The sequence below is a fragment of the Urocitellus parryii genome, chromosome 2 (assembly GCF_045843805.1).
Source record: "Urocitellus parryii isolate mUroPar1 chromosome 2, mUroPar1.hap1, whole genome shotgun sequence".
Lineage (NCBI taxonomy): Eukaryota > Metazoa > Chordata > Mammalia > Rodentia > Sciuridae > Urocitellus > Urocitellus parryii.
The window spans coordinates 179,701,465-179,989,822 of NC_135532.1; the positions used below are offsets into that span (position 1 = coordinate 179,701,465).

The 288,358-nt window shown below is 36.6% G+C and overlaps 2 protein-coding genes and 1 pseudogene across 2 annotated transcripts; 2 read left to right on the forward strand and 1 right to left on the reverse strand.

The window, feature by feature from the left end:
* Positions 1 to 65,157: 65,157 nt before the first annotated feature.
* On the reverse strand, positions 65,158 to 197,170 carry Il1rap (interleukin 1 receptor accessory protein). The gene is made up of 11 exons (XM_026389371.2): positions 197,061 to 197,170; positions 156,096 to 156,160; positions 116,804 to 117,089; positions 112,788 to 112,974; positions 101,859 to 102,024; positions 98,871 to 98,942; positions 96,489 to 96,615; positions 93,208 to 93,356; positions 77,196 to 77,345; positions 75,789 to 75,932; positions 65,158 to 65,876 (listed from the first exon to the last, which is right to left on the reverse strand). Exons 2-11 carry the CDS (start codon positions 156,157 to 156,159, stop codon positions 65,158 to 65,160), a joined length of 2,064 nt encoding a protein of 687 aa, XP_026245156.1. The 5' UTR covers position 156,160; positions 197,061 to 197,170.
* Positions 197,171 to 258,695: 61,525 nt separating this feature from the next.
* On the forward strand, positions 258,696 to 277,533 carry Tmem207 (transmembrane protein 207). The gene is made up of 5 exons (XM_026389303.2): positions 258,696 to 258,767; positions 260,963 to 261,000; positions 267,613 to 267,657; positions 268,528 to 268,670; positions 277,394 to 277,533. Exons 1-5 carry the CDS (start codon positions 258,696 to 258,698, stop codon positions 277,531 to 277,533), a joined length of 438 nt encoding a protein of 145 aa, XP_026245088.2.
* LOC113183176 (U6 spliceosomal RNA) lies at positions 271,746 to 271,845 on the forward strand (annotated as a pseudogene).
* Positions 277,534 to 288,358: the final 10,825 nt, after the last annotated feature.

Sequence of the window (288,358 nt, forward strand, 5' to 3'; positions counted from 1 at the left end):
TAGCTCACCTCATTAATTATAACAGTTCTTACAGAAAAGAAACTCTACAAATATATTGAGTAGAAGACCCCTTGACTCATTCAATTGTCAAAGTAATATAAATCACACAGGAGTCTAGGAGTCTAGGAGTCCTAAGAGTTATAGCAGTCAAATTCCTCTAGGCCATGGAGGAGTAGCTAATGATTCTAAGAATGATTCCGAGATGTTCTTGGGTGACAAATTCATCAGAAGAAATTCAATAACCCTCTGACTTTACAATGGACCTACATAAAGAAGCAAATCTATCAGGAAGGACAGTGTAACAAGCTGGTACATAGAAATACTGTTGGATAGATCCACAAAGAAAATGCCATTTTCCTTTCCACAAGAGTTTGACCCTGGTAAGAGATATTTTTAGGAACAGTCTTTTGATGACTTTGCCTCTATTTTCCTTTCAGCCTTTAGCAGTAGACTTTGTACAGAAACCAAAGGAGATAGAAGACAAAGACAAAGTGCATTCTCTTAGGCTGCTTTATGATATGAAGACAAAGGCACTTCCAGGTGTTGGAAATGTCCATACTCCAACTTAAACAAAAATACCAAAATTCAGCTTAAGAGAAAAAAGAATAATATAATACACATATGGTCATCTTGTCCAAGGATATGACTGTTGATGGGTAGCCAAACAAGAAGGAAGCAATGTTACTTGTTCTGAAAGAATGTTTGCCACTTCAGTGGATTGGACACAGTTAAAACCACATAACCATCATAGCTCTCTGATAGCTGAGGTCAGACCAGAGATATGCAGTGTTCAATTAGCCTAATGGGTGTTGTTTCTGTTACATGGATAAATGGGCAAGCCACCCAGAGACTTTTTCAACCAATAATAAATAATCATAATAATCAACTAATAATAAGTAATCATGGATTTATTATTGATTATTATTATAGATCTCCTTTTAAGTTTATGTAAATGAATTATTAATGGATTTACTCTCCAAAAAGTTGGTAAGACCTTCTGCCAAATAAAGTTTTTTCATATCTGCTTCATTCATATTTACTGATTGACTCTTGAATCAGAGAATATCTATTTTCTCCAATTTAAGAGAAATACCCTGAGGTTTCCAATGACCCATCTGGACCTAGGTTAACTAGAAGCTTATATATGTATAGATATCAAATGTGATTTTTCCAGGTAATAATTTCAGACCAGCACATTGACTAGAAGTAACACAATACACAGAAAATCACTAATAGTATCTTTTTTTTTTTTGAGAGAGAGAGAGAGAGAGAGAGAGAGAGAGAGAGAGAGAGAGAGAATTTTATTATTTAATTTTTAGTTTTTGGCAGACACAACATCTTTGTATGTGGTGCTGAGGATTGAACCCGGGCCGCACGCATGCCAGGCGAGCGCGCTATGCTTGAGCCACATCCCCAGCCCCACTAATAAATAGTATCTTAATAGGTGTTGTTAAACATACTGTTAAAATATTGCCTTTGGCCAAAATATTGAGTTCCATTTAAAATACTTCCTTGGATTTAACAAAAACAAATATTAATCTACTGGATTGATGTGATTGGGATTAGGAATTTAATTCTTAGAACATATTTCTGTCCAATTTCTTTCAGCTCATGGTAAAATCAGAAGATAAGCTTCTTATATAATGGAATCAAATGATGATAGACTTTGAGCAATCTTTAGAAGACTGCTTTTAGGAAGCTGAACACATTCTAACATCAAATCCTCAAGTGGAAAAACTGGGCAGATTCACTCCTAGAATTTTAAAACAGAACACAAGAGTAATAGAATCTTATCTTCTTGTTTCTCTGTAGAGACTCTGGGAAATTGCAGCACTGAAATACTAATTTCAAACTGTCATTACAAACCACAAACAAGGAAGAACCCCTGTCAATCTTGAAACAATATATTAAAAAAACTTTTTGCCTTTTTTACTGGTACTTGATAATCCAGCTAATACCAAATGCTTCAAATGATGATTTCAACATAATGCTGTATACAGAATGTGGAAATCTCAATGTTTCTTTCCTCCCTTCAAACTTATAACTTTTATGTCTCTAATGAAAATTTGACATAAATAATATGGAGATGTTTATTGTATTTCTTAACTAAGGGGCTCAGATGACCAAATTTCATTAAAAGGAATGTATTAGCTCTCCCAAATAACATTCTTCCAACCACAAAAGATGTGGGCAAACATAGCCAGAGTTGTACTTCATGACAGGCAGATAAATAAATCTTGAGATCAAAGAAATTAATTTTAATATTGCTTAGTTATTGTTATTCACCAAACCTATTCCTTATGAGAGTCTCCATTTGAGATACCTTGAGGGGAGAAACCATTGTGTGACCATGCTTAAATTCCAACAACTTTGTAAAGAAATTCTGGCATACGGTTAATGTTCAGTAAATAAGTTGGATTAAGTAATGCCATTTATCTCAACTTTTTCTCCTTTTACAAAGAATCTGGGTGTAATTGGTGCTTAGCTCCTTAGTTTTTTTGAGTAACAACAACAGAATAATCACTATCTTTTCACACCATGTGCATTTACTGCATATTTTTTGTCCAGCATCATGATTATCCTTGGAGTCTAGTGAAATAAAATCAATTCCAAAGGTAAATAAGAACCTCCTTGGTTATCAAGGCTGAATATTTGTTTCTAATGCATAGCTATTCCAGTCTTATCTTTTCCAAGCATTGAAATGTGACAGAACTCTTATGTGACTCCATCATGAGATGACCTCTGCCATTTAAGGGGAACAGTATAATAAGTAGTAGAGCATAGTGCCACCATTCCACTTCATGCATAGGTTGGGTCAAAGAAACGCTAGTCAATGAATGAGAGCCAAGTGTGTAGCAAACACTTCAAGATGAGTGAAACATCACGCTTGACTCACTCTGAGAAAAGAGCACACACAGGGAGCTCATGCTTGGCTTCTCGAGCGTGATAGAGTATCCTTTCACGAGCTTGTTGTCCTTCTGGTTATAAGGTGCAAAATAGCAGGAACTCCAGTTGATGTGACCTCCTTGCTATAGTTCTCTTTAGCAAAACACTGGAAGCAGAGAGAGGCCAGGAGGACAGTTTTAGAAATGCCGCTGTTGGTGTATATTATTACCTTTGTCCAGTAAGATGTCTCAACTATGAAAGAAAGTTCCATTGAGGAAAGACAGCAATTTTAGTGAGACATACTCATGAGAGAAATAGGTCCTGGAGATCTATTATATAGTATGGTGGATACAGTTAATAATTATTATATATTGTATCTGAAAATTGCTAATAAAATAGATTTTAAATGTTCTCAACACAAAAATAGCAAGTATGCAAGATGATGAGCATCCTATTTTGCTTAATCTAATCATCCCACAATGTATACATGTAACAAAACATTACATTGTACCTTAGAAACATAATTATGACAATAAAAAGCAAAACAATAAACAATTTTTAAATCTCCTTAAATAACATCTTAGTTGGCTTTATATAATAATAATAATAATAAAAATAATAACAATAAGCACTTATTAAGTACCTATCATGTAGCTGGCATGATGTTAATTATTATAAATATAATCTATCACTTAATTCTAATAATTATCTTGTAGGATACAAATGAGGAAAATGAAACCTAGAGAGAAGTAACTTGTCCTAGGTTATATACCTAGTAAGTGGTAGATAAACTTTTTGTTTTAATTGGAATATTGAAATAATCTCAGCTCCTACCCTAGTTTCTTATTTAGCACTAACTTCAGACCGACACGTGACTCTTCTTTCATTATCACCAGAGAGATCATAGAACAGCAGATGTGTTCATTAATTGCTTTAAAAAGAAAACATGCAGCACTTACACGGTCACTCCTTTGCTGAGTGACCATCAGTAGCTCTGCCTGATCTTGAGACTAAGGGCTCTGTTGGGTAGTCAAGTTACTGCCTAACCTAGTCCCAACCTGCATTCTTTCCTTTTCCCATATTTCATGCACCAACCAAACCACCCCCCAACGATACACATTCAGTGGGTTCTCACCCCAAGACTTGCTAACATGATTGCCTCAATTATCAACATTCTTCACTCAATTCTACAATTGGCATTCAAATCCATTTAATTTTACATTTCAAGTGTCACTTTATTTAAGACATAAACACCTTAATAAAAATTCAAATACCTTCCTAAACCTTCTAAAAACAAAGATAATACATACATGAGCACTATAAGAACTTAGTGGTAGTAGTTCATAATAATTTAAATATCAAAAACTGTACAAAACCAAAACACTAAGTTAGGACACAGTGCACAAACCTAACAATTGAAAAATTAAATTCTGAATTGAGGTGCCTCTCTATCCACATAAGAAATAAATTTTTTGATCAATTGTTATTGGTATCATAATAGTTTTCAGTTCAAGGAATTTATTCTTTGAAAATTTCCATCTCTGTAGATTTTATTGATCATTTCTCTTTTTTCTCTTTCTTGGGATTTTATCTCTAATTTATTAAAGGTTAAAACATACAGAATATAGACAGTGTCTTTTTTCTCTCCTTCATCAACCAGTTAAGATAAGCTGACAAATCACTGAAACTTTTGGTAGACATATAAAATTGTATAATAATGTCTGTATGCCTCACCATTTGTTAAGTGAAAGAAATCTATTAATTCATGAAACATATTTTATTACATATTTATCAATGTGGAACATTACTCTGTGAAAAAAAATGAGATGTTTGCAAATTATTCAAGACCTCACAATATAGTCAACAGCTGATGTGAAAGGCCTTAAAAACAACTCTAAAATATTCACATGTGTAAAGCATTATCATTGTTAAAGGTATATTTATGATAGATCCATTAACCTTTGAGGTTAATACCATAACTACCTCCATATATTATCTAACAGTTTGTCATTTTAAAAAAATTCCATTAAAAAATGTCTATAGAACAAGATCCATTGCTTGTTAGTTTTCCTTGACATAACTTTCTTATATGTTGAACTTACAAGTTTCCTATCTGTTCTTATAAGTTTGCTCAGTCCTAGTTTCAATAGTGAGATTTCTCCAAAAGTTATAATTAGTAACATAAAACTAGTAGTCAATATCCAGACCTTTGGGGGTTTCTAAACTATTTAAATCAGTGTTTAGGTGTGACTCCCATCATAGTTAAAATGTAATGAATCTGGATCCAACCATGATTCTGTCTGAAGGTAGGTTACCATGGTGGTAGTAAGGAAAGAAAGTCTTTAACAGATTAGAATGAGCAAGCATTGGCCTCTGACTTCCCATAAAACTGTCAATCCTGTAAATTAAAAGGTAAACCATATTCACTGTGACCTGTCTTTGTATTTAAATGTTGGCTTTTAAATGAGATAATAGCCTGATCGAAAGTGTTCACTTTCCTGTTAATTTAATGCTGGTTCATGCCCATCCTGGAGTCTGACCCTACATACACTAGCACATTAGCAAGTACATATTTATATAGCATTGGATTCTTGTAGTTTGGGAAATGTTTCATTTTCATCTCTTTTTTTTCTTTTAATTGTAATACTTGGGTTTGAACCCAGGGGCACTTCACCACTGAGCCACATCCAAGCCCTTTGTTTTATTTTGAGACAGAGTCTCTCCAAGTTGCTAAAACTGGCCTTGAACTTATGATTCTCCTGCCTCAGCCTCCTGAGTAGCAAGGATTACAGGTGTGTGCCTACCATATCCAGCTCATTTTCAGGTCTTTTCATGCTAACCATTAGATGATGCATTCAAAGGGCATTTAAACACTATATTCTTTGCTTTCTATGATGATTTTAGATCACTGATCCCCTCAGAGCAGCTGGTGTGCACTCTGGGAATGTATTTAATTTCAATGTTGGAATAAAATCAAAATAAAAAAAAATCTTATGGTGGTAAATCTTAACCTACTCAAGGAAGTTCAGAAAGTGTGTGTGTGTGTGTGTGTGTGTGTGTGTGCATGTGTATGTGTGTGTGTGCACATATATACATACATACATATACATTTATGTGTGTATATAGATGTTTATTTTAACATTTAACTTTTGAAACAGTTTTGCAGCTCTTTGCAGTATTTGAAAATCATTTGAAATCTATATTTTGGAACAGAGAATCACAGAATACTAAGCTAGATGGATCCATAGGAATTGTTCATGTCTAATCTCTGCACCTCAGATGCAGGGTGAGTGAAGCCTGTGGAGTCAATTTGGCTTGACTGAGGTGATTCACCAAGTGGGTGGCGAAGCTCAACCTTCTGATGCTGTTCCAGTTCACATTATGGTCTCACACCTACTGGGTTCTTAAACCCTCTCTCTGTGAATTAACAGCACATTCTCATCTGATAGCATGCTTCTGACACTTGTGGTCGAAATAAGCTATCAATTCACTCAATGGGACATATGATTTTTCAGATTGCATTCTTTTTCTGATTACCTCGGTATTATATGTAGAAAAGCTAAAACCATGAAAAGAAACATAAAGGGTCTTATGGACCTGGGGTTAAGATGACATCAGATCTCTTGAGACAATGATTTAAGATATCTGAGATCTGAAGGATGATTATAAAATAACCATAAAGTGGTGGTGGTAGAAAGAACATTCTATGCAGAGAGACCAGCATAAGCAAAATCCTTAAAGCAGGGAATCCCCTGGCACTTTCAAGGACTGGAAGTAAAGCTGTTATGATTGCTGCATAGTGATTGAAGCAAAAGCTGAATGGGTTAAAATCAGCCTGGAAAGGCTATGTGGATCATGTTGAAGAATCACATGTCTTGACACATGACTAGACCAGTCAGGGTCACTCCAGGAGAACTGAGCTGGCACGAAATAATGAATGGCTCACAGACAGAGAAATACCCTTTTCTTTGGGTTCTATGATGGCCCCTCTGAACCAGCTCTCACAAAGGAGGCAAGGCAGGCAAGAAAGAGGGGGAGCACGCCTGGAGCCTGGGTTTTATTAGGGGAGGTTGTTTGAAAGATAATGTTACAAGGGGCAGCCCACTCCCACTGGGTAATGCCCACTCCCAAAGCTGTGCTCCTCTGCTGAGGATCTACCTGCCTCTAGGTCAGGGAAGCCAGTCTCAACATTTTCCATCACTAAAAGGTAGGGGGCGTTCAGTTCCTATGTGGCAGCTCCCGACAGTCACATTTTACCTTTTGTTGTTATAGAAAACCATTAAAACATTCTAAGACAGAAAAGGGCATGATAAAATATTTTGGCAGGATTCTTTTGGTTCTGTATTCATGATGTGTAAGAAGTAGTCAAAAATGGATAAGGCCCTCTGGTAGGAAGCTTTTGTGATAATCCAGTAGTCTGGAAAGGGAACACAGGAATTGGGGAGAAATGCACTGACTTAAAATTTATTTGGGGTGTAGAAGTAGCAGTGTTAAAGTGAATGGCCCAGGTTAAAGGGGTTTGAAATATTCAGTCAAAATTATATAATCAAGCAGGGCGTGGTTGCTCATGCCTATAATCCTAGTGACTCCAGAGGCTGAGGCAGGAGGATCACAGGTTCAAAGAAACTCTAACCTCAGCAACTTAGTGAAGCCCTAACCAATTCAGCAACACTCTGTCTCAAAGTGAAGCGCAAAAAAAAAAAAAAAAAAAAAAAAAAAAAGAGGGCTGGAGATGTGGCTCAGTGGTTAAGAGCCCCTGGGTTCAATCACCTGTACCAAATCAATTAATAGTTCTCCTAATGTTAAAGTGCCTCTTGTATTGAATTCAATTTTATCCATACAGACAGTAAAATATCAAGTCCTCATAAACTATGAGAAAGGCTGTTCACTGGCAATAATATGGTCTCTAAGACACAAATCTTGGTACAGTTCTATAGAGTCAGCCTTCCCTACATTCAAATCCTGATTTATCTACTTATTAGTTGTGATAACATGGGCACATCACAACTCATTAAACTCATTTCCATGAAAGTAAGACTAAGATGAGCACTTCCCAGTCACTGACCTTTGTCTTAGTTTGATATTTTCTGTGAAGTTTAATAATATAGTGGAGATGTCCTAGTTTTAAAAAATTTAAAACAGATGGATTACCTTCCAGCACACACTTAAAACTCATCCAAGAGATGTTTTAAGTAATAAGTACACAAAGACAATCATTTTTTTTTTCAATTTGACAAGTCTAAAGAGAAAGACCACACCAAAAGTCCAAGCAGACCACTTTTTAGCTAATGCAAGCCACATGGCAAACCGAATCCACCTTTGGGTCCCCACTCTTTACAGGAGCAGCCCACTGTCAAGCATGGGTGTGTGTAAGAGATAGTTCTAATGTAACAGAGACAAAAGTAAACAGAAGACAGTGAGTTGGAAGGAAGAAATTCTATGTGAAGAGAAGGAACTTTAATAAAAACTGTAATTTTTAGCTTTATAGCAATAGGAAAAGTATTTCAGCCATGAAACAAGAAGTTCTATAAAAATTTCAAAGAACTCAAACATGAAATAGTACAAGGGAGGAGCTCAATAAAAAATTGAAAAGAACAGGTTCAGGAAATGCCAATGAAAAGAAAATAGCACGAGAAGGAAATGTGGAAAAATATTATTATTATTTTTTGAGAGTGAGTTTAAATATCTAACATCTAAGTGAAAGAGTTTCAGAAGGAGAAAAAGAAAAGAGAGGAAAGTACTAATAAAATATATCAGGAAATGTTGTTCAGAAATAAGGACCATAAATTGATATAAATAGAAGAAGATATATCTAAATTCAGAAAAATCAAGAACTTGAGATACAAAGAGAGAGATCCCACAAGATTCCAGGAAGGAGAAAAATAAAACAAGGTACCATGCATATTGAAATTCAGAATGATTTTGATCTTCTAAAACAAATAATACTGCAGCAAGAATAAAACTGACCAATGCTTTCAAAATTCATAGTTAAATAAGGAAAACTCTATTAAAATAAACATTTTCATCAAGCCCTCCCCAAATAAGATACATCCCAAGGATGAAAGAAATCACAAGTGTTTTAGTTCAGTAAAATGTTCCCTCAACCATTCACACAAAGCTCATGATTTTGTAATCTACTTCAAAACAAGGTCAAGGTATCTAACATAAAAGACAGATAAGGGGAATCTCAAGGATCATGGTGAAGGGTAAACTCAAGATGCCAACTGAACAACATATATAAAGAGCAAACAGATTTAAGCAATGTGGCCCAAGAAACAGACTTGCCAGTGACTGTCATCACTAACATACCTTTTGCTCTCATGAGCCTGGTTCAGATTATTATCAGTCCGAACCTTATGCTGATAAGGTTCTAGAGACTTTTGTCAAATGAGGAGATTCACCCCATTTCATCTTACTGAAATGTTTCAAAAGCTGCAGTTTGGCCATGATGAGCTTAGAGAAAAGAACTCAGATAATCTCATTCCCTGATCCATGCTCATGCTGACTATGGAGCTTTCTACTCTCTTCAAATGCTCATTTGTGATGTTTCCTTGAATTCCCTCAAAGAAATTCATATTATGCTAAAGAGAAGTTTTATAGCCTAAAGACTTCACCTAAGTTATTTTTTACTAGGATCTTTGAGCTGATGACAATGTGGCTCTTAATAGTGTGGGCTTCCTACTCAGTTTCTATATGTATACGTTTTCATGTTAATTTATATGTGAATAATTGGGGAAAATCATTGAGAAAAACACTTATGGAAAGTGAAGCAGTTATCATAGTACCTGGTACGGTAAGTTCTCAATAAGTCACAAGTATTGAATGTTCAAATTTTTTGTAATCCTTGGATTTCTTGGACTTCCATGAAGGCCCCTATTTGTTCACCCTTGCAAATGCTTGCTTGGTGGCCTTCTCTTGGCCCTTCCGATTCCCAACTAGATTTTCATTTCTTCAGTTCTTCCTACATTTGTTTGAGGTCTAAATTCTACATAAATTCCTTCTTCAATAAGACATCTAGGGACTCTGATTCCCTGATGGGTAAAATTGCAAATCTGGCATTCTGGGATTCAGATTCCATTTTGTATGCTACAGGATGAAATGTGCAGCGAATAGTAAAGAAATGATTGAAGCCCACCCATCTGTTTTGAGAAGACAACGGGGAAATTAAACTTACCGTTGGTTTTCATGTGACTTCCCAGAACACCAACAGAGAACTGAGTTCTCAGATTTCAAACTTATAACCAATAAAAGGATTTACAGTGACTGCATATGTATTAAGTAGACACACAGGCTCTCCTACATAATAGTTTATATTTAGAGTACATGTGCTTAAAAAAGAAATTAAGTAAGAAATAGCAAATCCTTCTATTCATGCTTCTTAAGTATACAAAGATAAAATAGAAACTAAAGATTTGTTCAAAAGCCAAGGCCACAGCTGAGACCCCACCCCCAACTCCTTCCCATTAGTACTCAATGGTTGCAAAAGTATTCAGGTTGTACCTGAAGGAGAACAATATCTCAGAAACTATTCTAAGACATAAATCACAAAATCTGGTTTGTTCACATTTTTTTCTTTTCTTCTCACTCTTGAAGTAAACCTCCCATGGAGAAAGTTATACATGCAAGGGATTCAGAAAATAAATAAAAATGTATTTATGTCACCTAAGATTCTTTTCTCTGGCATTGTTCCAATCAACAACCCTGGAGGGAGCAAAATGTGTGTGTGCATGTGCACATATGTATGTATTTTCATGTTGTATGGTTCTTTTATAATTGCAGCTGCTCAGGCATTTATCATCTCACGTCATAAAATAAAGAATTCACCAAAGCACAGAGAAGCAGCATATTCTTCCACCAGTTTTGCATTTATTCTGGGATTTAAACAAAACAAATTAAGAATGCATGTGGTTTTCACGTAAATTAGTCTGGCTCCTTCAAATAATTCCAAAACTGTTCTTTCTTTGTGACCTTCTTCTACTGAAAGCATTACCAATCCACCATTGTGTACCACATTAATTATAAAAGTGAATACTGAAAAGTTATTTTACAGTTTAGAAAATGCATATAAAATAGGACATCAGAATACTGTAGAAAGAAACATTGGCTTTGGCATCTTATGATCCTCACCATCTGTATATCGAAGTGGGTGGACAGGGGTGGAGGTCACCACTATTCTGAGCCTCAAGTTTCTTATACAATTTCTGCAAAGCTTAGATGAGATCATGTCTTTGAAGGTGATTTGTGAAAGATCTGAAAAGAAACAAATAAGAGGCATTAAATCAAATGGCATTAAATCAATTTACATTTTACAGATGAAGCACAGGCCATTAAGTGGTTCACCCAAAATTAAATAGAGGTATAGTGGACCAGAAATCCAAAGTCATGATTCTGAGTGCAATATTCTTTCTACTCCATCTCACTGCCTCTCATTATTAATTTTCTTTTTTTTCTTTTTATTTTCTTGTAGGGGCTATATTATTTCATGTAGAAATGAAAAAGAAGCAATATATTTCAAAGATGAAGTGCATGTGATTGGAATTCAAACTTTCTGAGTTTAAATTTGAGATATCTCCCTTGGTAGTTTTGTGACTTTTGATTATATTAATTAAATTCTACTTCCATTACATCATTTGTAATATCGGAATATAAATTAGAACCAACATCATAAGGCTATTTTGAAGATTATGCAAGTCAGCAAATGTAAATCACTTAGAAGGAAATGTAGGGAAATTTCAATGGTAGCTATTTTTATGTAAACAGTCCCTATAGGGTCGCTACATTAATGGGATTTCTGGTACTGGGTTTGGTCACAGCAATGTCACTGTCATCCATGTATCCTGAGAGCACTGAGAATGAGGTGGAGAAGTGTCTTCAGACCATGAACAGAACATCTGAGCAGAAGTTCCAGCTTCAAAATGACTAACAATATGCATCACTAAGAAGTCTAGAATGCACGGGGAGAACCATATTTGAATATAGGCATGTATTATTTATTCCTTTCCAGGTAAAAATGTAGTATCCTTTAAGGGGCCACGACTAGAAAATACACAAGATGGACTCTTTTCCATTCTTGAACAGACTTATTTGGAAGCTTAATTACTAGAAGAGTCCTTTGATATGCTCTATCTACAGCAAATACTATGTACCAGAAACACAAATTCTAAAATGTCAGGATGGGCGAAGACTTTGGGGTGCCAACCCCAAACCTATTCAACAAATAAGTTTCTCTATAGAAGTCCTTCTAAGCAATCTCCTACCATTTAATGTTTTGAAAGACAGAGAATTCTCCCCTTGCAAGGAAATTAATTTACCATCTAGTACTTGAGATTTTTAGGAAGATTTCCTTTACTTTGAACACAATTGTTGCTTCATAGTAACTTTTAGCTATAGGAGCTAATTTCTGGTCCAAAGAAAATATTAAGATTCTATAAACAAGGACTATGCAAAGGCACTATAAAACAGGTTGTCATTAATAGACATTAAAAAATAGCCTATATCTGAGTATTGTGAGATGGTTCTGCAATGCAACCTCCCACACTCCTTGTCAGGTCCTATGAGTTTTCACAACAAATCTGATTCTTCCCACCTTTATTTTTGACCAAGTACCACATGACCAACTTGCCTGTCATCTTTGATCTAACCCATAGTACATTTCTGAGTAGATATTTATTTCCACCTTCTCCAAGTCATTTGTGGATGAAATATTTATTTCTACTTTACTTTCTTGTGACCTACCTTTCATTATTACCCACAATATTTCTGAGCAGTTATAGCTAGCTACCACTTTCAAAAATGAACTGGTTATGACACATATTTAGCAACATTTTTATTGGAATTGTAGACAATTTCTAAAATCTAATCATCATTGCCTTTGAACTCTTTGATGAGGTGAACACTACTGTCATCTAACAAAGTAATAACAAAGTTTTTTTATATTTCTCATATTATAGACTCAATTTTGAATGGAAACAGAGAGCAAGAACAGAACATTATATATATGAGACACATGCAGATAGAATCCATAGAGTCTCTCCTGCTTTGAAGTTATTACTTTAAATAGATATAAAACTGGGTAATTTCAAAAGCTCAAGCATCTCCTAGAAAGAAAATATGTTAATGAGAATGCAGGCTGATCCCCAAGTTTTCTTACCTGAGACATAGGATTATATATAGATCAGTGTACCCAGATTTTACATATTATTGACCATAATATTTTTCAAATTTAGGAATTAACTTTTGATTTTATCAGGCTAAGACATTTACAAATACTATTACTATTATTATAAAGTAAAGAACATTTGAACACTAAATACTGCAAAGGACTTAATCCCAACATAAAGGACATGAGTTTTAATGAAATACTTTAACTTTGTGAAAATTTTCTTCTCTGTTCTTATTTTTCCTATTTTGCCAGTAGAAAGTCATCAAAGTGCCTCACTAGTTCCAGGCCTAGCACAAAATTCCTAAGTCTTAAAATCTGAAGATGGCCCCATAAGGCTGAATGCCTCTCTGTGGCTTTGAATATATCCCTTAATCTTCTAGAGAGCCAACTTTTTTCTTTCTTTCTACCTACCCAAGTGGAAAAGGTTGAGGACCTAATGAAATAATCATATTTTAAAATATTTTGTAAGTCACAAATACCTCTGTAAATTCAGGCAATAAATATTGTGCTTAAAGTCATTCAGATCTTGCCAGTCTTGACATCTTCCCCTCTGTCACCAATGGTAGCTGCTCCATCTCAGCTAAATATGCCACATCTGCCTTGTGTACTTCCATCATGATATTACCCACTTACGCCCTCAATAGCACCTTAATATGTGAGCTTCTTCCCCTAAACTCTCTCTGGCCTTCCTACTTATAGATGCATAGTGAAGAGGATTTATAATTTAAGAGGTATCTTTGAGTGCCTTATTATTCTGGGTCTTGATAATAGAGGCATACAGGGTATTCCAATTACCTAAGAGAAAGGATGGCAGTCAGAGCCCAAAGAGGTAAAAAATATCCAACTCTGGATTTGATTATACTTCTGACTCTGGGTATGACGTAAGATATGAGAGACAGGAGTGAAGGAGGACTCTGGCCTTTTTCACCTGGGAAACTAGAAATTGTAAACTGAGATGGTTAAACAGTTTTGGAGGAAAGATCAATGATTGGGTCTTGGAGACATTATGTTTGAGGTATCTGTTAGACTGTCAAATAGAGTTATATGGCAGACATCTGAATAGAAAAGTTGGTACATATGGGAGAAGTAGGTCTGGAGATAAAATTTTTTAATCACTAACCTATACGTGGTTTCAAATGCCATGAAGCTGGAGGAGATCACAAAGGAAAGGAGGCAGATGCAGAAGAAAATAGACTGATGAGTGATCCCTGGATATGCCCTCTGACACTAGGGAAAAGAGGAAAATAAAGGAAACCATGGAGGAGCAATCCTTGATGGGAAAGGCAATTCAGGAGGATACAGTGTTGAAAGCAAAGCCAAAACCTCTTGGGTAACTTAAGGTTAGAACAGACCTTATGTCCTTTGTGATTCAGGCAGGTGAGCCTCAGGAGTACTTAGGACCATCAAAGGGAAAACCTGTCTCTTGCCACTGGGCTGCCAGAAATCTAATCTAAGACAATCCACAGGTTTTCAAACTGAGACAAATTCAAGTTTAAAACTGCCCTCCATCTCAACTTCAAATATGAGCATTCTAAAGCCTATAAAGAGAGGATAGAACAGTACTATAACATATTGCAGGCTTTCAAAACAGCACAGCTTCAAGGTGATCAAAGAAAGCATGAGTAGCCAGTGAGGAGAGTCAGTGGATTATCTAAATGACTGCTGGGAGATTTGGAGATCAAATTCATGCTTTGTCACTGGTTTAACTGGGTACTATGTCAGTCTAATAAATCAAGCCTGGAGTAGCTTAGTGATGATTCACACTTTAAATCAATTTAATAAGGAATTTGAAGATATGTTTAAAGGTTTAGGCAATATTATACCTTCCAAAAAAGATGTTTCTCATTTCTAAAAACCTGCTTATGCTATCTTGCAATGGTGAGGTCACCCATCATCAACAGGTTCCAATTTTCAGACCTCTATTTATACCAAACTACAAGAGAATGTACCGATTAAATGGTATGAGGCATATGCAACCATAAAGCTATGAATCAACTACAACATCAATGTTAACAGTGAACCTGGCAGAGAATAAAATCTACAGCAATATCCCACTACATTTTAACAACTATTTATTAAACTTCAATCTCAGTTCTAGGAAAAATCTTACCATGAGACATAATTATATCTTAGCACTTCAATTTTGCTCTTATGCTCCTGTGTGACAATATAGTCATATGGATCAGCCGCCTTATATCACATATAATTTTCCTTAGGTTAAGGATTTGGTAAGAAACACCCTCACTGCTGACTGGCAATGCCCTCTAGTGGTCACTGTGGGAAAAAGAACCTAAAAATAAGGTCCCAACACTAATACACTAGAGAATATGAAGAGCTAAGTGACAGAGAAACTAATGGTATGGTATTTTTTTAGTCAGTTTTCTTTTCTTTTACATGTGTTTCTTCTGATAACATATTTTCCTAATGCTATTTCCATATTCTCTTTCCTTTTTGATATTACTTCTAACATACATCTGTATCCTATACCAGTGTCATCTTGATACAGATTGACATGTTTGGAAAGAATTTATGGCATAATGGGCAAGCAAAGGCAGGCAGTGTGAATACTATTTTAAGCCTGCATGCATCCTAGAACAAAGCTGGAGATTATTTGCAGAAGTTTTTATTACTGGAAAATAAGTGCAAAAACAGTATTCATAGCATGCTTTTCCTAAAATATGTTGCCTAGTGACCAAATTGAATCAATTGTCAATTGATCTAGTAGAAACCTCAATAGATGGTCTGTTTGACTACCCTTTATAAGGAGGAATAACGATGAGCTTGTGAAGCTCTATCTGCCAGGGGAAAGAAGTGTGTGGCAAGAAGGAATTAGAAAGCAGAGTGGAACCAAGGACAGGAAAGAGCTGTGTTAGTAAGAGTGAGAGAGTAATGAAAAGGTTCAAATAAATTTTTTGGAAAAAAAAATATTATTTTCCTGCAAAATAAAGAAAGTGAGACTTGAGGACAAAAAGACAGTCAGTGTGGATCATAAACAATGGGGTCCAATGAGAAAGATGGGAGCTGATTCAAGAGAAAATGAAATACTAATATCTCCAAAGCCTTTCACCCTCCTCCACCAGTTGCCAAGGTGACCCGCTGCCTTGGAACAGTTCGTCCCTGCAGGGGATTGTAGGAATTGTTATTTAGTGAGGCCTGGGCCACTCCCTTCCTACCTGGATCACTCCATCTTTGACCCACCTTCTGGTCACTGGTCACTGGTCCCCTACCCAGGATGGGGGGAGAAGGAAAGACCATGATAACAAGGGAAATAAAAAGTAAAAGGAGCAGGACACGCCCACTTCCTCAGACGCCCAGCTCTGGGGACCTCTTCTCTGTGGATAAGTCTATCTCTGTTAAATAAGTGTTAAATAAGACTTGCTTTCTACTCTTGCCTAGGCATTTCTTGGGTATTCAATCATACCCAGCGGATGCATTACAATTCTTACTACACACATAAAGCACAATTTTTTATATCTCTGGTCATATACAAAGTATGTTCACACCAATTCATGTCTTCATACATGAACTTTGGATAATAATGATCATCACATTCTACCATCATTTATAACCCCATCTATAACACCCCATTTATAACTCCCTTTCCCTCCCACCCCTCTGTCCTTCTATTCCTCCCATGCTCCCTCTCCCTATCCCATTATGTATCAGCCACCTTATATCAAAAAAAAAAAAAAAAATTCAGCATTTGTTTTTTGGGGGGATTGGCTAACTTCATTTAGCAATATCTTCTCTAACTCCACCCACTTACCTGCAAATGCTATTATTTTATTTCTCTTTTATTGCTGAGTAATATTTCATTGTGGATATATGTCACTTTTTTTATCCATGCATCTATTGAAGGGCATCTAGGTTGGTTCCACAGTTTAGCTATTGTGAATTGTGCTGTTTTTAAGTCCTTTGGGTATAGACCAAGAAGAGGAATAGCTGGGTCAAATGGTGGTTCCATTCCCAATTTTCCAAGAAATTTCCACATCTGGGGAAATGAAACTCAGCCCTGATTGATTCTCATCACTGGCATCAGAAGGATAAAGATAGAAAATTTACAACAATAATAAATAATAATTCCCCCAGGCTTAATATATATTAATATTTAATCTCCACAATAATTCTGATAAGCAAATAAGTATTAGTATTAATCTCCTCTTACATATGAGAAAATTGAGGTAAAGATAGTTAAGGAATTTGATCAAAATATTAGTTCGCATTGAAAACCATTCTCTTAAACATTATGAAAAAAGAAAGAAAATAGAGAAATTTGGAAATAAGCAGTAAAGACAGAAAAACACATTAACGTACCCAAGTATATTTTTCAGTTTGGGCCATAGAACAAAAACCATATACTGAGTGGCTTACACAGATTTATTTCCTCACTATTCCACAAGCTGGACATCTCAGATCAAGGTTGCTGCCAATTCTGTTCCTGGTGAGGTTTCTCTTCCTTCCTCATAGACAGCTGCCTTCTTGCTGTATTCTCATAGTTAAAAGAGAGTGTGTGAGTGCTGGGGAATGGTATTGGCTAAAAAATATATTGTTATATTGTGTGCATGGACAAACCTGGAATAAGAAATCCCACCATTATGTACAACTGTAATGCACCAATAAAAAAATATGGAAAGAAAAAAAACAGGAAAGAGAGAGTGCACTTCAGTGGCCTTTCTTCTTCTCCTAAGGACAGGGTCAGGACCCTACCCTATGACTTTAACCCTAATCATATTCTTAAAGGTCCTATGTCCAAACATAATCATTGGAGTTTAGAGTTTTTTAACTTAGGAGTTTTAGTGGGAGACAATTCAGACTATAGCTCAATATTTTCCCTACCTAAATGGAGTAAAATTTAAAAGAAATATCAAACGTGTTCTTTGATTTGTACAAGAGATTTTAATTTCACCTAGCAGAGGTAACAATCTCTAACTGATCTAGCATTCAATTAGATGCAGATTAGTTGTCTAAGATGCAGATTAAATGAGCATATTAGATGTCTAAAAAGAACTTTTATCCAAAAATGTCCATGTCCAGAAATTGAGCTTCTGATACCAGGAAGAGTCTAAGAGCTTTAACAAACTAGAATTTAATGTCACTATCTTGAGTTTATCTTCCCCAAATCTGAAGTCTTCATTTTTACATATATCAATTTGCAGTGAAAATGGTCACCATTTGGGTTCCCCAAAAACAGACCGTGAGACATATATTCAAGTGATCCCAAGAAATATCGGTAGGAGAGTGAAGACAAAGTGGGGAAGTGGAATTGAAATGGAAGAATACCCACTAGGGGGCAGTATGAAGCATTGCCACTATGGGCAACTGGAGAAGTCAGAAGAGGAAGTCAAGAACTCCAACAGAACCAAGGAAGAGAAGTCTTCTGCCAGCTGCCTGTGTGCCATTGGGTGAGTGCTATTCATGGAGCAATAACTGTGGCACTTCCAGTTTCCTTTGCATGTGGATCCAGCATATTCCCACACTGAGAAAGAAAAAAAAATAACACTTAAAAGTGCTCAAGATAAGATTTGAAGCAAGACCACACTTTATAAAAATTTTTGTTCATCGCTGTGGAAATATCCAATATATTTCCAAGTCTTATTTTAGCCCTGGGCCAGCACAGGCTTCATAGGTGAAGGTTGGGCTACGTGAGAAATCCAATGGGAGTCTGAATTAAAGAGACAGACTCTAATTATTTTTAAACCAGCTCCAGGACGGCTTCTCCTACCCCCAGCCTCAAGCTACCTATTATAGTAGTGAGGTTTACTGAAGAGGCGAGAAAGAGAGAGAGAGAGAGAGAGAGAGAGAGAGAGAGAGAGAGAGAGAGAGAGAGAGAGAGAACACCAGGGAGTGGACTTTTATTGGGGAACAAAAAATTCTGGGGAAAAATCCCATCCAATAAAGATTAAGGAGGGTAGTGTCCCAAGGTCAGGTGAGACGATTGGGTCTTCAGGGGTAGTGGCCAGACACGCTTCCACACGGACAAGCCCTCGGACCCAACAAGGCTGGGGAAAGCTCTGGACACAAAGATGTGTCTAAGCACCTCTCGCCCAGCCAGCGAGGTAACTCAAATCACATGCGAGCATGGCCTCCCACATCCTATCACTACTATTTCTCTAAAACATCTTGAATCCAGCCGTGTCTCAAGATCCGTGATCCTTCTGGGTCAGGCAAGAGTGACTGTTCCTCGTCCAGATTATTGCTAGTGTTTCTAGCTGTCCTGGCCTTCAGTGTGCTTCCCTCCAGTTTATTCTACACATGGAAGCATGACGGATAAGTATAAAATATAAATGTGATCATGCTTTTCCCCTGATTAAAATGCTATATTGTTTGTTCAAAGCCATCTAAATAAATTTCAAACTTATTAGCATACTTTGAACTTATCATGATGAGAAGGTTTATTCCAAGTAGTGACCTCCCCATGCTTACCTACTCAGCCTCACCACTTGACATCCCCTTTACAGTGTCCATCGTGGTCGGTAGACCTGGTTTCATCCTAAAGTAGTCATCTGCAGCTCTTCTCAGCCCTCATGGAGAGTCTCAAAGGAGGTAGGGGACATAGAAGTGCTATTCCCCTGGATGGCCTTTGTCTAGATTGATGCAAAGGACCTCAACACCAATACCTGTATACAGGATTCTTGTCTCTTGCTATGGTATCCAAACCCACATTTTCTCTGCTACTGGAACCCCCATTCAAAGATGACTTTCCAATCCATTCTTCTTTTCGATCAGAGAGACGTTTCTGCAGAATCATCCCAGATCAGTTCCTATTGGGGAAGGGGGAAATAGGGGTTACATTTTGAGTGTCAGTTTGGAAAAAAAATATTTTAAACTAAGTTATAGGGGGAAAACAGTTGGAATTGAGAAGATTGTAGGTTAGTCATACTCCAGAAGCAAAATGCCAGTCTCTGCTTCTCTTTTCTGGCTGCTTGCTGGACCTGCAGTTCCTCACATGAGGTTGTGTGCAGTGGGGTTTTATGGATGTCTAAAACATTGCACAGTCCTGTGTTAAAAAAAAAAAAAGAAGAAAGAAAGAAAAGAAAAAGAAATTCTTCTACAAGGGAAAAATTGTGGTGACTGCAGCTTTCAGTTTGAGTAAATCCCAAAAGATGAAAATTACCCATATATGCAAACAAAAAGAGAGCACTATTTAAATGCTAAGACACATATCTAAATCCCTTAACAATAAGGCAGTAATTAGAAGTAAAGGAACACAAACACACTTTCTCATTTATGCACTTTAAAAAAAGCACATTGTAAATGACTCTTGGTTATTTCTGAAAGTCCACCTCTTATCTATCCCTCCCTTTCTCCTTCCTCCCTCCTCCCACCCAGCATCCTTCAGGCACACTGAGCTACTCATAATTCTCTAGGCTTTTCCCTTGCTCTCTTTTCTCTGCTACCTAGAAGGACCTTCATTTCTCACTTCCAATGGGATTACTTACTCATTCTATTCATTCTCTAAGTTCTACTTTAAATCTCACAATTTTTAAAGAGGCTGAACTTTCAAAGGCAGGGATTTACTTCTTCTTTTGCATTCTCAAGGGACTATTAATAACCTCTTTGTTTTTATTAAAAATATGGATTTATCACATTTTCTAGAGCTTCCTGCTTGCTTATTTACTTATCTCAACCAGGTAGTAAAAACTATGATAAATGAGGATTCCTCTTGTTTTCATTCACTTAAATCCCCAGGGCCTAAAACAACTCTTGGTACTGAAAGTACTATACAAACCAGGAGGCTAGAAACAGATAAAGTTGTTGTACACAATAAGTGGAGCAGAGTTGGCATGGCAACCCATATTCCTCCACACCAAGGACCACTCCTGGCTTTATAGCCTGTTCTCAAAATTTAGTTTAAATTCTTCTAAATTCAGGTTAAATGACCAGGCAGATTAACATTTATAAATCTTGCTTTTCCTCTCTCTGATCTAAATAATATAGGAATTTCATGATGGTTGCAAGGAAGAAAAACCCTGAGATGTACCACTGTAGGAAGGGAGCATGTTCTTTTGTCCAGTGGATGATTCCAGAAGACCAAGGTCTTGAGTCTGTATTCTCAATTCCTCCCAGTCTTCAGTGTTCAAACTGGTCATTGTGTGACAACTCCCACAATTCTTAGAAATGACCCTAGAACATACATCTTCCCTCCTCCTCCATTTTGGCTGTCCTAGTTCATACTCTTTTCTTATCAACTCTTTATAACTTATAGGCCTTGGGTCACAGATTCCTTCCATCACCCAATCCCCTAGACTCCCCCACTCTCTTCTCCACTTCAATTCTTCCACTGCATCCAGAATTATCCATTAAAAACAGAATTATCAAATCGTTTTCTTTTCAAAACTTGGGTTACACCATATTTGTTTACTGAATAAATTATCCATTATAAGGTATTTAACTATTTTCTTCACTAATTATAGAATTCTAATGAATGAGTAGAATTTATTATCTCTGTTGTGACAAAAGTTTCTCATGCACCAAAAATTATTCATATTCATGGCAAGAGTGTCCTGGAAAATATTTTTGGAACTACAGTTTCTCTAATACATTTTGCTGCTGCACTGAACACCTGAAATGTCTCTCTGTTCTTATGCTAGAAATATTCAGTTGCAAATGAATTGCAATTCAATTTCAGACAATTTTTTTTTTTTTTTTTTTTTTTTTTTTTTTTTTTTTTTTTTTTTTTTTTTTTGCTTAGGGCATGCAAGATGATCCATGGCAATGTTTAAAGAGAGAAAGATAAGGCTGCTTAAGAACCATTATACTTCAGGCGTTCACCACAAGGTGGTGCTAGATAAAATTTTTTTCAACTTTTTTTTTTTTTTCCACTTGCTGCTTACATCAGAAATATTGTAATATGATGTTTTTCTTTCGTCTCCTTTCTGGGGAGGAAGGTATTAATTCCAATAGGTTCAATTCAGTAAATGTAGTAGTCTGACAAATTTCAAATCTTCAATTTTCTCAGGTTTACCTATATCTGCCTACAACTCTGGAATACTATAATGTGTGGATTTGTAGGTCAAAAATAATCTAAAACTTTTCCCCTTGTTATGATTTTTAAAACACTTCTAGGAGAGGTATGGTTTGCTGAAGATTTTAGTCTAAATATTTTCTGACTGGAAGCTAGGGCACACCTACCCCCTATACTGGTCATGCAAAGAAGTGGTTGATTTTAGGTCCCAAGGAAAAGCTGGAAGATTTTCTATTTCAGCCTAGTGCACAAGACCAGAGGAGCCAAAGGTAGAGGATAAACTCAAGTTCAGGGAGAATTCTGGGGCTAAATGTATACGCTTCATAAATTTCTCTATGTGTGGTATCACTGGGGGAACTGGAAAGCAAGGAGGCAGGCACTACATAAAGAGGATCCTGGCAAAGGACACTGGGCCACTACAGATTGGTTATACCAGAGGCTGTAAACCTGACCAATGTACTAGGACTCTCCAGTGTTACCAGTCTCAGATTAATGAATAGCAAACCCTGAAGTAGCTTGGAATCCATCTAATTCAGGGACTTCAAACTAGGTTATGAGATTGTGGCTTCGTGGCCACAAGTATATAAGGCAATTCATTTTATACTAGTATTTGTATATGTATATATGTATATATGTATATATATATATATATATATATATATATATATATATATATATATATATATATACACACACACACACACACATACAACTACAGAGAAATAGTATGCTTTGAAGTTCACTTTGCTAACTGGTCAAACTTCTTCCCTTAGAAGGAGATTGTTTTCCCCAAAATCCACGATTGGACAACAGCAGTGAAACGGACTTTGATGATTTTTTAAAAGAAAAGCTTATTAAGGGAAAACAACCAGAGAAAGGAAGAGGTTATAGTACCAAACCTAAATGTTTACCTATTTCTTACCTGTGGATAGCCTGCTAATGTCCAACTTATGTGTTTAGAGTGTTTTAGAATTTTAAAAACAACTCAGATCCATTGTGTTATTTGAAACCCATAATATTTTTGTTAGTACTTTAACCCTTTATGGCTACTTGATCTTTGATTATCATGATTATTAGACTCTTTTATCACTCGTAATAATACATATGTATATATGTAATTTACATTTCTCTTTCTCTGCTTACTCCCAGCACAATTCTTGACTCACTATAGATTTCATGAACATTTTAAAATATGAAATAACCAGTTCCTGGCATGTAGTAAGTACTCAAAGAGTGCTTGCACATAATTGGTTTGGATCAAGCATTTTTAAGGTGTAGCAAAGCATGCTTAGCCTTTAGCAGCAAGAGCCATTTCTTTTAATCTTCTAAAGCTGGCTTAGCTAATATACCTGCTCCAAATGTTCACTTGCATATAGGAATAAGGAGTCTATTCCTGGAACAAACTAAATTCACAGGTTCTGTGAGGGCAACAGCTTTGCCTGGAGCACCTCGCTGACACAGACTCACAGAAGGAAACCATCCTAGCATCAGAATGAGCTGAGCAAGATGTAGGTGTTGCAAATCGGGACTTGGCTTGGAGAACCCACACACCACACACCAACAACAACCCCTGCAGCTTGTCTTAAGTTAAATGCACAGATGCGTGTGGGGGAATTCCTTAAATAGCAGGGGTGGGTTGTAATTTTAGATCATGATATCACAACGGAGGGCTATGGGGGTGTGAAGAGGGAAAGAAACTAAACCAAAAGGGCAGGACATTTTAAGTTGAAATGATGAGAGAAAGAACCACTGTATACCCAATATTAGGAGACTATCATCTCTCTTTGTTGGGACAATTGGATAGTCAAAGAGGTATGTATATAAATATGCCCATATGCAGCACACACACACAATCTAAATTATCTTTTATTTCTTCTTTCCCTATCATTTAACAACAAAATAAACAGCAACAACAAAAACCTCTGGATTTATTGGGACCAATGTAAAAGAAAAGATAGGAAAGCACAAAGAACATGCTATTAAAAGTTAATACACCCACCCCCCATCTTTCTCTCTCTTCTTTAGAGGAAAGGCAGACATATAATTCTCTGAAAATCTAGATATATACAGATCTTGGAAACAGGAAATAAAATCCTCCTCATCTCACCATTCCTCCCAGTGCCCCAATTACATAATTTGGGTAGCTCGTTACTTGGCATTCCGAGGCTTTGCCAAGTTTGAGTTCCTGGTTCCCAGAAGGGTAAACGCTTCTTCCAGGATCTACATTTAGTTTTCTCATACACTTGAAACTGCACTGACCACCCACTTTCTCTTGGTTTCTCATTCCAGAGAATCAACAGTCAAAGAAGGGAACTTATCAGCCCTGATGATTAGGAGAAATGATGCTTTCTGCTGCCTGCTTTTGTACCCCATGATTATAGTTAATGTACAATAGCAGCAACCACAGTCCAGGAGGAAAACTAAGGGTTTAGACAGTGGCCAGGCAAGCAACCCAGACCAGACACCATGCCAGCTGAGAAGGAAGAAGATCTAGAATGAAAATTAGAAGAGGAAGATAATGATAATAGCAATAACAGCCTCATGGCTGGATGAAGTAGCAGAAACAGAAGTGTATTTAAATAATTATCGTGCTGTAATTCTTTATATCTAAGTGATCTTAAGAAGGCAACATCTGAGACTTGGTCACAAATTGAACAAAAGCAAAGGAACAGTGTTCTCACAAAAATGAGAGTTTCTGACAGTGCATGTAACCAGGTCTGATAATGTAGATGAGAGATCAGAGAGGTGATCTCAATCAGCTATGCTTTATGAACCATTTGATGCTTTTGGACTCACCTGTCTCTCATCTCCAGCTGCAGCTGTTTGACTCCACAACTTCCCACATGTAATTGGCAGTATCTCCTGTCTCCACCACACACCTCCTGCCTCCCACCTTGGGGGACTCCTATCAGTGCAGGAAATGGGAAGCTGTGAGACCCCACTTGAGCCTATATGAGTACAACAGGGAAATGTGGGGATTTAAAACCTTGTATGGAACCAGACACTGTGATGCACACTTTAATCCCAGCAGCTCAGAAGACTGAAGCAGGTGGGTCATGAGTTCAAAGCCAGCCTAAGCAACTTATCAATACTTTTGTCTCTAAATACAATGTAAAAGAGGCTGGGGATATGGCACAGTAGTTAAGCGCTTCTGGGTCCGATCCCTGGTACCGAATAAAAAAATATGTGGGAAACATTTGCCCAACAGGAGAAGAGAGTTGGAGTGTAAATGATTTTCTTGTGAAGAATCTGTCATGTAATGCAGTTTATTCAGCCTCTTAGAGGTGGTCCCTTGGGATTGATGGATCAGGCCAACCTGGTGGTGGACACTCAATACATAAATCCTAGTATGAGACCATACCCCCTTCTTCCTTTTACTCTCCCTTATCCTTTATTGTTACTTCCTAGAATCCCTGTCTCTAATAAAGGAACATATCTGAGTCTTTTACATTTGTTTCAGGTTCCCAAGGAACCTCAGCTAAGATACATGGACAGTTATTTGAGACAGTGTCCACAATCAGTAGTTTGAAAATGAGCCTGCATCATCTGAGAACAAACGGTGTCACACCCTTTAACAAAGCATCCTGTTTTTCTTAAAAACATATTTTTCACTTTGGAGCAACTGAAATCCATGACCCATGAAATATTGACCAATGAAAAGTACCTCCTTTAAGGGAATGTACAGAAGTATTGAAATAACATCTGACAGAGCACTACAAAGAAATTCCTAACCTGCTTCTTCTACTTGTCCTACTTTTAAAGCTACTTTTATATTTCCTGTATTGAAGGGAAAATTAGAGAAATAAAGGGAGATTCAGGAGAAGAAGGAAGATGGGAGGAAGGAAGGCAAATTTTATTGAATACTCAGAAGTGACATCCCAGGGCTCAGTAGAGGGTGAACAGGGTCATGGCTTCCTGTCTGGATCATCCCGGTAGGCTTTGACTGACTTTGCTTCAGGAGGGTCTCAGACTAGATCATCCTCATCACAACACTACAACAATAAAACCCAATTAGGTCAATGTAAGGAACAAAAAAGATTCTGTGACAAGAAAGGTCTTACAGAACGTAGGTCCCCGTGCAGATGAAGTTATTGTTGTTACAGCTATTTTCAGCCCAAGGCTTCTTGACTTCCCTCTTTCTGTAGGCTGTTTAGGGAGGCACTATGAATTGTAACAGAACCATAAATTTGAGCAGCTATCTGCCTTGTACTGCCTTTACTACTTCCTTCTTGGTCTCTACAGATCCCGTAACTCCTCTGAGCCTCAGACTCTTCACATATAGAAAAAAAATAATAATAATTATAATGACTCCTATATATACTCCTCACAGAGATGTAGAAATCCATGAATTGATGATTGTACAAGCACTTTTTTAACTACAAAGAGCAAGATAAAGATTGGTTGCTATTAATATTTCCTCCGTCATTCTACTGAAGTATTTTCAGGGTTTAAGAGGTGTTTATTCCACATCAGCCAAGCAAATTACAACTACGTAATTGACTTCTTAAGCTATCAATAATTAGGTTGAAGTAAAAAGTTCATTTTCTGCAGGCTGTCTGACTGAAAACCTTTCTACATTACCACCAGGGGATCTGAAGATCACCAAAGCCTTGTGGGACATCTCTAGTCCATTGAGAACAGACCTACTTAGTTAATTATGCTATATTTCTTCAATTATTAACTTCTTTATTAAAATCACAGATATACACTCTAACCCAGCAATGAACTACAGCTGATTTTAAGCAGAGAAAACTATAAAAATAGCAGCTGAGCAAATATTTTTAGCCTCTGCATTTCAGTCTTGACTACCTTGAAGATAGGAGTGAAGGATCATATTATATTGGTAGAGTCTAGAAGGAAAAGAGTAGAAACTCGGAGAAAGCAATGCAGCAGAAACAGGGTTCCTCGCATGACATTTCTGTAAGCATCCCAGAAAGCAAATATTTGCATAATCCCTGACTATCCTGCAAGCAGAATTTAAAACAAAAGTTTAATGTATCTAAAACATATATTTAAATAACTTTTCAGAAATTTAACATATGTGTTTATTTTATCTTTAACCATATTTTCATTATAGGAGAGGAAAGAAAATGGTTTCCCTCCATCTCCCCTCCCCCCGTTTTTTTTGGCTGGGCTACAAATTTAAATTGAGATACACAAAAGGAGAAAAAACATAATCACATGCATATACACAGGAAGTGCTTAAAAAATAGGAGACCAGAGAAAAGGCCAGATGATTCAAGCTTATATTTTGTCCTGTGCCATAGAAAAGCATAGGAGCTTGGTATTTCTAAAAGGTGGTAGAAAAAAAGCCAGGAAGGTAAGAAAAAGGAATCCATTGTCTTATTAGGCAAATAAAAATGTCCTTCCAGTAATAAAGGCTTTCTCAGAGCAGTCTCTTCCAGATACAGACACATTTTTAATGTAGATGGCCTTTATAAATGTAAATTTCCCTTACAAAAGGGCAGCTTTCCAGAGCTACTCCTATTTTTTGCAGTTTCCTAAAATAACCTGCCTAAAATATGCTCAAGAAGTATATTTGGGGTGTGGCATCTTCTGGGCTTTTACAGTCATATTTGGGCTGGTATGTCCTCGGGGGCAATACTACTTTTGAAAATACTTTGAAGTATAAAACATTGTGGGACAACATGAAAACAAGTCTCACTATACTGACAATATATTCATATCACTAAACCCAGTAGCTATTTTTCAATCTTAAATTTGCTTCTCTAATAATCAGCAGTGCCTCTTGAAGAAATATCTTTCTTTAATCTTTGGAATGTAGTGGCACCCCCCTTTCTCCACAGAAAAGTCTTAACTGGCCTTCTCTAGAAATCTTCACCATGTCTAATTTTGGGACTATCAGCAAAAGAGTCTCTGCAAAAGAGTTCAATGTAGATAAACTTCCTATTTTCGTGTTGCCCTGTTTTATTTGGCCACTGGCTGGGAAGATATCAGCACTCCAGGTGCTGGACACCCCCTTACTAGTTTTTCACAAATGTATCCAGTATAGTAGTTTGTAGAAATGTGCAAGCAAGGTTTCTGGCCCTGAGCTGGGCTTCACAAAGATATTTACATTTTAAAGATGATTTACCAACTGGGCACCATGGTAACAGCTGGCAGGGGGAGGAAAGAGATGGGAGAAGAAGCTCTCCCCTTCTCAGGTATTGTTCTTGAAGGGTTAACTTGCCCAAAACAGTGAAAGAAAAATGTGCTTTTATGTAAACTTCTGCAGACTATGAACTTCTGAGCCCTTCTGCTTACATGCTGGGTATAAAACTCTGGAACTACCTGAACTTGGGGTTCAGGGGATTAATTGGTTACAGCAAAAGCTGTGCCCTCTGAACCTGGATGCAGCCAAATAAAACTGTTTCCTTCTGTCTTTGGTGCCTTGCCTCATTTGTCCTTACAACAAGAATATCACAGTCTCCTCATTTACTCCTGACTCTATGATCCCATTCTCTTAATTGTCTTGATTTTTCTTTCTTAATTCAACATGTAAAAAGGAGGGTGAATATGACTCTGTTTGGAACATTCTTTCTTGCTTTCCCACTCCACACTTTTTAAGTGATCTCATTTTTACCCATGGGTTCAGTTGCCACCAAATGGAGATGATTCACAGTACATTAACACAGAGCTTTCCTCTGAAATCTATAACCTTAAAATGACTGCTGACTTGAAATTTCAGCTTGGATATTTGAAAGTTCTCTAAGCTCCACAACCTGAAAGAAAATTAAAAAAAAAAAACTGTTTTTATCAATCTGTTTATCAATGTTCCTCATCTTGGTAGAGGATAACATTTATGTGCTACATAAAGTATTACCCTTTCATTCATTCATTTGATATCCACATGACTGACACTCTTTTTCAGTTTGAGAATAATATTATCAAATAAAATAATGAGGATCCCTGTCCACATGAGGGGAAATGATATTCTTTCTTCATATCTTTCTATATAACCCATAGTCATCAGTTCTAACACTTTCATCACATAATGGTCCCTTCAGTCTTTGCATTTTGTTACTGTGTCAGCACCTGCTAGTCTAAGCTACAGTCAACTCTCCCTTATACCTTTACCAAAATAGCCTCCCAAGTGATCTTTTTTCTTCACTCTTGTCTGTCTCTATAACCTCTTTTCTTCCTGCACTCAGATTACTGTTTACAAAACAGTAATCTCATTATGCCATTTTCTTACTCAAAAATTCTTCCTCAACTTTTCATTACCCTGAAGCTAAAGCTCAAAATACTTACAGTTCTTCAGGCTCTACATGGTCTGGCTGACTACTAATATACCACATTTTTAAATTTTGCTTTTTGTTCTCCCTTCATGCTCAAGTCACCCTGATTTTATCAAATTTTCTTCAGAACACAATTCTCCCAGCATTGTGTTCCTCCTGTTAAGGAAACAGGTCAACTACTTTCTCACACCTCTTCAACAAGGTAACTCATTTTATTCATAATTAAAGTGCATTGACATTCTACCTTGCATGAATGCAATTTAGAAATCACTCAAAGGCTTGGGTGTAAATTACAGATTTGGGGAGTTCTACCTCTGTGGATCCATCTTTCCCAGGGCTTCTCACTTCAGTTTTCATCTTCTCTAGTTGCCTCAAACTCTGTCATTTTCTCTTCAAATTAGGCCTTTGTGTCTATACATTCCCACCATGCTGTTCCTTCTGTCAGGGAAACAGGTCAACTCCCTCCCCACACCGCTCCAACAAGTTACCATATTGTCATTCACAATTGAAGCTAGTTGTTGAGTGGTCAGGAGGTGGTCTCTGAGTGCCTACCCTAGTGATACAGATGCCCCTTCCCTTGTAATAGTGTTGCATCCCAATAAACTTATCAAATTTGAAAAACATTGTACATGGAAAACACCGTTAAATATTTAACCTACTAAAGATTATAGCCTCACTTTGCCTATCTTAAAAATGATCAGAACACCGACATTAGCTACAGTTGGGCAAAAACAACTAGCACAAAGTTATCTTATGTAATTTATTGACTACTATACTAAAATTGAAAATCAGGATGGTTGTATGGATGAACTTTCACACCACCATGAAGTGAAAAACTTCTATGCCTAACCACTGTAATTCAGGGACTATCAGTGAAGCCAGATTTAAAGATAGGTAGTTAGTGTAGTTAGGTACAAGGGGTCTAATATCCAGTAAGATAAAGATGGAGCCCATCCCAAGGAAATATTAATGAAGCAGCTGCCAGCAAACATGGAGATGCTAATCCAAAAGCCCTTACTGCCCAGATTACTCCCAGATTATGCCCATCTGTCCCCCACCCTTAGGGCCTTCCCACCTATATTCCATCACTGCAAGATAACAGAACAAAGGACAGGAATGCCACAGGAATGCGGGAAAGCTGAAAGAAAACCTTAGCTATAAAAAAGGGAAGATCTTGCTCTTCCATGGATTCCACCTTTTGGGTCCCCTTCTTCCTTGGGGAGAAGTCTTTTCTGCTGTCCTTTAATAAAGCTTCAACTTTCCACTTTAAACTTGCCTCGGTGTGCTTCTCTGGTGTTATACTTCAGCGTTGGGGAAGCAAGGACTTGTCACCGGTAAACAGCGGTAACATCAGTATTTAATTCCACAAGACTGTGTTCTTTCTCTTAGTACTTGAAGTAATTGTCATCATGTTATATCATAACAAACCAAAATAAGGATTAGGGGTAAATCTGGTTTTGGTAATGGTGTATCAATAATCTGTTTGCAGATAACAATTGTAAACTCTCTAAACAAAACTAAGAAAAATCAATTAAAAGCATAAGAGTGACCAAAATAGACAAATCAAGGTGAATATGTCCTTGAATGAAGGAAATGTCTTGAGTGAACTTTTTATTAAAGCAGCTGTCTGCATGAGGGCATGATCTAGTTTGTACAGCATAATGAACTTAGAAGACGGATAGTTTTAAAAAACTATCCAATCAGCTAAAAAAAAAAAAAAAGAAAAGAGTAAAATCAGCAATCCTCAATGATGGCTGCAAGAAAAACTGACAGATATAACAAAATCAAACTTCTGTAAATCAAAGACAAAAGGAAGAGAGAGCAAATAGATGGTAAATAAATATAAAGTAGTACTACATATTTCCCAAATAAATTTGTTTAAAATAAAGAACTATTTAAAGCAAGGATTATAACATTACTTTGGGATCTATATTCTGTGCAACAATGATAAACACAAAAAGTAGCATAAAATATGGGAGATGGTAATGGAACTATGCTATTTCAAGTTTCTTATATTGCATATAAAGTAATACAATATTAGTTCTAAGTAGATACTGATAAGATAAATATATGGTATTTCTCAGAACAACCTCTAAAAATCAATGCAAAAAAGACAAAGGAGGATTAAATATAGTGCTAAAATTTATCTTGTTTATTCTAAAGAAAAGAAACATTTAAAAATGACACAAATAGAAAATTGTTGTCTCTAACTCTCACCACAAGAGTTACATTAAAAATTAAATAGTTAGGAATGACATTACAAGATGATAGAATAGGAAGTCCTAGAGACTTCATTGCTCACAAATGAAAGAAACAAATTGATCAAGTGGTTCTGTGAGAAATCCAGAGAAGTATGAAATCAACCACATAAACCCAGCAGGAAAACTTGTGAAATCCCCACTTAATTATGTGACTCCTTTCCTTTGATCAACTCCTGTCTCCTCCCTGAGAGAAGGAAATGCAGGAGAACTTATGTAACATTCTGAATTTTAGGGGAACTTAAGGCCTGTACCATGTCTTTAACAATATGAAGCACCAGGTTGAGGGACTCCGCAAATAATCAAATGTGCCTCCAACTCTGAAATGCAACAGATAGACACAGGGGGAGGTTCAGAACCGTGATCCAATACAATACCAGCCTTGCCACAATATTTTGCCAGAGGGAATGCTTGAGTAGATATGGGTGAATTTTATCAAATGAGATTAAAAGCACAAGCCCAGAGAGGATGAATTAAAAGAAAAAAAAAAAAAACTTGAAAAGGCTATAGATTCTGTAACGAGCCTAAATGGAGAAACTCTTCCATCTATGAAACTATTGTAGGGACAGAAGAGACAAGGTACCAAAGATGGCAGGAAACAGATGCATTTGGCTGCAGCCAGCTCAGAGGGCACAGATTTTGCTGTAACCAATTAATCCCCTGAACCCCGAGTTTAGGTACTTTCAGAATTTTATACCCAGCATGTAAGGGGAGGGGCTCAGAAATTCCCAACCAAACAACCAAAAATAGATAGAAAAAAATAAGACAAAATCAGTAATGATAGCCTAGAGACAATGATAGAAATTTATAGAGGAATGGCTAGGTATTGTGAAGAATAGTATAATAAACCTTTAGAAAAATATAAATAATAAAAAATAGACAATGCACAAATTAACAATATAAACAAATTAAAATAAGAGGGGATTTCAGCAGAGGTCCTAAGACACTTGCTGCAGTCCGGCTACAGCAAAATAACAGGGAGGTGACGAACAACTTGTGTACATTGATACAGCAGGAGTGGGAGCCGTTTATTGTAGGACCGGAGCGATATTTATATATTCCGCACAGCTTATCTTAATTAGCATAAACTAGATACATCAACCAATAAGAAATCTCCACACTTAATGGCTCGCTGGCCTTACTTCACAAACCACTCCCTCTGGCATTTTGCCAGGTGTCATCCAGACTTGTTTACAGACTCTAACATTCCCCTGGCAAAATGCCAGGCACCATTCTGACTTGTTTACAGACTCTAACAGACACTAACAATCTACAACAAAATGTATGAATAACTTTAAGCCAATAAATTTAATGACAGATTAAATAAGCAATCCTTAGTTAATATAATTCATCAAATAAAAAAGAAAATGTGCAAAGTATTAAAATATTCAATATGTTTAATATATCAAAAATTTTCATACAAAGAAAACCTGGGCCTGTATTGTTTCCAATGGTTTATTCTAAAAAACATTTAGAATAAGCCTACACAAATATTTTCAGGTAATAGAAGAGGAGAGACAATTGTCAGATTAATTTATGAAGCAAGCAATATCATGAAAAAGAAACTCACATTAACATAGAAGCAAAAATCCTTAAGAAAATATTGGCAAGAGGGGGGATCCAACATGGCGGCCGGCGAGGAAGCAGCGATTCCAACGTCTCCACTTTAACGGGATAAGAAAGACCCACCTGGACAGCTGCAGCCTACCTACGGAGGAACTTCTAGCATAATTCTCTTTAGAGGAGAGCAGCCGTGATCTGGTAGGTTTATTGGAAGTGACAGTTTGTCCCAGAGAAGTGGATCTTGGATGGCCACTCGGGCACAGAGGTGTAGTCCCACAGCCATTAGCCACTCTGGCAAGGGGCTCCCCCGGGAGGCCTAGCTCTCGCTTTGCGAGCAGCCATCTCACCTGTCCGGTTCCTAACCACGCGGCCACAGCTACCCGGCTCCACAGGTGGCACCGCGGCGGGTGCAGAAATCAAGTCCCGGAGCCAGCAACCGCTTTTGCAAGCGGCGGTCACCCTGAGCAGCTTGGGCCGCCCCGCCTGAACCCGCAGTCGGCCTCCGCCATCCGGGCTCCCCCGGAAGGCATAGTGCTCGCTCTGGGAGCAGCAGCTTCTCCCGCCCGGTCCCTAACCATGCAGCCGCAGCTACCCGGCCCCACAGGTGGCTCCGCGGCGGGTGCAGAGGTCAAGTCCCGGAGCCAGCATTCGCTTTTGCAAGAGGCGGTCACCCTGAGCGGCTTGGGCCGCCCCGCCCGAACCCGCAGTCGGCCTCCGCCATCCGGGCTCCCCCGGGAGACATAGCACTCGCTCTGGGAACAGCCACTTCTCCCGCCTGATCCCTAACCACGTGGCCGCAGCTACCCGGCTCCACAGGTGGCACCGCGGCGGGTGCAAAAGTCAAGTCCCGGAGCCAGCTGCCGCTTTTGAATGCGGCGGACACCCTGAGCGGCGTGGGCCGCCCCGCCCGAACCCGCAGTAGGCCTCCGCCATCCGGGCTCCCCCAGGAGGCCTAGCGCTCGCTCTGGGAACAGCCGCCTCTCCCGCCCGCTTCCTAACCACGCGGCCACAGCTACCCGGCTCCACAGGTGGCCCCGGGCGGGTGCAGAAGTCAAGTCCTGAGGAGGGAAGATGGCAGCGAAGGGAGTGCATCACCCCAGTGTGCCGCGTCACTGAGTGGGAGAAAGATGATGTGAATTGCCTGAAGGCTATCTTGTAGGGAATTTCCAGCGAAATCGAGGTGCACCAGAATCTAGTGGACAGATTTCCATCGTGCAAAGTTCGACTGCGGGAGCTCCTTTTCTCCGCACGGAGGGTCGCATAGCCTGATAGGCAATCGCCCTGCGGCTGGAGTCTGTGGCGCGCACTGGGGAGCGGCAAGGTGCCGGAGCAGGGGAGCAACGATACCTGCGGCCCACTAGAAAGACAGGCCAGGGGGTAAATTTCAAAAACACAACAGTTGCACCAAGCAGAAAGAAACGCGAGCAGTATGAAAAGACAAGGAAAGAAAGGACTACAAGCAATGCAGGTCAACTCAACATTAGAAGAGGTAATAGCTGCAACAGATGGAATGTCAGATAAAGAGTTCAGGATATACATGCTTCAGATTATCTGGAGTCTCAAGGAAGACATGAGACAGCAAAATCAGACAATGAAAGATCACATTGACAAACAAATTCAGGAAGTAAAAGATCAATTTCACAGGGAGATAGAGGTAATAAAAAACAAACAAATAGAAATCCTAGAAATGCAGGAAACAATAAACCAACTTAAAAACTCAATTGAGAATACTACCAGCAGAGTAGATCACTTAGAAGAGAGAACATCAGACAATGAAGACAAAGTGTTTCAACTGGAAAAGAACATAGACAACTCAGCAAGTCTGCTAAGAAACCATGAGCAGAACATCCAAGAATTATGGGACAATATCAAAAGACCAAATTTAAGAGTCATTGGGATACAAGAAGGCACAGAGCTCCATACCAAAGGAATAAACAGTCTATTCAGTGAAATAATATGAGAAAACTTCCCAGACTTGAAGAATGAGACAGAATCCCAAATCCTAGAAGCCTACAGGACGCCGAATGTGCAAAATCATAAGAGATCCACACCTAGACACATTATAATGAAGATGTCCAACATACAGAATAAGGAGAGAATTTTAAAAGCTGCAAGAGAAAGAAAGCAGATTACATTTAGGGGTAAACCAATCAGGATAACAGCTGATCTCTCGACACAGACTCTGAAAGCTAGAAGATCCTGGAATAACATATTTCAAACACTGAAAGAAAATGGGTTCCAACCAAGAATCGTGTATCCGGCGAAATTAAGCTTCAGGATAGAAGATGAAATTAAAACCTTCCACGATAAACAAAAGTTAAAAGAATTCGCAGCTAGAAAACCATCTCTTCAAAAAATACTAGGCAAAACATTACAGGAAGAGGAAATGGAAAATAACATTGAAAACCAACAATGGGAGGTAGGACAGTAAAGGGGGGAAAGTAGTCAAAGAGGATAACAAATCAGGTTTAGTAACATCAATAAATAAATATGGCTAGAAGAACAAACCATATCTCAATAATAACCCTAAATGTTAATGGCTTAAACTCACCAATCAAGAGACACAGGCTAGCAGAATGGATCACAAAACAAGACCCAACAATATACTGCCTACAGGAGACACATCTGATAGGAAAAGATATTCATAGACTGAAGGTGAAAGGTTGGGAAAAATCATACCACTCATATGGACTGCGGAAACAAGCAGGAGTGTCCATACTCATATCTAATAAAATAGATTTCAAGCCAAAGTTAATCAAAAGGGATAAAGAAGGACACGTCATACTGCTCAAGGGAACCATACACCAACAAGACATAACAATCATGAATATATATGCCCCAAATAATGGCGCAGCTGTGTTCATCAAGCAAACTCTTCTCAAGTTTAAGAGTCTAATAGACCACCATACAATAATCATGGGAGACTTCAACACACCTCTCTCACCACTGGACAGATCTTCCAAACAAAAGTAAAATAAGGAAACTATAGAACTCAATAACACAATTAACAACCTAGACTTAATTGACATATATAGACTATACCACCCAACATCAAGTAGTTACACTTTTTTCTCAGCAGCACATGGAACCTTCTCAAAAATAGACCATATATTATGTCACAGGGCAACTCTTAGACAATATAAAGGGGTAGAGATAACACCATGCATCTTATCTGATCACAATGGAATGAAACTGAAATTCAATGATAAAAGTAGGAAGGAAAAATCAAGCATCACTTGGAGAATGAACAATAGGTTGCTGAATGATCAATGGATTTTAGAAGACATCAAGGAGGAAATTAAAAACTTCCTAGAGTTAAATGAAAACACAGACACAACATATCGGAACCTATGGGACACATTGAAAGCAGTTCTAAGAGGAAAATTCATTGCTTGGAGTTCATTACTCAAAAAAAGAAAAAACCAACAAATAAATGATCTCATACTTCATCTCAAAATCCTAGAAAAAGAAGAGCAAAACAATAGCAAAAGAAGTAGAAGGCAAGAAATAATTAAAATCAGAGCTGAAATTAATGAAATTGAAACAAAAGAAACAATTGAAAAAATTGACAAAACTAAAAGTTGGTTCTTCAAAAAAATAAATAAAATTGACAGACCCTTAGCCATGCTAACAAAGAGAAGAAGAGAGAGAACCTAAATTACTAGCATACGGGATAAAAAAGGCAATATCACAACAGACACTTCAGAAATACAGAAGATAATCAGAAATTATTTTGAATCCTTATACTCCAATAAAATAGAAGATAGTGAAGGCATAGATAAATTCCTTAAGTCTTATGATCTGCCCAGATTGAGTCAGGAGGATATAGACAACCTAAACAGACCAATAACAATAGAGGAAATAGAAGAAACCATCAAAAGATTACCAACTAAGAAAAGCCCAGGACCGGACAGGTATACAGCAGAGTTTTACAAAACCTTTAAAGAGGAACTAACACCAATACTTTTCAAGCTATTTCAGGAAATAGAAAAAGAGGGAGAACTTCCAAATTCATTCTACGAGGCCAACATCACCCTGATTCCGAAACCAGACAAAGACACTTCAAAGAAAGAAAACTACAGACCAATATCTCTAATGAACCTTGATGCAAAAATCCTCAATAAAATTCTGGCGAATCGGATTCAAATACATATCAAAAAAATTATACACCATGATCAAGTAGGATTCATCCCTGGTATGCAAGGTTGGTTCAATATACGGAAATCAATAAATGTTATCCACCACATCAATAGACTTAAAAATAAGAACCATATGATCATCTCGATAGATGCAGAAAAAGCATTCGACAAAGTACAGCATCCCTTTATGTTCAAAACTCTAGAAAAATTAGGGATAACTGGATCATACCTCAACATTGTAAAAGCAATCTATGATAAGCCACAGGCCAGCATCATTCTGAATGGAGAAAAATTGAAGGCATTCCCTCTAAGATCTGGTACAAGACAGGGATGCCCTCTCTCACCACTTCTGTTCAACATAGTCCTCGAAACACTGGCCAGAGCAATTAGGCAGACGAAAGAAATTAAAGGCATAAAAATAGGAAAAGAAGAACTTAAATTATCACTTTTTGCAGATGATATGATTCTATACCTAGCAGACCCAAAAGGGTCTACAAAGAATCTATTAGAGCTAATAAATGAATTCAGCAAAGTGGCAAGATATAAGATCAACACGCATAAATCAAAGGCATTCCTGTATATCAGCGACAAATCCTCTGAAACGGAAATGAGGACAACTACTCCATTCATAATATCCCCCCCAAAAATAAAATATTTGGGAATCAACCTAACAAAAGAGGTGAAAGATTTATACAATGAAAATTACAGAACCCTAAAGAAAGACATAGAAGAAGACCTTAGAAGATGGAAAAATATACCCTGCTCATGGATAGGCAGAACTAACATCATCAAAATGGCGATATTACCAAAAGTTCTCTATAAGTTAAATGCAATGCCAATCAAAATCCCAACAGCATATCTTGTAGAAATAGATAAAAGAATCATGAAATTCATATGGAATAATAAAAGACCCAGAATAGCAAAAACAATACTAAGCAGGAAGTGTGAATCAGGCGGTATAGCGATACCAGACTTCAAACTATACTACAGAGCAATAGTAACAAAAACAGCATGGTACTGGTACCAAAACAGGCGGGTGGACCAATGGTACAGAATAGAGGACACAGTAACCAATCCACAAAACTACAACTATCTTATATTTGATAAAGGGGCTAAAAGCATGCAATGGAGGAAGGATAGCATCTTCAACAAATGGTGCTGGGAAAACTGGAAATCCATTTGCACCAAAATGAATCTGAATCCCTATCTCTCGCTGTGCACAAAAGTTAACTCAAAATGGATCAAGGAGCTTGATATTAAATCAGAGACATGGCATCTGATAGAAGAAAAAGTTGGTTATGATCTACACGCTGTGGGATCGGGCTCCAAATTCATCAATAGGACACCCATAGCGCTAGAGTTAACAAATAGAATCAACAAATGGGACTTACTCAAACTAAAAAGTTTTTTCTCAGCAAAAGAAACAATAAGAGAGATAAATAGGGAGCCTACATCCTGGGAACAAATCTTTACTCCACACACTTCAGATAGTGCCCTAATAACCAGAATATACAAAGAACTCAAAAAATTAGACAATAAGATAACAAATAACCCAATCAATAAATGGGCCAAGGACCTGAACAGACACTTCTCAGAGGAGGACATACAATCAATCAATAAGTACATGAAAAAATGCTTACCATCGCTAGCAGTCAGAGAAATGCAAATCAAAACTACCCTAAGATACCATCTCACTCCAGTAAGACTGGCAGCCATTAGGAAGTCAAACAACAATAAGTGCTGGAGAAGATGCGGGGAAAAGGGCACTCTTGTTCATTGCTGGTGGGACTGCAAATTGGTGCAGCCAATTTGGAAAGCAGTATGGAGATTTCTCGGAAAGCTGGGAATGGAACCACCATTTGACCCAGCTATTCCCCTTCTCGGTCTATTCCCTAAAGCCCTAACAAGAGCATGCTACAGGGACACTGCTACATCGATGTTCATAGCAGCTCAATTCACGATAGCAAGACTGTGGAACCAGCCTAGATGCCCTTCAATAGATGAATGGATAAAAAAAATGTGGCATTTATATACTATGGAGTATTATTCTGCATTAAAAAATGACAAAATCATAGAATTTGGAGGGAAATGGATGGCATTAGAGCAGATTATGCTAAGTGAAGCTAGTCAATCTTTAAAAAACAAATACCAAATGACTCCTTTGATATAAGGGGAGTAAACAAGGACAGGGTAGGGACGAAGAGCTTGAGAAGAAGATTTACATTAAACAGGGATGAGAGGTGGGAGGGAAAGGGAGTGAGAAGGGAAATTGCATGGAAATGGAAGGCGATCCTCAGGGTTATACAAAATGTCATATAAGAGGAAAGGAGGGGTAAGACAAGATAATACAAATGGAAGAAATGATTTACAGTAGAAGGGGTAGAGAGAGAAAAGGGGAGGGGAGGGGAGGGGAGGGGAGGGGGGATAGTAGAGAATAGGACAGACAGCAGAATACATCAGACACTAGAAAGGCAATATGTCAATCAATGGAAGGGTAACTTAGGTGACACAGCAATCTGTATACGGGGTAAAAGCTGGAGTTCATAATTCACTTGAATTAAACCGTGTAATATGATGTATTAAGAACTATGTAATGTTATGAACGACCAATAAAAAAAAAAAAAGAAAATATTGGCAAGTTTAGGGGCTTGGGTTGTGACTCAGTGGTAGAGCATTTGCATCGCATGTGTGAGGCACTGGGTTTAATTTTCAGCACTACATATAAATAAATAAAAAATAATGGTCTATCAATAACTAAAAAAAATTAAAATAAAGAAAATGTTGGCAAATTTAACACAGCTACACATAAAACAATCATACCTGTTGATGTAATAAAAATCTATTTAGTATTTGAAAATCATGTAATTATATAATTAACCATATTAATTGAATACAGAATAAAATATGCAGCATGTTGTCTTAAAATATTCAAGAGAGCATATAATAACCTTCAACAGCCATTCACTATGCAAATCTCAGCAAACCATGAACAGGACAAAATCTCCTCTACTTAAAGATAGGGGTTGTGCATGTGTTCCCATATATGCACATGCTTGTATGAATCTCCATCCCATCAGAATATACCATACTTATGGCAAACTATCAAATAAACATTTAATTCCCTCATAGATTAAAAACAAAGCAAGGTTGCTCACCTTTACCAATCTATTCATCATTGTATACTGGAGGTTGTTGTTAATGCAATAAAGCAAGAAAAAAGAAACAAAAGGTAGAAATATTGGAAAGGAAACAGAACTATATCCACAGACAACATGGCTGATCTTTTAAAAATATGGGCCAAGGATTGTGTAAAGCAACCATTAAAACTGATAAATGAGTTTAGCACCATTGACTCATACAAAATCAATTTACCATAATCCATTATATTTCTATATAGTAGTCATAAACAATTAAAAAATCAATTTAAAAAAGCAATTACACTTACAACAGTATCAAATCACAAAAATAATTAGGGATGAACCTAATATAAGACATGCAAGACTGAACAAAATTGTAAAAGTCTTCAATAAAAAGTCTTCAATAAAAGAAAATATCCAATTATCCATAGGAAGACTCTGTCTTGCTAAGGCATTAATTCTGCCCAAATTGGCTTATGCATTCAACACAATCTCAATCATCACAACAAAAGTTCTTTAAATAGACATTGATAAGATGGCTCTAAAATTTATATGAAAATGCAAATGACTGAGAAGAGCAAGAAATAACTCTGATAAAGAAGACTTAAATTGAAGAACTTACACAACCTGATATCAAAATTCACCATAAAGCTACATAATCAAGGGTGTGGCATAGAATAAAGGTAAACAGATCAGTGGAACACAACAGTGAGCACAGAAATAGATCCACATTTAACACAGTAAATTAATTTTCAATTAAAGCACCAAAGCAACTCAATGGACAAAGATTAATCTTTACAACAAATGTTGCTAGGATTACTAGCCATGAAATGAGAGAAAAATGAACCGTGACTTTTATTTAGCACATTATACAATCATTGTTTCAAAACGGATAAAGCACTAAACACACAAGCAAACTAAACAAACAAACAAAAAAAATTTTTTTAAAGGAAGAAAGAAAAAGTCTTCTGGAATAAAAACCCTAGCGAATTTTGTTTTTCTGACCTGGGATTGGAAAACTTGATTGTTAAGACCCCAAACTTGGTAGTGGTAAAAGAATAAAAGTGATAGATTAATTTAAATTAAACTTCCTGGTCAACAATATAACATTGAAAATTAATAAATAATCTCTATACTGTTAAAAATCATATATCTGTATATATGTATGTGCATATAAAGATGTGAATACATATACATGTACACACATATCTTATATATAAAATGATATACTTGTTTCTAAACTCCATCAAGAACTGTTAAAATAATAAGAGTAGGATGTGACCCAGTGGTATAATATTTGTCTAACATGTATGAGGCCCTGGATTCAATTACCAGCACTAAACAATGACAAAAACAATAATATCCACCAAAACTTCACAGTAAAGTTAACTGTATAAGAAAAATAATAAATAGGATGAGGGAAACAAAAACTGTGGCTATCGAAATGACCAGTGACCCATTAGCACATGAAAAAAAACTTCCCAACATGGTTACTTGTTAAGGAAACACAAATTAAATTGACAATGGGATACCAGCATCCACCCACTCAAGTAACTAAAATTTTAAATGCCTGACAATATCAAATATTGGTGAAATAAGAAGAGTTTTCACACATTGCTCATGGGGATATAAAATACCACAATAACTTTTGGAGAAGGTTAGCAGATCCTTATGTAATTTCAAGCATATGTCTACCCTATAATCAAGTAATTATACTCGAAGGTATTTATGTAATAGAAAGGAAGGCATAATTTATGAAAGAGGTTTATAAAGAATATTCATTGATTCATTCTGAAAAGCATAAAACTGAAAACAACTCAAGTTTGTGAAAAATACAATCTTTTAAAAAACATATTACATTCTTATTATAGAATGCCATTAAATAATTAAAAATGAACACATTACCAATACATGCCTCAATTTGGATGAATCTCACAGATAATATGCTGAATGACACACTCACAAAAGAACATATTGTGTTATTCTACATGTGAAGTTTTAGAGAGGACAAAACTAGTCTAACAATAAAAAGTAATTATTGCCTTTGACTGAAGTACATACATAATTGAGAAGAGGCATGAAAGAATTTTTCATTATGATGAAAATATTCTCTATTTTGATTAAGCTAATGGTCATGCAGTTATATAGACAGATGAAATGTCATTAACATATGCACATACCATGTATAAATTTAAAATTATGTCAATTATAACAAAATAAAATGACTTTAATGCATCCAAATACAAAAGAAATACTGCATAAAGGGTAACAGCAGTACACATTTTCTTGACTTTGTATCAGAAGTTAAAGTGTTAAAATTAAACAAATCAAAAAAATCAAGAGCCTTGAATTTAATTTCCAGTACCAATATCCTTAAAAATTAAGACAAAATAAATACATTTCCACACAGACAAAATCTGAAGTAATTTTTTCTAGTGACTTACATGAAAGCATTCCCTCTAAACACTGGAAGAAGACAGGGATGCCCTCTTTTATCACTTCTATTCAACATAGTCCTGGGAACTCTAGCCAGAGCAATTAGAGAAAATAAAAAAATTAAAGGGATATAAACAAGAAAAGAATAACTCAAACTATTCCTATTTGCAGATGTCATGATTCTACATTCAGAAGGCCCCAAAATTCCACCAGAAAACTTCTTGAAACTCATAAATGAATTCATCAAAGTAGTAGGATATAAAACTAACACTCATAAATCAAGTGTGTTCCTATACATCAGTGATTAATCAACTGAAAAAGAAATTAGGAAAAGTATCCCATTCACAATAGTCTCAAAGAAAATACAGTATTTGGGAATCAATCTAACAAAAAGATAAAGATAAAAAAAAAAACCTCTACAATGAAAAATACAGAACACTAAGGAAAGAAATTGAAGAAGACCTTAGAAGATGGAAAAATCTTCCATGATCTTGGATAGGCAGAATGAATATTATCAAATTGGCCATACTACCAAAAGCACTATACAGACTCAATGCAATTCCTATTAAGTTTCTGATGATGTTCTTCACAGAAATAGAAAAAGCAGTCATGAAATTCATTTGGAAAAATAAGAGGCCCAGAATAGCCAAACCAATCCTCAGCAAGAAGCAGGAGGCATCACAATCTCAGACCTTTAATTATATTAAAGAGCTATAGAACAAAAACAACATGGTTTTGGCACCAAACAGATATGAAGACCAATGATACATAATAGGACACAAAGACAAACCCACATAAATACAATTATCTCACACACTAGACAAAGGCACCATAAACATACATTGGAAAAAAGATAGCCTCTTCAACAAATGATGCTAGGAAAACTGGAAATCCAAATGTAATAAAATGAAATTAGACGCCTGCCTCTCACCCTACAAAACACTCAACTTCATATGGATCAAGGACCTAGGCATTAGACCAGAATGCAAAAAAAAAAAAAAAAAAAAAATATTTAGACTGAAAGAAAATTATACCAAGAGAATCTTGGAAAGGCAAGAAGAGCAAGAGCATGATAATAGACAAATATCTGTGTAAACAAAAAATATTTGAGGATCCAAATTTTTATATGTACTTTTAAATTTTAAAAAATATTAAATATTTAAATCAAAATAATAACACTATATTATAATGTGTATTGGAAGTAAAATATAAACCAATTAGTAAAATAGGCAGGGGCAAAAATGGAATTATATTATTTAAGATTTCATGAAGTAATATTTTATAATATTATTTGAAGCTAAACCACAATCATTTAACAATGTTTGTTGTAATCTATAGCATAACAATTTCAAAATATCATAAAGTCATTTATCTAAAAGTCAATGCAGAAAATTAATATTAACAATAGTGATCACCTATCCCTGAAGAAGGTAGAAAAGAGGCTAGAGAAACAGGATAAGTGAGATAAATGAGAAACTTAAACCATATCAATGATTACATTAAATAAAAGTGCAATGAACACTCCAATTAAACAGCAAAAATATAGAGCATAGATGGGTTGAAAATAACAAGAGTAAAATAAAAAGATACTTCATGCAACATTAGACATAAGAAAGCTGGCGTGCCTATATTAATAACGAACAGGGTAGAGTTTAAAATATAAAGTATTACTAGAGATAAAGAGAACATATTATTACCAGGGGAAGAAAGTTCATGAAGAAGACATAAATGATTCCAAATACATATGCACCTAATAAAAAAGAGAGATTATCCTTACTTTATCTGTATGTTAATACAGATTAATACTGAAACTTCAGTAGCTATATAGTAACTTTGATGGTTAATTTGTGTCAACCTGAATGGGCCACAGGGTGCCCAGTTTAGACATTGTTTCTGGGTCTGTGGGGGTATTTCTGGATCAACATTTGAACTCAGCCAAGTAGATATCAGGGGTCATCCAATCTGTTGAGGGCCTGAAAAGATAAAAAGGTAGAGAAAGAAGGAATTCATCTCTTCTTTTCCTTCACCTTACTCTTTGGGGTGGGACATCCCATCTCATCTTCTTATTTATGACTAGAATGCATATAATTGGTGCCCTAGTTCTCAGGCCTTTGAAATCAGACCTAATAACACCACCAGCTCTCCTTGGTGTCCAGCTTGCAGATAGCAGATCATGATCTGCTCTGTCTCCATAATCAAATGAGACAATTCCTCAAAAGGAATCAATCAGTAACTATGCCCATATTTATATCTACAGCTTTATTCTTATATCTGTACGTCTATATCTATATTGGTATCTGTATGTCACTCATTGGTTCTGTTTCTCTGGAGAACCTGATTAATATGAGTCATGAAGGACTCTGGTCAGATTAAAGCCCAGATAGCAGAATGGAGAGATAGCAGGAATCTATACCTTGGAACGGTTGCTTATACTATTAAACCATTAGACATATCTCACTGGGTCCCCATTTGTCTCCAAACTTCTAGATATATGTGAATCAATACATTTCTTTATTATTGAATCTTATTTTGGCAAATTTATAGTATCACTGGTCCAAGATATCCTATTAGAAATAGTGAAAAATGACTATGCAATTGCTAAATTAAGTGGGTAAAAATTAAGATAATTCTGCAAATAAATTAGAAAATCAGTTGTGAAGAATTCTGAAAGTCTGAATCATCTACAGTGGCAAAGCTAATATTGAAGAACCATTCAGCTTTTGCTAAGAGCCTCAGGGTCATGCAGATTTATTGAGAATGTGGATTTTCTGATCATCAAAGTTGATATTTTATAATTATTATGTGTCAATTAAAACTTTTTTAAGTTTTAAAATTATGACATTTTAACATTTTTCCTGTCATAATGTTTTATACGTAACTAAAGCAGCCTCAGAGGCATCGAGTCAAACAGATAAAATTAAATTAAGTTCCTATTTATTCTAAAAATCACCACTTCAAGGTCATTTCCTCTGAGGCAGTCTCTCACTACTGGCAGTCAGGATTATACTCTTTCCCATGCATCCTTCTTGGACACATCTAGATATACTTCTTATATGTGCTACTCTGTCTGTATTGTAATTATTTAATTTTCTTTTATCTGATACTGGGTCAATCAACAAGCTACTTGAAAACAAGTTTCCTGCTTTATACATCTTCCCATTCAAACATCTGGTTTAGCACCTAATTGAGTGAACACTGAATTACAATGAATTGAGTCAAATCAGGTGAAATCAAATCAAATATACACATTAGTTCAGATAATGATCTTTTTAAAATCTGCTATTAGAGTTTCTTGGATTACATATATATGTACATAGTTAAGTCATTTAAATGAAAAGGAATAAAGATTCTCTTAAGCTATTTTAAGTAAAATAGGTTTATTTTAAAAACATTGATGTTGGCAGATACAGAACAAGTCTCAAAGGAATCCAGAAATATTTGTAACGTATTTGTGTGTCCCTATGAATACAGTTAGCTATTGAATTTAGCAGAACTAAGAGTTTACAATTTTTATTTCAGTGTCTATTAGCAGGTATTTGATATTTCCAATTTAAAAGAGTTTTAAATGATCTTTTTAAAATCTGCTATTAGAGTTTCTTGGATTACATATGTATGTACATACTTAAGTCATTTAAATGAAAAGGAATAACATGATATTTATAATACCCTTACATTCAGCACCCAGATTTGACAGCTGATAATACTGTTCTATTTGCTTCTAGTCTTTTTTTTCTAACAGAAATAAAGCACTATACAGTCTTAGCTCCATTTCCCCATTCTCAGTCTCATTTCTCTTCCTCTTCTACAGAACTAACTACTAATATGAATTTTGACTTTACTGTTTTCTATATTTTAGTTATAAACATATATATCTGTATTTAATATACAATACTTCCCTTATTTTGAAATAATTTAAAAAGGTATTATATTTTAATCAATTGCAAGTATCTTTGAACTTAGTTTGTATTAGCCCATGTTTCTGTTTCTATAATGAAATAACTGAATCTGGATACCTACAGAAAGGAGGTTTATTTTGGTTTACATTTCTCATCCAAGTTTCATGGGCCCCATCGGCTGAGGGTCTTCTTGGTGCAGAATTCTACAGTGGTGCAGGTCCTCACATGAGGATATGAGAAGCATGTGCATGTGTGTGTGCCCCGGTCTCCCTCCCTTCTCCTATAAGGCCACTAGTATCTGATCATGGAATTTCCATCCTGATGACTTTATCTAGTCCCCATTGCCTCTGAACAGCCTCACCTCCCAACACCACAGTTTTCACTCCCTGAATATCTTAAAATGAACAGTAAATTTCAACATATGCAACTTGAAGGACATTCTAAACCATACCCAACTGATAGCATAGTTTCACCACCTTAATAAGTATCTTATTTGCTCCCCCTTGTCTTTCGTATTCCTATTATCTAGTGTTTTAATTTCACATTTTTCCACATACACAAATTATTTTAAAATTTACATTTAATTCTTTTATCAGTACATCTTATTTAACTTTTTATTCATATTTTCTTTATCCATACTATTCCTTCCTTCTGGGTTTGCATTCTCTCCTTCTTCAGTATATTTTCTATTTATAGATTCCATAGATAATGCTTTAACTTACCATTTTTTAATGTATTTGTTTCATCCATGGTTTTGAATTATGGCTTAGCTGGGTACATAATTTTAGGATGACAGCTTTATTTTTTCCTCAGTACTTTGATAATATTATTGCAGAAGTTGAGTAACCTCGAATTTTGCTGATAAGAAGTTCACTGAAATTCAAACTACTCATTTTTGTATCATGAACTTTTATTATGTTTCTTTTTTTTTTTAAGACCAGGGTTTGAGGATTACTTTGAGCCCTCAAAACTCACAAACACATTCATTTTAAAGTTTCTTTCTTATTTCTCTCTTTCCTGTGATTCTATATGTATGAATTTTCCCATTTGGCAGGTCTGTTGTCTGCTTGCTTTTCATGTCTATAAGAATACCTTCAGGGGTCAACTTCTCAGAGAATTTTGTGCAAATTATGAATACTGGAATTCCCTTTGTGGGGGCAGTACCTTAGAAGTTTCTGCTTTGGCCCAGCAGGGAAGACTAGTTTTAATTGTTAATTTTTCTACTCAGTGTTCTTCTAAATACTTCAGTCAATGTAAAATTGGGCTCCATACAGGCCTAAGACATCAATCTAAAACTAAGACATCAATCTCTTACTAATAACTTTCTAGTTCCATTGCCCAGTCAGCAGAGATGTCAGAGAATTTAGGATCCCATGCACATAATATCATTGTTAATTTTGGCTTATGGTCTATACTGAAAATACTGAAAACTCAGCAACGGCATTCATTATAAAGGGGAAAATGGAGTGTTGGCAAATTTTGGCTCACAGCATTAAAATCTCAAGCCATTAATGCATATATCCTATTCTCTCAGAGGAAGCATAGCTTCAACCCTTTCTCATTCAACTCTTAAGATTCTATTTCATTTTTTTTTCATGTGGGTAGTACTCTCTTACTGTATTCTTTAGGTAGCTCTTTCTAATTTATTTTAAACATATTTTGCAGCAATGCTTTAGGTTCTGAATAAGAGTGTGTAAAAAGTCTGCCACTGAGCCCAGAAGTCTGTCTCTCCTGTTCTCTCAATCTCTGCCTCTTTTTGAATGACTTTTTCCCTCCTAACAGCTGTTTTTATTATTTTTTATATTTCCCTATTGGAATTCTAGAATTAGAATATCCGAGTGGCTATGCAACAGCCACTGCCCCTGTGAGCAGATATTTCATGTAAGACATTATATATTAACCATCATTTATGAATTTGCTGCTTTTGAGCCAATGCACTTACCCAAAGAACAACCTAAGTCAGCTTCTCTTAGAAGAACAGGTTGGGGCTGGGAAACCGTGAAAAGCTGGTAGGCACTATCATCAGTATCTAATATACCTGTAATCTAAGGCTGGAATTTATGAACTGAGTAATAGCTTTGACATACTGGAAAATTAAGAGTATGTGTCACATAACAGATATGCAAAATTTATTATTTAAAGACTGAATATAATAGTGTATGAGTGACCTGCATTTTCATATTGGCTTTTTATTTTCCATTGGATTTGAGAAAACCTCTTCCCTCTCTTTTGATTTTCCAACTGTGAAATAGTGAGAATAATGTTGGCTCTGTTTAGTTCACAGGTTGTTGTGAGAACAGAATCACAAGGAGATAGAGCATATGGAAATATTTCAAAACTGTGAAATGTTATAGAAATGTGATTTATTGATATTGCCATAAACAGAAAACTATCCTTTAACTCACAGGACCATTTGTGTAGTCTTATTAGACTCTGTAATGACAAAATAATAAGGTTTATTTATCATCAAACCATTCTTGATCACATTTCATCATCATGATATGTCAATGGTGTCAAAAATATAAACAACCACTTAAGAATCATTGTGTTGACTTGAAATGTTATGAGGCAGCCTGATTTCTGAGGAAAACTTAGACATTGCAGCCAGATTTATCTGGTTTTTAAATTTTGGTTCTGTCACTTGCTGACTGTCTGGTCTTTGAACAAATTAGTTTTTCTGAATCTCTGTTTTCTCACCTAAGAAATGGGGATAATTCTTCTGCATATTTGTCCCCAGGGTGATTAAATGGCTTCACATATGTAAGTGAGGATAGGTAGACCTAACTGCTTTTCATCTCCCTCTCTCCTCCACACAACCTTTCACAGAAAATGTCAAGATCAAAGAGATCAACAAGGACTACATAGTGGGATGAAAGTATTGATTTTAAAAGGAAAACAATGTCCACAAACATAATTATCAATAAAGTACACAGCTAGGAATTTTTCATATAATCCCTATTAATGTAAAACATCAGACATGGGCCCCTAGAGTCAGATCACTGTCTATATTTAATTGCATTTCATATACAATCACTATGGTTCATGCAATGTAATTCTCCAAATAAGATAACTAGCCTAGGATTTGCCAGATCAAGGTGTGCATGACAAAACAAGGCCATGTGTCATAGACATTCTGTTGACTGATTCTGAGACACTGCAGGGATAGGTTATGTTTCCTTCATTTCTTCTCCATTAATTCTTCAAAAGACAATGTGTTTCACAAAAATAAATAATAGGATATATCTTTAATCTCTTTTCCAAAAAATTTTAAAGTAGTTCTGCTGTGTGCTTGGAAAAGTGTTCTCTGTGCCTTTGGCATGTAAACTTTCACTGTACTGTTCTGGGTTGTTGCTAAATTAATGATAATTGATTAATTAATTGATTTATAGCTCTGAATAAAAAACTTGAAATTCCCAAATGAAATACATTGAAAGCGTATCATAAGGGTAAGTGGCTTGATAACATGTAATAGGAAGCAGAAATCCTATTTTGATTTTAAATTTTCCTTTGTTGCTCTCAAGGGCAGGCTTTGTTTCAAGACTATGTGACTTGTGTTGAATATGGGCACCGTCATAATTGGATGAACCTTTAATTGTAGACTTTGCATGGCTTTCAAAAGGAAGAAGAATGTCCCTTTAATTATCTTTGGTTAATTATCTCTGCATTAATGACCTGACTGATGTTATTCATCATATGGGAAGCATAAATAGAGGGTTAGAGCTGAGAATGCTCCTAGACAAAGTCTTTTCTCTCCACTGTCAAAAAGACTTATTGTTTCTATAATGGGTCCTGGAAGGCCCGAAAAGTCTCAGAATCTTGGACTTTGATTATTAGACCCTAGACTTCCAACTTTCCATCGTATAAATTGACTCTATTAGTTAAGGTCAATTATTTATAAATGGAAGATTACCATTTCAACTGTTTTCAGAAAAAGAAATAGAAAATGTATTGATACATAATTGAAAAGTCCAGAGATAGAAACTACTTTAGATATTGCGGGAACACAAAGAGATTTTTCAAGAGTCTTTTTCTTTTCAGGTCTTGTGTTCTCTTTCTCCATGTGGATTTAATTCAGATGATCTCTTACCACATGATATAAAAGGTCTTAGCAGCTTCTATCCTCTGAGAAATTCCACCAAAAGATAATTTTTCTTTCTAAAAATTCCAAAAGTTGGCTGGGGATGTGGCTCAAGTGGTAACGCTCTTGCCTGGTATGCACAGGGCGCTGGGTTTGATCCTGAGCACCACATAAAAATAAAGATGTTGTGTCCATCGAAAACTAAAAAATAAATATTAAAAAATTCTCTCTCTCTCTCTCTCTCTCTCTCTCTCTCTCTCTCTCTCTCTCACACACACACACACACAAAAAAAAATCCAAAAGTAGGTCTAGGTCTAGCTGAATTTGTCTGCACAAGTTTGGATTACAAATCTTCTTGAATTGCTATGACTAAGTAAATACTACTTGTTAGATGAATGTAAGTCTAGTTTATTCTGAATCTCATTCTACCCTTTAAACAAGGACTGAAGAAAGAAGAGCTGGATGCACTAAAAAGTCAGACTGTTATTACTGTGGAAAGGAGGAATGGACACTGAGTTACAAAAGTATACTGGTCATACATTTGTCAATGATGTGATATTTGTGCTTATCCTCAAATCCTGAGCAAAAATTCACAAGGTGAACAACTGGTTTACTTGAAAGAGGTGAAGTAGTGGACCTCTGAGGCCAAAGGTATATCAAAGATTTACAGAATGTTAAAGAAAATAATAATTTGGAGAATTGGGAATAAGTTGTTTTTGTGACTAAAATATCATAGAAATATCCTCCATGCAGTCAATTCTGGCAGGGATAGGGTACTTAAAATTCTGAGAATTCCAAAAGTAGATAAGCATTTATGTGTATCCTGCATAAATTTAGACTGGAATAGGAACGTCAATGTTCAATAGTAGTTTTGGAGGGCTCGACAGTTATTTTAAAATAGCTTAGGAAGCACCTGCTATGTGTGAGACCTTGGAGAGCAGGCAGGAACTGAGCAGCAGCAATAATTGTGCTTTCAAAGAACTGCTAATAAAGAACTTAAAACATGTAAACAAGTAGACCACTATGTGTGAGCAGAAAGTAAAGAGCCTTGATTTTTTGTTTGTTTGTTTGACAGTCTTACTGCTTGATCCAGACTCATCTTGAATTCATAGGTTCAAATGTTTCTCCCAACTCAACCTCCTGAGTTGCTGGGACCATGCCACTATACCCAACTGAAGAGCCTAGTTCTAATTCATGCTTCCATCAACCTGGATCAAGAGATAGCCCCAGGATTATGTGTGCTTCTGGCAAGACTCTGACATCCTCTAAATGCAACACTCACAGCCTTGCTACACCTTTCTTCCTAGAAAATGGTGGGACCAATCCCATCATGTTCTGTTCCTATTTATATGAGCTATGACCAGAAAATACTAGATTCTGTGGTCACCCCTAGACCATTAAAATCTGTTCCTTACCAGATTCTCTAGATCTCGCCTACCTGATCCAATACCCTATCCATCTTCCTGCTGGGGTTAGTCAGATGAATGGCATTATCAGTGACACATGAACCCACGCCTCTCAGAACACCTTCATTTCCTGCACTATAATTCAAATGTGATTCTGAACTTCTTTTTTACTGACTTTACTCCTTTGCTCCTCAAGTAGTACTTCCCCTTCTCATTAAGTCCCCGGAAATTCATACCAAGTCATCAGTAATATTTCTGATATTCTCTATCTCTTGTCTGTAAATTTTTTCTTACTGTAACACAAATTGTGTTGCCCTTGGATATAATGTTTCACCTCCAGCCCTCTGGAGTAATGAATTCTCTTCCCACACTCCTTGTTCAACTGGCTAACAGTAACAAAAATAGCCTCCTTTCTCTTTTTTGCTGCTTCTGTATCATTGTCCCTTTCTCTACAGAATCCTCCAGTTTAAATTTTATGTGAATCACACAGATTACCTCTGGAATGTAGTCATCTACTGACCCCTGATCCTTCTTCCTGTTTTCATGATTTTAACACTTAACTCATTACCATTCTCTCAATAGTTTTGCCATAATTCTTATGACTAAAATATTGACACAGATTATACTTCTAATCCTTTGGCCTCTCAGTTCCTTGATCTCCTCCCCTAGAATGGTCCTATTTCCAACATACCTTGTTTGCTCACTGCCACTGTCTTTCTGTTAACATTATGATAAGGAATTGCAACTTCCCCACAATCTGTTACAAGCCTCTAAATTTCTGTCTATCTTTCAGCTCACTTGCCCAAGTATTCTAATTTCAAGAGCTCTTTACCCAGACCACTATGCTGTCCCCATGTCATTCCCTATATGGCTTAAATTCCACAATCAATGCAATCACATCTTGGCATGCCTTCTCAGTCCCCATCCTAGGAACCCATCTCTCCGACTCCCCTCCTGCACATGTGCTAAATGTGATGAATGAAAACACAACACCATGCTGACTGATCTCATTTGAATTTCATGACCATCCTTCTCATGTGGACCTTCATTACTTTTCTGCAGAAATCATACTGCATTGCACTGGACCATTCACTCTTTTAATTTCCTAAATGACCATTTCATACCTGGTTTTTCTGTCTCAAATCCAACACCTGATATTTCCTCTCTAATTCTCCCTCTAAACTGATGGATTGTTTTTAAATTTAGAAATCGATAGTAGAGAACTAGAAGAGACTTTCCACAAATTCCCAGCACAACATCTATTGGTCTTCCCCTTTCACCCCTGTTGCTTTGGACTCTGTGCTATTTAAGGAAATGCTTCACTATGCATGAGATCCAAGTCACTCAGGGTCATTCTTCCTCCCTATCCTGCATCTTTAAATTTTCACATTCTACCTATCTACCTGTCCATTCGTGCCAATGTGAAGAAAAACACACAGAGATGGTAAGTAGTTTCACATCAAACAGACTACCTTTCTTCAGTGAGGGCTTATTGATATTCCTTTCATCAGCCTAGGAAGAACAAAGTGTTCCTTGATGCCACTTTCTACCTCTAGTATCCATCTCATTTTCTTTGTTTTCTTTTCTGGACAGATTCCTTTGAAAAATATTTTACTTGCTAATTGTCTTTCTCTAACTCTTTTGAACCTGCTCCAGTTGCAACTTTCTTCCCACCATTCCACAAAACTTGTCTTGTCAATTTTTCCAATGAACTTTATGTAGGTAAAACCAATAGTCAATTCTCAATCTGCATCTATTTGATGCAGCCCCCACATTTGAAATACGGATCATTTGAATCACTGTATTTACTTGACTTACAGAGCTCTATATTCTTCCATTTTTTTTTCTTATTTTATTTCTTTTTTTTTTTTCTTGTGTCCTCAACCTCCCATCACGGAGATGCCTCAGGAGCTGTCACTGGACCTTTTGTTTTCCCAATAGACACACACTTTTTACAGTAGTTTCTGACGATTTCAATATGAATAGATCCTTCCCAGGCCTTTCTATTGAATGGCAGTTTCTCAGTACAAAGCATATCATTTTTAAATCTAAGAGCATCTTAAACTTAAAAAAGGGTGGAATCTCACATTCCTTTCAACCCCTATCAAAACTGCAACTCCATCTTTCCAGTTGCTCAGACCAAATTTATAAATTAAGTCTTGGCTTCTCTTACACTTTCACATTACTCATCTAATCTGTCAAAAAAAAATATGTCTGTTCAAATTTCAAAACTACATGATTTGCAAGCACTTCTCATCACTTCCTTGTTAGCATGCTGATCCAAATCTCCATCTTCTCTTACTTTGATTACTGCAATAGGCAAAACAGTTAGAGTTACTTTGCTAACATATACTCATGTTACTTCTCTGCTCATATTCTCCTAAAAATCTCAGATATGGATATCTTCTGTGAGCTTCCTAGATCCTCTCTGTTCTTCTTTACCTTGTTTTATTCTCAGAGAGGCTGAACTTTTATATAGCACCTACAAGAATCCTAGGTTCTGATTTCTATTTGGGTTCAACAATGAGTGGCACTAGACAGTGACTGGTGGGCAGGAAGAAGGTAAGGATTAGATATTCCCCTTGCTTCACCTGGAAATCAGGTGTTGACTGAGTCCATATACTGAAAGCATCAGTTGCTGTCCCTCAATTCACTGTTTACAGATGCTCCTGATTTCTTACATAGACTTATTCCACAGCCAAGTTAGATCCAGGGCAAAAATGCCTCCTGCTCTTAATAGTACTTGATGTTTTACTATCTCATACCAGGTATCCTAAACCTTGTACACATATATGTAAATAAAAAGTAAGTTTCTAAAGATAGGCTCATGCTAGTGAATGGAGAATACAAAATGTAAAATAAACAACAAATTATTCATATTGTAGAAAGAGAATTGAAGTGTCCTGGGCACAATTATATTCCAGAATTCTGTAATTTTGTGATGAGTTTACAGAGTTTGGAGAGGTATACTGGAGTCATTAATAGAAACTAGACAGCTGTTATGAGAGATGATAGGTACTGAATCTCAGCCAGGGTGGTGAGCATGGAGAGGAGACTGTAAGATGCTTTATCTTGTAAGAATTTACTGGCCCATAGAGGACAATATACATGATACAAGATGTGGGGAAGAACTCATCTCTAAATTGCCATCTGACCCTACATCATCAAAGTATTTTGTTTTTCCAACATCATCTGGATCTTGAAATAATAAGCATGTTTAATTTTCTTCTGTTTTAATTCATTAGCCAGAGATACTCTATGGTACACTATAAGTAGAAAGTATTCATCACAGCTTAGTGTTCTGTCATTTTGAGCCTATTTAATAGCAAGATCATGAACAGAACATCTGTTGACGAGCCCAGCGCTGATTCCAGTATCAGGTGTTACTGCAGATAAAGAGGAGAGGGGATGGACATCCTTAATGTGAGGTGGCAACCAGGCCAAGCATGGCACAGCTGGAGCTTTTTCCATCCTAACTCGATCATAGATCATCTGTCCTCAAATAATGCCAAGGACTAAATGTACTGTGTGTTGGATGTGGTACTGGGAGCCCCAGGATTCCAATACTGAAATGCATATCATGTGGTGATAAAATACTGCATTTAGTATGGAAGGCAGAAGGAAAAAAGAAAGGGGCAGGGAACTTGCACTTTTCTCTCAATGAAAGTCATCATGACAACTCATTAGAAAATATGAATGAAAAAAATCAATATATGACAATCACCATTCTAAGTACTCACATTAGAGATTCAGTATATAATATGGAATATAATATCTCTTCATCAGAGCTACAGGAGAGTGACTGAAATACATATATGTATATATATACATATATATTCATAATATATATGTTTATATATATATAAATATATATATTCATATATATTATGAATGATACAAATTATTATATATACAAATATATATAAAAACATATATATTATGAATATATGTTTATATATATAAATATATATTCATATATATCAGATATATATGAATATATATATTATGAATGATACAAATTCTAGAGATAGGACATCCAACTCTGCCTGGGGAAAATTTCATAGATTTGAAAACATTTTGAGCTGGACTTGAAACACTGTAAGAGCTCTTATGATGAGGAAGGAAAGGAGCAGGTACTCTAAGCAGAGAATAGTAACAAGAGTGCATTGGCATGTGAGAGTATTTGGTGTTTAGGAAATGGAATGAATAGTATACATTTAGCTTAAATTCTTGACCTTCATGGGAAAGAGCAGGAGGGCAAATGTTTGAGAAATCTCAGAGATTTGGTTTGACTTTGAGCAGCACAACTACCATATGGTGCATTTATGGAGAATGCCAAATTCCTCAAACATCTGAGTTTGGTTTACTTGGAATAAGTCATTGGTTGTGCCTTAAGTCTCACCCAAGCTCTTCTTTTGCTGTTTCTACACCAACTCTTAGAACATCATGTCTGCATTGTATTGATGGCAAAGTTAATACCCTGCTCAATATCCCATATGAAAGGGATTATTATTTCTATTAAAACTCAGATCTCCTAGCCCCTGAGATTTTGATGTTTATACACTTAGGTAATTTCAAAACTGGACTCTCTTTATTTTTCTTGGTATTATAAAATATATGGAAATATAATAGGAAGGTTTATAGGGATTTGTATGGGTAAGAGATAAGAACATAAAACTGTTAAGAAGACAAAGGTACCTTTTTATTTTTCAATCTAATTTGCAATCTGCTTACCTTTGGCCTTGAAACTAAAATTGGTTTAAAGAAGTTGGAAGCACCCAGAGTTGAACTATGAACAGGCTCCCTGTAAATGCAATATATTTTCTTAAAGCCATTCATCCCAGTAACAGAAAACACATATGAGAGAAGGTGGTTGGTTAGCTTTACAAGTGACAAATACATGTTGGAAGAACTAGGACTCAACAGATAGAAGACGTGTGTATGAATCATTTGGGAAGAATCCTCATGTCTTTTAAGTGTTCTTTCAAATACCACTAGATGCTGATTGTTAGTGGGAGTGTACATTAGGGGCAAGGGGGGTATTATTTAAGCATTACTTGGTGACCAAGGAATCATAGAATTGTAGCATCCTACAGAATTTCTGGTCTAATCCTATCCATTTTGAGAGCTCAAAAGTCAGATACAGAGAGAAATTACTTGATTATTAATATATAACCATTTCAGTTCAAAGAAAGCAATTACTTTATCTTTTCTCCTTAATGGCTGTTTTTTGGAATAAATGGTCACTTTCAACATCTCTTGAGGTGATCCCAGAATAAAAGTTCTATTTCAATGTCAGAAACCAGACCAAGAATGTGGTTCACCTGCCCATCGATTTCACTCATGTCAGATTCCCAGAGCCCACCTTTCTCCTTTGTCAAATAAAATAGAATAAGGGGCTGGGGTTGGATATTGGGGTAAAGTTATAGAAAACTAGTAAAAGGGATTCCAGAACTATAGATGATGTGACTCCCCACTTCTGCAGTCTTTCACCAGGCAAGAGAGTTCATAGCCAGAAGAAAACAGCTCTCATTTGAGGCGTGGCACCACCACAGTCAGGTAGCTTAAGGTTGGGGATTAAGTTACGAAGGCTAAGGACCAGTCACTTTACTTTTCTGGTCCTTAATTTATTGATCTAAAAAATAAATATGTCTATGTTACCATGGCAACTTTAAACTAAAAAAAAAAAGTCCATAAAAACATTGACACTTCTCACTCCAAGAGGAAAAGGTGAATATCCCAATTCTTCAGTTTGAGCTGGACGCATGGACTCATTTCTAACAAAGAGAATATTGCAGAAGAGATAATATCCACTTTGGAGATTTGGTCATAGAGGTCACTTTGGCTTCCTCCTTGTGGGGACTTTTGGATCACAAGCTCTAGGGTAAGTCAGCTGATATGTCATGGGGCTATTCAAGGAGACTCATGGGGAGATTTTTATGGGGGAGGTTCATCAGGCAAAAGTGGAGGGTCCCTACCAACTTCCATGTGCCTATCCTTGGAAATGAATCTTCTAGCCCTTGGAAGTGGATCTTCCAGTCCCAGTCAAGTCTCAGATGACCACAGCCCTGGCCAACAGTTTGACAGTCTCCTCATTTGTTATATTGAGCAAGAATCACACACCTGAGTCTCTACCAGATTCCTGACCCATAGAAATTGTGAGGACATAAATATTTATTGTTTTGAGTTTTTGACGGGTAATTTTTTAAAGAGCCAAACAATAAATAGCTATTTTTCTCCTTTCTTACTTTTTCAGATGATATTTTTATACTCTTTAACATTCATGGTCATAAATTGAACTTTCTATTCCTTAACTGTAAGATATAATAGATTACAGCTAAACCTGTGCTCTGGGAAAGTACCCTAGAATTCAGCAATTTACAAAAAAAACTTTTCTTAAACCTCTTCACTTCCTCTGGATTCTTTTTATAAACAAAACACTGATGATGATGATGATGATGATGATGAAGATGATGAAGAAATACAACTACCAAACACATGCATTACAGATTTTAGAGGTTCACATTTATTATACAATTTTACCCTTACAATATTTCAATGAGGTAGATATTATATTATTACCATTTGATATGTGAGCAAACTAAGAATTTGAGAGCAAAAGTGTGTTATTGAAAGTCAAACAATCAACAGAAGAATTGGTATTCCAAATCATGTCCTCTGACTCCTATGTAATGTTTTTGTACTTTATCAAGAGTGCTTATAATGAAAATAAATATCCAACTTTGTTCTCTAAACTCAGATACCACTCTACATTTTAGCTCTACAGAATGATATTGGGAGTTCTTAGACATCTCCCTTCTCGTTTGCATTCATAATATTTGGAAATAGGTAAATGGGCTTTGTTCATTCTACTTTTTTCTTCTGTTTCTTCTCAGAAGTCATCCATTGTCTTTGCCCATAACCATGTCATTATGTCTTAAATACTTTGATCTGTTTTAGGTGACTGATGACATCAAAATAATAAACATTAGGAATATGGCCTCCTTTGGCTGCTCAGTGTAATTATATCAATTATTTCTATAACTCCATTTTCTTTATTTTGTTCTTCACTTATTTTATGTAATTTCATAATAATAATAATAATGTGAATAATATGAAAATAAAGGATAAAATTTTCGTTATCTCCTAACTAAAGAATTCAAATCCAGTATTTGGCAATTATTTAAGCTTCACACTTTAATAAAATATATTGTTTACAATAGTAGAATTTGTTTATATTTTTTACTCCATATTCATAATATATCATCATTGATTTTTCATTAATCATTTTCAAAAGTTTTAAAGATACTTAAGGTAATTTTCATTTACAAGAGCAGATAACTAAATTATTTCTAGAGGTTTAGTTGTCTGGGATAGACCTCAGATATGTGCAATTTTTTAAATGACAATGTTACATTCTGGTTCAGAACTACTTACCCAAGGTATTTAGGAGCATATTACTGAATAAATTAATTTTAAGCATGTGATACAGCTTATGAGAGGATAAAAGAAATTAATAAGTAGTTATACATAATTTGATTTTTAAATAAAAATAAATAAATGAATATCAGACTTTGTTTTATTTTTTTTTTAAATAAAGCAATGGAATATTTAAAATACCTATCACCTCCAGTAAGGTAAAGATAGTTCATTATCTGAATTCAGAGTTTATTTGGAATCTTTCTGTTTTCTTTCCACTAGAAACTTCCAAAGGTTGCTTTTTCCATTTAAATATTTTTAAAGGTTCAAAATGTCTAGGGGAAAAACAGGAATATTGAATGTGTCAGTTGTCTGCTCTCTACACTAACAAATATCTCCTTTGATTAACACTATAACTTTCTAGTATATATCAAGATTTCTAAATACTGATCTTTACCAACCCAAAGAGAGCTTTTTCTTATATAATCAAATGATACTGTACACATTACAAAAGTCATACAAAAATTCAAAATTTTAATACAAACAGAATCCAAATCATAGAGAACACAGATGCACAGAGAGAATCAGACTTCATGATATCCACACTAGCATTTGTCTCTTCCTTCATTCGAGCTGTGGCAGGTTCAATTTGAATTCCCTATTTAATTCTTCAGATAAATGGATCAAGAGATGCCTTCTAATGACCGTGTTACATGCTCTGCTGTGTTCTAAATGTCTTCAATTCTTTTCAGGCTCCCTGAATTTTCAAAATGAAATGGCTCATTTGCAGATGGTTTGAGCATCACATTCTTAGAGAACCAACTAGAGCCACTGAATGGAAAGTAACGAAATACAGTGACTTTGAAATTATTAAGCATTCTTCCCCTTAACCAGAAGCTACAATTACTATCATAAATTCCTTCAACAAATATTGTTGGGAGACATTAATGTATAGGGCTACTCTTTTCTGTGTGCTGTTTTATCTTGATGCCTTGACAAACAGATGGGGTGTTGGCAGCAAAGTTATTCTATTTCTTCATCATCAAAGTATGTGACATATCTGTTTGAAAGTTTCTTGCCCCTTCAGGTTACTTCAATACCTCATTATCGTCTCATTTGTAGAAGTCAGGGCTATGTGTTCACCAAGTTCAATTTGATTTTTTTCTTCCTAGGGACAAAAGAAGACTATATTTTCTAGCTTTCTCTATGACTATATCAGGAACTTGGAGCTCCTTCTGGTCACACATTGTAAGTGAAAGTTATGAGTGTCAATTTAAGCTGACCAGTGACAATAGCTAGTCACACATTTCAGATGGTAAAGCTACAACAAAGCAAGCCCCTATGCTGGACATGTGGCATAAATGAAATATAAGAATTGTTACATGAATCTATTGAAATGTTGAGGGTATTTGTTCTTCTAGCAGAGCTTATCTTACTCTATTAACACCTGATTACTACAGCACTCTCACCAAGTTCCAAATGTCCATATATTTCATGTATCACAAGTACACTCTACTAACCACTCTATTCAACTGTCTTCTTGTGCTGAGGCAATTCCAAGGGCTAACCATGCCCTACATTTTCATCTATTGCCTAAAAAGATGGTTTGTAGTCTTCCTTGGCTGGAGAAAATCAGAGCCTACAAGAGTAAAGAGGAGTAAAAGAGAGGTAAAAATTAACGGTTCTTAAATGTTTTGTGCATCAGGATCACGTGAGAAGTTTAAATGCAGACCTGCCCCACCTTAGAGACCCTTGTGTAGTTAATCTAGGATCAAGAAATATGCATTTTCATATGAATGTGAAATGGTTCCTGTGAGGGATACATTTCATGAAGACTTGAATAAAACCCAGGTTTAGGATTTCTCTCTTGTGATCTGCATAGGGAAAATGGAAAGGGCTTGAAAGATTTCCTATCGGTTCTCCTTGCATCCTTTCCCAAGTTTGACCTATATAAGACCTTATTCAAATAACAATGTCCATGAGCTAAGGAGACAGCCCTTTGGGGAAGGGAAGTGTCCTGGGGTCTTCATTTGAATTGCCCCCCCCCAAGTGATTCTTTGATGTGCAGAAGTTTGAAACCATTGCCAAAGGATTTGTCAGTCTTTCTGTTAATATTTTAATGGTTAGTTCAATTTATTATTCATGCCTTTTTCTGAACAGGAACATTAGTTTTTCCAACTGCTTTAAATCTTCAATCTGGAAGTGAAAATATTATTATTAGAGTTTTTAATAGTGATAAAAGGAAGTCATTCTGGAATTGTCAGTGTCATATCTGCTAAAATATTACATTTGTTTTCAAGATAAGGGGTGAATATATATTGATATTTCATTAAGAATAATATAAATAATTTATTTCAAGGAAAAACTAAGACCATAGTGTAAAAAAGGGTCCTACTTCTTAAAATTACAACATGTAAAAATTAAGTTCTATAGAATCATAATATGAAAAGGTCAAACAATACAACAAACTTCATAAAACCTTTAATTAGCCATGCATAGGGTTTACATTAACTAATTTTTAAAATTTTAATGTGTTATAGTTCTGAAGTAATTTCATCTTGATGAATTCATAATATAAATACTTCCACTTGAATACTCCAGGGTTGGCTCTAGCATTGGCACTGGATACCTTATTAGAAGGCTGAGGTAGAAACCCAAGTCTTTTGCTAATTGGCTGATTATCATTTAAGCTAGATAATAGGTTTCTGTTCTCAACTGTTCAAGGTATTTTATGAAAGTAAAAGATAGTTGATCTGTGTGAAATAAATTTGTAGTATACTATTCAATACCCACAACACCCAGTGAAATTAATATCTTCTAAGTTTTCATTAAGAGATTAAAGTTTGAAGAGACCATGATTAAACAGAAAGGAGAGACATAGGACTCTATTAGACTTTAAATTTATGCTTTTAAAAAGCGATATTTCTTAATAATGATATATTAATTTAGTCTACAATTATGTCATTTCAATTATGGATACTTAAGGCTCATAAGAAAAAAAATTTTGCCTATAATCATATGCCTCATTGAAGTACATGGCCCTAAATATCAAATTCAACTGTGGTATGATAGATCAAGGAATAATAGCATAATTTCCTAGACTTTCTCCATATAGTAAAATACTGTCCATTATCTTTTTGATCCCTATATAGCTAATGTACAAAACTATTACTTTATACCACTTATGCTGTACTTATATTGTCAAAGGAAATTGACACCAACCAAAATTTAGCTTTGGGAGCACCAAAAGTGTATGGCTATATATAATAAGAGATCATGTTAATTTCCATGCTCTGCCATTAGTTCTTGCATTTAGTTTTATCCCCTTAAAATATAATTGGTAAGTTACAAAAGTAATTTTCAACTATTTCCAAAGATATTTTACAGTTTGGGAATACTATATTGATCATATTAACTCTGGATTGGGGATTTCTCTCAGAGTATTTAGAACCATTTATATTACCTATTGTAATATAAATGGAGAGAAACCACTGTCTGTCTTCCCAGTTCAGATCCTTAAACGTACATCAAGAATGGATTACTCTCTTCAAGAAGGGGTGTAATATAGAACCAGATCATTGGTTGTGCTAAGTCATTTCCTGCTGAATATACAGTTATGGTGGCCTGTCATTTCTGAATTAAAATTTACATGGTAAATCACATTTACTTTGGAGGACCTTCATCTGTTTAGCTTCAGAGAAAGTACCTTCTAATTTCTAGTTTCAAGACAGAAATGATCTTCTGATTCCCTCTTTAAGAAAGTTAGAATTTTCTTTCTCCACTACTCTGTTACTGATTGGGAGAGGCCACACTCATTAGGCTAAGCTCACTAGCAGCCAGGACTAAGGTATTGAAGGTGACTGTATTGAAAGGTGGCATGGCTAGTATGGTCTCTTGATCTTTTTGATATGCTTCCATTCAGAAATTACAGATGTTTTTGCTTCTAGTTTTTTTGCAGTAAACCCAACAGGCAGGGAACCTTTATATAACAGATAGAAGACACACTGTTTTTCAGCTTTTTCTCCTGTGCTGGAATGTTAAGTCAGATCAGCCCTATTCTGATGGCCCAGATGTCTTCAATTTGGGGAGAGGATAAACATTCCCTATTACATCCTTAGGGCCAGCTTATGTTCCCCAGTACCAGTACTGTCTAGGACACTTGGATTCCCATTTTTGACATATGTTCTTTGGCTGAATACTTTAGTTCTGAAATTATAAATTAGTATCCTTCAGGCTAAATATGTCTCCCAGATGTGTTTTGCTTAGCTCTTTGCTTTTCTTTTATTTTTATAACTCCATAATTGGGAGTATATACAAAAATCTAGATTTTTAGTTTCTCTTGAAAAAAACTGCAAAATCTGACAACACAGGGCTAAATCAGTAGGAGCAATCAAATGGAGCTGAGTAAAAGCTTACTCCTTTCGTATAAAATACATGTTCTTCAGTTACTTGCAGACCCAGGGATTCCCCATCATGCTCCTAACTTGAAAATCAAGTGCCACCTGCCTTTTATTGTTATGCGAATGTGTTGGCAGAAAATAAATATTTTTCTGTACCTCTATCCTATTCATGGATAGATGGCCCCTTTTTTATGCTTGTGTCTAGCCACCCTTTATTTTTTCCTTATCTTCTAATTCTTATAGGCACTTGGCATTTAAGATCCCTTCTCAGAATTCTGAATGAGAAGAAGGAATTCAGGCACCAAACTCCCCCCAAAATCCCTTAAAAGACTGAGTTTTTCATCATCTGTCACTTTAAAAAAAATTAGATTTTTATGTAAAATCCCATTTCATTTAAATACTTTCTCACTGTCTTTTGGAACTTTCCCAGATTTCTCTCTATACACCTCAGAAGAAACAAAAGGGATACTTCAGTTTTTCCTGTTCCCTAAACCTAATCTCATTTTTCTGAAATGGAATACTCCTCAGATTTGAATACAAAAGCCAGAATAGGTAGAAGGGAAGAGATAAATTAAAAATTTGTTAGTACAAATGAAATGACATAAAAATATAACTTTATTGATACTAACAATGTTAGGAAATTTAGAGCACACTAGTTTACAGTGAGACAGAGAACACCATGTATCCCTGGTTGGGTATGTTTGATTCTGTGAGGGAAAATGGGCTGTAGGTTTTCTCTGGAGCTTTGTCCTACAACTTTCACCAGAACCAGCTCTTTCCCATGGTGCTCCCTGGGGAAATGTACACCCTACAGTGTCATAGTCCAAGTACACCTGACTAAGATCAATCAACTAACTCATAGGAAACATATTTAAAATCTTAGCTTGGGTTTAAACCTTTGGGCAAGATAGAGGTTCAGACTTTAGGCAACTTTCACATACTGACCTTCTAGGACCCAAGAAGAGTGTGCTCTTCTGAGGCCGTTAGAGGCAATAACTCTGGATTCAGGTCCTTCAGGTCTTTTGTCTCCTAGAAATAAATAGTTTTTAAAAATCAATAAAAGGGATATACATCTGATAGTCCATTAGATGATACAAATGTCAGTCATTCCCTAAGCTTCATGACATGAAGAGGACTGGTAGAGAGAGAAGCCACCACCCACCCCACACAGTAATTATAGGATATAAAAGTCATTGTTATTGGACAAATCTGTGAAATGGTGAAGAGCAAGAGCTGAGATCTGGGGAGCAGGGGGTTCCAATCTTGTGCCATTTTGTATCCATTGAGTTTCTGACTCTTGGGGAACAGGCTTACAGAGGTGTGTCTCCCACTGGGGCTGCGTCTGCATCTCTGCCCGGCTCTTGCTCCTGAGGTGACTCTCTCCCTCACAGTAGGTGACACAGCAGCGACAGGCTGCAGAGGGCTTCCCTCGGTGCTTGGACAAGGTGCCAGGGTCAGGAGGGGCACCTGGAGCCCTCTCTGAGCTCTGGAGCTCCTGGGGCTCTTTCAAACGACTTCTTCTCCTCTGAACGTGATCCAGACTGATGTCCGACTGAGAAGAGCAGCTCTCATTCCAGCCCGAACTGGCACTCAGACTTCTCAGGGGAAGAGCCAACCTCAAGGCCTTCCAGAATTTGGAGCCAGAATGTTTGGACTTTTCTCCTTTCCAGCTTACAAAGGACACTGATTCCTTCAGCTGCAGGATGCCTGGGTGTGGATGCTCAAGGGGACGGTATTCCACCACAATGAGCTTGGTGGCAATGGAGTTCTGGCACATGACACCCAGTTTAAACTCCAACATGCTGATGCTCTTTTCTGTCACGTAGTCTGGGCTCAGGACAACAATCATTCTTCGGCTCCTCTGAATGAAATCAAAAACTGCTTCCACTGTATCTACAGGAAAATGAAAAGATGGCACGGTGTCCGTGAAAACTTCTATACATCCCAGTACATCACTGTGCATCTGACAAAGGACAGGCAACGAACAGACATTTTGAAAATATAGGATCTCAGTGCTAAAGAATCCACCTAGTCAGGAAATTAAGGAATGTCATCTGTACCTTTATTATTAATAGTTTCAAAGGATTTGCTACCTTCAAGGATGAGGAAGGATTTGAATTCAATATGTCCCCATTGCAAAAACCCCTACTTGTAGTAGTCCCTTCTTGAATAGTCTTTCTTTACTATTAGAAAAGAAAAGCCAGAAAATGGTTCAAGAATTAAGAGAACCATCTCTAAAATCCAGTTAATTTGGGGCTGTAGATTATTGCTTCTTTTGAAATCTTCATAACTGCAAGTTTTATCTGATGGTCTTAGATCTGACATCTTCAAATGTTTGAAATATTTGACAACTTTTGTGATGTATTTTCTTCTTACCTGTAGATTAAATAAATTTAGGATTTCTCTCTTTTTTTTTCCATAAATGACGTAATTTCCAGTCTTTTTCTCACTTTTATCATTTTCCTCAGAATAATATTCAGTTCTATATGTATCTTCTAAGAATAGCACTTTGAATAGCAAAGGAAATGTTCTTGACATAGTCTGATTGGTAAAGACCAATTGGAATTACCACTCCTAAGATCCTCAGTTTTATCCCTTGGTACTTAACATTTTTGGACACAGTACTGATTTTATTATCAACTAAGATTTATTTCCTTCCTTCCTTCTCTTCTTTATGTGTAAGTGTGTATGTTTGTGTATGTGTATGTGTGTGTTGTAAAAACTGACCTTATAATCAAGAAGAAGCAAAAATAATGACAATAGACAAAAATCAATAAATTAGTTAATAGTTCTGGCAAGCATTCATTTCTAACAGTTGCTAAGGTGAATTTGGATAGATCCCAAAGGAAACTTCTTCAAATAATGCAGTTCTTAACTCACTGTGAGATTTGGGAACTTATACAATGCTATTATCTTAAGTAAAGGAACTTCAAATGTGTGAATCATAGCCACAGACAGCTCTGAAATCACGTGCCAAAGACAGACCGAGGTTGTGCCCACACTTTTTGAGAGACTTTTCAGTTTGTCATGACAAACTGTAAATTCGCAGTAAATTTGATCTTAATGAACTTGACAGGGAATGAAGAGCTAGGATCCAAAGTAGATTAATCCTTTCCAATCAGTGCATTTAACATGAATTCGAATGAAAATCCATAGACATGTGCTCAATTTTTGACATTTAACTGTTTTTATCGAGAAAAAAAGCTATTTTGGAAATTTTTGGTATTGAAAGACAAATTTAAATGTCCATGTCTCTTCAAAACCTGTGTGTGTATGTGTGTGTGTGTGTGTGTGTGTGTGTATGTGTGTGTATGTGTGTGTGTTGGTAACTCCTTTGTTCCTGCTTGCTGTTCCTACTCAGGATCTCTTGAAGCTGCATCTAATAAATTAGAGAATATCAGAGTGGGAAGTTTACTGCTTTTTCTGGTTCATGAGAAATGCAAAATAACCTTAAGACAACATGGCTTGTGTAGAGGATTTGGGCAAACTCCACAAATTGTGTGTGCACTTATGTATGTGTTTGTGTGTATACTTTATTTCAAAATATTACCTTAAGAAAATATGAGGTTTTTTTCCAATGGAGATACCACAGTTGAAAGTAAAACTGTCTTAGATCTTCTAAAAAATTGTCTTCAGGGCTTATGTTTTCTTTAAAATATATATACCCCTTCCAGAAAGTGAGGGATTTACATTTGAAAAAGGACAATGCTAAATAAAGATATGAGTGGCAGAATTCCAGACATTGAGGACTGAGAGTGGAGATGCTTCTCCAAGGGGGCTTGGCCTATACATAGAATTCTCCTCACTTGGTACTTTAAAGAAAGCTGCCTCCTTCACTGCATATTTTAAAAATACCTTCCATATTATGAAACCTTCATATTTAAGATGGATGCTATTATCATTTTTAATGGTAAATATTATTTGAAGAGATATTACTAAATTAGATTGTTTATTCTGTTTGACTAAAAAAAAAGTGAGGTGTGACTATACAGGTGTGACATCAGTTTTCTTTTATGGCACTGTATTGGAGTTGAAGACATAGTTCTGGTCCAGAATTCTACCACACTCAAGGATTCACCCGCCTTTTAAAGTCATATTCCCTCTGGAATTTACACAGAAGAAAATTATGACTGCAGTTTGTTCTTTGGTTAGGATAAAAGTGGACAAGTATGCTTCTCTCCTTCCTCTTCTCTCTCTCCCCCTCCTCTTCCCTCTGGTAAGACTTGAAGTACAGTAGAAAAAAGGTGCACCTAATCTAGAAGATGGATCTGAATCTAAATCTTGGTTTTCCAGTGTCTGTTTTTAGTCTGAACATTTTTGAATCTAAGGTCATCCTGCTATGAAATGCATAAGAGAAAACTTGTAGAAATGTAAAACAAATGAGGTATCTATATGCAAATGTCTAGCATGCAGTAGTCATATGAACAGCTCATATGATTAAATTATTATTCAATGTCTAGTGCTTATTAAAATAATATATGGACCAATTTTGTTGAATTTGTATCAATTCCTGATACTAACTTTAGAATATCACTTTGATACATGGATTGATGAGGATAATAGGGTCATGAGATGGGAGGGAAAGGGAGAGAAAAGGGAAATTGCTTAGAAATGAAGGGAGACCCTCATTGCTATACAAAATTACATATAAGAGGTTGTGAGAGGAATGGGAAAATAAACAAGGAGAGAAATGAATTACAGTAGATGGGGTAGAGAGAGAAGATGGGAGGGGAGGGGAGGGGGGATAGTAGGGGATAGGAAAGGTAGCAGAATACAACAGTTACTAATAGGGCATTATGTAAAATTGTGGATGTGTAACCGATGTGATTCTGCAATCTGCATTTGGGGTAAAAATTGGGAGTTCATAACCCACTTCTATCTAGTGTATGAAATATGATATGTCAAGAGCTTTGTAATGTTGTGAACAACCAATAAAAAAAATTTTAAAAAGTAATGTTGAAATAATTTCCTAGCTCATTGCTAAAGTTACTTTATGTCACATGGGTAAAAACAGAGAAATAAGACCGGCTAGTTGCTGAATGTGTATCTCATACCACATTGCAAATTTACTTGTGTGAAAAATCTAGTGGCACCAGTGAGTGTCTGAAGAAAATATCTTGAGGCTTTTAACAAGGTAATAGCTCAGTAAATGAGGCTACCAAAATGCTGATACTGAATCTTCCAAAGAGTCACCACTATATTCTAGGAGGTCATTTAATATTTTGGGGTTGAAAGGAACTTAAAACTTATCCCCACTTATCCAATATAGAAATTCCACATATAAACTCTAATATGAATCAATCAAGTCTCTGCTTGTATATATCTTATAAGGAGACACCTAGCATGTCCAAAGATAGGGAATTTCATTATTGTTCAACTCTGACACAGTTGTTTCCAATTGATTTGAAATCTATTTCCTTGTAACCTTGATCCATTGATTTGAACTTTACCCTTTGGGGAGTGGTTTGCAAGAGGAAAATACTTCAGCAAAATATTTTTTTACAAAGTTAACCAGTTCAGAGGATGTTATAGGGGCTCAATAAATGTTTTTGGAATAAATGATGAAATGGGGATTTTTTTTCTTTTTATCATGAAGACAGTCTTGTCCCTAAGGGCTTAATATTATTAACACAAAAGAAAATGCATTTCCAAATATTTTTCACTTATTTACTTGAAGTTTGTGAGAAAAATGTATCTTTGGTTCAAATTATCATCTATTAACGCACAGCATTAATTTCTTCTGCCAAAGCTGCTGTCTTGGAGTTGCTTTAAAGTTTAAAAGGTAAGAAATTCCTGTAAGCTTTAAAGTTCTAAGCTGAACTGAAAGGAATGTTTGTGGTTTTTTTGAAAAGAATAATTCTCTTCTCTCTCCCCCTCCATGCTCTGTATCCCTCTGTCACTGTATACACATGCACACATATACAGACACATTCTCATGTTTGGTGTATCACATTGTTGATATGAAGTTCCCACTATCTTCAGATATCTCTCAGAAAAAAAGTTAAATATAATTTCATTTCTTTTTATACTGCAATAATTGATAATTTTAATTCTTATTCCTTATTCTTAACATGAAAATAAAGACATAAAACACATGCACAAAATAAAATTCAAAGCTGAAAATAAATGGTTTATTTTAAAAATATGTAAATTTACAAATCAAATGAAAAATGGAAAATACAAAATTTCATGAATAAAATTAAAAAGATAATCTTAAAATATTAAAACCTATACAAACAAAATGGGTAATTAACAAGTGGAGTGATGTTTTTGTTCCCAGTACAATGGAGTGCTTTTTTTATTAGAATCCTAAGAATCATTTAAACTGCAATACAAAAGAGAATTCAATAAATTGTATGGGATTGTGTAATTAGACACTCTACATAGCATGGTTCTTTGTTAACCTGGGTGCAGAAGGTACTGATGTCATAGATCCAAAACTTTATAAGAGAAATCATTTGTTCTTGCTCTCTAAATTATGAGTATGTGTCCCTATATCCTTCAGATGGGCATCTTCTAGAATAGAAAACATGTTTAAAGTAAGTTCTATTAGGATGAGACAAATTAGATTTGATTTGCTTTATATTATAGCATTTGGAAAAAATCAATATGAAAGATAGTAATATAAATAGAAAAACAAACCAAGGAGTTTCCAGGGGCCCCTATGGTATTAAGGATAAATATGAAGCCCCAAAGTGCAAAAAAAAAATGCAGCATCACAAGAAAATGGCCCCTTGGGAATGAGACCACCCCTTGTTGACCTAAAGCTCCTAAAATGATTGATATTAAGAGCTACTCCAGAGTCAACTCTCCTCTGGTCTTGTAAATAAAGGGTTAGTAGAGGGAATAATTATAATTTATCATAAGAAAAAGCATTAAAAAGGCTAAAATATTCATTCCAAGAGTGACTCCATATCATAGCTTTATAGTCAAGAATCCAGAGGGGAATAATTTTTTCAATTAAAAGTAATCAATAATTTCTATGTAGAAAAATTATGTATTATGGACTTTAACACTGATAAAGGATGCTTATATATAGAAGACGGTTTTAGAATTGCATAATAAAATTCATACTACTAGGACAAGGGCCTCCTTAAATTATGAATTATTGTGTTTCATAGTATCCTCCAAACTCATTTATACATATATTTATTTTCTTTTATTACTTAGCAGTCTACATAGTTGAGTACTAGGATTAGCATGGCTTAATTTCTTAATATGTCTTCTAGGAATACAGTAGAAAATCAATTAATACCAGATAACTGGCTACCATTTAGCAGTGACTAAAGAAGTTCTGGGTACAACAGAGTCCACTGCAACCCAGATCAGCTGTAGCCATAATAAGTTATTTATATGAGTGTAGGGAAGGCAAGAACTAATGACAAGTACCACTCCGTGAGCAGCAAATTCACAAATAATATTAATGAACTGACAACACCAACACAAAAGCATTACAGTATAAACATAATTTAAAAATTGGACAAGAGTTATAGTGGTTTGTAATATCGTACTAATGGCTGTTTAAAGATGAGCACATGCATATGTGTCTGTGTATATGTATACACACATAGATAATGCATGCGCATGTGGATTCATACACACACATACACAATTTGTGTGTGAATATATATACACACGAGCATATAAAATTAAGGTGTGTGGATATTTATATATATGTATACTTATATGTGTGTGTATATATATATACACATATATACATTTTCTACACGTAACATAGATATCTACTTTGTAAACTCTGCACTTAGTTTTACTTTTCCAAGTCTGAAGAACATTAAAATTTTACTTAAAACCAACCAGAAAAGTTTCATTGACAATGACCTTTCAGATGGACTTATTTGGATCAAGGTATTACCTGTGCTAGTGAATAAATTACAGGAAGTACAATTAATTCTTTTAGAATATTAATGCTAAAAGCAACTGTCAAGGTTACTTAACCTAATCTCCACACATTACAATGAGGAGACACAAAAAAGTGAGGAGAAATCATTTTCCTAGTTTTCACATTAGCAAGGTTGGATTAAAAGGCAAATTGCTAAACATCCTGTTCTGCACTCTTTTCACAAGTTAGAAATGCCCTAAAAGCATTTTACTCTCCATTAGCACCATTAGAAGTTGCCTTTCAGACTGAACCAAGTATAGAGTCACCTGAAAATCTGTTTTTTAACCTACAAATTCTGAGTGATTGATACAAGTAGAGAGGGAGATGGAGTAATAAATATGAATCAATCCAAAGATAATCAAGGATTTACGGTAATTAAAAGTTATGATATATTTTTCAAGTTTATAAATGTAACATCAATTACCTGAGATGAGGGCAAATGTGATATAGTAAGAGGAAATGCAACATGCCCTTTAAATCAATCATCAGAGACATTTTTAGTTATATTGCTTTGTAACCTCCTAAGTGGGTGTCGGTCTTGCTGTGGTGGTGTATTGAACAGCCAAATGAGCAAAAGAGCTTGCTTATCCTCAGAAAAAATAGATGTAGGCCCTGATTATCTTTTTAATGGATGAGTAAAAATAAAATTAAAAAAAATACTCTACTCAGAAAATTATAATACCCGTCAACAAGTAACGTTTCGTAAAGGGATTTTTAAATCCACAGACACAGCTGCTCTATAAGGTTAAGATTTGAGGTGGGGGGGGCAGGGATGGAGGATATAAAAGAGGAGATTCACTTCAACCCAGTCTTTACCTGAAAAGAACACAGGAATATCAGAGACTGGGAACAGACTGTTGACACTATCATTCTAAACCTTAGTCATGCCTGAGAAGCAAAACAGCCATCCAGATAGTCACTCTGAATTTATCCCTATGAGGAGGCTGAGAATTTTTTTCTGCCTATCAAACCATAAACTGGGAAGGAAAAGGGGGGGGGCTCTTCCTCCCAGGAGTACCCTTGGTTCTCGTTACTCTTTACATTTTCCCTTTCATACATTTTTCAGGGATGAATAGGAGAGCCCCTGCTTGTCACTGCTAGACCTCCTGGAACTCTTCTTCACTGGCATAGCCACCTGCAGCTGCTTCCAGAACCTGCCCTGTGGATACTTGGATTTCTCCCCTTTCCATTTAATGACCGTGAGCACCGTCTTAGCCCTCTTCAGCTCTTTCACCTTCGTCTCCTTCACAGCTTTGTACTGCACTAAAATGACGTTGATGTTGCCCCGAGAGGCCATATTTTCTAGGCCAGCCTTGAGCTCCAGGAGGGCTTGGGTTCCCTGGAGCACGTAGTTGGGACTTAGGACAACCAGGAGGCGTCTGCTTTTCTGAATGAAGCTCAAGGTCTCATCTGTGACAACTGGGAAAGAAAACACCATGGGGATTAGTGTTGGCCCAGAACTATCCAAAAGCATGGGGCTTGAGGGAACTCAGGGTGACGGCCTGAAGAGCCCAGGTGAAACCTTACCAGCAGCACATGGTTATCCTTAGACCCAATCATGTTCTTCACTAAGTGCCATTCTCCTCAGGGAAAATGGAAATGGCATCCACATATTCCACTCAAAAAGAAGATTCCAAACAAGTATGAAGCCAAAACATGGCTGTGACCTCAGTCTTCCAAAGCATGACTGAAGCCACAATGAACAGATGCGTGACACAGGAATCAGTTTCTACAAACAGCATGGTATGTTGTAACCCAGTCAGACCTACTCCTAAGCCCTATACAAAGACACCTTTGTATAATCTCCCTAATATAAAAAAAAAATTCAAAAGATATATATTGTAGAGTCCAAATCACAGAATTTCACTTTTTGCTAACACAGGAAAGGGTAGGAATGTTCACTTTTGAAAGTCCCCTCCACTGTTGAACACCTCCTTGACTCTGACTGATATCAATGAGGTTGGATGAGGACCTTCAAAAATATAGCCAATCCAATGGGACCTTGTCTAGAAATGCATTCTCAACTTGGCTTTCTACCTCTCTCCGCTGTGGAGACCAAATTAATCCCTGATCTTTCTCCTCAAAATACTATCATTACTAGGGAGTTATGTGTCTCTGCAGCTGCTGCTGATGTGTCTACTTTCACTCATTGGCAAACACTTTTTTAAAGTAAAAAAAAAAGAAGAAGAAGAAGAAGAAGAAAAAGCAGGGGAAATGGAAGAGCAGTATAATTTTATTCTGCAGTAAGGGGCTCTGATTAATTCCTCTCAGTAAATTCTTGAAACTAATCTATCACCTCACAGATGCTTAGGGAGGGCTATATAATCCTTTACAAGGGCAGGAATAGTTGCCAACTCCAGGTGATGCACTGATGTTATGGAAATGTATGTCATGGCTCACCATGCTCCCCTATGCAGTTTTTTCAATGCTTAATCTTTGTGAGTTCAGAAATAATAGGTAAAGATAGGCAATTAGAATCTAGCATGTGCAACCTGGAGGAGAATTTAGGAATAAATATCTGTCTGCTCCAAGAAGCTCAACTGGAGGCTGACCACATGTAAGCATAGAAAGAGACCCAGAGGCAAAGTGAATTGGGCAAGAGCAGCAGCGGGGGATACAAAATGACACAAGAATCTATCAGAAGAAAGATGCAAGAGTAATAAGAGAAAGCTTGAATTCTCCCGAGAACTATCAACCCCTATTGGAAGGTCTTACCCAGTTATATATGTATATTTTCCTTTAACTTTTCACACAGAAAGTATTGATGGAATGGCTGTATGAAAGGATAAATGGATGAGTGTGATATGGGGGAATTAAGTATTAAAATGAACAGAATTTATCCTTTAACCATATGATTAATTTATTATTTCCTGGCAAAGTTATACTGAAAGAGATATCTTCTGAAGGCAAATATGATAAGCTTTTGTATGATGATAAGGTAAATAAGATAGCAGATCTATTTAATTCAAAATGAGAAAAATATTTAAGCCTATCTTATGTCTCAATGATTTACATAACATCTTTCAAAAACATGTTAAACAAATGATTAATGTAAACAGGATCTTCTAGGAAGAAAATTAGTTTGTCATTCTTAAGATTAGAGACAGTGCAAGTGAATTTCAAAGGTAGGGAGTTTAGTTTATAAATGTTACTTTGTGTTTTTTACAAAGACACAGGTGAACCACTGCTTTGTGTTTTATAGTTTAGCCTTGAAAAGATACTTTTGCTTTAAGACATTCAGCAATCTCCGCTTTTCTTTTTTAAACCTACTAGAATACCTTGTAAATTTTTAAAATAAATCTCAAATGTATAAGCTGATAAAACAGAAGCAGACCCAAGGGGGAAAAAAAAAAAGAATTTGAGTAGTACAAGTTTGCTAGAAAGCAAAAGCAAAGAAAAGGAAATGGTCAAGTGCCAAAGGAAAATATTCTATTGTCAGTGAACAAAAGAGGGAAAATTCTATGCACCCTAATCTGTAACTCAGTCTTAGTAAAACTAAGTAAACCTCAATCTTTATAAAAACGTTTTAATTTTACTCAGTCTTTGTAAAAAAACAAAAACAAAACATTCTTAGAAAATCAATGCAGATTTGTATAAACTTTCTAAATATTAATTTAAAGGACTTTTAAAGCTATGGCACTTTGATATAGTTTAACTCCATTGTGGATCTATATTTCTGAAATGGAGTTGTTAAAGATAACCAGGAAAAATATTTTTAATACCCTAAACGAGTTGAAAGGTGTAAATCTTACAATATAGTATTATTTCTGGAGAAGTCTCTATTACATCAAGGAATTGGACATTAAATATCCAATATAGAACTATGACTCTCTCACACAATCTAAAGCTAAGAATCCCTTTGCCTTTCAAGGGTAACATCATTTGTACTCCTGTGAAATACCTACTTCCCCCAGGCAGACTGTCTCGGTCAAAGATGCACAACTTGTATCCAAATTCATTCTCCAAAACTCCACGGAGGGTCAATAACACAAATTCCTCTTCTTCAGCATTCCTTGCGTAGGATACATAAATATCATACTCCTTCCCATCTAGCAAAAGCAACACAGATCCCATATCAGTTAGAAAAGTTTATCAAAAGTAAGACCTTTTTTCTTAAATCTAACTTTTGCATGTGGGACATTTTTATTTTTGCATGTATACATTATGTGATAGATGCTAATGTGGTTTTCCATGTGGTACTTCCCAGGCAAAATAGCTACTTGAATTTAAATTTTTATTCAATGTGTCTTCTGTTTACATCTTAGTTAGTTGAGTCTATGGTGGAGAAAGAGAAAGGTTTAGCCTATTCAACTGTAGATTAAAACATAACACGGACATAAATTGTAGGTGCCAGAAGTTAATTAATGTAGAGAATTTCTACTCCTTTTCTTGATACATCATTCATTTATATATTAGAGTTATAAATTGAAACTTTTTGAAATTGTCCAAAATATACCTGAAGTGAACTATAATTAAAAATATATTTAGATTCAAGGACTAATCTTTCCCAAAGTTGTATAATTATAAAAATAATGAGTCATTGAAATGCAAATTATGTGCCTCTTCCAAAAGCCTGTCAAATTAGAATCCTCATGGGGTGGACCTAAGTATCTGCATGTTTAAATGTTTCATTCTTATTTCTGGGCAGAGTTTTTGCAATGGAGCAGTGCTCCTTAAATTTTAATGTGTATACAAATCATTTGGGAGTGTTATTAAAATGTAGATTCTGATTCTATAAGGGTTAGGACTATGAGTCTCTTTCTAATAGGCTCTCAGGTGATTCTGATGCTGCTGGTGCATGGATCACCCTTGAGTACAGAGTGTGGACCTGGACAACCCAACACAGTAGCCACAAATCACATTTCTATCAGGCACTTGAAATGCATCTGGTCTAAACTGAAATATGTTATGAGTGTAAAAATATAACACATTCTGAATTTTGAAATTTTAGTGTAAAAAATGCCAAGTATCTCAAACGTGTATCAATTACATGCTGAAATAATATGAACACTCCGAGTCTAAGCATTATTTTTACTTGCTTCTTTTTACTTTTTCTAATTTGGCCACTAGAATATTTTTAATCTCCTATGTGGCTCGCTTTATACTTCCTATTTGGACATTACTGATCTCACACTAAATCACATATTGATCTAAGAAAGGAGACTACTACACATTGGAAAGAGTTTTTAATAGTAAAGACTGAAATACATGGTAATGTGCTTAAATCCTCTAGTTAACCTAGGTTTTATCAAATGAATATGTTTTCTAAAGACGACAATAGAAAAGATTTACATCAAACTTTCATCACTCACCTAGAATGGTCTCATCTGTTCCAAAATGAGCCCGGTAGAAGAGGACCATCTCCAGCCAGTAGACGTGGTAAACAACAATGAGAATCACCACTAGCAGGACCGTGGCTCCAAAACCACATGCCAGCTCTACTGTGTATCTTGGAGCTACCACTGGAATAAATAACAAACCAGAAGGAATTTCTATGTGGTGATCACAGTGGCCCATCATGTTGCAAAGCTGGATAAGCCCAGCGGCTAAACCCTGCACCTGACTTACATGTTTGAATAAACAGAGATAACACTGTAGACTTTAGACTCTATTTCATAATACTAGATTGTCTCATATTCATTTTACTGTGTTTTGTTTGTAGCATAGAAGGTGCTTTTAGCTATCAGTTGATTTGAACTTTGATGATAAACAAACTAAAACAGAATCTTAACATTGGGCAGGATTCAGAAAGCTATCTAATTAAACTCACAATCTGACCCATACATCAACTCAAAACATTTTTGAACAGTGTCCCTCTACCCTCTGATTGGTTGTCTCTGGAATGGAGTCTTAAATGTCCTACCTGGAGAAGCCCATGATATTGGTAGACTGTCATAGAGAAGGAATTTAGTTCCTTTTCCTTTATTTGCAAAGAGGCTTCAAAAATCTTATTTTCAGTTGGCAGAAACAGAGGGCTTTTATCCAAAATGCTTAGTATGCTTGCGCTAGAAGCATCTCCCATGTCCACAGTTCTGGGATACACACTCTGAAGACTGACTTGCAATATGTGGTTATGGACAGATTTCCACATAACCTGCTTACTTTTATGTCATAGACACCATGCCTGCTTTTTTTTTTAATAAGAAATAGAGTGAGATAATTCCCAATTATCGTAAAACTGGCTATAACTCATCAGCCCTGGAAACCAAGCCTTTTAGAACTGAATCACTGGTCACAGCAGACAACCTTCCTGTCTTGTTGACCACTGCCCTTTCCTCACAAAACTCAAGAAGACGTCACAAAATACTTTGGTCATGCAAGAATTTCTGATTGGAACAGTGCTTTCCCTGTTTTAGTTTTTAAGGTCAGTGTTCAAAATGCCATTATTTTGAAAGATAAAACCCTTTTTTTCAAGCTGAGCTCTGCCTGTAGAAATCTCCACTCTTCTCTGTTTATAATTTTTTACAGTGTTTTATTTATATAATGTGATTTATCTTATAGGCCTGCTTCTCTACACCCTCTCACTTCCCCTAATCTGTACATTCCCAGTTTTCCAAGTGGGGACCATCTTTTCATCCATCCTACTTAGATATTTAAATAATTCTCACACTGTACTATGTATCAGAAACTTCCCTTTGGTTGCTTGTGGTAACTAGCTAAAGAGTCTGAGGAAGGAATAGAACCTTTGCTGAATCTGAAACAGAAGGGCTTAACTTAGGTAATTGTTGATTTGACAGTTACTTATTAACATGTACTGTTTGCCACAGCCTTTGGGGGGCAGAATGGTGGATAAGAGAGAAAGGATCTCTGTACTTTGGGAGATAATATCCTAATGCAGAAAAGTAAAAAGGAAATAAAATAAAAGGAAATAAATCTGCGTTAATTTTGAGTAGTGATCAATGCCAAAAAGAAAAAAAAGGTATGTGATAGAGTTGACCAGGGGACGAGGCTGAGGCAAGGGAGGTCTATTAGTCATTGTAGTGAGGGATGAGTTCAAAGCTAGCCTCAGCAAAAAGTGAGGCTAAGCAACTCAGTGAGACCCTGTCTCCAAATAAAATACAAAATAGGGCTGGGGATGTGGCTCCATGGTTGAATGTCCCAACATCACCATGGAGCAATTCTCACTTCAAAGTGCAGGGATCTTTGCCTAATATTGCCATGAGTTCAATTATTGGTCATATATAAGGGGGAGCGATTCCTTTTAAAACAGTTTTCTATCCAAAAAAAAAGGTAATCAGTGGAATTGAGTCCAAACTTTTCTAATTAAAGGGTCAATTGTAGAGTTTCGAGTTCTGGATCCCAAACTCAGGTTGTTAATCCTGCTGCAGGTACAGCCTGGGACACAGCATATGAAATGATTATCAGGAACTCTAGTACTTGCTTCATGAATAGTGGCCTATTAAAAGAAGAAAATCCCACCATAAAATGCCAGAAGTGTTGTTACTGAGGATTTGCTAAGATAATTCAGGTAGCTGGCAGAAAAATTGTTGTGTCCTTGATATTTCCGAGTACGTGTTATGTTAATAGCACACCAGGGTAGGTCCCACTGTTATTTGCATTATTTGCTGAGTTATTTTGGCTCTCTAAAACGTCCATCCAGGGGAGGAGGAGGAAAGGTCACTAGCTACACTTACCTGAAATGGATTTTTCTAACCGTCAATAGAGGTCTTGCTTAATGACCAAAAGATCAATCACCCTCTTAAATTTCTATCGCATTCATTTTACTACTATATATTTTTTTTCTAATGAGCCTTTAAATTTAGTTTTGTGTCATACAATCACATGTGTCATATTTATGGATAATTTTGTGCAGCCATCTTGCTAAAAAGGAGACCCTAATGCTACTTAACTAATTGAACTCTTAAAATATTCCCCACCAGCCTGATTTTCTAAATGGCTTGGGTCAGGTGCAAGGGATGCCCTACAAGGCTTTCATGTGGAGCTGTGCTGGTTTACCAGGAAAGGGTGACACTCTGCTCACATGTTCTATCTGCCCCAGCTGCAAACTCTGGCATTTTGACATAATTATTTTACCCTTATGCACTCTCAGACCAAAGGATTTCCAATCAGAAAGGGGTGATGAAATTTGGCCAAATTGGACTCCTGAACTGCTTCCCTCATTGATTTCAATAATAATCTAACTCAGGATGTAGCCACTTGCTTCTTATTATTCCTGAATCCAAATTTCCCCCATTCATTTTTTGCAATTCTACAGTAAAAAAAAATGTCTCCAAACTCCAAATTTCATCCTTATTGTAATTGGAAACTTGCTATCTATTGAGTCCTTCAAGCAAATGCCACATACTCAGATTCCAAGGGATCACAGAATCTATGGTCACCCTTTGATAAACTTATGGAACTTATTGATAGTTTTTGAAACTGGTAATGACCATTTTTTCCTCAATTGCAAACAGAGAATTCTCTATTTAAATAACGGTAAAGCAAAGACTTAAGATGGACTTGATCTGCAGATGTTTTGATTTGGCTATTGCAGTGTGTTAAAGTTTATGTATTTTGAACTTCAGCTTCTGTCCTTTGAGGAGTAATTGATAGTAGAATAGCCTTCCTTATACAAAACAAAAGGTTTTTCAAAATTGGACAACTAATAGCACATGAGTGCAATCTATGGGGATCCTTTCTCTCTTATCCACGGTTATCTTATGGGGAAAAGGGACAAAAGAAGATTAAGCCTGGATCATGGGCTTAATCTTAACTTTTAAGTTTTCTTCTTTTAATAGGCTACTATTCATGAAGCAAGTACTAGAGTACCTGATAATCATTTCATATGCTGTGTCCCAGGCTGTACCTGCAGCAGGATTAACAACCCGAGTTTGGGATCCTGAACTCAAAACTGGGTTGTGGAACAGAGAGAGGAAAGCCAAAAGAGGGCAGAGGTTACGCTGAATTCAAAGAAATTAGAGTTCAAGAACAGTTGGCATGTATTTATAGGCCTGAGTACCAGAGAGAAGAGAACACTAGCAATGGAGTAGAGTAGAAAAGTAACTCTAGCAAACACATGGGGTTACCCTGAGTCTTTGGCCAAATCAAAGCGAAGCGTATTTAGGGTGGTACTTTACATGGTCAGGCAAATAGCAGCTAGAAACTGCACAATACCTGGAGCTCTGCAGAGCTGGACAAGAGCTGAGTTTAGGCCACTTAGAGGTCAGAAACTTCATTTAGCTACAAAGATGCCACAGAAGTCTGAGCCTTAGAAGTAGGTCCCATGCAGCCCTACAGAAAAGGCTATTTATTTTTGACTATTCTAATGCAGATATGGAAAGTGAAGTAAGACAAATAAATATGCAAATGCCTATGCAAGCAAATTAACTACCTGCTAGAACAAAACTCAACATTCTAATAAAACCCAGAGATTCAGTGATATAGCATCTAAAATGTTCACCACATGACAAAAAATAATAGGATAAAGAGAAAAATATGTGATCCATATTCAGAAAAAAATCATCCAGTATAAATAGAACCAAAATTGGCAAAGATACTGCAATTGCCAGTAAGTACATTGAAGTGTATATTAAAATTTGTCTGCTGAATTAAAAGCAATGGGTATCTTGACTATCATGATGCAAGAATAGGAAATATCAATATTACAATAGAGAAATGGAAATATGTATTTCTGAAATTAAAAATGCTACAACTTAGATGTCACAAAAGAAATTATTAGTAGTCACTAGAAACTATCCAAACTCAGATTTTAAAAGGAATGAAATTAAATGAGAAGCTTGGTTACCTGAGGGGGAACTACTGAGTTGTGTATCATAAATTTTACTGCAAGACTAAAGAAAGAGAAAATACTATGAGTTATAGGAAAATATATTTGAAGAAACAAAAGCTGAAAATTTTTTGATTTAATAATAAACATAAACTTAGAGAACCAATAAGTTTAATAAACTAAGATACATAAGAATAAAACCATACCTAAGGCTCTCATAGTTCAATTGTTCAAAACAAAGCGATGATGAGAAAACCTCAAAATCTCCCAAAAGAAAAAGAAATGAGAGCAGGACATAGCAGTGCATGATTGCTATCCTGGCTACATGGGTCGCTGAGGCAGGAAGATCACAAGTTTGAGGCCAGTCTGGGAAACTTAATGAGACCATGTCTTAAAAATAGAAAGGGCTGTGAGTGTAGCTCAGTAGTACAGCACCTTGAGTTCAATCCACAGTACCACAATTAAACGAGACATATATAAAAAGAACAATAATAATTTAAAAAGCTGCCAATTCACATTATAAATAATTTTCTGCAGGAAAAAAAATGAAGGGCATCTTTAAAGAGCTAAAATACAAAAAGAAAATCTTTCAACTCAAAATTACATATCTAGTGAAAATACTAACAAAAGCATCAGAATCACTGGCTATTCATATGAAAAAAAAATTAAACTTCAATTCCTACTTCATATCATTTATTTAAAAACATAATTAGAGGTAGATCATGGACCTACACAAAAGGTGGAACTTCAGGGCTGAAGTATGCAGAGCTCTCCTAAGACAGAGGAAGCGATAAGCATTAAAGTAAAAGTAATTTAAAATACCTCATCAAAAGTAAGAGCCTCTATCAATTTAAAACACTAGTAAAAGGGGCTGGGATTGTGGCTCAGCAGTACAGCACTTGCCTAGCACGGGCAAGACCCGGGTTCTGTGTTGTGTCCACCTACACCTAAAAAATAAATATTAAAAAAATTAAAAAAAAAACTAGTAAACAGACTGGCATGTGAAAGAATGGGAAAGTATCTGAAAAACATGTATGTGACAAAGGAGTGTTATCCAGGGCAGATAAAGAACGCCTACAACTCAATTATAAAAGCACAATTCACCCACTTGTAAAATGGATAAAAATATTTAAACTGTCATATCACAGAACACTTACAGATGGTTAATAAGCACAGGAAAAAGTTCTCAGTATTTAGTCATGAGGGAAATAAAAATAAAATTATAATAAGGCACACTCACCATTAGAGTTGAAGTTAAGAACACCAAATGGTGAAGATTTGCATACGCTCTGGGTGGTGGTGTACAAATGATACAGCCACTTAAGAAGAAATGTCTTAACAGTTTCTGATAAAATTAAGCAGTGATTCTAGTCATGGGTATTCACCTCAGAAAAGTAAAATAAGTCCATAAAGAGACATGAATAAGAATGTTCACAGAAGCATTATTTAAAAGACCCCCAAACCGGAAAACACTCAGATGTCCACCATCCAGAGAATGAATAAAAAAAAATGCAATACGTTCTTTTGAAAAATTACTCCTTGGCAAACAAAAGAACCAAATGACTACTAAGCACAACAGTGTGGGTGTATATCAAGAACAGTTGCTAAATTAAAGAACATTTGTACAATGGTGAATCCTATATGGGTCCACAAATATACAGTTCAAGAAGAGGAAAAAACAATCTTCTCAGAAAGAAATTTAAACCAATCATCTTACCAAGTGTGGAGGAGGCAGGGGAAGTAGGAATAAACCCATTAGTGGAAGGATCAGGGAGTTATTCTCTGGGTTATGGTAATATTCTATATCATGATAGTGTATTAGGCTACATAGATATATTCATTTCTCAAAAGTTATCAAATGATATACTTGAGTTATACAATTTCTTACTGTAGGTTTTACCAAAAAAAGGAATTATAAATAAATTTTTAAAATCTCAGTAATGTTAAGATGCTTAAACATTTAGGCAATAACAACTGATATTGACACTGCTTTATAAGGTATCAAAAATAAGATGAATCAATAAATGGGAAAATGAGTGACTAGATACATGAAAAAAACAAAATAGCAAAACCTTAATGGTAGAATCTAGGTAGGGTATATGCTCACTGTATAATTCTTTTAAATCTTACATGCATTTGAAAACTTTATATTGAAATATAAAAAAGGTGAAATAAGACATTTTCAGAGTAAAACAAAACTGAGAGGATGTATCACCAGCAGATGTGAACCATCAGAAATATTAAATAGTTCTGAAGACTATAATGTTACCAAGAATGAATATAGTGCCAGAAATGGAAAATATGCAAATAAAGTGCTAGTTATCTCACTTAATTTAACTAAATGATAATCATTTAAAGGAAAAATCATAACAATACATTATGGCATTTCATAATACATGCAAAACTAATATTTTCTGCATATACAACATAATGAACAGGAGAAAGGGAATGGAAGTATGCCATTGCAAGGATTTCATAAAGTAATATCCAATTAGTTCAAAATAATTATTGCAAATTCTAGAGGAAAAACTAAAAACAAGCAACAAAACAAACAAAAACAATAAAAAGAGGTAGAAGAAACAGGAGGAAAAGGTGATAAAGTAGAATTCTAAGAAATTACCAATTAATCAAAAAGAAAGAAGGTAGGAAAGTAAATAAAACAAAGAGTAGATGAAAAAGGTAGAGAACACAAAGCAAGATGATAGAATTAAATAAAACCAGTTTAAAATTGCCTGTAATCCCAGTGACTTAGGAGGTTGAGGCAGGAGGATCATGAGTTTGAAGCCAGTCTCAGAAATTTAGTGAGACCATAAACAATTTAGCAAGACTCTCTGTCAAAATAAAAAAAACTAAAAAGGACTGGGGGTTTAGCTCAGTTGTAAAGCACCCCTGGATTCAATTCCCATAACCTAAACAAATAATTGTATCAAAGATATATATGGACTAAACATTCAAATTAAAGGATAGAAGTTATCAGGTTGGGTTAAAAAATCCAAGACCCAATAATATGCTGTATTTACAATATATGCATTAAATATAAAGACAATGACATAATTTAAAAAAAAAATGGAAAAAGATATACAAATACTAACTACCATAAAGTTACAGTGTCTTAATTAATATTACAGTATTACAGAAAAAATAGACTATTTTATAATTTAAAACAGTCAATTCATCAGAATGACATATTGACCGGGATGCAGGGGATACATGGTAGTTCAGCTACTCTGGAGGATGAGATGGGAGAGGTAGCGATCAGTCTAGGCAACACAGAGAGACCTTGGGGAAAAAAAAGAAGGGGGTGGGGTGGGGAGAAAAAAAAAAGATAAATAAATAAATAATTAAATAAGGAAAGAGAAGAGAGGAGGGGGGCAGAAAGAGAGAAAGGGGGAAAGAAAGGAAGCAAGGAAGATTAATGAGAAATTTTTGAGTCTAATAACCCAGTTCAAAAATACACAAAACAAATACTGGCAAAATGGAGGAAAGAATTGGAAAAAATAAGAAGAAAGATTTTAACAACCTCCTTTCTTTCAACAATTGGATGACTAGGATGATGGAAAACATAATAGCAAGAAAATAGAAGACATGAACAATGTTAAAACCAACTGATTTAGTTGGGGCTTACAGAATACCACATCCATACACTGAAATATATGCCCTTTTCAAGTGCATGTGAAACATTTGCAACAGGCAACCTGCTAGGCCTTAAAAGTACCAAAACTTAAAAGGAAATAAATCAAACAGAGTATGTCTTTGGTCACAACAAAATTAAATTAGAAGCTAAAAAACAAGCTTACAGCACCATGCAAAGTATGTATTACCCATTTCCTCAGTTTTCACAGATACTTTGAGAGTTGCATATTTGAAGGATAAGAAAAGGACCACTTGGGTCAGTTTATAAACATAGCTAGCACCAGAGCCCAAACTTGAACCTAGGTGTGTTTGAAATCAAAATTCTTTCCACTCCATCATAAAATTTCCTCAGGTGGTTCTAAGTCAGAGAAATCCTTCCCTTCAATTTCCTTCTCCATTGCTAATTTAATTACCTAAATTTAGATGACATATGAAATACTATAAATTATTTTTCCAAGAGAGAACATTAAGTCAATTTTAACAATCAGATCGATTTTAATATATAGCATAATTAAAAGATCTAGAAAATCCCCCACAGATATATAAATCAGGTAACTTATGCTTAAGCAACACATGGGTCAAAACAAATAAAAAGAATTAGAAAAGATTTTATACAGAATGATAATAAAATTTCAACATTTCTTAAATTTGGTTGAAAAAAATCCCATGAGGGAAATTCATAGTTCAGAATGCTTATATTAGAAAAGAAGGATTACTTAAAAAATCAGTGGCTTCAGCTTTTATTTTAAAATGATGGAAAAATTCAAATTAAAAATAAAGTAATAAAAGTTGAAAATAATAAAGATGAGTAAAATAATGAAATGCCATAAAGAAACATAATAGGAAAAAATGAACACCTGCTTGTTCACTGCAAAACTTAATAAAATTGGGAAACCCATTTGAAACACAATGAAAACAGAATTTACTAATTTCAGGAATGATGGTGGAACAACACCAAAAATTCTGTAGATATTAAATGAGAAAATGATTCAACAAAAACTGTAAGCCAATAATGTGACAACTTAGGTAAATTAGAAAAAAAAATTCTTGAAAAACAAATTATCAAAACTACCATAAAAGAAAAAGAACATACCGAAATTCATTACATGAACAAAGCCAATATCACCCTGATATCAAAACAAGACAAAGGTATACAAAATAACCATAGCAAAAAAAAACACTACAGACCAATGTCCTTGATGAACACAGATGCAAAAATTCTCAATAAAATACTTGCAAACAAAATTGAATAATACATTCAAAAGATTATATACCAAGATCAAATTAGTTTCATTCCAGGAATGAAAGAAGGTTTCAACAAATGCAAATCAATAAACATAACAGACCAGGTAAAAACACTGAGGCTAAAAATCACATGAAAATCTCAACAGATGCAGACAAAGCCTTTGACCCTTTGACAAAATTAAAAATCTTTTTTGATAAAAGCTCCATAGAAACTAGGTATAGAAAGATCTGACACACCCAAATCCTATTACATGTAGAAAGGGGGAAAACTGAGAAATTTTATTCTAAAATCAGGAATAGGATGAGGATGTCCACTCTCACCAATTGTATTGAATATAGTATTTGAAATTTTAGCTAAAGTAACAAGACAAAAAAATAAATAAAAGGGATACTAGTAGGAAAGAAAGAAGTCAATTATCCCTACTTCAGAAATGATCTTATACTTAGAAGACTCTACTAGACTTTTAGCAAACTAGCAGGATACAAAATCAACATAAAAAAATCAATAACTTTTCTATATGCTAATAATAAATGCAAAGAAATCATGAAAACAATAACCTTAATAAAAATACCTAGGAATAAACCTAACCAAGAAATACCTACACAATGAACATTATGGAACACAGAAGAAAGAAATTTCTGAAGAAGACACTAAAATATGAAAAGGCCTCCAATATTCATGGATATTGGGTAAATTGGCCATATCACCCAATGCAATCTAGATATTCAATGTAATCCCTACTAAAATACCAATAACATTCTTCAAGGAATGAGAAAAAAAAGTCCTAAAATTCATACAGAAGAATAAGAATAGCCAAAGTAATTCCAACCAAGAAAAGAATAATTACAGAAGTCTAACAATATTCAATTGAAAAATATACTACAGAGGCATAGTAACAAAAACAGCATGGTACTAGCATAAAGACAGACACATATACCAACAGAATAGAATAAAAGACACAGAGAAAGACTTATACAATTAAAACCATCTGATTCATGACAAAGGAGTCCAAAACAGATGAAGGAGAAAAGATAGCCTCTTTAAAAAATGTGGAGAGAAAACTGAATATTCATATGTAGAAGAATAAAGCAGATCCCTCACTCTCAAACTGTACAAAAATCAATTTAAAACAAATTAAAGACCTAAGTATAGGACCTAAAACTTTTAACTGCTAAAAGAAAACACAGGGGAACACTTCAAGATATAGGCACAGATAATGACTTCTTGAATAATTCTCCAATAGCTCAAGAAATAATAACAAAAACTAACAAAGAGGATTGATCAAATTAAGAAGTTCTGTACCCCAAAGGAAATAAGAGAATGAAGAGACAGCTTACAGTATGGGATAAAATCTTTGTCTGTTATACTTTCAAGAGAGGATTAGTATCCAGAATATATGAAGAACTTCAAAAACTTAATATAAAAAATCAAAAAAACCTAAAAAACAAATGGGAAAATAAACTAAACAGATACTTCTCAAAAGAAGATGTACAAATGGCCAACAAAAACAGACCAAAAAAGTTTGTTCACCATCTTCAGCCATTAGGACAATGCAAATCAATACAACACTAAGAATTCATCTCAATCCAGTTAGAATGACAATCATCAAGAATACAAATTATGCCAGGAGTGGTGGCACACACCTGTAATCCCAGCAGCTTGGGAGGCTGAGACAGGAAGATCGAAGGTTTCAAGCCAGCCTCAGCAATGGTAAGGTAATAAGCAACTCAGTGAGACCCCTTCTCTAAATAAAATACAAAATAGGGCTGGGGATGTGGCTCAGTGGTAGAGTGCCCTTGAATTCAATTCCTACTACCCCCCCAAAAAAAAAAGAGATACAAATTACAATTAATGCAGGTGAGAATGTGGGGGAAAAGTAACTATACACCATTGGTGGAAATGTAAATTAATACAGCACTATAGAAATCAGTGTGGAGGTTCCTCAAGGGGCTAGGAATAGAACCACCATATGAACCAAGTATACCACTCGTTGGTATTCTCTGAGGTACGCACACCCATGTTTATAGCAGCACAATTCACAATAGCCAAATCATGGAACCAGCCTAGGTGTCCATCAACAGATAAAAGAATAAAGACAGTGTGATATATACACACAATGGCGTTCTATTCAGCCAAAAAAAGAATGGAATTAGTCATTTCAGAAAAATAGATGGAACTAGGAAGCATCATGTGAAGCTTAATAAGCCACACTCAGACAGTCAAGGACTGTATGTTTCCTGTTTTATGTGGAAGTCAGGGAGGAATCTGAAATGAAAAGGAAGAAGAGGGAAAGGGAGAGAGACATCTCATGAAAATAGAAGGGAGATCAGTAGAGTGGAAGAATGGGATTGGGGAAGAGAGAGGAAGGCAAGAGGAGTTAACTGAAATTGAAAAAAATGTTATGTGCTTGTATGACTATTCCACAATGAAACCTACTCTTCTGGATAATTGCTGTGCATCAATAAAAAATAATAGATTTTTAAAAACTTGAGCTAGAAATGAATACCAATTTTATACACAGGCTATCAGATAATAGCAAAATAAGCTATTTCTAAAATTTGGTAAAAGGCATTACAAGAGATAAAAATTTAAATCAATATCCCTCATAAACAAAGACTAAGACAAATCTTCAACATGAATGAATATTTTCACAAAACATTAACAAATCAAGTCTTAGTAATATACAGGAAAGACAATAAATCGTGATGATACGGGGTTTATTCAAAGAATGCAAGATTAGATGAAAAATTCAAAATAATCATTATAAATTATCACACTGACAGACTAAAATTAAGAAAACTCATGAATCTCTCAACAGATGGAAGTAAAAATTCAACACACTCATTAAGCAAACAAACAAAAAACCTCTCAGCAAACTAAAAATAAAAGGTTACCTTTATGTAGATAAGTCATTTACAGTAAAACCTATAGATAACATCATATTATATATAACAATATATAATATTGAATGCCTGCCCTCTAAATTTGGGAAAAATGCAAAGACGATCATGTCCCATAATTTACTGATCAGTGTATGAGAGGTCCAAAAAAAAAAAAAAAAAAAAAGAACTATACACTGCAAAATAATCAAAGGTATAAACTATGGAAAGGAATACATAAAATTCTTTTTATTTATGGATGACATGATCTTAAAGAGCCCAAACCAAACCAAGCAAACAAGCAAAAGCTTATTTTATAATTAATGAATGTGGGAAGGTCAAAAGATCAAGATCAATTAATTAGTTGCACTTCTGTGTTTAATTACTGAACAATTGTAAAGTAGAATTTGAATATACTGTGAGAACAGCACAAAAGTCTAAAACTAAAAAGAGAGTTAAATTTGATATTATGTGTGCAAAACTTGTACACTCAAATACAGAAAAAAAGCTAAAAGAAATTAATGAAGACAAACATAAAGTAAAAGATAAACATCATCTTCATGGATGGGAAAACGCAATATTTTTAAGTGTTCCGTTATCCCCAAATTGGTTTATATGTTTAATACAGTCCCAAACAAAATTCCAGCAAGCTTTTGTATAGATCTTGACAAGCTGATACTAAAATCCATATGAAAACATATGGTCTCTATAATAGTCCTTACATATATCCTAAGTTATGTTAATCAAGATGAAGAGGTATTAGACCAAAGAGGCACAGATTAATAGAGCAGGAGATACCAAAATAGACCAGCTGTCATTGAGGCAAAGGAATTTTTTGGCCAAGTTACCAAAATAATTCAAGAAAAAAGGGAAATATTTTCCACATAATAATGCTGGAGCAACCATCTATTTGAAAAATAAAAACAAAAACAAAATACTAGACTTTAACCTATACCTCACACCATAAAAACATAATTTGAAATGCATCATAGGCCTAACTACATAAGGAAAAATCTAATTTTCCAGAGGAATACAGGACTATTAATACAGGACAAAGACTGGTGATACAAGACTTAGAAAGCACTAACCATAATAGAAGAAATTCATAAAAGAAACTTCGTAATTGTTTAAAAAATTATATATCAAAGAAAAAGGAATCCATATACTAGGTGAAAATATGTATAAGTTTCATATTTGACAAATGACTTGTATTGAGAATGTGTTGTGTGTGCACATAGGTGCGTGTCCTATAACACTTTAGATTAAATCACAAATGACCAAAAAGTGGGTAAAAATGTCAAAGGACACTTCTTCACAGAAATAACTAGTAAGTAGTGACCTATAAGCTCATAAAAAGTATTTAATGACACTAATCTCTGAGAAGTATAAATTAAAAATGACATTCTACCACTACTCAGTGGTATGGCTAAAATTTTAAGGTTTGACAAGTCCAAAAGTAGTGAAGAAATAGGTCACTTGCATTGTTAGTGGAGGCGGGAATTGATGCCACCTCATTGGAATAGATTTGGCAGGTTCTCATAAAATTAAACATACACCATCCCTCAGTCCCCAGAACTTTCCTATTATAAACCAAGTGCATTATGTCACATGTTTACATTAGCTCCATCTTCTATAACACTTGGCTTTGGCTGATTGATACAATTATGCTGTCAATAAAACCTATTCTAGATCCAATCCCCTTCCTCTCATCATTTTCATAGAGTACATAGAATGCTTGTTAATGAATCAAAGAAGGATTCATAAATGCAAAGCATGAATGTGAGCTCAGATATCATATCTGAATTCTAGCACTAGCTGGCCCAGAACAGAAGCTAAGTAAAACAAAGCCACCACCCTTCTGGTACCACTGGGTGTACAGATCTGAATGGCTCATTGTCTGGCTTTCCTTTCAGGACAGAGCATCTGGTCTAGTGGGTCCACACGTCTTTTTCACCCTGATGGTGTCCATGCTACATTCAGAGCAGGGCTTCTGTGTCAGGGTAGCTACTCACGTGACTATGGTGGGCAGACTTGTCCTTTATTTCTATATAGTTTCTATGCTTTGACAATTACTTATTAATTTATATAACCTCCATGATTGTTCCCCAGAATACAAGTCTCAGAAGAAAATCCCAATAAAATGCTCCATAATTAAGAAATCTGGAAACATATTTGAAAATATCCTGCCAATAATAATAATCCAACCCACTGTAGATATTCATATCAAATGTTATATATTAAAGAATCTATGAGTCCTGAATTAAAATAACTCGATTAATACTGCTCAACCTCACCTATGATATTTATTTGAAAGCCTTTGTCAAGTAACACCTATGAAAGCCTTGTGGAAATAATACTTAAAGCTAATGTTTACTGAGCATTTAATACATAGAGATATACACTAGTACCCGCTCTGAGCACTTTAAAACAACCTGATGAGGTATTGGCACTCATTTGCCTACTTTAAATATTAAGAAATTGAGACTCAGAGAGATTCAGTGACTTTTCAAGGTCATGGAGTTAAGATGCACAGAAATCACTATTTCAACAGGCTGACTTCTAAAGTAGAGATAATGCATTGCATGATGTAATCCATAATGATTTTTAGTAGTGCTTTCAGGATCTAACATTGAAGAACTGCTAACATCATGTACTTTAGTCTTTAGGCAACTGAGGAGCAGAAGCAATGACTTATCCTGAACAAATCCAGTATGACTTGAGAGATATACACATTTTAGGCTTTGCCTCTATCTCATGTGTAATGAAATGTTCAGGTGCATCCTGTTTGTTCATTAGTTAAAAAAAAAAAAGATTTAGTCCCAGTGCAAAATGTACAATTATAAGCTGTTTTTTAATTTTTATTTTCACTTTTATTATGAATATTACAAGCTTTATCAAACAGTAGAATCCAGGATGTTTCTGAATGACCTCATTGCATGTGTGATGTGAAGACATCATTTCTTTTCTCTCAACCACTGAAAAAGACTCTGAAAGGGATTAATTGTCTGGGATACTGTATTAGGGGAGAGACCCAAAAATAATATTAGACAGCCTGTTTTAGAGCAACAGCTCACACAAGAAGGCTTTATAATTTTTATTTATTATGTAAAAATAGGGTAATATTAACATAGAAATCATTTTTTACATTATTTTAAGTTAATTTTTTTTCATTTTAGCAGTTATAGCTATTGGTACATTATATAAACTACTTGAATATTGACACATAGTATGTAAAATGGTAATTTTAAAATTACATTTTTCTGCAAGAATACTCTATCCCTTAACTACTTGCACACAATTAGATGGTTGCTATTTGTGTTTCATTTTTATAGATAATTCTATGAATTTTCATAGATACCTAATTGCCTGTTAGGTGATTTATGTTTAAATTTATATTTAATTTATATTTAAATCTCCAAAAGAATTAAGTCATAAGGTATGATCAACTTTATGAAACTTGAACTCTGCTATCAATGATTTCTAAAAGTAACATTATAATTCACAAACAACATGTGACTCTACCAATTTTATTACATCCTGGTAGCTATGAATATTTTCTTTATTTTTCACTTTTTATGATGGAATAGGTATAAAACTGAGTCTCATGATTGTATGGATTTTTTGAGCAACAATTTGGGTACTAAGGTACTAACATTACCAGGAAAAAAATAATTTGAGTATTTTCACATAGATGGAAACTTTTGCTTGTGTTCTCATTCAAACTGATTCATTACTATGTGTCAGAGGCCATGCTAGGAGCTCTCAGTGTTTCCTGTTTTCCTATTCACCACTTGTTACACTTGGACTTCACAGAGCCATCTGCTGAGTGCATCCATTACCTTTCTGCTTCACCTTGGCTGCTCTGTCAACTTCCCCTTTGGCATTTCTAGCATGACAGACATAGTCACGCTTGAGATCTTCAGGAGTAACTTTCTTGATGCTCAAAATCTGAGTTCTTGTTTCATCTTCTGTTTTAGTATAACTTATGCTAGACACAAGGAAAAGAAAACCAAAGCATTCATGAGACTCAGAGGCCATTATGCTCTGTGAATCAGACACATAAGCACCCACAGAGCCCCTACCCAGGTGAGGGCAGAAAGAATGCTAATGAGCAGTGTTACTTGCAATGCAGTGACCATAAAAGGGGAAGAGCTAGATATCAACAAGCTCTTCACCATCTATACTGCACACTATCCTAATGTCTAGATCAAATCCCAATGCTAACTTCTTGCTAGAGCTTTTTCTTCAAAGCCAACTGTCTCCTTCACTCAAATTTCTGAGGCAGGATGCTGTATTGATTTAGAAATAATCTTCTGAGATCAGACCTATTTGGGTTTTGATCCAGGTTTTGTCATTTAGTGCTATAAACTTCGGGCAGTATGGCTAATCTTTCTTGCGGTGTGCTCCAGTTTTGGAAAAGGAAGGTAGTAATCCCTACAAGGTGCATTATATGAATTAACTTACTGAAGAATTCTGAGAACTGATTATATTAATGCTTAAGTATTAGAACAATAATAGCTTAATAAATGTTTGTTGAAGACTATTATTATTATCCTACAATAGTAGATGCTGTACTTCGGTAATTCCACCGAAGTACAGCATATACTATTAGATTCTGAACAAAGGTAGAATATTTGGAAGAAGATACGGAAATCTCATGGTTAAATCCTAACAGATAAAGGGAGGATCTGCTCAGAGCAAGAAAACTTTGTGAAATTAAATATGTATGGAGATTTCTTGGACAGCTGGGAATGGAACCACCATTTGACCCAGCTATTCCCCTTCTCGGTCTTTTCCCTAAAGACCTAATAAGAGCATGCTACAGGGACACTGCTACATCGATGTTCATAGCAGCACAATTCACCATAGCAAGATTGTGGAACCAACCTAGATGCCCTTCAATAGATGAATGGATAAAAAAAATGTGGCATTTATATACAATGGAGTACAACTCTGCATTAAAAAATGACAAAATTATAGAATTTGGAGGGAAATGGATGGCATTAGAGCAGATTATGCTAAGTGAAGCTAGCCAATCTTTAAAAAACAAATGCCAAATGACTCCTTTGATATAAGGGGAGTAACCAAGGACAGGGTAGGGACGAAGAGCTTGAGAAGAAGATTAACATTAAACAAGGATGAGAGGTGGGAGGGAAAGGGAGTGAGAAGGGAAATCGCATGGAAATGGAAGGCGATCCTCAGGGTTATACAAAATGACATATAAGAGGAAAGGAGGGGTAAGACAAGACAATACAAGTGGAAGAAATGATTTACGGTAGAGGTGGTAGAGAGAGAAAAGGGGAGGGGAGGGGGGATAGTAGAGAATAGGACAAACAGCAGAATACATCAGACACTAGAATGGCAATATGTAAATCAATGGAAGGGTAACTGATGTGATACAGCAATCTGTATACGGGGTATAACTGGGAGTTCATAACCCACCTGAATCAAACTGTGAAATATGATATATTAAGAACTATGTATTGTTTTGAATGACCAACAATAAAAAAATAAATAAAAAATTAAAATAAATAAATAAATATGTTCAAACCTCAGTAAATTAAAGATCAAGTATTTTGGGTCTAAGATCAAGATTTAAAATTCTTTTGTACTCCATTCCTTTAAGAGTAAAAATATGTATCTCCTATAGCAACTGCCATCCAGGTTCTCCTTTGGATGAAGCTTACTGTCTGTCAGTCAGGAAAATTTGATTAAGGGTTCTGATTGGTTCAGTCCAAATTTAACTCCCCTGCTATTCTGAGCACTGAGAATGTGTTTCAATAGCAGCAAGGAGGAACAGCATGACTTCATTGCTATTCATTCATTATTATTATGAAGATGGGAAACACGATGTTCAGAATTCCTGAAATGATCAATAATAATTCTCCCTTGGAGCCTCTAGCCCCATCTTTCATCAATTCCTTCTGAAAAAAAAAAAAAAGCTCAATTTCAGAAAGCTTCTTTTATGCCTTTCAATATGCTCTGCTTCTCTAAACTCCAGGCCTTTACGCAGGATGTTCCTTTTACTAGGAACATTCTTTTCATTTCTTTAACTAGAAAAATTTCTATTCATCCTTCAAATATTGATTTTGGTACTGTATCATCTTAGAAGCATTACATAATCTCCTTAAACTGACTGACTCTCCTATTAAATCCTCCAATAACATCCAATGCATCTCAGTCACTGCATTTATCACATTGTACTGAAAATATTGCTCTATCATTGTTACTCCTACTGTACCTGCTGTGAAGTAAACATTTTATGATTTTTGCACAAAATTTGAATTGACTGTTAGGAGAAAACATAGATTTAGAATTCTAGAAATTCAAGTGGCTTAAGGTCTATTTGCACATAAGTGATAAAGCTTAAGGTCTTGAAACTACTTTGCCACATAGTTGATCAGCTAATCTCATTGCTAGCTGCAGTGAACCAGTTGCTCTTTGGCAATGGTATACTTCATTTACAGAGAAGTCTTCTGTCTTCGATACTTTTCTCTTTTCCATCTCCCTTAAAAAATCAGGTAATTTTAAGGGTAGAGTGACCCAGTTTGTTATTTTATGAGTGAGCTATATTGTTACCCATTCACTTTTAAAACAAAACTTCATGAACATTTATTTGTTTATTCAACATTTTCAAAGTAATTATGAAGTATTTGAGAGGGAGAAAGACAAGGAACTACAAGAGCTAACCTATAATTATCTGAGGCATAAGTACATGGGCACATACAGGATTGAGAAAAAGAAAACAACTACTTTCAAGTATATTCAACCTTATTTTGTAAGCTGTCCATTCATGTAGGATGCACATTCCATCTAATTCCAATTGATATCATAAATATATGAATCCTGTAGGGCTTAAGAAGCAGTATGGTACATGCCCCGCTGGCAAACTATGATGAAGATGCCTAGCCTCAGGTCATTCTAAGTCAATTCTTGGGTGACATGTAGTCCATGAATGGCAAGTCTAGTATCCCTGCTTTGAGATGTAAGCATTAAATATATGAAAATTTTGTTAGTTATAGGCAAAAATGAGAATTTTTACTTTCATTAACTAATATAAATCAAAGGGCCTTTGACTGATGAACAAAGGTTAATCACCCCTTACATGCCCGCATGATACCTTTCATTAATGGTTATGTCAATAGTGATGTCATCAGGTTTTTTCCCATCAATGGTCCACCAAACCTCATTGTGAGAGTCCTTAATGAATGTAAAAAAGACTCTACAGGGGATGAGTAGCTCCTCTCCTTAAAAAAAAAAAAAAGAAAGAAAAAAGAAAAAAGAAAAAAAACAGGTAGCAGATAAAGTTAATCTGTGTTAAGACATCATTTTTCAACTTTCACATGACTCCATTGGTCTAATTCTCTTGTGAACTATCTTAATGCAATCTGCCATACTTTATTACAAAAAATAATAATAAAATAGAAGACAAAACCAATTAAAGAAGGTCAACAGCTTTATTTAAAATTACTAGAATGGCCACATTTAATGCAATCTACATATTCTGTAAGTGACACTGTTTATTCAAAAAGGCTCTGGCAATAACTTTTTAGTCAAATCTCTATGGAATGCTCCTCTTTTCTGTTATTTCTCTCATAAACAAAGGGTGACCAAGAAAAGACTCCCCAGATCTTTGGTTGTTGTCCAAGGAAGATGGAACATTCCATCAATGAAGAGAACTGACCACAAATTCCTCATTTTGAAACTCTCAAGATATTGGGGTGGATTCAATAAACTTACAGGCAATTTAAAAATAGAAGTTCCAAAGTATGCTTCTGAGATGGAAAAATGAGATTAGGGAGATCCCCAGACAGAAAGAAGAGTAGTTAACAGTAACAGCAGCAGCAATCTACACACTGGAATTTTGCACAAGTAATTGTGCTAAATATTTATATCAATCAAGGTTATTTAATCTTAAGGATATACTCATGTTTTACAGAAGCAAAAACTGAGTCTTAGAGACAGTTATAGTGTGGATCTTAAATGTAACACAAATCTCATATGCTAAAGGCTTAGTCCCCAGCTGTAGGCACTTTGGGGAGGTGGTAGAACCTTTAGGAGTTGGACACGTGCCCTCCCCTTGCTTTCTGGCCATCTTTGGTTTACCACACATTTACCACCAAGATGTTCTACTTTACCACAGGCCTGGAAACAAGAGAGCCAGCTCTCCATGGACTGAAACCTCTGAAACTTAGTCCAAATAAACCAGTTCTCCTTTAAAGTTGTTGTTTCAGGTATTATGTCACAGCAACAGAAAGCTACCTTACACATAAATGATAAAAGACATTTCTAGGTCAAATTATTATAAGTATTAGGCCAGAATTTGACCTAAACTGGATTTCCCATCTTAGCTTACTAAGAAGAATACTCTTTTATGCCTGGATTCCTGGTGAGTTATTAATAGTGACTATTTTCACTCTCAGAAAGTGTCAGGTTTAGAGGATAGGTTACCTGATCACTCTGATTTGTACTTAGGTTGATCTAACTTTGGGATCATATTCTATTCTCCCTTCTGATGTATAGTTCGTATGTCTTTCTCCTCCAGTTTCCTAGATCAATAAAGTGATAAAATGAACATCAAATCCAGAACTGTTTATGAAAACATGATATTATAAGTAGATGAAACATGTTTTAGTGATTAATAGGAGTTTACCCTGACAGTGGGAAGAATGTTCATATTATTATACAAAGCCAAAGCCAATTCCAGGAAATTCAGCTTGTTTGAGGTTGGCAGATCCCATAATGTAATCTCTTTTTTTTAAATAAGGCAAACAACTTTTGCAAACTCATTTTATTTTTTTTTGGTATTGCTGTTCTCCATTCATGCTGATCATTGGCTATATTATCTTTAGAACATTTTATACACATTCTCTTTCATGTTGCATACTGAATGAATTTATTATAAATGATACAATTTAGAAATTGTTAAAGTTTTTCTATAGTTTTCTATTCACTTAACTTGGGAAATGTTGAGTCAGAGGACATAAATTATTTCTTATTTAGACAGTTATAAGCAATTTTTTTTTCCAGCATGAAAAATTACAAAAATAGGAGAGTCAGAGAGCCACAGTAAACATTCTGTGGTGTTCTGAATCTAGGTGTATTATCTCTATCGATTTAGACCTCTGAGAGCCACGGTCCTGTCTCCAAGTTTCATCCTCTGCCCTTTTTATAGTGGAGCAGAAGGTTGAAGGATGTCCTATGTTCTTGTTGCATCCTCATTAAGCCAAAACCTTGTGCAAAGTCAAGTTTGCATCACACAGAAATCACCAATCAGCAGAGGAAAACTGCTAGCAGAAGGGAGCAGATGCTGAGAGAGAAGCAAAGATTCCCAGAGCTGCCCTTGAGATCAGTGAAGTAGCTGATCCCCAGAACTGCCAACATTTCAGTTCAAATTCATGTATTTCTTTATAATAGTCCTTATTGTCTTGTACTAAAGTTTCCTTTTATTTTTTGTAATTAAGAGAACCTCAGTGAATTTTAGAGGCACAGCTATAATTACCTGGTTCTTTCTCATAGACCACACGATCATTGGGTGAATAAATCTGGGGAGGTAGTGCATCTGTTGGAGAGCCTGTGATGGATGGAAAATAAAATAAAGGAAAAAAAAGAGAGAGAGTAGTAAATCCTGCAGCCTTATTCCAAAATCTGTGAAGCCTTTCCAATTTTCCTGGTACAATTTTTCAATTCTTAAGAAGGCACATAGTTTTAGTCTAATATGAACTCAATTACTACATTTCATTTAAAACAAGCAAAGTATAACATAATAGGGAATATGTATTTGATCTCTGTTACCAATTCCTGATATAGCATTCCTAAAACCTTTGTAATATTTTAGTGTTTATGGGTAATATGAGCATCATTTGTCTTGGTCTCCAGTTATTTGATGTAAGTCCCCAGTTCCTGACTCAAGAACTTGTAAGACTCTTGGTGTATATGGAGTGAGATATCTTTTTGTATGTTAGTTTGATGACTCATGGTGTAAGTCCCTAGATAACTTCAGAGCAAGAGATATTCCCAGCCAAGATTAAAAAGCTAAAACTTTCAGCCCCAACTCCCAACGTGCAGAAAGGAGACAAGGGCTGGAGATTGAATAAATCACTGATGGCCAATGATTAAGTCAATCATGTCTATATAATGAAACCTGCATAAAATCCCTAAGCAGTGAGGTTTGGAGAGCCTCCTGGTTAGTAAATACATCCATATGTGAGGTTGGAAAGTGGATGGTATACTCCAATACCATGGAGACAGAAGCTCCTTCACTCAGGATCCTTCAAATCTTGCCCTATGTATGTCTTTACCTGGCTGTTCATTTGAATCCTTTTAAATAAACTAGTAAATATAAGTAAAGTGATCACTGTGAGCCATTACATAAGATCATGGAACCAGAGGAGGACATTGTGGGAATCCTCAGAGTGTAAGCAAGCAGGACCCTAGCATGGGTGACTTGGGGACACACTGCTTGAAACTGGCTTCTGATGAGGGACTGAGGCAGTTCTGAGGGACTGAACCTTAACCTGTGGGGTCTGTCCTAGCTCCAAGTAGTTAGTATCAAACAGAATTAAATTGTAGGAAGCACAGATGGTGTCCACAGAGAATTGGAGAATTGCTTGGTGTGGAAAACTCACACGTTTGGTCACAGAAGTGTTGCCAATAGAAACAGGTTTTCCTTTACAAAGAAACAAATACACATATTGAGTTTCCTCCATATTTCAGGATAGAGGGTTTAAACAGTGTTCTTGACTTCTGAGGCTTACATGAGATACGTTTCCATACTACATTATAATTAACTGCTTTCACGTCTTCATTATTTCTTCTCTCTATATTTCCTTTTCTTTTTGAAATGCCAAATTAATTTTAGATCAAAAATATGGCATGATAGTAGTATATATTTTCAACTTGTAATCCATGATTATTAGTTATGGTTATTATCTAAATATTTCTCCTCAAAATGCTCAGTGTCTAACATAGGATCTGGTTAAATAAATATGAATGCAGAGATCAGCAGAAATTTTAAAAAAATTTAATGATAGCCCATATGTCTAAGTAATAATGAGATATCAGATAAATGTTGGGAGTACTACTTTTTATAATAATCTATATTCATAAGTTGAAAGAAAAATACCTTGGAGGTGGTTTTAAGGGTCAAATATTCAGTGGCCAGATTCTAATCCTGACCATGTCACATGCTAACTCTATGAAGACAAATTTTTATTAACCTTTGAAAGCAAGTTTTCCTCAATTAAGGATAAATAAAACTTACCTCAGAGTTTCAGTTTGAGGAATAAATTTAAAAATATAAATTAAGTAATCTCCCAGTGATACATAATAAATATTCAATGTTTTGCAGCTTTAAAAAATGAATTTTTGTTACTTCAATGTTCAGAACCACTTCCCCCTTCTTGGTCAAATTTTATATCTATAAATCAGGATGACACCTGTTCCCAACTTTCTAAAAACTGACACATTGAAGTACATGTATTAGAAACAACTGCTGAGATGAATATATGCTTAGATAATTAATTCATTTGACTTCTAAGAGCCTCTCATGCTAGACTGTAAATTTAGTCTTCCTTTTTGTCCTGAATTAATCCTAACCTCAGAATTATTTCAAAAGTAAACAAAGAAGAAGTGATTAAAAAATTATTTCATTTGAATTTTACTTGCACTTTGTTAAAACCTTTTTTTCTAATTTACAGGGAATCTGGTGTCAGACTAACAGACAAATCCCTGAGCACTGACCTGCATTTAGAATTACTTGTTCCACTTAATGGAGTGTCAAAACAGGTTACTTCCAGTTGCTGGGACTCAGTGTTTCCCTCTAATACTCCATCATTTTGAGCACAGTAGAGATGGTGGTATTTAGGGCTTAATCCCAAAAGCCACATGATACTAGTTCTCTTGATCTCTGGGTTTGATAGGAGTCTTGACTCAGTCTAGGATCGTCCATTTTTCCCCCCTATTTCTTACCAACTATTCTCTCAGTGCAAAATAATGGTTGAAAACTGCTAGCTAATACCTACGGCAACCAACAACAACAGAAATTTCAATACATAGAAAGACATAGTTTACTTAATTCAAGTAAAATACTTTTTTGATGATAAAATTAATACCATTCAGTAAGTCTCCACTGCTTGCCTGGAATTGCACATATATATGCTATTTCTAATATTCTCAGTTATTTGGAGAGCTAGGTAGTCCTAGAGTATAGATTAAGAGACTGAAATCTTGACCAAAACCAAGTCATGTCACTATAAAGCAGAGGTGATATAATTTAAACACCAATCTATCTAGTACACTTTCATTCCCATGTGTTTTACTTCATTCACTCATATATTCAGTCAACCAACAATTATTGGACGCTTACAATACACATAGAACTGCAGTAGTGAACAAAAGAAGTCTTTTATTTATTAAATGTAATAAATAATTAATAACCAAAACAAGATTATTGCATTTGTCATGTGTACTCAACACAAGTCATGCTTACCTACAACCTTTACAGTCAGAGACCTGGTGAGATGGAAGGTACGCCCATTTTCTGGATATGTGACAACACATGTGTAATTCCCATTATTTGAAATAAAGGGAATGAGAAAGCTCAAGTTCATGCCTCCAGGTAATACATTAATAAAATTCTGTATTTTATAACAACCCTAGAAGAAGAAAGATGTAACTCGTTAGATACATGCATAGAAAACAAATGAACACAAATACTTTCATATCTAAATTTGCACAGAGCATTCAAATATCTATGCAGCACTTTTTACAAAACTGTTTTAGTCAAGTATCTGGATGATGTTTCTGCAAAGGACATGTGGAATAAATGTCCTTAACATTTCTGCAAAAGAGAAATGAAAATACTAAACTGAGATATGATTTCAAAAGCATAGGCTTCCTATCTCATAATCCACCATTCAAATTCTCGTAGTCTCATGTTTATAGTGAAGCAGGGTTAAGGTTTTTAAAAAATGACTAAGAAAACTTGAGCAATTGCAAGTCCTGCTTAAGAGAACAAGTATAATGTTCTATAGTTTTTCAGTGATTATATTAACTCAGGAATCAAGCCATTGTTATCTGATAAACTAGGCTCCAATTTAAGATGTCTGATTTTGGCATTCTTGGTAACCCTGTAGAATTGCTACATCAGTCATTGCTGCTCTTTTATCCAATTTTCACAATTGACCATCATAGACTCCCAAATCCAAAACCAAAGCTGTTTTCATCAGCCTCATCTAAGAGTTTATTTCTGCTCCTAACTCATATTTTCATATGAGTTGATGGTTAAATGTTGAGATTGTACTAACTCAAGTCCTGCTTTCTATCTCTCCATCTCGTTATATATATATATATATATATATATATATATATATATATATATATATGTGTGTGTGTGTGTGTGTGTGTGTATAATCTTTAAAAAATGACTAAGAAAACTTGAGCAACTGCAATATATATATATATATATATATATATATATATATATATATTTGAAAAACATCCATATATCCTCTGTGGCAGACATACATGATGAATATTTACTTTTCAAAAAACCTTGTTTTTCTTTTAAGCATCAATGATTCATGAATGGGAAAAAAGATTAGGTAATCTCTAAGGAACTTTAGATCTTCACATGCTGAGAATCTGTAACTGGTGTGTGTGCTCAGTTTCCTGGCCTCACATATTTGATTCTTGTATGCTTGAGGTTTTCTTTCTTCAATTCCTGGAGCATGTATTTTGAAATATGGCAATTTCCCTAAGAGGCACATTTTGCAATTCTGTGATACAGGAAATGTGTCTTTTAAGGACAGCCCTGAACTTTTGCTTCATGGAGAAGGTCATCAAGAGGAGGCTGATGCTGTCTGTTCAGGTTAGCTTTTCACACTGCAGCTTCTCCTGTTTGACTAAGCACTGCTCCTGGACACTTGTCACGTCAGCAGAAGATTTTAGTACCCTGAGGTTACACACAAAGTATAAAGCCACAAAGAATCACACTCTGATAACGAGTTTATGTCAGATTGGGTTTAAACAGAGTTTAGAATGTATACAGAACGCTACTGGATTTTTGTGGCCCCTTTCATTTAAACAGTTCAAAGATATTTTTCTCTCTCATTTGTTAGCTTAGCTGTTCTTAAATCCCTGTGAAGTAGACACATCAGACTGAATATGCTCCAGTTTCACAGAGAGGAAAAAATGAGACAGACAGATAAAGAGATCTCAGAGATAGCACAGTACAGAGCTGAAACCTAGTTCCACACAGCTGAAAAAGGTCTTTCACTGGTTTCTTAACTAAGAATGAGCAACTCTCCCCAGCAGTGAATTGATGCTATAAAGAATATACTGAAACACGCACTTAACATGTACTGTATTATCTGATTCTTTTTCAAAAAAAGTTAGCAGTGTTCTTATCCCTACTTTATGGATGAGGAAATGGGGTCTGTAAGTTATAACAGTCAGTGTCATAGCAGTAAGTAGTGTGAAAATTGGATCTATTTGTTTCAGTTGTAAACTCAAATTTATCTGTTTCAAAGCCATTGCTTTGAATCCCACCTGATACTTGTGTCCTCACTTCATACAGTGGCCCTGCACTTATTCTATGCCTGGAGTCAGCTCCAATGTTAATAGTTTGATTGGCTCTATCACTTTAATCAGGCTGGTTCCTGCAGTTAGTGATAAACTAAAAAAGCAGACTTTTTCAGGATAAAAAGTCAAGCATTATTAATGAACTTGTCAACAGCATTTTGTTGGTGGAGTACTGGGGACCGAACTCAAGAGCAACCTGCCACTGAGATACATCTTCAATCCCTTTTTTAAATCGATCAACCAACCAACTTCCTTCCTTCCTTTCTCTTTTTTAAGACAGTGTCTTGCAAAGTTGGTGATGCTGGCCTCCAACTTGCAATCCTCCTGCCTCAGCCTCCCAAGGTGTTGGAATTACAGGTATACACTACCACACGAGACCCTCAACAGCATTGTATACGAAGGTGGTGAAAGGAACATTTTATAGCTGTTTTAAAGCTATGACATCTACAGAATTTTAAGTACATAAATGAATAAATGTGTGTATGTGTGCTGGTGGGGGATATCAAGACATCATTAAATTATAAATGCAAATGAACTTCAGCCTATAGTGTCTGGTGAATTCTTTTTCTTACAAGTAGCTCCATTTCTAGCACATACTCCTAAGACACACAGATGTTTTTGAACATAGAAATAAATCCTGAAAAACAAAATTCTGCAAATTTTATAATGATTTCAGAAATCAGAAGAAAATGGACATGAACAAAGAGTTGGATATTCAAAGAATACAAAACATACTTCGATATTTCCAAAAGCAAGAAATGAATTAATGGCAAGTGAATTTCTTCAATGAAGCAAATACTTAGCTAACTAGAAGATAACGTCCTCCTAATTGACCCATCAGTTCCTCATTCTGCACCCAAAAGAGAGAAGTGAAATAGAAGAGCAACTTTTCAACCACATAACATTTGCTGTAATAACAAACCACAACATACAGGTAAAGAAGAGCACAGGAAATGACTCTGAGATCCTTGGACGGAAATGAAGCGTATGGGGAGAGGAAGGCTGTGATCAAGGGAATGTCACAGTAAAGTAAGTGTTTCCATTCAAGAAACCACAACAGGCAAAGCACTGTGTGAATGCACAAAAAGAATGTTAAAAACATGTCTCCTAACTCACAGGGATTCATAACTTACTGGTATTCATAAGACAATGGAAAGCACACAGAGGCAGGGAGTACCTGAAGATCAAATCAAAAACACTGAAAAAAAAAAAAAACTAATGGAGAGGGAAGACTTAGGCTGGTTCTTAAAGGATAAGTAGTATATTAATAGCTACTGGAAGACAGGAAAGAAAAACCCTCCAGACATAGAGAAAAGTGTGAAGAACTCATCTGCAACTCTCCTAGTATTATTTCCCTCCTTATTAATACTTAAAATTATTTCATTATGATGTTTTGTTTTATAGAGAATGCCTCCTCCTCTAGAAAACTAACTCCTATAGGGGCCAGGAGGACATGAAGGAGCACTATTCTCCATGGTCTGCAACTTGCCCCATGTCTGGCACATGGAGCTCAATACATATGTGTTGCACCATCAAAAATGTTTCTGGAAGAAGCAAAGCTCCAAGCCATGTGGAGTAGGTAAGTGGTAGTAAGCATGTGGAAGATAAGACATGGGTGGTGGGTTACAGGATGGATAGGGGAAGTGGAAATAAGAATACAAAGAGTTTAATTAAGATATAAGATCCGAAGAGTCAGGAATAGCTACTGAAGTTTTTGTATCCAAGATTAAGATGGTATAAAATACATTATATTTTGCCATGAAGTGTCAGAAGAGTTCTATAAACCAGTCTTTTCCAATAAACAGAGCTAAGTCATCCAATATTTATAAATATTTACAAAGCCCTTTCTCTGTGCCAGGCACTATTAGGAGCTGGGTGTATAACAGTCAGTAAAAACAGGAGTGGCACTTTCCCTCATGGAATTTTACAGTTCAGCCTAATTCATTAAATTATCCAATCAATTCCTAAGTGCAATACATATTGGCTCAGTTTTGTGCTGTGTGACTGCTATTTAGGAGAAAGAAAAGGAAAAAGAAGCTCACTACCTAGTGCAGAAGAGAAAGACAATTGCTACCAGAACAAAGATGAGATATAAATTAAGTTCTATCAAAATAGAAAGTAGGTAATTCATTTGGTATGATTCAGCCTCAAGGCTTCAGAGACATTTGCTTGAATTGAATTTTATTTAAGTGATGAATCTTGGTCCTCAGAGGATCTAAAAGTATATAAAATAACGTCATGCATATATGTATATGTAGAATTATGAGTGTATAGCTCTAAAAGAGAATATGATGCACACTAACTTCATGCCAAAAATTGAGAATCACTCTATTCTATAGAGACTATAGGGAAAGGAGAGAGAAAGAATCAATCTAGCCAAATTGTCAAACCAAATTGAAGCAAGCATTAAAAAATAAAGTCTATTACACAGACCTTGGACTAACTTCCCAACAAGATATGCTATGCCAATGAAAAGACTTGGATTGATGCTTTTTAGAAATGTTCTTTCCTGATGGAACTTTGTTAGAAAAAAAAAAATCAAAGATTTTCCTAGTTTCTGAGAGCAATCCACAAACAATATATGACCAGTTTGGATTAATTTCATACCCAAAATGACAAGTGAAGGCAACACACACATTTTAATGATCACCATGGGTATGAGAACAATCAGTTCTTTAAAAATTAATATCCAGAATGTCTCTCACTCTGCTAAATGGCGGTTGAGAGTATTTCAGCAATTGCCACAAATGTAATATACAAAACGCCCAATAAAGCGTTCTGCTGATCCTCAGGGAAGAGGGAAAGTTGCCTCTGTTTTCGCTAGTATCCCTCTAACATGAACTTTTAAATATCCAACTACAACAATGAGGAAGAGAACTAATCCAGTAATATGAAAGTGAGGAAGGCTTTCTGTATATTAAAACCCATTTCTTTAAATAAATCTAACAATAAAAACAACACCAACAGGATCACTTACCTCTGTCCTTCCTGCTAACATGTTTGGAAGTCCCTGTGTGAATAAACAGGCAGTCTCCCATTTATATACATACTGTGTTTCAGAAGTTCTGTGACAAACTGGCTATTTGAAATTCAGCAGATCACTCACCAACCATGGTTTGTTTTTTCAGGCTGGTTAGGAAACCTGGCTTTATTCAACAAACATTTATTGCACATCAATCTACCCCACAGGATTGTTGAATGAGAGAACTGTGAATTCTGGATCCTGAATTAAGGATACCCTGCCATGCAGAAAGGAGGAGGAAAGAGAAAAAGAAGACATGCAGAGAGTAGAAAAGCAATCCTGTCCCGTTTCCTCTGCATTTCTGAAATATAAACATTGGGTTTTCTGTTTCTTCCAATTTCAGTTTATTAGATACCCTTCTGATTTCCCAGGGCCCTCTACAGGCTTTCCTAGGTCTCAGTCCAGCCCAAAGTTTGATTTGTTATTCAAAGATTGCCTGTCTTCCAAGTGCTGGAACTCTGTAAGTAAAGACTGAACCAGCCTGTATATCAGTCCTAGATAGTGTGAGCTCAGAGACCACACAGACCTGCCTGAAATCCCAGACTCCCATCTGCAGCTGGATGACTTTGATTAAATTATGGAAGATAATGCAGAAGTGTGGATTCTTAACACATGGGTTGAAGCTTGGCTCCTAGCCCTGTGGCCTCTGACAAATTGCTCAACTACACTGTACCTTAGTTTCCTTAACTACAATAGTGAAAAAAGAGAATCTACTTCACAAAAGATATTGAGAGACAGAGTAAAATAAAGCATTTAGAATGCAGTCCCTGGGCTCAATAGATGTTAACAATAATCATTTACCTTTCTGAGTCTCCCATTCCCAATCTATTAAAAGGTGGCATCTATGTTACAGAATTTTGATGAGTATTATGTATGATTACATATGTCACCTACCACACTGCCTTACACTAGTAAAATGTGAGATTATTAGTTTCCTCTCCCTCCTTTCAATTCAGCAGTATTCTTTCTGCTTACAGATAACAAAGAAAGCAAAATTGCTAGAACTGATTATAATTAATGTAACTTTTAACCATTGTAGACTTATTTAAATTACCAAAAAAGATCATTTCTACAATTTCAAGGTAGATACTTCAACAAAAAGAGAACTGGTATAGTGGGGCCAAGATACCTAAGTGGGTGCTTGCAGCTGACTTAGAACATAGAGCATGAAGGCAAGATCAGCCTTCCTGTACAGCAACAGGAGTGTGCAGCAAATGAAACCCTTGACTTTGTTCCCATGATGGCAGAACTTGTACGATCAAAGGTGTCATTCAATTATGCAAAGATATAAATTTTTAAAAAACCAGCATAACAGGCATCAGGAGTAGAAGACAGAAAGGTGTCTGCTTGCTGATTGTCTTTTTCAGTCACCCACATGCTATTGGCTATCTGCCACAACAATGGTTTTATGGCAGTGACATTTTTTTTTTCTCAGTCTCTTCTCCAGACTTTATCTTCCATTCACCTCATGAATAATCTCTCTAGAGTTTGACCTTGGCTGGCTTCTCTTCTCACTTTATATAGCCTTTTTAAGGGCTTCAACCATCACAGAAATGCATCCAATTCTCTATCACCACTTCTGTTTTTCCCCCCAAGCTCCAGACCCAAAAGTACGCAACCACTATCTGCTAGTCACTGCCACCCAGATGTCTTGCAGACATCTCTAACTTAATATGACATTTATTAAATGCATTACTTACTCCTCAGTGTCTCTTTCACTATTCCCTGCCATGGTTCATAGCACCAATCCTCTTCCAGAGAGGAAAATACAAAACCAAGGAATCACTGGATATGGTATTACTTTGAAGAAACAGCTGAACACATGCTCTTCCTCTTCCATGAACAAACAGAACACATGCTCTTCCTCTTCTTAAAACCACCAGCAATTCCTCTTTATCATGGTTGTGAAATATAAGTTCTACTTTTGATAAGGACAGAAATTATTCTTATGAACTCATCCATGTTAAGTTGTGCACTCCTTTGGGATTTCAGAGCTGGACATCTGTCTCTTTTCCCCCAGACTGCTGGCACATTACAGTGAACACAACTGATCTTCAGATAGTGGATGTGGAATGGATACAGGAATTAATGACTACAGAAAAATAAATGCAGTGAAAACAGATATAAATAAATAGCTCTGAGTGTATACGGAAAAAGTGATTTCCAGATGGAGAAAGCAAGGAACAATTCATGTAGCAAGTAGAATTTAATCTGTTTTAAAAGAAGAACATTCTAGGCAGGGGCACTGCATGAGGAAAAAGGAGAGGAGAAAATGAGTGCATTTGTATGGGAAGAAAACTGAAAAAGCACACAAGGTTAAAGACCTTGACTGCAGAGTAAATAGATCAACACATTTAAACTGTAAATATATTACACTTATTCATGTAAAGTTGTTAATATTATTATTCTAATCATCTATGCAATTTTAATTGTCTCAAACTATGGAGAATTACAATTACAAAGAAAACATAAAATGAGCCCTTGTATCCTTACTAGCCCTAACAAGTATCAGTCTATGTTCTATTTAATCTATACCCACTCACTACCCCCAAATTATTTTGAGACAAATCACAGAGATCAAAAAATTTTATTTGCAAATATTTCTGTTTATATTGCTAAATCATAAGACTTTCTCAGCAAGTATAAATACTGTTCCATTATCAAGCTTAAAAAATAATAATTCACTGATATCATCAGTATTATGAGTTCAGAAATGTCTGATTTTCTCACAGTTTGTTGTACAACTCATTTGATGAACAGAGTTCAACTAAGGTCCATGCAGGGTTGGTGAAGCTCTTAAATCAATCTGCCTCTTCCTCTCCTTACCCTTCCCTCTCTCTCCCTTCCTCTTCCTCTCCTTTCACCCTCCTTCCTTTTCTCAAGTTCTTCCTTACTCTTAATCACTTTATTATACAATAAAACATATACAATAAACCATATACAAAAAAATCCACTCTAAACATATATATGAGTTAATGAATTACTTTGAAGCAAACATCTTGGTAAGCACCAGTCAGGTCCAGGAATAGCACTTTGCCAATCACCCTGAAGGCCTTCCATGTGTCCCATGTCAATCACACTTTCTTTACTTCTCTGTCCACAGAAGTAGTGACTATCTATACTTTCATAGTAAAACCACTTCTTTGTTTTCATTGATCATTTTTATCACCTATGTGTATATCCTTAGATGTTATAGTATCATCCATTTTTTTAAATGTCTTATATGCTTCTTTTAATATCATGTTTCTTAAGACATTCCTCCTCCACGCCTTTCCTTTTCTTACACGTTGAATCACCCAGCATATTTGGCCTGTAGAGTTTCACACAGTCTGGATTTTGCCAACTGCAAACTCATAGGGTTCCTCAATATATTCTTACATTCTTTAGATTTCTGGCAAAATATCAGCAGTATCTAAAGACTTGATCAATACATTTGACAAGATTATAGCTAACACTGTGTTCTTCTATTAGAAGAAAAATATCTAGTGGTTTATCATTTTGTGACATTAACAATCATTGATGCTTAATGCTTAGATTTATTAACCAACTGGGACTTGCAAAGTGGTGTTTCAAATCTATGATTTCTCCTTCATTTATTAGTAGGATGCTTATATAAAACATACTTTTCTGCACCATTGCATTACAAATGGTATATTTCTTCCAAGAAAATCAGAATGAATATTAAATTACTTCTCTTTGTTTACTAGGTTTCCAGACAATAAACTGATTTCCTGTCAGTATTCAAATGCAAGTAATGAAAATTTTTACAAATATCATTATAAACTTATGAATTAGAACTTATTTCATTGAATTAAAACCATTGCAAGCACTATATTTATTCAAGTTCAAATTGCACACCTTTGGCTAATAGTTAACACTTTCTTTAAGTTAATTCCTAAGTTGTTTCATTAACACTTAAGAGAATTTAAGTTTTTTCAGCTATGATTGTGGAATTGTCTATTTCTTTCTTGAATTCTGTTAACTCTTGATTCATGTATTTTAAAGCATTTTTAAAGGCACATTTACTGTTACTATTTTTATGCCTCCAACAAAGTGACCTTTTTACTATTGCAGAATGTCCTCTTTATCTTTGGTAATCCTCATTGTCTTAGAGTCTACTTTATCTGATATTTGTATAGCTACTTTAACCTTTTTATTTTATTCATTATTTATTTTTTACTTTAAAAAGTTTTCTCCTTTTTACTTCCTACCAATCATCGGGCATTATGTATGGTGTGTTTGTGTGTGTGACCATGTGTGCACACTTCTGCTGGGGTAGGTGGGTAAGGGAGGTTTGGGGAATAGAGTATTCTATCAGTTCAATAGAATGGAACATACTTATATAGGTGCACTCGCTCGCGCTCTCTCTCTCTCTCTCTCTCTCTTTCTCTCTCTCTCTCTCCTTAGTTTACCTGCATTTCTGAAACAATATTTTCTTCATTGTAAGTTTTCAGTGAGTTATGTCATTTCTGGACTTTTCTAATTCTATTTATTTATGTTATTCTTTCAATTTTGTTGTGATTTCTCTTAATGTCTTTTAGCTCATTTTGAAGTAGGTAATAATACACACTTCTGACATACCTTCTTTTTCTGCATAGATGTTATTCTGTCTACTTTTTCTTATAGCTCTGAATAGGATTTTACTTTGGGTTTTTGTTTGCTTGCTTGCTTGCTTGCTTGTTTTTGCTGTTGTTGATCATTTTTTTTATGTCAAATTATTTTTTTTTTCTGGACTTTAGAATATGGCAGGATTTTCTAACTTCACAAAGATTCCTCTCCAAATCTATGGTGGCTCTGCCATGGGATGTCCTGACTATTCCCTTCCTCCATTTTTTGCAAGTCCTTTCTTTTTCCTTCCTCTACATTGTCCTAATCTAATTCATTTTCTCCTTTTCCTGAATGATGAGGATCAAACTTAGAGCCTTATGTAGCTGCTTCTCTTCTGTGTATCTGTTAACTTTTTAGAGTTATAAGGCACTAGAATGGCTCCAACCCCATCAGAGTTTCTTACTATTTGCACCTGTCTTTTCCCAGTAAATCCTCTCCTAATTTCAGCTGCTGCTCCTGAGTTGGCCTGCTATACTTCCCCATGAGCACTTGTGGTTCTTTTGGGGACTCCTGCTCTCAGGTGGGCCAGACAACATGTCACTTTCTTCTGCTGCCCTCCCTGCCTTCCCATAAGAGTCTCAAAGGTGTTGGTAGCTTCTCTCACTCAATTACAGAAAGGAGTTCTCATGGATAATTTGTCACCAAGTTTTGCAGACCTTGAGTTTTTGGCTTTGATGTAAGTGGGAACTTGAGATTTAAGTTAGCTTTCCTGCTACCATAAGTGTTTCCTTCAAACACTCTCATTTTTTGATTAAATACTTCCCAGATCACTTAGATGTGGAAGAAATCACAGAGAGATGGTGCCCACGAAGGAGGGAAAATCAGAATGACACACATAAATACCAAATTATAGTCCTGACAAACCAAGGAGCTGAAGTTCACCAGATGACTCAGCAGTTTCTGACCTCATTAGGCAGTGAGTAAAAGGAGACATTTCTCAAAATGTGTTCAACAGGAAGTGAACAGAAACAAGTTAGTTCTGGTATTCCAGGCGATGTAAATTAAGAAACAGTGGGCTGAGGCAAAGCAACCATTACCTTTTTCTTTGAAACAGTATAAAACGAGGAAGTGGCAAGTTTTGTGCAAAGTTATTAAAGCAGAAATCATAAAATCTAAGAAGAGAAATCTCAGCTCCTACATTTAACTCAGCAAATAAGTACTGACATTTAAGAAAAAAAAAAATAAAATGTGCTCTAATTTGCTTACCATATACCATGTGACAGTGGGTTTGACTCTGGAAGGAAAATATCCATCCACATTCGGACAAGTGATGTTCTGAATACCATATTCTATATACAGTTTATGCACTGGGAGTTTCATGGGGGAATTGAAACAGCTGTCTTTTTGAACAACTTCCAGAGGAAATGCAACTTTACTGCAATATGTAGTGTTCCTGAAAAAAGAAATATGCAATAAATAGGTAGTCTCATTTGCATTTCACTTAATATAGCAACCACATTAAAGTGAACCAAGTAGAGACTTCATTTATGTGTGTTAAGTTCCTGTAAAAACTGAATGGCTTATGGAGGCATTTCTTATGCCAATTGGTATCACAGAATAAAAACTATCAATACAGTTATCTACTGATAATTCTCTAAAATATTTACCCATGACCCTGAACATTATTGATATTAGACTTTTTAAAAAGGAGAAAGGATTAGGGATATAAAATGCCCAACCACAGGGCAGATTATGATACCCATGGTAAGCTGTTGGGATTTAGTGAGAAATGTGTGTGTGCCATGTGAGTGTGTTTAAATTTTTCACTTAAAAGTTTTTTAATAATACTCAGTGTTGGTGAAGCAAGGCAAGAATGGCAATATTTAAGCATAGCTCAATGGTAAAAACAGCTTGGGCAAAGTATAATTTAGTATGGAAATCTTTTTTTCAAGTGATGGAAATATGGAAAGGGGGAAATAGTGATGACACATACCCCAAAATGTCCATCTAGTGCCATCTCAGCAATAAAACACTAGGACCAAGAGAAAATGCAAACAAAAGGAAGACTGTAAAAAAATATATATATATGGTATAACCACTCAAAATTGTTATTGGTATCTATAAAAACAATCAAGATGAGGGGCGAAACAAACACATCATCTACTTAGAATGACTGAAATCACATAATAATATCTACACAGGTGTTTCCTCTTCTCTGTTATCCTTTATCTACCCTGCATCTAGCTTAGGTCTCCTATTCATTGAGCACCTTGAACATTTCCTTGGTGACATTTATCATAATACATTGGTACAGTAGGGAGAAGGCAACAAGTGGAGAGAGGAGTGGAGAGAAAGGAGAAGTACTAGGGACTGAATTAGAGCAAATTATATTCCATGCTTTTATAATTATGTCAAAATAAATCCTTACCTTCTGTAAAAAAAAAGAATTATTAAAAATTATCATAATATAAAACTAAATGGTTATATCATAGATATCTATCTATATCCTCTGTAAAACAAGCTCCATATGATTACTAGTATTTATTATATTCATCACATCTAGTATTTCTAAATTTTTAGTAAGTGATGAAAAATATTTGTTAAATGAATAAAATGGATATAAAATTTTATCTACATATAGGGAAACAAGATAGGATATATAGAATAATAAAAATAAGTGTTTAGAGTCCTTTCACTTTCCACCTTTTATTTCTGGCAATAGGACCAAAGCATAGTAAACATTTGACTTATGAATTGATACTAAATACAATGAAAGAGGTAGGGCATGAATTCCCAAACATAAGACGAGAAGTACCCAAACACAACTTGTGACAATACTAAGAATGTGGCATAAGGGAGTGGGAGGCAGGACCTGTGCCTTGTAAAACAAAGATTTTATTGGAAGAAGCTATAAAAGGTATATTTCAATTGAATATAAAGATATATGTTCTGATTTGAATAAAAGTGATGAACAGTGGTTGGACTGACTTTTGCAATCCCCAAAGTTGACTATTATTGAAGCAAGAATATAAGGTAAAATATAGGAAGATGAATCTAACTTCATGGCCTTAAAGTTATCTAGCCCTGTGATTCCACATGGTTGGGTTGAAGGCCACTCTCAGTTTAGAAATGATCTTAGGGCAGTGAGAAGCTTTTTTTAAATTTTTTAAAATTTTTTTAGATGTTGATGGACCTTTATTGTATTCATTTATTTGTATGCGGTGCCTCACACATGCCAGGCAAGCACTCTCCCACTGAGCCACAACCCCAGCCCAATGAGAAGCTTTTAAATGCTCCCAGACAATAGTTTCAATTCTCACTTTGCCATGGAGACATGGAAGATAGGCAGGCAGGTAACAGACAATCTTTAATTGATAAATAACATTAAAGGTATATACATGCCTTACTGGCCAAGCAGCTCTACTGTTATGATGTAAAATGGTTGGTTAGGAAAGTTTGGGGAATTGCTCTGGGCAAGCAGTGGGAAGCTAAGCAAAAAAATAACACAGATACTATAGAATATCATTCAGTGGAGACCAGAGTCTTAATGGAAAACAGAAGATGACTCCATCCCAGGGATCTGCTAATGTTCACTTGGGAAATGGTAAAGGATAAACAATCATCAAAAAGGAAGAGGAGCTTAAAGAGCAGGTAGGCCAATTCTCATAATGAAGACAACAGATACAGACACAACTTGCCTACATTCATCAGCAAAGTGGTGGCAGAGCTGGAATGGCAGCCTGAATTCTCTGCCTTCTCGTCTCATGCTACTTCCAATATAATCTGTTTTAACTTATACCAAGTGGCATTGGGACATAAATAATGGGAACAGCTGACTTCCATGCTCCATGGGAACTCACTACCAGTCTAAAATTCACTCCAATAAAACCACTGTCAGGTGAAAGCTCCAGAAGGGTCTTTAGAGGCCTCATAAACCCTCAGGACACAGTGATTCCGAGGCTTCTCTGCAATAGAGGACCTTTTTAAGTAATCATAGCATAGCTTGTATTTATGAAAGCAGAGAAACACAAAAGATGAGAGAAAAAAGATATGGGATTAGTCGTTATTATGGGCTGAATTGTGTCTCACACACACACCAATTCATATGTTGAGTTTGACTTCAGAATTTGACTCTATTTGGAAACAGGGCCTTTAAAATATAAGTAAGGTAAAATGATCTCAAAAGGGGGGGGTCAAGTGTCATATGACTAGTATCCTTTCAGAAAGACATTAGGACATAGACATATACAGAGGGAGCCTGGTGCAAAGACATAATGTAAAGATGGCCATATGCAAGTTAAGGAGAGAGGTGCTGTGAATCAAACCCATCCTGCCAACTCTGATCTTAGACTTCCAGCTCCAGAACTCTGAGAAAAGAAATTCCTAATGGTTAGGACACTGTCTCTGGTATTTTGTTACTGCTGCTCTGATAAAACAATATGTCCATTAAATAGTAGGAAATTATATTATAAGAAAAAAATGCTCCCCAGCTTGAAAAAATAAAAATGAAAGTCACGACTTAGATGAGAATTTCGAAAACAAAGTATATCAAGGTAAAAGGGACTGTAAATGAAAGGTATCCAAAGAACTAAGCCTTGAAATGATTATTCTTTGAAGGAGTCTCAGTTTTTTTTAAGAGTTGCCCACTCCCAAACAAAAACAACATTAATCTGCAGTAAAAGAAAAGCAGACATGTTGTAAGATAAAATCTACATAGATATTAGAGGAAAAATGGGTTTGATAAACATTGCAATAATGGTAGGTTTTTTAACAATAGTGTCTTAGATTCTCAGGAATGTGGTATTCACTTGCTTCCTAGGGGAATTTCAGTAGAAAAATTTAAACACTGTCTTACATACATTTGATGTTTCCTAAATATTCTTTCTTCTATAAAGGTACTCTGAATTATTCTAGGCCAGGCACTTTGAAAGATGCCAAGAATAAAAGACTCAAATGGGCTCTATTCCCAGCCTTGTTAATTTTCTAGGGAAGTGGATGCTTCCAGGTTAGGGATATGTGTTCCAATGCCAGGGGAAGGGGGCAAATAAACAAAGTTCCATCTTTGGACAACTGCAACAAGTGTCGGGGTCAGAAAAGAAACCACCCATGGAGAATATTCCTGGAGCATGCTCATTCTCCCTGCACATCCTTCAGTCCTTCTAGGCTAAGACACTGAAGTGAAGCATAACTCTACATACTCCCTTCCCTCACCCAGCTTCATGGTGCATTCAACATCTGAATAAAGCCTGAGAATCAAAAGGAAGAGAGAGCAGTCGAGCTACCTTAACATGCAGGTGTAGTTGCCCGTGTCGTTGAGGAGGGTGGGCCGGAACCAGAGAACATCTTTTTCCTTACTGATGCGATTCTCAGGGAGGCGGAAGTTAATGGGCTCCTCGAGGTCCCGGTCCTGCCTAGTCCAATACCAGATCAGAGTAAGGCCAGCTGAATGGGCTGTGCTGTAGTTAAACTTCAAGAAGTGTTCAAAGAGCGGGCACTTGATGCGAGCGGGCTCATCTTCGAATACTTGGATTTGCCTCATGGTATCAAGTCCCCAGTCATCGCAGCGTTCTAGAATAATCAAAAAGAAAGAAAAGGGAAGATGGGTCACTTCAAAATAAAGTCCTCCAGAGGACACACTTTCTCCTTAGGATACCTAATCTTTTACAGGTATCTCCTTCGCTGGTCCCTCCAATAAATGCATATAATAAACACCACTAGTGAAAGAAATTGCTTCTTTCCATTTCTTCATTGTCTTTTTGAATATCTTCTGGATAAACATTTGATCTGACAGCTTGATCCTGTGAAACCCTACAAGGACTGAGGGAGATATCATCTGAAGAAGAAGTCATGTGCTTTCTCACTCTCTGGAGACAGAGAAGTCCTCAGGAAGAAACTGTAACTGATAACCTAGTTGGGAGAGAGAGAGAATTCTCTAGGCTCCCACATCTCCTGTTTTGGGGGCTGGATCAGCACTATCCAATAGAAATATAATTTTAGATACCCAGTCTCCTCATGAAAGAAGCAGGTGAAATTAATGTTAATAATGTATTTTTTAGCTGTGGTATATCCAAGATATCCGAAAAAAGTTAATGAGTTATTTTACATTTGCATTCTTTTTGCAATAGATCTTCAACATTCCATTTATTTTACACTTACATTACAACTTCACCTGGGCTAGCCATTTAGGGATCATACCGGATACAGTACTGAGCAGCGTGACTACTGACTTAAGAAGTCAAGGTCTCCTGGATGCTCACTGGGGAATAAAAGTGCTAGTGGTTCAAAGATTGAGAGTCAAACAAAATTAACAGTGTGTTTCAGAATTTATTTTTTTATAATGAAAAATAATCACTCGATTCAGGAAAAAACACATGATAATTACTTCTTTTCTTATGAGTTGAATCTGAGTGGAGGGAAAAACCAAGAGATTACAAGGGTAATGGGAGTCCTATAAGCCCCCCCCCCAAAAAAAAATTATCTTAAGATAGCTTCATTTGTTTCTTGTATCCCTTACATACATTCTAACTATATAGTCTTCCATACATTTCAGTTTTCCTGCTAAGTAGAATAATTGGAAAGACATACATTATGTCATACGGTAAATGATTGTCATTTTAAAATAAAATGGTTACATCACTCCTTTAATTACACCCAACGGAATAGAGATTGCCATACAATGATGCCAAACCTAAAAATATATAAAGATGCTTTCTTTCAAGTGTAATTAATTCCATACTTCTTTTTCTCCTTAATTGTATCAATTCCACTGTCTCTACACCTAATTTCACTTCAGTGGAATATATTCTTATGTTTGACAGTCTTCAGACATTTTTTTCATCATCTTATTCTTCTAAGAATAAATAAATATATAAAGCTCTAAGTGTTAACACTTTGTTTCTTCTGGAATGAATTTTATTATGATTTTAATATATATAATTCAGGTTAAATTTTCAGTTTTATAAGTATTTGTCAAATATAAAATTTCAGTGAAATCAGGTATTCATAATTGGATGGTTTGGTTCTAAATGAGAGGAGTTAAGTATCCGTTGAAAATTAATTGTTAATATATAAGCATCGAGGAAAATTTTCATGGCCAGGAAAAAAAATGTCACTCAATTCTTTAAATTCCTTCAGTGATGTGCCCAGATTATGTATTTTAACATCAAAATTATTTTTAATGATAACTTGACAATTCTGAAAGACATAGCCTATTCAAAAAATATTTTAAAGGCCCCTTCCTTAATTCCTTCCAAAATCATCAACCTCTGCAATTTGAAACTGTGAGTCTTTCAATCAAGGAAAGTCTATTTCCCATCCCTTGAATTTGGGCTGCCCCTTGTGACTTGTATTGGCCAACACAATGCAGCAAAAGCCACTGTGTGACAATCTGAGCCTTGGACTTTAAAGTTTTTGCTTTCTCTTGGAATCATGTCACCACTATGAGAACAAGCCCTGGAAAGCCGACTAGTAAATAAGAGTACACATGGGGTAGAGCTGAGGCAGCCCTGCTGCAGCTGGACAGCTCCAGAAGCACAGCTGTCCAGTCCTTCCACAACTGACCAAAGATGCCAGAGGAAGCCCAGCCTGGATCCAATTGTGCCTAGCAACCTATGGTCTCATGAGCAAAAATACATGTGGAACAAATAAAATGAAATTTTGCCATTTAAGTTGGTGATTATTAGGCAACATTTTTGTAGCACTAGATAATTGGTAGAACAACTAAATGGTAGTTATTTTACTTTTAATGAAAGCAAAGAATTGGAATCTTTCTGACTTGAAAAAAAAATGACATTTAAGTAATAAATCTCTGGGAAATGAAACAGTTTTTTCAAGACTCAACAAATGACTATTTTTCTATGCTTTCATTAGAATTACCTTTTAAACTCCAACATATAGAGAGAACTGGGAAGATCAAAAAGTTGTTTACATCATTATACATTTTTGATACCAGTACATATTTTTTAAATGAAAAAAAGTCTACCTTACTACATTCATTATTTACTTTAACACTGCAAAGTTGCAGAATTAGTTCATTCAGTTTATAGAAAACATACAACCATAGGTTTTCTGATAAATATGACACTTATAAATGCATCCAATATCATTCCTTTCTGAAGCACCATTAAAACTAGAATAATTTTCATGCCAATACCAGGTAACAGCAAGAACGTGAGAAACAAACATCAAAATGGGCAAGTTGTAGCCAGTTTATCAGATTTTAGAATACATATCATAAATCTGCAGGGAAAAGCTAGAGAACGAAATGATCTACAATTCAGATGGTGAAAAGACCCAGGAACTTTCAGTACAAAGTGAGAAGTCATTAGTGCCATTCACCTATTTCTGGTTCTCCTCCCAGGCACATTAAAAGATTGTACTTTTCTGAATCTCTGATGTAAGGAGAAGCAATATGGCAAGAGTGTCACTTGTAGTAGGTGTTTTAATGTCTAGGGTATATTTACCAACTTCCTCTTTCTTCTGCTGTGGCAAATGTGAACACAAAAACTAAGACACCCCCAGCTTGTTCCCTGATGTAACAGAGTAGATCTCTGTTATTAAGTCATAGATAACTTGCTTATTATCGCTGCCAATAATGTATCCTAACATGGCAGATGCAACCAGGTACCTCAAAACCAAGGCTATAGGGAAAATGGTCAAATAAAGAGAATTGTATACAAGCTGCATCAAACCAGTTGTGTAATTTTTTTCCATTCTCATTTTTCTAGTAACAATTTTCCCCACTCAGCTGCAAGGATGAGGTTAGCTAAACTTTTACCCTCTAGACAGGGTAATTTGACCAGCTTTTAAGTAGAAAGAGCTAACAATTTTAATATCACAGATTTTTTAACAGATTGTACAGTCATACCATCCAAGAGAAAAGCTCAAGGTTAACAAGCTTCACACCAAAATTTAGAATTTCCAATCAACTTCTTAATTGCTTCTTCATTACAAACGGTTAACCCAAGAAGATGTCTTGAGAAAAAAAAAATCTACTACAAAAAGTAGTTTGGGGGGAAATAAAGAAAATTTTGAGTGAACTAAAATTATTAAATGAGTATTTTAAAAAAGAAAATAGTTTTTAAAAATTATCATTAATTTCAGAGAGAAAGGAACCTACTATATTCCTGAAAGAGGAACAAGAAGCTGTAATAAGGAATATTCAGAAAAACAAGGAGCTGGTTGAAACTAAAAATGATTATAAAGGTAATATAGCATATACATGTACTGTGATATAATATTATAAATGTAAAACTCAAATTGATGTTTCGTTTGGAAGTTGAGGATTCCCTAAAAGGCAGAGGAGAAAAAAATTAGAAAACAAACATAAAAGTTATAAGAGCAGCCAGAAATTTCAACAATTCAATAGTATAAGACCCAAAGTAGGGAAAAACAGAAAAAAGAAAACTCTTGATTAAATAATCAAAAGGAATAAAAAGTCTAGACCCAAAGTACACCATTTTTAAAAATTTAAAATAATCTATTATTATACCCATTATTCCCCAGCATCAAAGAGGAAAACAGACTTACACTTTATAAATGTTTTGGCTACCAGAAAGTAAAAAGGAGTGTGGGGGCTGGCTAGAAAACACAAGACTGGAAACTAGAAAATAATGGAGCAATGCATCTGAAGGAAAATTAATTCTAATCCTGAATCTAAAGCTGATGAAACAATGAAGTGTGAAGGTCCACCTTTTCAGAATCCTGAGGACTTACTCGTTTTATTTCCCATGTTCTCTTGATTAGATAGCTGTTGATGCATTTGTGCCACCAAAATGAGAAAATAAAGTAAGAAAGAGGAAAACACAGGTTCCAGGAACAGGGAATTCAAGAGAAAGAAGGAATGATCCTCAGAATGACAGGGAAGATAACCAAGATGACAGCTGTGTAGCAGACTTAGTGATGAACCAGTACAATCGGAAGGAATAGGAATCAGCAATAAAGAGAAAACATACAGAAATTGGTAGAGTATCTGACGACATGAGTGGTGTGGGAAATTACACAGAAAGGTAACCAAAAACTATGAACATGGTTACCAAATGACACAAACTAAGTAAGCATATTGAAAAATGCAACTAATAACTTTAGAGAATAAGAAAGATAACATAATCATAATTCACTAACATATAAAGACATTAATTAAATGGTCATTGACTCTAGCAAATATGCAATAGTATTATATAGAGAAGAATGGATAGGGAATAGGGGATAGCTGTATTTACTCCTCATTTACTGTAATTTTTTAAAATTTGTTTTAGTTGTATATAGATACAATACCTTTATTGTATTTATTTATTTATTTTGTAGTGCTTAGGATCAAACCCAGTGCCTCACATGTGCTAGGCAAGTGTTCTATCACTGGGCTACAACCACAGACCCCATTTACTGTAATTTTTTAAAAGTAAAAATAAAATACTTATAGTTGAGTGAATGAAAAATAATATAAACAAATTAGTTATCAAAGTATAGATAGGAAATGTTAGAAGCAATAAATATTCAAAAGTTCTTACCTCTGAGGAGGATAGCTAGTGGGAGTCAGGAAATTTAAGCAGAAAGAATGCTATCACTTGAGTACAGGTCTTCTAATATATGGATCTTAAAACAATCTCTAAGCATGACTTTCTTTGAAAATAATAATTAGAAATAAAAAGAAGGAATGAGGAAGGAAATATCTACCCCATAATACAATTGGCAAAGTCATTGCCAGTGTCAGATCATCCCATTTGCACCTCCTTTCTCTTAGGAGAAGTCTTTGATTTTGGTTTTTAATTCCAAAAAAATGTGTTGGCATGTATTGGTATGATAGTCATTTCAACTTCTAAGTACAAAGTATGTGATTAAAAAGAGTAAAGAGACAGACAGACAGTTGGACAGCAGATGCAGGCTGGAACTTCACTATCTTAGGTTTGTGGTCTAGATGAAATCAGATGTCCCTGCCTTCTGTATTTCATAAAGACATTCCTTATGCTGTTTCCAAAGGCATCTCCTTTCTCTGAATTGGTTGGCCCCAATCAAATGATGGCACGGGCAATTTTTAAATGAAAATTATCATCCGTTAGGCCACAGCACTGTGCAATTTATCTCAATTCACATCAGAAAAACTTGGGCCACATATCATAGTTCTAATGCCATGATTCGTTGCTACAGGAACACTGATAAACTGGAGAGAAAAAGGAAGCTCTGCTAGAGGTTAACAGTGCTTTTATTAATGGAGACTTTCTGACCCCTCTATTACAATGTGTCATTTAGTCCTTGGAGGTCTCCATAGCCCTGAACAATGAATGATTGTAAGACAGACAAAGAGTGAAAGGTAGCTTTTTTCTTTTGTAAAGTAGGATCTGACTAAGAAAGAGGAGATAGGAAAAAAAAAAAAAAAACTAGCATGCAGTTGCCAACTAACTACAAGCTGGTACTCAGTCAGGCAGATAATACAGGAGGAGGTATGAAACAGGTTTTGGGTATTCCAAGGAAAGACTGGAAAGACTGGCTGGATGCACAGTAAGCCTGTTATCTCTTCCTTGGCCCATGTGAAAACTACATATCCCCAATAGTAGGGTTGGGGTCCTGTAATTTGTTCTAATTAATGGAATATGCCCAGAAAAGACGGGCAACATGAACCCTGATATGTGATCTTTGGTGCTTTCTCTTTTCCTTATAGGGAGACCCTGAAAAGTAGACTTTTTTTTGTTTTGTTTTTGGTACCAAGGATTGAACTCAAGGCCTCTTGACCATGGAGCCCCATTCCCAGCCCTACTTTTTGTATTTTATTTAGAGACAGGGTCTCACTGAGTTGCTTAGTGCCTTGCCATTGCTGAGGCTGGCTTTAAACTTGCGATCCTCCTTTTTCAGCCTCCTGAGCAGCTGAGATAAGAAGCATGCACCAATGCACCCGCTAATAGCAGATATTTTTTAAAAGGATAGCATCACAAGAAGGAAGGAGTATGTATCCCTGTATTGAGCAGAGCTATCTACGAATGCCATATCACATTCAAGGGACTGTGATGTGAGCAAAAAATAAACCCATATTATATTAAGGCACTGAGATTCATCATAACAACTGGTATTGTATATTGTATATTGTGAATAATAAGGGTGAATTTTCATTTCATAACATAATAAATCAAGAGTAAACGCTTTTTAAACAGTATTTGTTAAAAGTCCTTACATACTAAAATTTAATTACAGATCAATCACTAAGATTCTGGTTGATTCCATTGACTTAATTTGTTTTCAATCAAATTAAATTGAGTACATTTTGGAAAAGCCATAATTATACCTGTTATGTGACTCTTTTACGTTATATTTCATGGACCAAATGTATATGTCTAGAAAAAGAATAAGACTCCTTTACAATAGGGAGTGAAAGCATTTGTATTAGTATTCATAAGCATTAGCAAAAATGCAATTATTTTTAAGCTTTTTCTTTGGGGTATTTGTCCATTTGAAATTTGTTCTGTGAGCTTTTAAGTTTTTCTCGCCAGCTACCTAAGGGTGTTTTGTCAGAGCTTTTTAAATTATTCAATGAACAAATAAAAATAAAATCTATGGCAACAGGCTGAAGTGTCATGTAATACCAAATTAATTATATGATTCACTGCAGGCACCAGCCTCAGAAAAGACAGGGAAAGGCTGTTATGCAAATAGATTTGTCTCTAATAACAGCAAAGAGAATTTAGCAAATTACTGGCACACTGAATTACTTTTTGTTTAAAATGCCCCTTCTTATCCAGTTTACTCCACAGTGGAAGTCCTTTCTAAATTGGCCCTTCAACATGGGGGAACAACAAAGTCATCATTTCTCTCAGCCAAAGGGTTTCTTAAGGCTGCGACTTGGTGGCACAGAGGACTAATGGAAATGTGCAAAGCCTCGGGAAGCCAAGTCACTGGAAAATCCACCCCACGCTCCTGACAGCAATTAGCATTTATATAGCAGGGTATACATTTTAACTAATTAATCTCACAACACCCTCTCGGCTTTCATGCCCATTCCCACATTACATGCCAGGAAACGGAGACAGAGAGATTAATTGACTTACTTTTGCCTGAGTGGTAGCACAAATAAAAGCTGCCTGAACATAGATCTAGGTTGCTTGTCCCAAATCTAAGCTCACACATTCAAAGCAGGATTATTTCCCACAGGAAAGTTGCTCATATATATTTATATTTATTAAATATTTATTGAGACCTGTGAGCAAGGCATTGTGCTAAGTGCTGGGGTAGAGACACACAACTACAAAGACTGAGGAAGCTCCGGTATGTGAAAGAGAGAGCAAATGCGGGAACTGTGGAAGGCCCAAGGTAGAGTTACTTTCCATGTGTAATTATTTGCCATGTGCAACTTACAGGTAATACGATCTTGAATAAAATGCTTCTCCTTTTAAACTTTGTTTCTGCTCATGCAACCTACATGTATTACAGTGCTATATGAGAACTAAAGGGGCTAGTGATATGAACGGAGCTCAGCCTATGTGTGTTAGTAAGTTTTCTCATGCTGTAACAAGTGCTTGAGTTAAATCAACTTAAACCAGGAAAGTTTAAGACAGTGGAATGGATCTGACATAATGTCCCTATGTACATATATGAATATACCACAGTGAATCTCAAGACTGGGATCCTAATTGGAATTAGAGATATTCCATGTTTGTATAAACATGTCAGAATAGATTCTGCTGTCATGTATAACTAAAAAGAACAAATTAAAAATAAGTAAATAAAAAGGAAAGGTTTATTTTAGCTCTTAGTTTTAGGGATTTTAGTTCATGATTACTTGACCCTGTTGCTTTTAGCCTGTGACAACACAGTATGAGATAGAAGAGGCTTTTTTACCTCATGGTGGCCAGAAAGCAAAGAGAGAAAAAGAGGAAGAGACTAGGGTCCCAGTGTCCCCTTCCCATCCCCCCCTCCCAACTTCCTCTTACCAGGCCCCACCTCTTAAAGGTTTCACTACCTCCCAATAGTGTCATGGAATAGAGACGAAGTCTTCAACATATGAGATTTTAGGAAACATTCAGATCCAAACTACAGCAAAATGTTAGCTGAATCTGCATGATAAATTTGAGTCTAGCTCATAGAGAAGTTAACAATCTTCAAAAAAAACGATGGCACACACACACTATTAATTAAGAAAAATGAACTAAGTGATTACTTCCAAACAAAAGCATGAAAATATGTTTTGTTATGCTATATAATATTGTACCATACCATACTATATCATAATATATGATTATAAACAAGGTGGAGGATGGAGGTGGTAGTCCTGAGACTAGGTTGAGGTTACTACCAGTCACTTCTTATATTCCAAACTGGAACCCAATGTCAATGACCCAATCACTTTAAAAATCCTCCCATCAGCAGGTTTTCGTCATTGAATCTAAGCTGAAAGCAGAGACTAAGTCAAACAGAAGGGCTGGTTTTATATCCATTCTGATAGTTTTTTTTTTTTTTTTTCCCTAGTGGTATATATGACTCTTCAGAAAATGTTGACCTAGGACTGTGATCGCCAGAGAATCCCAGGTACAATCAAACTGTTTAGTTGGCTAGCCACAGTGAGTAAGAATCGTGAGAACAAAGAATAAAATAAGTTAAGTGTGGAACTGAGTTTCTGAGTCAGAGAGGAATTCCAGTGAGATATCAGCAGAAGCCTTGATAGAGGGGGCCTATGGTATAGAGTATGGAATGTTAGGGTTGAGGATAAAGATATTATTATATTATCAGGCAGGCTCTGATACCTATTGGCTTTACTCATTCATGTAAAAATTATGTACTAATCATCCTACCATGTGCCCAGTACTAAAGCAGAAGCTTGTGGGGGGAAAATAGTTTTCATGGAACTCACCTTCTAACAGTGGGAAATTGACATACATAATTAACATACTAAATAAAAAAGGTACATATGATAGTATGTTGGAAGATGATAAGTCAATGGAGCAAAGACAAACACAGAACCCAGGAAGAAGGATCTGGAATGGGGGAGAGGCAGGGTATACAGTATTAGGAAGGAAGTCAGAGTAGGCATCATGACCAATGAAGTCCCTCATCCAACTGAACCTTGGTTTTCATACCTAAAAAAGGAAACTCATAACGATACAAAACAGTTATACAAAGTGAGTGACCTTATGTGCTAGTCAGCTTTTTGTTGCTGTGACTAAAAACAGAACAAAATCATCTTAGAGGAGGAAAAGTTTATGTGGGCTTAGGCTTCATAGGCCCACTGTTCTGGACCTAGGAGAAAGCAGAACATGGTGGTGGAAGGACCTGGCAGAGGAAAGCTCCTTAGTTCATGGAAGCCAGGAAGTAGAGAGAACAAGGAACCAGGAGTATAAGATATATTCCCCAAGGTCATGGGCCTAGTAACATACTTCCTTCAGCCATGCCCTGTCTGCCTACAGTTATCAGCCAGTCTTTCAAATTATCAATCCATCAAATGGATCAAGCCACTGATTGGGTTAAAGCTCTCATCATCTAATCATTTAACCTCTGAAAATCTCTATATTGCCTGTCACATGAGCTTTTGGAGGGACACCTCCAACCATAACACCCTACAATATAATGTCCTACAAAGATGAGAATTTTTATGCATGTTGTTATGGTTTGACTACAAAGTATCCCCCCAAAATTCATGTCTGAGTTAATACAAGAATATTCAGAGGTGGAGTGATTAGATTATGAGAGCTATGATCTAATCTGTACATTAATCCACTTGGATGGATTCACTGGGTGATAACAGTAGTCAGGGTGTGGCTAAAGGAAATACATCACTGAAATTATGTCTTTGGGGTTTATATTTTATACTTGTGTTCTTTCTTTCTCTCTCTCTCTCTCTCTCTCTCTCTCTCTCTCTCTCTCTCTCTCTCATAAACTGAGCTTTTTTCCTCTGCCATGGCATTCTGCCTTACCTCAGACCAAGAGCTATGGAATTAGTGGAACATGAACAGAACCTCTAAAGCCATGAGTCAAAGTAAACTTTTCTTCCTCTAAGCTGTCATTGTCAGGTCTTTTGGTGATAGTAACAAAAAGCTGACTAATGCTAGTTGCAATTAATCTGTGAATTGTAATATTCTATGTAATCTTTGGTAAATCATTTTTCTGTGGCAGATCTCCAGTCTGTGGTAAAAACTGCTGGACACATCACATACTCCCACCCTACCCATGTCCTTCTTCTGGAGTTGGGAATTTTCCAGTTGAGCACACAGTCATTCAGAACAGAGATGTCATTCTCCAATTTGCCTCTCACCTGGATGTGGTCAAGGGACTAAGTTCTGGTCAATGGAATAATTAAAATCATCATGGAGGTAGATTCCAGGAAACTTACTTGAAAGATATCCATATGTTCCTATGGTTCTTGTGCTCCTTCTACCACTCTCTTACTTCCATTTTGCTACTTATCACCTGGTATGATGGCCAGAAGCTAAGTCATGGACCATAAGAATGACCAACATACCCTTAAGATGATGAAATCTGAAAGTGAAGGAAGATGGGACCTTGAATAACTTATGAAGGTACCTTACCAGCCCTAAATTTTCTACTTCTAGATTTTAAATGAAAAATAAGCTTCCTTTTTTTTTAATATTTCTTTCACTCAAAGTGTAGCCCAGGACCCATCAAGATCATCAGCATTTTAGAGTGGCTACAGGAACTACAGACCTTCAGACCTACTGACAAGAACCTTCATTTTAAAGATCTTCAGGCAATCCTTATCCACACTAAAGATGGAGAAACATTAGTTTACACCACTCTTTTGTTTTGAATCTCCTTATTGATAGCTGATCATCACAAATCCTAAGGGTTTTTATCCATTCCATGAGTTGAAGTCTCTTTGATTGATATTTAAATTTGAAAAATATATTATTTTTGCTTCTCAGGGAAAAAATATTTAAAATAGCTGTGTATTTCTCTAACATTGTCCTATAATAAATCACCAATTTTCAAAAAGAAAAATCTGCAAACAGTATTTATGTAGAAAATGATTTACAGTAGGAAAATATTATTAAAACAAGATTTTTTTTTTTTTTTTTTACTCAGGGGAGAAAAAAAAAACAAAAGTGTCAAAGGCATAGAAAATGTTTCTGAGAATTCTTATTTGTCAAGTAAGCCATCAGAAGGGAAGTGACAAGCTGGGGGATGGAGAGGGCTGGAGAGGCTATGGCATCCGTCATCCATCCTCATGTTGCTTTTACTGTTCAATAATACCAGGCTAATAACTCAGCAGATGGCTTTCCTGGACCAGATAATTAGAAATACCTTACTCCCACCAAAACAAGGGAGTTTTCTTGATTGAGTAATTTGAAGAAAATAGGAACTAGCCCTGGGCAGATGATAACAGATGATAAGATTTGCCTGATAAGGAAAGAATGCCAAATTCTGAACAAGGATTTGCATTGGGGAGGAAAATCCACAAGGCACAGCTTCAGAATAGCAGGCGTGATTAGAGATCTTCCTGAACAAGTTCCACTCCCAGAGGTGTACTACTCCTCCCTGTGACACAGGGTATTTATATTTACACTGTGCTGCCCATTTTCTACCCCTTTTCTACCCATTTCTACCTATTATCAGGGCTGGCTAGCTAAATTTAAAAAGCCTTACCAGACAATCAAAAATAAAGAAAAGGGGGTGAGGGGAGAGAGGAGAAAATGAAGAACTGAAAAAGTTAATGAAGCCCCCCTACACACACACACACACATCAGATGAGAACAAACCTATGAAATTTAAATTCAGAAATAGAGTAGCTAATACATTGTTATAAAATGAAATTATCTAGTGGATGGCTTAGGGTTGGGATCTTTCCTAACGATTATTACTGGATCAAACTATGATCTCTGAACACAGTCTTCATCCATTCCCTGCTGTGCTGAGGTTCCTCTCTCTCCCTCTGAGAACACAAACATCACTTTCTACAAAATCTTCCTTGTGGCAGAGGACATGAGCAAAGGTTCTAAGTCTAGAGGAGCTTCTAAGAGCTGCAGGCTCCTTCCTGGTCTCCATCAAATCATTTTACAACTGGTTTTACAGCACCCACCCTGAATTATCAGGCTTTACTGTCCAAGAAGGGTCCTGTAGCCACCCTGCCTGCTGCTGCACATAATAAGGAAGAATATAGAGAGCAGCATCTAATCACCACCTAGAATAACCTGCTTCTTTCATCATAGAGTCAGGAAGGGTTAGCAGGATGAAGAAGGGATTCTGGGTACGCTGCCTTTGTACCATGGTTCCATTATTTTCCTTACAAAAAAATTACTGTAATGAGTATCCTCATGTGGCTGAAGGGAATGATTTTCTTTGCAGGGCTGTTGTGACAGTAAATAAACTGGCTTATGTCAAGTGTGGCACAGTACACTGGGGAAACTCTAAGCAGTCATTAGTTAGCTTTGGAGTTCCTTTTTTTTTCCCCCCAAGCAATCTTTTCTAATCCATGCTTAAGATATAAAGATCCAATTACAATTCTCATACAATAATCAAACATACTTTATTTTCCTTATTTTTTAATACATATTATTTATTCACAGTTCTATGAGTACTACGGGCTATGAGCACAAACTCCAGAAAAGAATATGATTTCCTCCTTCAAATTTCCATTCAAGAAACAAACTATCTGCACCGGAGGTAAATGTATTTCACATATTACTGTAGATTCCCAAAACATACTGATCCTAGATCTACGCACAGCCTCTAGTTCCAGTAAGACAATACCCCACTCCACAAATGCAGTGAATATACTCAAGAGACAGGTCTCAGAGATGGGACAATATTGTGTTGGGACCAAACCAAGTCCCTTATAGCCACAAACTGTTTTGCCTATGCTGTACACAATGGTGAGTCTCTGACCATCCCAGTTCTATTCCTTGTTCTGCTATATCCTAGCCATGTGATGATATTCAAGTAAATTAAATATCCCCATGTGTGAAAGAAGACTGTTGTGAAGGTGAAATGAGACTTGCAAAGCATTTAGCAGACAGCTCTCCATGTAAGGCCCTGCTGTGGTTAATATCATATTCCTCTCTCAATTCCAAACCGAGTCTGACTAATTTCAAACTGCATAAGGCTCTACAAATACTGATGTAAAACTTATGATCTCTAGCAATGTGTTTGAGAGTGCTGGACTACAAGGGAGTTTTGAAAAAAAAACATTTAGAAAAATTCTCTCTTATTACAACTACGCTAAGCCGGCTTAATGAAAGACATGGAATACACTGCTAGCGCACACGTGGAATCATTCTTTTTCAGCCTAAATTTCCTGATCATTCCACTGCATCGTCTCAGTAAAATATATTCCAAATCTGTAATGGCATAAATGTTTTCTGTTGATATTGAGAAATAGCAGAATAGAACATTTCCCTTCAAAACAGGATGAAAACAGCCAAGAATTCAAGCCAGAAGTCTGAAACTGATAATGTCACTAGTGGGCCATGGAAGACAACTGGGCATGTGCTCTGTTTGGCCAGGCCACACAAGAACAAAGACTATCTTCACCTCTGTCACTCTGTAGGTGAAGAAGCTCACACATAGCTATTGCTGAGTCTAAAATCAAGCTAGAGCAACGCTTCTCATATACATGGTACTTGGAAAAAAAAGGATCATATACCTCAGTTTCCTCATAGGTAAGAGTCAGAACAAAATAGGAAGCTAGTAAAATCACATACCCTATAGAATGGTTTTTAGGGGTAAATAGAATCATTCATGAAAATTTCACATGACCTCTGTGCTGTGATAGAACTTAGTAGGTTTTAGTTACAATTATTATGTTCATTTTTACAAAGGAGGATGTGAGAGCCTAGAAAGAGTTGTCAGAGAAAATGAATCATTTTTCATGTTTTGTTTGTTTTTGTTGAGTTTTTATTGCATTTAGGGTAATCAAGGTCAAAACCTCCAAAATTAAGATTTGAGTTCCAAAATGTAGAAAGCAGGCTAAATGTGGACTCACTCCTCAGTCAGCCAAGATACCTCAACAATCACTTTTTTCTCTCAACAGCAGAATGGAAACTTACAAGTCCTACAGGTACTCAGTGGTCTCTAGAAGCCCCCACTCCCAAGTCTCATGTTCCACACGAAGGTACAGGAGACTCATTCAGTAAAAGCATATCAGGGTCGTCAGCTTTCCGTTAGGCTCTCTGATTCCCTTCCTCCAGATTTGTAGCCATATTCTTCGTACAGATACAAAATCAAAGGAAAGCACATCTCTGAGCCTTGCCAGCAAGCTCCCCAGCAATTCTGAGCAAATTGCTTGGAGTGAAAGGGAGCTCGCGATCTCCATCACCTGCCAGAGGAAGAGATGCAGGCTACAATCCTGCCACAGCGTTTAACAGAGGCCTCACCTGTGAAATGCCAGTGCAGTCTCATCCAATTTTAATAACGTGTCAAGCATGTAGATTTTCTTGAAGGCTGGTAGTGACAAGCAGAAAACAAAAGATTCTGAGAGAAAAGTGAGTGAAGCAAGCATCAAAAGCTGGGAGCTGAGGGAGGGAGGTTCAAGCGGGTGTCTGGCAGGTGAAGGATGGGGAGAAATAGGATGGCAGGAAGAATTCAAGAGGTGAGGGTTCCAAGTGGTTCAGTTTTCAATGGTTACTCATCTGGACAGCAGAGTCCCCCCACACACCCCCTGTCCCAAGGAGAAGAACAGGATTTGGGAAGATAAAATGCTAAAATGAAATACCAGTCCAACTTTTCAAATATTTAGGTCATCTATAATCCAGTATACATCTTAGAAAACGGCTGCACATGTGAGCTGAGAGGGATCTTGGAAATTATTCAGTCCTACAACACAGAGGGACGAGTGGATGCCTGAGGTTAAAGACTGGGTTAGTTACAGAGGAGGATGAAAATCTCCTAGACTACTAGATATTTGCTGTATAACACAATCATATAGTATTTCAGCATATAAAGCCAAACACAAAAAGAGTTTATACTAACTACATTTAACACCAGTCTGTTTTCCTTTCTCCTAGGAGGTCAATGTGTTATATATAGTGTTATAGTTAGACGTAAGGTATCCCCCAAAAGCTCATGTACAGGACGATGCAAAAAGGGTTAGAGGTGAAATAACTGGTTTATGAGAGCCTTAATTCAATCAGTGTGTCAATCCTCTGATAAGAATTAACTGAGTGGGTACTGCAGGCAGGTAGGGTGTGGCTGGAGGAGGTAGGTTATTGGGGGTATGCGTGTGGGATATACATTTTGTGAGCTGAGCTTAGTTTCTCTCTGCTTCCCTGTTTTGATGTCCTGAGATGCTTTTCTCTGCCACATTCTTCCGCCATGATGTTCTGCCTCACTGTGGACCCCAAAGAATGAAGTCACCCATTTCTGGATTAAGACCTCTGTAACTGCGAGCCCCAAATATACTTTTCCTCCTTAAAATTGTTCTTATCAGGTCTTTTCATCACAGCAGCAGAAAAGCTGACTAAAACACACAGTTTGGATCTCAAATGTTCCCCAAAGACGCATATGTTAAAAGCTTGGTTCCCAATGCAGCTGTGTTTAAAAAGAGGGGCTTTTGAAAAGCAGTTGGGTAATGAGAGCTCTGATCCCATCACCAGATTAGTCCATTGGTGGATTCATTGAGGTGAGAAACTCTGCTCCACCACATGCTCCTCATCATGATGTTCTGCCTCAACATAGGCCTACTGTGAAAGGGGCAAGTGACCATTGAATAAAATCACAACTCAAAATAAATCTTTACTTCTTTAAATTGTTTATGTTAAGTATTTTGTCATGGCTCCAAAAACCTAACACATAGAGATTAAATTTTTAAACTTTCATTTATATTCAGCTTCTTGACTCACTATAATCTTGAGGTTGAACATGTTTGTCTCTATCACATCTATTTCTGAAGACGAAGCAGAAACTGGAAACCAACTTAACTGAAATCCATAGCTCTTAACACAAAGAAAGCAAAACAGGAGAACACACTTTTCTCCCATGTAGCAATAGCAAACATTTCACAATGATCATATTTTCTGTCTCTTAAATAATCCTTTCAACTTATCTTGCATCCTTTCATGTCCTCACCACTGGCTATGCCAACAATGTTTTGTCACAGAAAAAAAAAAAAAAGCAAAATAATTACTGGAAAGTTGACATTTTAAAATTAGACAAATTGGTCCTAGATCAGAAAAAGAGTCTGCATTCACAGGCAGAGGATTTTTAGTGGCTTCACAGTACAACTATAACTGCCCAGGTATCTATCTCATGTGTCTCTAGGTGTATATACCAAAGGAACACTGTCAAGTCCAGAACGCTCATCTGTGGGGACTTCTAGTCTCCCAATGCTTCATGGCAACACTGAGAGTCAAGGTGTCTGCCTAGACAGATGTAACAGTTTTTATTTCCATACTCCTGAAGGGAGGAAAATGTTTCAAACGCATCACTTAGGATTCATTACCTTCTTTCCCACAGCATATTCCACCGAAGATTACAAATCCACGACTGCTAACAGTTAGCAATTCATCATAATCTTTAGTTTAGATGGCCATTTTAAACACTAGAGGTGGAGGTCACAACCCCATTTTGAGGTTTTGAAAGAGTCTCTGAGGGGTACCTAGAAAGCTCACAGAGCTAATGGGCAGCAGATTTCTGAATCAGTCATTGCTCCATTGATCTCAGTCTCTCAGATAATATTTGGCTTTTTAGTTTACAATTTGTAGGGATTCTGCTGATAATGTCACTAGTGGGCCATGGAAGACAACTAGGCATGTGCTCTGTTTGGCCAGGCCACACAAGAACAAAGACTGTCTTCATCTCTGTCACTCTGTAGGTGAAGAAGCTCACACATAGCTATTGTAGAGTCTAAAATCAAGCTAGAGCAATGCTTCTCATGTACATGGTACTTGGAAAAAAGAAAGAATCCTGTACCTCAGTTTCCTCATAGGTCAGAGCCACAGAACAAAATAGGATGCTAGTAAAATCACATACCCCATAGAATGTTTTTTAGGGGTAAATAGAATCATTCATGAGAACTCCACATGACTTTTGTGCTGTGATAGAACTTAGTAGGTTTTAGTTACAATTATTACGTTCATTTTTACAAAGGAGGATATGAGAGCCTAGAAAGAGTTGTCAGAGAAAATGAATTATTTTTCATGTTTTGTTTTTGTTTATTTGCTGAGTTTTTATTGTATTTAGGGTAATCAAGGTCAAAACCTCCAAAATTAAGATTTGAGTTCTAAAATGTAGAAAGCAGGTTAAATGTGGACTCACTCTTCAGTCAGCAAAGATACTAAATTGTAGACCTTATATACAATTCCTTCCGTCAAACACTCCACTCACTTTGATTCTTTATGTTAACAATCATCTCAAACCACGTTCTTTTCTTCTGTCCTGTAGCAAATTAGCTACTGATTCTTTCCTTGAATATAGAAATTCAGTGTCAGAGAGACTCTTTAAACTTTCTCACCACTAAATACAGTTCCTGGGGTACATCTCTTTTCATTCCCTCCTGGAAAAATGGCACAGAGTCAGGACTCTGGTTTCTCGTCCTTATTTTGCCAGTGTGATTTCCATTATTAATCTAACTATCACCTCCACCTCTCAAATATCAGCTGCTTTTCAAATGTCAGGTATTGGGATCTTTACATTTATTATTGCTTTAAATCTTCCTAAGAACTCTTCCAGATAATTCTATTACTGTTTTTTTTTTCCCCTTATGGATCTGAGGATTGAACCCAAAGGTGTTCTAACACTAAGCCACATCTGCAGTCCTTTTTGTTTTTTTATTTTGAGGCAGGGTCTTGCTAAATTGCTGAGACTGGCCTAGAGTTTGTGCTTCTCCTGCCTCAGCTTCCCCAGCCACTGGGATTACAGGTCAGTGCCACCACACCTGGATCTATTGGTTCCTTTTAAGAAACGAGAAGCATGATGATGCATTGGTAAGGGGTGTCCGTGTGTTACCCAGCAACTAAGTGGGAGATAGGGATTCTAACACACACCTGCCTCTTTCCAGATCTAAGATCTCATTCTGACTGTGGCCAAGAAAAACTGTCTTCTCTGGGACTCAGTTTCTCTTGTGTAATGTAAGGTGGAACCGGATGATCTCTAGTCCCTTCCATCTCTATAATGTGATAGAGTATAAAATATACTCTAAACTTCAAGAGTATTCCCTAGGCTGAATCTTAAAGAATGTGAAATCAGAGGAAATGGTGGGGGTGGGGGCACTGGTTAACAGAAAGTAGGACAAAGTGAGTGAGTCTCTTTGATGAGGAGTGTAAAATCTATGATTAACAGTTGCCAGCATCAGAAGGCACATGTCACAACCAAGAGGTGGTGGCGCCAATCACATCTGTCTGAATTAGAGAGTGTCATTGTACAGGCCTGTTTCCAGTGGAGACTCCAAAGCTATCTTCGTGCTCAACTTTCCCTCACAACACCCACTTTCAAAAAGCAGAGGAGTCAGAAATGTCAACCTGTCCTCAAAGGCAGCTCCCTCGGGCGTGAGCTGCCTCTGTCTTATTAAGTATAGTCAAGCATGACTCAGCTCCTCCATCAACTGTCTGGGAAGGAGAACATTTCATGCTGGTAGAAAATCACCTTAAGCAGAACAATGGAAGGCATTTAAGATAGACAATTAGAGTCGGGTTGCTTATTACTCAAAATCAAATCATCCTTTTCCTATTCTAGACAGGAGAGCACAGTCACAGCCAGTGGGGAAATGGGACTGTCTTGGCTTAGAACACATCAGATCGCCCTGTCACCTCTAGTTACAACTATCAGCCACTCGGGCACCTCTTCTGTCTGGGTCACGAAGCAGGGTGAACTGTGGGTTATGTCATGTCCCTCAATCAATAAACCGTCAGTGAGAACCTACAGCATGTGACAGTTGATAACAGACTTTGATGAGGGATCCAGATATAAGGAAGGCAGAGTTTCTGCTCTCAACAATTCTTCCTAGGTAAAAAGAAGGGAAAGTCAGACAAATACAACCGCAAAGTAAAAATGATGCAAATGCTAAAAAGAGAAAAGATGTCATAAGAGGCTGAAGGAGCTCTTCATTCTGACTGCGAGCAAGGTGGAGTTCAATGGTGCTTTCACAAAAGAGATGGCATCTGATTTGTGCCTAAAAAGCAAACAGAATATGCAGTGGTAAAGACAAGGAAGGAGTCTGGGCTATGAGAACCACAGAAGCCATGACTAGTGACGCATCAGTCATCTGGGACTGGTGAACAGGGTATGGGATAATGTAGGAGAGCATGAGAATGGAAGACCAGTGTCATAGAAGGTAAGACTAGCCTTAATGTTTACAGTAACTAAAAGCCACAGGTGCTACTTGAAGAATGACTGACACCTATCAATAACCACTAGCAGAAATAAAAGATGCATTAGGAAAAATATATGTGCCCTGAGGCTGATGCATCTCCACATGTATATAGAAAGGACCTTCTTTGAGGGGCCTGAGGTAGTGGCTCGGCGGTGGAGCATTCACCTAGCATATGTGAGGCCCTGGGTTCAGATCCTCAGCACCACATAAAAATAAATAAATAAAATAAAAAAGTATTGTTTCCAAATATAACTAAAAAATAAATATTTTTTAAAAAAGAAAGGACCATCTTTCTCCCTCTGTTATCTATTTTTACTTACTGAACTACAAATGAAGTTAAGAGAACCCTGACTAAGGAGGGATGCAGCAAAGCTAATGGCTTTCTAAGATGGTCCTCTTGTTCTACAACTGTTATAGTGAGGGACTGATTTATCAAGGTGAGAAAGACTGTGTTGCCAGTGCATGCACCTTTTATATCCCCCAGACCCATCTTCATCAGTGGTAATTTATAGAGCTGCAGATGGGCAATTACTGCAGTTTGTGAGATCTAATTATCTAGAGTCTCCACTGTCTCCTTCTTCTGAAGCCTGATCTAAAGGTATTTTAACAACTAGAAACCTCAAAGAATGACAGTACTCAGTGGTAGGCATATCGTTTATACCTTCACAAGACAATCGGGACATTATTCCACAGTTTATAGATGCTTGAATAACCAGATTTTCTTTCCAGATACCTAAAGGCTCCATGTTAATGAGATAATTATTTTTTTTCATTTTCAGACCCCTCCAGCCTGACTATGCCTGAAAAAGTCTAGAAGTTCTATAAGCATACTGAGCAGAGAAAGAATAGTACTAGATCCTATACGGGATAAGGGAACAAGATTTTAAAATAACTAGAAAAATTAAAAATTAGCAAAGGTGAACCACGATGAGAAAAAAATATTTACAATCACCTGATAACAGATTTATATCCAGAATATATAAAGAACTCTGAAAATCCAAAAAGAAACCAAACCACTTAATTATGAAAGGGAAAAATGATTTCAACACACTTCATCAGAGAAGATATACCTTCACAATAAGCATATGAAAAGATGTCCCCAAATCCTGTTATTAGGTAGGTATAAATTAAAAATCATATGAGATGCCTCTACTTAACATTTTAAAATAGAAAATTCCAAGTGCTAGTGAGATTGGCAGCAGCTAGAACTCTCTCTCATTGAAGATGAGAATGCAAATGGCAGCCTAATCACTTTGCAAAATAATCTGGCAACTGAAGATATACCTATCATATGACCTAGCAATGTCAGTCCTAGATATTTACCCAAGAGAAATGAAAACGGCATGTTCAGACAAAGCTGTGCACAGATGTTTATAGGAACCTTAATCTTAATAGCCAGAAACTTAAAGTCATCAAATTTTCTTCAATTATGGAATGAATAAAACAAATTGATGGAAAAAAAACTGATAAAACAACAGGATGGAAGATAAACTACTACTTAGAAACAAGGAGTGAGCTCCTGATACACCTAACAGTATGAATGCATTTTGAATGCATTATGCTAAGTGAGAGAAACAAGTCCTGCATGATTCCATCTATCTGACCTTCTGGTAAAGGCAGAATTATACGAACAGAAAACAGATCAGGGATTGCCAGTGATTGCTGTCATTGGGGAAGAGTTGATTGTGCAATGACAGCATGAGAAATTCAGGGGGCAATGCAACTTTTCTGTATCATAACTGTGGTGGTTTTTCTACAGTTGTATGCATGTGTCAATTCATAGATTTCATACACCTCAAAACTAAATTAGATAAAACTAAGAGTGAATAAAAAATGAATTATTTCAAAGGTGCAATTCTTACCTCTTGATTAGGCTTTGTTTGTAACAGCCAAGAGGAGGCAATTGTTTGGTTATAACCCCTTTTTGCTATGTCTTTTATCCACAATCTACAAGTAGTCAAACCACACTAATCATTCAAAGCCTCAATCAGACACTACACCCCTGGACATAGCTGCCTGTTCTCAGTTTGAAGCGATTTCTCTCACTTCAAAACCACTTTAGCAGTTTCTCTCAACCTCTCTTGTGACCCTTGCCACTTCCTACCTCATGAAATTGTTACTTGAGAATTTGGCTGGACCCCCAGCTAGATTGTGAGCTCAAGACAGGACCCAGGTCCTGCACACCCTGCACAGTGCCCAGCATAGTCTGGTGGATATGTGTTTCTACAAAAGGTGAACAAGGACACTACTAACAATAGAAACTAATAACTGCATGGAAATAAAAGTCTCTACTTCCTCAAGGACTCCCTGACACACATCGTGATCTCTCATAATCTCATAGCTGACATAAAGAAGGAAATTTTTGCCATTGATAAATTCAATTCCTTCATTCACTGAATATTTACTGAGCACCTCCTAAGTGCAAGGCCTTCTGCCAGGTACTAAAGATGCACAGGTGAATACAACTCTGCCTGTTTTCAGGGAGCTTTGGAAGGTGAGAGACTTTAGATAATGAATTAACTAGGTAATAAGTAAATATTGACGCAATCAATAACTTAATTGCTATTGAATGGATACCATGAAAAGAAAGTACAGGGTAACCTGAAAGATATATCACAGGAATCTTAGTCATCCTGAGCTGTCAACAGCTGGGGAGGGAGAGGAGCTTTGTTGAAGCTTCTGAGCTGAGTGCTATTGAATGAAGAGGTGAAGAGCAAAGTTGAGAGGAAAGTTATGCAAAGAAAGAACTTAACAGTGGAACTAGGTGCAGTAGCACAAGCCTGTAATCCCAGCAGCTCTGGGAGGCTGAGGCAGGAGGATCTTGAGTTCAAAGCCAGCCTCAGCAAAAGCAAGGCACTAAGCAACTCAGTGAGACCCTGCCCCTAAATAAATGTACAAAATAGGGCTGAGTATGTGGCTCAGTGGTCAAGTGCCCCTGAGTTCAATCCCCAGTACCCCACCCCCCCAAAAATAGAAGAATTTAAGAATGGAAAGAAAACCACCCAAATGAATGTCTGGAAGAATCCCAAGAAGCTTCATTGACAGAATCAATAAAGAGAATGACTTATAAAGAATTGAAGCAACAGGCAGGGACTTGAACACATTGGGTCACATTGGTTACTGGAAGGAACTGGAAGTTAATCCTAATCTTAACAGTAAATACATGCAAAGGAGAAACCTGGCTTAATTTAGAATTTTAAATAGATCACACTAGTCATTGTGTGAAGACTGAATTGGCAGGAGTAAAAAGAAGGAGCAAAAAAGTCAGTTACAAAGTTACTGCAAAAAACTCCCAGAGCAAGACAGGGTGGCTTAGCCTAGGATGACAGTTAAGATGGACAGAAGCAGGCAGAGCCAGAGGAAAGAGCCGAGATGGATTAATGGAAAGTGTAAGAAAAAGGAAGGTGACTTGGCTCAGAGGCTCCTGAACCTCAAACTTATTTCAATTACGGAATCCTAAAGTATTAGAGTCCAAAGAAAGTGAACAATTTTACAGTTGAGGACACACAGACTCTGGGAGGCTAAGGAGCTTGCCCAAGGTCACCTAGCAAATTAGCAACAGAGTTGAACTAAGGCATTGAGAGCCTTTATGTTCCTTGTGCTATTTCTCATTTATATTTTTTAAGAGAGTAAATGTGACCTCTACTTTGTTCATCATTTTTAAAGCAAAGAGTCATGGGGCCACCTATGAATCATGGTGCATAACAAAAACCCAGAGACATTTAGACAAAAACATAGGAGATTATATATACTGTAGAATGAAGAAAGGAACAAGTCCTGTTTTGTTGCCCATTGTGTCCCAAGCTTAGCAAATGCCTGGCTCAAATCTCAACAAATCATTATTGAAATGATGAATACACTTTCTTTTCCCATCTTCCTTCTGCAATTACATTAAAAAACACAACTGAAAAATAGTACAAGTCAGAACCAATTGGGAGTCATCAAAACCAGAATGAGTGTCACAAAACATGAGCCCAGAGACTGGTTTTTAAGCAACTGAGTTTCAAAAAGATGCTACTTCTTGCCTTTGAATTCTTAGAAAATTGATAAGTAAATGAACATTTAGAGTTTGTGAAAATCCTTTCTGGGAAAAGGTTTAATCACATTGGAAATGTACTTTCCTGCAGGACAGCATCCACCCTCCAATACAGAAATCTCAATCCTAATCTCATATCACAGAGGGCCAGTTGGTGCTTACCCATCTGCCAAGTGTGTGCTCTCAGTTTCCAGGCTTATTTGAATGAGCATCTGTTTCCTTTGGCTGGGTACAGAAAACTTTTAAATATATTATCTCAGTGAATCTCCATAACAACTCCATGAGATAGGCAAGACCAATATTATCATCTTCATTTTATAGATAAAGGACACTAAGAGTCACAAGGAACCATGATCTAACTTCAGTTCAGGATTTTTTATTCTGTATTATATACTATGAATTAACCAGGGCATTTTCAGACCCAAGATATTTTCTGAGCTCCCATAGTACTGAGATTTAATTTTGTCAACATTAAATAAAAAGTAAATGTTCAGGTGCTCCACTGCTTGGTCAAAGATTAAGGAGCTGAGAAAGAGGAAGGCTTCTGAATTCACCATGGTCTTCTCCTCCCCTCACCTCCTCCTCCTCTTTTCACTTTAGTGAGGTTTGTTTGGTTGACATATAAAAATCGTACATGTTTACTGAATCCAACTCAATGGATCTTGGGATGATTATACATCCATGAAACCACCACAAGGTGAAACAAAAAGGTTTCCTCCCACCATATTTGTTGTTATTATTTTCATTATTGTTATGAACAAAAGAACACTTTATAATGAAGACCTAACCTCTTTGTAAATTTATACAATGCAATCTTGCTAATGATAGAGCTGTACAGTAAATTTCCAGGATTTATTCACCTTGTAAAACTGAAACTTTGTATCCTTTGACTAATACTTGTTTCCACCTCTTCTAGCCCTTGCAAAAACCATTCTACTCTGTTTCTATGAGTTGACTATTTGAGATTGCTCATGTGATATTGTATTGTGACTGGCTTATTTACTAGCATAATATGTTCTAGATTCATCCATATTGCTGCAAGCAGCAGGGTTTTCTCTTTTCATAAGGCTGATTTCTTGTACGTGTTATCCATTCTGGAAAACACCAGGAAAATTCCTTGAAAAGTTAAAGGAATCCCACTTGAGTTGTACATACACAGGAACTGAAATCAGGACCACAAAAAGATATGTACACTCCCAATTTCACTATAGCCAACACATGGAAGTCACTTGAATGTGCATCCGTCTCTTCTTTTTTGTTGCAATATGTTTTACCTGAAGGAGTCATTGTATAAAGCTGAATTGTCAAAACTCACCTCAGACTCACCTGCTATTTCAATACTTCAAAAAGCATTTATCATGGTGCAGTCACCTTGGAAAATAGTTTTGTGAGTTCTTCGAAATGTTCAACATAAATTTACCATGACCTAGGAATTCTATTTCTAGGTATATCCCCTAGAGAAATGAAAATGTATGTCCATGCAAAACCTTACAATGTTCAAAGCAGAATTATTTGTAACAGCCCAAAAGTGGAAACAATCCAAATGTTTATAAGTGATGAATGAATAAACAGTGGAGTATTACCTGTCAATAAAAAATAAGGGAGTATTGTTTCATGTCGTAATATGGATGTACATTAAAAATATTATATTAAATGAAAAAATTATGCTAAACCAGTAAAAAAAAGTCTCATATAGTATGACTCCACTTATATGAAATGTCCAGAACAGGAAAATGTACACAGATAGAAAGCAGATTAGTGAATAGGTCTGGAGAAGGGCAGGAAAGGATTGAAGATTAGCAGCTAATGAAAACAGGGTTTCTTCTTTGGGTAATGAAAGGTTCTCATGTTACATTGCAGTGATGGCTATGTAACTAACATGTCTAGTTTTCTTTTGTGAAACAGGAGTATTTAGAAAAATATAAAATAAATGATGTCCTCAGTAGTGAAAGGGTAGGGAATCCCATGGACCAGCCAGGAAAAAGAATAATGGGCTTAGACAGGAGCTTGAGTCCTAGTTCTCTTACTTACTGCAGGACTATGGAATCATCTCACCTCTACAAGCCCATACTTCCTCATCTGTGAAGAGGAATGATGCTCTACTTTACAACGTTTAGACTGCAAAATACTGCATGATGCCATTCACCAAAGTGATGCTTAGTAAATATAAAATAATGCGCGCTGTCTCCAGCTCCTAATGTAAACCCAGTACTACATATGTTTGCTGCATTGGGAAATGCAGGAATGCTGACAGCTGAAGGAAAAAGTATTCATTTGTTTAACACACGCATAATCATGCCCACAGAAATTGAAATGTTGACAGCTGGCTGAGCATACTCTTTCGCACTGATTTTGTGTTTAACAAGCACAAAGATGAAAAATAAAAAAAAAACACCAGAAAGCTGCCTGTAATCAATAAAAATGTTTAAAAGAGCAGGTTGATAGGTAAGCATCTAAATAATTTGGGGACTAAGTATCCAGAATTAGTAAATTTTGACGAGGGAAAGTGAGGACTCACTGATTGGAACTTCCAGCTCTTTCTGAAGTTAATATTAATTCTCCTGACAATATATACTTAAATATACAAAGACCAGTGGTTGTCATAATACAGTAAAATCAATAATAATATTTCTTTGCCCTCAGAAAGCATGTAACTTAGCAATCTAGAGAGGTCATTTTATAAATATTGAAATCAAATCATCTCTATGCTAGGGAAGTCATTAACATACCAACATAGGGGAAAACAAAAATTCAATGATTCAACAACAGTGTCTGCCACAGTTAGCTCTTCTCACCATCCCCAGAATTCCAACAAGTAGAGATCTTCATTCTCCCCTACTTCTAAAAATTGTTATTCTCTATCTGTAATTACATTATGACTGTAATATATTCAGACAGTAAGTAAAATTATTTTTTAAAATTTTTTTTAGTTGTCAATGACCTTTATTTTATTTATTTATATGCCATATTGGGAATTGAACCCAGTGCCTCACATATGCTAGGCAAGCACTCTACCACTGAGCCCCAACCTCAGCCCCTAGTAAAATTATTTTTTTTAATGAGGAAATAAACCCAAACATCGTTCTACTTTCTAAAGATAATTTCTGTCAAGGTTTGTTTGTATATTCTACCAAAGGCTTTCTACACATCTGAACACATGGACTTCCACGTGCATGGTGGGCTGGTAGAGGAGAGAGAAAATTTGTAGCATCTGTTTACCAGCTTCCATAGGATAAATATTCTCACTAGAGGTAATTCCAAACTACCAAACAGTTGATAACTGGTTCAAAAACTTCCTGAAAACTGAACATTTGACTCTCATGAGTTAATGCCATCCAGGTCCAGCAAGCAACTGCTACTGTTTTTAAAGGTTTTGATCTATCCCTGCATTATGGTACCTTTTCTTAAACAGAAAGCTCTATCAGAAACATACCACATCAACAAATATAAATGCATATTATATATTTTTTAATTAATTATCTTTTGCTCTTTTTAGATATACAAGACAATGAACTTTGACATATTATACATATGTGGGGTGTAATTTGTTCACATTATATTTGTAATAGGTCCATAGTACTCCCCTCTACTGACATAGCAATTCATCTATTCACACTTTATCAATGGATATTTACATTCAGTGTTATCTATTTTAATAACCCTATGAAAAACACCGTTGTGAATACATCTTGGTGCTTTCTCTGAATATTTCCTCAGAGTTTATGTGTGAAAGATTCATTACCAGGACACCAGGAGGCATTTCCACAGCACCTTAGAAATAAACAGCCACAATACACTCCACATGACCTACTCCAGGTACAAACTCTCTCTGCTCACCTCTGTGTATGAGAACATCCTACTTGCTCATTAGATCACCATGTCCCCACCAATGCCAGGCAGGACTGTCCCATTAATCTCTGCCAAACTGATGAATAAAAAATGCAGTTGCATTTTTGCTCTTATTTTCCTACTCATGAACTTGAGCTTAAGTTAGTAGGATCACCTCGTTTTCAATTCTTTTTTGAACTTTCTGAACTGCCAGTTTTAAATAATTGCTCATTTTTTTTTTACTTTATATTGGAAAGATTTGTTTATGTCAGAGCTCCTTGTATTCCTGATAATAATAACCCTTACTACATAATGTATTCTCCCAATTTTTCATTTTCCTTTAATGCCCTATCACTTTTCCCAATCATTGTGTAATCAAATATACCAAATTTTCTTCTAAGAGCTTTACCTTTGGTGATGTCTCTGGAAAGGCCTTCTCTATACCAACTTTATAAAAATGTTTGCATATATTTGCTGCTTTTAGGATTTTTAGTACTTTTAGGATTTAATTGCTTTTTTAAAAATTAAATATTTAATTCAATCAAGAATTGTTTGGGGGTAATCTATAAAGTAAGAATTCTGTTTTATTTTTAAAGAAACTACCCCAAATTTCCTAGTATATAAACACATCTTTTGCTGCAGACTTGAAATGTTATCCTGGGCAGTCGCCAGCTACAGAACGGCTTTCCTTTCACTTATGGATTCCTGTTTTCACTTCAGTTTTGGCCTCTGAGGATTCCTTACCAACTCATCAATTCATTTTAAAAGACAGTTATCTTTAAATGCAGCATTTCTACCTGTTTTACAACGAAAGGGTTGCTTAAAGGACCTTGTTCACCATGTAGAGAGAAACTGGGATCTTCTGCAATCTGTTTCGTACACAGTAACTAGCATGAATGCTAAATGACAGCTGGATAATGTGATGGCCCTCATCAATTCTTCCAGTGGTTTTTCCAACCATGAAGGAAAGTAATAACATGGGCTGGGGATGTGGCTCAAGCGGTAGCGCGCTCGCCTGGCATGCGTGCGGCCCGGGTTCGATCCTCTGCACCACATACCAACAAAGATGTTGTGTCCGCCGAGAACTAAAAAGTTAATATTAAAAAAAAATTCTCTCTCTCTCTCTCTCTCTCCCCTCTCTCTCCTCTCTCACTCTCTCTTTAAAAAAAAAAAAAAAAGAAAGTAATAACAAACCTTTAGTATGTGCTACCTCTTCCTCTTCATTCCTTGCCCTTTGCTACCAAGTTCTTAAAGCTCCAGCAATAATGTAGGAATGATCCTCAGGGCTTTCCTTGACACATGCTACTCCACTGCCTTTCCCTCTGTTTTGCATATAGATGGCATTTCTCCTCCTTGAATCTCAATAGAAAGACATCTTACATAGATCTTTCCTAACCACCAACAAGGGAAGTATTATCCCATTACTTTCCATCAATACAATGCCCTATAGATAATCAGCATAGATTTTTTTATAAAAATCTGTTTATTTACTTCTTTTGTTCAGCCGCAATGCATCCCCAAGACTGTAAGCACCATGATGGAAGAGATGTCTGCCTTGTTTACCAGTATAGACAAGGACCAGGTCTAGCCCATGCCCATACACTATGAACAAGTGAATAAATGCAAAATGTCTTATTTATCTTTACTTCACCATTATAAAAAGCTTTGTCCACAACAGGTATCCAGGGAGCATCTGCTAAACACAGTTTTCCATCTAATCATAAAGTACCATTTTCCCTAAAATTCGAGGTTATATAGATCTTTGATCTATTCTTACTAAATCACCAGATACAGTCTCAAAATTAGAGGGGAATATTTATCCTTCTGTGACAAAAGTATTTTACTCTTTAAAATGGATAAACAGCCTATTAAAAACCTGATTCCTTAGGAACTGAAGAGGATTTGTGTATTAACAAGCTAGGATTTCAATTTTGGAGAGCTTGCAGTAAGTGGAATAGCTTACCTATGAATAGGTTGGTGATAATCCCTCCAGCCCAATCTTTTGTGTGCTTGCTAAATCCAGGTGACGGTTATTTTAGCCATTTTGTTGCTACACCCACAAAAAAAGTGACAGTTTCTGAGCAGGATAAAACATTCCAACTCCATCAGAAATAAAATGGAACTTGGAGTGAAACCACAATCAAATTTCAAAATTCACACCCCGTCACTGCCAAAGCTTAGTGGAAAAGAACTGGCATTTTTAGACTGCAAAGAATTTTCTAGAACTGTACACTGTTGGAGACCAAAAACATCTCAGAGCCACATGTAAACATCATTTACTGCATCCCTTAACACATGGAAGGAGGAACAGAATCTGAAGTAGTTGGCTAAAGAGAAACAGCCGAGAAGTTTCAGTATCTGAGTTAGCCACATGGAAACCAAATGAATATACCAAAGCAATCTTGTGGCACACTGAGGTTACCAGCCTCCCACTCCACATAAACCCACTGCATCTGTACTGAGCTAGCTTCCCTGCACCCATCTGCAAACTTGTTCTTATTTAGAAGTGCTGTCCTTTAGGGAAATGTTTATAAACATGAAAAGATATCTATAATCTGAATATATACCTTTGAAATACAATGTAGGGGTTTCAGGAAGCCTGGTACAAATCAATTTGGAACAGTATTTGCATAATCAAAAAGCACATCTTATGTTCAGTTTTGCTAATCGGTTGGGTATTTCTTTTCAAATATGTATTTTTTCTGTCATCAATTTTGGACATGCAGCTGGTTGGTTGGCATATTTCAAAAACAAAGAGTTTTAAATACAATTCAGTTATCAGTGTGGTATATTTAAAATAGCATGCATTTTATTTGCTGGTAAATGGATAGAGTTGGAGAAGATAATGCTAAGTGAAGTTAGACAATTCCAAAAAACAAATGCCAAATGTTTTCTCTGATATAAGGTGACTGACTCATAGTGGGGTAGGGAGGGGGAGCATGGGAGGAATAGATGAACTCTAGATAGGGCAGAGGAGTGGGAGGGAAAGGATGTGTGCAGGGGTTAGCAATGATGGTGGAATGTGATGGACATCATTATCCAAAGCACATCTATGAAGACATGAATTGATGTGAACATACTTTATATACAACCAGAGATATGAAAATTGTGCTATATGTGTAATAAGAATTATAATGCATTCTGCTGTCATGTATTTAAAAAATAAAATCAATTAAAAACAAACAAATAAATAAATAAAATACCATGCACCTTAAAAACCAAAGAGTAATACAAGTTTTTACCCCTTACTAGCTGTAGTGAGTTTGGGCAAGTTAATTTACTTTTCTGAATGTGGAGCTCCTCATCAGTAAACATAGAAGAAAAAAATTTCTCTATCTTATGGGACTGTTTAGTAAGTTATATAATATTATACAAATATACTCCTTCATTCAATTAATATTATTTCCTTCACTTGCCTTTCTTTTTTCTATTGCATGTGTGCATGTGTGCAAACACATACACTATGGCTATTTACAGACAATTAAAATATAAGAGATTTAAAGCCATGTTTAGTTTAACATGATCTTCTTTAACTGATTAAAAATCTCGATATAATATAATGCTTCATGGTTATTATTGCAGTCATCAGTTATAACTGCAGTGTAGGGGAAATGAAGGATCATTTTTAATAATAGAATATTTAAAGTAATAAAGGTGAGATAAGTAAGACTTTGCTTTAATAAAGCAACCAGGAACAAAGATCATTGTCTTCACTTTTTTCTTGAAAGCCCCCTTAGCATTCCGTAACATTACATACATGGGAGGGAGTGATTCCTCCTACACTTCCATTTACTAATTACTCTATTCAAAAATTTCATGATTTAAATTATTCTCCAAAGCTGCATCCTTCTTCTAGATCTGAATATAAGCTGAGTTTGTGCTAAGCCTCAAGCAATACATTACAACTAGCAAAGACATTTCACAGCTCAACATCAGTTGCAAATAACAGATTTTTTTTTCTGTCTTGGAATTTATGAACATGCAAAAGGGGATACAGACTCTGACCATCTCCTCTTCCTTCATTATTGTAAAAGCAATGTGGACCTCCAAGTCTCCACCACAGCTGCTCCACACTTTCCTCAGAATACAAATATTCTTGCTTTCCAAAGCCTTATCCCTGGAGATGGTGATGGCTTTTATAATTGGAGGTGCACCACATATAAGGAAACTTCTATTATATTTAAGGTTTATATTTCTTCTTATTATTTTAATATACTAAGAAGGAATAAAATAATAAAACTTACAAAAAAAAAACCCAACTGTCCAAAAAGAAAACCATTCAATGATCCAATGCAAATCTCAGGACAAAGGAAAGGATATTTAAGTGTAGTGTCTCCCTCCCAAAAAAACAAAAGGAAAAAAGAAGCTCTTTTAATCTGAAAAGATTAATTTCTCTATCAAATCCAGCAAATCCTTCACTGCATTCTAAAGTGTGTCTGTATCACTATTCTTATCCTTTGTATTTCTATTTCTCTTTTTCTCTGTATTTCTGTCTCTCCTTTTCTCCTCCTCCCTTCTTTTCATTCTCCTTTATCTTGAGTGGAGAGTGAAAAATGCTGAAAAGTTACTTAAATTCCGTCCCTGAGTGCCAGAACATGTTGCATAAGAGGAAATCCATTTTCCTTAGGAGACCAGATAAATCAAAATAGCCCAAAGAAAATTAGAAAACATATAGATAAAATTAATGTTTTCTCTCTGACAATCAAAAATCAGTTCATTAATCAACTTCTGGGACAGTCTGAAGTCCCAGAGAATCTATAGGATAGACCTTTCAGGTGAACTCATCCACATCCATTTATACCTTGTGGGTTACTGCATCTAAACATCAAACAAGTCTGTGATAAACAATTAAAAGTTTCTCCAAGTTAAAAAAAAAAAAAGACAAACAAAATAGTACCAAGTAATGGTCCATTTGGGTTCTACTTGAGAACAATAATTTGTATATTGTATTTGTTTTGAAACATAATAAGGCTCTATATTTCAAATATAATTGTATCTGTTATGCAAGTGTAATAAAAAACACACCATAGTTAATTAATAAAGGTCAATATCTATATAGAAAAGTCATTAGTGACTAATAGATAACACTTGTTTTCTGCTTCCTTTCTCGAATATCTGTCTAAAAATATCTGTCTAAAGGAACAGGCTCTGGAGTTTCCACTGAGGATGCATAGTTAGGCAAATACTTTCTCCTGGTCCACCTTGTGGGTATGGCATGGCAAACGTAAACCTTGAAAAGACCACAACATTCTATATAATATACTCAGGGGTGAAATGCAAACACCAGTACCTTAGTGTATATAACAAAATGCACACTCCTGTCTTTCTCAAAGAGCGCTTCCAAAAATAAGAATGTATATTAGAAGGAAAAAAAATAACAAAATAAAGCTAGACCCTTAAATTATTTTTATTCCAGGACCTACAAATATTGTAGGAAAATGATACTCACTTCTTAACAATATACTGCTTTATCACACATGTGTTTGGCTCCTATGGTAGAAGGAGAAACAAAATTCAAGGAAACAACAGAACACAGACAAGCTGAGATCACTGAAGGTGTGATTATTTTCTCTCTCTCCTATCATGTGCTTAGCCATCTTGTATTTTTCAATCTTTCTACTCCCTCTAAAATGGGGAAAGACAACATAAGGCAATTGTGTACCTGAGTTTTTATAGATTTGGATGGCAAGTACGTGGAGTTATTGACTGAGGTTCCCAGAGTTTTTGAAAAGTGTATCCATTTTCTCTCTGTCTCTCAGAACTAAATGAGAAACGGCAGCACCCACTAGATTAAAGGGCAATCATCATGTTTTATCTTGGGTGGGAATATATCTTGCTTCCTAAAGTAGTTAATCAGCTAAGCAAGAAAAGAAAACAGTGGAATCAAAATGGGCAAGAATGGGCCTGGTGGTGAGTCAGTCCTAAGGTGAAGACCTGATTCTACAGAGCTCACTTCAGTAGGGCAAAAACACATGTTCTGGAAGAGGAAAGGGAAAATAGTAGAAAAGGAAGGTGATTCAAAGGGCAAAATAAAGTCCTATGAACTAAGCCTTGATACCTACAGCCATTATGCACTCATGGGTTCCCTGAAAATTTCTAGTTTCCCTTAACTAACAAAGCCACATTAAGTAAGAATCAGGTCATTTTTCCAATCATGGAATTATCACTGTGTTACAAGAAGCTGTTTATTTGCAGAGTCAGCATCAGACCAATAAATTAGGGTCCTCAAATCTCTTTTCAATCAGGCTACATAATACTCACCCTTGGGAAGTACAAGTAAACCAAAAATAAATATCAGGATGTTTCAAAATATAAATACAGCTTGGAAGGGAAACAAAAAAGCAATGGTGAGAGGCTGAGATCTGCCCCCAAGAAGCAGCATTTAAAGGACAACAGGGTGAAATTCTGTGACTCCAATGACCTTTAGGCCTAAGAATAAAATGAAATGGTATTCTTCATACATTCTCCAAATGTTTGCACTAAATTGCATAGAAATGACGAGTGTTCAGTATGACCAACCATGGGCGACAGAGACAGGACTGAATGTCACAAGCACGTCTGAGTGTGGAGTTTTTCAAAAGCACATTCAAATAAAATGAGGCCATTGAGGCTGGCAACAAATTGAATTCCTAACAAAAGCTGAAAGGACCATTACGTAGCATTAAAAACATGATACGTCCTTGCAGAAATAAGATAGAATTTGGGGTTGAGGGGTGGAAGCACTCTAGCCAACTATATTTAAATACATTAAACACAAGGATTGTCTTTTTCTGAATGGATTCCTGTGCTCCACAATCTGTTCCCAATCTCCCATTCCAGCTTGGCTTGGTTTCAGTTGCCTTTACACTATCCTTTCCGTTACCCTGTACTATTCTCTTCCCAAATAAGAAATGCATTTCCTCCAAGGAAAAGGCACTTATTCATTGATTCAGAAGTCTTCCTCACTACCTCTTGAAACAATTATTGACTTCTCTGCTCTCTCATGGCACCCCACTGGCCATTTATTTTATATCCTTTTTCTCAAATTTTACTGTAGGACTTTTTAAAAAAACAAGAACCTCCCCCTTTTCACCCTAGATATTGGAAAATAGAATGTTCAAATGGATTAACTTTAGAAGGTAATAAAATCATTGTTGTTAAAGTTGTCCTCAGAAGCCATTTAACTGAGGAATAAGAAGGGTGTACCTCATGGGTGTTTATAAGGCATAATCTTCCTTAATGAAAACAAGCTTGAATTAGTTGGGGTCTCCGCTGTTGTTGGTTAGTTGGTTGGCTGGTTTGGTTTACAGGTCAGAACGCAGTGACAAAAAGTGATGAAATGATTTTTTTAAATGTCATTAAACAGCTTGTGCAGTAAAACAACAATCAGAACTTAATATGGTAAATTACTAGCATAACTCAGTGTCTTTACTAATTTGTTTATTTTGTATTGTTTAATTCATGCCCAATAAATCAATAGATCGTCTCCACACTCTTCAAATTTCATAAAAGAGAAATCAAAGGATTTTACTTTCAATAGCAGAAACAAGGCAATGTGATATCAAGGAAAGAGCCCTGCTTCTGAGGTCAAGGCAGCTTTCAAAACCAGCTCTATCAGACTTGTTATCATGAGCATCATGTGCTTAAGCTATCTCCCTGGCTCTTCATTTCCTAAACTATAAAACAGCCCCTTTACCCCAATGAGAATATTTTGGAGTTTAACCCTGCAGTTAGCATATAGTTAACTGTTGACTTTGAAATAAAAAGCTATATTAAAAGATCCTGTAGGTACATACATACATACATTTTGAGGAAATAACGCAGTGCATATTCTTTCTTATATGATCTGCACAGCAAATGTTTTCTGTTGAGGCAATATCTTTCAAGTTCACCATACAGGATATGGTGCCACTTTCACTGTCTCCCCAATTTGGAGTCAACGGTTCCACGTCTTTATTTCTAGTCTGAAGGCAACTTTAACAGTTTAAGTTTCTAACATGCAGCTAATAGGAAACATGCCAAGGAGAAATGTGTGGTGACTCCAGAGTTTCCTTTGCAATTGTTGCAAATGGAAACTTCTTTGAGTTTAATAGTGGAAGTACTAAATACTATAACAAGCAAAAATGAGAATCCTGAGGTTTGAAATTAGGATTGTCATGATTTTCCTTCTGAAGAAAAGGTCTTGAGACTGTAAAGACACTCCTTATCTAGGCAGCACAGAAAACCATTACTGAGTAATTCCTCAACAATTAGCAAAATGATGACTTGTGACTCCTTCAAAATGATTACCTGTAATTCCATGGATCATGACTTCTTTCTAAATTATTTACGTTATGCCAGGGCCTCAAAGAAGCATATCTAGTAAGAATAATATGGGTCTTGGGAACTGAGAAACTAGTTGAAGTCTCAATTGTGCTAAGTTATTACCTGTGTGACTTTTGGCAGTTCATTTAGCCACTTTGATTCTAAGTTTTCTTATCCAAAAAGGGGAGTTTAATAGCCACAGCCACCTGATAATCTGGGTGTGAGAACCAAATGATATTGAATACGTAAAATGTAAACTGCTGTTTTTAAACAAAGGGAACTTTATTATTATTACTCTACTACATTATAATTATATATCGTTTTTATAATTATCTAGGATTTAATTCTTTAAAAGGAAATAATGATGATGTTTTTTTTTTTAAATTATTATTTGCTTTTGTCACTACCTGAGATGTCAATGTTGCACACCCACCCCTGGAGGGTAAGAAATCATAGTTCTGCTACCAGAAGACCATATCTGGAAGTCAGAATGCCGTGTCCCACTGCATACCACTAAACCATGAAGTTGTTATGGTTCCTTTTTTAAAATTGGAAACTTCTCTTTAACGGGGAGATTCCATAGACAATCCCCAAACAGATAAAATTCTTAATAATCCCATATGCATGCAGTGTGCTTTGAAGTTTTCAGACTCTCCCTCTTTTTGCTCCTTTTAAAAACTGGTGCTTCCATTAAGATAAGCACAGAGAGCCTCATTGAAGACCAGCAGGTCAGCCAGCATCTCCATCATAAAAAGCGATACCTTTGCACACAGAGAACTTGGTTGATCCCTCAAGATGCGCAATGGTCCCTTTCCTCCTCACAGTCAGTTGCCCCTTTTATTTTTGTCAACAATGTTTCCTTTTGACTCCTTTCCCTCCGACTAGGAAGTGCGGCCCTGATGCAGACACAATACACCTCTTCATGAGGAAGGCAAATGAGTATGTGCCAGATGGGCCGAGGGGATTACAGCATGTTTCCTGCTCCCATGGTGACTCAATGGGGCTGGAATGAGAACTCATCTTATTCAAGAAGTCAGCTTCCCCTGGCAGAAGTATGAGTCACAGTTCCTGGGTAGAGAGCTCCCTTACCAATGGCATTTGGGGAAGGGACACTCCTTGGATGGATTACAGTAAAGGTCATTCAAAAAGCAGCTCTGTTCCACTGAGGAGGAACCAGCTCTCATTAACTTCAGAATTCCTTGATCTTTCAACAAGAGAGACATGGTCATCTCTCCTTTTCCTTAAAGGTGAAGCAGAACATGGAACCACAATGAATTACTAGTACAGATTTAAACATTTCTAGTATAAAGCTAGCCAGTTTGAGGGGGTATTAAAGAGGGTGATATGGAGGGACACTTATTCATCAATTTAACATGTATGTATTGAGCACCTACTATGTCTCTGTGTGTCATTCATCATACCAAATGTTTGGAGATCAAACAGATGGACAAGTCTGTGCCCTCGGGTAGCTAAAACCAAGAGAAGGAAGTAATGATGAAGAGAGGGAGGGAAGGAAGAAAGGAGAAGAGGAGAACAGGTGTTTAGGGAGAAAAAAAAGAGTGTGGAGGAGGAGCAGAAGGAGGACAGGTAGGAGAAGAGGAGAGAAGAAAGAGTTAATGTCATTCAGAAAATAATAACTGGTATGAAGAAAATGAAAGACAGGAGAGGAATAAAAAGTGATTGGCAGGGTTGTTTCAGTTGAAATGGACAAGGATGGAAGGAATGTGAGTAGTTAACATTCAAACAACTAAATCAAACAAGAGCAAATTAACAGTGGGGGTTATATTCAACATATTTAAAAATCAGGACTCATGGAGTCAGTCACAATCAAATGAGAAACACAAACAAGTAGGAGAAATGCTGTGATTCTAGTATACACCATCTATATAGCAGTGTATCTCAATGAATACCATCCCTTGTTAAAATATATCCTTTCCTCTGTGAAGTCCCAAAGGGCCAACAAGTTTAGAAGTTATCTCTACTTTCAGCTTTGAGCTGTACTCTGTCCTAGTTATTACCCCTCCTTTAGAGCTATTTTTGGTTTCTAATACAATGCTTTAAGTGGCATAGAAAACTGAAATGCACCCAGCAAGGATGATCAGGTTGGTAGGAGGGCTCAAATCCATGCCACGTGATGCATAGTTGAAGTTATATATTGCAGAACACTGGGGTCCTAGTTATATAATCGCTGATTCAACATTTCTGAAGCCTTCTCACATAGAATAAGAGTTAAAGCAAAGATATTCAAAGTATAGTCCATGGTATTCAGGAGAAAAAAATTATACATGGGAATCTTTTTTTTTTCAAATGAGGATTCCCACATTCCAGCATTAAATTTAAAGAAACATTGCATTAACTATTTTCTGTTTCAATCATACAGCTGAACGGAAAACATGTATGGTAATGACAAAGAAAAATTTCTGTTTGTACTAAAAACTTTCTAAAAATGCAATCAATCCAAAAATACAATGGGTGATCACTAGTTAGAAGTACCAGGGGATGATTCTGAACAGCAATGCTGGAGATGAGAGGAGATGGCAAAACATGCACTTTCTAATATCGAGGCCCTTCCAACTCTGAATTCATATGATCCGGGTTGATAATGGCTTCTCATTTATTCAAACTCAGTAAAGGTCTTGGCTGGCTCCTCTTACGAAGTAACCTCCCAGGAAAGAATGAGACTACAGACAAGTCCTTTTTTTTTTTTTCCTATACAGAAGTATTACGGCAGAAACCCATCATTGGTTTTTGATTTGGTTTATGATTTTTGCTTTGGTGTCTGGTTTGTTTTTAGGGGCTTAGTGATCTATTAACCACTGAGGCCTTCCTCACTGCAGGCTCAAGCTTGAGAAATAGACAGTGCTACCATCACTGCCATTTGTTTTCCCATTGGTCCTAGGGTAAGGGAAAAGAAGCAGTCTTCTAATTGTCTTGAAGGTGATGAAAATGTCCTCTATCTATACACAATGGACCACATTACCAAAGTGTCCTGTGTCCATGAAGACTAGAGACATCAATGATTCTATCACCAGATTCCTATCACCAAATTCTTCTACATATGATTCTGTGCTACCACAGAAGATAATGGACAGAAGCATTATTTTCTTTTAAATTAGTCTTCAGAAAGAGTGGATACATTGCCCTGAACATGACTTAAACTTCAATTGATTGTCAAAAGTCATTCACTTACCTGAGGCATCAACCTGCAGGATCCCATAGAAGCAGAGACTCATTACACACCACCGAAGTCCCATCCTGTCAAGACAGACACGAAGGTAAGGCAGAGCATTTGCTACTCTCCAGTGTTTAAACAGTAAAAACTAGAGCGTAGGAACACTGATCATAGAGTGAGAGCGGCTAGGAGAGTTTTATAATACCAACAGGTTTAGTTATTAGAGCCTACCAATTATAGGGGTTTTATTTTGTCATTTATTATTTAACCTCCAAATTACATATACATAAAGAAACCCAGACAAGTCAAAGTAACATAACCAAGATCCTTTGGCTGGAAATAGGTGGCACTATGATCAAACACCAGTTATCAGGTTCCAGAACTCTCTCTTAATCATAAAACTATAACTGCCTACATAAAACATAATAATATATTCATCTGGATGTTTGACCAGGAGTCACATTTCTGGCAGAGAAATTTTACCCTTTTCTGAGGTCCTTTGGTCCATTCCAGTGGAAAATATTTTAGGAACCAGGTACTTTTCCTTCTTAGTGATGAATGGAAAATCTAGAGTCCTGGATACAGACTTAGTCTGTTGTCCACCACAATCTGAATTTATATTAAGGGGAAATATACAAACTCTCTGCCCTGCTGCTCTTACTCTTCTCACTGGAAGAGACAGATGATGAGGCAGGAGTCCAATTTCTGTGATCTCTAGCCTTCCTACTGATAACCAGCTGAAGCTGCCAACATGCAGAAACCCTGCCCTTGCATTTGGTTGTGTGATCTTTAATGCAGAAGACCTAGAGATTTAACAACTCTGGAAGGAATTTATTTTCTTCCTACCCTAGATATGTCCAACCACTGGTAAATCCTCTGTAGGTTTATAAACCCTGAAACCTGGAGATGACTCAGAAATTCCCTGCTCAAGACCTCTGCTATCTGTTTTGAAGAAAACAGCCATACAAAGATGCTTACAGAGGTCTTGGTAACTTGTCCAGATCATGTTTCTGGAGAGTGACGGAAAGGGAATTTATACCCACATCAGGCTGACAGCTGTTATCTCAAAGAACCTATGATGCAGTTGGGCATGGTACACAAGCCTGTAATCCCAGCTACACAAGAGGCTGAGGCAGGAGGATCACAAGTTCAAGCCCAGCCTCAGCAACTTAGCAAGACCCTGTCTCAGAGGAAAAAAAATTAAAAGGTCTAGGAATGTAGGGATATAGCTCAGTGGTACAGTGTCCCTGGCTTTAATTATCAGTAACAACAACAAAAAAGTCTATACTCCAAGTTTCACAACCAAAGGGACCTACCATCCTAATACAGCCAAAGAGGTATTCAATAAATAGCATGATCTAGACCATCAATTAAATGTGCCACTTTTAAAAATATTACATAGAAAGATAAGGGATAAACTGGTACTGCCAAGCAGTCCAAGGTATGGTAATCCTAAAGGACAATGTAAGCTTCCAACCCATGTCACCTGTCTTAGTCACACATCAGCAACAATCTGTGGGTCATATCATGCTTCCTTCTCTAGCCTAGTCATACAAAAATTACAAAGGGTTTATTATAACACAAGCAGCTCTTTTACTGAGATTAAATGTTTCTTTCTTCTCCAAACCACTCCTTTCCAATATTTACACCATCACTTTGTGGAAATCTACTGTTCCCCATTAGTTTGTGATTTATTCAATAAACATGTATCAAGGGCTAGGGGTGTAGCTCACTGGTAAAGCACCTTCCTAACGTACACAAGGCCCCGGCACTTCTAAAAAAAAAAAAAAAAAAAAAAAAAACATTAAGGAGCATTTTCTGTTTACAATTTACTATAAACTAACTGCAGGGGCCTCTAGCAAGCAAGATATAGAGCCTTTTCTAAAGGCACTTCTCTTCAGAATAAACTCCATTCAAACCACTTCAGTGTCATCAACTGTGTATAAAACACACACAGGCACTTAGGAAAGGCAGAGACATATCAGACAGAAGTTACAGCACTAGGCAGAGTCTAGCAAGGACTTAAACTGTATACAAGTAACTGCACTACAAAGTAGAAATTGGTAAAAATAGAGAGGATACAATAAATGTTATTGAAGATTAGCAATGAAAGTGATGACTGCAGCTGAAGCAGGCACAGACTGAACACAAGAGATTCTTTCTGACTGAACAAGAACTGGTTTGGCAGGTTATAATTGAGAGAGAAAGTATGGTAAAAAAGAAACTCTTGGTGGAGATAATCTTCAAAGTTAATGAAAATATGAGACAAAAATAGGAAACAGACTATAAATAGCCCAGTTTGGCTCAAGTACAAGGTATTAGAAAAAGAACTATAGAAGAATTTTCTGGAAAGGAGAGAGCTTTAGAATCAGAACATGGCAATGCCATGAAGAGAAGACTGAAGACTTGGGATTTAACTTAAATAGAAAATAGGGAATCATTAATATTTTCTGATTAGAGGAGTGATATAGTCATCAAGTTGTGCCTTATGGAGGTCACTCTGTTAGGCATGTATTGGATGGACTGCGACTAAATTCTGTCTTGAAATCATCTTGGGTCCTGAGGCTGTCACAGTAATTGCTATCCTCTTAGCTTTGTGTCATCTACAAACTCGATCAGCATGCTACCTATGTCCTTATCCAAGTCATTAATAAAAGTAATTAATAATTCTGCATTAATCCTTGTCAGCAAGAGCAACTAGACAGTTCATTGGAGATTCTGAGCACAAGTAATTTCAGCCCTACTACTTGGCTATACTGAAACCATCTGGCCTTCTGAACTGCTTTGGCTTATTTTAAAAACCCATGCACACCTCTAGATTTTCCCAATTTGCTTGTTTATAAGCTGCTGAACTCCTAAAGCAATACTTAGAAGACATTCTAATTAGTGTGATTGAGGACCTTAATTGATATTCCCAAGAGTAACTGGACTACGCCAGAGGCAGCAGAGAGGTCACCAAGGTAAAGCTAATCCAAAGGTAACCTATGTGCAAACACAAATCTAGGATGAGTCCTTCCCTGTGATGAATTAAAACAAAGCACAATGAAAAGAAATATGATTGAAGGGGCTAGTTTTGACAGACTTAAGGTACCAAGGTTAGCAAGAGGCGGTTGGCTGCTCTGAAACTCCTTGGAGAACACTGGTTCATTTAAAATCATCTTGCATTCAACCTTGGAATTTTATTATTGTAAACAGTAATACAATTTTAGCTCTTGTTTCTTAGGGTAAGGAGGTGTTGGGTCAAAAATGGAAAAACTGTCAGAAAACAAAGGAACCTGCCTAATCATGCAACAGCTCCCTGTATCTGAACTATAGCTGAGCTTTAGATTATTGTTTTTGGCCCCATCAGATCTTGCTCTTCAGATATATGGAATCTACATATAATGAATTCCCAGCTAGGTTTTTCTGTGTTATTCATTTTATATACTGTATGAACATTTCTATATGTCCCACCTTATGTATTAGTACTTCTCTCACATTTAATGACATTATTTTCTAATATATCAACTTAGATGCCTAGATCATGTAGCAAATATGTATTTAGTTCTGTACAATCAAGAAAAAAAAGTTAACGAAGATTTATTAACATGTGCTCAGCACTGTAATATCTGTCCCTATATGTGGAATTTTCTAAGGTCTGCATTCTCTAGCTTGATAAACTTCAGGACCTCTTTATCTCAGAATCACCCTGACTATTGGATTCCCTGGTCCTAACAGCAGGGGATAAGCTGAAACTAGGTTTACTGCCCCAAGGCTGGTGCTGCTTTGGGTCACCATTTGTCAGTATTTCTTCTCCACAGTGGCACTTCACTAGTCCACAGGACTGAATTTATCCCAGTTTCCCAATTCCCTGTATAGCTCCATATTCATACAGACTGCTCAAGGCTTGGAACTTCCACCTGGTGGTTGTCAGTTCTCCTTCCCAGAAACTTCATATTGTACCCTGTAAAGTCTTGTTCTGAACTGAAGTTCTGGTTTGCATCTAGAATGTCTCCCAATGTCTCATGTGTTCTGAGGTGGGCTTTGGGGGAGTGGTTGGATCATGAGGGCTCTGACCTCACCAATGGAAAAATCCACTGAGGGCTCCATGAATCACTGAGAGATAAGACCCAATTGGACAAGACAGTTCATTGGGATGCACCTGGAAAGAATTTATCTTGGCCCTAATCCTTTCCTCTCTGCTTCCTGGCAGTCATGAGCTGAGAAACTCTCACCAGGCCCTCTGACATCATGTTCTGCCTCACCTCAGGCTCAAAACAATGGAGGCATATGACCATGAACTGAGATGTCTGAAACTGTGAGCCAAAACAAAACTTACCTCCTCCCAGTTGTTTCTGTCAGGTTTTTTACTCACAGTGATGAAAGGCTGACTGACACAACCAGATAAACCTCCTGTAACCATGACACTGCTATTACTTGCTTTGTTTCTGCCATGGTTGACAGATGCCCTTGGCCATTAACACGAGGGCATGAACTATAGATGGCCATTCCCATGTGGGGTCAACCCTGCTACCAAATCACTTGCCAGAGTCCTGCTGACCTCATCCATATTTTTTTCCTTTTCCCTTCTCTAATTTACTGACAAAATTTGAGTAGGTTTTGGATTGATACAACCTTCAAAATGTGACAATCATACCTTTGAAGGACACAATGAGCTATTAATTATACTATTTTACAGAAAAGGAAATAACATTTATTCAGAAATCAGGATTATTTTAATCATCAAACTTTTACCTAGTTTATAATTTTTTTAAAGAGAGAAAGAGAGAATTTTTAAATATTTATTTTTTAGTTTTCAGTGGACACATCTTTATTTTATTTTTATGTTGTGCTGAGGATCGAACCCAGGGCCCCACACATGCCAGGGGAACATGCTACCTCTTGAGCCACATCCCCAACCCTAGTTTATAAATTTTTAATCATAAGAGAATCCCTGTGAAGGCTATTTCAAAATCTAATATTTATCAGTAAACAAGTTTTAGCTAAGGGACATAGAATTTCTAATTCTGGGTAAAATGAAGGAAACATATTCTAATCTGCCTTTCTCAGGGAATGCAGCAATATTTTGGGGACTCTAAAAAGCAAATAACAGCATGTTCTTTTTAAGTATACAGAGGACATTCACCAAGATGGGTCATATCGTGTACCATAAATCAAACCATAACAAATTGAAAGTAATTGAGAATATATTCTCTTATCTATAGAATTAAACAAGACATCCAAACCAAAAAGTCTCCAAACACTTCAGAATTTAAAAATATACTTCTAAATAATTCAGACATTTAAAAGAAAGTCCCAAGGAAAATTAGATAATATTTTGAATTTGAACAAAAATTAAAGTACAGCATACCAAATATGTAACTATGGGATAATCGATTGAATTAAAAAACTTTAAAGAAGAAATATCTCTCAAATAGATGATCTAATCTTCCCCTGCAAAAAAAAAAAAAAAAAAAAAAAAAAAGCAGGGGAAAATAAGCCAAGCAAGCAAAATGCAAGAAACCATAATAAGATCAAAAAATACTAAAATAGGAAAACATGGGTTATTTAAAAGGAATACTAAAATTGATATACCACTAGAAGATACTCATCATGAATAATAGAAATGAAAGAGGTAATATGACTACTGATCACAGAGGCATTAAATGTGTAATAAATCTATTCTATAAAGTCTAGGTATATAAATTTCACAACTTAGATAAAATAATCCAATATGTTGAAACCAATAAACTACCAAAACTTAAAAAAAAGAAAAGAAAAAGAAATAGACCACCTGAATAGCCCTATAACTATTAAAGAAATTGAAATGTTTCATAACTCATCTTTAGAGCATCCAGCAAGGAACACAACCTTGCTGATACCTAGAATTCTTAGCCTCATAAAACCCTAAGTAGAGAACCAGCTAAATCACATTCTGCTTGGCCTTCTGACTCACAGGAACTGTAGTAATACATAGGTTCTTTTAAAGTAACTTTTCTAGTAATCTGTTACAGTTGTAACAGAAAATAATACAAGAGATCAACCACATGATATACCATATTCATGAATTGAAAGACTCAACATTGAGAAGATGTCAATTTTCCCCAAACTGACATGTACAGATTTAAATAATTCCAATCAAAATCTTAGCAAGATATATTTTTAGATACCGATAAGCCAATTCTAATACTTATATGGAAGGATAAAGACCCTACAATATTGAAACAGTTTTTAAAAGAAGAATAAAGTTGAAGGGTACATAATACAAAGAGCCCAATTTTAAAATATTCAGTCATGAAGAGATAATTTACGAAGAAGGATATGCCGAAGATAAACATGTGAGAAGATGTTCAAAATCACTAAACATGAGGGAAATATAAATTAAAATCACAGTGGGATACCATTACACACGTTTCAGAATAAATTTTTAAAAATTATTGAAAATACCAAGAGCTGAAGAGAATGCAAAGCACCTGGAACTCCCATACTGGTTGAATATATAATAGTACAGACTCTCTAGAAAACAGTGGCTGTTTTTGTATAAAATTAAACATCATCTTGCCATAGAGCCAGCAATCTCACTCCTAAGTATTTCCCCCAAGAGAAATAAAAACTATGTTCACACCAAAACGCTCTACATGAATATTTTAGTAGCTCTACTATTAATGGCATCAAACTGGAAACAACTCAAATGTCATTCACCAGGTGAATGGACCAACAAACTTTGGTGCATCCAATAAAACAGAATATTATTCAGCAGCCTTGAACAATGAGCTTTATGAATTGTTATTGATAAACACTTTGTATGAGCCTCAGAGGAAAGTCAACCTACTGTATCATTTTATTTAAATGACACTCTCGAAAAGACAGACCATGGTGGTCAGGATGGCAGATGAGAGTGACTACAGAAAAGCACAGAGGAACTGTTGAGGGACACAAAACAGTTCTGTATCCTGACTGTGGCAGTAGTTACATGATTCAACACACAAGAGAAAATTCATACAGCTCTACTGTAAAAAAAAGTTCACTTTTATTGTATGCTGATTAAAAATATATATTTAAGTGGAATCATTTTTCTTTTTTAAAAAACTGAACAAATGATTTTTGGGCCCTTTTAGGCACTTAAAATAAATGAAGGCTGTTTTAACCTAAATATGGTTTCTATTTTCAATGTTCACTTTCAAAATAACAGTCTTGTCATTAAGCACTGAATGTTCCAGAAAAGTCCAGCAATAGACACACAGGGAGAGATCAGTGAACTGCCTCAACTTTTGGCTTACCAAGCCAGTGCTGCTAACCTTTACTGATAGAACAGCAGAGACAAAGTTCACAACAGAAAATATAAGCACACTCCTCTTAGGTATTGCCTTCCCCCATAGCTTCAAAGTGCTCAGAACTCTGAGAGAACAGATATAACATAATATACCACCTGCCATCTTTGGAAGCTTGGAATAGAATGTGAGCAGATTGATTTCCTTTTGTTCTTTGGTATTTTGAATAGCAACATGCTCTCAGGGGTGAGGGAAGAAATATCACCATGAAGTCCTGTGTCTCATGGGGAGAACTAGAACTGTGTTTTCAGAGAGGGAGGTGAAAGAGCAATTTATAAAGAGCACTGAGTTGGAGCTCTATGTTTGATTGCATGATCTTGGACATCCTGAGAAGAGAGGTGAGGCAAATGCAGTGACCACTTAGGAAGAGCTCTAACCCATTCACTCCTCATGTCCAATGTAAGCCTGACACGCTAGGGATTCATGGGAACTTCTAAATGAGTTCAGGAGTGGGTGGAAAAGTTGAAGATGAATGTCCCTGTATATGGACAGTTGAGGCTAGGGAATGATAAGAATTAATACTACCTCACCATTTGTTGTGAGGAATATTCTTGGAAATTCTGGTGGACTTAGCATGGTCAGTATCATAAATACTATCAATAAACATTATTTTCAAAAACAAGCTCAAGCAACTTGGTCCACATTTACAATGGACCACTGTGATAATGGTCATATTTGCCATATCCTACTCTAAACTCTTGGTCCAGGTTTAGTGCTGTTTCCAAAATGTTTAAAAAGGAGCAAGTCAAAAGTTAAGTTTGGGCTCTATTACATCCAGAAAAGCCAAGATTATAATGATAGGCTCTATGATGAAGCCTGACCTTCTGGCCCTCAAATCCTCATTTTTAAAAGTACAGTAAAACCTTTGGCTTTCCTATCTTATAGAGTGATTATAGAAGATCAAATGATGTTCCCAACATGTGGAAAGAGGCTCTGCAAGTATAAAGGCTATATTAATACAAAGTGTTAAAATTTGGTTACTATGAAATAAGTTCGATTTTTGTTTTGTTTTGCTTAAATTTGAAAGAAGCAAATGGAACAGAGATCTAAAGTCAAAAAGCCAATATTTTGTAACTTACTGAATTCAGATTAGAAAATGGATTACCTTTGCAGACATTGACAGGGAGGAATAAAAGTGAAGCTTGTGGGGTCTGATAATATTCTGATTCTTTGATGATGGTTACCTAATGATGCCTTTGTTAAACAAAATCAATAAGTTGTACAGTTATTTATGTATTTTACTGTTAATGTGTTTCTATAAAATATATAGGACAGTTTTTGCTTGTTTAAAATTAAGGGGTGCTTAGAATAATAGGAAGCCCAGAGCAGTGGTGCACACCTGTAATCCCAGCAGCTCAGGAGCCTGAGGCAAGAGGATCACAAGTTCAAAGCCAGCCTCAGCAAAAGCAAGGCACTAAGCAACTTAGTGAGACCCTGTCTCTAAATAAAATACAAAATAGGGCTGAAGATATGCTCAGTGGTTGAGTGTCCCTGAGTTCAATCCCTGGTACCCCTAATAATAATAATAATAATAATAATAATACAGGAAAAAACTTGCAGAAGGTACATAATACACACACACACACACACACACACACACACACACACACACACATACACACATCTTCCCTTTTAAACCAAAAAAAAAACAATTAAGTCCCACACATACCCGTGACATGAAAAGAATTTATCCCCAAAACCTCTAGGGCTGGAGGAAGGAAAACTGATGATGAGAGGTTCTAATATTCCTCCTGTTTCACTCAGCAGATATTTATATAGCTCTGAAAACAAACAGGAAGAAGAAGATAGAAACGATCCCTATCCTCATGGAGGTGGTAAGCCCACCCCCAAGAGAGCTGTGCTGCAGAGCAGGGACTGCAAAGCACATGAGTGCTGCCCAAGAGGAGGAAGCAACTCACTTGGGCCATGCGGTGTCATCTGAAGTTCAAGTAGGAAATTTGGGGTAATTACAACCATCACAGACACAACAGAGTCATATCACCTTATGGACCAAGATCCGGTCACCTTCAGGTTATTGAATTAATTACTTTTCTAGCATAGAAAAACTTCTTGGTCAACTGAGGTTTTCACTTCTTACATTTCATGTAGCAACATGGCCACTAATAACCTCTCTAATTCAAAGGGATGGTCAGAAGGTCACAGTCCTGTCTGTGAGGCTCAAAAGAGAAAGGCACATTCGTGGGCCTTTCTGTCAGGAAGGACAGAAGAAAAAATCCTGCAGCCAGGTTTTCATAGATTTACCCATCAATCTACAGCATCAAGCTCCGCTCACACCAAGCAGTATCTACTGAGCCCCTAACCCTTCCACACACTGGAATAGAAGCTGTGTACTATATTGAAATAAGTACCCTGTTCTTATAGTCAGGAATCTCACAACTTTGGAGCAAAGATACACATAAAATAAAAAGAGAGAGAAAAAAATCAGGAAAGTAAGTAGCCAAGTTCAATACAATCCCACTAAAATGTATGTTTAAAACCATTGTGTCCTGTAGTGAGCATTCTGCAGATGCTCACGGACAAACCATAACAAGTCATCCAAACATGTTATGCTTTGGACGTGAGGTGTCCCCCAAAAGCTGACTATGAAACAATGCAAGAAGGTTTAGAAGAGAAATGATTTGGTTATAAAATCAATCTTAACCCAATCAGTCAATTAATCTCCTTATAGGGATTAACTGAGTGGTAACTGAAGTGGTAGAGTAGTATGGCTGGAGGAGGTGGGAATCGGGGCATGGCCAGAGGGTATATATTTGTATTTGGCCAGTAGAGTCTCTTTCTGCTTCCTGATCATCATGTGGGCTGCCAAACTCTTCCACCATGATGCTCAGCCTTACCTATGGCCCATGGGGAATGGAGCTGGGTGTATATAAACTGAGATCTCTGAAACAGTGAGCCCTTAAATAAACTTTTCCTCCTACAGTTGTTCTGGTAGGGTCTATAGTTATAGCAGAAAAAAAAATTGACTAAAACACCCCCCACCAAAAAAAGAAATATGAGTTGAAAAAGTAATGTATCTCATATCTCCCAAAGAGTCACAATAAACACCGGCATTATAAAGGCTCAAGGTAATCTATCAAGTAAATATTGTGGTCAGCTTCGTTTAACAAAACATTAACCAAAGTTATTAGACCATGAACTCTTTTTTTCTTTGGGACAATATAGCTATTCAGGTCCCACTGGATATAGACATTGAAAGTTCTCAATTGGAAAGGAATAGCTCAAGTCACATATCCCAGATAAATCCTCAGTCCAATAAGCAGCTGCTGGGTTTGCACTTGAGACTAAACTGGCTACCACTGAAAAGAAAATGAATCTATCTTTCCAAGCATCTCCTGCAAGCCCCACCTTCCCTCTGCAGCTTTTCCTGGTTCTCTCTTATCTTCCCTCTCCAAAAATAACTATCCTTTCTCTAAAAACTGTGAGCAGGTGTCTGTTCCTCTCCTAGATCCCTGAGAATATTCTGCCCTCGTCTGTTTTGTTTAGGTTCTGTCTTATCCACTCCCCCCACACACATTCAGACCAGTACTCCAAGTGTATATCCACCACATAGGGTCCAGTGCTGTTACACAGTAAACACATATAAATATAGGACAACTCGGGGTGGTAGGAGGAGCACGACACAATCAGCCTCTGATCCTGTTTCTATTGGTCATTCTGTTTAGCTGTGGTCTTGGATTATTTATGCAATCCCTCTCTATACTGGTATCTTCATCAATAAAGTAGGGATAACGAATTATCACCTCAAAGGATGCTGCAGGGTCACACTGAATGTTTATGAAAAGGCTTCATAAATGGTGACGTGTGATACAAATATGTGGTTTTACACACCTGTTCCTAGGCACCTATTCACAAGTGGCTAAGGCAACTCTCAGAAAGCAGCTCCCCCTAGGCACTGATCTAAGCAGATGTCACCAAGAGTTCTGTGACTGTCACAAGATCCTGTGTTCAGAAATCAAACATGAATGAATCTTGAAAGCCAAAGTCAGCTGTCCCTTCAGAGAGCATGCCTACCCTCGGAGCATCCTCCAATTCTACAAGAAAATAAGTGCCTTGCTAGAGCTCATTCATCAGACTAGAGCCAAACCTCCCCACCCCCTGGTTCAGGGGCTGGAAGCCCTAGGCCTCCCAGCTCTCAGGAACTCCCCACACTCTCTTACAAGAGAAAAGGTAGGATGAGCCCAGGACCCTAGTCCTGACTGCACCATTAACTCTCTGTGTGCCGTGGGTGGTGTGCACTTTATTGTCCTGTGCCTCAGTTTACATAACTACTTTTATTAGGAAGAGTTAAAGTCAACAACTAAAGTAAAGCCTTTATGAAGGACTCAGCATATACCAAGCTGATAAAGAAAACACAGCAGAGCCTCCACATCCACTCATTGTCAGTCCGCAGGGGAAAGCAGTCTTTTGGTATCCTCGCCATCCCCATCCCTAATCTTCTTCCTGGTGCAAAGGTAATATCACAAGTCTTCTGGGAATTTACATAAGCAAAATAATAATAATAATAATAATAATAATAATAATAATAATAGAAAAAGCAAGTCCTAAAGAAAATCCCATGCCTCTGTATCTAAAGTGTTAAAAGAAAATCCCCTTTTGAACTAACACTGAGGAGGTCTGTGTGAGCCTGTGTCCCTGTTGAGAAAATTCTATGGCTTCTTTCACCAATTTTTGGGCACCAGGATCATCCTGACAGATGGCAATGTGCACCCACCAGTCCCATAGTCTGGGCTGTGACCTCAGTCCACCAGTTACACTGGATGGAGGGAAGGGGTGGGGGACTCCAGTCATGGTTCTTTTTATATGCAGTTGGCATTTGGTGACTTTATTGCAAATAAAGTAAGACCCTGCAATCCATCTTACATAAGAATGAAAATGAGCTGGAATTTTATAGTGTTATTACCTACCAATCCATAAACCACTAAAGACTCAAGTGACCCTAATTTCAACAAGTATGCCTTATCTTCACCATACAGCTCCTTACAAAAAACACCGGCCTCCCTCTCAGAGAGGTGTTCAAGCAGTGCTTAATATGAGGTTTTAAAATGCTTTGACAGGCAAATTGAGCAGGAGGGCAGAACATGTACTAAAAAAAATACTGACAGATAACAAGGGGGGGGGGCATTTGCAGCTGCACTGTAAGCTTTTCAGGGGCATTTTTCCAGTCCAAGTTGATTAATCATAACTGAGTGCTACAACATGGAGTCCCTGTGCTAAATGCCACAGGATTATACAGATCTTACCCTGCCTAGGAATCTAGGAACTCACAACCTAGTAGGGATCTCCAACTTGGATATTGCTAATTATACCTTGTGAGCTCAAAATCCTATGCTTTTAGTTAAACATGCATTTGCTGAGTCTGCCACGTGGTTCCTATAGAATACTGTTGTTACAGGACTGGGGCCTTGGGAAACTAAGGCAGCAAGAAGGCTCCCGCCCTGATTCTTGCTATCATATCAGAAAGCATCAGAGTATCAGGCATGAGTTTATTAGAAGGCATGGGAAAGGGGAAAGGGGAGAGAACAGGTCCTCTTAGAGAGGAGACAGACACTGTACCTCTCTATCATCCAGTTTTATTGGGAGATCCCAGGGAAGTTTCTAGAGTCCTATTCAGATCTACCTTTTGACTTTTGACTGACAGAAGGATGATATCAGACTTTCAAGTCCCCACTGTCATGACCACTCAAGAGCACTGTAGACCATGCTGACTGGTTCTAACTGGAAGCTGTTCTTCGAGATTTTATGGATAGGGGAAATTATCCTTATCTCCCCTGAATTCTGGGACCTGGTCTGTGTAAGTATCACAAAAGTCATCCCTTGAGGGCACCTTGTGTTCCACATATTTGCATTATTTGGAGACTACATTTCTCCTGCAGATAACAGGTAGTTTACTGAGGAATATGACATAGTCTGTCCACTTGAGCCAGGCAGGGCTGCGGGTAAACTGCCTTCTCGGAAAAGAAAGAATTCGGGGGTCAGCACAATGGGCCCATTTTATGGAAATCTTCCCTTGAGTTTATGTTTCCTCCACTCACATTTCTCTGTCCCTTATCATTTTCTCCAACTAAAAAATGGGGAGAATAATAATTACTACTTCATACATTCACTGAACAGATTATATGTGTCAATATATTCAAAATACCTAAAAGAATATTTGCTATTATTTTTAAACTGTGCACAGCATGTCATCTGTGTTTGCTCATGTTATTAAGTAACTGAATGGGACCAAACAACATGTTGTGCAGAAGAAATTACCTGCATTTTAAAAGGGTATGGGGGTGGGGGTGATGGGGTAGGGGAAGGGGTTTCCACCAAAGGGCGAGGGGTGGGAAGACTCCCTAGAGCTGCAGTGACAGCTGGACTCTGAAAACAGATAGTACTCTGAAATGCCCCCATGCATAAGGAAGACATTCAAAGCAAAATTAAAACACAAGCAAGCCATACTTTCTACCACTGATCCTAGAACAGAAAGAAAAACATATTAAAAAGTGCTAATTAGACGACTATCATCCTGTAGGTATTTAGTCCCTAAAACCACAGAGGAACAGGAATTTTATTCTATCCATCATTTCAAGGACATGCATTCCCTGGAGCTTCTAATCACATCAATGCATGGTTACCACACTCTGCACTGGGAAGTGGTACTACAGGAGTGAACAGGACATTATCCAAGCAATAGGGCCATGAAAAGTAAGTTAGATTATAATGACACTAATAATTCAAGAATGGAACCCATTCCCATTAGCCCAGAAAATATTTTACAACACTTTACCATTCACAAAGTTTTCTTCAAACATACATACACTTAAACCTCTGAAGACTTCAGGAGTTTGGCATTTAATATCAATCCCAGTTTGCAGACGTGGTGATTTCCCCAAAGTTCCACAGGTAATAAATGGGGAAGCCTGCGTTCAAACTCAAACACCTTGACACCAAATCTCTGGATCTTTCTTTTCACTGTATGTTCCCTCTCTCCTCTTGCTGTCAGTACTTTAAAAGTTGGTGTTAACGACAACAAGGCTCGGAAACATTATTTTCGACTGGAAGCTGAATGTCTATCTTCTGCTTAGCAAACAAGCTCAGCATTCATCATGTCCTGAGGAAAATCCCATGTTGCTTCATGCCATTGATCTGTAGCTGTCTCCAACAAAAGGACCTGAATGCCTGCCGTGGCCCTGGGAATTTTAAATAAGAAGTCAATGAGAGATGCTGGTAAGTGGTTCTGTAATTGTCTAGGGGCGGATAAAACCTTGGTGGAATAATAATCATATCAATATGCTGGCTACATGAATGATCCTGCAGTGAATCACAACAGTGTACTTCAACTCCAAAGCCTAGGGTGGCAGATCTGCATAATTAATCTCACTCTGCAATAACCCCACAGGGTCAGCAACATTGGCATTCTGCGGCTGAAATTAATGTCTTATTATTTCAGTCCCCTTTGGTGTTTCTTCAGATTCATGAAAATAATATCAGATGGAGCAGCTCTGTTGACACAGAAAGGTTTTAGAGGGTTTTGCCACGTTATATATAAAAAAAAAAAAATTCATGTAAATCCTGGTAGGTAGAGGATGTATTTGATACATAGCTCTAATAAATACATCTACCAAATTCAAACCTCTTGATACATTCAAATTTTATTCTCAGATTAACTTAGACCCACCAAAGGCCACTTATTGATCCACATGATCCAGCTTGGGCTTCTACAGAATTATGTTGAGAAGTTATGTTTTGCTGTTTCAATCTCGTTTTAAAGAAACACCAGGTTATAACAATTAGGTCATCTATTAAGTTAAAAAGTTATCATTTTTCTACAGGACTTCTCAGGTCCTTTTAGAATGCCACAACACACTATAAAACTAAATTACTTATGAATAATTTACAGTCATCCTCAAACCTAACCGACTTTAGCAATTCTTTCGTATTATCTCCACACATTAGGATCCTTGGCACAGTTTTGAAATGCTGACGGAAGTTCTTTAAGAAGAAGGAAGGTTTGGACTGTGGAAGCTATCCCAGCAATAGCCCAAGCTTTGCGAAATTCCTGTAAAGTTCTCTTGTGGTGTGTCATCTTCCTAGTGGAGGTGGTTTTATAGTAAGGGTCATGAATTCTTAAATGGGAAAAAAAAAGTGGGAAATTCAAATCAATTTTCTAATTTGCTAGTGCATTCCTATGGCCAGCTGATGGAGAAACTGTGGCATAATGACTAGCTAAAATGAGTCATAAGACACGCTGGCTGGTGGATTTCACTATAATGCTGTGCTCCACCAGCATAGCTAATTGGAGGTGATTACACTTCTTCTAGCATTTTGGATACTTAAAGACTAATGACAAATCTGAATGTAAAGACACCATCAAAAAAGAGTCACAAAACAGAGGGTAGCCTTTATTCCTCCAATTACAAAAGGAGTCAGCACACGAGGGGATCTGTCCAATAACTCCTCCACGTATATGACCTTATATCTGCTAGAAAAATAAAAGGCACTTTTATTTTTAATTGTTCTGCTATTTCTGAAAATGAGAAAGGTGAGCGAATGTGTGCATTCATTAGGCTGATCTACAATCCAATCATTTTTACATGTAAATATTCTTTCCATCCACCAATGCCTGAAAAACAAGCTGAAATGCTACCCTCTAAATCCAAAGGAAGAAATGTTTACCACACCACAAATAAGAAAGCTACAGATGTGTTAAGTAAGCTTTGGGTGTCAAGGGGACACGGGTAAAGGCTGACTGATGACAGGGACCAAAGCAATCTTCCCACACAGAACATTCTAATGCTATTTGCCTCTTGTCCTTCATATGACATTCTGGATCATCCAGGATCTGACAGCAAATGCGTCTTTCCAGTCCTTTCCTGCACCACTCCTTCTAGTATAACCTGGACTCCTGCCACAGGTTCACACACAGATGGTGTCATAAATCACCCCTGTGCCTTTGTTCCCCTCTAATCGTTCCTTCTGTCTGTAATGTCCTTCATTCCCATTCCACCTGTACAAATGCTGCCTGTCCTTCAAGACCTGAACCACTTGTTTCATGAAGCCTCCCTGCTTCCCTGTGTCAGATGTAATTTCTCCCTTCCCTTTACAACTTTCACTATGCTTCTCTTAGGGTCCTGACAATGTAATTGCTTATCTTGAACTACAATTAAGTATGTATGTCTTGACTCTTGCAAACAAGGTTAACCTCTGATTCATTTTTGTCCCCCAGGGGCTAGCATGAAGCAGGCACACAGGACATACTCTGAACAATTGATTAAATGATTGCAATCTTCCAAATAGAATGATTCTACAAGCGGATTCTCAGCCCAGAAAAATACAGTAACTCCTTCATTTGTTTTCCACGCCTTTGGTCACTGAACACTCATTACTTTCCCAAGATCATCTTTTGGGAGGTGTTTTCTCATAAAATTGATCAATTGACATTCAACAGAATACCCTGAGACTGACACCTACCTTTGTCAGTGTGAGTTGGTTATGCCTCATAATTCATGCATTTGCATCTATCATGTACATGGTGACACTGAACAAGAGCCTCTCGGTGAGTTACCACCCAAGTGTCCACACAGGGAACTCCTGGGATTAGATACTGCATACTGCTTCATTTGGATTCACATCATCTGATTCAATGTTATTGCAGGTCATTATCTTTTGATAATGGGTGAAAGCCCCTGAGCATGCTGACACTGAGCAAAAACAAGAGAAAATACCCTTCGTCTTAACTGTGTATGTTCCAATGGATGATTATTTGCAACTGCCATTTCTAAATCCACTCCCCACCCCCACCCACTCCTACCACCATAAGCTTTGGAGAGGAAGCCACATTTAGAAAGAAAAAGCTGATGGACAACTGTAACAGAAAGTCCTTGGGCTCCTTGAGATCATTCCTCAAACTCTGAATTCTTGAGTTTTTAAACCTGAAGCATACTTTGGGAAAAGAAAATTTGACTGGGGACAAAAAGAACCCAAAGAGTGGGGAGATGATAAGTCAAATCAGGAGTACAAGTGGCAAGGAAACCCAGGTGATTCAACTTTTGAGAACAGTATCTGTTCATTCTCTCAACAAATACCTTCCACATTCCTCTTATGTGCTGGGAACCTGAGTGAACAGCAATGAGTTGTGCTGTGACAGAATGCAAATAGCTTCTGTTTGTGTCCTATTTTACTTGATATTCACGTGATTTATTCAGAAAGGGATATAATTTTCCTATTTATGGATGGTGAAATTAAGCCCGAAAGGGGAAGGATCTACCTTCACCTTTGATATTGTGGCAGTCAAATAACAAAGCTTGGTTTTAAATAAGGTTCTCTGACTGTAGCAGAATGTCTGTCTTGATTCTTCTACATCATTCTCCCCAATGCTGATGGCAGACTATTAACAAAACATTTGAAGGAAGTGTTCAATATTTAGTTTGCTTTGTTTCACAAAATAATCTAAAAGATCAATTCAGAAAAATAAAGATTCACTGGAGCAAAGGTCATAGAAAATGCCAAGTCTACATTAGTAAAATGCCTGAATTATAAGAAAAAAAAATATTTCACTAGAAAAGCCTTTTTTATTACTTTGAAAGTAATGGAGTGGCACAAATTAGATGATTCTGAGGAAGTGCCCTGACTGAGATTGTTTGTAATTAGTGTAGCATCACTTGCACAAATGGGGGAACCACATACAAAGGCTATACAGTTGATTTTTCCCACTCAGTTTCTCAAGAAAATACCTTTGTCCTGAGGAAACACAAATCTTCAGAAATGGTTCAGTTTTTAAGGTTAAAATGCTAATGCTAGTGATTGACAGGGGCTGGGAGGAGTAGAGAATGGGAAATTAGTGTTTAAAGGATAAAGATCCAGTTGGAGAAGATGAAAAGATCTGGACATGGATGGAACAGACAGTTGTACAACAATGGAAATGTGCCTAAAGCCACTAAACAGCGCACTTCAAATGGGTTCCAAGAGTAAGTTGTATCTTTGTTTATCACAACAAGAATTAAAATAAAGGAAATGCAAATGAATGTTAAGATCAGATTCCACCATGGAGGTGTTTTATATATTACACAAGGTCAAAGATAAACTTCATCTGAATCTCTGGTTGACTTTAAACTCAAAAAAAAATAAGACTATATTTCTGAACCACAGTAGTTAAAAATAGTGAAATATAATCAACTCTCTGTAAGGACAAATACAAACTAAAAATAAGAGCTTTAATCTCCTAGCTGAAAATAAGTGAAGAGATACTTACCCCTTATTCTGCAATCCCCGTCTTTTTCTCAGAACATTTACTTTAGAACACTTGTAATTGTTAAGGACTTTGTCCTCTCTTTGAAATATATATAAATCCTTTTGAAAGCAAGATAGGACTTTCGTTCATTTCCTGACCTAGGAATGCCTTTTTCAAAGACCTGGGCGCATCTCTTTGAAAAGTAAGCATCAAGGGAGATTTTGTCCATATCTCCTAGTTTCTATGGGAGTAATAGAGGCTAACCTTGGTAGGTATCTGCTCCAAATTCCAAAATTACCTCCTGAATAAAGATAAAAGAATTTTGGTTTTCCTCTGGATAAAGCCAATTACCTAACATCTAACACCATTGATCACCCAAATTATCAGGTAAAAAGATGGACTATGAATGGCAAATGGAGCTGTCAAGCCTTCTTACTTGAGGACAAATTATTGTTTATCTTGAAAATGGGTACATAAAGGATTGCAGTTTCTGTCTTTCAATCTCATAGTGGATTAACTACAATTATATCACATTCTGATTAAAAGCTCATTCAATAATTAAGCTGTTTTCTTTCTTTTTTATATTGTGGATAGAATTTCTGAGAAGAGTTCTGTTGTTAATTTTATTTCCCCAACACTTCTGAGCCTGTAATTTTTATAATTTCCACTACAATAAATACTAGGAGAAAAAACTAAAACACAGATATGCATGAGAAAGACTAATTTCCATTATTACAAATAGGCAGAAAAAGAACAGAAGAAAGCTGCAAATGAACTTCTAGGGAGGTGGAGAGAAGGAAAAGACACTTTAAATAATGAGTATTGGTAGCTATGAAAACAAAAACATGGCTAACTGTACAGGCAGGACAGAAAAACTCTCCTTTGCAGAAAGGCTCATAAATAGGGTTTGTAAAATGAATTTTTTAAAAAAAGGAATTGTGCGTTTTTGAAGCTATAGACTTCAGAATAGACATCATACAGATATCCACCCACAAAGGAAAAAAAAAAGAGAGAAGTTAAGGTATTAAGTGGACTCTTACTAGAAAGAAGGGAGGATGGCAGAGAGGAAAGAACATCCTAATAACCTGCCTGCCACATCTTCATATTGGCTACCTCCTGGATCTCTAAACAAAGACTTTATAAAACATATGTTTGTAAGTATTGGTCCCTTCTATCTTGTTTTTTGGTTATATGTACACGTTATCTTTTCCATTTCATTGTGCAAATCTTGAAGGTTGTTAAAGCAAAATAATAAGTTTTGTTTTGCTGATTTCTAATCTTTTCCAATGCCACAGGCAGAGAACAGATCTAAAATGTATCTTCTAAAAATGTCATGGATAAAAGTAGAACGAAGTATTCAATTTTTTTATCTTAGTAATATTAAAGAAATGGATGTGGCAGGCATCACATGTTCATGATCTGTTTACAACAGCACAAAAAAGATGGCAAACCTCTGCTGGATTTGTTCTTTTATAAGTCAAATAGTCATCCATTTCATTATTTTTTATTTTAATTTGTTCATAATCATATATTCATATTTATTTCATTCTATTCATATTTATTTAATCTACTTCATTCATATATTTATTATTTTATTTGCTATATTTATTTATTATATTCATTTAGATTCATTGTGAGTATTAATTACACTGAACATTTGTTGAGTGATTAGGGAAAACACCAGAATAAAACAATACAGAAGAGTTGACTGTTCAGTTCTAGTGGCATAACTAAGAAAATAAAAAAGCAGTCTGTAGAGACCAAAAGAGAAGACAGAAATAACTGGCAGTAAGAAATGGTGATGCCAGGGAAAGTGGAGAAGATGGGGACATTGGTAGAACGAATCTGAAGACACACTGGAATAGGAGGCAGAAAAAAACCTTTAAAATCACGAGGCCTCCGCCTTGTCAAGTATTTAAAAATGAAATGTAATCAACTAAAGCAATGCTATTTTCCTGAGATCAGAAGCACCAAAATCTGATTCTGGGTCTTACGCTGACCTTGTGACCAGGCTTCCAATTCCTGGAACAAAAGCACAATCATGAGTTATGCAGATACAACCCTGCCAATAAAGTCTTTATTCAAGATGTGTTTCTATGTTTTAAACACAATTCTTGGACAGTGAGCTGCTGAGGGCTCACGTTCCCCATATCCTATCAGTGTGGCTTTTCTCAAAGAAGTAAGAGGAAGAAACCTAGATAATATGTGAGCCCCTCTGTGCCCTCATTGAAAGCACAGGTTTTCTTTCATCAGCACACATTTAGGGCCCCTTCTGTGTACAAAGCTCTCCAACCTGCCTTGTAGACAAAAGCTGAAGATGGAGTTTCCGATCACAAGACGTGGTCTTTTAGAATCCACTGACACAAAAGCAATCTACTGAAAGGCAAAGTTGGAAACCTGCTCTAGGAAAGTGTTTCTCAAACAGAGAAGCACATAAAGATTCTCTGAGTATCAGGGTATAATGAGGATTCACATTCTCTGACTCCAGGGCAAGACTCAAGTGTCTGCATTTCCACACAACCCTTGGAGGCTGCCACTGGACAGATGCACAGACCACACAGAGAGAAGGTCCTGCCATGCTCAGTTAGAAGGGATTCCTTCTAGCTGATAGCTTTGGAAGGTATCATAAAGAAGACCCCACGTCTAAACAGAGAGAGAGAGGCAAATGTACCAGAGTGTGCGTCTGTGTGTCAGGTGGGGACAAGGGACAGCAGGGAGTGAAGAGAAAAGGAGGGAAGGGAAAAGAAGGATCTCCAGAAGGAGAAAATAACTTGAGCGAAATCCTGAATGCAAAAAAAGTGAATGGGGTATTTAAAGGAAAGTGAGAAATCTGATGAGTATAATCTACAGAGGAGTAGGCAAAGAATTATGGGAAAATGGCTAAGGGTGATATGCCAGGGAAAAAAACGATACAGATTTTATGAATTTGACTCTACTTTTTTTGTGTAGGTGGAAGGAACATCTGATCACGAACAAGAAAGGCAAATTCCAACAGTTCAAATGAATTATGCAAAATAAAAGAGCCTAGAATTTTGATCTGGCCTAAAGTTATTCATATTTCACTTTTTGATATTTATTACTGTTATCATTATTCTCCAATCAATAGTGATTAGCTAATTACAACCCATCCTCAAATGAATAACCTTTCTTCAAATGATACTATTTAGAACCAAAATAAAATATGGCCTGTCCCAAGTTCCTTGAAAGGTTCAGGACTCCACACCCTAAAACCAAGCAGTGGCTCAGTGGCACCACAAAGCATTTGTATTTTCTCTCAAAACCTGAATGTTTCCAGAGTGTTTCATAAGGTTACAAACTGAAGAAGTGGCTGTGGTTATGCCTAGCATGTGTGAGGCACTGGGTTTGATTCTCAGCACCACATGTGAGTAAAATAAAGGTCCATCAACAATTAAAAAAATAAATTAAAAAAAAAAAAAAGAGCACACAGGCTTTTGCACAGTTGGCTCTATGTAAAGTCAGAGTAGAGGCGATATGATGTGGCGGGAGACAGAGGACTCCCGGGATGACCAGGAAACTCCAGCAAATGCCAAACCCTAACAGGCAAGTTCCCTGTCTCCAGTGCCAACACTATCAATAATAAAGAAGAGAAAAGGTATCTAAAGTAAAGACAGCTAATAAACCCTCTGGCAGTACTTGTTTCTGTGTCTTTGTGAATCAGTCAAAGCTCTCCCTCTGACATTATTTGGGATAGGCAATGAGTCTCATTTAGCAAAAGGCTCCAGGTTCATTCCTTAAATAAGTAAACACATCTGAAAACACAGGTGCACACATGAAGATCAGGCATAGAGACGTTCATGCTGAGAAACATGATGAAGCAAGGATTTCATAATGTTGGCAATGGAATCTCGGTAGTGGGGACATACATGTTCACTGTCATATTTTCAAATTTGAAAACTTTCATTAAAAAGTTAGGGGAAATTATTCCTCTTTTTTTTAAAAAAAAATCATATTAGGTAGGAGGTAAAAACATTATGTACTATTCTCTCCCTTTAGCATTCATCCAATCCCACTCCCAACATAATTACGTGTTAACTACCAGAAACAGACTTTGCCATTTTTTGCTCTTCATTTACAAAAAGTGAATCACGTATGGAGCTATGTCTGGCTTCTTTTACTTAACAAAAAAGCATTTACATTCTTCTGGACCAGTTCATGTAATTATATTTCATTCCTTTCAGTGCCTAAATATGATTATATTATCCAGCTATACCATAGAGAATCTAGCCATTTCCCTATGGATGCATTTTGATTATTTTCAAAACTTTTGTCTTTTTTATACCACGCTTAGACTTCTGGTCATGAAATGAGTCTATTGCTCAAGAATATGAACATCTGAACAAGAGGGAGGTGAAACCAATAGAATCGCCCTCAACAGTTAAAAGAATTATTGGACAGTATCAATTATCAAATAAATATCCAAAACCAACATGTAGGCAAACCAGAGCTCTAAATGACAACTAGGATGCATCAACTTAAAAAAAGAAATGATCAACTTCACTTAGGGTATAGATCCTCATATCCTCATTCAAACATTCCAGTTAACTGAGTTCTTATGTCAAAGCAGAGGAGTAGCAAATTTGGATGGAAGGGCAAACACTTTTTATTAGCAGGCATATTGATGGAAGGAAGAAAGTTAAGGCTTTAAAAGGAAACCAAAAAATAAATAAATAAAAACATAGAGAGCTATCCATGTGGGGACCAGGAGCTACTCAGTATCAGTCCTACATACTTCAGTAGGTCCTAGGGTCATCATTATGTGCAGTGAGAAATAATAGATGTTCAAAATCATGGCCTTGAATTATGAATGAAAGTATAATTTCTCAGGATACTTGCTATAAGATAGCAGTGAAGTATAGAATATATTTTAGAAAGACAGCCTATCAAAAGAGTGACAAAGAGATCCTTGATCACAGGAGACCTGTGGAAGACTTTGCATCAACCACTTCACTGAACTGACAGAAAAACAAAAGCACCGAAGATAACAAGAGCATTCTGAGGCCAGTACTTACTGGAAATAATCAGAGCTATAACACAGAATATGTGATCTTTATGCCTCTGTACTTGTGGCCACTCCAGGATTGCAAAATTGCTAATCAGGGACTAAAACCTTAACTTTCCATAATGGCCTATGACCTAGAATTTACCCATTATTGAGTTCTTTTTTTTTTAGAAAACAGAAGTTTTATATGAAGATATATTGTGATAAAATCCATGTTTCTAGTCAGCTCCCAGCAAAGAGAAATGAGACAAATAGCACATACTCATATACCCTGCAGTATGCTAAAAAGACAGACTTTCCTCAGAGTCTCAATGTTTCCTATATCCACAGGGAACTTTGTTGCAGCAAAGACTTCCTGAGAAGTGTTTAAACAGTGAATTCTTTCACCAAACCTCACCCTGAATTTGCTAGTGTTTTCTTTATCTACTTTCTTATCAAGACAACCTCTAGAAAATCAGAAAGGAACTTATAAATCAATAATGTTATCCAGGACATTATTGGGAAACTGAAGTCCAGAAAGAAGAGGTGACTTTCTTGAGTCGATAACTTGTTATTGGAAATGTTAAAAAAAAAAGATGTCTTTTGATTCTCAGTTTAGGCCTTTCTCTGATGAAGCCATGCTGTCTCCTAACTCTGAAAGGCCACTAAGAAATATCACTGTCCCTAAAAAATATCATTAATATCCATCCAGGGAAAGAAAAAATATCATTAATATCCAGGAAAAGAGTCATGGCTAAACAGGGAATGTTCCCATATCAAGACAACTCCTTGGGTCCAGGAGCAATAAGCAGGCTGATAAAGAAGCTGAAGCTGCTGTTCTTCCCATGACTTTGGTGACGATTTATGGTGTATATGAGAAATCTTGGCCAAAAGTCCTACAGGCAGTGTTTGATCGGATCTCTATGGATTTCCTACAGCTATGAAGTTGTCAACATCTATTTTCTAGGGACAGTTGAACTGACTTGACTGAAGATATCTAGTACTTTCTGAAGTCTCCCTACAAGGAATAAAACTTCATAGTTTGAGATATCCAAACATGATAGATTTGAACATAACATACTGTGCTATAACATTTCATTTAAAAAGTTGAACCGGATTGAAGATTAATTTTTAAGCCTCTGTACTTCCGGAGAGGAAAGATCACCTTATTTAATTAAAAAGCACTGTCCACTCTTAGTTGCTGCCCTGACCAGTAGAACCCACTGCCAGTCTTCCTTTCTTTAATTCTGTCACATTCAAGATTATAAATCAGCTGCTGACCACTTCCTACCCTTGCAACATTCCTTCCTTTGAGAACCAATGAACTCTCTCGATCCCCGACATTAAATCAAAGGACTATCACTTTTAAACAACAGAGCTTTCAGATTAATAATAAACTAATTTAAAAGAAAAAAAAAAAGGGAAGAAGATAGAAAAGGATTGGGTCCGGTAGGGAGGAGGGGGGGAAGGGAGTATGTACTCCTGACATTCTGGCCTGCAAGCTACTGTCCTTTGAAATAGCAAGAAGAAACCATTTTTTAAAGAATCTTTTTCATATGCTTCTAACTACAAAGGGAATATTTTCCAGGGGAGGCTTGTCTAGTCTGCCTTGAACTTGTTTGGGGGTGTATCATCTTTCCTTCAAGAGGTTTGCCCTAGGTAACACTGCATTCCTTTGGAAATTAAAAAAAAAAAAAAAAAAAAATCCAGCGCTGGCAGCCAGGGGGAGGTTTTTCTACACGGATGTGCACCTCCCACGTGCTCTGGTCCCAGACACGACTGGGCTGGTAAGAAGGACCGATGAGGGAACCATGCCAGGCCCAGACACAAGTCCTCCATTCTGACACAGAGTGCTGCCAAGAGGGAAGGAACCACATCCTTCCTCAGCCTAAGTCCCCTTCTTAAATCGAGCAGTTGTTCAGAAGGGGGAAGCGCAGGGGGGGAGTGAGGAGGCGACATCACTACTTGGTGTTAATTATAACAAGGGGAAACCTTTATTCCCAATATAAAGTTTCTAAGTGAATTCAAGACAGAGTCTCAAGGCCGGAAAGATACTTAAATGTCAGTTTAATTCAAACTCCTTTTTCCAATATTCAAGTCTCCCTGTAACATCCTTGCCAAGTGGATGTCTAGGCCCTTTTTAAATATCTCTAGTGGTGGTGAATTCATTTCAAGTCCCGTTTTCATATGGTCCCAACTGTAATAAATGTGTCAAGATGTTGAGCTAGATTCTGGTCCTCTATAATTTTGATCTACTTTGTCCTGGTTGAGATCTCTAGAGCCAAGTTGGTCAAGTGGCCCCATCTTCCTCAGACACCTTTGGGCATTTAATCCAGTGGTGTCGGTATTTGAAAGCAGAAGTTCCACGTCTATGTGGATCCTTAGGACCAGTGAAAAGTACGTTTCCCTACTCACCTCTCTAACCCTCAAAGTAAGAAAAAATATATTGAGGAAATGAAAATACCATTTAAAAAGGGACAATGGTCATCAACTAATTAAGGTATCTCCTATGTGTTTGAACTTAAAAGGAAATTGGAAAAGGAGGAAAGGAAGCAATAAGAGGGGAGAAACTCAAACAGCCAATGATGTTGAATTAATCCAAGATGGGTTTCCAGAGAATTGTCAGACAAATCAGGTAGTAACTAAACACCTGTTACAAGATGCTCAGCTGTACATGTAAGCAAATTAGACAGGAGCCATGAGACAACAAGGCAAGCCTCAGCACAACTATGCAAAGCATCCTGTTTCATTGTGGGTTTTACAGTCACAGACATGGGCCCAAATCCTTCTCCCTATCTGAGCATGCTAATTTACCACACTGAATCTCAGTGTACCTATTGGTGAAGAGGGTCAGTAAACCCTTCATGGAGTTAGGTAAGAGAGTTAAGTAAAACAATTTTACACAACACCTGGCACAGCATAAACACTCAAAGTGGTTAGCTATTATTATTTTTGTCTTATTTTAGAAGTCTAACCTTTGAGTCTCTTAAACTTTTCCCTATATACTTTTCCTTGTAGCAAGAACAAGGAAGTAGAAAATCCAAATACCTGGAAGGGAGCAATAAGAAGATCCATTCTCAGGTGAGAGACAAGATAAGAGAAGGAGCTCATTGGACAAGAAGTCAGAATGCCAGCTATGCCAGCTAGGAACAGGTTCAGCTGACTCTAAAAATGGTAGATTCCTCAGTGGCCTACTGGAAAAGCCAGAGTTTTAGTCCTCTTGACCCCAGCGATCTAGTATTCCCTGAGAACCATCACACATATTCCATTTAACATCTGCAAAAGCTCCATTTTTCAATGCCTTCTGCCAGTCCCCACACTACATCTCTACATCATTAGCAACAAAAATCCTGGAGTCCCCAAAGTAAAGTCCTGCAGTAGTTACATCATTTTTATTTGCCTTAGGGGTGCCTCTTAGAGGACAAAACACTGCCTGGGTGCAGCAAAAGGTGGTTACAGGTGTTTTAGTCACTTGCTACAGGCTGTTGAAATCTGAGGCAATACAGCACTGGATGTGAGCCTGTGGTTTAAATAAGTCAAGACAAGTGAAGGAGTTCAGCTGTGTCCTGAGAGGCAGGAGGGCTGAAGATAAGGCTTTTAAATATGCAGGAATGTGTGCTGGTAAGTGCTGACAGGGAAGACAGGGAACAGCCTAATTCAAAATGTGTGCACTTCCTAGAGATGTTAAGGTACTCAGGTATGTTTTTGTAAAGGACACTTTCCTCTTCACCTTGAGTTTGATCGAAGGCAGTAAAAATACTGCACTGGGCTGAAGAATCAAAAGAGCAAGAACTGTACCACCCAGATCACCAGACACCTGCTTCCTGGGTGAAAAGAGACCTTACATGTAATGAAGTCCAAAACCCATGGACGGATTTAGAACAGGAACATAGCATGATCGAAGAAGTGTCCCAAGAAGATAACCAGGCAATGGTGCACAGTGAAGTGGAAGGTGAGTGATTGAAAGGTGCCCATTGAATAGATAGAATTCCAGTGAGCTCTCTTGGTCATCCAGGACTAAGTGGCCTCTTGATGGTCATTTCAACCTCTGAGCTTCAGTTTTCTCATTTATAATAATTCAGAACAAACTGACCTTACAGAGCTGTTATCAAATCTAGTGACAAGAAAAGCAATTCATAAATTGTTGGGTTCTTGGACAAACACAAGGAATACCCTGAGTATCACTCAGTAAAGCCCAAAGTCTTAGTAAGGGAAATAAGTATCTTTATCTTTATAGGACCTTGCCTTCCCTCAAATGACACTGATGTGAGTATGTGAGCCAACTTCATTTAAACTCACTGTTCCAATTGCTTATATATTTCCTCTTGTTCTTCACACACTAGAAGCAAAATCATTAGGGAATTTTAAGGAATTATCTAGCCACATCACAAGGGCATTCCAGCCTTGGCTTGCAATGTCCACTGGCATTTTAATTCCAAGAATGGTCTTGAACAACCTCTTCTGATGACTCTGGATCACCACCCTTGGTGAGGACAGAATAGAGCTCTAGGAATGCAAAATTTTCCCCTGGGTTATTATGATAGAATTCCCACGAGTTGTCCCATCTATTCCCTCTCTAATCTGCAACATTTTCTCACCAATACCAGATCTGTCTAAAACACAAATCTGATAATGCCCCTCCTTTGCTCAAGCATATTCAGTGGTTCTCCTTGCCTTACAGGATAAAGCAAAAATTTCTCAAAAGGATATTTAAGGTACTGAATGACACAGCTCACATTTTTTTTTTCTTTACTGGTACTGGGGACTGAATACACAGCCTTGCAAATGTTAGGAAAGTGCTCCTCCAATGAGCTATATCCCAAGTTTTAGAGTCTGATCTTCAGTGATTCCTTTGCTCATAGGCCATCTCTCAGTTAAACTGGGTCCTCCCCAAAGAAGGCCCTGCTTTCCTCTCTCTATGTTTTAGTTTTACTGCCTTAGCTGGAATATAAATTGATGGTGATTTATTTTTTTATTTTTTATTTTTTTTATTTTTTAGACAGGGCCTCAATAAGTTGCTGAAGCTGGCTTTGAACTTGTTATCTTTCTACCTTAGCCTCCTGAGCTGCTGGGATTACAGCTGTGGGCCACCACACTTGTCCTTGGTGGGGATTTTTAACGAGGTCCATGAAGTTAAACTGGGATTACACTTCCCAGAATTCTTATTCCCAATGGTTTCAAGTTAGGGCTGGCCTTCAGAGGGCCTCTCCAGGCCCTAGATACTCCTGCAGTTAATGCACACCATTTCTGATTGCTGGCTCTCTTCCTTGGTGGTAGTAGCCACGTCCACTGTTCTTCCAACCTTGCCAGATCTCCCTGTCCAATCTCTCCAAGTCTGAGGCCAGGCAGGTGAAATATTCCACAGCCTCATGCACCAGACTCCTGGGCAGACCACCCACATCATACAGTGAGGGGCAGCAGAGGTCTATAATTTGTTCTCATGGATTGAACATTGCTCTCTTCTACATCATATCCAACTTTTCTTACTGCCTGTCTGCTGACCACAGAAAAAACAGCCTTCCTCAGACCTCTTCACCAGCTCTTTCTCAGGGTCTATGATTAATGACTTTCCTCTGATCTCCAAACTTCTCCTTCTGGATGTTTAATTGCTCTTCTTTTCCCACAATTGTAGCTCTCTCTCTCTCTCTCTGATGAATCCCAAATTCCACAGCATCCATATTATCCATCCATTTATTTCTGCTCCCCTAGTTAGACCCTCACTCACATACCACTCCTCACCAACTATTTCATGTCCATTCCTGCCTGTCACTTCAAGACTCCCTTCAAAATGGGACTTGCTCATAAACCCCTTCCTGAGCTACACAGTTGTTGTCTCTCTTCTTAAAATACCAAATTCTTTATTATATATTTTTAAAACTTGCATTAGATACTCTTACACTATTTCAAATATTAAATACATTGTATTATAAACCCCCTTATGTATCTTATCACTCATAACCATCTATAAACTTACTCTGCAAAGGCTGGGTTTGTGTGATTTTCTAATCTCTGTATCTCACCAATGCTTTACCTATGTAAAGTTCTCAGAAAATGCTACTGTCCAAAAGAGCAAAGGAATTGTCCCTGTCACTGGTCCCTTTTTACTGACACATGTAACTGAAAACCAACACTACAATGTAAGATATCACCTGATTTATATGAAGACAGGTTTTAGAGCTACCACCACACCTTTCTGTTACCCTCACTCAGAGAAGAATCTCTGTAGTCTACTTTCAACACCTTTTATTCTTATCACACACATAGTTCTAGCAAATTTGTTGCCTGGATTCCTAGTCAACAGTAAAGTAGAAACCATTCCCTGTACAGGGAGTGGGGAGAAAACTGCTAGAAAAAGGTGAGCTGAAAGCAAGAACTAGCAGACAGTAAGAAAGAGAAGAAAAGAAAATTTATGAAAATCAGATTGCATAAATGTAAAAGTATACCAGTCTGCAGCCATTTGGTATATGGGTAAATGATCTCACCTCAATAAATTCTAAAGGAATTACAGTCCACTCCAACAAACTGTCCTGAATAACCAAGATTAAGTAATGCCACATAATTTAAAATAATCTCCTTCTGAGATAATTTTGAAAGTAAAACTTTAAAAAGAAAGGCGTACATTGAAAATTTCACCATTTTTAATTATCCCACAGCACCTTCCATTCTCAGAGAGGGAAAAAAAAGAAAGCCCAAGGAATATTTATTTCCTCATACACTCATTTTAAAATATGTATGAGTTCCAACTATGAATCAGACACCATTCTCTCTCTCTCTCTCTCTCTCTCTCTCTCTCTCTCTCTCTCTCTCTCTCTCTCCCCCTCCCCCATCTCTCTGTGTGTCTCTCACATGTGTACAAGCGCAGGCAGGACAGCACTGAAGGGTGGGACCGCTGAGAGGTGATGAAGTCATGAGCACCTTGCCCTTCAGTGGATTAATGCCCTTACAGTGGGAGTGGATTAGTTATCCAGGGAGTGGGTTCCTGATAAAAATGTCAGTTCAGCACCTTTTCTTTTGATAATATGTGTGCTTTCTTGACTTTCCACCATCTGCCTTAGGATAATGCAGCAAGATGGCCTTTCCCGATGAGAGTCACTTGACCTTGGACTTCCCAGCCTCCAGAACTGTTAGAAATGACCTCCATTCTTCATCAGTTACCCAGTCCCAGGTATTTTGTTAAAACAGCAGAAAATGAAGTAAGACCATCAATAAGCACCACAGTGATTTCTTACAAAGAAGGAAACAAATGCATACAGGACTCAGTTCATTGTTACTACCTTCTTCCAGAGCAAAACAAACTGTCAAATGGAATGAAGTTTCTGGACTCCCTCATACAACCTTTGTCTCATTTCTCTGCCAAACATGTCTTCACTGCAGGGGAGGTTCCTGGAGATTCCAAAGGTACTGCAACCCTGCACAATTGTTTTGGAAGAAAAATGTGGCAAGACAGAAAAACATATTTGATTTTATCATCACAGCCCCCAATGCACTCATGGAGGTAACAACCCTGGCACTTCTGTTTTTCTTTAGTTGTAAATTAAATTTACAACTAAAATTTAAAATTTGCATAGGGATGCAGTAATGATTAAATGAGATAATGAAAATAACACACTCAGCACAGCTCCGGGTCACAAGAAGCCTTCGATCAATATTTGGTCCTAAACTTACAGCCAGTTCTGTGAATTAGCCTTATTTAGTGTTATCTGGGGCAAATTGTTGGTATTCTCCTGCATTTCTCTTGTCACCCAGGATGCTCGGGGGCCAATGCTGGAATACAAAATAACTTTCCAGCCAGGCAGATGGGCTGGGGAGATGAATGGGCAGGATTGCAAGTGCTGCCTGCAGGTGTATCAGATGTTTTGAGGGAAGAGACAGGGCAGTCACACAACACCTTTTGCTCCCATGCAGTTCCCCAGGACTGGCTGTTCTTCCTATAAGAGGGCCTTTTAGCATCCACAGTGCATGCTTTGCTTTGGGCAATGTGCCAGAATGGGCCCTGGAACAAAATTAACATCACTGATTATGATTGGATCTTTGGCTTTGATTTTTAAAGGCAAGTTAATAAAACAAGCACAACTAGAAAAACTGCCTGCGTATATAACTATAAGCATGTTTGGAGAGGTTATTTTAGTTCAAAAAAGTAATAACAAGGGCTCAAATGGACTGAGTACTAATTATGTTCCAGGCACTGTGCTAAGTACTTTATATGCATATTTTATTTAATCCTCACAACAGCCCTCTCTCTGTGCCAAGAACACAGATGAGGAAGCAGGTTGAGATGTTAAGTAATTTGACCATATCCCAAAAGTAGGGAGAGGCATTTGCCTGCCCAGGTTGTCTCAGTAGAAAGCCCATGCTTTTACCACTAAATGCTTATGAAATGATACCACCTGAGACTAAAGGGCACATGTTCATTCATTGATTAAATACACTTATTGAACTATTCCTTCAAATAAAGCACTATGAAGTAAGTGGGACAAAGAGAGGTGAATAAATATGTAGGATCACTTAAAATCAAAGAGCAGAATGGCATAATAATTTAGCTTGCTCAAGTTCAAATGTGGGCTTGCTCAAGTTCAAATGGGGGACTCCAGCTTTTGGGCCTCAGTTTCCTCTTCTCTAATATGTTGGCTTCAACTGTACCTACCTCATAGGATTGTCCTGAGACTTCAAAGCTAATATACATAAAGCACTTGAAATGGTGTTTGTCATATGTTGTCAAGTTATTTTTCACTCCCATTATGAAGGGCCACATATAAGACTGAATATATGTGCATAGACCAATAAATAGTTCATGGAGAGATGGCCTACAAGCAACTTATTGAAGGGTTAGATACCATTTAAATGTGTAGAGCCAGAAAGAAGAAATTGATCTTATATGGAATTGAATTTGCTCACTCTTCAGATTTCAGAAACTGGTAGCTGAAGTTTTATAAGGAAATAACTAGGTTCAATGTTTTGGGGGACTGATTACATAAAACACCTACACAGGAACTGTGAAATTTCCAGCTGAATTGAATTGAGCAATAGTGCATACATTCCCTTCCACTACTCATTGCATTTGGAAATAAGAACAGTCTCCTTTCAGAAAAACCAAAAGAATCCAGTTTTTCCTATTTCCCTATTTTTTTCCCCTTTGAGACAGTCTAAGAGGCTATGAATGACACATCAATGAAACCAAGATGTCTTTCTCATCTGTTCATAGCAGCCCACAGGAGATCAGAGCCGACCATCTCCCCTTCTTATAAACAAGCTCCTCCATTTTCCTTCACTCTGTTCAAGGCTCCACATGTGTTAAATCTGGTCACCATCCTGCTTCTGCGCTCTCAGGGACAGCCTGTCACACATTATGCAAAATCCAGACTTCTCACCTTGGCCAGCAAGGCCAGTCTGATCTAGCCCCCGCCTGTCACAGGACCTTATTACCAGTCTTCTGACCCTCTTAGCCAGACCCAGCCACCTCAGACATGACCTCAGGTCCACCCTGGCTCTTTTGCCGGCTTTTCTCCTCATTCAATTGGCACCTTCTATGATAGCCTTTCCTGAACACCCTAACTAAAATACATATCCCTTCAATGTTGGTTGTTTCAATCAGTCTTCCATGTCTTAATCATGAAATCACTTGTTTTTCTTCTCTTTACCTGTCCATCCACATTATATATAAACAGAAAATATACATACATATATTTCCTTCCTCCCAAACTCTCTAAACAACAACTATAGCATTTAAACAATAAACAATCACTTCAGCATTTCTGTTTCTTAAGGCAGTTTCAGATAGATAGATAGATATAGATATATATATATATATACACACACACACATACACACACACACACATATGTATACACGTACACATGTTATCATTTCAATATTCTAAATGTATAAAATTAAACATTTCACATATATGCACACATATACCTACATACACATTTGTATATGTATAAGATTATATATAAAAGTGTCTATAAGTATACGTATCAAATTATATTTCAATATCATCAATGTAAATTATTTATTTAACCAGTTCCATGTATTTATTTCTACTTCTTGAGGATAATTAATCATACTTATATCTACCCATTCATTTATTTATTCATCATTGACTCATCCATTGGATATCTGCCATTTGCTAGGCACTATTCTAGGCACCTGGGATACATTAGTAAATACATCAAATATCTCTGACTTGTAGATTTTGTATTCTAGTTGGCATGAAATAAAAAATAAACAGTAGACTAAATAAAGTAATTAAACATCATAAGAAATCTACGTCTAATCTATATATCTGGGAGATAAATAGGACATGCTTATTACCGTTTTACAGTTGAGGGGAATAGGGCTGGAGAGCCTAAGCAAGCAGTATCTAGGATTCAAATCCAATCCCAAATTCAAAGCCAAGCGATTTTTCACTACGTACCATTCACCATCATTCAATCCCCTGTCCCCATCATCTCTGTAATTGGAAAACTGAGATCAAATCTTCTAAAAAAGTAATATTTACTATGTTCTATGATTCTTGAGTCTCTATCATTTCTATAAAGTGAAAGATCTCCTATATTTCAATGAAAGCCAAGCTTCTTCCATGGGCACTAAAAACTCAGAAGAATAAAGCAGAAAATTTGTACTCATAATGCTGAAATCCAAATAAAAGCCAAAGATATTATCCTTTTATGATTAATGGTGACACAGAGCTTGTTTTATTTTTTCAAAATTTTCACTTTCATTTCCAAAACCATAAATGTACATTTTTCTAACCCAGCTGTCTATTTTCTCTTCCCATCCCCAAATCTGGATTCCAGAGTGTGTGTGTGTGTGGGGGGGGGGGGCTCTGCAGGTTAGAGAAATGTGGCAGAATCACATCCCTAAGGCAGATAAGATATCTTTAGCCATCTGACTCTTGATGCAGTGTTCAGCCGTGATTCTCACTGAAGCCAATGATACTGCCAGGCATCTGTGACTTACAATGTCTTGTTCCACATGCCATGACCTGTGGATGTGGAAGGAATGAAGTTCTGCTCTCAGTCTTGCATGGTATCTCCTAAGACAGAGCTCAGCAGTCATGTATTCATAGCAACTATCTGAGAAAGAATCCTGTCCACATCCTCATTTCACAGGTGAGGAAGGCCCAGAGAAAAATGCAACCAACCAGAACCAGGGCTGGTGAGTTGAATGGCTGAGGGAAAATTCATGGTCTTAGACCATGCCAACTTGGTGTTAGAAAGACAGGATCTAAGATTCAGTCCTGCTATAAATATTTAGTCTCTCTGAGTAACAAAGTATGAAGTAATATTTTTAAAGTGTGCATGCGTATATAATAGGAAGCATTTTGAGATTTTCAAGGCTTCAAGTTCTATATAAATAAAAACTATTATTATTTGAACTAGGCCTTTTATTCTCTAAGCCAGTATCCATTTGGACCTGCAATGGAATTATTATCATTGCTGTTAGTCATAATAAAGTTTTAAATCCCCCAGCACCAGGCTTTTAACAAATGTTATAATTTAGACTGACACTTACCAAAAGCCTGATGAAATTGATTTTATTATCCTCATTTTACAGGTGCTAAAAATAAGGCAGAGACAAACCAAATAATGTTTCCAAAGTCAAGTCCAGGGAGGTTAGTTAGTAGGATGTCAAAGCCAACTATGTCACAGAGCCACAATTTTAAGTCACTGTAACTTCTAATGATACTAGTTTAAGGAACTATTCTACTGATTTAAAAAAAATGCAGATATCTTTTATTTTGCCTTTAGAATTGAGTGGTAAAGGAGGAAGCCAGTGTAATCGTAAATACTTATTGCCAGACAGGTGGGAGCCACAAGCACCCACGGGGCACAATCTTGAAATCAGAGGTTATCTGTCCTTCTGTTCACCTGATGCCAATTATATCAAGTAAAATGAATTCATCACTACTTTTAAAAGTCTTGAGATTGAAGTCTTTTGCAGCTGCTCTCTTCTATGGAAACTTCCTACTTTCTCCAGGTAATTTATTTATGACACTTGACATTGGCCTTACTGTCAATATATGCAAGCATGCACTTCAGTGTCATCCTTCACTGTGTTTGCTGCAAAACATCCTTTATTATTAGGTTATAAATGTGTTTTTCCATCATTGAGCCAGCAATGTCCAATCATTAGATTCTATAACTCCTTATCATGTGTCTGATTTTGTGAACAGAAAATTAAAGGAAATTAAAATTATCTTATTTGTCTATAGAGTCAACCTTTAAGAAAATTAGTTTTATGATATAATAGAGGGGAAAAAATCAGAAAACTAATTCTGGGCCTATCTGACAGAGGCTGATCTGACCTAGGAAGAATCCATTATCAATTCAGTTTTGTACTTTGTATGTGCAAGGCACTGTGTTGGACACAGGACAGGATAAACCATGTCCTCAGCTACTTAGGTGCCAATCAAGGACATGAACAAACTACTTACACACACACATACACACACACACACACACACACACACACACATACACACACACACAAATATCATCCTAGAGATAGAAGATGTTATAAACATTTAAGGCAGTTCCATAAATTAAGAAAAATCAACAAAGAATTTGAGCAGCATGTCTGAAAGGAAAGAGGAAAAGAAAAGATACAGCCTGAATAGATATGGCATAAGAATGCAGGGAGGGGGCATTTATGATTGTAGTTATACAAGTCCTCAGGTGCTAAAAATATAATACAATGAACCAAAGGGTTTTGCACTCAAGCACACACAGGTTCTAATCTTTACTAATTGCATAAACTTGAGCAAGTCTGTAGGTTGCTCTGAGCCTCAGTTCTTACATCAGGAAAAGGCAGACAATGATATATATGTGAAAGATATCTTTGTGTTGAAATGAAATGACAAGAGTACATGCACCAACGGATGCTAATTTCCCTTGCCTTGGTCTGTTTGGCTTGAAAATACATCTCCGGGGCAAAAAAAAACAAAAATAACAACAACAACAAAAAAAAAAAACAGGGATATTTCCTCTTTAGTCCCATTTCCCCCTTTTACTTTGACTTTTGCAGAGAGATGTGATTGCAGAATTTTGGTTGAAAGGAATCTTAAAGAAAACTACACAATGCACTGTAGAATAACCTTAGAGATCATCCAGTTCAGCTCTCTCACATTTTAGGCCCCAAAATAGAGATTCCTCAGTCACAGGCAAAGTAATACCAGGACTAGAATGGCAGGATGTGGATGGCATGGGCCAGAGGTCTTAGCCCAGGTCCTCTGATCTAGTCCAGAGAAAGGACAATTTCAGTTTCTTCCTAGTTCTAAAACGAAATGTACTGATGATTCTCAGCATCATACTTTGGTTGTGCTATGTGACATAGGTCATGCTACTTAACTTCTATTAGCATCAGTTTCCTAAAAAAAAAAAAAAAATGAAAATAAAAAAACAGAAGTATTGCAAGGATTGAATAAGATGATGTATGTAAACCATTCAGCACAAACATGATGGAGTTCAATAAAGAATAGCTATTAAATTTTGATGACCATAATTTAACAGACTAATAAATTGAAGGAATTTCTGGCAGAAGAAGGAATTAGTGTTTATTAAATTCTTCCTATGGAAAAGATGCTGACTTTTGGAAAAGACAGAGACTGAAGATTCTAAGGAGGCACCAGCGTTCCTACTTCCTAACTGCAGAGCCTGAGAATAATCCCTTTAGAAGAGTGCCTCAGGTACCTGCCAGAGTTGAGAACTCAAAGCGCTGCAGCTGAGAAAGTTGAAATAAATGCAAACTAGAAGGGCATCCTATCTATCCCATCAGCATAAACAATGCACTCCAAGTTTTATAAAAATGAGCAAATGAAAAGTTAACCTGAGTTTATCCCCCAAAATGTCAGACACCAAATGTTTTGTAACCTTCTTATTCTTTGGTGGTTTTTCTTTCCCCACAGAGCGATTTCCAAAATGGGCAAAGAGCACAGTAGGTGGCTCTCTTTAATATTTCACAGGCAAGGCAACAGTGACTCACCAGAACCTACATCTGTGTCACCAGCAAAAGCCCAATGAAGTTGAGCAACAAATGAAACTGTATGTACACTGGAGATAACCTCTCTTTCCCCCTGTCTCCTCCTCCAATTTCCTCCAGTCACATTCTGCTTTCTTAACAACACCAGGTAAGATGTACCTACTTCTTGGCAAAAGCAAATAAATAAATGTTCCCAAATGCCAAAAGCAAGGAACAAAACATTTCTCCCAGGACTGCATTTGCAAGCCTGTCTGCTTGCTATAAAGGAGACAAACCTGATGACCTGTGAGGAGTCTCTATAGATAAATGGCCCCACTGCCTGGACCAGAAACAGAACAGCTCATCTTCCTACTGAAGTCTGCAGCCATAAGTTTCCGCAAGGAGGACTGAGATTCCAAACAAATGATTAACATCAATAGGAAAGGATGCTTTTTTTTTCAAATTTGCATATTGTTCTCTCTATTCCACTCTTTATCCATGGAATTTGTGAAAGAGCTGAATGATGCTATGGCCATGCATGGCATTTGTTTCTCAATACCAGTCTTTGAACTATTACAGGATTACAGAGGGAAGAAACCACTCAGGACAGGAAGAAAAATCAGACATAATTCTGAACTTTATGTATTCATAGTAATCCTTCCTCCTAAGAGTTGAAGGGGCATCACATCAAACAAATGAAAATGAGTAAGTTGCCTTAGAGATCATCACTTTAAACTCTCTCTCCTGTGAGTCGGCTCCACGAAATTCTACAAAGTCATGTTGAAGGATTGTACTCTTAGCAAGGAAATATCTACTCTGTGACAAAAAGGATGCCCTGAAATCACCAGCCAGATAAGGTAACCTAACAACTAAAGTAAAGTACTCAAGATCTCATTGGACATGTAGCAGGATGTTATAGGAAAACTAGAAGCTAAAAGGTATAAACTATATTCCTAAAGCTGGAATTTCCCATCAAGGTGACCCATGGCAGCCTATCATTTTTGAGTCTCATTCCAGTTTTCAGTAAATGAAGACTAGCTAAGAAGAGGTGTCATTTAATGAGCACCTATTCACTACACATATTTGACATTATTTCACTGAATTTAATCTTCACATAAATTCTTAGAGTAAGCAATTTTATCCTACTTTAGAATTGGGTAAAATAGAAGCCCTAAATAGTAAAATAAGTTGCTAGTATCACCCAGCTACTTTGGTACCAGAGCTAGAATTTGAAATCAAGTAGGTTTTATCACAAAACATGGGTGCCTTGTACTATTAATATGCCTGTTGTGTCCTTCTCCAGGGCTATTGCAAATAACAAGGAAGGTAATATATGTGGAATGTACTTTGGAAATGTTAAAGTTCTATATATACATATGGTTTTGCTAGCAACAAATAATAATATGTATAAGGAGTAAGGATAACTAGATTTCCTTTCTTCAAAGAATCAGAACCAAAAGAAATTTGTTTTCAATCTCCCTTCCTTCTGACCTTATTTTTTGAGCTTTTCCCCACAAGTCCCTGGTCTCTCAGGCACATATTCAGATGTATCCCCGCCAGCTCATCACAATGCATGCACACGGAACAAGCTGACGGAAGCAAGAGATTCCATCCTCTGCAAATGTTTGGTGTGGGAGGTACCTGAGTAGGTACCACTGGACTCTTACCTTCTCTCAAGATGTACCACACCCATTCTCAGGGACTCATCAATACTGCATAGAAATATTTTGAACTGTGAAGGGCAACCAACTATAAATACCAAAGTCAGGGACTTATGATGTGGCCTATAGATAGAACTGAATTATTGTGTGAATCAAATAAAAACAACTGTCATGAGCAGGGTGCAGATTATGAAAGAAGCTATTAATTTTAAAATAGCAATAATACAGGAAGACCAGTGTAGGCCTGTGTGTGTTTGTGTTTAAATAAAGCAAGTTAGTCTCTAAAACAGAATGAATTTAGTAGCATCCCTGCACAAATATTAGCTGAATAACATAAAGTTGCTTGACTGATCTAAGAGAGCAGGAATAGAAGGCTTAGCACAGTCTATTACAGCTGTGACTTCCAACTTCCTCCTCTGGTCTTTTTTATCCCTCATTAAATTAAAGCCCTTCCTTGTCAATGAAAGATGCCTCAGATCAAGGCAGTTCACAGGCCTGAGCCTTGACCTAAAAACTAGTAGAAAATTCATATCACTAAGAAATATCAATTTTATATTCCACATCAAGCATCCATGATCCAAGTCACATGTGAAAGATGTACTTTAACAGAACTGTTCTAATTCTGAAGAAGAAAGCATCACATTTCCATATTTAAAAAACAAAAAGTCACTTCAATGTAATAAGAAAGCAGTCTCAAAACTCAAAGTCTCCAGGATTATTATTCAAGAATATTTATAATAGTTATCATCAGTTTCAAACAGACCAGGTACCAGGTCAGCCACTGTGCTAAAAACAAAATGTAACTTGAATTGCCTGCCCCATTTCATCCTCCCAACTACCCTAAGGTGACCATTATAATCTCCATTTTGGTGAGTGGGGAAAAATAGTATTAGAAAGATGGGCTAATTTACCCAAGTTCAGACAGCTAACACATGGCAGAACTGGAAACCAAGCAAATCCTCTTTTTACAGCTGGTAACTATCCCTGGGATCTGACAGCAGAGCAGGAAAATGCTTCCCCTGGTGTCCTGGTTCACAATTGCACACCCAGGGGTGGAGGAAAGACAGGTTGGGAATGGGATCTTTAAGGAAATAGCAGAAGTTTGTTTTTGTGGTTTTGATTTTCTCTAACTCTAGCCTCCTGATTTCTTCCCAGTACTTCAAACTGGAAAAGGAGGATATGGTTCCGTGAAGTCAGTTCCTTAAGGAGGAACATCTCATTCTCCACAAGGCCAACAGCTCCGCTCCCTGCCGGGACTGGGGAGAGAACTGGAAGTACCCTAGGAGGTCACCAGCATTCTTGCGTCCCTTCCCTCTCCCGGAAACTTCGCCTGGAGCCTGTGGGATATCCTCAGCAGGAGCATCTTTTCGACAAAGCAGGTCAGCAAAGGAGAGAGTGAGGCTGCTGGCAGCCTTTACCCAAGCTGTCATAGCTCCGGGTTGAGAGCGACGTGACAACTGAATGGGCATGCTGGGACACACAGCCTCCAGTGCTCATCGCTTACATTTGCGCGCTGGAGCAAGCAAGGCGCAGGAAGACCGGAGTAGATCCCGCAAAGGGCTGGGAATGGGCACAGAAACGCACGGATCCCACGATTGCGTTACTTAATCCCTACACAAGCAAAGATGGGGCTCTGAACTGCAGGGTTCGAATCCCCGCCACCGCACGGAGTGATCTACCTTGGCCCCTGCCTCGCCCTGTGTCTCAGTTTTCCCTTCTGTAAAACAGGAGGAGTGAAGGAGACGATCTCTAAGAATCCATCTACCCTGAGTTTCTGTGGCAGGATGAAACCAGTCCTCACGGCAGCGCGAGACTCACCTTTCTTGGGAAGCTGAGCGGGCACAGCGAAAGGGGCGGGATGGGTGGAGGGTCTCCCTGCACTGATTCTCTCCGTGCTCCGGGCCAAAGCGAAGCCCAGGGGACCTGGATCCCGGCCGTCTTCCCCAATGAGCCTCTTACTTTCCGCCGCACTTTCTTTTTCCCCCTTCGGGGCTCCTCCCCCGGCGCCGCGCGATTGGCCGCGATATCGTGGATCAGGCTCCACCCGCCGCCTTGGCTCGCAATCCACCGGCGTTCAGGGCTTCCCGAGCCTGCGGCTTCTGGGCGGCACAGCGGGCCAGTCCCGCCCGCTGCGAGGAGGAGCAGCGCAGGGGTCCGCCTGCGGGCGGATGCGAGGCTGTGCTCCTTCCTAAGGCGCCCAGCCACTGCCTGGACTGTTCTGAGCGCGCGAGGAAAGGAGAGCCATCCTCCTGCAGCTCAGCCTGGCACGGTGCCCGGCGCTCGGGGAGGATTACCGCCCCCCCGCCCCCCTGCGCACGCACATACACCGTACACATAGGCGCAGACATGTGCTCTTTTAAAATTATGGTCTCACAGTTTAAGTCGGAGCAACCCTGACTTTTCTTCCCGTCTGTATGTATCTAACTGTTAGGGAGCAAGGCCATGACAGTCTTTTTGAGCGCCCACCATGTGCCAAACACAGAGAGCAACAGGAAGAAACAGAAAAGCCATCTCGGCAGTCCAGAGCTTTTACTAGAACTGACAGTCTTGTGAAGAAGCAACCGGTCATGACAGCAGAACTGCATCTGGATTGTCCACTGGTAAATAATCAGTGCCTAGGACATCTGGAACGAAATACGCTCTCAGTGCATGTGTGCTGTATGAATGAGTGAAATAACTAATTGGTGACAGAACGAAATAATTCCAATAGAACGATTTCATTCATTCTCATTTCTCCAGCTTTCAGCAAGAGACTTCAGCTGCAACACACACACACACACACACACACACACACACACACACACACATGCACTGGGGATGGGAGTTGTAAAGGTGGACCCAGCTCTGACCCAACTACACTATTTCCTTCTCTGACTTCATTTTGCATCTTTGCTTTCTCTTCTGAGGTCTCCTGAGTCATTTTCTCCTGCAGTTACCTTGGATTCTAACAGGTCTGATTGATAAACATCTCCATAACCAGAGACACAAAAACTATCCCCAAGCAACAGCAAGCCTTTCAGGCAGATTACACCATGATAAGGTCCCCCAAAAACTTCGCTCATGATGAAATTTTTCCCCCTAAGCAGGAGCAATTATCCCACGATCAGAAACTGAGACTATCCCCTAAGCAGGAGCAATCTTCTCTGATGGGAACAGAATTGTCCCCTTATCCAAAAAAACTTCCCTGAGCTTTGGAGAACCAGTCCTGAGATAAGGATCAATCAGATCATCACCTGTTTAAAATCCCCTGCTTTGTTGGCTATGCAAACCTGCCAACCCTTACCTTCTTGCCCATTTCTATAAAACCTCAAAGTTCTTTGTCATCCCCTTTAAGACAGTCCTTAGTTCACTTGACCAAAGTGTGGCTTCTCAGTGTGGCTATACTGATTAAAGCTTTTTCTTGCCTTCACGCTGCATGTCTCTTTCTTTGACATCTTGGGACAAGTGGCTAAATCTAATCCATTAGAACCGGCAAAACCTGAGCGTTTTCCCTAAAATTCTGGTAACATTTGTACAATCATCCTGAGAAGCTTCATAATGGCTGTCATTAAGTCAACTCTCTTATTTAAGAACCTTCTGTTGTTACCTTTGATACTCCAATAGGATTTCATCCTGACTGTCTTGCCCTTCCAATTCTACCCCCATTCTCTGACCAAGGCATCTGCCAAACTGACTTGTCTCTTCACAAATGCCTTGCTCCTCACATCCTTGACTTTCTCCCCACTCCTCCACCCCTAGAGCTACCTAATTGAAACATATTAATTTATTTATTATGGAACTTGAAGTCCAGAGAAAGCAATTAAGGAGAAGAAAAGGGATGTAAAAGAAGAAAAGGGCCTAGGTGAGTGCAGGTGAAAGGGGAGCTAGTAGATGCCAGTCTTGCTAAAGGCTCGGGTTCTGCCCCTGCCCTGGTGAAGCTTAACTCCCATAATGTAATCAAAACTATAGAAATATCATGTTGTTTAACTTACTCATATCACCTAGGAAAATTCAGCCCAAGAAATTATTATTTATCTTTGGCTATAGGATACATGGTACATGCTCATCACACTGTTTCTGATCAAAAGAAGAAATTCTCCAAAAAATTCAAAAAGTTACCTGAGTGAAACAAAAATAAATTCTTCAATGATTTATGATTCATTCATGAAGCATATCTCAGGCACCAATTTTTGAGTCTCATGTAGCACACGTACACAGAATCTACCAAGTAATAGACACGATCATGAGGACTTTCCACATTCTCACTTAAACCCTCACAACAACATGTAGACTACTATTATTATCTTCACTTTATAGGTGAAATAGAGAGAAGGTACATAAATTGTCCAAGGCTACAAGCCTACAAGTGGAGAAGTCAAAATGAGACCTCAAGTGGTCAGTATTCATGCTCTTACACACTTCACTACGACCTTTGTGCTACCTATAAAACAGGCAGATGATGGGAGTTCAAAATCGAATCAGAAGTAGTCCTGGGCTTTGAGAGTCTACTTATAGTTTACTGAAAACAAAAGACATATAAATAAATAATGACAGTATATTGTAATTTGAAGACTGTAGAAATGATGGGAATGAAAATGATTAGTTAACCAGTTTGCTATTAAAATTTTCATATTATGGAAATATATCTATCAAGATAAGGGCTTACATAATAATGTTGGGTAAAAGTTATGAAGACATATGGCTAGCAGTTGAAAGAAATGTGAAAAAAATGTTGATGCATTAGGATTATGAAAATATAGTAATAGTTTTATCTTTTAAATTTGTTGTAATATCAAAATACTACTAAAACAATTAACAACTTAAAATTTTTAAAGTATCTGTCACATAACAGGCATTCAAAAAATAATTATTTCATGAATGAATAAATGAATGAAACTGCAAATTCATTGCTATCCAGTACCTAACACTACTGGGTGTGTAGGAGACACTCGATAAAACTTGTTTGTAATTGAGCAATGTATTTGAGAAAAGCATTATTTTTTCTTTCTTCCCTCTGATATCACCCTCATTTTTTTGGCACTTAGGTATCTTTATAAGTTTTGCTAGCTCTTTGAACCCGATCCAATCAAAATTTTTGTCACTAACACTTGATAATCAAGGTTTATAATGACTTCCACTTTTACAAATTCACTGGTCAATTTTCAGTCATCATTTTACTTGACCTATTAGCAGCTTCTACATAGTCAATCCATTAGTTCTTTCTGGGATGCTTGTTTTATGTCTATTTCTTCTGATACTTCATATCATATTCTTTTGCTAGATTCCCTACTTCATGATACCTGAAGACAGTAATGTCCCAGAGTTGAGTCTTTGGAGTAATTATGTATCCTCTCTCGGGATTGTATCCAGATATATAGCTTTGTAAAATGTCTATATGGTAATGACCTGCAAATTTAAATGTGCAGTTCAAACCACAGACTGTATACACCATATTGTCTCCTGTGTTTTCCCTTTTGTGTGTGTATGTGTGTGTGTGTGTGTTTTTACTGGGATTGTACCACAAAGCTACATCCTCAGTCCTTTTGATTGTCTATTTTTGAGACAGATTTTTAATAAGTTGCCCAGGTTGGCCTTGAACTTGCCTTAGTCTCCAGAGTACAGTATACAGGCTTACACCCCTGTATCCAGCTTCATTACCCTTATTGATGTTTTGTGTACATACTGAAGTTTACATGCTCAAAATCAAGGTTTTTTGTTGGTTGGTTGGGGATTGAACCCAGGGTCACTTGAACACTGAGCCACATCCACAGCCCTGTTTCATATTTTATTTAGAGACAAGATCTGGCTAATTTGTATAGGGCCTCACTAAGTTGCTGAGGTTGGCTTTGAACTCACCATCCTCCTGCCTCAGCCTCCTGAGCCTCTGGGATTACAGGTGTGTGCTACCATACTGAGCAAAAATCAAGTTCTTTCTTTTTTATCCCTCACCAAGCAATCTCCTTTCCATTTGCACAGATTCCGCAAGAAACTATTGGCATCAAATCAATATTGGCATCAGATTCACCATTTTAGGTCGGGAGTCATTTTATCTAGAGGTTCCAAAGTTTTGATTCTGAGGCAAAGCTGCTTAACTTCCCAAAGAACACATGCCTGCTATCTGCCCCACCCCAGCTTAAACTCCTAAGCAGCTTATGAGATTCCTCTTGCAGGCTATAAAGCTGCTCTGTGAGTGCGGACAGGCCACTGCTCTCCTTGGAGGGACAGACTTTTCAGTATGCCTCCTGTGACTGACAATAAATCTCTTGAGTGATGCTCCAGTGTGTGGCGTGGTCCTTGGACTTTGCGTGGACTCTGCGAATGTCCTTTCAGAAACACTATCTTTTAACCAGTGGCAAGGTCAAAACTTTGGAGTTATCATTGTTTCCACCTTTCCTTCATTGCTTGTGTGCAATCCATTCACAAACCTTCTACTTCCAATGTATTTAAACTACATCTTGAATCTAGGAACACTATTCCTCTCCTCCATCACAACCACCATGGCTCAGTTCACTGTCACCTCTCTCCTCACTGGTCTCTCTCTGCTTAGACTCTTGTCTAGACAACCTGTTTCCCATACTTCAGAGATCCTTAACAATGGAAATCAGAACAAATAGTGATTAAGAGCAAGAATCTGAAGGCAGACTGCCTGAGTCCAATTTCAAATTCTGAATCATATTGACATAACATTATCAAGTTACTTAACTTTGTTTTGCTTCAGTTTCATCCTTTGTAAAATGGAAATAATGATATCTTTACCATAGTACTCTTTTAAAATTTAATAATCTTATGCAAGTAAAACGCTTGGAACACCTATAAACCTATGGCACATATAAAGGGCATGTAAATATTCCTCATTATTTTTACAAGAAATAGTACATCGTACCCTGCTTTCAAATATTCAGTGATTTCTTCTCATAATGAGGTAAGTTTTCAGAGTCCTTACCGTGGCGTAAGGGGCTTCCATGATCCAGCACTAGCTATTCCTGTAGACCTCTGATTGTGTGTTCCTTGCTGTGGTCCAAACACACTAACATGCTCTCATCCCTGGCTTTTGTACTTGGTGTTCCCTTTTCTTGGAGTACTATTTCTTCATAGTTCACCCTCAACTTATTCACTGCTTTATTCACATCACTCCTCAACACTCACCTTCTCAGTAAAGCCTTTTAGGAAAACTGCAATAAATATTTATATTTATATTTGGTCTTAATAATGTTATATTTTAATTTACTTGTTCATTGAATGCCCTTTAACAGGAGTGCAAGCTTCAGCAGGGTTAGTATGATGTCTCCCTTCCCTTTGGAGAGTACTTTGCCTAAGTTTCTCATTTTAAAAATGATAGATGAGATATGAATTTTATGTAAGTCTTTCATGGTTATACGGAGACCCCAAAATATTAAGTGATGAATGCATGGCTCTCCTCCTATGATTTGCATTTTTGGAAGACAGAAAAGTTAAAAGAGAAATAAAACACAAAAAATCGCTTTTGGGGGGCAGGGTTCAGGTTAAAGTACTGTATACAGACATTTTGCTTAGTGTTTTTGAATGGAAGGTAAGTGAGAAAACTGAGCCAAGAGAAATAAAATGTGAAAAAGGAAAAAGTAATTACTTCACCTTCCATATTTTTATCTCCCCACCTTTTTTTTTAAAAAAAAAAGAGTTTTAGTTGGATACAATATCTTTATTTATTTTTAATGTGGTGCTGAGAATCGAACCCAGTGCCTCACACGTGCAAGGCGGGCGTTCTACCGCTGAGCTACAGCCCCAGACCCATGTCCCCACTTTTTATAACTCTCAGTTCTTTTTATTTTGAACCCTTCAGCACTCATACCTGTTCCCCAGCCATACCAAGTTGCTCTTGTGGTACTCAGTGAATGTCCTTCCCCACTCCTCCTGGGCCTCTTGCTCCTCTGTGTCTCTGTTCCTAATTAAGCCCTTTCCCTTAGTTTTAATCAGTTACATAGGAAAAAAGGAAAATCAAGCAGACTAAACAAAGCCATGTTAAGGTGGAGATTACTCACACTTGTCGTGTCAGAAGTATATGCTCCTAACACGTATATCTAACTATCAAAACTCAAGTTTGGAAGAGGAAATGAGACTGTGTGGTGGGAGCTTTCTTCATTTCTATCTCAACCTCACAGACCATGTGTTTTTCTTGGAAGAAGAGAAGGAAAAGGAGACCTTCTAAATTCCTCCAGAACTTCTTTTGTCTGCACAGGATGGAGACAAGCCCCAGGAGAAGATAGCTTCACATGGAACAAAGATAAACCCAGACAGACATTATTTAAGTTGGTGAAAACAGATTTTATTCATAGACAGTAGAGGAAAGACCTGAATTCTATTCCTATTTGTGCAGAGGTAATTTGGGCATTTTAAAGGGAGAATGAAGGAAGGGGGAGTGCAGGAGTTCAGTGGAATCAGAGAAGTGAAAAACCGTTAAGGCTGGTCACTATAAATGTGATAAGGTCAGCGTGTCTGCTAGCTGACTGTCATGGAAGTTAGGGTTACATCCTCCCATGAAGTGGGAAAGGAGGCCATCCTTCCAGATGAGAGCATTTTAAAGGAATGGTCTTTGGAGCCTTGAGAGATTACACTGAGTGGTAAAATATACATATTCAAAATAAGAAGTGCCGCAGTCCGGCTACAGCAAACTAACCAGGGGGTGACCAACAACTTGTGTACATTGATACAGCAGGAGTGGGAGCCGTTTATTGTAAGACAGGAGGGGTATATATACATTCCACACAGCTTATCTTAATTAACATAAACTAGATACAGCAGTCAACCATTAAGGAATCTCCACACTTAATGGCTCACTGGCGTTACTTCACAAACCACTCCCTCTGGCAAAATGCCAGCGCCATCCTGACTTGTTTACAGACTCTAACAAAGAAGGCCTTTTCTTTTTATTTTTCCTTTGAATTTACTTATTTTTATTTTTTATTGGTTGTTCACAACATTACAAAAGCTCTTGACATATCATATTTCATACATTAGATTGAAGTGGGTTATGAACTCCCAATTTTACCCCAAATGCAGATTGCAGAATCAAGTCGGTTACACATCCACAATTTTACATAATGCCCTATTAGTAATTGTTGGGAGGGGGGATAGTAGGGGATAGGAAAGGTAACAGAAAAGAAGGCCTTTTCAATACAGGTTCCAAGAAAGGGAGTCAGAGCCTCTCCTCAGGTGTTGGCTGGAGTGAACAGCTACCTCAATCTCCTGGGTCTTTGGCCTTCTCAGATGGGCACTTTAACAGGGTAGGGCTTATTCTTGGAACACTGCTTTAGGCTTCCAGAAGCCATGCTGGAATGTGGACAATTCTCTTGGTGTAGGGGTTTGCAGGGAGCTCATAGGTGCAGAAGGCTGAAGTTTTCAGAGGAGATTCTCCCACCAGGTACCCACAGTGAGAGGATCAGAATCCCCTTCTCTGAGTTGCTTCTCCTTTGAAATCATTTTCTCCTTCCTTGGAATGTTGTCTTTGGGGTGATACTCCCCCCACTGTCACCAGAGGAGCATATCCATGACAGGGTGACAGGCAAAGCATGTTTTCCAAAAGACAGCCTGAGTCTTTCTGGCCTGTGGCCTGAAGCTCTTGGAGACTATTAGAAAAGAACTAATTTTCTCTCCTTGCTTTTTTTTTTCCTTCCAAACAAAAACTTTGAAGCAAAGGTCAGGATTTTAATAAAGTCTTGGAGGATGGTGATTATGCAATGTTGACACTTAACTACAGTAGGAAATTTAAAGACAAGAACTTTGCATTCAAAAAAAAAAAAAAAAAAGGAAAACTTACCTTTTATAGCTCTAACTTGGCCTTGTAAGTAGTTAACACATTTACCAGCTTCCAGACTCCAAAATCTAAATTGAAAGCATGCTCTTTGGTTGAAACCATTGCCTATATTATCCCATAAGCCAAACCACTACGATATTCTTTAAGGCAAACCCGATCCAAATTGGTCACCATCTGGTGAATAGCAACCAGTCAGTGCCAGTTAAAATCATGCTAAAATTTGCCTGTTCCTTCAGCAATATGAGTGGACTATGCCATCCAGCTCTATTTTCTTCTGTGCAGCAACAGAGAGATTGAATGATCCTCTAGCAGAGAGGCGTTTGTATTATTCATCTCTGAAGAAGAATTTTCAAGTAGTCATGAGATTCAGGCATTCTTTTTTTTATAGGCGTCTTTCTCTGCTACTAGCACTGAGCAATTTGTTTTATCTTTTATTCATTCATTTATTTAAACATGTGTTGAACATTTGCTCTGCACAGGAACCGTGAGCAGTGCTGAGTTAAGGTAGGCCTGGTTTTCTCACCATAGGCCCTGAGAGGAGAGAAGACATGAAAGATACAATGTTTACGAAGATTGTAGAATACAAGAGTGAAATAATACCTCCTCTTTGTGGAGCACTTGGCCCCGAGAATGTGGCATGCCCATGGAATGTGTCTTATTTCTAAACCTTACAATAGCCTAAAAAGGTAGAAGTCATTTTCCCTACTTTTAGTGATGAAAAAATAGAGTCAGAGAAGCTGAATTACCTAAAGTCACACAACTAGTTAACATTAAGGCCAATTCTAAACCCCAGGACTAATCGATTCTGAAACCACACTTTTCCTAACTTTATTAATATTCATAAGTTCAAGTAAAGCACTCTTGGTCTATTGAGGAGGAAAAATGACTTGTGTTTGGAAGGGAAAAGAAACGAACAGAGAGGGTGTCACTCAAAGGGATTGGGAGGAGAAATAGGAATTAAAATTTACCAGGACAAAAGGAGGTGCAAGATCCAACAGAGCAAGAGAAAAGTATTCACTCATTCGTCCATTCAATTACTATTTGGTATAGAAATAAAACAACTGCAGCATGATGCAGTATGTGCTTTTGGAAAGATGAGATGATATTTCATGTAATCCCTGAACCCATCACCAAGGGATGGAAACCATGGAGCAGAGTGAATCCTTTGACTCTAGCTGGAGAACATTTGATTGGTACTGGGAGAAAGAGGTGGACAACTATGTTTGGATCAGGCAAACAAAATACTCGAGGCTCCTAAAAATAAAACAGACTGCTTAACATCACACAGTGAAGAAGTATAAAGTTGAATTTTAAAGTTTGACTCTAGAACTTATAATTATTCTCTACTCTCTGACTTGGTCTATGTGATAAACTAAAGAAGCACTGTGTTGTTACTATTTTTAGTGTTAAAAAAATATTTTAAAGTGCAACATGCAATATAAAATTGCACTAATCATGTGTTTACAGCATGATGAATTGTAATAAAGTCAACACAACCATGTAACGAGGATGTAGATCAAGACAATCACAGTGATAGAGGACAGACATACCAGAGGGATGACAATATGAGGTTAAGGGAATAATTCTATAAAATGGGCTCACCCTGCTGAACCCACATGCTTTCTCTTCCAGAAAGCAATTTACCTGCAGATCTGCATGGCCTAAGTGGACAGGATATGTTACAATCCTCAGCAAACTACCAGTTATCTGCAGGAGAAACGCAGGATGGAAATAATGCCCATAAGAGGAATGCAAGTTACTCTGAAGGGAGGACTTTTGTGAACCTTTCACAGACCAAATCCCAGAATTTAGAGAGGTAAGGATGATTTCCACCCCCTCCCATTATAAAATCTGTAAGAAAATATTTCAAATAGAATCAAACTGGTCAACATGGGTGCAGTGATCTATAGAGGCCAAGGCACTGGGTATTTGAAAATCTGATGTCATCCTACTATCAGACAAAAATCAAGAGATGGATCTGGGCAGGACTCTGTAAAGTTCCTTGGGACCCCAATAAAACAGGAAAGCAGGAATGTTGTGATGTCCCTCTCTTCTCTGGGACGACCCACTCTCTCTCCCTGAAAGTGTCCCCTTTCCCTCTTCCATCCCTTCAATAAACTTACACATGTTAATCTGAGCAACATGTCTAAAATCTTTTGGACTTGGTTGCAAGAATCAGGGTTTGAAGGGGGGGCCTTGGCACTGCTTGAGGTTCTCAGAAGGCCCAGCACTGTTAACAGTACTGCTGTTCAGAGTAACAGGCATGTTACAGCATGCCTTTCCTACCCTCAGTGAGGTCCTAGGGAAGTTTCCAGAGAGTCCCATCCAGGTGCACTTCTTGACTTTTGATTGACAGCGGGATGACAGGAGACTTTCAAGTACTCACTGCCATGACCACTCTGGGTCACTTTGGTCATGGTGATTGGTTCTAATCAGAACCTGTTAGTACAGATTTTTATAATCAGGGAAAGCATCCTCATCCCCCTGAGTTCCAGGATCTGGTCAATGAAAGGTTCACAAAACTCTCACCTTTTGGGGTAACTTGTGTTATTTTTATTAGCATTATTTCTGGCCTGTATTTCTGCTGCAGATAACAGGTAGTTTGCTGAGGATTGCGACATATCCTGTCCACTTAGGCCACACAGGACTGCAGGTAAATTGCTTCCTGGTAAAGAAAGCATGTAGAAGGTCAGCAGGGTGAGCCCATTTTATAGAATTATTTCTTTATCCTCAGGTTCCCACCACTCATATCTTTCTGTCTGTCCCCTATCAGTACCACAGCTATGGATTTTATTTAATATGAGATGATATGAACTTTTACTTAATTTGATATCAACTTCATTTCTGTTAGTACAATAACCTTCTTCTTACAGGCTTCATTAATGCACATTTGATCCTTGGGAACACATGAGCAATTCAGTCAAAATTTGCCTGGGAAATGAAATGGTTGATGAATGATACCTGCTCTTTGGGGAGCGCGTGTGCTCCCTGAAGTCAGAAATTGCCTTTATTAAGCAGGAGCATTGAATCAGATAGAACAGATAGAAAATAGCCAGGTAGTCAGGGTAAGGGACCCCAATTAAGATTTTTTTTTTTCAAATGTAAAGACTACTCCATGAGGTTAACCTGTAGAAGCATTCCAAACATTCCAGACATGGAATGTCTTTGTTAGAAAGGGGTGTGAAAATGGAGGGAAAATGGAATTGGGGCATATCAGAATGTAGGTAAAAGGAAAGTTTAAACTGAAGTGCTAAAAGGGCACAGCCAATTAGGTCACAGGTTGATCCAATAGCATTGGTATTTTCCCAAACCTGTTTGGCATAGATTTTAACCAAACAGCCTTTGTACTTTTCCAGTACATGTTTAGCCTCAATTTTGATCAATGACTGTACCCTGAAGCTATATGAACCTCTGGACTAGTACATTTTAGGTAAAAACCTATAGTCAAGTTCCTTCTTGACTACTGGAAGCTCTACTTCTTTTCTTCTCATTCAAATCCTACACTTTATGGTCACTATTCCCTTCCTTGTTCATGTATTTCATTCTTTGACTTTGTGAGATAAGAACTCAGAAAGAAATTGGCGATGAGCTGCTAGGGTCTGCTATCAAGAACTTCAGTTTACAGAGATCTTCACCCGCCCACAGAAGTGGAGCATCAGAAACTTACCTTGGGATTGTTAGACCCAGGGCAAATTCTAGCTGCCTTTGAATCCCAAGCAACAAAAAGAGAGGTAGCAGTGAGACTCCCACATCTAATTTTGAAGATATTCTATAATTAACATACTAGCTTGTTGCACATATACAATTATAACCCATAAAAGTCAAAGTAGTCAGATAGCCCAGATAGCAGAACCCTTGAAAAGATGTAGAGAGTAGTCTAGACATCACTCACTTATTTGCAGCCTATTCTTAACAGTCATTTTTTTGCTTTCTGAGTTTTGGGTTCCTTAACTTTACAATTGTCATTAACTTGCAATATTACCTTAAAATGGTGGTCATCAGCTCCCGATAGGCATTCAAATAATCTGTATTTTTTATATTTTATTGTGTTTTGTATGATGTGTTTTGCATTTAACTATTAGAGATGTCCAAACCTTATGTGGATCTGTGAGTTACCAGTATTGTGTGAGATGAGTCACCTCACTTCATAAGTGACTCGTAAAACTGAAATTTGATATTAAGATGCCTAGACTTGCTGATTTCTCAGCTGTATTCCAGGGCAACTTCTCTAATGGCATATGTTCAATACAAATTTGGAAAATTTCACAAAGTTAACTTTACAAGAAATCAAATTAAAAACTATATATCGGAAATATATTTATCAGAAAGACTAACCCCATAATTTTTATCACAAGCGGTAATTAAAATACATTTGGTAAAATTTACACATTTGTAGCTGTGTAATATCACTAAAGTATCAAAAAAGAAAAGAAACAATTAAGAGATTGATGCAGTGTTTGCACATACTTGTAACCTTAATGGATGATAATATTCTTTGTTTATTGAAGACCTGTTTTGATATTGAGACATTAGATATTCAGATTTGGATCAAAAGATACCAAAGATTAAAGCAATTAATAATTATAAAATCCTGTTTTGTGCTCCACAGGAAATGCAAAATAATCTTAGGGAAACTTCTATCATGAAAGCTATGTGTGGTAGCTATCCACCCTCAGGTGCATACTTGGACTGGAGTCATCCAAGATGACTTTCGATTGGGAAATGAGGGATGATGTTATAGAGATGATATTTGAGATCAATATTGAGAATTTGTTAATAACAGAGAGTGGTAGAGGGCTTGTTGTAGAAATGGCAGAGACAGAGACAAGGTGGCATGAACTTGCACAGAAAAAAAAAGAAAGAAAGAAAAGAAAAGAAAAAAAATGGTCTATTTTTCTTGTCAGATTCTCTATCCCAAGTTCCTATCTCAACTTGATAGGAAAAGCTGATTAGACTCGACTTAAGGGGCCCTGGCTATGTTAAGGCATTGCTTTCTGAAGCCATGGAAAGTCCTTGGAAGCTGACAAATAAGAGCGAATCTCTCAAGGTCACACAGGTTATCAGATTGGGGGAACAGGACTGGAATTCAGATTGTCTAAAGTTTGAAGATCTTTTTATTGCCCTCACCTACTCAAATATGGTCAGTAGAGTCCTAAAAAGAATAACCAAGTCAAACACATCAGACTTAATGGTCCCCACACTTTCTCATAACAGCCTAAGTGCTTATAAGTGGGATTCTTTAGAAGTGAAAGACAGGAATGACTTTTATAATAAATTTTCCTCTGGAGGCTTCAAGGCCTCCTCTAGGGTAGAGTTCAGCTATGACTTATCAATGCAGAGCAGCAGCAGGCAGTAGGTTGGCATCAGGAAGCACAGAGGGGGTTGCATTAGAAATTGTGGAGGGAATTTGAAATTGGCTGAATGCAATTACCCACACTGGAATTTGGCCAAGGTCTTCAGATTTAATACCACCACTCATCCTGTTCCTTGTAAAGACCCTCTGTGGTCAGAGACCTTAATTTTACTGTTCTTGTAAAATTCATGGGACAGCATTTCCCAGCCTTTCCCCCTCCAACTAGGACCCTTCACTTTCTTTTCTTGGCCACAGTGCTTCCAATGTGGCTTTGATTGCTGCTGCTGACACCAAGACACTTTCATTGCCCCTGAAGGCCATTTTATTTATCGGTGCTATGTTTCCAAAAGATGCATTTCCCTCCACCAATATGTTCAGCTGCCCACGTAATAGCATAGGCTGACATTTGGGTGACCACTCAGGAGAGCAGCAGATTGTGTAAATTCCATAACTCCAACATGTCAATTGCAAGTTACCTTGAGAAAAAATTATACAGTTTGACCTTGCTCTTAAAAAAAATCATAGAAAACATAGAAAGAAGAATCCAGTACCACAATTTAGTACTAATAAAGATTGAATTAACAATTATTCACATACACATATCATTTTAACAAGGAAAACTAAAATTAAAAATATATGTGGAAACACTATGGCAGGATATTTGAAAAGTGGAGACAAATATCCAAATTCTAATAAATAAATAGGCAAACATCTGATCAAACTATGAATAAATAAGGGAAGGTAGGCAGGCCCAGAACGGTGTTCTTTCTAGTCAAAGAAGGGAAATGTTCCATTTCCATGATGTTAAAGTTAATAGCCAAAATTCTATGGAGAAGCAATTTAGCAATTAATTTAAGATCTTAAAAATACTAGATTCTTCAAGCCAGTACCTTCAATCCTGAAAATTTACCTAAAAAAAAATGCAAACAAATAAGAAAATGGCATAGATATTCATTGCAGAAAACAATGGCAACCATAATGTAACTATAACTGTATAAATATAACTAGAATATATAAAGAACTCCCACAAATCAACAACAAAAATACAAATAACCTGATTAAATAATGGACAAAGGATTGGAATAGACATATTAAGAAGAGATGCCCACAGATAATAAAAATGTGAAAAGATGTCAGTATAATGAATCATCAGGAAAATGCAAATCAAAACCATGATGAGATATTACCTCACAACCATTAAGATGCCTAATATCAAAGAGAGAGAGAGAGAGAGAGAGAGAGAGAGAGATTGAGAGAGAGAGAAAAGAATGAAAATACCATTTGTTGTTAATAAATATGCAGAAGTTGTGATTCTGTTTACTCTCAGTATTACATAAAATTGTACAAACTCTATGGAAAAGAGTATGATGATTCCTCTAAAAAATAAACATAGAATTACTGTATGATCCAGCAAGTTCAATTCTGGTTAAATACTAAAAAGTGATTGAATGCTTCTGTTTCACTCATATTCATAACAGCCCTGTTCTCAATAATCCAAAGCAGAAGCAACCAAGAACCTGTCATCAGATGACTACATAAACAAAATGATGTAGTATGCACATATACAATAGAATATTATCCAACCCTAAAAAGAAAGGAAAATCTGATACATGCTGTAACATGCATCAACCTTGGAAACATTTTGCTAAGTGAAATAAACCAGTCACAAAATGACAAATACTGTGTAATTCCACTTAACACAAGAGGCACTGAGAGTAGTGAAATTCATAGAAACATAAAATATAAAGGGGGTTGCCAAAGACTGGAGGAAAGGAGAATTGGGAGTTATTGTTTAATGAATCTAGAATCCCAGTTTTGCAAGATTAAAAGTTTTGGATTCCTTGAATAAGAATGTGAATGAACACAAGTCCACTGAGCACTTAAAAATGTTCAGAAAGTCAACTTTGTGTCATGTGTATTTCACTACAATTTTAAAAAATGATAGCTTGTTCATGTTAGAAATTAAGAAAATAATTTAGGCAATTTATTTGTATGTGTGGTGCTGGGAATGGAACTTATGGTCTCACAGATCTAGCATTCTATCACCGAGTTAATAATATGCCAGCCCAATTTAGTCAATTTGGGCCATCTTGTGACAGATTATATATAGCTATTAGAAATTATAATTACATGTAAGCATTCTTATATTTATAATATTAAAACACGGTCTTCAAAACACTTTTATTTATAGCCACACAGTCAACTATAAAATTAAAAAGAAGTGAAGTATTAAGACATTGGACTGTATGCAAAATTCTGTGATGCTTTATTTATATTATTCTACAACAATGTTATTTGTAAAAGAAATAAAGTTGTCACTGTATCTCTAAAAAGGGGCTTCAGTATTTTTCTCCTGTGGAAAAGAACTAAAAATAAATATTCTTTCTTTCCACAGAAAAGTGAACAAATAAATAATTTGTTCCATATTAAAAAAATAAAAATAAAAACACAGCATTTAGATTAGTGTATATAAAAAAAATTGAAACCCAATAAATAGAAGTTAAACCATGAGCTATAGAAAAGCCCAAGGACAAAAGGAAACTAAGAGTATTATTTATTATTTTTGTTTAGCATTTCTAGTTTGTGATTCATTTTTAATATTAGAGTTATAAATGTTTAACTAAATAATTTTTCCTTTTACATGTATGATTTTATGAGGTTAGTAATATTCCTTTGTGAATATGTGCTCATATAGAATTCTGTCAAAATAATTTTCCATTGGAATGTATCTGCAATTTAGTAATGGACATTAACAGAAAAATGTGAGGTTGATATTCTTTTTAATAAGTAATTTTTTAGAGGACATTGATGTTAGCTTTGAATGTTTATTCATTCAATAAAGTACACTCAATTTTTTACAAGTAGTTTACAATAATAGTATTTAAATCTGATGTTAACCTGTGTACAATGTTTTCTGAGATATTATTGAACAATTTTTCTAACTGTGAAAATGATTTATCTGCTTTGTGATATCAAATATTCTATGAGGATACTTGAAGTAATAGGAGACCACCATATTCAAATAATTAACCCTTAAGCAAGGAGTTCTGTTGTGAAGAAGATTACATTATAAAGAGATGGGGAAGGAGAAGAGGGTACGTTTCTCAAAATTGTGAGTTTGTGGAAAATATGGTCGAGGAGTCATGGGAAACAAAAGGGAAAGAATGCTGTCATCAGCCCCTCTGTGCTTAGCCACTATTATCCTGACATTTGCTCACGTGCTGGTGTTCAGGCTAAAAAGCTGGTGGAATTTCCAGCTATCACTTGTTGACTGTGAGCTTTTGAGTAAATTATCTGAATTCTCTATGTCTTAGTATTTATAAATGAAAAAAAAAAGGATATTACAAAACTTCAATCTCAAAATATAAGTTATTGCAGAGCTCAAATGGGATAATAAATGTAAAGAAACTACCATAAGGTCTTGTATGTCATCCATGCATAGAAAATGGAAATGACTGCCCCACCTTCTGGATTTAATTTCTAACTTGTCTTCATCCTTAAGGAATCACAGGAACTTTAAGGGAAACATTTGGTACTAATTATTATTCTCCACAAAACCAAACACAATTCCTTACATGTGAGAGGTCACTGACATGCATTTATTGATTAACACAGTCACTCAATAAATACTTTTTGATCGATCAACATTGCAGCAGAAAATATACGGGCTTAAAATGCTTTCCTGATTTATTATGAGAAGCCCCAGGTACCAGATGACAGAAGCTATGGAGTTGGTTTCTACATAAATATCCAAGAAGAAATGTCTCTCCCTGAAATGGTTATAATAAGTGTAATTCCTTATGTTTATGCACTATGATATGCCTTACAAAGCATTATCATCTATAAAATCGATCATCTAAACAATGATGTAAGAAACCTAAGATGCAGGGATTATTATTTCCATTGTAAAATGAGGGTCAAGATGAATGATGTGACTTTCCTGGGGAGACACATGCACTAAAAGCCAGTAAGCGGGCTGATTCCAGGTCTGCCTCACCAGATATCCTCTACAAGGCTGCTTTGGCATATCTGTCACAAGCTTTCTCAGAGTCTTGCAGTCCTGCCTTTCTTGTAGGTTTATATCCATATAATACAGAGCTAGTCAGTATCTTCATCATGAAGTTTCAAAATGTTTAGACCTGAACCTCCACCCAGTATTGCATTGAAATTTAATTAGACAAGTTGGCTTCCCCTTGAGAAAGGCACAAAAAGACAATTTTATTAAAATTACTGTAGTCATCATTATTTCATCTGGGCTCCTCCACCCATGCTTTTCACACTCCACTAGTGTTAAACAAGCATCACCTTTTGAAGCTTTTTCCCTTGAAGACAACTCAGAGGTGAGGTTGTAAAAAGTGCATAAAATGAATGGGTGAAATGACCTTGTCTGCAAACCAATTAAATCAAGTCGGTCATCTCAAAAGGGAAACTGCCAGCATCCTTCTGAGGACCATTGACAGCCACTATCTGACATGAGCATGATTGCTATGTCATTTGTTTTCATCAGGCCAGCCCCACTGAAACACAAGCCAATATCTTCTCTCCTAAGATGCTCTTATGTGTTAGGCATCATTGAGTCATACAGCTATCTTTTTCCTCCCATATGTATGTCTTTCTTTAAGGATCAGGAATCAAAAGTGATTCTTTGAAAATGATTGACAACACCATGCAGGGTATTATAATCCATGTGTCCTTCATTTTAGCCCCACCTCTCATCTCATGCCTGCAGCAAATCAATCATCATTTTCCAGGCATCTACTATTGTACAAAGTACTGTGCAAGACACTGTGGAGAAGAATACTCAGAACCAGATGCACTCTCTGCCCTCAATAAATTTTTGGAATCCTATAGGAGGTAAGAACACACAAATAGATATCACAGAAGGAAGATGAGATGAGAGCCATAGAGTGTGAAGGAGTTAGAGAAGTTTTAAAATTAAAAGATCACTCCAATTGGTTCTATCTGGCAAATTCTCTCTTCCATGTATATTCCCTGGCTTTAAACAATTCTGTTAAAATTTAACATCCACACTCATTCAGTATCCTATGTTGGTTTTTCCTGAACTAATCATCATAAAAAAAAAAAAAAAAAAAAAACCACCAAGATCTCTTTTTGTCTTTTCCAATCCTCGATTTGGTTTGGGAAGAAAGAGGTAAATTCTGCTCATTTTCTTCCTGCTAATGACAGTCTTGATATCTTTATAGTTATATTTTCAAAGAAGATTTTTAAAAAAGGTGTTTATCCAATTGTCTGGACTCAAGCTCATGACTTCTAACTTAGGATCATCTTCTGAAGGACAATAGAGGAAACAGAACATCTGACAGCAAAAGGTGCCACCCATTACTGCAAGTTTTAAAGGTCAGACTGCAAGTCACCTGCTCTTCTATGTGAATTTCACGATGACTAAAGAACAAATGTTCTGAAGAGATTAGCTGGATAAAATGACTATTATAAACTCACCGTTTATGTATGTCAGGACAAATGGAGCAGTGTAATAGCATTTTTTTCCCTGAATTTCTTTGAGGTATGACAGAGAAAATTAATTTGAGACTAGAGAATAGGAAGGGAAAGTTATAAATTTGGAATTTGACAAATAAGGCATGCTTATACAATGTGCCAAGTCTGAAATAAAAAATGAATGTGTTAGAAAATCCCAAGTCCTTGTGAAAAAGTCTCTTCTCTGATTTTTTTTTAATTTTACCAGTCAGGCCTTTATCAATTTTTAATTTTTTTATTGTTCTTCCAAAATTCTGAGTCATGATCAGATCATTAGTACTATTATTCTAATATATATATATATATATATATATATATATATATATGGATTTTTTGAGTTATATGTTAAGTTAGCATACAAACATTTTAAGCTCTACAGCTACAGGGGGAAAAATGTAAGAAAACTACTAAAATTAAACAATAGCATTTATATACATTCTATTTACATACACATAAAATGAATGTAGGGCAACTATAAATTTAGGGTGCTGATTTTATATGCATGTATATACATGTGCACACACACACACACACAAATCAGTACTCTCACTATGCATTTGTGCTAAACACACCAATACAAACAGACTACTTTACATAGTGCTTTGTCCATCCATTTAAGGAGTTTTCACGTTACTTTAAAGGTAAATCTGAGCATGTGTTTCCCCTTTAAGATCTAGATGGATCTATCTCTTTATTTCTCTCTGGCACATAGCCTATACCACCCAAAACACAGTAAACTTGTTGTTAATAGTGTTTGAATTAAATTGAATTAAATGGTGGACTCTACAAATAATGAATTAAATCAATGCAATGTTTAAATCTATAATCAGAATAATTCAATTCTTAAGAGTTTTGAGGTATTATGGTATAAAATATATCATATCCAGATATACAAAGCATGAAGCCTAAGTGTAAATTGCTCTTAGCCTAAACTGTTAGGTGTCTAGGGATGTTTTGTTTAACTTCTCCAACCAGATTGACTTAGTTGAAGATTTGAAAACGCAAACTAAGCAATAAGTAAGGGCAACCTAAACATCTCAGACATTTGATGTATGTTGCTTTCCTTTCCCTTTTGTGTTCTGACCTCATGCTGGCTGTTAACTATTTGGAAATAATAACTTTATTTTCTGTGGATTTTAAGCATAGAGTCCCTCACCCACTTAAAAGAATATTAAATTCTTTTAAAATATTCTACCTTCAGCTGGCTCTGTGGTAGAATATTACAGAGCAGGCTCTGTAATCCCAGCAACTCAGGAGGCTGAGACAGGAGGATGATCAGTTCAAAGCAAGCCTCAGCAAAAGTTAGGTGCTAAGCAACTCAGTGAGACCCTGTCTCTAAGTAAAATACAAAATAGGGCTGGGGATGTGGCTCAGTGGTCAAGTGCCCCTGAGTTCAATCCCTGTTTCCAAATAAACAAATAAATAAAACATTCCACCTTAGAATTAGTTCAGCTGACTCTCACTTATTTTATTCAACAAACATGCTTTTTCCAGTTTATGGGTGACCACAAAGTATCCTTTGTGTGCGAATGTGTTAACATGAACCTCTTCTTGGCACAGCAACTTGGGTTGGCTGCTGTGACAGGGGACTGCCATCCAGACTCCGTCATGTGTGATGGTGTGAAGAAATCCCCTCAATACTTGGCCATAATTTCTCTATTTTAAAAATGAGGAAATGAACCCATCAAGAAAGGGAGTTTCTTGCTTACTAGAATTTACGGCAAGCAATATAAAAGAAAGTGGGGGGGGCAAAATGGATTTGTTGTGGTTTGGATTTGGGGTGTCCCCCAAAAGCTCACGTGTGAGTCAATGCAAGAAGGTTCAGAGGAGAAATGATCAGGTTGTGAGAGTCTTAACCAATCAGTGAATTAATCCTAGAGTGGTAAGGTGTGGCTGGAGGAGGTGGGAATTGGGGCATGGCTTTGGGGATATTTTTGTGGATGGCTTTGCTTCCTGATCATCACGAGGAGAGCTGCTTCCCTCTGTCACACTCTTTTGCCCTGATATCCTGCTCACCTCCATCCCTGAGGAATGAAGCCTTCTGGCAATGGATTGAGACCTCTGAAACTGTTAGCCCTAAAAAAAAAAAAAAAAAAAAAAAAAAAAAATTCCTCCTCTACAGTTGTTCTGGTCAGTCTTTTAATCACAGCAGCAAAAGAGCTGACTAAAACAGGATTCGTTTTTTTGAATTCCCTCTGTCCATTAAATGTTCAAAAATTGAAGCTTTTTTTTCCAGACAATTGTCCAATAGTTAATGAAAAAAAAAACTAGATTTTTGATTATGCTTGCTTTGCAGCTTGAATTATTATCCCCTCAAACAATGACAGTTAATCTTATTATCATGTTCGTTCTTGTGCTTTCAGCCCATTTATGTTCACCACTTGCCATGTTTCAGCTCCTTGGTGCTGTGGGCACTGCACAAAATAAGACATGGTTCTTGTCAAGTTGTTCATAGCCTAGTAAGAGACAATGAGGAACAAAGAAAACCAGGTATTTAATTAGGATATGAAAAGGTGGGGAGCATTGACTGGAGAATGATTAATTCTAACTGAAGAAGCATTGCTTATAATTTTAAAGTAAATAAATTGAAGGATTCCACACATAATTTTCAGGATGATTGCTTCCTTAGAAAATAATATCACTTAAGTATGAAGCAAATTTACAACCTGCAATACTGCCCCTGGAAGGTTTTATTCCAAAGTACTGGATCCCACTTGGCTTGATGAGAGAAGAGTCAGATATGGGGAGGGGATTCTGACCCTAACTGCCCTATCCATGGCTCCTGCTTCCAATTCATTAATTAATTCATTCAACAGTTATTTATTGAGTGACTCCTTTGGGACAGGTACATTTCTGAATAGAAGGGATGAAGAAATAATTGAACAAACAAAGATTCACTGATATTCCTTGAAAAAAAATGGCTGCTCCTGGAATGGGATCAGGAAATATATAAATGTAGAGCATCTCTTAATACCAGGAAGATAGTGCTAAAAAAATTCATGAGGGTATGCCAATGGCTATAGGGAAACTTAAAAAGTCCCCAGTGACCAAAGTTGGAATAATTAAAGCAACCAAATAAAGTAGCATTGGATTGTTACTAAAAAAAAATAAAATAAATGTTCATGAGTTCATACTGATAAAATGATTGAAATATTAATAAATTGCTGAGAAGAAACAATCTACCATGCACAAGAATTCCAAATAATTTCCAATGATACTCTTCCCTCAATGAGCTACTTCCCAAGTAAGTATAGGCTGTTCCCAGTGACTTCCTGCCAATGAATACAGTGCAGAGAAAGGGAAAAAAGCAAGATGACAGATAAATCTGACAAACACTACGTCAGACAGGACACTGAGGTCAATATCACTGGTCGTAATTCATGCTAATAGTATTTGTATTTTATATGATGTAATAAAGTGGTATCTTACCCCTGAACTGCTTCTCCAAAACATATAACCTCAGTTTGATCATGAGAAAAACATCAGAAGACTTCTAATAAAGGGCATCTTACAACATATAGGCCAATGCTTCTCCAAACTGCCAATATAGTCAAAAGTAGGAAAAGCTGTAAAAATTATTATTATAACCAAGAGAAACTAAAGGAGACATGACAACTTAATGTAATATAGTATTCTGGATGGAACCTTGGAATAGAAGAAGGAAACTGAAAAAGACTGAAGAAAATGGAATAAATCATAGAATTTTTTTTAGCAATAATATATCAATATTAGTTCATTAACTGTGACAAATGTACCATGGTAAAGTAATTTCTTGAGAATGGGAGGAGCTGGTGCCAGATATGCAGAAACTGCACTGTCTCCTAAATTTTTCTTAAGATATAAAACTGTCCTAAAAATCAAACTTTTTAAAAGAATGTCTCCACTTAATAGTGTTCACTAATATGTAAAATAAATTATAAAATATATAGTATGTCAGAATAAGTCCTGTTAAGGAGAATAAAGCACAAAAAAGAGTTTGGAGGATAGCATAATTTAACATACCATGATTAGAGAAGGTCTACTCTAGAGACTGATATTTGAATAAAGACTCAAACTAGGTGAGGCAATGAATCATGTAGCTAATTGGAAAAAGAGATCCATGATGCAATAGCAAGTGCTAAGGTCTTGAGGTATGAATAAACTCACTATATTTAAGGAACAGTAGACCCAGAGGAGTTGAAGTTGCTAAGCAGTGCCTATTTTTACTCCACTTGAGCAGAATAGGGACCCACTGGATGAGATTGTCTCCCTAAGACTAGCTTCAAAGCAGCTATTGCAGGTTAAGTATTCATCAGTGTTTTGAGGAGTTGAATTCCTCAATTCAGTGGTTGGTCTGATCATGTAGAGCCTTTTAGTCATTGAAAAGGATTTTTTTTTTTTAACACTGAAAGTGGGATAGGAAGCTTCTGGTGGATGTTAAGCAGAAGGTTAACATGAGCTGATCTATTTTTAATGGGGTCTCTCTAAGTGTTGTGTGGAGCATAGACTGCAGGAGGAAAGACAGCAGGGGACAGTCATGAGGCCATTGCAATAATCTAGGAGAGAGACAAACGTGGCTTGGGCTAAGGATTCAGAGGCAGAGGTGGTGAGATGTTGTCAGTTCTGGGTGTATCCAAAAGCAGAATTTCTGAGCATTTGAATAAAGGATATGAGGGATAGACTCCAAGGAACAACAACAAGGATATATATCATTAACTAAAGATAGAAAAATGAGAAAAGGAGTGGGTTCATGTCAGTAGATGAGAAGCTCAACATCAAGTTTATTTTCTTCTACCTCCCATATATATCTCAGATTTGTCTTTTTGTAATGTTCACTGTTTCTCCTCTCATCAAATATCCACCAGCCTACTAACTGGACTCTGTTCCATTCTTGCTCTCCTACTATGCATTCTCTCCTAAAAGTGAATAGGATCTTTTAAAAATATAAGCTGGATGAGATCATTTGGTGCATAAAGCCCTCCAAAGCATTTCCATTCACTCACCGTAGCTAGAATCCAAGTTTCTGTCTATAACCCCAACCTCATCTCTTACTCACTAATTCCCATTGCATTATCCTTTTCTCAGTTCCTGGGGGCAGCTTTCCTTCCCTGCCCCTCCCCAACTTCTCATTGTCCCATGCTACCCTACCTCCTCCAAGGCACGTGCAGGAACAGTTCCTTCTCCTTGGAATATACCCCCATGATAAGCACTCTCTTCCTCTCTCCACTTAAGCCTTAGGAAGCCCTCTGGTTTGGACCCTATTTAAAATAAGCTTTCTCCCTCCTTGTTTTTCTGTCTCAGTATCATGTATATTTTTCATCATGATTACTGTGGAGCTTTCGTTTATTTGTCTGTCTTTCCATCTAATGTATCAGTTCTATGAAATCAGGGACCAAGTCTGTTTAATTTATTGCAATTGTCCAAAGCAATCCTTTAAATACAGAAAATCACAGGGCTGAGTGGTGCACACCTGTAATTCTAGTGACTCAAGAGGCTGATGCAGGAGGATCACAAGTTCAAGGCCAGCCTCAGCAACTTAGTGAGACCTTGTCTCAAAATACAAATTAAAAACAGCTGTAAATGTAGCTCAGTGGTAAAGTGCCCCTGGATTCAATCCCTACCACTGCAAATAACAACAAAAACAATAATAATTAAAAATAAATAAGTATAGTATAGCAGGTTCTCATTAAATATTTGATCAATTCATATAGTTATAACTTTTCCCTATTTTATCAATACATAACTTGGGTAGGTCCTAGGCCTCATTTTTATACCCTCTCTCTAGATGCCTAACTATGCAGTTGGTAGAGAAACACTGATGAATACTTAACCTGCAATAGCTGCTTTGAAGCGAGTCTCAGGGATACAATCTCATCCAGTGGGTCCCTATTCTGCTCAAGTGGAATAAAAATAGGCACTGCTTAGCAACCAGTATTTTGCACTGAGCATTCTCCTCTGAGAAAGGAAGAGCAATACTAGGCCTCAAAGAGTGAAAGGATTTAGGAACTAGAAAGTATGTTAAAACAATTACGGAAAAGTGCTTTAGAGAAAAGACTCCAAGTGGTTGCTTCAGAAAGGACAACATGATGTGCAAATGATGAAAAGATCCCCTTTGCAGGAAACCTTTGCACCTTCCCAGTTAGGTGCTGCATGAAGGTCATGGGGTGGAGAGCTCTCCACAGAATCCAAACTGGACCCAAATTCAAAGTACATACAAATCTGCCCACTCCTCATTGCTCTCATTTCCAAACTCACCAACTATGGAAATAAAGTTCCAACCAAACTGGAGAGCGATTTTATTTGTTATGTTAGGGACTTGGTTTTGATTTTTAATCCTAACCTGCCTGCTGTTCTATTCAGACTTCAGTTTTCTTTTTGACACTGTGTCTTTGTACAAATTTGGACAAGTCAATTTTGCTCAAGACCCACTTTCCAGAACTGTTAAAGATGGCGATTCAATGACCTTCAAAGACCCTTTAAGATCTAAAAGTAGCCACCTGCCTACACTCTCTGGTTAAGCCCTGAACCCAGTGGCCCTGAGGGCTACCTACATCCAGGGTGGTTTCTTCTGCAAGCTACAAGCTTATCCTCCTCCCTGTCAGACTCCCACTGCATTCCTGCAGGGCAGGTGGCTCACCTCACACAGGTCATTTGCACTCCACAGGGTGGCTTATTGTTTGCCCTGCAGCTCTAGACCAACTCTGGCCATCTGAGTCACACTTTTTCTAATGAGATCTAAACATCTCCCAAGTTCACCTTTTCTGGGGTGCTCCATGCATCCTAGTGTGCCATATCACTTCCTTTCATCTGCAGTTACTCTTTTTATCACAATTAACATTCTTTACATTCAAATTCTCCTTTCTAGCCTACTGTGTGAGGTTTCTATCTCTTAATTGGACTCAGACTATCCTATCTGTGGAATTCAATGAATGTAATTCCATCAAAGTATCTATTAGAGGGAAGGTGAATCTCTCATGTAACATCTTAGAGAATATTTTAATTTGAAGAAGACACATTGATCTCATCTTAATCATGTTGACTTAATTAGGCAAGGTAGGAGGATTTCAAAGATAGGTCTAATAAACAACTCTAAGAAAGTATTGAGAAGCAATATGAGCCATTAAAAATATAGCATATAAATTTTTGGTTCCAAATTCCATTCCTTCTTTCCCTATTCTGTGTATTGTGTATATTTTGGAATTAAAAGAGAAGGTTAAGTAATAGCAATACAATTAAGAGTAAAATTAACATCTCAGTATCCTTAGGAAGTTTGGGGACTGTTCTTTTAGAATTGTGTTCAGTATCCATCTCAACTTGGAGAGAAGTTCGCAGTGAGGTGACACAGTTATCCATTTTGTGCCTAATTGGGTTTCATGCTTTTTCTGGTGTATAAAAACATAGAAAAGATTCATTAAGCTTTCAAATAACAGATTCTGGTAAGAATAACAAATATATAGATACAGGATAAAGATCCACAAAGATCTGTATAGTGTTGAAGTTAACATTTACTCTATAGTAAAGAGAGAGAGAGAGATGAAAGTTGAGTCTTCTGTAGATTTATACTATAAGACAAGTTCCTAAAATTTTATAGCTCTCCCCAAAGGAGAGAAGGTTTACTATTATCTCAACAAGAAGTTATGGGTATTGCCTGTCTCTGCTGATTTCTCTTGGTGAAAATGGAACCCTAATGAATTTTCAGAAAGATTCATAAATACAGAGGATTTGCTTTCCTGATCTTACTTTCTCTTAACAGTGCCTAAGGATCAGCCATGGGCTGTGCCTACACAAAGCCATAAATCTGGTAAATTCATGTTGAAAGGAAAAGCAAGTCAAATGAGTGAGAAATAAATCATGGAAGATGTTAGCTACAAAATAACTCCTTGCATGATTCAGTTTTTCAGTTTCCCAATGTTCATATGAGTGTCTTTTACATACATACATAACCATAGACTATCTGAAGTGGGTTGATGGAAAATACAAGCAGATATTATCAGCCCATAATTATAAAAGTGCTACTATGTATATGCATTAGGAAAACTAACCTTAAAAGGTTAGTAATAATCAAAGATTGTGTAATAAAAAATCTAATAATTATTGGGAGGATCCTGATTGCCATTGGTGTGGTAAACACTTTGTCTTTGAGATTGAGAAATTTGATTAAGTTCATAGAGCTGGAGAATTGGAAGTTTTGGATTTGAATCCCTCTGTACTTGTCTTCAGAGCCTTTTTTTTTTTGTACTGTTGAAAGACACCTGTTTTGTGAAAGAAAGAGATCAGAGAGGAGAAAAGATTATATAAAATGAACTCACAGAATAAGAATCCAAATCTATGTCCCTTGACCCATTTTGTGTTATTTCCATTATACAAAACTCATGAGGGTGATGAAGATGTTAGATCTCCCTGGTACTAAGGCATGTGATTCGAGTCTGCCTATATCAGGAGGTGAGGAAGAGAAGGGTATTGGTTGAATTTATTTAAAGCAGAGTGTATGGAATTTATTATATTAGGGTATGGATAATAACTTCAATACATATTTATTTGCTGTGGAACAGTTACTGTGCCAGGTATATGGAAAAGTAATAAACCAATCACATATGATTCTTCACTTCAAAGGATTTATAGTATGGTAAGGGAATGTATAAGTCTATAAGCTCATCTAATGCATGGCAGCCCTATTTACATCCCTGATATATTTTTAAAGAGTAATAGTTTAGGAAATTAGCTTGTATTTAAATAGACATGGAACAATAAAATTATCTGCCCTATGGGGTAGAATTAAATCATTTAAGAAGGAGGAAGGAAGGCAGGAAGGAAGAAAGAAGAGAGGGAGGGAGGAGTGGGAAATGCAATTGGATCTAGAGGAGATAGCAATTAATTTCATTAAAAAGGTTTTTGGCTCTAGGAAAGTCATGGAAGATAGCTGAGCTAAGCTTTAACGTCTTCTTAGCATTTCAATATGTGGGGTAGCATAATTTATTCAACTTCCAATTCTGTCTTATTCTTTGAGTTGCAAGAAATTTATAAAAAAAAAATGAAGGCTTTTACATTTCAAATTATTTGCTAACCTTTAAAAATCAAGAAATTGTACATAAAAATTGACATTTCCTATAATTTCATTCTTGGTAGAAATAGTCATGAATAACTATAGTCTGTTTTCCAAGGTTTTGGATTCCATAAACCTTCTAAATTCCTGTGTGACCCAAAAAGAGGGAGAAGACCCCCAACTCCCCCAAAACAATGACAAAGATCCAATTCCATTCCAATCCTGTGGACGGAGGCAAATCTAGATATATTTAATTTAGAATAATGAGGAAATGTGAAGCTTTGGGGCACATGAACAACAACAAATAGGTATTTTTCACACAAGTAGATGAAGTGAAAAGGGGCATTCTAGGTGGAAAGAAAAGGCCAATCAGTGTGTTCCAGGAAGAATGTGAAGGATGTGTGATGGCGTGATAAAGAGAGGAACCAGTTGGGAGATGGCAAGTGGGGGGTACAATCACATCACAGAACTTCTTGAATGCCACCCTGAGAAGTATCTACTAAGCTCTTACTCCTCCTTACTCTGTTTTTCTTTTTTTTTAAAAAAAAAATTAAAAAGCTATTAAATACATATAAAAGCAACCCATAGAAAATTCAAAATAAAAATAATCCCATTAATTCAGTATGCATTATTTCCCTGAAGTTCTTGTTTATTATTTATCACTATCTCTAAATATTTTCTAAAATACATCCGTAAGAGGGATGCAATACTAATAAGTCATTTTGAAATGGAACGGACAGATGTGGGTGGTGGGAACATGACGTTAAGGGAATAATTCTCTAAAATGATCCCACTGTGCTGACTCCCATTTGAAAAGCAATTTACCTGGAGCCCTGCCTGGCTTAAGTGGACAGAATATGTAACAATGCTCAGAAAACTGCCTGTTTTCTACAAAAGAAATGTGGGCCCCCCAAATTCCAATAAGAGGAACACAAGTTATCCCAAAGGGGGAGATTTTTGTCACCCTTATAAACACAAAATCCTGAATTCAGGCAGATAAGTAAAATTCCCCCTAACTATAAAACCTGTAAGAACAGGTTTCATTTAGAACCAGTCAATATTAGCCAAAGTGACCTGGACTGCTCATGGCAATGGGGACTTGAGTGTCTGATACAATCCTTCTGTCATTCAAAAATCAAGAAGTGGACCTGGATGGGACTCTTTGGAAACTTCTCTGGGACCCCCAATAAAACTGAGGTGCAGGACAGTGGGGAGCTGAGAGAACCCACTTCTCCCTTTACCCTTTCTTATCCCTTCTAATAAACTCATGCTTGTTATTCTGAGTGCCATGTCTGAAATCTTTCTGACATTAGTGTAAGAATTGGGGTCTTAGGGATATGTTGGTGCTGCCACAGTTTCCCAGAAGGCCCAGCCTTGTAACAGTTTGGTCCTAGTACTACCTCTCTATCAAATGGTCCAATGATGTTTCAGTGTTTGGCTTTTCCAAGTTCTTCCATCACATCATTATCCATTTCCTATAACACTAGCCAGATGTGAATAAAATTATATTTGTTCAAGAGACATCCAAATGTCCAACTATCAAATCAAAACACCAACACTAGATGAAGCTAAATCCCATGTCTTATTCCTCTAGGTCTATACTTCTTGAAATATTCTCTAATCACCACTGAGTTTCATTTGGTCTTCATTCTCTGGAACTCTTTGGGCATGAAAAGGTCAGGCTCCTCAATATAGGGCTAATGAGGACAGATTTACAGAGAACCAGATGTGTCCACCAAGAAGAAGCAGGTGTTGAGTAAGATATTAACTCTGGGACTATCCAGCTTGCAAGGGCAAGTCCTTTATCCCTAGGAAGGGAAAATGGAAACTGAAAGAGACATGCTCAGAGGGTCCTGGCAGACGGGCAGAAAGGCCACTATGGGCGGGGTCCAGTTGATCACAACTATGTCTACAAAGGAAAAATCTGCAAACAATAATGAAATACCCACAAGCCCCTGGGTATTTAAGAAGACAGGAGCTCAAGAATTACACAGAGGTTTCTAGGAAAAAGCTAGTAATTGAATGTTATAAATAATGTTTCTCAAACTTTCTCCTGGGACTCTTTTTTAAATGCAGGTTCAGATTGAGTAGGTAAGGGTTTCAGCATGAGATTTTGAAGAAACTCTGAAGTACTGCATATGGTACTCTGCTGAGTAGTAAAGCTCTAAAGCAAAAGTATCAGGTCAGGACAAATTGGCTGCCTTGAGTGAGCATCCTTGTTCCAGGGGCCTTAGAATCACCTTATATAAGTTACATTTGCTTTGTGCTCTGGAAATGACAAGCACAAAAAGGTTAGACTCATCAGTGTAGGACTGAGAATTCCAAGTTCAAGATGGGGTGGGGTGGGGAGTGGGGAGACCACCAACCTCTGCTGTACAGGAGCCAGAGACAGCACAAGGCTAAGCTTGAAGCACCTCCTGAGGCACTGAGGATAGTTGCAGTGAATAAACTCTGAGTTCAGCAAGCAAGAATCCTTCAGAGACCTACAAGTTGTGCAAGGCCATTCTGAAGTAATAATTTGATAGAAAAATTACTTTTTAAACAGGTTTTCAAATCTTCACAGAAAAATTGGATTCCATCATTTTAGACCCTGCTTAGGTCAGTGAGAAATAAAAACTACTGGCTTTTTATTGTTTTAAAACTGGCAATAAATTTGGGAGCATGGCTCAGCTTCTGTAGCTTGCCCAAGAGAGCTGAAAATAGGATTCACTGGCAGAGAATGTCATCTGCTGTGTTAGAGATTAAAACAAAAGCCAGATGGGCCCCAAAGACAGAAGAAGTGGTAGGGCAGATGGGAAATGCCCACCATAGGCTAAATAAAATGCAAGATGAGAAACTGCTTGAATTTTACCCTTCTGAACCAAAAGGATGTTAAAGAAGTATTCTTCTTGAGATGAATGAGGGAGAGTTATGTGAGTAGTGTGACACTGGAGCTGATGGGAAATTCCTAGAAGGCTCCTCCTGCAAATATGCTCACAGAGCTATCCTTTTGATAGGTTGCAGCCACAGCACCAAAGGCATCGTTTAAAAATTACCAGCTATATTATTAAGAGCAGAATTCATCCATAAAAGATTATTGCTAAGTGTTCATCAAGACAGTCCCAGTGTCTGCATTCCTGTCTCTGGCCTATTTCATAAATGTGGAAAAGTGATTCGAGAAAGCCAGTGTCTTTCTCCAAAATGACATACTCAAAGCTAGGGAAAGGGCTAGCTATGATTTAGTCAAACATAAAAAGGAATTCTCCATGCAGAGAATTTCATTTCACAACACTAGGATTTTCCTCTGCTAAGCAGAGTGTGATGCCTCCCCAAACCCTCCCCCCACCCTCCCCACACCCACAGCCATGTCTGTCTCCTGTAATGTCTACAGCCTCAGGTACAGTGGGAGGCACTGAGTCCCTGATGCCATCTGCACTACTAGGATGCCCTGGTATTTCCACCCTCCACCCGCTATATCTCATCTCCACCTCTCTCTTTTCCTTAGAAATATCTGCAGCAGAAGCAGAGAACTGTTTGATCTCTTCCCTCTCTCCCTTACCACTCCCCCCACCACCATACAGACACACATTTTCCCCTTGAGTCAGTTTGTCAAACCTTTTGTTATTTACCCGTTAGCGTTACAAATAAGTCTGGTCTTGCCAACATTAACCACATTGCAGTATTATTTATATAGCAGCGATTGCTTCCTGCATCTGTGATTATAACCTAGGGGAAAGAGCAGGAGCACCGGCTGGTCTTTCAAGTGTTTCCTTTCTGCTTAAGTCATTAATGTTTCCAACATTCGGTGTGGGTTTTCTGCCATGGCTTTTAGCCACTAAACTAATGTTATATTAAAGTGATAAATGATGCTATAAAAATGAGGAGCCCCAGCTGAGGGATTAATGTGAGGTGCCCTTTAAAAAGGATTTAGATTATGTGTTTTAAATGTATTTGTTATGGGATTCCTTGAGCATTTCAAGAAAACGCCAGTGTTAAACCCCTGCATTCTGATGTTGTCTGTTTAAACAATGTCAGATCATCTCTCACTACATAGGCATCAAAGATAAATCTTTAAATGAAGCTCCTTTGGTCCTATCCGGACAGAAGCCCGTGGAAGGCAAATGATGAAGCGGCTCCTCTGAACTCATTACCATTCATTCACTGCCTTCCTCTTCCTGATCCCTTCTTTTCTTTCCGCCTTCACAAGGACCACTCGGCTTTTTCACACCAAATGGGTTGAAGCCCAGCTCTGACATCCTACTATACAAAGGAGATTTGGCAGAGGATAAAATCTTCATCTCTAAGAACTGCGCTACCGAGTCTTCTCCCTAAAACAGGGACATGTTATGTTATCGTTCAGTTGTTCCAGAACGCTTAGAAATTCATTCAGGAAAAACGCAAACATTTTCCCAGTTTTGTCGTGGGTAGTTTCAGTTTATGTTTGACATCTTTTAAACAAAAACTTTTTTTTCAACCAGTTCCCCAAATATCAGCTCTTTAAAGTCATTGCATCATAAGACATAGTAGTTAATATTTGCTATGAAGATAATTCCATTTCCATTAACTGGAATACTGACATTAAATTATTCTTTAACATAACCGGTAATGAGTAGATATTTTTTTCCATCAGGACTTTAATCTCGTGTTCCTATTCTATCTTTTTCTACTAACACTCAAAAATATTTATGATAAAGGGTAGTGTCAGTATGAAAAGCTTTATAGCAAAGAGAAGCTTTAATTATTCTTCAGTGCTATCAAGATATCAATTAGGTTTTGCAGGGAATTATGTTCCTTTTTTTTTAATATGTACTTTCTTTTTCAAGTTAAGGCAATTAGAAGTCAGCTCAGATTGGCTATTACCTTTGAAAGCACATCTAAGCCCAGTTATTCTGCTTCTTATTTACAACACAGATGAAATAGGCTAATTCAGGGGATTATATTGTGAACATGGCAAAAATATTTTAGGGGATTTATCTGTTCCTTTACTTTTTTCTCATAAAAGTCTTACTTGAAGAACTAAAAGTTTTCTCAAACTAATCAAGTCTTCTTGCCTCTGTGTTTTTCTTGTTGTTGTTGTTTTCATAATTGATTCACAACCTGACAGATCATGTGTCTTTGGTCACATTCACAGACACAGAAAACACTTTTGGTCCTTAACATCAAAACCCCGAAATAAATCATAGCATTAATTCCAAGATCAATTACTGAGGATAGCTAATAAGTCAAAGCAGTTTATTAAATTAAAGACCACAATTTAAAAACACGTTTTAGAAATAAGAATACTGCAGTCTGACTTTTGCTCTGTTCAGGCCTCCACTTTCAACTCTCTGTTACTGGTCAATCCCTGACATTATGTTTTAGTGTATTGTTGTTTCAAAATTATCTCTAAGTAGGCCTTTATCACAGTTATATCTGTCTAATTTTTAATCTTTCCTATTTGGGGCAGGGGCAGGTACTGGGAATTGAACTCAGGTGCTTGAACACTGAGCCACATCCCCCAGCCTTATTTTGTATTTTATTTAGAGACAGAGTCTCACTGAATTGCTTAGCTTCTTGCTATTGCTGAGGCTGGCTTTGAACTCACAATCCTCCTGCCTCAGCCTCCCAAACCACTGGAATTACAGGTGTACACCACTGCGCCTGGTTTACCTTTCCTATTTTTAAAAATGTTTTTATTATTACCTCCATTTTCCTCTCCTTTACTATTCTCTATTTTAGAACTTTTTAAAACTTCATTGATATGAATGATTTCTTAGCATTAAGATGTAGCCTTTCACATCACCAGATCTTTACTGAGAGTCTTGCAAGAGTCTTCCTAGCAGTCAGCTGAGCAAGTTTTAGTCAGATCACTGAACAGGGGTCAGATGTGCTCATCTTCATATCCATCTTCACAACTATGCTCAACTGGTTTGGAATTAACATAACATACATAGAAAATAATGGAGGGTGGTAACACCGACGAGAAACTGAGATGATATATGTATGTAAGTTCGGAAAAGGAAATCTAATTAAAGAGTAATTATATCACCACCCACCTTTTATTGCACAATCACTTATCTTCATCTAGAATTTTCTAATAGCTTACTTATGGGTCCCATTATTATTTGCATCTTTCACACACACATACAAACACACACACACAAACACATTATTATGGTAATGCCCTACCAACAAATAAACTATATCAAAATTTCTCAAGTAGTTGTGTAGAAACACTAATTCATAATTCTCAGGACAACCTTTGGAAAGGGTAGATTACTAGTCTTCTCCCCAATCTAGTGAGTCAGAATCCCCATGCCTTTTTAACAAGCCCCATGGTAATTTCTAGATCGTCACCTGTCCATACATACAGTACCATCTAACATGCCCAGCTTACCCCAACTGATACTGAAAAAGTAGCCTAATTTCTCCTGAGGTTTCTTACTTTCTGAATTGGTGAGGTTCTTTTGATTTGAGAATTAGAGACCCCCTCAAGGTTAGTCAGGAAAAAGAAGGTTTATAAAAACTACATCAAAGACTGAGGAAGCCATGTGGACCAGGCATTCTCTAACTCTTAAGAACCCCATTGTTTTTCTACATGGAACTCCTTTCCCCTTGCAATGCCAAGTTGCCATTACCCTTGTATCTTACAATATAAATATTGTAAGCCATATATATATATGTATACACACACACACACACACACATACATATATATGGATATATATAATCAAAACCAAAGATTCATGTGTCAAAGGCTTGATTCCCAGGGCAGCAATGTCTAGAGGTCAGGCCTTTAGAAAGTGATTAGATCATGAAATCTCTAATCTCATCAACAGCCACATGAACTATTGGCAAATGGTGGAAACTGTAGGAGTTGGGGCATGATTAGAGGAAGTTGGTCACTGGGGTGTACCCTAGAATGGTATTTATTATCCTTGCCCCTCTTTCCAATCTCTCCCTCTTCCTCTCCCCTCCCCCACTCCCCCTCTCCTTCCCGTTTTCCCTCCCCCTCCTGGCTGCCATGAGCTGAGCAGCTTTCTTCCACCATGCCCTCCCCTCCCCTCAGGCCCAAAGCAATGTTGCCCTGTGAACATAGATGAAGACCTCTGAAACTTTAGTCACAGTGATTAAAATATATTCTCTTCCAGCTTTGGCTTCCACTGAAATCTTGTGTTTCTAAGTTTAAATAATCAAGACAGGGAGTATTATTGGACTTGTTCAGCTTTTTGGCTGACCGACCTAATATATAGGGTTTGGCTAACCTGTGGAGAGCTCGTGCCTAATCCCATGGGGTGGGGAGGGTGGAGACAAGGACACTTAGGAATAATGATGGCTGCCTGTGAGAGAGTCAGGGCTGGATAATGGTTGGCCTTAAAGAAGAGATTCCACATATGAAAGAACTCAAATCAGGAGGCTAACCACCTTCATCCTCATAAATATATACAGCCAGCATACTTATCTTCCCTTTAAAAACTGGCTAGACTTTCCCATTTCTCAATTTTTGTTTGTCATTTTTTTTTTCCAATCTGAAATGGACACTTTCTCATTCTACATCTCAAGATCTAGTGCTCCTTCAAGGTCTTTCTCAGTTTAATTTCATGAGGCTTTTCTAAACTATCTAAATAGAACCAAACTCTGTATGACCTGTTTCTCTCAGTGTCCCTTTTAAGATGCCTTTATTTATTTGTTTGTTTGTTTATTTTTGCCCATAAACTCTATCATTTTTGCTTACAGTTAATGTGTCCTGGATAACTGAATCACTGGAGGTCAGGAACCTTATTGAATTTAACTTATGCTTCCTCTGCAAAATTAAGCATAGTGGCTATAAGTATTAAGAATCAAAAACGGTGCTTTTGAATTTTATTTAATGATGTGGCTAATTCAAGATTACAAAGTTCGATTTATTATTTTCAACTTTGGATGTGATTTATGCTAGTATTGCATTTAGTGTTGTTAGAATAGTATATATAATATGAAAAGGAAGTCAATGGAAAACAGTATCTACAATATATGTTCCTTCAAAACACATGGAGATTCTAAGAGGTATCATATATCTAACTGTTTATCTGATGATAAGTCAGCAATATTGGGGGCTGGGGTTGTGGCTCAGTGGTAGAGTGCTAGCCTAGCACATATGAGGCACTGGGTTCAATTCATTTACAAAAAATAAATAAATTTATTTACAAAAAATAAATAAAGATCTCTTGTCCATCTACAACTAAAAATATATTTTTTAAAAAAAGTTAGCAATATTAAAAACATCAAGCACAAACCAGGAGCGGAGGCATGTGTCTGTGGTTAGATGGAAGGCTAAGGTAGGAGGATTGCAGAGACCCGCTTGTGCAATATAGCCAGAACCTGTCTCAAAACAAAATATCAATTCCTAGTTCTGTAGTAATCTGTGGATTTATCATTCCATTTTTTTTTAAATAAAGAGGTTACTCTGGATGGGTCATAAAATATTTTCTAGTTCTATCAACTTAGGGGCTTCATGTGCCATTATCAATGTCACTTTCCCTGTCACACATCTTTTCTATTTCCCCACCCATAAAAACTTTTGCACTATTTTTTCTTCCTGACCACCCAAGACAAAATTTAGGCCTCTAAATTTATTGAATCTGCATTCATCAGATTCTACTTGCTTACCACCTTTTTTTTCTTCTTCTTTTTTTTTTTGTTTCTAGTGGGGTTTTCACTCTGACCCTATTAGCTTCCATTTCAAGCTACATTGGAAAGAATGCTCCACATCTCACCTCATATTTAGTTTAATTTCCTGGGATCTCATTTAATTATACTGCTTAGAAGATTTTTGGTGACTATACAACTTAACTGTCACCATGAAATGCACTAGGAGTTCTGCAAACGTGTTGGAGGACATGCACTGGGGATTCTCTCCTCTCTTGCCTCTCCTCAGGGAGCCCCAGCTGGTGAGCCAGAGCAATGCTGCCAGACTCTTGGAAGATCCTGGGAAATAAGCTTCCTGAGAAGGGCAGATTACTCTGTGTGCAAAATGCCACGTTGTAAAAACAGAGGCTGAATGACTGAATTCACAACAGTAATTATCTCAGAATGATAATTAGCTATTTTCTTCAAGTTTTCAGAGATTTAAATGCCTCCTACAGAGCAGTAACTATATCTGTTTTAGTATGAGTGTGCTTGGGCCCTATGCTTGAATTCTAGAAACGATGGATAGCTGTTTTCTCTTTCTTCCCTTCCTGGGGTGTCTTGCACCCAGCCTCCACTTGGTCTCTGTCTATGATGGAGATTGCTTCGATGTGGATTTTTCTTTACATTTCCAGTGACTCTGAATAAATATAAGATTTTTAGTCCTTAATATTAATATAATTTTAACACACTATGGCAACTAACAACTCAAGTATTTTGGCATGATATTTGTTGCACATCGGTGTCCAGGGCCGTACAGTGCAGGAGGGCGTGTTCTCCCAGCATAGGCTCAGCGGGTGCATTGTGCGTAGGGAATTTATAAACAATAATGAAAACACCGAAAGAAATCATTCTGACTTTTAGTATCACCAGGTACCAATGCTTCTAAGCAATGTCAGTAATAAAATACTCCTCCTTCAAAGAATTGGTTTTTTGTTTTTTTCCTAGCCCCAAATCTAAACAAATAGTACTTACAATGTGGACCAAAGACCACTGGGACTCCTAGAAATCCTTTCCGGAAGACCTTGAGGTCAAGATTATTTTTGTAATAATGCTAAGATGCTGTTATAAATACACATTTAATTGTTCCATTGTAACTTCTAATATAATAAACATCATTAAATGTAAGACGCAAAAATAAAAGATCCTTGAGGTCTTTGATAATTTTTAATAGTTTAAGGTAACATAAGAACAGTAAGTTTGAAAAACACCGTTCTAAACAATTGCTAGGGTTAAGTTCCTGTTTGATGGCAGCATTGTATTCCACAGAAGGAATGGAGTGTATTTAGCAAGTTCATCTGTTGATGGGCATTATTTTATTTTATGTTTTTGGTATCAGGGATTAAACCCAGGGGTTCTTTACCACTGAGCCACATCCCCAGCCCTTTTTTATATTTTATTTAGAGATAAGGCCTCACTGAGTTGCTTATGGACTCCCTAAGATGGGCATTATTTTTAATCTTTGCCATTATAAGAATACCACAGATGATATCCCTACATCAAAGTACTTTCCAGTTACTTATTCATGTCTATAATCTTATCATCCAAATAAGGACATCTTTAAGGTGTAAGAACACAGGTATTTGTAATTACAGTGGACAGGAAAAGTGTAAAGTGGGACTATATCCCAGGGAAACTGGAATGCATGATCATGCTACTCATATAGCACTTAATATACCCCCACAGTTTTACATGTATTACCTCATTTAGTCATAGCAACCCTTTGCCATAGTTGCTATTATCATGCCATTTTATAGTTTAGAAGACTCTGGCACACAAGTGTTTAGATAATATACCCAAAGCCATGCAGTTAGCAAATGCAATGACAGAATTCAAACCCACACAGCATGGTTCCAGTTATCTATTCTCTTAACCATCACATAATATTACATTTTATTCTTTTCAAAAAATTTTTGTCTTTGGTGCATTGTAATTATGTACAACATAGGATTCATTATGCCATGTCTGTACACACACGTAGTATCATGGGGACAATTTCATTCCCTGATGTCTTCCCTTTCCTTCCCTTTCTCTCTATCTGATCTGCATGCTCTACCTCTACACTACTGATCTTACTTTTATTATAATTATTATTTTAATCAGCACAGTTAATTTACATATATAATATATATTATATATTATTTATTGTGGTATATTCATTCATAGCCATGGCATAATTTGGTAGATTTTGTTCCCTAGTGCTTCCCCATAATTTCCCCTCTTCCCTACCCCTGGATCCTCTTCCTCTACTCTGTTGTTTTCCTTTCTATGCTTATGTGATATCTCTCTCTTTTTTCCCCCTTCCTCCTTCCTAGCTTCCACATATGAGATAAAACCTTCTACCCCTGACTGAGTTTGGCTTACTTCATTTAACATAATGTTCTCCAGTTCCATCCATTTGCCACCAAAAAGACATAATTTTATTCTTGCTTATAGCTGAATAAAACTCCATTGTGGTGTGTGTATGTCACTCATTTATATATATGTATATATATATATATATATATATATATATATATATATATATTTTTTTTTTTTTTTTTCCTTTGTTCATTCATCTTTTGTTGGGCATGCACTCTGGTTCCATAACTTGGCTATTGTGAATTGTGCTGCTGTAAACTTGGTATGCTGGGTCACTATAGGATGCTGATTTTAGTTCTTTTGGTTGCATGCCAAGGAGAGGGATAGCTGGGTCAATTGGTGGTTCCATTCCTACTCTTCTGAGGAATTTCCATACTGCTTTCCAAAGTGCTTATACGGATTTGCTGTACCATCAACAATACATAAATGTACCTTTTCCCCCATATCTTCTCTAGCAATTATTGTGATTTGTATTCTTGATGATCGTCATTCTCTCTCTCTCTCTCTCTCTCTCTCTCTCTCTCTCTCTCTCTCTCTCTCTTTTTAATTGGCATTCCAATAGGTGAAAAACGTATTTGCCCTTCTCCTATTATGTCTGTGATTGTATGGACTTTCATGTTTGAGAATTATATGTACTATTATCCCTATTTATAATTACTCCACTTTTTCAGTATTGTTTATCTTTTTCTTATTAAATTGTGGGAGCACATGGGCTGGGATTGTGGCTCAATAGTGGAGCTCTCGCCTAGCACATGTGAGGCCCTGGGTTCAAGCCTTAGCATCACATATAAATAAATAAAATAAACGTATTGAGTTCAACTACAAATAAAAAATAAATATTTTTTAAAAATTGTGGGAGGATGTTATGTATTAAGCAAACGAGACTTATTGTCTGTCATCTGTTACAAGTAACTTCCCTCCTTGCTGTGTTTATATTACTTTACCATGTAGATTTTTTAAAATTATGCAACTGAATTCAACAATCTTTTCTATCCCAGCTTTTGAATTTTTCCAACTTCCAGAGTGTGTGTGCACCTACAATTATAAAACTCTCAGGATATTCTTAATTCTTCCATGGCTGAATTTTCATATTCCAATTTCTAAATAGTTTTCCATATATTTTAGTGTAAGTAGTGAGGTAAGTAACAACTTTTATTTTTATTTTATTTTCTAATATCTATATTTAGATTATTATATTGTCATGCTAAACTTCATATATGATAGTAATTGTATACTCTTATTTCTTTGCTCTTTCAAAATTCTTATTTTTATCTGTTTTCTCATATAAATATTAGAATTAACTAATATAGATAAAAAAAAACAATATTCTGTTCATGTAATTAACTTACTATTTTAAATGTAGAATTAAGTTATAAAGTTTCCTTTAAAAAAACTGGCATTCTTCATTCTTTCAAGTTTGAGTTTCTAAATAGTTTTAAATTGTTTTTGCATAGATATTATTTGAATATAGAAGGAATGTTTATCTTAATATAATAATTTTGTATATAAGAAGCTTCCTAAATTCCATTGTCTCAGTCTTAAATATGAATAAATGGTCACACATCAGTAAAAATAAAACAAGTTTTACAAAATAAAGATTTGAACAAAATAAATAGCTAGAGAAAATATATTATTGGAGATAACACAGATACTTTTAATCAGAATAAATTCATAGAAAAGTAACATTCTAATCAAAGAGTGATTGGAGAACATGTTTCACAAATGAAATAAAAAAAAAATACCATGGGAAAAATACAAATGAGTTAAAGGAAGAACATTCAGAAGTTATAAAATATGAATTCAAAAAAACTCACTTTTTCGCAAATCTCATTAAATTTTCTAATATCTATATTTAGATATTAGCAATAGATTATTTTGGAAGAATCTTGATAGCATTATATCTCTTATATTATAAAATATCTTTCATATTTTGTTCTCTAATTTTAGTTTCCCTAACCAAACTAGTTAAAGCAGGTTTCCAAAATTATTGGGTTCTGGCTTGTTTTGGTTTACTTTATGAAATCTTATTTCTTCCAGACAAAGTAAAACTAAGCTCTTCAACATACCATGTGCTAGACAGAGGGTGTCAGCAGTTTTGTTATTGACTCTGATGGTTAATTATATATGTCAACAGCATTGGACTTCAGGGTGTCCACACATTGCGGCGAACATGTTTCTGGGTGTGTCTGTGAGGGTGTCTGTGGGTGAGATTAACATTTGAATTAGCACCCTGAGTAAAGCAGGTTGTCTTCCCTGATATGTGGGGGCCATATCTCATCAATTAAAGATCTGCAAAAACAAAAGAGGCTGAGTAAGAGGAAATCTCTTCTGCCTGACTGATTTGAGCTAGGCCAGGGTTCTGTTTCCTCCAGACTTAAACTGAATCATGGGCTCTTTCTGGGTCCTGAGCATACTGGTATTCAAACTGGTGTTCAAACTGGAACTACATTGACTCTACCTGGGCCTCCCTTTCTGACAGCAGATTGTAAAACTTGTCAGCCTCCATAATTCCATTAGTGAATTTTATTATAACAACTCTATCTATCTATCTATCTATCTATCTATCTATCTATCTATCTATCTATCCATCCATCTACTAATCTATTGATATGTATAGTGCATATACTCCATTGCTTTTTCTTTTTTTCTGGCTAATCCTGACTAACACACTAACTGAACTACAAATAACACAAAACATCCATCCCGTGTTCCCATAATTTGGTGAAACTATGCTGACCCTTGAATAGTAGGTGAAGTAGGGCAATGGATTATGATGAAGAGAAGTAAAGTCAGAAATTGGGAGACCTGAGTCCTAGCTCAGGCTCTGCCAGGCAGCATCTCAGAGATGCTGTCAATCACTTCTCTTCTCTAAAGCTCAACTTTTACTATCTATAAAATTTCAAGTTAGAGGAGAGAAACCCCAAGGTAATTTCCTGATTAATAATGCTATGAATTATTGAAGTTCTTTTCCTTCTCTAAATTCCAATTCCTGTAAGCAGAATTAGCTCTTGTTTATTTTGGCTTCCCATTGCATAGTTCTCCCCTCATATTTTTATTTAAGTACATGGTGTATTACACTATAAATTATCTATTTATACATCTCTTTCACTGTAAGCTAGGAATTTGTAGAGGATAAAGACTGTCTAATTACACTTTCAACACAAATTCTAAAGAGAGTTCACAAAACAAAGTAATCACTAAGGATTGCTGCTGAATGCAAATTCAGCTTAACAAATGTTGATTTACCCTGCAGCAAACACAATGCTATGTGTTCTACATATTGTATGGAATCCAAGACAAGGAAGACTCAGTTCCAGATTCTTATAACTGAAAGCAGAAGAGATAAAAATTCAAATACTATAAACTGAAATAGGATTTCTCATTCTTCACTTCAGAAATGTTGACATTTGGGCCAATGTTGACCATTTCTGTGTTGTGGGGCATTGTAGAATGTTTAACATCACCTCTGATGTCCAGTTACTACAACCCCAACCCCACCATTCATGATAACCAAAGTTATCTCCAGATATTACCGAATGTTTCCTGGTGAACACAACCAAACTTATTGAGGTCACTAGGTTAATGTGACATGGTGCTATATAGACCAATGTGTCTTAGGGATTTAAAATAGGGATGGAACTAACCAGTTGGGAAAAGCTGAATGATTTTCATGGAAGAGTTGTTTGAAAAGAGCCACTGTTAGCATATGTCCAAGGTACACTTGACTAAAAGTTTTACCTCTTGAACTCTGAGCAAGTTTGAACATGAATGTCAACACATGAGTGTTAACATAGGGCTTAGCTAGAAGAAAATTATGCTGTGAATATTTTCTAATATAGAAATAGCAAGGGGAGATTACTATTCTTCAGCCAATTCTTTGTATGTTTTGCATACAATGAAGTCTCTTCGTTTTCTTTTATGTTGAAAACACAGTTTGCTACCACTGAACTATATCCTGCCTTTTTAAAAATTTTTTTGTATGGAAATAGAATCTTGCTATGTTGCCCAGGTTGGCCACAAACTTGGAATTTTCCTACCTCAGCTTCCCATGTAGCTGGGATTACAGCTACACAATGCCCAGCTTTAACTTAATTCTTAATAATATTTTTGGAATTAATATCATTTTTTGTTATTATTATAGATAAGCTAACATTCCTTTTGTTAAAAGTTGCTTCACATCTGTCTCCCAATGCTTCTGTTATTATTTATTATGTCATGTCCTCCTCTTGTAAATAATATAGTTTGTTGCTACTGTTCTTGTAATCCATTTTGAGGCAGTTTTCAAAGACAATATTATGCTATCTATATTTAAATGGAAAATTTATATCCTTTATATTTACTATAGTAATGGGTGTATTTAGACTTATTTCATCATCATAATTTTGTATATAGAAAAATTATAGTGGTAAGATATTGAACCACACTCTCTGGGTTTACTTTTAGTACTGTGTGTGAGTTTGTTCAAAATATTTATATCTTTTGCAAATTGATTCTCTTAAGGTCTAAAATGAGGGATTATGATATTTCTTACCCAACTTCACTGTAAGGATTGAATCAGAAAAGTTACCTAATACACTAATAATTCTATCTAATTTTAATTAATGAACTCAATAACTTTTTACATATGTACATATATAAACATACATATGTTTATATATATATATATACATATATATGTATACATATACATCTATGTATATGTTTGAGTATGTGTGTGTGTGTCATTGTAAACATAAATGTATGAAATTGTGATTTTCATTCCATTCTTTCTTCTTGGATTTTTTTCTTTTATATTCTTCTACTGTATTGGTTTTAGCATAGTATAACGTCTTTCCTTATTTTTCACTACTAGTTTTAAGGTTTTATATTTTCACATATAGTTTTTGGGGTTAAATTGAACTTTTAGATTTGACTTAAATCAATAGCTTTATTTTATCTTCTACACAAATAATATGAAATTATAAGAATAGTGTTTATATTTGTACACATTTCCTAAAATTTTGCTCATCTCTGATTACTATATCCTACTTCTTCCAGAACTCAAATCTTTCTTCCTGAAGGAGAGGCCTGTTGGGGCAAATCTCTCTCAGTCCTCATTTATCTGAAATTTTCTCTATATAATCCTCATTGTTGATAGATTAGCTAGGTAAAGAATTATTGGTTGGCAGTTACTTTCTCTCCTACTGCAAAGATATTGTTTCATAATCTTGACCTTTATTTTTTATTAAGCTATCTGTAGTCAATCTAATAGCATTATTTTAAATATATCTTTTCTTTTTACTTATATTTTACATATTCTCTTTGATTTGGTGTTCTGAAGAGTCACTAAAATGTGTCTATGTATCAAATTATTTATCTTTGTAAAACTTTTGCTTCTTTAAATTCCAAAAATTCTGAAATGTATTCTCTTTGTAGATTTCCTTATTTTCTATATGGTCTTCTTCTGGAACTCCTACAAAGCATTTTCTGGGCATTCTTGTTCTATCCCCTTTGTCTTAATCTGTGTTCATGTTTCTGTCGTTGTTTTTTTTTTTTCTGCACTTTAGATAATTTTCTTCAATTTATCTTTAAATTCTTCAGTTGATGCTTCAGTCTTTACTAACTGCTTATAAGTAATTTTTATTATAAAGTCATTTCAACAAACCTTCTTTTGTGAGATTTCCTAGTGCAAACTACAACATAGAATTTCTCTTTCAATTGGTTTTGTATTTACATTTGTTAGACAAACACTGGATCCAATTTTTGTCTTTTAATTATGGAGGTGAGGGTTTCTACACATTGCAACTATTGGCAATTTAGATTCTAATATTCACACTTGCTCACAAGTTCTCCATTCCCTCTTTTTCCATCTAGAGCCTAGGCAGAAAGAAACTTCACTGTTTTTATTGGGTTTCCTATGTCAGTGTGTAGATTTTAGTTTACCTTTTCACTGAGGTTTCAACATTCTCAGGACCCCAACTCCAAGCATCAGTCTCTTTTCCAGCTTCCTACTTAAACAAGAGGAACTAAGTCATTAAAATCCAAGTGCTAGTCCCATGAAGCCAGGAGTTCAACCATTTGATTTATTATCTCCGAAGATTTTCATAGATTCATAAGAGGAATTTATTCTGTTCCTAGCACTTGGGGAATTCTCTGCCCATCTTGTTAGACAAGTTACACATTTTATATATTGCTGTATTAATTCCACCATCTCTAGTTGCTCTTGTTGGAAGGTATTTTACACTATTTTAATCCATCATTTTATAAAAATCAAATGGGCTAGCACCATCAACAATACGTTATATATTGAAAGATCACTATGCATTAGATATTATAGGAGAACAAGACCCCCTTTTCACACAGAGCTTTTAATTCAAACTTCTGATATGCTAATGACATAAAGACCTCTCTATTTAGAACCTGTAGGAAACAGGAGATTGCTGGGCTGATGAACAGCTATTCAGCAAAACTCAGAGCAGACACCCAAAAACTTCTTACTTCACTTTTAGGATTTTCCTATACATAACAAAATTTCAAGCACAGATGAGTATCCAGATCAAAATAATATAACAAATCATGTACTGTGGGTCCAGAGAGGTTACTAATAAAATAATTATTAGTAAAAAGTAAAGATGGAAAAATTACACCCACAGGAAAATTATGGACAAGTTCTTTTTAAAATTGAAAGTGAAAGAAAAATAAATTATTCACAGCCATGAAAATATTGAGGTTCTCAACAATCATTTTTGACATTCATCATGCTGCATTCATATAAACCATGTGAATTGTAAAATTTCAAATACAGTATGCATGAATTAGCTGATAAAATACCTAAAAGCTGACGATATATAAGTATTCATTGCTAAATGGTTTTGGCAAGGAAATTGACTTGATAATGCTTCATGAAAAGTGCAGCAATTATCATCTAATTTCTGAGTCCAGTCTAAAACTGTATCAGTATCTCAAAAATGGAGTGAAAATTATAACTGTTATGTTTTATAAAGTCATTTGCTTCCTTTCTTTTTCTATCCCCATCCCCATATTAAGTGGAATTTAAAGCTTAAATTTAGAAATAAATTTTTTTCATCTTTTTTTCTTGTATGCCAATTACAAATCATGTCTAGATATAAATCCAGATGAACAAATAGATATGTTGTGGGATGACAAATAAAAGTAACTGCATGAAAAATCAAATGTAATTTAGAACTTATTCCTTATTCATTTATTAAAGAATAAAAAATTTATTAAGATTAAAAAATTATAGTCATCATATTTTAAGCTTAAATTCATACATTTCAGATGTATTTTATTGCATTGCTATTCTTCTCTGTGATGAGGACCATGAAAAGCTGTAGACAGCTTCTCTTACTGTGGATTCATCATATTTTTAATGGCTTGCTCTAAAAACTGAAACATTTCTATAACTAATCAGATTGGATAATTTCTACTTTAGATACCTAATTCTGAGTTATACTGAAATGTAGTCCAAGAAAAATATGCATGGGGCCATGATAGATCGTCAGATTGTTATTTTGGTTTCAACTTTGTGACAGCAACAGTGTAGATAAAAATTCAATTCCTGTGTGCTTCTTACATCTCTCTTTTAGCCTTGCAAAATTGATGAATTAACATTAAAATTCTGCCCAATAATCAAAGATAGAAAACAGTCTACAGCATTGATCCAAACAGTGGCAGTAAACTTTATAGAACTGAACGGAGGTGTAAGTTATCATTCTCAAAATGTGGGACAGAACTTTTAATTAAAATATAACTAGATTGAATTTCTGCTAGAAGAAAAACAAGAATATGATTCCGACAAAAACAGAAACCACCATATAGAAGTAAAAGCAGAAAAGGGTGAATTCACTCCTTTTGCAGCTAAGACAGTCATCTTCTACTCTTGGGCCTTGAACTGCCACTGATTGGTTCTCAGGTCTTTGGGCTTGCACTCAGAATTACACGACCATATATGCTTTCAGATCTTTGGATTTGGACTGAATTATATCACTGGCTCCCACTGGTACTGCAGCTTGATATCTTATCTGTCTTCTTGGTCACCATAATTGCATGAGTCAATTCCCATAATACCTCCTCTTATATGTTTATATATGTATTATTTATTCTATTTCTGTGGAGAACCATAATACATCACCCCAGCGCATACACACATAAAAAGGGTAATGAAAAAATATAAAAAAACATTTTAATGTCAATAAATTTGACAAGTAAATTTGTACAAAAACACAACAGCCCAAAATGACTACTAAAAAGAACGAACAAACAGCAACAACAAAAGAAAGAAAGGGGAGGAAAAAAAGAGAAAATAAAGAAGAACAGGTCCATATTTCTTACAAAAATTGAACTCATAATTAACTCTTAGTTAAAACATTTCACTATACAAAGCTCCTGGCCCAAAGAATTTTATAATTTTATTAATGATTTCCATGAAATCTTCACGTTAGATTTAACACAAATTTTATGCATGCTTTGGAAAAATGTAAACCTCCAAAGAAGATATACAGTTGTTCAAAAAGCACAAGATACTAACAATTATTAGCTTTTAGGAAACCATTAATCAAAGCCATAATAAACTATCACTTCATACCTTCACCCACTATGGATAGAATTTAAAAAGTAGGAGAATAGCAGGTGTTAACATCAATGTGAGGAAGGAGAAAGTTGAAACCTTCATAAATTGCTGGCAGGAGTGTAAAATGTTCTAGCCACTCTGGAAAAATAGGTGGCAGTTTCTCAAAAAGTTAACTATAGAATAACCGTTTGACCCAACAATTTGACTCATATAGACATGTATATATGTGAGAAACAGAAGAACTAAAATTATAAAATCCTGAAATATAACAGAAAACATCTTTTGGAAATCAGGGTAGACAAAAATTTATTAGGAAACAGGTAAAAAAGCATGAAGCATAAAATACAAAAATATGTTGGACATTATCAAAATCAAAACTTTTTCTCACAAAAAAATAAATGTGCCAGTAACTGATTAAGAGGAAATATGTGCAACATATCAGCAAAGAATTTGTTTTCAGAATATATTAAACCTATTTGCAACTCAATAACAGACAACTCAATCTAAAAAATGGCAAAATTTGGACATATAAAAGATATGCAAATGACCAATAAGCATATGAAAAGATGATTAGCATTTTTAGTCAAAGGACTAATGGAAATTTTTGAAAAACACCATGATATGTCACCACATGCCCCTTAGAACAGCTGAAATTAAAACAACTGACTATACCAAATGTTGACAAAAATGTGGAGCAATTTTAACTCATTCATTGCTGGTGATGATCTAAAATATTGCAATTGCATTGAAAAGCACTGTGAAAAGTTCTTAAATAGTTAAACAACAATGTCCCAGGTGACTAAGCCATTCTATTCCTAGGCTACTTACCCAAAAGAAATGACGACATGTGTTCCCCAAAACTCATGCATGTGTCTCGGTGTAAGTTTTATTTGTAGTCAATGAGACCTGTAAACAACAAAATATCCATCAACAAGTGAGTCCATAAGCAGAGTGTGGCAAGTGAAATATTATTTATCAATAAAAAGAAATGAACTTTGAAATATGAAACAACTTGGCAAAAGCTGAAGGATAGAAGTCAGATTGTGTGATTCCAAATTCTAATGATGGCTGGTAATCAATAGTGCCAGAAATCAGATATTGATGGCCTGAGAACTCATTGGATGAAGGGGGGACATTGCCAAGGGGCTAGAGGAGTACTCAGTACAATTTTTCAATATCTTCCTTAAGGTAAGATCATGGGCATATACATATGCCAAATTCATTGAGAGAAAGTTTTAAAATAATTTGTAATTTACTAAATGCAGATTGTACTATAATAAACTTGTAAAACAGAAATAGAATGAAGCAAGGTAAACTATTCATTAAAGAACAAGTTCTTTACAATTTATCTCATTTAATTTTTCAGTCAATCTTCTATAACTTCATATCTAATGATGCTGTAGACTTGGTACATTTCAACCTGAGCTTTTCAAAATCTTTTAGATAAGACAGGAAAATGGAAACCCTAGAGTTTTATGATAATTAAAGGGTAGGTAATCTAACACTTGCCAAATTTTGTAAGAACATAACAGACTGGAAAATGAAATAAACGGGTAAGAAGGGAAAGCTCACTTTCTCCATCTAGCAAATAGGTTCTGCCTTTGCCCTCACCTCTACCCTGGGCAAAATGGAAATCTATTTAGATTGACAGATGACAAGGCAATAATGGTCCACAGGGGAAGGGTATCACTGTTCAGGTGAAGGACAAATGAGGGCTTTTATCTCCTTCTCCCTAATTTCTTCTTTTTTAAGCATACAGATGGGTTGTCTCAGCTGCCAGTTCCATGGAGTCCCAGCTGTGCTGAGCTCTCTTCTCCCTCCTGCCCTCAGCTAGAGAATCTGATGAATGGGTCAATTCACTTCTAGCACTACCAAGTCCTTTCTTTGCTCAGAAAACTTCTCAGAAAACAAAGTCAGCCTGAAAGGATAAAGGAATTGAAATTGAAATATAAAGGACCAGGTTTTGTAAAGTTTCTAAGCTGCACTCAGAACCTGAAATTCCTGTGGCAGTTAAGACAATTCCCAGAACTGCCCATTAGATGTGTGTCGAAATCTCCCCTGACCACCTAGTTGCTTAACAACCCAGACACTGTGCAGTCCAGCACGTATACACCTCAGGGCTTAAACCAATCAGTTTGAATGTATACCCCTTCTTAGTACTGACCAATCACCCTCACCCGTCCTATTCCCGCCAGTGAATGTGCTAATCATGTTTTAGAGTTGTTATTTGATTTTCCCACGGTATGTGATGATTTGCTAAGGGACGCTATGATGTATGTAAAGTCCCTGCCCTCTCCAAAGAATGTATATAAACTCTGCTTAAGTTGTTCTCTGGGCTCTTTGTTCTCTGCTCCTCTGAAGTGAGCTCTGAGCCCCAGCATGCTGGACCCCCAATAAACCCTTTGCTGTTGCATGAGACAGTCTCTTGGTGGTCTTTTCCTCCGACGTTCGCCCGACCCTTTCAAGCCTTGCCTAAAAGGAAGAGCAGGGGGAAACACCAGAGTTGTCTCCTAATCAGTAATCTTCCTTAAACCTGCAAGAACCAGAAAGACCTGGGGACCTGCCAACAACAATATCAGTCAAGACAATTGACTACCACAAAAACTGATGACCATTCCAGTGCCCTGTGACTAAAGTCTGCCTCTCTAGAAATGCCATATAAGCATTTGTGCCTGCTACCTACCCCTGGCTAGACGGAATTTGGAGTGAAGTCTTTCTATCTTCCACTTGCTGGCCTGCTGCCAGCCCATAAAACTCTTACTTCTCTTCTCCTTTTACTGCTTCTCCATTTATTGGCTTCATTGGGTGACAGTGGAACCAGACTTTTCCTGGTTACATGCTCAGAATATAACTTCAGCCTCTCTTCTCTCCTCACGGCCCCTCCCCATTCTCTTTTCTCTTCTTCCCTGTCCCATCTCCTTCCCCTTTTCTGCTCTTTTCCCCCTCTCCCTCCTCCTTTTCTTGCTCTCTTCTCTCTCCTCTGTTTCTCACTCCCTCTCTCTTCCTTTAATACATTCTCACCTCATTCATATGGCGAGGGAGGATTAAACTGACCCATTAGGATACTGAAATACTTGTCATCCTTCCTTCTACTCTCTTCTTTTTTTACTAAATTAGGAAGCTTGAAATTTAATTCTGAAAGCTGTTGGAAGCCAATACAAAATTTTTAAGAAGCAGAAATGTGTGATTGACCTTAGAGCTTTGAAAAATCAGCCTGGCTGGGATATTGTATTGGTAGATGAAGAGAAAGATAGGAAAGAGAAAATAGTAAGAACGAAATAAAGCAATTAAAAAAAAGACTATTGAAAAGATACAATCCTTAACTAGTAAAAATAGGAGGGCATAGTTTTAAGAGTCCTTGAAGTGATAGAATCTGTATATTGGTTGGAGGGCGATACGGAGAATGAGAATGAATATATCAGAGAGGCATCTATGGCTCTGCTTTGGGTGATGAGGTGGATGAAGAAATTCCACACAGAAATACAGACTGAATGATAGCTGGATTCCAGATAATATATTTGGCTGTGTGAAGGTGTAACTGAAAGTATAGATGAAACTTTAAAGTGGCTATATCAAGGAGACCTCTGAATATAAAGGGCTATAAAGAGTTTTAAGTTAGAGCTGTAAGTGGGGGAACATTTAGCATATGGATGGCAGTGAAGTGAAGGGAAATGATGGGGTCATCTAGGGCCCTTCTCATGAACAGAGCAAAGGGCTAAGTATGGGCTCCAGGGAACACTGGGCTTGAAGTGACTAGTCAAAGACAAAGCCCTAGAAAATGAGGAATCTGAGAGCAGCAATGAAAGCAAGACAGGGCGAGGGGCTGGGGGATGTCATAGAAGCTCAGAGCAGGAAAATTCAGGAAGATGAACTTACCAACATTTTCGAATGTCAATTTGGGATTACCACATGTCTGGTGAGGCAAGAAAAGGGTGACAACTGTAAGACTGGAGCAGAAAGACCAAAGACCAATCAGACCATAAAATGGGACAGGGAAGATTTTTTTGTGTGTGTGCATGTGGCTTCAAAAAACTAGAATTAGAACCAACATGTCAAAGATCCAGAAAAAACCCACTTTAAGGAAGGAAATCTCCTCTGCATTTTGTGAAAATTTTTTAGAGGTAAAATGGACTGCTACCCTGGAAGTGTTTTGTACTAGATTGACAGGAAGGGTCCACGTATAGAGAGAACATGTATCTATCACCTTCACCTCAAAGTGCTTTCAGAATCCTAGGTTGAAGAATATGTAACTGGCAATCTTAAACCATTTTTAACCAAAAAAAAGTGATTTTATACAATTCAATCTAACATTTATTGAGTGAACAAACATAAATATTAGATTAGATATTAGATTCCTTTTCAGAGAATAAATATATAACCACTATGTAAAAAAATGATTCTAAATGGAGTAAGGAAATAAAGCCACAAACAGACTACAAACGTAGAATAGTACTTTGGGGCAATTTAAGAGAAAAAGTCTTCAAATTCCGTTTCCATGATTAGATTTCTATTGGTTTTTATCTTCCATTTATAAGGATCTTTGGCTTCACAGAAGGAAAGAAATTGCTGGTTGTTGATTTTTTTAATGACTGAGTTACTACGAATATAATTTTCTCATGTTGTTGCTAAGGAGTCATAAATGTCACCACAAGTGCAATTTTTTGTTCTTATTTTGATTTTCATTGACTAAGCCTTTCCGTTTTCAGCCACTTAGTGTCACCCTATCACAACCCAAATTATAGTTTAAATTACAAAGACAAAGTGCTCCTTCCCTCAGCCACAGTGGAATGCAAACTCCATGGAGCATAAATTGTTCCCTAGGGCATTCACTAGTCAATCTTTCATTTCTTTCACATTCTTCATCCAAGAGAATTTCTGGCAAAGTTATGTGATAAGAAAATGAATATTTTGCTTCTTTGACATTATGTCACATTTATAGTTGCAATTATTTTAATAATTCCTTTATGAGTCTGATTAATTTTTATAGGTTTAAATCTGAATAAAAAGTAAATATATGATTAATTGTTAATAATGTTCTGAAGTACATGCAGCCATTGTTTGGTCTAGATGTTAATAATGCAAGCACTTCACTTGACATTTTCTCCAGCCTGAGTCATCTTTAGATGACATACTGATAAGAAAAAGAAATTCTTCTCAGCAATTTCATCTCATGAAAAGACTTGTCTAGTTTCTTTATTCTAATAATCAAAGCTTCTGTGATCTGTCCCTGCATCTCTATTCTAGCCCCGTTGGAGTTCTAGGATGCCATTTGCGGTGATATCTTACACATTTTTGACCCTACACTTTTGCTCACTCTGTTATTTCCACCTGAGATGCCATATCCTTCACTTTATCTCTCTACATCCTTCATGCTCCATCTCCAGTATTGTCTCACCCATGAGATCTGCCGTAAAACAGACAAAATATTTTAAACATGAAACATCCGCATTCAGAAAGCCTTTACCATTCTCTGATTAATATTTCATCTCTATGGAGAAATGTTCCCTATAATTCACATCTCCTAAACACATTTTCTCTCATGTCTGATTGTCCAGAAATAGTCATGCCTAAACTAATATATGCTTAAGCTAATTATCAACAAGCTGAATGAATGGATACCAGAAATGGTTGAAGGACTTAAGCCATAGAGAAGAAAAGTAGAGTAGTTCAATAAGACCAGTGTTAGATTAACAGAAGAGTACATTTGGGATAGGCAATTATGGTTTTCAGCTCTTTCCAATGGAAAATTAATTGCTTTTTAAATCAAATGCATTCTCTTTACACAGTTATTAAAGAAAAGCTATTCCAGTCTGCCCTGTGTCTGACACGAGAAATAGATTCATGACTCTCTCTCTGTGTCCTCAGGATCTGGCACAACAGTGGGGTGGGTACCAAAGGGTCTGTGAAAGCAAATCTCAGTAGAATGATCCTCACGGTATCCTGGAATAACAGAAAGATGTTTCTGTATATCCCCCATGTCCAGAAGTTCAAGAAGAGGAGCAATTTAGTATATATAATGCTAGCAGGTATGACCATTTCTGCTTCTAAATTCACCCTGGTCACTTCCTAGCTATATGGACTTTAGCAAACAGAAAAAGTTCCACACTTTTACTTTTTTCAGGTGTAACACCAAATGATTACATGCAAATAAGTGATGGTAAGGCTTAAGTGAATAGACATTTGTAAATTGCTTAGCCCAGTGGCAGAGACTTAATAAAGAGAAGCCACAGTCAGAAAGATCAGCTTAGAAAAGAAGGCAATGACTGCTTTGGTCAGTATGGGTATGGAAACAAATTGAGTTTCCTGGAGCTGATATTCTCTCCACAAGCCAAATAAAGCCAATCTCTATACTGCTGCATGGACCTAGAGGATTCCATTGTCCTCTACTGTTGCAGAAACATTTAGCAAAAATTTATCAACTCTAAATTTTTCCATTACCTTCCCTGGATTTCAAATAACAAAATAGCTCCAAAACAGTTTTTAATTATTCTGTTTAAAGAAATAATGGCCCTAATCTTTATGAGAAAAGAGAGAAAACCAAGCATACCGAATGAAAATGGAGAAGGAAGCAATATGATATGTAAAAGAAAAACTAAGAATCTTTATCCTTCATGTATTTTCAAAGGTTTGGGTGATGTTTTGCAAGCTAAGCTTTGTAAGTTAGACTCCTAAAAATTTAATATTTTTTAAGAAAGAAAATTCTACTAAAATTTTTGTAAGAAGTAGAGTTTAGTATCTGCCACATTATATGTAGTAGAGCAGTAAAATCAGCTATTTAGCAACTTCAGTGTTTACCCAGTAGGTTTTAAAATACAACCAGAATTTCTATTTTTTTTTTCAAGAATTCAATAATGTCTTGAGTTAATAAAACAACTTCTACCCTTACACACATCTACCCTAAGCATGGTTTGTCAATTATTACCATAAAGAGTGGCACTTACAGCAAATGTTTAACTCCAAGTTATGTCAAAGCACTTTTCAAAGTAATATAATTTGTGTTCAATCTGCAGAGGACTACATTTAATGGTTCATTTCAGACATGGCCTCTTAGTTGCTGGTACAATCTAGTAATGAATGTAGAACAAACCAATGTCAAGTTTCCCATTCAAAAATCCATAGAAACACTATCTGCCCAAACCCAGCATTAGATTCATCTAACTGCTCTGCCTTTGTAGCAACTCTAACATACTTCTTCCCTTTGTATTTCACTTTTTCTGGTTGATACCTACTTGTATACCTGTAGCATTGGCTTAGTCAAATTTCAGCCAAAATTGATCTAAAATTTATGCTTGCTTTTTCTTTCTTATATTTCAGCCAAAATTGATCTAAAATTTATGCTTGCTTTTTCTTTCTTATATCATCTGGAAGATGACTTCTCTGTAGAAGAATTTCTAGTAGCCTGCTCCTAGTTTTTAGGTCCATGCATTAACACAGTACTTACATAATTCATGAGTCCATCCATTCATCAAGTATTACTTTTGATTCATAATTCACTATGGGATAGGCACAATTCTAGTTACTGGAGATGCACTGTGAATAAATTAAGCTAAGTGACTTTATCCATGAAGTTTATGTTCCAGAGGAGGGGGAAGAAATAATACTTAAGTATTACTTAAATGATGTTATAAATAGACCTTTCTCAAAATTCTCTGGAAAACATAAGTTACACAAAGAGGATAAGAAGCATTGACGGGGGTAGAGGTTGTTGCAATATCAAATCTAATGGTCAGGGAAAATCTCACTAAGAAGGTGGCATATCAGTGAAGATCTTTATGGGTGAGGAAGTGAGCCATATGGATACACGAGGGAAGTGTGTTTTAGACAATCACAAGTGCAAATGCAAAGGCCCAGAGAAAGAAATGCCTGGAAATTTCAAAGAAAAAGCAAGAATACCAGTATTCTTGGGGCAGAGTGAGCCAAGAGACTGTTAGTATATGAGGCCAGAAAGGGAAGAGAACAGACAGCATGAGGCTTTATGAGCCAATTGTAAGGACCACTTTTGCACCTTGAGGGAAATAAGTTACTCAAGAGTTTTGTGTAGAGAAGCCACAGGATCTGACTTAGAGTCAAAAATATCACCTTGGTTTTTGTAGTCAGGGCAGAATGCAGGTGGGAAAGTGTGTACACGGATGTAAGAAGTTATTGCCATCATTTCAGCAGGCAATGATGATCACTGGTGAATAACGTAGATGGGAAGCTGTTAGCAAAAGTAAAGAAAAGCAGTGAAAGTCTATATATCATTTGAAAGTAGAGACTACAAGATTTTCTGATTGATTGGGAAAATGGTGTATGAAAAAACTCAAAAATAGTTGCAAGTTTCTTTGATAGCAAGGAGAAAAAAAAATATAATTTACTGGGGAAATCTGAGATGTGGGAATGGTAGAGGAGAGATAGGAAAGAGCAGATGCTAGCTTTGTGGGTAAATTTATTTACAAAAGTCTAATAGAATTCAAATGGTGGCATAGAGTTGGCAATTGATTATATGGTCCAGGGAAGAGTTCTAGGTTGAAGATATGAATTTAGGAGTTGTCAGTTTAAAGAGATAATCAATGAGACTAAAGGAAATTCCTAAGACAGTGAATATATATATATATATATATACAAAAGAAAGGGGTCTGAGAACTATGTCTTAGAATCCTCCTAACACGTCAAGTTTGGGGAGATTGAGAAGAGTGTCAGGGAAGTGGGAGGCAAATCAGGAAATATGTTGTTCTGGGAGCCAGGTGAAGAGAGTGTTTAAATTAGAAAAGTATTGAACTGTGTCAAATGCTATCCATTACTTTTAAGTAAGATGAAAGCTGAAAATTGACCATTGTTTTACCAGTGTGTTCAGTATTTCTTTTCATGGGGGAGAAGTAGCAAATAAAGAAACATGTGAAGACAGTGTCCTGTATCATTTTAACTCCTTACATTAGCCCAGTTGCTATCATTTCCATGGATCTCTGAACTGATTTTGGAATTCTTTATTTTGTTTTACTATTTTTGCTCTAGGAACCAATTCTTCATATTATTGCAAAGTCTGAATTCATGTTGATATTTTTAATTTGATCTTCAAAATAAAATTATTTGAGGGGGATAAACTGAGAGCATCACAACTTCAGAAAATGTAGCTTTTGAGAAGATAAATATTTCATTGTTACAGCCCAGGTTAGTGATGACTTTAGTTAATATCTTCCAAATTCTAGAACCTTACACTCTTCGGGCAATTTCCGCAAAAAGAGCAGCTGATGCCTTCTTGCTTATTCTTTGGACTTTGTTTTATACATGCCACTTCTTTCATGCCTTTCATTTATTCTGGCTTAATCCATTGAATTTTGGTCCTTAGTTCCTTTTGAACAGCTGCCTACCATGACCTTTAAGGACAAATACCAATATGACTTTAGTGCTTCAGGGAATTTAGGCTTTTGCCAGGGTCTGAATTCAAAGGATAGATTTCATATCCTCTGCTCTCTGTTCATTTTTACAAGATTTATTTCCTCCTAGTAAAAGGAAGTTCTGGGTAAATGACCAGCACTTAACAGTTGAATGCCTATGTGCCTAGGTTCTTGGTACAAGAACGAGGATCTCAGGCTCATCATCCAGGTACTCAGTGAGTCTAGAGTGTGATCTTGTGCACCATCATGATACATATCCCTTCTTCTCCCTGATTAGTTCTGAGACTTTTGCTTCCTTATACCCTTATATTCCAACTTAAGAAGTCCCAGTGAACTTAAGGGATCATTTTAGCAGGAATTACAACTGTCCATCTTCAACTTGACCTTCCAGTGATGAGAATTTACTAGCACAATTTCAGGCACATAGTTGGACAAACACAATTGATCACTAATTTTAGGTGAAAAATTATAAACTACAAAATCACGAGGGTGGTAGATGGTATCAGTGTGGATTTCTTGGTTGGACATTGTACAATAGTTAGTGCAAGATGCTACCATTGGGGAAAACAGGATGAAGGTGATATGGAATCTCTCAATCAGGTTTATTGTTGTTGCTGGGTTTTGTTTTTGTTTTGTTTATTTTGGTTTTTGTTTTATTATTTATTTATTTATTTATTTATTTATTTATTTATTTATTTATTTGCACTGCTGGGGATTCAACTCAGGGACTTGCTGAGCAATGATTCTACCACTGAACTACATCTCCAGCCTTCTGTATTATTTCTTAAAACTGTAAGAGAATCTATAATAATCTAAAATAAAAAGCTAAAGAAATTATGCAGCTAAAACAGCATTCATGGCCAAACTTCTGTTTCTCAAACCATCAAACTGTCATGATGCCAGTGAGGAGATACATTGGAGAAACTACTGTCTTAGGCAGAAGCTACCATGCCAGCCTTTGGAGAGTGGTGTGGGGAAGTCACATCACTAAATGGATAAATGGCAATCTGGGAGAAGAAAGGTGGTAATGCATATAATTTTTTTTATTTTAGCACCAAATTGAGTAGTGGCGTTTGCAGTATTAATATGAACATAGACTCCATCTCCATTCAGTTGTAGCAGGTCGGCCACCTGCTACAAGATCATGTACTTTTTCACAAGAATTATTTAATCCAAGTATCTGGCTGGTCATTGTTCCAGTTCTAAAGCTAAACCAAACATGCTGCCCTTGTCTTCATTCCATGTCTTTTCTAGTCATCTGGCCTTCCCTTCCTTTCCCAGAAATTCTTAAGATCAATTGACTCCGCTGACGGAAGTCAGGCTTCTGACCGACTAATAAATAAGTTCACCAGTGAAAAGCCTATTTTTCATTCTGTTTAATTACAGGCTTCAGAGACACTCAAAATGGAGGGTGTCTTAGGGACAAATAATGCTGTAGGCTTGGTTTACTTTTCTCCTATTGGCATTGGCACCGAGCCCTTCCTCTGCTTTGAAATTCATGGCTGTGACTGTGGCTGCATACTAAACAGACCATTGCCACCACACAGCTTACTTAGCCCGTCCAGATGCAGCTCAAATAATCCATATACCTTAATGGCCAATTCAGAGCAGTAGTTTAGTTAACTAATATGGCTCATTTGTTTCTAGTGCAATCTATGCATGCAATCATAAATGGGTTCATATATTATAATTTGAATTGGATTTGGTGAACTACACTGGGGCTTGAACTACAATATGCTTCTCCTGAATTCTAGATGTTTAGCTTCAAAATTAGCCTTTGGAAATATAGGCATGTATAAAATGATTATCTGACATACAGACATTATATATATATATATATATATATATATATATATATATATATATATATTACAATAAATGAATTTACAGTAAAAATCAACTTTACCTCCCAATCTTGTTTTCTTAGTCTCTCATTTTCTTTTTGCAGAGTCAATCCATGCAGGGACATTCTATGCGAATATGAGTATATATACATAAATTTTATATATGGAAAAACACTACAGCTATATCTCCCTATTTTATTTGAGTATCATGCTGTGCACAGTATTTCATGATTTGTGCCTTTTGTTTAATGATAACTCTTTTTTATCAAATTATTTATTTATTCTAATTTGTTTTACACAATGGCAGAATGCAATTCATTTCATATTACACATATAGAGCACAAATTTTCAATTCGCTGATTTTACACAAAGTATTTTCACACCATTCGTGTCTTCATACATGTACTTAGGGTAATGATGTCTAACTCACTCCACCATCATTCCTCGCCCCTAACTCCTTCCCTTCTCCACCCACTTTGCCCTATCTAAAGTTCCTCCATTCCTCCTATGCTTTCCCCCCACACCATTGTTATTATGTGTCAGCATCTTCATATCGAAGAAAACATTTGGCCTTTGGTTTTTTGGGATTAGCTTACTTCACTTAGCATTATATTCTCCAACTCCATCCATTTACCTGCAAGTGCCATGATTTTATTCTCTTTTAATGCTAAGTAATGTTCCATTGTGTATATATACCAAAGTTTCCCTATTCATTCATCTAGCTATTGTGAATTGTGCTGCTATAAACATTGATATATGCTGTTTTTAAGTCCTTTGGGAATAAAACAAGGAACGGGATAGCTGGGTCAAATGGTGGTTCCATTGTCAGATTTCCAAGAAATCTCCATACTGCTTTCCTGATTGGCTGCACCAATTTGCAGTCCCACCAGCAATGTATGAATGTTTCTTTTCCCCCACATCCTCACCAACACTTATTGTTTGTATTTTTGATAGTTGCCATTTAATGATAACTCTTAAAGACCTCTCCATATCAGCATCTGTGATCTGTTTCCACTTTTTAAAACAGCTTTTGAGATTAACCATCACAGTTTCCTTGTATTTTGTTGAATGAATATAACCATTTTGTATTTTCTTAATTTTTTTATTATTGATTTTATTTTTTTTAAATACATAACAGTGGAATGCATTACAATTCTCATTACACATATAGAACACAATTTTTCATATCTCTGTATATAAAGTATGTTCACACCAATTAATGTCTTCACACATGTACTTTGGATAATGATGTCTATCACATTCAATCATCATTGCAAACCCCCTGCCTCCTAACTTCCCCTCTCACCCCTCTGTTGTATGTGCCAGTCACATGTGGATGGATATTTTCTGTTTCATTGAGCATCACTGTATGTGGCTTATATGTAGGTACAAATATTCTATATCTATAAGTATACATTCTTGGAAGTGTTAAGTAACAGACAGACATGAATACTGGGAGCATGAGGTTAAGGGCATACTGGGTTGACTCCCACATACTTTCTTTTTAAAATATTTATTTATTTAATATTTATAATTTATTTATTTTATTTAAAAATATTTATAATTTATTTATTTAATATTTATTTATTTATTCTAGTTTTAGGTGGACACAATATCTTCATTTTATTTTTATATGGTGCTGAGGATCGAACCCAGTGCCTCACTCATGCTAGGGGAGTGTTCTTCCACTGAGCCCCAGCCCCAGCCCCACATGCTTCCTTTTAAAGAGTAATTTATCTGTGATTCTCCCTGGCCTAAGTCAATAGTATATGCTACATATCATCAGCAAACAACCTGTTATCTGCAGGAGAAATGCAAAAGGATTCTCCCTGTGGATTAAAACACACACACACACACACACACACACACAACCCAGAAGGGGGAACTTTTGTGAACTTTACACAGACCAAATTCCAGGACTCAAGGAGACAGGATAATTGAAAGCAAAGCCCTATACCCATAAAATCTGTAAGAACAAAAATTCCAATTAGAACAGGTCAGCCTGGGGGAAGGTGACCCAGTGTTGTTATACATCTTTAATGTGTCATTATAATAGCAAAATCTTCTCTCCATTGGGGTAAGACTATGAAGTGGGGACTTAAAAGTCTAATGCAATCCTGCTGTCAATCAAAAGTTAAGAGGTAGAATTGAGTGGGATTCTCTGGAAACTTCCCTGGGACCCCCAATAAAACTGGAGTTCTAGAGGAGAGTACTATCTCTTTCCTCTCTGAGAGGACTCACTTTCCCCCTTGAGAGTGTCCCATTTTTCCCTTTTCCTGTCCCTTCTAATAAAATGTTGCCTCCTTCTCAGAGTGACATGTTAAAATCCTTTCAGTATGCTCAAAAGAACCAGTGAACAAGGACATTTGTGGCCACTTCGTCTCTGCAGATGTCCTTGCTCAGCAACAGAAGTAAAATTCTTGACCCAAGGGTACATTTATTTTTTAGTTTGATAGACATTGCCCTATTGTCTTTCAAAAAACTTGTATAGTTTTCCCAATTATATACAAAAGGGTGTTTCTTTATATCTAGCTCTTCTGCTGTATTATTGAATTTTGAACTTGCCAGTCTGATAATTGTAAATTCAAGGCTGTGTTAGACCTGAGTCTGAAAATGATGGGCAGGAAAAGAGGAGCAAAGAGGACACATAAAGGGTAGAAAAATGAATAAATATTCCCAGTATGAGATTCTATTTTTTAAAAAAAGATCTCACAAGTTCCCTGGAATAAGGCATGCACTTGAATTTTGAAAGTTACTTAAGCAGCCAGCTAGCTTTGCAGGTCAGGATTTATAACCCTTCCTTTTAGGGCCTTGACAAACAGTACCAAGGTTCTGACCTTAAACTAAAATTCCTAAAACTCTTAGTACCCGAAATCATGCACCCAACATTCCTCCCCAGCATGCACTTGATTAGTCACAAGGAGCCATCATTAATGCCTGCTCCGGAAGGAAGCACAGCATGGAGAAGTTAGCAAGTTCTGAGATAGAGAGACCAGCGTAGACAGCAAAGCACCATCTCTGGGCAGATTAGCCTTGAAGGATGTCAAGATCCAGATCTTTCAGTGTCACTTCGGTGATCTCAACAGGAACTTGGTGTTTGTCACTATTCCAGGTAACCCTCTTTCTTTCCAGAAGACTTTCTAAAATACTCTGAGGATTTGACCTGCTATTGATATGTTCTTTGGGCATTGTAACCACATTTTTAAAATAATTCCTTTAAGAAGGGGTTACCAGCATCTTACAACTTATTTGTTGGCTGAAGGTACGGCAAATAAAACATCCAGGGCATTTGGTTGACATCTTCTTTTTTTTTTTTTTTTTTTTTTAAAGAGAGAGTGAGAGAGGAGAGAGAGAGAGAGAGAGAGAGAGAGAGAGAGAGAGAGAGAGAGAGAGAATTTTTTTTTTAATATTTATTTTTTAGTTCTCGGCGGACACAACATCTTTGTTGGTATGTGGTGCTGAGGATCGAACCCGGGCTGCACGCATGCCAGGCGAGCGCGCTACCGCTGAGCCACATCTCCAGCCCTGGTTGACATCTTCTTTATTTAGTTCTATTCTTATGATTGAAATAATATGATGCACATTTAACCTTTGCTTCACTTTGCTATGCTGTGAAATTTTCAAAACATCAAAAATATTGTTGACACAGAGAAAGGTATCATGGCTAGATTAATTTAAGAATGTTGCTTTTTGCCTGCAACCATACTTGATTCTCAACAGTTTTTAAACGCTGACTGATGTAGAAAGAAGCATTTTAGCATTTATTTTGGTTCCCCCACTCCAGCATCCTTTTCTGACCAATAACTGTATCTTTGTATCTGAAACCAACATATCTGAAAGACTTAGATCTAAAGCATATTAAAACGTCCCTCACCATTTCAAAATAACGTGGGAGTCTGACAGCTAATGCTTTGGCAGTGAGGTGGTAATAATGAAATACCATATATACTCAGGTACAGCACGCAGAGAAGATTGGGAAGTGACTTGAAATGCTGGCTTTATTTGTTTATCTGTTAAGCTAGATCCCAGATGATTTCATTTACTCATAAATAAACTTTCTTTATGGACAAAATTTGAGTGTTCATTTTCCTCTCAGTTAGTATGCAAATCTATTTGCAGCAATCTAGCAAAAGAAAATGCAACTCATTTTCTGTGCTTATAAATTGTTCATTATCATGCTCTCTGATGACCAATTCATGACTCCATCTGCAACTCCACAAATCTCTTTGCCCAGATAAACTTGGTGGTGTGCATACAAGGTGCTGAAGAAGAAGAATTTGGAATTAAGGGAGAAAATTCATATCTCATACAAAATTCCTAGGTCAATCATTTAAAGTTTGTAAGTTTTTACCTGTACATATATGCAACAGTACAGTGAAATAAATGCTTCCACTGACCTATTTGGGCTGAGTTTTATAGCTACGTTTAAGTGACATCTCAAGGCTTTTTTATTGTACACAGAAAGAGTTCCAATTCTTAGGAAAAAACAAACACACAAAGTCTTTAGAAAGAAATAGTTTCTTTCCTTGTAATTGTGGGTGTTATTATAACCTGTAAGGTTCAACACAGAGAACTAGGATAATTGTGATGGAATGCTTAGGGGTTTGGGTCTTCTAAAGGTTATTATTACCTACCCTCTTTTTGATAAAGATTATAAATCTCAGCAGGAATTCCATATGATCTTAAGTGGACCTCAGCTTTAGAGCTGTTAAAGTCACCCCTTCATGCATACATTTAACACCCATTAATGCAAATAGGTTTGACTTATGTTTCCTCATACTGGGAACTTGCTTCCTTTGCATGAAAATACTACCCACAACTAATGAACTCTTTCCTCTGCCTTGAATGCAAAAATACACAGAAAAATGCAAGGCATACAAAATCTCTTTAGAGCAAGCAAAATCTGCCTATAGAGAAAACAAAAAACTCTTTTCAAATATATCTATAGTGTATGTAGGATAAGAATCTAGTTTGCAATACACATCTCCTGTCACTGTTGAATTTAAAAATCTACCTAGAGAATTTTTGTTGTTGTTGTTTTATGATGGTGCTGGGGATCAAACCCAATGCCTTGTATTCTAGGCAGTCTCTGTACCATTGAGCTACACCTCCAGCCCCCAGAGAAATTTTTTCAATTAAAACTCTGTACACCAACAATAAACTATGCAGCAGAGCTTTTAATTAAAAAAAAAAAGAAGAACAACAACAAAAGAAAGATATAAACCCGCATTGTCTCTAGGCACTGCTCGTATTAAAGGATTAGACTGATGAGATGTTGGATTTTATTGTTCTAAACATGTGTTTCAGTTGGTGCTTTCGAATCTGCCATGCGAAGAAAATGAAATGTAAGTAAATAGCAATAGATTCCTTGTTTTGATTTAGCATTTTAAAAATTCGAACAATCAAAAAGAATAAAGTCAATTTAAAAGCCCCCAAAGAGTTTCAAGTGATGGTGATAATCACATAACAAAAAGACTAATAGTTTTTAAATGCAGATGGCTTAATTTTTCTAAAACCAGGAGATAATCATTTTCTTAAGATCGTTATTAAATAAAGAAGGGGCCTGGTTTATTTCTAGATATTTTTGGTCACTGACTTCCCCTTCCTTTAAGCATCCAGGGTGCTGTAAGTGCATGAGAGAATCATCATGATGTCACCTCCTCCGCAGCTGCATTCACATGCATAGGTCACAGCAATGATGGGTGGCAATTTACTGGACAACAAACAAACCCAAATTCTAACTTGTATTATGTGTACATTTCAAAGTGATTCTGATATGAATTATGTGAATAATTGACTCGCTTTTCTCACTTTTTGTGCTGTGGATTTAATGGTTCCCAGAATTCTATTCGGGAGATGGGGAGAAGGTGCCATTAATAATGCTGATGATGATTCATGATAACTGTAATGCACTGTGACTTAGTGCAAGTGTCAGAAAAGCACTCCTGCCAAGTGCTGTCTTCTGGTTGCTACACTCTCTGCCAGCCAGCTGCTTTCAATTATCATTGTCTATTTCCCTCAAATCCAAGGTCTATGGACACTGGCTCTAAAGTAAGAGTCGGGGCCAAATGGGGCTTTCCTGGGCTCTGGAGTCATTCGCCTGTCTCTGGAGGATCATCTTCTTGTTAACAATCTGCTTATTAAGTGTATGCCCCTTTTAGTGTTTGCATCAACCTTCATTGCTGTTTCTTTTAATTTATTTTCAGACCTGCCATTTTGTTCTATCTCTTGCTGTTTGTGACATGATAATTTTTGATTATAGGCTTTCCTGACTCTGGATTTCATGGCTACACTCATCCTGCCTCATTTTTTTCTGCCTTTGACTCAGAAAAAATAGAATACAGGATTTCATAATTGGAAAGTATCTTAAGTGTCAATTCTAATTCTCTAATCAACATGACAGGGAAACATGGCACTGAGGAACGATTTATATTTAATTTTGAGCCTCTGAGGCTACAGGTCTCCTTTTTAGGTGAAGAAATTGAGATCCAGACAGATAGTAAACTAACAAGAGGACTTCCACTGATACTTAGGTATGACCTTTTATTGGCTACATTTAAGTTTTACATCTAAACTTTTACATCTAATTTTCCATTATATTATCATTATTTCCCTTTTGAGTGAAAACTAGAAACTGCCTTGTTATGATCTGGATGGAGGTGTCCTCCGAAAGCTCACGTGTGAGACAATGCAAGAAGTTTTGGAGGAGAACTGATTGGGTTATAGCCAATAAATCAGTAAATTAATCCCCTGATGGGGATTAACTGAATGGTAACTGAAGTGGTAGGGTGTAGCTGGAGGAAGTGATTCATTGTGACTTTCCAGTATATATTCTGTATCTGGTGAGTGGAACTCTCTCTCTCTGCTTTCTGATCATCATGTGAGCTGCTTCCCTCTGCCACACTTTTTCACCTTGATGTTCAGCCTCACCTCTAGCCCTGAGGAATGGAGATGGCCTTCTATGGTATAAAAAATCTGAAACCATGAGCCCTCAAAATAAACTTTTCCTCCTCTATAATTGTGATGGTCAGATTCTTTTAGTCACAGCAATGAAAAAAGCTGACTAAAATGTGCCTCAAATGCATTTCAAATTAGTAGGAAATAAAGACAAGAGAGTAGCTGGAAGAATAGGGAAGTAGAAAGTAAAGGTATTGGAGGTAGATACAATCTCTCTCTTTTTTTATTATGCAAGATAGTGTTAGTGAGATTAGTCTATAATGAAAGGTGTGCTGGTTTCTTAAAGAGTAGAAGTTCCACATCCAAACAGGATTCACTTTCTCTACCTATATTTGTCCTAGAGGTCTTCAATTTAGGATTTCATCTTTGATCTGAGACATTATCTTTGTTAAAATCCATTACCTGTCCAAGAGAGTATACATTCAACCTTTATCAAACTATAAGAGAGTAACACAAACCCACTAGATTACAGGTAAAAGGAAGCATAGAGATGGCCCTCTCCACATGTCCTTTTGAAATGAGAAACATAAAAGAAGAGTAACTTGCCCAAAGTTCACACACAAAATGGACACAAAAATCAGAGATGGATCAGAATACAAGGGCGTAGAAGAGCAGAAAGAAAATGGAATGAGGGCTATTCTGATAGAGGCCGTGTTTGAGTGAGAAAGGATCTCTGAATAGCCAGAAATAACTTTGTTTTTCATTAATTAACTTCTGTGGTCCAATAGTTTGCAAAATGATTCATATATATATATATATATATATATATATATATATATACTCAATGTTTAAAATTTTTGATCTATTATTAGTTCTATTTAAATTTGTTTTCTAACACTAGGCTTTTGATTTTGTGATATGACCTAATCATTTTATTTTTATAACTGAATTTTTAGTAGCAATAATGCATTGCATCACTTTACATAAAATTTAAGTGTTAATTTATTGTATGAAATCAAATGTGATAGAGCCCCCTCTATCTCTTTAATCCATTCCTCTCCCCATAAATAAACAATTACACTGATTTGCATTATGTAGATGGTGATTTATAAATATATATATATATATATATATATATATATATATATATATATAAAGTATTATGTAAATTAATTTTGTTAATAAATTTCCTAATGACATGCTACCATCTCACTTGGCCAGTGAGGGTAAATATTTAGTTCAAGAGCAAGGAATCAAAGAAGAGGTAGAGTTTAGATGAAGACCCAGAACCGACTCTAAATTCTGAACCCAGATGTTTAACCATAAAGTCATATTGTACATCTGACATTTAATCACTATAAACTTGGTGAAATGCCTGAGGAACATATAGCCTATTCAGTTTCCTAGATACTATGCAATTTACCACCAATTTCTGGATGACATGACTTACTACCCATCTTTCCCACCTGTTTGTGTGCATGAATTGTACATTGGCCTAATTGGAGGAGTTTTATTTAAAAAGAAAAAAAATCATGAAATTTGTTATTTTATTTATCCTAAGACTATGGAAACACTGTTCCTATTATTAACAATGATCTCTTTATGAAGTCCCATGGTTTGAATTTTTCTCTGGTTTCTATAGGAAGAATAGTTTTACATCTGATGAATAATGTTGTTTGTTTTGTTCATTTTAAAGGACAGTATATAACCAATTCTCTCTCATCTAATTAACTGCTAGAAAGCTTAAGCCAGATCTGGAGTTCAGTTCTTTTATAAATGGGACTTATTACATTTGGTTTACAAATTGATCTCATTCTTGTCTTATTCTCTGTGCCTGATACTCTCCATGCTCTCACTTGTAAATTTTTTTTATTTTTTGTATTTTCAGTATTTCCTGAAAGCATTTTGGAACACAGGATATTGGATGCATTCAGCTAGCACTCCATACTGTGTAGAGCTGAGTTTTAGTGCTCCCAGTTGCAGTATTGCATGGTGGTAATGGACATGGCTCCACAGCCAGACCATTTGTGTTTAAAACCTCTGCCACTTCCAGGAATGCTAATTTGGACAAGTTACTTAACCTCCCTGCGATTGAGTTTTCTGAATTATAAAAGGAAGATTATAATAGTGTGGGCCTCACTTATAGTGCTGTAAGTTCTAAAGTGAATTACTTGACATGACCTAATGTACCTGGTTTGGAAGAATGCCTGCCATAGAAAATTGTAGAGAGGAACAAATGGAGCAGATCTGCAGTTTTCTTCCTGAATTTATGTAATTAATGAATTTAAAATTTTAGTTGCATGGATTCTCAGCACTGAGAAGACCAACTAGTCTAACCATCCATATAGAGCAGGAATCATTTCCAGAGGATCCAAGTAAAGAAGGGCCCTTGTTCTGGTAGAAACTGAAATTATCTCTATCATCTACTTCTAGAAGATTCTGATTATTTCAAATGTCTTCCTTAAACATTCCTTTCTGCTCTCATTTCTCCCTGATAGCTATCTTGTTTTGTTTTTAACATTAGCATCCTAATTTGAGCAACACCTGAATAATAACTTCATTTTTTAAAAATATAAACTTTGTATACTAAAGATCTTGCATTTAAAATTTGAGCAATTGGAATGCTGTTACAGTTCAGAAATTATTTTTTTTAAGAATTCAAAATGTTTTTGTTGAAGAATTGAACTTGAGAAAGAAATGGGAATAATGGTGAGAAGGAAGGAGGCAGAAGACACATATTCTATGTTAAGTTCCAGCTAGTGACCTCCCACTTTCATTCCTTATTCTGGATCCCAGGTGTACAGTGAATAAAATCCTTAGAGTGAGATACATGTCAGAATTTTTGGAATTACATGATAGATGTCAGAATTTTTGGAATTACTTGACAACTCCATTTTCCAGCTAAGTTCTTTTTGGCCATTTTATCACTTGTAAGAACAACCACCAGAGGGTGCACAGGGCTAGAAAAGAGAAAGTGAAATAAGTCAAGTTTGGGTTATTGCTAGCACTGAAAACAATCATGAGTGGCTAATAAATAAGAATTATGAAATAAAATGAGACACTCAATATTTAGACTTGACTTAAAGTTATATAGGCTAATTCTAAATGTAAAAATAGAGGAGATTTATATATGCATGAAGATGAGATAATCCATTCCAAGCCTTGATCTTAGAAGTCAAGATCTACAAACAAGAAACTTCAGCTTTTTTATTTGATCAGGACACCATGAAAATTTACCTATATTCATCTCTTGAGTTGGATACTATATTTTGAAGATTTTTATATTTTAAGGTAATATTTTAATACTTTCTGATGACAAAAGTAATGCCTATATAAATATTCAAACAATATGAAAATATTAAAAGGAAAATGTTCTTTATTATACAATCTTCAAGAGAAGCCTTGATGGTACAATGATGGAATATTTTATATTTAACCAATAGCTATTTTTGCTGGAATCATTGTATTTGTGTAAAAGAATATATACAATATAGGGCTGAGCTCTCTAAATTGTTTTTCTTACAAAACTTTTAATTATAAATAAAAATCTACATTTTTCTCTATGACAAGATAATATTCCCTTAAAAGATGTGTCATTAATTATTGTTACCATCCTTTACTAATGATCACTTATCCTGAGATACCTTTGAAAGTTATACTTCAGTTGCCTTTTTGGGGGGGATTGGGGGAGTAGAAGAAATTGAATTCAGAGGCACTTGACCACTAAGCCACATCTCCAGCCCTATTATGTATTTTATTTAGAGACGGGGTCTCAATGGTTTGTTTAGTGCTTTGCTTTTGCTGAGGCTGGCTTTGAATTTGATGTCCTCCTGCCTCAGCATCTCAAACCGCTGGGATTGCAGGCATACACCACTGTGCCCAGCTTCAGTTGCAATTCTTAAATCAGCATTTGTACATATGAACTTTCCTAAACTCTCTGGGTGCTTAAAACAAACAAACAAACTAACTAACCAAAGAAACAAAAATAAGAAAATAAAAACTTTAGTGTCTGGGTGATTGACTTATCTTCAATGTTAAGGCAAAATTTCTAAGTCAATAAGTATTAGAAAGTCACTTCTTCTAACTAGTATAATGATGAATGTGAAAGCAATAAATTAATGGATGCTTATGAGCACTTTCAAGCTGAGAAGCACTAAGTATTATTTTAACAGTGGCTGAAAAAGCATGATTAAGGATGGTTCCATCTCAGAAGCTTATCAGGTTGTGATGAACAGTTTTCCCCTGTTCACTCTCAAGACAGTTTAGAAGTGGCCATACATGAAGTCTGGAAAGAAGTCCTTATGCAAACATACACTCTGCACCAGGTCAGGTATGTGAGGGACTGAGACGAACAACACATATATCTCTACTCCTGGTAGTCAAACCCATGTGAAATTTGTTTTTGTGTGATCTTTTCAAACTTACCTCAAGAATGATTGAGATACACCTCAATACACAAACGAACTCACCCCTCCAACTGAAGAAGTCAACTCCTCTTCTTGGCGAATGATAAACATGTGGCCACATTCATTTTCTTTCTAGCCTAACTTCTTTCTTTACCAATTGTTGAACTAGAAAGCAACCAATTTTCCAATGCTTGCTGCTCTACCAAGATATTAAAGTTTAATAGAAATTATAAACCTTCCCTGGAGAATTTGCAAAGTAAAGGACTCTAGATACCTGGATCAACAGAAGGGTGATATGATTACTTGCCTAATACCGATGACACATTGGCCCTAAAAAGTTAGTCATGACCTTCTTGTTGCACAACAGTATTTTTAACTCTAGAATCAAACGTATTTCAGGGCAGTCATCTGTTTGTATGTCTAGCACATTCAAACCGTTCCATCTTTTCAGTGCCTTGGCACGGACACAGTGTAACTTACACACTTAATTTTGCTGGGAGTAGGTTGCCGGGCAGGCATTGTGGTGGTGGTAAACAAACAATTGTTCTGGGGAAACAGATGTGGGGATGTGGTGAGTAAAAATTTTATGGCCCCAGAGACAAAGGCTTTAGCCAGCTAGAATTCTAGCACTTACTGCTTTTCTTTTATCACCAGGTGTCTAAATTATACTGATCAACACCCTAATGACTGGTACATCTGGTAAGGATATTCTCAATTTGTTTTATAAAACATTTGGTGAAATATGCATATCATTTTCCTAAATAATTTTAGACAGCACAAGAAATCACACAGCTTAAGGAAATTAAGGGGTCACGTACATCAATATCTATAGAAACATCATTTCCAGATGGTTGTCCAGTGTTTACTTATACATTTTCTGTGACAGTGAACTTAACTATTTTTAATAATGTATTTCTGAGATGGAGATTTTTAGTGGTAAATTGTTTTTTTTCCTCTTGAAATTTTTCTAAATGACTCTACAGATTTTACTTTTGGTAATAAAAGCAATAAAAATAAGCAGCTGCCTCTTTTATGAGATAGTTCATTAGAAATTTTAAGATAGTTGATATACTTCCTAAATCTTGATATCTGTAACTTCCAAATTTCATATTATCAGTTCTATTAATAGATGATTAGCTCTGAAACATGGAGACCTTATCTTTTTTACCTATGAATTCCCTAACCCTAACATCACTTACTAAAAATATTAGTTGAATGAAAATATGGAGGTCTGGAATGACTAGATAATGTTCCCTTAAATGATGTGTCATTAATTATTGTCATTAATGAATGTATGGAAGAATTAACTAGTTCAATAAATAAGGAACCAAGACACTGCTTTTTAGAATACTCCTTCATTTTCCAAGGATGAAGTATTAATCACCACGTGGTAAGATCAAGCCTCTCTGAGGGCAGACAATATTCCAGGCCTGTGGCAATTATGGTGGGGGTAGATTGCTTAAGGGATTCCAACACCCAGTCTAGCTGAGTCCCTGACCACTTTTCAGGTAGTAATAGGAAGTCTTTGCTTGCTCTACCTCACTCCTCTCTGGCTGCTTCTGACCTCAGGTTCCTACTGCTGATTTTCTTGGTGTCTCTTCTCTGTGGAGTGGTGCTTTGCTGTCTCCAGTGCTGGCTGAAGAGATCCCGAATGGATTCCCCAAGACGCACCATGGCTGTTTTTGCTGTTGGAGATTTGGATTCCATTTGTGGTGAGTTGACACAGAGTTCTGGAACTTCTCTGTGAAGCCTTGAAAAGCTATCATCTGCCAAGTGCATCAGTGAACTCAGAATGGTAAATGGCTTATGGTATAGCCAAAGGCATGCTTTGAGAAGAGTTTAAGTGAGAAAAAATCAGAAAGAAAGAAAGCCCATAAGAAAGAGAATATATCTTAGGGAACTGACTCACATTTGAGTATGAGATAAAATCTAAAGTGCAGAAGAATATTCTTGAGTTTTTGACATCAGTCTATCCAACTTGTATTCATAGTCTTGGTTACTTAGCTATGACTCACTTAACCCATCTGAAGTAGCACTAAACCACATTTTCCAGATGGTCTACTGCCAACGCACAGTGTGAAATCATTGTGACTGGACAGGGGAGTGCCAATCCATATGCCCTTTCTCTCCAGACACGCTGACAGCATCCTGATGCTGCCTGTACTCAATCTCCACCCCCAAAAACATGTTCCTCCCTCATTTCCCAATTTGCATGAGAAGGTAAGAAATGAAGAAATTAAAGATCTTAGAATTGTGCGTAGCTTCCAACCCTAGCAATAAATAGGAAAACAAATAAACGAACAAAAGAAAAAAACTACCATGGATTTCTGGAAGGCTACAACTGATAATTCTTTTCTTTAATCATTAGCTTATTTCTTCATATTAGGCTTCATCTTCATTCAAACAGTGTTATGAGAATTTCCCTCTTAGGTACTACATCACATGCCACAATTGTCCCAAGAGTTGGTAAAAATAAACTGTTTTAACTTCAAAAGTTACTTTAAAATTTAGTGATTGTTTTTACTATTAAATTTTTCCCACCCAAAAGTCCTTTAACAAGGACAAGATATTATCAGTTCGGGAAATGGTTATTTTGGGAAGAACAGTTAAATTCTCCAGTGATAATACATCTTTCTCCTGAAACTAAAAAACACTTTTTATGAAGCAGAGAGGGTAATAGGGTTACTGATCTTTTAACAAAATATGTTTGTTAAATATGTCAAAGGGATCTACATGTTAATGTCGGCCTATTTTTCTTCATTAAACTACAGATAGTTAATAAATGGCATTATAATTCTTCCAGCTGAACTTGCATTTCTAAAGAGAGGCACACAATTCTCCATCTTAGCCCTTCTCTCACTTTGAAGAAGAACCTTCCACTAGACTATCTTGAATATTTTTTTTTTTTAAAAAGTTTGTTTCTAATTTTAAGCTACTCAATTATGCTGCTATAATGTCTAAGGCAGTTTATGTTCCTATTTCTCTAATGCTTTTCTAACTTTTGCAACGTGTTTGTTTTGCCTGCTCTTGAACTTGGGTGAACCAGCCAGAATAGATCTGAATGTGGAAGAAGGGGTCCAGGCTGATACTCTGTCTCAGCCATAAGCACATGATAGTATTGAGTCCTGGGCATTCAGTCACATGCTCCATATTATTCTGAAATCAATATGAACAAGAAAAAAAATAAACTTGTAAAGAAATTGAATTTTTAAAATAACAACATGGTCACAGTTTATTTTACATCTAACAAGTGATAGGTTGAGGATTTTTTTGATATTCTCTGTCTTTGGAAGTAGTTGTTATTTCTCTTAGAGGATTTTATCTACTCTCACACTTCTGAGTTAATATACATAGAATTCTTTGCTGTAAGTCAACTAGTAGACTTCAAACTACCCAGAATTGTGGGTAAAGAGTCTATGAAAATTTAGGCTGGACACTAAAGGGCTTAGCCATTTCATCCCTGTACACAAAGTATAGCCACAGATGCTGAATATCATATATTTTCATGTAGTGACTCCATAACTGTAGGGATTGGATTCTAGTATATTTCTTTCTGTCCTCATTCTATCATTTCCTCCCAGTGCCACTGGTACAGCTTCTGGGTCATATTTTGCTCATGAATTATCTTACAAAGCTTTTTCTCTATTGTCAAACTTGGAGACCACAGGCTCAGTTATCTCTTACCATTTATCTTTTCCCTTCCTACAATGAGTTGGATTTCTCTTTATCCAACCCACTGCCCATCTTCCATCCTCTCTGAGTGATATTCAAGATGGCTATGAAGGGGTCTAACAACCATTCACAGTTTTGCTGTGAATGTTGCCCCAGAGTTAATGCTTTTGCATTCCTGTTTCTCCTTTCCCAAACAAAATACAAAAGGGTAATTAAGGAAGTGGTGTTCTCTATGATCCCTAGAAGTTTCTTAACAAATTTTGCTGGAAATGAATTCCAGAGAGTTGATATTTTGAGGGAGTCAAAAACCTTAATCCACACAGGATTTACTTGGCTGACTGGATTCTCATCATACCGTCACCTTTCCAGGTAAATGATTCTTCCTACCTAATATTTCTGTAAGAAGAAGTTGCTCTCCAAAGGGAAGCTAGAGAGTCTCTCCAGGATCTTCCTGTGGATAGACATTGAGGGCCCAAACCTGTCTCCATAATTTTCACCAAGGAGGTGCTCATAGCTTGAGGCTGAGTCCAGAACCTGAGGGGTTCACATGATCACACACTGAAGTACGGGGCTGTACCTGTGAGTTTTCCTCACAGTCACTATTTGAAAGAGGTAGAGAAAAATTAGAAATCATTTGAATGACACTGGTGACATACTAGAATATGAAATAGAGGTTTGGCCTTCCTTTTATCTGTTACACACAGAGGAAGGCCCAGGGTGCTCCCTTCTGAATATAGAATATGAGAAATGGGTCATTTAAAACATTTTAATGGAGATACTAGATTTGATATATGAAGCTTGGGTTCCTCTCAGTCCTTCATTCTATTTCTTCAAAAGTTATTTCACTTTTATGTCATGACTTTTTGATCATATTTATTGAAATGGGTCCGCACATTTGATGTAAGTGTCAAAGGTTTGACTCTCAGGATCTCATGGAAGCTGCCCTCAAATGAGAAGAGTCAAGAGGAGAGTTTTGGCTGAATATCAAAGGTTGGAGTTGACTGAACTTCACTAATGTTACAATATATAAAATAGACATTTTATCTCAATAGCAATTCAGGCTAACATTACATGACTCAGGTTACCAATTATCTTGATTAGAAATACTAAAAAGAGTGCTGGCTTCAGCAGCACATATACTAAAATTGGAGTGATACAGAGAAGATTAACATGGGCAAGGGTGACATGCAAACTCTGGAAACATTCCATATTAAAAAATGCTAAAGAGAAGAAAGTAACTACTTGACTTGTCATCCTTATAAAAGGTATTTAAGGAAGGGGTTGCCATGCCATCCCATGTCAATGTCTGATGAGATTTCAGGCCTAAAAAATGTCCTTGGGAACTCAGTCAAACACTTTAGAGCCTAAGAACATCCCCTTGTCCAGTAGTGATTATCTCATTTCACAGTATTGTGCTGGTTCAGCGCTCAGATAACCATATCTTCCTACCCTTCATAATATCTATACTCTAAATATCTTAATATCATAATATCTATGCTCTTAATATAATATCTTAATATTATAATATCTATACTCTTGAATGGTAGATCCTATACTTAACGGTTCCTCTAAATAGTCATTGGGTTCAGTAGAAGAGTCTCCAACACTTATTCACTCAGTTATCATCTTCAATGCTCATACATCATAATGGAGATCTTTATTTCCCAGAAAGGAAGAAATAATCCCTCTAATATTCCCTGTTATGGGTTGGGTTGTATATCCCATTGAAATAATGTGTTCAAGTTTAAAGGCTCGGTACCTCAAAATCTGGCCATATTTGAAGATAGGGCCTTTAAAAAGCTAATGTAAAATGAGGAAATTGGTGGTAGGTGTTAATGCAACAAGACTAACATCCTTCTAAGGAGAGATGAGCACACAGGCACAAAGAGGAGACCATGTGAAGAAACAGGGAGAAGTTGGTCATCTGCAAGCCAAAGAGAGTTCTCAGAAGAAACCTAACCTGGCTGACTCTTGATCTTGGACATGTAATCTCCAGAATTGTGAAAAAATAAATTTCTGTGCTTAAAGCCACTCAGTCTGTGGCACTCTGTTATGGCAGCCCTATTACACAGACCTTGGAGGTTAAAGAGGAAGAGAAGGAATTGTCAACGAAAGAAGGAGGAAGACTAAAATAAAGTCAAGAAGGTAGGTAAGGAGGAAGATGAGGACTAAGAGGAGAAGAATCTTAGTTTGAAGTTGTATTTTAAGGACTAAGATTAAAATCTATTTATTTTATAAAAACAAAAAACAAAAACAAAAAACAAAACAAAACAAAAAACCTACAATTGTCTTATCTTTTTCTGCTCCAGGCCCACTTCCTTTTCCTGGATTTAGCTCCAGAATCTGCTAACTAGGTCCTCTTCCCTGCTTTTCGTTCTCCCCACCCCCACCCCACTGATCTTCTGGATGCAGTTCTTCTTTCCATCTCTGCTCCAAACCCCTACAATATGCATTCAATGTCTTTACAGATTCTCGAATGGATATCTATGTAGCAGTTTCTGATGTCTTCTTGTGCTTTTTCCTCCACCATCAGACATGAACAGTTCTAGTATTGGGTATTTTGTTTCCTTCCAGCACTTATGTTAGGTGTAAAACTTATTTCTTCTATCAATGGTTAATTATTTCAGTACCTTACCTGTTTTAATAATACTCTTGGAATTCCTCCTAAATGATAACTCAATAAAAAACACATTTGCAACCAGTTCCCCCCCCCCCCCGCCATTAATGTGGAAATGAAGACTGAAAGTGCACAATGGGCTGCAGAAAGATTTCTTAAAGGAATCTGTGAAAGTTTTTAGTAAAAATGGGGCAAAATAGAAAATTGTTAAAATTCTCATATAACCATGAATATCCAAAATCTCTATCATTTGTGATCATTACATACCAAGGACTATAAGACAAAGTGAACCAGATAGAATTACAAGTGATCTTAAAAGTAAACATGCTTGGTATAGTGATATACAGCAGAAATCCCAGCTATTGACTGGTGGAAGTGGGAGGACAGCTTGAGCCCAAGAATTCTAGACCCACCTGGGCAACATAGCAAAACCCCAGTCACAAAGGGGGGGAGGGGTGGGGAAGAAAGAAAGAAAGACAGAAAAAAAAATTTAGTTTGTTATGTTAGTTATTTTGTTTTAAATTGGTATGTGAAAAGTAAGTAATGTAATGTCAACGGAGTTTTAAAATTTGTTCAAAAACACAAGATTGTTCTATTTTAATTCACTGAAAACAAGGATAAAGGAAAGATTTCACTGAAAATAAGGCCATAAAGCTGAATAAAAGCCCCTATTAATGAGAAAATAGCCATTTAAAGACAATGAAGGAAAATAAACTTGGAGTTAAGGAAATAAGTAAAAGACAAATTGAACTTGCGGTAAATAAACAATGTAGTGTTCATTAGAAAAGAGCATGGGAGAGTGACCAGGCCACTATTAGTCCATGTTTTAATGAAAAGTAGTGAATCACTATCAAATCTACTTCAGTGTACTTTTACTCTCCTTCCATATTCTCCTGGATTGGAGCTGGGTTCTCTCAGCCCTCAAGGGGTCCCCTGACCTTTCCTGAGGAGGCAGCAAGTTGCAAGCCCACAGAGACACTCCTCCTGGGGACACTCATTCTGGCTTAGCTTCTCAGGTCTGTCTAATTTTCTCTTTTTCTTATTTCAAAGAAAATAGAGATCCTGGTGTTCCAGCAGTGATTAAATGTGAGTGTTCTGACCCGGAGAGAGGAAGGAGGCTGGAGAGAGGTGAGCAAGAAGCAGGGCCTTTCACACTGTGTCCCTTTCTCCCCTCTGGTCTCTCAGGATTTGTTCATTTTAGGATCCTTAGAGATCTCTTCTGTGTATTTTATGTTCTATGTGTAAATGGTCTGGGATTTTTTTTTTTTTTTTTTTTTTTTTTTACATAGGGAAAAAAGGAATGTTTTATTCACACACTTTCCAGGAAGGGCATGACAACAGTAATAATTCACATTTATGGAACATTTACTGTGAGCCAGGACTTTGATATTTGAATTTCATTTATTCTTCTCCACAACTCTTTGAGGAGCCTACCATAATTTGAAATACTCTACAAATGAGAAAATGAAGGCATTTACAGACTAAGCAGCACAGTTAATGGATGGTAGAGTCAAATTGAGGCCTTTGAGAATGATTTCCATATACGATAAAGGGATGAGATTAAGGAGGAAAAAGAGAACAAATAGAAAAGACATATTAAAATGTCAAGTCCAGGGCTGGGGATGTGGCTCAAGCAGTAGTGTGCTCGCCTGGCATGCGTGAGGTCCGGGTTCTATCCTCAGCACCACATACAAACAAAGATGTTGTGTCCGCCAAAAACCAAAAAATATAAATATTAAAAAATTCTCTCTCTCTCTCTTAAAAAAACTGTCAAGTCTATTGGAATTATTCTTAATAATGTGGAAAACATGAATTTTGGGTATGAAACTCAGTGGTAAATGTATAGGTTTTACAAAATTAAGCAATAAACTCTAATACTTTAGCCAGCAGTTCTAGTAATACTATAGGATTTTTGTAGGCATTTTAAATTGAGTTCCCTTAGTTTCTTAACTTTGTAAAAGATAAAAGTAATACCTGCTTTCCCCGCCCCCAATTACATGAATTATATGTAACCATGCCTTGAAAACAATTAAAAACTGATATACTTTCTATTTCAAAAGCTTTCTGAGCATATTAGCTTAGTTATCTTTATTAATCAAATGCCTTGTAGTTTTTTATAACAAGTTTCAGAGCAACAGACAAATCTGTAGCAAATAATAAAACTTTCCAATCACAGAGCATAATTGTCAAGATCCTGTTCCCTAGAACACAACATTCATAATAGCAGTAGTAGAGTATATTGGAGAAGTAGAAGTAAATTAGCAAAGGTAATAAATGTGTTAGAGTCACCTGGTCAACAATTTCCAGGTAGACATTACCATTGACTTTATATTGACTATACCTGGAGCAGTCTCCCAGGAAAATAGTCAATATTGAGTACAAGCTTTCACAATGGCTGGAATTACTTAGGCAAATATGTTTTACTAATGATCAAGTCCCACAGACAGCTGGTGTCAGCCTAAATCTATAGCTTTACTCCAGGATATTTTTTATTTTATGATTTTTGTTCAAACTAATATTGATACTTATTAAAACATTATGTAGCCATTAAAAATAGAAGATCAGGAAATACTATTATAAACAAAAAGTACATGTGTATTCATAGCATAGTAAAATTATTGATAACTAATAGATAATAATAATAAACATTACTGTGTGCCAGAACTCACCTTAAACATTGTACTACTTTTTTATAGGTAGACACTATCATTATCATTCTATTGTACAAAAAAAGTTTGGGTAAATAAATATTATGTAATAGCCTAGGAATGGATTATTCAATTAAATAAATAACTTTCTGAGAAAATTACTGAATCAAGAGGTGAGACTAATATTCTAACTGTATTCTACCTTTCATATGCCATATTAATGTGTGCATTATTACACTTTGCTGTAAGGACCAGCAAGATAAGAAATCAGGCAAATACAAATGTATAAAAATTCATGATTCTAAATTGTTGTTCCACACCCAAGTAAACATTTTGAGTAATCTACATATGGGCTTGAGTGATGCAGCTAATGCCTAATAAATAACACATTTTTAGATTTGTTTTATAATTGGACCATGTTCTTTGGAAACTTCCCAGTGGAATTCTTCAAGGAAGGTCAGCAAATTTCTATTAAAGGACAGATAAAATATTTTTGGCTTTGCAGTCCATATAGTCTCTGAAGGAACTACTCACCTCTGTCACTATAGTTCAAAAGCAACCATAGTCAATATGTGAATGAATAGGTATAGATGCGTTCCAGTTAAATTTAATATACAAAAACACCCAAGAGCTGGATTTAGTTCAAGGACTCCTAAAAAATTAAATTTATGGTCATTACTATTGTTTTGGGAAGAAGCAATCAAAATCATTCAAAGTCATGTAAAGACTCAGGTGAAAAAAATGTACACAAAGAAAGAGTGTTATAAAATATTACTGTTGATTTCCTGTGTGGCTCAAAAATAATCTTTAAAAAAATACTAATAGAGTTCTAAAAGTTACTAGAATAAATTCAAAGTCTCTTAAGGTTACCAGTTTGTGGATGAAAAGGCCTGTTTTTGATATTTAATGACTTTATTGTACAATCTACAAACCAGAATCTTTATTTCAAAGTATGTTTTTAAATTTTAGAATCCATGTGTGTGATATACTTTAAATGCAAATTTTTTGGCATTTATCTTAATATTTTTACTATTACAAAAAAATGTTTAAAGTGATTTTTGCATTATTTGCAGTTAGTAAAAATAAATACAAATAAAGTTTAAAAGTGATATTTTAATGTAGAAACACTAGACACTAGAAAGTGAAACCTGCATGTCCTATGCTGGGAGTATTAGCTAAAATGCTGTGTAAGGAATCCTCTATTCTGTTCTATGAAAAAAAAAAAAAAAAACATTCCTCCTAGTTTCAGTTATAAAATTGTAAATGCTTCTCGATGGGTTGGTCAATAATGATATGATCACTTCATTCAAGGAAATTTTCTTGCTATCATGACTAAACTATAACTTTGGAGAGCAAGATAGTTGTAAATTTTTTCTCAAGTGTACAAATAATTTTCAGTTGCCCTAGTGATTAAAAAAAATGGCAGATTTCATCAGGCATTTTGTATACTTCTGCTTTATGCTGTCTATTAAGATGACATATCTCTTTTTCTTTCTAGGGACTGAAGCAACTGTGAGTTCAACTGTTGGAATTCACCTTCAAACTCAAAACCTTGAGCAGTACCCTGTTCCATGTTTTGACACACTAGGTCCTCCACCCCCATATGAAGAAATTCCAAAAACACAAGGTTGTTTTTAGATTTGGATCATCAACTGAAAGTATAATTCCAAAACATTAAATTTAAGAATAATTCTTTCATTTACTAAGAATTCCTAGAGACATAATAATCTAATCTGAAAATGTGCAAGTAGTAGAGAAAATGAATGTAGGGAAAAATTTAGTCATGGAGAAGTTTTAGTAATGAATTAGTGAACTTTTCATATATTACTCTGTTATACTTTTTATGCTACACAACCAGTATAATAGTTCTTCATTAGTTTTCAAGTGGGCAGGAACCAAGTGCTAGGAATCACCTCCGTCCAGTTTAGGATTCTACTGTATTGTTTGTCTCTTCCTCATTATTTCCATCTTAATCAGACCTCTCCTCTACTATAGAGTCAATAAAATTATAATACTTTAACAATGGCCTAAGTAGACATTCAGACATGTCCATTCCTAGAACCAGAAAGAGAATATTCAAGTTAGTATGAGGAAAGAGGAAAGAATAGTAAGGAAAAAATAAGCTTGGAGTTGAAGGGGGAGTTTAAATGATGAAGGAGAGGGAAATATTACAGGTCTCAGTCCAAGAGCTCTTATTCCTCAGCCTGAGGAGGGAGAAAGTGTAGACAGAAGCAGATGGATATTGCTTAAGAGAAGGCACATGTGTAATGCCAAAGAGGAGAGTAAGGAGAAGGCCGCCATTTTACTTGTGTGAATATGTACTTCAGAGACCACAGTCTTTCTCTGCCCTCAAGGCTTGGCTTTGCTTGTAGCTCCATAATAAGAAACCTTGGCATAGATAGCATTGTTCTCATTGAAGAGTCTGACTGCAGAAGTAGTAATGAGACCTTTTCAAGTGACACATCAGCAGTGACCATCAGCAGGGGCCAGGGTAGGAAAAAAGCAAATCGAAAAATACAGCAGACACCCTAGGGTATTCAGCTGACAAATTTTTTATACCAAACACTTGACGTACTCTTTGAGCCTGCTTTTTCACTATTATGACTAAAAGAACTGACCAGAACAATTTTAGAGAAGAAAAAGTTTATTTGGGGGGGCTCACGGTTTCAGACGTCTCAGTCCAATGACAACCGGCTTCATTCCTTGGGTCTCAAGATGAGGCAGAACATCACAGAGGAAGAGTGTAGCAGAAGGAGGTGGCATGATTATCAGGAAGCAGAGAGAGACTTCACTCTCCAGATAAAAATGTATACCCCAAAGGCACCCCCCTAATACCTACCTCCTTTAGCCATACCCTACCCACCTTCAGTTACCACCCAGTTAATCCCATCAGGATTAATTCACTGATTTGGTTAAAAAAAAACCTCTCATAACTCAATCATTTCTCCTCTAAAACTTCTTCTATTGTCTCACACATGATCTTGTGGGGGCACAACTCACATCTAAATGACAACACATACCTGACTGGTTATCAATAGATAATCTCAAACTGAACCAAACTTAACTTCAGTCCTCTTTTTCCAAACCTATTTTATCAAAACTTTACCCATCTCAGTTAATGGTAGCTGCAAATTTCCTGTTGCTCGGGCTAAAGGATTTGAAGTCATCCTTGAGTTTTTATGTTACTTTCTGCATCCATTTTGTCAGGAAACCTTGTTGACTCTACTTTCAATGTATTTCTAGACTCAAAGATTTCCTACCTAGCATATCTCTGGTGAAAGCCATTCAATATCCGTTGTTACCTGATAACTATAATATCATCTAAATTTTCTGTTTGCTCCTACCTTTGTTCTCCAATATTCTACCTACAATATAGTAGCTACAGTCATCTTTTCTAATCAATTATTTCTGGAGAAGTTTTAGCTTCACAGCAATATTGAGCAGAAAGTACAGACATGTCCCCTATACCCCATCTCCACACATATATACCTTATCCTATCATGAACATCCTTCACCATAATACTACATTAGTTACAACTGGTGACCTACAGTGGTACATCACAATCATACAAAGTATATAGTTTATATTATGCTTCACTCTTGGTATCGTACATTCTATAGGTTTGACAAATTTATAAAGGTGTGTATCCACCATTATAATGTCATACAGAGTAGGTCCACTGCCCTACACATTCTTTGTGATCTGCCTCTCCATTCCTCTCTCCCCCTCTAACTTCTGGCAACTGCTGATCCATTTACTATCTTCATAGTTTTTCTTTTCCAGAATAGCGTGTAGTTGGAAAAAGAAGTCTTTTCAGGTTGGCTCATTTGACTTTGATATATGTATACAAGTTTCATAGCTTGATAGCTCCTTTATTTTCAATGCTGAATAAAATTGCATTGTTTGAATGTACCACTGCTTATCCATTCACATACTGAAGAATATCTTGGCTGCTTCCAAGTTTGGGCAATTATGAATGAAGAAGCTGCTATCAATATTCATGTACAGATTTTTATGTGGACATAAGTTTTTAACTCTTAGAGTAAATACCAAGAGCAAGAGTATTGAATTACATATTTAGTTTTTTTTCTTTTTAATTCCCAATGATCTTCCAATGAGGATGTACAATTTTATAGTTCCTCCAGCAATGAGTGAGAGTTCTTGTTGTTCCACATCTTTGTTAGCATTCGGTATTGTCAGTGCTCTGAGTTTGGGCATTCCAATAAGTGAATGGTGCCATCTCATTGTTGTTTTAATTTGTATTTCTCTGATGACATATGATGTGGGATATCTTTTCCTATGAAGATATTTTTCCCACTATTAGGAGGAACATGCCCCTTAATGAAACTAATGAGATTCTACCTTAAGCAGAGAAAATGCCAAAGTCCTTGAAGACACATGGCCCTATATGACATGTACTCTTCTTGGAATTCCATTCTTACAACTCTGTCCTTTACCCATTTATTTGGTCCAGGAATATGGTCCTCAAGCCTCCCATATATTATCCACAACCATCTGCCCTTGATGGCCTTAATACTGCTTCTTTTGTTTGTAACAATCTTTTCCCAGACATCAGCATTACTTCACTCGCTCACCTTCTTTTAGCCTTTTTTTCCCCCAAGAGTCACCTTCTCATCCCGAGTCCCCTATTTTAATTGCAACCTCTCCCAACTCAGAAATTTCCCACCTCCTAATGCAGATATATATATATTTTTTTCCTTTTTTGTAACACTTATCACCTGCTGCTGTACTACACAGCTGAATTTTATCTGGAGACTGGTGTTTGTCTTTTCTGACTATAATCCAAATCCAAAAGTGGAGGAATTGTTATCTTATTTAGTAATTTATACCCAAAGTGTCTAAAGCAGCTTACCTGGTACTTAGTACAGATTTAAACAAAATGGTAAGTAGTGTTCCCTGGTTCCAGACACTCCCCAAAATAATTAGGATTTTAATAGGTATGAAGACTTCTGAAATGTAGGTAAAAGCCAAAGACTTAGCCAAAGACTTAGTGCTGTTAATATAATCTCCCTGTGTCAACTGAGAAAGAATTCTGAAGAAACATGTTAATGTAGAGTAGTAATCCCAGATATGTGTGAAGGACTTATGGTGCACAAACTGCTATCATATACAATATCAGATTTATCCTCATGATAATTTTATGACCTGGCTATTTTTAACTTTAAGTTATGCATGGTAGAATGAACATGTCTACTTCCTTTAGAAATCCACTATGATTTCAGTAATGGAACAAAAAATGTATTTAATTCAGAAAAACAATGAGACAGTGAGAAGATAACAGAGGAAACTTAGCCAGAAGATCTCAGTACCTGAAAAGATTAATGAGATGGACACAGATAGATGTCCTAATTGACAGGAGCTTCAAGTTTCTCCACTTTGCTAAGTGTCTTTGGGGAAGAAACAGAAAAATGAAGCAACTCAAAGCTGAAGCAAATCCAGAAACACTCACAAATCAGAGGCATTGCAGCAGCTCAGAGAAGAGCCAGCTCCAGTCAGATCATGACTGTAAATGGTCAGAGGAATGACTACAGACAAAAAAAATGTCATGTAGATGACATCGTAATCAATGATTAATAAGTGGAAGATGAAGAAAGTGAAAAAGCAAGGCAATTATAAAATCCATAAAAATAAAAGATTAATGAAAGAAATCTATAAAGAATTACTCTGTTTAAGATACTGAATTATAAAAAATATGAATTCTATTGTGAATCAAATATTGTGAATCAAAATTATTATTATTTTTTTTTCTTTTTTTATTGGTTGTTCAAAACATTACAAAGCTCTTGGCATATCATATTTCATACATTAGATTCAAGTGGGTTATGAACTCCCATTTTTACCCCAAATACAGATTGCAGAATCACATCTGGTTACACATCCACATTTTTACATACTGCCCTATTAGTGACTGTTGTATTCTGCTACCTTTCCTATCCTCTACTATCCCCCCTCCCCTCCCCTCCCATCTTCTCTCTCTACCCCATCTACTGTAATTCATTTCTCCCCCTTGTTTTTTTCCCATTCCCCTCACAACCTCTTATATGTAATTTTGTATAACAATGAGGGTCTCCTTCCATTTCCATGCAATTTCCCTTTTCTCTCCCTTTCCCTCCCACCTCATGTCTCTGTTTAATGTTAATCTTTTTTTCCAGCTCTTCCTCCCTGTTCTGTTCTTAGTTGCTCTCATTATATCAAAGAAGACATTTGGCATTTGTTTTTTAGGGATTGGCTGGCTTCACATAGCATAATCTTCTCTAGTGCCATCCATTTCCCTGCAAATTCCATGATTTTGTCATTTTTTAGTGCTGCCTAATACTCCATTGTGTATAAATGCCACATTTTTTTTATCCATTCATCTATTGAAGGGCATCTGGGTTGGTTCCACAGTCTAGCTATTGTGAATTGTGCTGCTATGAACATCGATGTGGCAGTATCCCTGTAGTAAGCTCTTTTAAGGTCTTCAGGGAATAGTCCGAGAAGGGCAATAGCTGGGTCAAATGGTGGTTCCATTCCCAGCTTTCCCAGGAATCTCCATACTGCTTTCCAAATTGGCAGCACCAATTTGCAATCCCACCAGCAATGTACAAGAGTACCCTTTTCCCCACATCCTCGCCAGCACTTGTTATTGTTTGACTTCATAATGGCTGCCAATCTTACTGGAGTGAGATGGTATCTTAGGGTGGTTTTGATTTGCATTTCTCTGACTGCTAGAGATGGTGAGCATTTTTTCATGTACTTGTTGATTGATTGTATGCCCTCCTCTGAGAAGTGTCTGTTCAGGTCCTTGGCCCATTTGTTGATTGGATTATTTGTTATCTTATTGTCTAATTTTTTGAGTTCTTTGTATACTCTGGATATTAGGGCTCTATCTGAATTGTGAGGAGTAAAAATTTGTTCCCATGATGTAGGCTCCTTATTTACCTCTCTAATTGTATCTCTTGCTGAGAAAAAACTTTTTAGTTTAAGTAAGTCCCATTTGTTGATTCTTGTCATTAACTCTTGTGCTATGGGTGTCCTATTAAGGAATTTGGAGCCCGACCCCACAATAAGTAGATCGGAGCCAACTTTTTCTTCTATCAGATGCAGAGTCTCTGATTTGATATCAAGCTCCTTGATCCAGTTTGAGTTAACTTTTGTGCATGGCGAGAGGAGGGGATTCAGTTTCATTTTGTTGCATATGGATTTCCAGTTTTCCTATCACCATTTGTTGAAAATGCTATCCTATTTCCATTGCATGCTTTTAGCCCCTTTATCAAATATAAGACAGTTGTAACTTTGTGGATTAGTCTCTGTGTCCTCTATTCTATACCATTGGTCCACCCGCCTGTTTTGGTACCAGTACCATGCTGTTTTTGTTACTATTGCTTTGTAGTACAGTTTGAACTCTGGTATCGCTATACTGCCTGATTCACACTTCCTGCTTAGAGTTGCTTTTGCTATTCTGGGTCTTTTATTTTTCCATATGAATTTCATGATTGTTTTATCTATTTCTACAAGAAATGCCATTGGGATTTTTATTGGCATTGCATTAAACCTATAGAGAACTTTTGATAATATCACCATTTTGATGATGTTAGTTCTGCCTATCCATGAACAGGGTATATTTTTCCATATTCTAAGATCTTCTTCTATTTCTCTCTTTAGGGTTCTGTAGTTTTCATTGTATAAATCTTTCACCTCTTTTGTTAGGTTGATTCCCAATTATTTTATTTTTTTTGAGGATATTGTGAATGGGGTGTTTTTCCTCATTTCCATTTCAGAAGTTTTGTGGCTGATATACAGAAATGCCTTTGATTTATGTGTGTTGATTTTATATCCTGCCACTTTGCTGAATTCATTTATTAGTTCTAGTAGTTTTTTTGTAGACCCTTTTGGGTCTTCTAGGTATAGAATCACGTCATCCGCAAATAGTGATAATTTAATTTATTCTTTTCCTATTTTTATGCCTTTAATTTCTTTTGTCTGTCTAATTGCTCTGGCCAGTGTTTCAAGAACTACATTCAATAGAAGTGGTGATAGAGGGCATCCCTGTCTTGTTCCAGATTTTAGAGGGAATGGCTTCAATTTTTCTCCATTCAGAATGATGCTAGCCTGAGGCTTAGCATAGATAGTTTTTACAATGTTGAGGTAAGTTCCTGCTATCCCTAGTTTTTCTAATGTTTTGAAAATAAAGGGATGCTGTATTTTGTCAAATGCTTTTTCTGCGTCTATCAGGATGATCATATGGTTCTTATCTTTAAGTCTACTGATGTGGTGAATAACACTTATTGATTTCCTTATATTGAACCATCCTTGCATCCCAGGGATGAATCCTACTTGATCATGGTGCACAATTTTTTTGATGTGTTTTTGTATTCGATTTGCCAGAATTTTATTGAGGATTTTTGCATCTAGGTTCATTAGAGATATTGGTCTGTAGTTTTCTTTCTTTGAGGTGTCTTTGTCTGGTTTCGGAATCAGGGTGATGTTGGCCTCATAGAATGAATTTGGAAGAGCTCCCTCTTTTTCTATTTCCTGAAATAACTTGAAAAGTATTGGTATTAATTCTTCTTTAAAGGTTTTGTAAAACTCCACTGTATACCCATCCGGTCCTGGGCTTTTCTTGGTTGGTAGTCTTTTGATGGCTTCTTCAATTTCATCCATTGATATTGGTCTGTTCAAATTGTGTGTATCCTCCTGACTCAGTCTGGGCAAATCATATGACTTAAGAAATTTATCGATGTCTTCACTATCTTCTATTTTATTGGAATATAGGTTTTCAAAATAATTTCTAATTGTCTTCTGTATTTCTGTAGCATCTGTTGTGATATTGCCTTTTTCATCCCGTATGTTAGTAATTTGAGTTTTATCTCTTCTTCTCTTCGTTAGCATGGCTAAGGGTCTGTTGATCTTATTTATTTTTTTGAAGAACCAACTTTTAGTTTTGTCAATTTTTTCAATATTTTCTTTTGCTTCCATTTCGTTGATTTCTGCTCTGATTTTAATTATTTCTTGCCTTCTACTACATTTGCTGTTGTTTTGCTCTTCCTTTTCTAGGGCTTTGAGATGAAGTGTGAGCTCATTTATTTGTTGTTGCTTTCTTTTTTTGAGGAATGACCTCCATGCGATGAATTTCCCTCTTAAAACTGCTTTCATTGTGTCCCATAGATTCCGATATTTTATGTCTGTATTTTCATTTATCTCTAAGAATTTCGTGACTTCCTCCTTTATGTCTTCTGTAACCCATTGATCATTCAGTAACATATTGTTCATTTTCCATGTGATGAAGGATTTTTCCTTCCTTCTTTTATCATTGATTTCCAGTTTCATTCCATTATGATCAGATAAAATGCATGGTATTATCTCCACCCCTTTATATTTACTGAGGGTTGCCCTATGGCATAATATATGGTCTATTTTTTAGAAAGATCCATGTGCTGCTGAGAAAAAAGTATATCCACTTGATGATGGTTGATATATTCTATATATGTCAGTTAAGTCTAGGTTATTGATTGTGATATTGAGTTCTATAGTTTCTTTATTCAACTTTTGTTTGGAGGATCTGTCCAATGGTGAGAGAGGTGTGTTGAAGTCACCATAATTATTGTGTTGTGGTCTATTTGATTCTTGAACTTGAAGAGAATTTGTTTTATGAACATCACAGCACCATTATTTGGTCCGTAAATATTGATAATTGTTATGTCTTGTTGGTGAATGGTTCCTTTTAACAGTATATAATGTCCTTCCTTATCCCTTTTGATTAACTTAGTCTTGAAGTCAATTTTATTTGATATGAGGATGGCCACCCCTGCTTGCTTACGAGGACCGTGTGCCTGGTATATTTTTTCCCAACCTTTCACCTTCAGCCTGTGTATGTCTTTTCCAATCAGATGTGTCTCCTGGAGGCAGCATATTGTTGGATTTGTTTTTTGAATCCATGTTACCAGCCTATGTCGCTTTATTAGAGAGTTTAAGCCATTAACGTTTAGAGTTACTATTGATATATGGTTTGTACTTCCAGCCATGTTTGATTATTTATCTTTTTTTAAATTTAGTTTGTTTCTCCATGATTAGCTTTCCCCCTGCCCTCTGTCTTTACTGAAGCACTTCCCTCTGATGGTTTTGGTTATTGTTTTTCATTTCTTCCTCGTGTAGTGTTTTGCTCAAGATGCTTTGCAATGCTGGTTTTCTGGCTGCAAATTCTTTTAACTTTTGTTTCTCATGAAAGATTTTTATTTTGTTGTCATACTTGAAGCTTAATTTTGCTGGATACAAAATTCTTGGTTGGCATCCATTGTCTTTCATTGTTTGAAATACGTTGTTCCAGGATCTTCTTGCTTTCAGCGTCTGTGATAAAAAATCCGTTGTTAATCTTATTGGTTTACCCCTGAATGTAATCTGCCCCCTTTCTCTTGTAGCTTTTAATATTTTCTCTTTGTTCTGTATATTGGATATCTTCATAACAATGTGTCTTGGAGTTGGTCTACTGTGATTTTGTATGCTCGGTGTCCTGTATGCATCTACAATTTGTATATCCGTTTCCTTTTTTATTTCTGGAAAGTTTTCTATAATTATTTTATTCAGCAGGTTGCTCATTCCCTTGGTTTGAACCTCTATACCTTCCTCTATCCCAATGACTCTTAAGTTTGGTTTTTTTATGTTATCCCATATCTCCTGGATGTTTTTCTCGTGATTTTTTTTTTAGTAGCCTTTCTGAGTTGGCTAGACTCTTTTCAAGATGATATATTTTGTCTTCATTATCTGACGTTCTGGTTTCTACTTGCTCCACTCTGTTAGTGATACTCTCATTTGAGGTTTTATTTTGGTTTATATTTTCCTTCATTTCTAGAATTATTGTTTGATTTTTTAAATAATCTCTATCTCCTGATAAAGATGCTTAACTTCTTCTTTTATCTGTTTATGTAATTCATTTTCAATGTGTCCTTTCACTGTTTGAATTTGCTGTCTCATATCCTCTTTAAGGTTCCATTCCATCTGTCTAAGGTATTCCTTGAGTTATTTATTTGACCATTTTTCTGATGACTCTAGGTCCTCCTGAATGTTTAGGCTGTCCTGCATTGTTTGTACTCGTTTTCTTCCTTGCTTTTTCATGCTGCTCATGTTACTTCTTGTTCTGTTTGACTGCTGAGTTACTGTTTACTCCTATAAATTTATTTGATGCTTGGGAGGAAAGGTATTAGAAGGGAAGGGAAGAAGTCACTAAAGAGAATGAGAGTAAGCAGGTAAAATTCAAGGAAGGGGGAATAAGGAAATTGAAAAGAAATAAAAAGACAAAAGAAAAAAATAGAAAAGAAAAGAAATTTTAAAAAATTAAAAATAATATTAAAAAATAATAAAAAAATTGAAAAAACAACAAAAAACTGAAAATGAAAAAAACCCAAATTAAAAAATAATAATAATAATAAATGCAGTCTTAGAGTTTGATTAACTTCTCTTCCAGTAGATGGAGCTGTGCCCACTGGGCCAAGCTTCTCCTCTCAATACGCAGGAACCAATCACTGTGCAGCAGCTCCTTCTCCCACACTGGGTACGTTTCCAATCCTGAGTGCCTAGGGTCTTCTCTTGTGTCTAGTCACTTCCCCACTTTTCCTCAATCCAGGCCCTGCTCACCAGTGACGCCCACCACATTACTGGCTACATGCCAGGTCTGCTGCTCCCGGGAGCCCTATTTTCATCAACGACTTGGCACACTCTCCCTGTTTGCCATTCCCTCAGACCCTAAGTTTGTAGAGCTTGGGGCTGAAGACCCTCAGCGAATTTTGCTTGCCCTCCGGTAGCCACACCCCGGGTAGCTGGTGCAAGAGACCTCAGTTGTCAGCACTGGTGGGAACGTTAGCCAGCAGTTCTGCGCCGAGGGTCCTGTGCCACTCCTGATTCCCTCAGTCTGTCTATCAAGCTCACGGGAGAGCTGGGAGGGGCCCTTAAAGTTTCCCCATTGTGTGGAGAGGGAAGGCTAGGGGGTTACACACCTGTTGCCGCTGGTTTCAATGAAGTTATCTCCTCTGCCACAGTCTGGTGACCTCAGTTCTCTGCCATGGTGGTATCCCATGCAAATGGCGACAGTTTGTTCCCTTTGCCAGGTGACCAATGCAATGGGTGGGTCCTGACTGGCTCTCCCAAGCCCCATTTCAATCCTGTGGCAACTGCCTATGACGGCTCGGTTGGCATTAACCTCCGTAGGTTCAGAAGGGCCGACCAGTTGTTTCAGCAGGATCATTTAGTGCTGAGTCACAGTGGTTTGTCTGCGAGAAGCAGGCCAACGGGAGCTTGAATTCAGAATCAAAATTATTAAAATGATATTTTTTAAATGTATGTTTTTTGTATTGTTATACTTATCAGAAAGTGTATGAGAAGGTGACAGGAGGTAGTAGGAGATTTAAATCCTATTCTTAGATTATGGAAAGTCAATCAATAATATATTAAACTGAAGGGAAAAATCAA

Coding starts and splice junctions, on each gene's coding strand:
- Il1rap (XM_026389371.2), bottom strand. CDS start 156,159: ATGGGACTTCGGTGGTGTGTAATGAGTCTCTGCTTCTATGGGATCCTG. Junction 112,975..116,803: donor AACTACACCTGCATGTTAAG/GTAGCTCGACTG, acceptor TTCTTTTTTCAG/GAACACTACATATTGCAGTA. Junction 93,357..96,488: donor GACATAACCATTAATGAAAG/GTATCATGCGGG, acceptor CCTTGTGTCTAG/CATAAGTTATACTAAAACAG.
- Tmem207 (XM_026389303.2), top strand. CDS start 258,696: ATGTCAAGATCCAGATCTTTCAGTGTCACTTCGGTGATCTCAACAGGA. Junction 258,768..260,962: donor GGTGTTTGTCACTATTCCAG/GTAACCCTCTTT, acceptor CATGTGTTTCAG/TTGGTGCTTTCGAATCTGCC. Junction 261,001..267,612: donor CCATGCGAAGAAAATGAAAT/GTAAGTAAATAG, acceptor TTTTATCACCAG/GTGTCTAAATTATACTGATC.